Source organism: Zalophus californianus, chromosome 6, assembly GCF_009762305.2.
Source record: "Zalophus californianus isolate mZalCal1 chromosome 6, mZalCal1.pri.v2, whole genome shotgun sequence".
NCBI classification, from domain to species: Eukaryota; Metazoa; Chordata; class Mammalia; order Carnivora; family Otariidae; genus Zalophus; species Zalophus californianus.
In genome coordinates this window covers 105673338-105900246 of record NC_045600.1, presented here as the reverse complement: position 1 = coordinate 105900246, position 226909 = coordinate 105673338, and the positions used below count along the sequence as shown (strand labels likewise).

The 226909-nt window shown below is 38.8% G+C and overlaps 3 protein-coding genes across 19 annotated transcripts; 1 reads left to right on the top strand and 2 right to left on the bottom strand.

Annotated features, from left to right (window-relative positions):
• Positions 1-30006: 30006 nt before the first annotated feature.
• On the bottom strand, positions 30007-30612 carry LOC118357061 (60S ribosomal protein L12-like). Its single transcript, XM_035727997.1, has one exon. It carries the CDS (start codon positions 30374-30376, stop codon positions 30062-30064), a length of 315 nt encoding a protein of 104 aa, XP_035583890.1. The 5' UTR covers positions 30377-30612; the 3' UTR covers positions 30007-30061.
• A 25523-nt stretch (positions 30613-56135) lies between these two features.
• Positions 56136-187672, top strand: DENND4A (DENN domain containing 4A). 11 transcript variants are annotated; one of them, XM_035727992.1, is made up of 34 exons: positions 56136-56410; positions 88431-88509; positions 95272-95604; positions 102441-102690; positions 110901-110970; positions 111537-111706; positions 112997-113238; positions 115662-115728; positions 117144-117202; positions 119220-119364; positions 119646-119821; positions 123820-123920; positions 126620-126838; positions 128148-128293; positions 145147-145280; positions 147713-147848; positions 148203-148409; positions 148501-148629; positions 149247-149388; positions 149787-149915; positions 152252-152368; positions 153448-153579; positions 159007-160106; positions 164705-164894; positions 171044-171138; positions 172422-172597; positions 172692-172838; positions 174146-174344; positions 174582-174836; positions 175996-176113; positions 176237-176263; positions 176728-176890; positions 177054-177118; positions 185063-187672. In XM_035727992.1, the coding sequence occupies exons 3-34, from the start codon at positions 95294-95296 to the stop codon at positions 185197-185199; spliced, it is 5754 nt and encodes a 1917-aa protein (XP_035583885.1). In that variant the 5' UTR covers positions 56136-56410; positions 88431-88509; positions 95272-95293; the 3' UTR covers positions 185200-187672. The 11 variants fall into 11 exon arrangements, with proteins under 11 accessions (XP_035583885.1, XP_035583884.1, XP_035583886.1 ...); XM_035727991.1 differs by having other exon boundaries at positions 149784-149915; positions 185063-185199; XM_035727993.1 differs by lacking the exon at positions 148501-148629 and having other exon boundaries at positions 149784-149915.
• A 2486-nt stretch (positions 187673-190158) lies between these two features.
• On the bottom strand, positions 190159-218818 carry SLC24A1 (solute carrier family 24 member 1). Of its 7 annotated transcripts, XM_027571358.2 has the most exons (10): positions 216914-218818; positions 205323-205380; positions 203876-203986; positions 200119-200199; positions 198896-198990; positions 195465-195660; positions 194770-195113; positions 193939-194028; positions 192923-193089; positions 190159-191901 (listed from the first exon to the last, which is right to left on the bottom strand). In XM_027571358.2, the coding sequence occupies exons 1-10, from the start codon at positions 218816-218818 to the stop codon at positions 191652-191654; spliced, it is 3297 nt and encodes a 1098-aa protein (XP_027427159.2). In that variant the 3' UTR covers positions 190159-191651. The 7 variants fall into 7 exon arrangements, with proteins under 7 accessions (XP_027427159.2, XP_035584035.1, XP_027427161.2 ...); XM_035728142.1 differs by having other exon boundaries at positions 194770-195660; XM_027571360.2 differs by lacking the exon at positions 193939-194028.
• Between the last annotated feature and the right edge of the window lie 8091 nt (positions 218819-226909).

Genomic DNA, 226909 nt, shown 5'->3' with positions numbered 1-226909 from the left:
GTCCACTCTCACCACTGCTATTCAACATAGTATTAGAAGTCCTAGCCACAGCAATCAGACAACAAAAAGAAATCAAAGGCATCCAAATCGGCAAAGAGGAAGTCAAACTCTCACTCTTTGCAGATGATATGATACTGTATGTGGAAAACCCAAAAGACTCCACCCCAAAACTGCTAGAACTCATACAGGAATTCAGTAAAGTAGCAGGATATAAAATCAATGCACAGAAATCAGTGGCATTCCTATACACCAACAACAAGACAGAAGAGAGACAAATCAAGGAGTCTATCCCATTTACAATTGCACCCAAAACGATTAAATACCTAGGAATAAATCCAACCAAAGAGGCAAAGGATCTGTACTCAGAAAACTATAAAATACTCCTGAAAGAAATTGAAGAAGACACAAAGAAATGGAAAAACGTTCCATGCTCATGGATTGGGAGAATCAACATTGTGAAGATGTCAATGCTACCTAGAGCAATCTACACATTCAATGCAATCCCCATCAAAATACCATCCACTTTTTTCAAAGAAATGGAACAAATAATCCTAAAATTTGTATGGAACCAGAAGAGACCCAGAATAGCCAGAGGAATACTGAAAAAGAAAAGCAAAGCTGGCGGCATCACAATTCCGGACTTCCAGCTCTATTACAAAGCTGTCATCATCAAGACAGTATGGTACTGGCACAAAAACAGACACATAGATCAATGGAACAGAATTGAGAGCCCAGAAATGGACCCTCAACTCTATGGTCAACTTATTTTTGACAAAGCAGGAAAGAATGTCCAATGGCAAAAAGACAGTCTCTTCAACAAATGGTGTTGGGAAAATTGGACAGCCACATGCAGAAGAATGAAACTGGACCATTTCCTTACACCACACAAAAAAATAGACTCCAAATGGTTGAAAGACCTAAACGTGAGACAGGAGTCCATCCAAATCCTAAAGGAGAACACAGGTAGCAACCTTTTCGACCTTAGCCGCAGCAACTTCTTCCTAGAAACATCGCCAAAGGCACGGGAAGCCTGGGCAAAAATGAACTATTGGGATTTCATCAAGATAAAAAGCTTCTGCACAGCAAAAGAAACAGTCCACAAAACCAAAAGACAACCGACAGAATGGGAGAAAATATTTGCAAATGACATATCAGATAAAGGGCTAGTATCCAAAATCTATAAAGAACTTATCAAACTCAACACCCAAAGAACAAATAATCCAATCAAGAAATGGGCAGAAGACATGAACAGACATTTCTCCAAAGAAGACATCCAAATGGCCAACAGGCACATGAAAAAGTGCTCAACATCGCTTGGCATCAGGGAAATCCAAATCAAAACCTCAATGAGATACCACCTCACACCCGTCAGAATGGCTAAAATTAACAAGTCAGGGAACGACAGATGTTGGCGGGGATGTGGAGAAAGGGGAACCCTCCTACACTGTTGGTGGGAATGCAAGCTGGTGCAACCCCTCTGGAAAACAGTATGGAGGTTCCTCAAACAGTTGAAATTAGAGCTACCGTTCGATCCAGCAATTGCACTACTGGGTATTTACCACAAAGATACAAATGTAGGGACCCGAAGGGGTACGTGTACCCCAATGTTTATAGCAGCAATGTCCACCATAGCCAAACTGTGGAAAGAGCCAAGATGCCCATCGACAGATGAATGGATAAAGAAGATGTGGTATATATACACAATGGAATATTATGCAGCCATCAAAAGGAATGAGATCTTGCCATTTGCAACGACGTGGATGGAACTGGAGGGTGTTATGCTGAGTGAAATAAGTCAATCAGAGAAAGACATGTATCACATGACCTCACTGATATGAGGAATTCTTAATCTCAGGAAACAAACTGAGTGTTACTGGAGTGGTTGGGGGTGGGAGGGATGGGGTGGCTGGGTGATAGATATTGGGGAGGGTATGTGCTACGGTGAGCGCTGTGAATTGTGCAAAACTGTTGAATCACAGATCTGTACTTCTGAAACAAATAATGCAACATATTTTAAGAAAAAAGAAAAAGAAGAAGATAACAGGAGAGGAAGAAAAGGGGAGTATGTCAGAGGGGGAGACGAACCATGAGAGATGATGGACTCTGAAAAACAAACTGAGGGTTCTAGAGGGGAGGGGGGTAGGGGGATGGGTTAGCCTGGTGATGGGTATTGAGGAGGGCACGTTCTGCATGGAGCACTGGGTGTTATGAACAAACAATGAATCATGGAACACTGCACCAAAAACTAATGATGTAATATATGGTGATTAACATAACAATAAAAAATTAAAAAAATAATAATAATAATAAAAAAGATTAAAAAAAAATTAAAAAATTATTACATACTGAGATGTCAGAATTTCTGCAGAAATGTCTATATACTTTATGAGCTTTGCTATATTTCATAACTGAACAAGGCATCATCATAGGTGTGTTAACACATTTATAGAATCTTGGAAATAACAGGACCGAAGAGTTGGGATCAAAGCATGGGCTTAGAAATCAGACAGGTTTGGTGTGAAATCTCAGCCCCTTTATGTGCTGGCTGTACGACCTGAGGCAGACATGCCTCTGAGCCTCTGTTCATTTATCTATATATTAATAGTATTATTTACCTTATGGGTATTGTAATGATAAAGTCAGTGATTATATTAAGGAATACTTGTAATATAATAAATGCTAAATAAATGGTTGTTACTTTTAAAAAAATAAAAAATAAAATAAAAAATAAAAAAAATAAAAAACTAATTCACCCATAATTCATCTACTCTAACAGCTAACATAACTCCACAGTTTTCTGTGTTCTCTTCCACTCTTTGCTTTATGCATACATATTTTAACTAATTGTAATCATCCAATTCTTTAAAATGTTTTGTTTTAGCAAATTCAAATATATACAGAGTAGACAGAATAAAATAATAACCCCATGAACTACTACCCAGCCTCCCAGAACATTAACTATGCTAACTACACCAGCTACTTGCCTCCCACCCACATTTTTTTAAACAAATCCCAAACATCACATCCTTCCATCTGTAAATATTTCAATAGTAACCATTTAATTTTTCATTCAGCTTTTTTTCACTTGTAGTCTAAAGAAGACAAAATCATAAATAATTCAACCAAGAAAATATTTAAATATTCTGATGTGGGCCGTGAGAATTGATTTAAGGGTCAAGGGAGGACTGTCTAAAAGCTACAACATCTGAAGAACTTTAGCAAATCTTTTCCATTTTCGTCATCCTTCTTTTTGTGGCAAAGTGCAACAGAACCCAATTAAAATCCTACATGTTATCTATATACACAGAATCACATATAACATGGATCAGATCAATCAGTGTCTCTATACATGAAAAAATAACCATCAAAGCAAATTTTATTTATTACAATTAAATCCCAAGGCAGTTATTAGTCATGTTCTCTAACTGAGCAATTTTAAAGATTTCACTACAAACCCCCTTGGACATATTTTATTTTTTAACTTTCCATCTGATGATCCATTGGTCCAACATTTCCTGGAAGATAGATTATTGTCTCCTTCCCTCATTCTATTAATTCATGCTGTCCTCAGGCCTTCAGGGAAGAGCAGTACAGAGCATGCCACATTGAAGCCCAGTCACAAATACAAATCTGGCAAACAAGAAGTCCTCATTATTCCCACATTTTCCATAAGACACTTGATCCTCTAGTAGAGTAACTCAGTGTAAACTGGGAGTGGGGAGCAGAAACTGTTTATTAATTTTATAACCCTTTTAGACTATTAGTTACAATTTTGGGCATACACTATCTCCTACCATGGCTCTACCTGCGAGTAGATTTTATTGTATCCAATTTGCCTGTGAGAAAACCAAGACCAACAGAGACTTACTTACTTACTTATTCAAGATCGCAACACTTAAATGTGGTGAAGCCAGATCTGAACCCTAGTGCATCAACTGGGTTATCTGGTGGCAAGCAAAAGATTGGCTAAGTTCAGCCAAAAAAGAGGATATTAAAAAGAGGATATTAGGGGCGCCTGGGTGGGTCAGTTGTTAAGCGTCTGCTTTCAGCTCAGGTCATGATCCCAGGGCCCCGGGATAGAGCCGCACATTGGCCTCTGCGGGAAGCCTGCTTTTCCCTCTCCCATCCCCCCTACTTGTGTTCCTGCTCTCACTATCTCTCTGTCAAATAAATAAATAAAATCTTTTAAAAAAAATCTTTAAAGGGGCGCCTGGGTGGCTCAGTCGTTAAGCGTCTGCCTTCGGCTCAGGTCATGATCCCAGGGTCCTGGGATCAAGTCCCACATCAGGCTCCCTGATCGGCAGGAAGCCTGCTTCTTCCTCTCCCACTCCCCCTGCTTGTGTTCCTGCTCTATCTCTCTCTCTGTCAAATAAATAAATAAAATCTTAAAAAAAAAAAAGAGTTTGGGCGCCTGGGTGGCTCAGTTGGTTAAACGACTGCCTTCGGCTCAGGTCATGATCCTGGAGTCCCGGAATCGAGTTTCGCATCGGGCTCCCTGCTCGGCGGGGAGTCTGCTTCTCCCTCTGACCCTCCTCCCTCTCGTGCTCTCTCTCATTCTTTCTCTCTAATAAATAAATAAAATCTTTAAAAAAATCTTTAAAAAAGAGGATATTAATTGAACAGCTCACAGAATAAATGGGAAGCCATATAAGACAGGGCTGGAACCAAGGGCAACGGGATGACCCCATCCTCTAGTCGAGAAAGTATGAACATCAACCATTTTTTTTCATCCTTCTGTCATTTTGTTCAAGACTCAAAGTTCATGGAAAGAGTCCTCCCACGGTCTTTAACTTCAGAAGGGGGCAGGACATGTAATTTACTACCCCATAAAGAAGCCCCGTTCTGTAGAAGTAATTCCTCAAAATGAATTCAAGTCACAGTTTTGAAGAGTGACATGGATGCTGGGTGTGAAAAAAAAAAAAAGTTCTGTGATGACATCTTGAATGCACTGTGCAGATCTCCCTCCGAAGAGGGACTTGTCACTCCAGCTGTGGGAGTGTTGTTTATAGAGAGACTTCAGCTGTCAATCCTTCAGGAATTGCCTTTGCTGCAGAGAGCCACTTCATCCATGGTTACACCCTTCCAGGGACAGCCCACATTATTGAAGTTGGGGTACAAAGGCCATTTTAGCTTCATGGCACAACTCTGTAGGGCCATTTTCACTCCAGAGCCCCTGTGAGGCTGACTGGGGCTGTTGGGAGAGCCTGCAGCACAGCTCCGTTTTTCCCTGTACCCACACCTGCTTCCTACCCCTCCCTTCCATAGGTGTGGATTCCAAGAGACGTTTTAAAAACAAACATCCTGAATGCTAAACTCCATCTCAGAGTTTGTTTTCTGAAGAAGCCAACCCCACTTACCCATTCTGTCTGACACCAAAAGTCCCACATTTTTACCCCACCGATTGTAATTACACTTCATTATGACTTTTTTTATTATGGTAAAATATATGTAACATAAAATTAAACATGCTAACCATTTTAAAGTATACAGTTTAGTGGCATTAAGTACACTCACATGATTGTGCAACTTCATTTTGGCTTTTTATAAACATTTAGAAACACAGATCCACAGAATATCAGAACAGAGAAGGAGATCTTTACATGCTAATATACACAAATCAAACTATCAGAACATAGCAAGCATAGAAAGAAACAGAAAGATTGATGGGGGGTAAGAGAGAGAAATAAATTAAGCAGGCACGTCCCCCCTCTATGGCAAGTGAGCAAAAAGTATAAATTTGCCGCTTCCTTTGGGAAACTCAGTCCCTTCTGCTTTTCCCAAGAAGGCATCTTTCCATGCTGAGGGTGACTGTGGATTTAAGACTTGTATTTGCTATAATATGGCACCAAACCTAAGCCAACTACTTTATCTGTTCTCAATGAAGAAATAGGGATATGACCTAATACCAGAGAAAAAATTATCTGGGTGAAGCTTAATAATAGATGGTGTGACAGGGAGAGTTTGAGGCCTTGTTCAGGGATTTTCAAGGGTAATTTTGACTATATCCAATTTTTGCCTTATATGCTAACCTTATAACTTCACCCAGGTAAGATACAACCCCGTATCCATTTTCCTGCCTTGTGGTAGTACAGCATCAATTCATACCAAAAATCATGATATTATTGGGGTGCCTGGCTGGCTCAGTCAATAGAGCGTGTGACTCTTAATCTCGGGGTTGTGAATTTGAGCCTCATATTGGGTGTAAAGATTACTTAAAAATAAAATCTTAAGATAAATAAATAAATAAAATCTTTAAAAAAATCATGACATTGTAAAAGAAATGGTGAATGGAAGGATAGGGTGAAACAATAAAATGAAAGAAGTTCTTATTAGAATGCTTGTGGGTTTCCCTGTTCATCAGACTCTATGGCAATGCTGTCCAAGAGAAATATAATGCTAGACACATGAGTAATTTAAAATTTTCTAGTACCCTCTTCAACAAATGGTGCTGGGAAAACTGGACTACAACATGCAGAAGAATGAAACCGGACCACTTTATTACACCATACACAAAAATAAATTCAAAATGGAGGAAAGACCTAAATGTAAGACAGGAAACCATCAAAATCCTAGAGAACCTAGGCAGCAACCTCTTTGACCTCAACTGTAGTAACTTCTTACTAGACACGTTGCCAGAGGCAAGGGAAACAAAAGCAAAAATGAGCTACTGGGACTTCACCAAGATAAGCTTCTGCACAGTGAAGGAAACAACCAACAAAACCAAAAGGCAGCCTATGGAATGGGAGAAGATATTTGCAAGTGACATATCTGATAAAGGGTTAGTATCCAAATCTATAAAGAACTTCTCAAACCAACACCCAAAAAACAAATAATCCAGTTAAGAAATGGGCAGAAGACATGAATAGACATTTTTCCAAAGAAGACATCCAGATGACTGATAGACACATGAAAACATGCTCAACATTATTCATCATCAGGGAAATACAAATCAAAACTTCAATGAGATACCACCTCACACCTGTCAGAATGGCTAAAATTAACAACACAAGAAACAACAGATCTTGGTGAGGATGCAGAGAAAGGGGAACCCTCTTACACTACTGATGGGAATGTAAAGTGGTGCAGCCACTCTGGAAAATAGTATGGAGGTTCCTCAGAAAGTTAAAAATAGAGCTACCTTATGATCCAGCAATTGCGCTACTAGGAATTTACCCAAAGGATACAAAATACAGATTCAAAGGGGTACATGCACCATGATGCTTATAGCAGCATTATCAACAATAGCCAAACTATGGAAAGAGCCCTAGTGTCCATTGACTGATAAATGGATAAAGAAGATGTGGTATCTATATACAATGGAATATTACTCAGCCATCAAAAAGAATGAAATCTTGCCATTTGCAATGACTTGGATGGAGCTAGAGTGTATTCTAAGTGAAATAAGTCAGTCAGAGAAAGACTAATAGCGTATGACTTCACTCGTATGTGGAATTTAGGAAACAAAACAGACGAACATATGGGAAGGAATAAGAAGAAAAAGAGAGAGAGGAAAGCAAACTGTAAGAGACTCTTAACATTAGAGAACAAACTGAGGGTGGATGGAAGGATGTGCGTGGAGTATGGGCTAAATGGGTGATGGGTATTAAGGAGAAAACTTGTTATGATGAGCACTGGTGTTATATGTGATAAATCACTAAATTCTACCCCTGAAACTAATATTAACAAACTTGAATTTAAATAAAAATTTGGGGAAAAATAGTAATAAATAATTTACTGCTGTACAGAAAAATAAATAAATTTTCTAGTAGCTACATTTATAAAAAAGTAAAAAGAGGGCGACTGGGTAGCTCAGTTGGTTAAGCGAGTGCCTTCGGCTCAGGTCATGATCCTGGAGTACCAGGATCGAGTCCCACATCAGGCTCCCTGCTCGGCAGGGAGTCTGCTTCTCCCTCTGACCCAACTCTCTCTCTCTCTCTCTCTCATTCTCTCAAATAAATAAATAAAATTTAAAAAAAAAGTAAAAAGAAACAAGTAAAATTAATAACGTAATTCATTTAACCCAATGTATATCCAAAACATTGTCATTTACAATGTAATCAACAATTATTAATGTCACATTTTACATTTTTTTATACTGTGTATTTTGTACTTGCAATGCATTTCAATTAGAACTGACCATATTTCAAGAGCTCAGGGGTCACATGTGGCTGGTGACTCCCTTATTGGACAGTCCAGGCCTCAAACATATTCTCCAATAATAGAGAAATCTCTCATTTCTCTAGAAAGTTTGGTCTAATTGGGTAACATTTGAGGGAAAGATGTGGAAATATAGTAAGTTCTGTATCAAAATTTTACCTGCCAGAACTGAAAAAGACTTCCATGCATACTAGATGAAAAAGTAGGTTGGGGTATCTTGGTGGCTCAATCAGTTGAGCATCTAACTATTGATGTCAGCTCAGGTCATGATCTCAGGGTCATGGAACTGAGCCCTACATCAGGCTCCACACTCAGAGGGGAGTCAGCTTGGGATTCTCTCTCTCCCTCTCCCTCTGGCCTCCCCTTACTCATGTTCTCTCTCTCTCTCTCTCAAATAAATAAAATAAATATAAATAAATAAATAAATAAATTGTGGGCAATTGTCTGCCTGTTGGCAGAATGGAAGCCCAAACCCAGCCCTATAATGTACCCTTAGCAGAGAGAAATAACATCACCCAGAGCAGAACATGAATCGATAGTTTCCAATTCCCCAACAAGCAGTGAATTATTAAGACTTCACAAGGATAATTCACAGTGCATTCCAATCAAGTCTGTAAATTATAGACAAGAAGTCTATTCTTCAAGCCTCACTGCCTTTTATCCCGGAAGAGAAAACAGACAGCTAATAGAGAAGGCATGAGAAAATGTACCAAGTATTGAAGTTTTGATTTAATTTAAAACAACAAAATACATTTTACAACAACATAAATGAGTGGAGGTGAGAGCTCAAATTTTACTACTTTGAAATAAAACTGAAATATGGAACTAAAACAACTTTAACAAAAATGAGACATTTTAGGGTGCCTGGGTGGCTCAGTCAGTTAAGCAGCCAACTCTTGGTTTCAGCTCAGGTCATGGTCTCAGGGTCCTGGGATGGAGCCCCACGTTGGGCTCCTTGCTCAGCGGGGAGTCTGCTTGAGGATTCTTTCCCTCTTTCCTTCTGCCCCTCCCCCGACTTGCACACTTGCGCTCTTTCTCTCTCAAATAAATAAATCTTTAAAAAAAAAGAGAGGCATTTTAAAACCTTGAATTCCAGGGGCATCTGGGTGGCTCAGTCGGTTAAGCGCCTGCCTTCGGCTCAGGTCACAATCCCAAGGTCATGGGATCGAGTCCCACATCAGGCTCCCTGCTGGATGGGCAGCCTGCTTCTCCCTCTCACTGCTTGTGCTCTCTTGAGCACTCTCTCTCTCTCTCTCAAATAAATAAAATCTTTAAAACAAATAAAAAATAAATAAAACCTTGAACTCCATTCTACTAATTCTGTGCCTACATAATATCAAACAAAAGAAAGGACTAATTTATTCATATACCCCCAGGCAGATACCACACACACACACAATTTTGCACCTGATGTAGAATCCTTGAACTAAAAGTTCAACATAAAAACTCTTTCATAATTAGTGAAACCTGCAGGGTCTTGGCAACAGCAAACTGCAACTGACCTGTTAGAAACACCCTCAAAATCCATGACACACAGAACTCCATGGAAAACAACCCTACTTCTGATAAGCTCAAAGTCAAAAATTACAAATCATATGAGGAAATAAATCACTAAGAGGCAGATTAAATGAGGGAGAGGAGAAACAACAAACAGGAAAAACCCTCAAGGTAATAGAACAATCTGAAGAGATTTTTAAATAACTTTCTTTAAAAATTTTAAGGAATAGATACCTTCTGGCAAAAACAGGACACTATATAAAAAGTATAATATGGTAAAAGAACCAATTAGAAATTTCAGACACAAAACATATAATCACTGGGGGAAAAAAACACTTAATGGACAGATTACACAGTATATTAGACATAGCTGAAAAGAAATTAATGAATTGGAACTGGATATAAAGAAATCATCCAAAATCCCCCCAAAAAAACCTTAATAGAGACATGAAAGATAAAATGAGAAAATCTCACATACAAATAAATAAAATGAGGGAGAGACAATATTTGGAGAAATATAGGTGAAATTCTAAGGATTTGGTTTTCTTTAATTGAAGAAGCCTGGCAACCAAGCAGGAAAAATAACAACGTGCCCTCACCCACACATAATGGAATGAAATTGTAGAACATCAAAGTCGAAGGGAAAAATCTTAAAACTACCAGAAAGATGATAAAGCTTATCTTTAAAGACATGACTATTTATTAAACTTATAGCAGACTTCTCATGGACAACCAACATTGCTAGAAAACTGGAATGTCACCTTCAAAGTGCTGAGGGGCAATGACCTAGAGTATTAGAGTCTCCTACATTCTCACTCAAGACATTTCCAGACATACAAAGACTGAGAGCTTACTTTTTACAGGTTCTTGCTGAAAGAGCTATTAAAAGATATACTCAGGAAGAAAGAAACTGAAGTCTGAAGGAAGAAGCATGTCCCAAAAGCAACTGTAAGCAAAGGAATTGGTGAACATACTGGTCAATCTTAAAGAGCTTAAAGAAAGAATAACTAGCTGATTATGTATTAGGAATTAAAATTACTTAGATACAATCCCAACATTTCAGGAAAGGGGAGAATTCCTCTCCATTCCCGTGCCAAATTTGGCTCTTATCTTAATTCCACCTAACACACAGAGCAAATACCAGCCCAGATAACATGAATAAAGATCTCAATAATAGCATCTTGCTTTAAAAGTCTTTATTAGGGATGTCTTATGAGCCCTCAAGACAGGAATGATTTTCTGGGACCATTCTCTCCTATGGAAAGTGCCATTTTCGATTTTCCAAGAATAACAGTAGAGATTTTTTTCTCACCAAAATTTAGGAAGACATGATTTCAAGAACATCTGTACTTCCCAACATGAAATAAACATTTTTAAAATTTACCTGATGATTTTAGCTATGTTTGTTGAGATTAGTAACTTAAAAAATCCAGATTTTTAAAAGAGGGATATCTTTGTGCAAATATCACCTTCTGTGTATCTGTCTCTGTGTGTGAAATTCTAGAATTGTATTTAAATCAAAAAAAGAAAACACATATCTCTATGCCTTTCATTCTTTGTGCAGCTCCATGTTTCTATCTTAAAATGAACTATTCCTTTGTTCCTCTGTCTGCCTCTCTCTTTCTTGCTCCCTTTCTTTCCATTTCTTCTCCAATTTTTTTTTCTTTATCTTATCTACCCTCTATTTCCTGTCTTTAACTTGCCAGTATTAGAAATCACTTCAGGGAGGCCTGGGTGGCTCAGTCAGTTAAGCGTCTGCCTTTGGCTTGGGTCATGATCCCAGGGTCCTGGGATTGAATCCCACATCACGCCTCTTGCTCAGCAGGAAGCCTGCTTCTCCCTCTGCCTGCCGCTTCCCCTGCTTGTGCTCTCTCTCTCTGACAGATAAATAAATAAAATCTTTTTCTTTTAGGAAATCACTTTAAAATAATGTGTTTAAGATAATAATGTGTCAAGTCCTAGTTCTTCAATTCCAAGCATTGTGGACCTTGAGCAAATTATTATCCCCTCTACCCCTTAGTTTTCTCATTTGTGAAGTGGGGAAATGATGTCTGTTGCAGAGTTGTTGTCAGGATTACCTGAGATAAAGTATGTGAAAAAGTTAACATAGAGTAAGTACCCAGTAAATACTGACTTGCCTCCTCACTTGAATGGTTTTATGATCTTTGTTCTTCATTCAGAAAGAAAATGAATAAAATATTTTCTATTTCTCCCCCCAAATTCTCTATTTCTAGTTCCTTCCAAAGAATTGCTTTATACCTAATATACCTGAATTTGTTTTCTTTCATTAATAATCAATGGGTTTTCCTTGGATGATGCTCACTACAGGTCCAGTCATTTCACCAGGCAACAGAGGCACAGAGCACTCCCAGAACATTCCAGTAACACCCCACTTCAGCTCCAGACATTTGTCAGGGCACCCACTGCATAGAGTATTCCAGGACCTCCCAGCCCACACCTGCTTCAGCTCCAGTTGTCCTGCCAGGGCCCACCTGTGCAGAGTGCCAAGGAATCCCAAGTCCATGCCCACTGCAGCTCCAACCATCCCACCAGGCAGGCCCTAGTGTGGAGTGCCCCAAGACCACCAGGCCATGCCAGCTACAACTCTAGTCAGCCAGTGAAAGCTGCCAGGCACACACAGTCTACACAGGGAATGTTCCTACACAAGGCCATCCCATTAAGTTTAGGAGAAGTAGCTGTTCCATCTCATTCACAGAAACAAACACAAGAAGTCAAACAAAATGAGGAGACAGAGAAATATACTCCGAATGAAAAAACAAGACAAAACCTCAGAAAAAGAACAAATGAAATGGAAATAAGCCATTTACATAATAAAGAGTTAAAAGTAATGGTCATAAAGATCTCATTAAATTGGAGAGAAGAGGAGGTAAACTCAGTGAGAACTTCAACAAAGAGACAGAAAATACTAAAAAAGAACCAATCAGAGTTGGAGAATGTAGTAACTAAAACGAAAAATACACTAGATGGAATCAACAGCAGATTAGAGGATACAGAAAGATGGATCAGCACTTTGGAAGAAAGGGTAATGGAAAGCACCCAAGCAGAACAGCAAAAAAAGAATTTTTAAAAATAAGGATAGGTTAAAGGATCTCTGAAACAACATCAAGCATATAACATCCATGTTATAGGGGTCCCAGAAGGAGAAGAAAGAGAGACAGGAGTACAAAACTTATTTGAAGAAATAATAGCTGAAAACTTCCTTAATCTGAGAAGGAAACAGACATCCAGGTCCAGGAAGCACAGAAAGCCCCAAATAAGATGAACCCAAAGAGGTCCACACCAAGACACATAATAACTAAAATGTCAAAGATTAAAGATAAAGACAGAATTTTAAAAGCAGCAAGAGAGAAGCAACTAGTTCATGCAAGGGGAAACCACATAAGGTTATCAGCTAATTTTTCAGCAAAAACTTTGCAGGCCAGAAGAGTGACATTATTTAAAGTGATGAAAGGAAAACTACAACCAAGAATGCTCTACCCAACAAGATTATTACTGAGATTTGAAGGAGAGATAAAAAGTTCCAAAGACAAACAAAAGTTAAAGGAGTTCATCACCATTAAACATATGAGAAATGTTAAAGGACTTCTTTAAATGGAAAAGGCCATAATTAGAAGAAAATTATGAAAGGAAAAATTTCACAAGTAAAAGTAGACATACAGTAAAGGTAGTAGAACAATTACCTATAAAGCTAGTAGGAAGGTTAAAAGACAAAAGTACTAAAATCAATTATATCTAAAAAATTAGTTAAGGGGACTCACAAAATAAAAAGATATTAAAAATGACTACATATACATAAAATGTGGAGGGGAGGAGTAAAAATGAAGTTCTTTTAGAATGTGTTTAATTTTCAGTAACCATCAACTTTGTAGAAACTGCTATATACTTAGGATGCTGCTATATGTGAACCTCACGGTGACCACAAAACAAAACCTACCTATAATAGCTACACAAAAAATAAATATAAAGAAAGCCAAACATAAACTAAAGAAAGTCATCAATCACAAGGAAAGAGAATAAGAGAAGAATAAAGGAAGAGAAAACAACTACAAAAACAACCAGAAAAATAATTAACAAAATGGCAATAAGTATATACCTACTCATAATTACCTTAAATGTAAATGGTCCAGAGGTGCGTGAGTGGCTCATTTAAGCATCTGACTCTTGGTTTCAGCTCAGGTCATGATCTCAGGGTTGTGAGATCGAGCCCCACATAAGGCTCCATGCTCAGTGTCGAGTCTGCTTGTCCCTCTCCCTCTGCTCCTCTCCGCTCCCTATCTCTCTCTCTCTCTCTCTCAAATAAGTAAATCTAAAAAAAAAAAAAAAAAAAAAAAGGATGACATAGGGTGAGAAGGGATGAAGAAAAACAAGACCCATATATACTGCCTACAAGAGACACACTTCAGACCTAAAGACACATACAAACTAAAAGTGAAGGGATAGAAAAGATGTTCCATGCAGGGGCTCTTGGGTGGCTCGGCTGTTAAGTGTCTGGCTTCAGCTCAGGTCATGATCCCAGGGTCTTGGGATCGAGCCCTCCATCGGGCTCCCTTCTCAGCGGGAAGCCTGCTTCTCCCTCTCCCACTCCCCCTGCTTGTGTTCCCTCTCTCGCTGTGTCTCTGTCAAATAAATAAATAAAATCTTTAAAAAAAAAAAAAGATGCTCCATGCAAATAGAAACAAACAAAAAAGCAGGTAGCAATACTATATCAGACAAATAGATTTTTTATAACTAGTTTAAACATTTTATTTATGTATTTATTAGAGAGAGAGAGTGCATGCATGCAAGAGCAGGGTGAGGGCAGAAGGGGAGGAAGAGGGATAGGGAGAGAATCCCAAGCAGACTTGGTGCTGAGCCTGGAGCCCCATGTGGGGCTCCATCTCACAACTCTGAGATCATGACCTGAGCCAAAACCAAGAATCAGATGCTCAACTGATTGAGCCACCCAGGTGCCCCTCAGACAAATAGATTTTTAAACAAAGACTGTAAAAAGAGACAAAGAAGGGCATTATATAATGATAAAGGGATGATTCAAAAAGAGTATATAGCAATTGTAAATATCTGTGAACCCAAATTGGAATGCCTAAAACCATAAAGCAACAGACACAAAGAGAGACATTGACAGTAATACTTTAAAAATAGAGGACTTTAGGGGTGCCTGGGTGGCTCAGTTAAGAAATCAACTCTTGGTTTTGGCTTAGGTCATGAGATAGAGCCTCGTGATGAGCTCAGAGCTCTGTGGGGAGTCTGCCTCCCCTCTCCCTCTCCCTCTGCCCCTCCCCCACTCACACTTTGTCTCTCTCTTTCAAATAAATAAATACATCTTTAAAAACATAAATAAATAAAAAAATAAAAATAGAGGGCTTTAACACCACACTTACATATATGGATAAATCATCCAGAAAGAAAATTAATAAGAAAACAGTGGCTTTGAATGACGCATTAGACTAGATGGATTTAACAGATATATACAGAATATTCCATCCAAAAACATCAGAATATGCATTCTTTTCAAGTGCATTTGGAACATTGTCCAGAATAAATCACATGTTAAGCCACAAAGCAAGTTTCAATAAATTTAAGAAGACTGAAACCATAGAAGCCTCTTTTCTGACCACAACAGTAAGAAACTAGAAATCAATTGCAAGAACACAAACTGGGGAAAAAACTCAAAAATATAGAGGTTAAACAATATGCTACTAAGCAACTAATGGGTCAACTAAGAATTCAAAAGAGAAATTAAAAAAAATACCTTGAAACAAATGAAAATGAAAACACAATGGTCTAAAATCTTTGCAACACAGTAAAAGCAATTCTAAGCAAGAAATTTATATCAATACAGGCCTACCTCAAGAAACAAATAAAAATCTCAAAGAAACAATTTAATCTTATACCTAAAAGAACTAGAACAAAAAGAACAAACAAAGCCTGAAGTTAGTAGAAGGAAGGAAATAATAAAGATCAGAGCAGAAATAAATGACATAGAGACTAAAAAACAATAGAAAAGATCAATGAAACCAAGAGCTAGGTCTTTGAAAAGATAAAGAAAACTGATAAAGATTTAGCAAGATTCATCAAGAAAAATAGAGAGAGGAGTCAAATAAGTAAAACCATAAATGAAAGAGGAGAAAAACCACCCAAACCACAGAAATACAAAGGATTATAAGAGACTACATGAAAAACTATATGCCAAAAAACTAGAAGAAATGGATAAATTCCTAAAAACATACAATCTTCATAAAACTGAATCAGAAAGAAATAAAAAACCCAAATAGACCAATTACTAGTAACAAAATTGAATCAGCAATAAAAAAACTCCCAACAAAAAACGTCCAGGACTGGGGCGCCTGGGTAGCTCAGTCGTTAAGCATCTGCCTTTGGCTCAGGTCATGATCCCAGGGTCCTGGTGCTTAGCCCGGCATTGGGCTCCCTTCTCAGCAGGAAGCCTGCTTCTCCCTCTCCCACTCCCCCTGCTTGTGTTCCCTCTCTTGCTGTGTCTCTCTCTGTCAAATAAATAAATAAAATCTTAAAAAAAAAAGTCCAGGACCAGTGGCTTCACAGGTGAATTCCATCAAACATTTAAAGAAGAGTTAACACCTATCCTTCTCAAACTATTCCAAAACATTAAAAAGGAAGGAATGCTTGCAAGCTCATTCTATGAGGCCAGCATTACCTTGATATCAAAACCCGACAAAGACACTACAAAAAAAGAAAACTACAGGCCAGTATGACGGATGCAATTAGATGCAAAAGTTTTCTACCCTATATTAGTAAGCCAAATTCAACAGTACATTAAAAGGATCATTCATCATGATCAAGTGGAATTATTCCATCCATAGGCAAGGATGTTTCAATATCCACAAATCAAACATGATACACTATGTTAACAAAATAAAGGATAAAAACCATATGATCATCTCAATAAATGTAGAAAAAGCATTTGACCAAATTCAACATCTGTTCATCATAAAAATTCTCAACAAGGTGGGTTTAGAGGGAAAATACTTCAACATTTTAAAGGCCATAAATGAAAAACCCACATTTAACATCATACTCAATGGAAAAGAGCTAAAAGCTTTTCCTCTAAGATCAGGAAAAAGACAAGGATGTCTTTTCTCACCACTTTATTCTACATAGTATTGGAAATTCTAGCCACAGCAATCAGACAAGAAAAATAAATAAAAGTCATGCAAATTGGTAAGAAAGAAATAAAACTGTCATTATTCGCAGAAGGCATGATATTATACATAGAAAACCCTAAAGACTCCACCAAAAAGCTACTAGAACTAATAAATGAATTCAGTAAAGTCATAGAGTACAAAAATCTGTTGCATTTTCATACATTAATAATGAAGTAGTGAAAAGAGAAATTAAGAAAACAATCCCATTTACAATTGCCCAAAAAGAATAAAATACCTGGGAATAAACTTGACCAGGGAGGTGAAAGATCTGTACTCTAAATACTATAAAACACTGAGGAAAGAAATTAAAAATGACACAAATAGAAAAATAAACCATGTTCATGGGTTGGAAGAATATTGTTAAAATGTCTATACTACCCAAAGCATTCTACAGACTCAATGCAATCCCAGTCAAAATACCAATAAGTATTTTTCCAAGAACTAGAACAAATAATTCTAAAATTTGTATGGAAGTAGAAAAGACCCTGAATAGCCAAAGCAATCTTGAGAAAGAAGAACACAACGGGAGGTATCATGCTTCCTAATTTCAAACTATACTACAAAGCTATAATAATCAAAGCAGTATGATATTGGCACAAAAACAGATACGTAGAATAGGATAGGTTAGAGAGCCTAGAATAAACCCAAACTCATATGGTCAATTCATCTACAACAAAGGCAAGAATATATGATGGAGAAAAGACAGTCTCTTCAATAAATGATGCTGGGGAAACTGGACAGCTACATGCAAAAGAATGAAACTGGACCACTTTCTTACACCATATGCAAAAATAAATTCAAAATAGATTAAAGACCTAAATGTGAGACCTGAAACCATAAAACTCCTGGAAGAAAACATAGACTGTAATCTCTTAGACATCAGCCTTAGCAACATATTTATAGATATGTCTCCTCAAGCAAGGGGAAGCAAAAGCAAAAATAAACTATTGGGGCTACACCAAAATAAAAAGCCTTTGCACAGCAAAGGAAACTACCAACAAAATGAAAAGGCAGGGGTGCCTGGGTGGCGCAGTTGGTTAACTGTCCGACTTTTGGTTTCAGCTCAGGTTGTGATCTCAGGATCGTGAGATCAAGCCCCGTGTCAGGCTCTGCGCTCAGCATTCCCTCCCCCTCTCTCTCCCCCTCCCCACCCTGCACACACACTCTCTCTCTCTCTAAAATAAATAAATCTTTAAAAAAATGAAAAGGCAACCTACTGAATGGGAGAAGATATTTGCAAACAATACATCCAATAAGCAATTAATATCAAAAGTATATTAAGAATTTATACAACACAAAAAAAATCAACAAATAATCCAATGGGGTAAAATGGACAGAGGACCTAAGTAGACATTTTTCCAAAGAAGACAGACAGATAGCAAACAGACACATGAAAAGATGTTCAATTATCAATCATCAGGGAAATACAAATCAAAACCACAATGAGATATTACCTTAAACCTGTCAGAATGGCTAATTTCAAAAAAACAAGAAATAACAAGTGTTGGTGAGGATGTGGAGAAAAGGGAACCTTCTTACATTGTTGATGGGAATGTAAATTGGTGCAACCACTGTGGGAAATACTATGGAATTTCCTCAAAAAATTAAAAATAGAAATACCATACAATCCAGTAATTCCACTACTGGGTATTTACCCAAAGAAAACAAAAACACTAATTGAAAAAGACATATGCACCCCTATGTTTACTGCAGCATTATTCATAATAGCCAAGATATGAAAGCAGCCCAAGTGTCCATTGATAGCTGAATGGGTAAAGAAGATGTGGTGTGTGTGTGTGTGCGCGCGCATGCATGCGCGCGCGCGTGCACACGCACACACACACTGGAATATTACTCAGCCATTAAATAAATGAGATCTTGCCATTTGTGACAAAATGGATGGACCCAGAGGGTATTATGCTAAGTGAAATAAGTCAAAGAAAGACAAATGCCGTATGATTTCATTTCTATGGGGAATCTAAAAAATAAAACAAATGAACAAACAAACAAAAAACAGAAACAGACCCAAAAATACAGAGGACAAACTGGGGTTGTCAGAGGACAGGGGGGTGAGAATGGGCAAAATGGGTGAAGAGGAGTAGGAGGTATAGGCTTCCAGTTATGGAATGAATAAGTCATAGGGATGAAAGGTACAGCATAGGAAATATAATCAATGGTATTATAATAGCGTTCTATGGTGATAGATGGTAGCTATATCTCTTAGCATAGTATAACATATAGAGTTGTCTAATCACTATGTTGTACACTTGAAACTATGTAACATTGTGTGTTAAAAATTTTTTTTAAATAAATAATGTTCAAACTGAAAGCCTGAAAGATGAGTTAGGAGTTTTCCAGAAGAAAAGGGAAGGAAAGAGAAAAACATAATTCAGAGAAAACTTGCATATTCTTTTAGCATTAATGTTAGTCTAAAACATCGCTACTGTTAGTTCCTTAAAGGGCAAAACTATTTGCCTTAAAATATTAATTGAGCAATTCGTGTTTAGGCAGGAATAAAGGAATGTGAAAGCTGCTTTTCCTAGAAAGCTTCTCAGTCCGATAAACTTCACCTCTGTTCGTGTAGGTTTGTTTGAATTTATACATATGTTGGAGTCTCTTTTGTACTAGGCCTTCTCTTTGGAAAATCTAAATTTCTTTTTTTAATTTTTTTTATAGATTTTATTTATTTATTTGACACAGGGAGAGAGATAGTGAGAGAGACAGAGCACAAGCAGGGGGAGTGGCAGGCAGAGAGAGAGAGAGAAGCAGGCTCCCTACTGAGCAGGGACCCTGATGCGGGACTCGATCCCAGGACCCTGGGATCATGACCTGAGCCGAAGGCAGACACTTCACCGACTGAGCCACCCAGGTGCCCCTGGAAACTCTAACTTTCAATTTTACTGATACCTACATTTATGTGCCAAATTACACACAAAAGCAAAATACAATCAGAGTAAGATTTCACCATTTGGGGTTGGTACCCATTGCTTTAATTTGCATTTGACTTCCCAGTTACTTGAGGGCCTATGCCTTCTGCTTCTTTCAAACATATAGGGGGTTCTTGGTAAATGCATTACACGTTTTTGCCACCAATGTTTTCTGTATCTATGAGTTCGAGGCTTTTTTAGATTCCACATATAAGTGAGCTCATACAGTATTTGTCTTTCTCTGCCTGAATTGTTTCACTTAGCATAATGCCCTCACAGTCCATTCATGTTTTCACAAATGGTAGTATTTCCTTCTTTTTTATAATTGATGAATTTTTTGATGGAAAACTATTTCCCACCCATCAGTGTTTCCCAAATTGTGTTCCACAGAACACTAGTACCTATTAGGCATTAATAGAGATCAAATCAATTTGCATATGCTATGTTTGTCTTGTAGACTCCTGGTGCACACTAGCCTATTAAAGGCAATTCTTCAAGCAATTTCCATGAGAAGCTTTGTGTTTTCCATCATTCGTTGTCCATACCCATTTTTCATATAACACCTATTAACATCCTGCACAACAACCCAAGCAACCCCTTTTAGAAAATGCTAATCTACAGAGATGGATGGGCTTCTACACACTTGACACTCATTTTTCCATAAACCTAACTTCTTTCAACAGAGAGATAAGAGTTAAATAGCATCCAAATACAAGTATATATTCTTTGGCAAAGGCCAGAAGAATTTTAACTTGGTGTTCTGGATTATCTGGGTTTTGACTGTTTTATTCTATTTTTTTTAATGTAGCTATCAAAGGAGAGTCAAAGGACACTAGCTGAGTGCACCAGAGTACGATCACAAAGACAAATCGCACACACTCTTCTGCTAATGTGGGAGATTAGGAATTTTTTTACAGGCTTGCTGTGAGGGCCTAATGAGATTACCCGTGTGAAAGCAGCTTGGATTGGTTAAAAAATAATGCCCTTGGGATACTGTGGACTGTGGGAGTAGAAGTGAGAGGGGCATCCTATTGCTCTAAACAGAAATAATCATCACTGCCCAATTGGGTAGGGGGAACGATTTGAGCTCTGATCCAACCAGGGTATGATTTTTCTTTCCAAAGGAATTTTAGAGTCCACAGAACACTCAGATTAGATATCCCAGGTCTGGAGATATGAACAAGTTGGAGGGAGGAAAGAAAACACGACCTCACAGGGTTATTACGAGGGCACAGTAAATGTACCATAAATGTTAGCTATTATCAGAGAGCTGTAAATACTCTACTATTTGAGAAAGTACATAATGAAAGGCACAAATGACCACTTACAGAACTAAAAGCCAAATTACCTCGAAATTACCAGAAAGGAAAAAAATATATGCCTAGGAAGCATAAAAATATAAAACAAAATAAGAGGATAGGACTAAAACTATACATAATTAATACATATGAATGAGATTAATTGAGAGAAAAATACTCAAACTGATAAAAAAATCAGTATACAAAAGCCACATCTAAAACCAGAAATTGATAAAACCCAGTGTTGGTGACAGTGGGGCAAAGATGTCCTTCAATCCAGTGTTGGTGAGAAAATAAATTGGTATAACATTTCTGGAAGGAATTTAGCCTATCAAAATGTAAAATGTATGCACCATTGTACTGAGCTGGTCCACTACTAGAAATTAGCTGAGGAGAAAATTGTACAAAAGCAAAAAGCTGAGCACAGGATGTTTATCATTATGTACTTTATGTCATTAAAAAATGCAAACAAACTAAATGCCCAACAATAGAAGACTGGTTGAGTAAATCATGGTTTATAAATATCCTGAATGGTTGGCAAGCATTAATAATCATGGCATTAGTCTGTAGTTTTTGACTTGGAAATCTATCCATTGCAAGTTCTGAGTGAAAATAGCAATTACAGAATAATATGTGAATTATGACCCCGTGTATGTGAAACTTTAGAGACGTCTAAGGAATTATTATGGCTGTTGTGCTGGGTGGTGGGATTTGGGGATAATTTTTATTGCCTGCTTTGTACTTTATCTTGGGTAAAAACATCAGTCACAAGAACTCCCATTTTTGTGTATGCATCTAAAAACCTGTAAGCCCTTAAAGCCACTGGCTCAACCTCACAAGACCCCAGATGCCTTTATGCTTCATTCCTATCATTCTCAGTAAGTTTTAGGAAGGGGAAAACTACGGATTGCTCTCAGGAAAGCCATGCCCCAGACAGGCTTCCAGCCTGGAGAGATCAACAGGGACTTGTCATGTAGACCCAGCCACCAAGTCACCTCTAGGGCAAGTATTTATTTATTTATTAAAGATTTATGTAGTTATTTTGGAGAGAGAGAGAGAACAGGGGGGAGAGGCAGAGGGAGAGAGTAAACTCCCCGCTGAGCTTGGAGCCCCTGGGGCTGCTGACCCAGGCCGAAATCAAAAGCCTGATGCCTAACCGACCACGCCACCCAGGCGCCACAAAACAATGACTATTTTAAAAGTTAACAGTACATAGGAGAGTGGGGTGCCTGGGTATTTAAAGCAACTGTTCGGACTAGGGTTGAAAAGTTAGTGAGGGCAGGCCCTTCTCTATTTGTTTATTTGTTTGTGTGGGGTTTTTTGGCTTATAAAAATTTCTTGGCTTCTACAATAGGGCAAGTAAGGAATTTTCCCCAATTAGAAGGGTACAGTGACTACTTTCTGGGAGTTCTGAGGCTGCTTCGTGTTTCGGGCCCCTGCACAGGTGGCTGTGTGCAGCAGAGAAACAGCGTGAGCCTAGAAGGAGCTTCCTACTGCTTCTATTTTAAAAAGAGCATCACTTTTGTGAAAAAAAAAAAAAAAGAAAAGAAAAGAAAAACAAAAGCAATAAACAATAAACAACAACCAAGAAAACAAACAGCCAGGCTATTTTGTAAAGGCTAGTGTGGTCAGCAGTGTCAGAGTACAATAAGGACTGAGAAGGGTTTATTGGATACAGCAACAGGGAGGTAGTGAGTGACCTGGTCAAGAACAGCATATGTGTGGTTGGGGAGGGGCGTGGTTTTAAGAGAGAGGGAGAAGAGAGGAAGTGGAGAGAGTGAATTTGGGTAACTATTTCTGAAAGTTTGACCATACTGAGAAGGCAGGAGATACAGCAGTAAATGACTGAAGGGAGAAATGGGGAGGCAGGAAGAGGGATTTGATTTTTTTGTTTGTTTTAAGATTGGAAAAGGAGCTTGCAGATAAAAAGTAGATGATTCAGCAGAGAAAGGGGATGCTCATAATGGGAGTGTCCGGAAAAGAGGAAGGGGATGAAAACCAGAGCACCAGGAAAGGAGCTGGCCTTACACAGAATGATGAATGTTGTTAACTGTGGGGAAACAGGAAAAGCTACGTGGAGATCAAATGGAGAGCTGGATCTCCAATGAAGATAGTGACTGAAATAAAGATGGCCTTTCAGCGGCCAGCACCACTATTTTTGAGAGGGTGGTACTGCTTTTACCATATAGTTTTGATCTGGGCACACTTACCCTGTTCCACCCTAAAATGGATAAGCTGTATGTGATGGAAATGTTCATTATCTTGACTATGATGGCTTCATGGGCATATACACATGTTTACACTCATCAAATTGTACACCTTAAATAGCACAATTTATGCCTCAGTAAAGCTGTAAAGTTTTTTGTTTTGTTTTGTTTTTTTAGTTTTAAACGGGCATGCCTCCATCAACAGGGGGGTGTGGTTGTGCATGACAAGATGGGAAATGGTTCTCCTTTTCCTGAGTTTTAGTTCTATGGTTCTGTCTTTCCTGATCTTTTCTCAAATGGCCGAACTCTGATTTGCAGGAATTAAAAGAAAGCAATTAAATAATTATAGGCATGAAAACATAGGCAAATGGATGTGCAAAGTTTAGATTGAGACCCAGAATTGCTGAAATGCTCTCAGTGTCTGAGTAAGCAAGCATTGACAGCCTTGGTCAGAGAAACAATGAGATAGCAGGACAAAAGCATTTCTTCATCATCATTTAGCAAAGATTACAGTTGCTGCCTTCCAGAGAGCAGAGTTTGGTTACCCATTTTTGTGAATCAGTCAATGCCAGGACAGATAGCACATCGCTGGCTGACTAGAGAGGGGAAGGGGACAGAATTGAGAAGAGGCTTCTTTGTACCAAAGGCAGGTTTGAGGACTTTCCTGCAGCCTGGGACAGAGTGAGTGTTGGCCTCTGACCCAGGGGGAGACTGTTGTCTCCAGTATTAGGTCCTCATTGTAACATTTTGGGGCAACTAGGTTTTCTTTTCTTTCTTTCTTTTTCTTTCTTTCTTTCTTCTTTCTTTCTTTTTCTTCCTTCCTTCCTTTTTCCTTTCTTTTCTCTTTCTTTCTTTTTCTTTCTTTCTGTTTTCTCATCTGCAAAATTGAATAGTCTTTGCCTTACCTGCTGTTCAGAATAAAAGTGTAAGATCCCAATGAAAACATCAAAAAAGTAAAAGGAACTGTGAATGTGAGCTCTTAATGCCAGTGCCACAATTTGGCAACACAGTTGGTAATCTAGGGGTCTCTGGTTTGTGAAAAGGTTACACAACCTCACCTCTCCCAGATACTTGTGGCCTGTTTTGTTGATTGAGTATACCAACGATTCCTTCCTTCTACCCAAGGCCCCATCCACCTTATCTATCATAACAACACCATAAGGTAGACATTATTGGCCTCATCTTACAGGTATAAAAAGAGGTACAGAGAGCTTAAATATTTTTCCTTGGGTTACAAACTAGCAACACAGAGGAGGTGGGATTAGAACCTAGGACTCAAACACCAATGCCTAATCTCCTACTTCTCTCTGCTATTTTTAAAAATGCTAGTGTCTCCACTATAGCAGTCACCAGTCACATGTGGCTATTTAGATTAAGTCAGTCAAAATGAAACGAAATAAAAATTTCAATTTCTCACTAGCCACCTTTCAACTGCTCGATAGCCACGTGTCGTTACTGTATTGGATGGTGCAGATGCAGAACATTTCCATCATCACAGAGAGTTCTAATCGGCAGTGCTGCTGACATCTTACTGTCATGCATCAGGAAGATATGGTTAGACAAATGAAATACCTTTACCTGATTCCGCTCCTCTTTCATCTTTATTGTCTAATTCTGAATATTCTCTCTAATCCCCCTTGAGCGTTCCACCTGAGTACCCGGAGGGTATGCCTGGAGCTGGCCCACTGGCTCTGAAGGGCACCCAGCCCACAGGGCAGACATTGGGATTGTGCTGACAAAGACTGATGCCGACACTCTGCCCAAGCCCAGGAGGTGGCAGCTCGGAAGCAACAGCACCAGGGTGGGAAGTGAACAGCCTGGTTCTCCAAGTCTGCTGTATTTTTGCCAGATCTGTCAGAAGTAGACAGAAGCAGAAAAGATAAAGGGACAAAGCAAGAAGTGAAGTGACAGGATGAGAGTAGTAAGGCTAAAGACACTAAAAACTTGGTGATCGAATTGTCTTCTAGTTCTTCAGGGCCCAAGTTGATCCTGCAAATCCACAAAGGAGAGAGACTTCATGTGCCATTCCCACAGTGGGAGGAATTTCAGAGTCATTCTCTTCAAACACCCACCAGGCATGAATTTATAATCCTGGATCGGATTATGTGTTAAAACGACATCCTCCTGATGACGAACATTCTAGAATAAATGGTGGAATCAGGTGTTGCTTTAAAGAAGAAAAGAAGAAAAAGAAATGAGAAAAAAAAAAAAAGGCCCTCTCCTCACCTGGTCCTATGAATACCTCCTCCTTTGTCCTCATGCTGGATATTTAGAAGCCCCACTCTGGTACTTACCCTTCCCCAGGAGTCCTATATGCCCATAGGAATTCTGTGAGGACCCATACAACTTTTGGCATTCATTCTGACATCACACCCATCAAGGCCGCCAACTTTCCACACCATCTAAATGTAACAAGTTTGACCTGCACAGCTTTTCTGCCCATGTTTCTCCAGCTCTTCATGTAATTTAGGAAGTAGCATCTTCAGAACATTATAAAACACTCCTTAAGTAATTTGGAGGTACTCTTTTGCAAGCCTGGCCTCACTCCTATGAGCATTATATGAAAATACTGCCTCTGAACTCTTGGTCTTTAATTTGAAACTTTTGTAGCTGCTTCAGCACTTCCTTCACAGAAAGAACCAGTGGCCTTGCTCCAAACAACACTACATGTCTTCTTCTAAGCATCCAGGATTGTTTTGGTTTCCTACAACTGAGCTGTCACCCTGTGAACTGCTGTTGGCAAAGCCTGCTGTGAGGAAAACAGGATTCAGCCTCTGTGGTACCACACAGAGGGCCAAGGAGCTTGGAAGCCGCTTGGAGGAGAGGCTCGGTGAAAAGTGGCAGGCCTCCCTGAGATTTCTGGTCCTCCCCTATTGGCACACAAATGACACTGGAAGCCTGTGCTTAAGAGTTTCTCAGGGGCCTGGCACTTTGCTCTGTTGTCCCAGTGACTCACATGATAATTTCCCAGGCCTTCAAACTGGGTCAACAAGCTTTGTTTGTCTAGAGAGCTCCCCTGGGAGGCCACTCTAAGAAAAGCAGGCTGAATGGGGATGTTTGGCCAGGTGATTCTTTTTGGTGGCTTTTAGCCTAAGGAAATATTTCCAGTATTCAGGCCAGGAGTTGGGAGAATTAAAAGCTGCCCAGCATCTGGGTTGGATCAACATACACCAGGGTTATTAGTTAAGTGTTCACACTGCTAACGGTGGCTCTTGCTGTGAGAGAACCTTAGGAAGGCCCTCAACAAAGATGTCTACTTCTTACAGATAAAAAAGACAGCACGCTTGCACCATGAAGCTAGTCACAGAAGCTTTCATTAACTCTGTGAATGTCACCTGATCAATTCCTTTCTTTAGTCAACAGTGAAGTCAGCCTGGGTCAGTACTTCTCAAATTTGAGACATCACAGACTCCAACAATGTATCTGAAGACTTAACAGACCTAAATTTTTGTAACTTAGAATTAAAAGTTTCTCATAGCAGCATTATTCATAATGGCTAGAAAGTGGGAACAAAACCAAATGTCCATCACCTGATGAATGGTTAAGCAATGGGATACAATGAAAAAATGTTCTGCCCCGAAAAGGAATGAAGTGCTGATATGTGCCACAACAGATGAATCTTGAAAACGTGCTAAATAAAAGAAGGGAGATGCAAGAGGCCACATATTATATGATTCCATTTATATGCAATGTCCAGAAGAGACAAATCCTAAGAGATAGAAAGTAAATTAGTAATTGCCAGGGGCTGGGGGGAGAGGGAAATAGGTAATGACTGCTAATAGGGATGGGGATTTTTTGGGGGATAATGAAAATATTCTGGAATTATGTAGTGATGGTCATTGTACAATCTGTCAATATACTAAAAACCAGTGAATTGCACAGTTTAAAAGGATGAATTTTATGGTATGGCAATTATATCTCAATAAATTTATATATTTAGTTGACTACTGGGTACCAAGATAAATACTTTGTGTGGGACAGTGAATCCTTGTGTCCAGATTCACTTATGAGGTAGCTAGCCAGATGGTCCAGAGAGCATTTATGTTAACTTCGAATGGTCATAGAAGGACATCTAAAATTGAAAATATTCACAGATAACTTCTAGACCCCGATAATTCATTGGTGGAAACTCCAACGGTCCATGAACCCGGGTTTTAGAAACATTGACCTAGATAATCTCACAGGATTTGTTATCCTTTTACATGATGTGTGATGAGGACTTTTCAGTAAGGTGCTTTCCAAAGACAAAGCCCAACCAGGGAAACCTTGGGATTTGCTTGTGGCAGATTACTCCATCTACATTCCAGGTAGTTGATCAAACATGGGATCTATGAGGATGGAAATGCATAAGCCCCAGGATGAGATGAAAATGGAGTTCAATACCAGGTAATCTAACGTGGAAAATCCTCTGAGGAAGACCTCCCGCTGGCTTCTCACTTGGGGTATGGATTGACCGCCCCTGATTTACACACTATGACCTTCCATTAAGGGTCCCTAGCAATGAAATAAAGACAAATGCTGCTAACTCATATGAGAGGGGAAGGCCAGTGGGCATTTATGAGAGCAAGGGGGCTTTCCTACATACTATGGGCATGGGCAAAAGTGAAGGATTATAGGGTGTGGTTCATGGTTGGCTCTTCTACTTATTTAGCTAGAAGGCAATTATCTTGACTCATTGACCTTTTGTTTCCTCAGAAAAAAATCAAACTATCCCACCGTTTGCAGCAGTTGTTCAGATGAGTTCAGTTCATCAAACTTTTACCGAGCACCTCTTTTTTACATATTAGACAGTGAGCTGGTTCTGGAAAGAAACCCGTATGACCCCTGCCCTTGGGGAGCCAATAACCTAGTAGGGGAGACCATTATGCTGAGTGTCATGGGAAGAAACTGTGTTTAAAGGACTTTGATAACTACTGAGTGCTAGAAAGATATATATGGTAATAATGCGTCTTGATTATCCAATATGCATGAATAGTTGGTCTGATTCCTGGCTCTGGGTATTTCTCTAATAAGAATTTTTTTTTTTGTAGAATTAAGCAGTAAGCCACTTATTGGATATCATTTACCTGGGTATTGACTGAACTCACCATCTCCCATAGGGACATTTTCATGTTGTGCCCACTAGGTGTCTCATTATTTTGCGAGAAAATGGAGAAGCACAATGTTTCACCTGTGTCAGGAAGTCAGCTATAGTATAAACATCCGGCTCACTTGGCTAAAATCTCAGCCCCATGCTAGCAAGCATTGTATAAAATACCCATAGTGTAGTTGCTTCTCATTTGAGAGGAAGTAATGGAAGAAGATGTCTTTGTGGGTTCTCTTTCTCATAAGCCATGTACCTGCAAACTGCTCTCCTAAAAAGGCCAGAACTAGTTAGATGAAATAGGAATTCTTCCACAAAGTGGATACAAAGACCTACAGGCTGCAGCACTGCATCCCCATTGGTTTCCTGGGCTAGAATTTAGCCATCATCTGCAGGTGAGCTGACACCCCCAAACCACACCATACTACCTATGCGCCCAGGCAGGTGTGTTCTTCCCTATTCATTGGTGTCAAAGAAGTCATTTTCACAATAAAATCCAGGGTCTGTTCCTGCATTGGGAATCTCAAGTTTGTAAATGATAGACAAGTGTTTATCCCCATATTTTCGCCTTTGTCGTGCATGACTTTTCTTTCAGTGGCCTATGGCAGAATGCTTTGCCTCTGAGTGACATCAGAAAGAGAAAGGCACCAGATAACAAACAGGAGACTGAATGCCTTCAAAAAATCTACTGCAACTTAAAGGGCTCATCTCATCAGGCTTTCACACTCTACTAACGGGAGCATAAATGGATATCTTTCTGTAATGCAATTTGGCAATATCTACCAAGAATGCATTTCAGAAGCTTATATTCTTTTACCCTGTGTCTGTCAGGATCCCAAAAGGAAAGGGGTTTCTCCAGGATGGTTCAAATGAAGAGACTTTAATAAAAAGACTACTTACAGATGGGCAGGCCAGGTTAAAGGAGTAAACAAAGGATGTTGAGGGACCAAAAAAAGAGCAATAGTGGGAAGCTGTTACCATTCCTAGAGCTAAAGGACTGAGGGAGGAAATAATCTTGGAATAGAATCCAGTAATAAGAGCTAGAACAGTGGAGGGGGGGCCACCAAGAAAGGAGGCTGGGCTGAAGGTGGGGAGGGGCATGCAGCCACTGCCCCAAAGCAGGGAGGGAGTGAGGAGGAGATATCCCTACTTTTCTCTCTTCTCGCCCTCTGGTCTCCTCTTGGTGCCACCCACTAACTGAATCCCAAGGAAGCCAAAGGCGAGGAATCCTGGAGATGCTATCTATAAAGACAGAAGAATAAAGGAAGGCAGAGAAGGGAGCGGGGGCTAGGAATGGAAAACAACCAGCACAATCCTATAATTCCATTTCTAGGCATATATCCTAGGGACATAATCACAGATGGGAGGAAAAAATTATATGCAAGGATGTTCTTCATAGAATTAAGTATAATAGTGAAAACAAGCTAAATTTCCTATAATGGAGAAGAGATATATAAATTATAGTGTACCCATAATTTGGAATATCACTGTGCCCTTGTAAACATGTTTGAAGAATCTGTGATGGTATGCAGAAATGCTTATCATAAAATGTTAATTGAAAAAAAGGAGACACAAAACTGTATGCATAATAGTATTAACTCAAATCCTTGAATACCGATATGCAAAGGGAAAGACACTTTATTTATTTTTTTGGTTGGCAAATCATCCTTTATTGAAATACTTTTCTTTGTAGTTAGCTAGCTGGGCATTCCACTCCACCACTATTGATGTTATCTATGATGACATGAGGGTGGTGGCCATCAACATTGTAGCCCACAGACTGGGCAGTCCCCAGGATCTCTTTAATGGTTCCAGAGAGTTGTCTGGCTAAAGATTGTTGCTGCATCTGTCGGGCAATATTGACAATCTCATCAAAAGTGATATTTCCACTGTGCTTCATGTTTTTCTGCTTCTTTCTGTCTCTTGGTGGTTCCTTGAGGGCTTCAATAATCAGGGTAGAGGCAGAAGGTACCACTTCAATCTGGGCCTGACTGTTCTGAATGGTCATTTTCACTATAATCCTCAGACCTGCCTTCCGATCACAGGTCACTTTGGCGATGTCATCACCAACCTTTTTTGGAGACAGACTCAGCGGGCCAATCTTTGATCTTCGGGGACGTGGCACCAACTTTGCTAACAGTGCACCTCAGGTACACGACTTGGATCTCATTGGGGTCAAACTTAGGCAGCATGGTGGAGGTGGCTGGTGTTGGATGACCGAAGACAGTTATACCTTTGCCTCCTCTAGCCAAAAGACAAAAGCAGAAAAAACGCTTTATTTAAAAAAATTTTTTTAAAGATTTTATTTACTTATTTGACAGAGAGAGAATACAAGTAGGGGGAGCAGGAGAAGCAGGCTCCCGCTGAGCAGAGAGCCTGATGAGGGGCTGGGGCTCGATCCCAGGACTCCGGGATCAAGACCCGAGCCAAAGGCAGATGCTCAACTGACGGAGCCACCCAGGCGCCCCAGAAAAAACACTTAAAAAATTTCTTTTTGATGATGGGGTTACATTATCTTTTCTTCAAAACTTCCAACCTTTTTTTCCTGTTCACAATAAGCATATGATACTTTTGTGATCAGAGGGAAAAAATCAATGCCGAAAAGGAGAGTTGACCTCATTGAAATGGACTCTGCTCAATTTAAAATATTGATGATGGACACAGCAATTATTGAAGTAAATTAAAACTAATGGCATGAAGGGTGAACCTCAATCTGTATGTATTTGCTATCTGGACAAAAAGTGAAAGAAAAATCAGTCAATTTCTACATATCAAATATCCAGATGGATGATTTTGATTTTTGACTACACTTTTTATTCTCGACCTGAATGGCAGATATCATATTAATTCAGCTTTAGTTTAGGACTCTTCTTACCTTACAACTCTGGAAAATCCAAGAAACACCTATAACCTAAAAGTTGTCCCTTATACTGAAATAATAATGTTCTCTCTTAAATTTTATTGTTTAGTGTTCTGTATCATTTTAAAACGATATTTTTAATCAATTAGCCAATTAATACACAAATACATCTTGTTTTAAAGATTTAAACAATACAAAGAATACAGAAGTTTCCCTTGGCCACCTGCTTACTTGGTCTCCTTCCCCTGGGTAACCTGTTTTCAGTTTGTTACATAACTCTTAAGACATTTGCTTATCATTTATATGCATACATATGCATATAGAAATACATGGTTATATTTTCATTTTCTAAGTAAATGGTGTTTATATTGTACATTTTATCCTGCAACTTGCTTTTTTTCTCATGTTCTCTACTTCATTCATTTCCAATGGTTACACAGTGTTCCATGGTTTGTATAGTCTATAGTTTATCTGACCACTTCATCTATTGATGGTTATTTAGTTATTTGTTATTTTAGACACTGCTGTGGTGAAACACTTAGTGCATGCCTCTATTTGCATACATCTGAGCATTATTTCTCTAAGGGAGCAATTGAAAAATGCTATTTCTGATTTGAAAGGAATATGCACTTAAATTTTTACTTGGTACTATCCAACAGCCTTCCATCAAGCTTTATCAATTTACACTTCCAATAAGATGAAAAGATGCCAAGCCTTGCTAATAATCAGGAAAATGAAAATTAAAATAACAATAGGACATCATTTTCACCATCTTAGGTTCACAAATTGAAAAAGGTAATACAAAGTATAAAGAAGGATAGAGACATGAATCTTCACGTAAGGGTTCTTTTTTTTTTTTTCTTTTTACAACCAGCATCTACACGTTAAGGAAGGGTCCTTAGAGACCTCCGAAAAGTGATTATGCTAGACTCTTGTGATAAATAAACAAAGGACATTTCCTGTTACAGGGCCATTGACTTTTATAAGAATGCTGTTAACAGTGCATCCGCCCAGGGCATTCTTATCAGTTACTATTGTTTTGTAATTACTAATTCCTTAATTTACTCAGTAGATAAGAACTTCTCCATTTTAATAACCATGTTGCACTTTCTCATAGGTTGCTTCAATTGTCCTCTGTCTCAGTGACAGAGTGAGGTGCTACTTTAGATGAGGAAGTTGAAGTTCGAAGAAGTTCAATGATTTCCCAAGCCAGCTAATAGGTAGAAGGGCTAGAGTCTTCTGACTCCCAGTTCTATCAGTTCCCCATTTACTCAGTGGAAGTCCTCTCTGCTTCTTCTTTAGAGGTCAAGTCATCCAAAAGGAACCACAGGGGGCAGCCTGGTGCAGCAGAACATGATACAACAGGCCGGCTGTGCTCCTCCCCTCTGCGTGACCTTCGGCAAGTCCATTAGCTTCCCTGGGCCTCTGTTGCCTCTTAAGAAAAACTCACTTACTAGTACTGTAAGCAGAGATGATGCCTTGCAGTTCCTCCTAGTTGTGAGATTTTATTTAAGCCAAATTTAGACAGTGCTCCCTCTCTGCTCATATATTTTATGGAATACCATTTTCTGCAATGGATTTTATTTTTCTCTGCAAATATGAACCCACAAAGGAAAAACTTACCAGAGAACACTTTCTTAGATGGAAGTCTGAAAATGTTCTCTTGTCTCTCTCTCTTTCTCTTTCCTTCTCTCTCTCTTTCTCTTTTTCTTTCTTTCTTTTAGCATTATAACATTAAACCCCTTGCCAAAGGCTACGGAATTCCCCAGGGAACAACAGCAAATGGTTTCAGGTAGCTGGCTGCATCTGAAAAGATGTTTTCTGCCTGGATCTCTTACTGCTTGGCAGGACTCCAATTCCACCTATATTTTTTGTTGCTTCTTATTACAGATTTTTAAAGCAACTTACTTTCCCATCCTATTTCTAATAGTGTGAAAGCTTTGCACTGAGTTGTTCTTTATAGTTCCAACTTCCAAAAACCAAAGATTTTGAGAGGGGAAGGAGTCTTAAGAGATCAAATGATCCTGTCCTCTGTCTTTGAATAGATAAAATATTTTTCCATTTAATAGACGATGCATCTGATCCCCAGAAAGCCTGTGACTTATGCAAGATTTCACACAGCTAGCAAGTGTCCTCCTACAGTACTTACTCCATTCTTACTGAAGGACAATTTATTGGTGATCCTGGCTCTCCCAGAAAATCACAATGAAAGTCAAAATGAGTAAACCATGTGATCATTGGTTGTTTTCATTTTATCACACATCACGAATTCTTATAGTTCTAACCATATTTTGATGCATTATTTATGAGAGCCATCTGGTCACAGGTTTGCGGAGAAAACTCTGTAATTTTAAAAGTGTGCTTCATTCTTCCAGGAAATACACTGCATAGCTTGGATCTATCCTTCACCTGCCCATCAATTATATGTGGTACAATCACAATTGTTAACTGCGTCCTTTTTTTTTAATTGGGTTATAACTTACATACAATCAAGTACACACATCTTAAGTATAGAACTCAAAACATTTTTACCTGTGTATATAAAACATAACCATAACCCAGATCAAGATATAGAGCGACAGCAGTACATCTGAACATACCCTGTGCCCTGCACTAGTCACCACCCTCCAAGGTTAGCCACTATTTTAACTTTTATCACCAGAAATTAGTTTTAAAGTTCAAAAACAAATGTTTTTGGACTTCATACTAAAGGAATCATACAGTATAGACTGTCTTTTCTCTCCTTTCTTTCATTCAACATTATGTCTTTGAAATTGTTAACTACATTCTAAAACTGCAATTCACTTTCTGGCTCAAGTCCTCAGGGAATCTCTCAAAATTGGGCATATAATATGCCAGCTGTACACAGGTATGTGTAGTCTTTAAAAAAAAAAAAGGCAGTGGAGAAAAGAACTGTATAGGATAATCTATACGGCTCTTGTCACTTTCTACTCTTGCACCATAATTTCTCTGTTCATCTCAGCTTTTAAATGGACTCTGATCCACCCAAGTATTCTCTTTTCTTCTCCTCATAATGGATAAATACTTATCTATATCCAGCATTCCTCATCAGTGTTCCTTAATCATTGGTCTAAAAGCTGGAAATGGCCTGAAGCTACCATCTAACACAGACCTCTCTCATTGATAAGAAAAGCATTATTATTCCCTATTTTCAGATTCAGCAGATATTTACTGAGCACATATAATCTTCAGTATATTTTTCTAGATATTATGGGGGGAGTACAAAAATATAGTAGGGATGGGCCCTACCCTTATGAGCTTCCACCCTCGAAGAGAAGCAGAGTAGTACAGATATCTACCTAAGAAATCATAATATAAGCTATAAAACATTAAATGACATCATTAAGTTTAAAGAAAAAAGTGCTGTGTGAGATTGGGGGAAAGGTAACTTCTAGCTGGGGTGGTGTCAAGGAAGCTTGGCAGGGGAATATTGGTACTAGGAGGATTATTAAGAAGTAGGATGCCATGGCTAGGTAGACTTAGTCATGCAGTGATGGAGGAAAGCATTTTAGATAGATAACTATAAGAACAAAGACACTGAATTGGGAAATCACGTCGCATGTACAGGAGTGGTAATGCAGTTTGACCCAAGACTACAGCAAGTGATGAAGAAATTTGGGGCCCAAGGTGGTTGAGGATTACCCAAAGCCATAGCACTAAGGAGAACCAGAATGGGTACTGCATCCCAGGGATCTTCCTTCTTTAATGTTCTTTCCGTACCTTGATCAAGTCAACATTTATCTACGGCACACTTCCCTTACAACAGCCCATTATAAATTGTCCATTAATTAACTGGTTCAACAAACACTGAATATCTACAACATGCCAGGCACAAATGGACATTGTCGTCTCCAAGGCTGATTTGGTATGTGTTATAAAATAATGTTTTCCAACCGTGGAGCAGGGCTAATACTGGGCTAAGACAGATTTCCTTTCTCTTTATTTTTTTTAATTTATTTTTTTATTCTGTTCAGTTAGCTAACATATAGTACATCATTAGTTTTTTATGTAGTGTTCAACTTCCTTTCTCTTTAATTGTTAGAACTTTCCGAGTTATACCTCAGAGAAAATACCATAAATAACAGAGAGAATTAAATAAACCATGGAAAATGATCTCTGTATCATGTTTTTACATGATATCCCTACACCAACTCTTAGCATTGACTCTACACGTGGTTTTTCCATAACTACTTTTACTTATTTTTGAGCAAGGGGTAATACAGGAGAATCTGAAACCTTCCATTCTTGAACTAAAGTTTAAAAACATTCCTAATGTTGTAGTACAACAAGACTCACTTCCTTTTAGCTTATCAACCACCAAAAGACATTTCCCCTTTGTACTTGTTATGTTTAATGTAACTATGGAGATGCAATACTTGCTATGCACCAAACACACATGATTCTGGTTTAATGTACTCATTTTCTGAGAAACATTAAAAAAATTGTGGTTACTATTAAACCTTTGTGCTACTTTGGTATTTCAATGTAAATCCAGTACATATGTAAGTAAAATTCATGGGGGAATATAGTCAAGAACAAGTGACTACGGATTCTCTCTAATTCCATTGAACTGTTCCTAATGAAAGCATTGGTGCCAGAAAAAAAGAAAAAGGGTAATTTTTATTTGTACAAATGAGGCTATCAGATATTTTTATGAATTATAGGGAATATATAGTTGAATTTGAGAATTCTATTTCTAGGCATATGACAGGCTAGACATTCAGACTGCCCTTCCCACTGAAAATGTTTAAATTTAAAAAAAATCCTAAACCTCTTCAAAGCACTGAAGCATAAACTAGAAAGCAAAAAATTATCAGCTCAAAGGAGAGTAAAGTAGGAACCCAGACAGGTAACTGACAATATGGTTCAGGTATATAACACCAGGAGGTACCATTTATATTCTTCTATTCACCTAAATGATGTCATTGGAATTGCTCAATTCGATGGCCCTGAAGTTGTTTTTGCCCAAACTTGTATTTGCTTAAGCTGGTGAACTTCAGATTTGGTTTGGGTAGGGGGAGTTAGGACAGAAGATAAAGCCTAAGACTTGGAGAATCCTATAAATAAGTCATCCTATAATAAAATAATCCTAGGGGACCCTGGATGGCTGTCAGTTGAGCGACTGACTCCATTTCAGCTCAGGTCTTGATCTCAGAGTTGTGAGTTCAAGCCCCGCATTAGGCTCCATGCTAGCCTACTTAAAAATTTTTTTAAATAAAATAAAATAATCCTATAATAAAGCTTGGACCCTTTAGGTGGTGGTGAAAAACCTACATACCCATTCATCCTCTGATGACTGCAAGAAAAATTCCTGTGGTACTAAGCAGAACTGAGGACCGAAAAATTCTGTCGCTGAAAGACTGTCATGATAATCTACAACCAAGATAGATCTCAAAATCCTCAGTCCATTATTATAAGTTGAGTAGGCCCCACATGCATGGAACAACAAATGCAAACTGTTTCTGGAGGAATGTATCTCAGTAAACCACAAATTATTTTCTAAGGAAAATGAAGAGTTCACAGTAACAAACATTAAGAACCCCCACCCCCAAATAAGTTATATGGATGAGAACCAGAAACAACATAAAACTCCCACAAAGACTTCAGATATTTGATTATCAGCCACAGAAAGTGAAATAACTATGTTTTATTTAAAAAAAAAATACAAAATGGAAAACACCTATTCAAAACAAGAAACAACAGAAAATAGTCTAGCAGATTAAAAAAAAATTCTAGAAATGAGAAACATAGTAACTGAAATCAATAACTCAGTGGGCAGGTTTAACAGCAATTAGACACAAATGCAGAGAAAATTAAGAACAGAAAGACATGACAACAGAAATTATTCAGCATACACTAAAAAGAGACAAGGAAGGGGTACCTGGGTGGCTCAGTTGGTTAAGCATGGGCCTTCAGCTTAGGTCATGATCTCAGGGTCCTAGGATCGAGCCTCATGTTGGGCTTCATGCTCAGGGGGGAATCTCTCCCTCTTCCTGCTTCTCTCTCTCTGCCCTTCCCCTTGCTCATGCTCGCTCTCTTGCGTGCTCTCTCTCAAATAATAAGTAAAATCTTTTTAAAAAAAAAAAGAGAGAGAAGAAAAAAGGAAACATGAGAACAGTTAATAGATATGGAAAATAAAGTAAGATATTCTTTAACATACATCAATCTGATTGGAATTCTGGAAGGAGAGGAAAAAGAAAATGGTACAGAGGCAATATTTGAAGAGGCAGTAGCAAAGAATTTTCTAGGACCAATCTGTTTCAAAACACAGATTTAAATGCAAATTTGTTGTTAAGAGAATGAAAGACACTGTTGAGAGAATGAAAAAACTGGGCATACGCAGGGAGAAAGTATTTGCAAATGATATTTGACAAATGACTTGTGTCCAGAATATATATATATATATATATATATATATATATATAATTCTCAAAATTCAACAAGAAAACAAACAACCTGATAAAATAATGGGCAAAAGATTTAAATATATATCTCACCAAAGAAGAGGCATGGATGGCAAATAAGCAATGAAAAGTTCCTCAACATTAGTCATTACAGAAATATAAATTAAAACCACAATGAGATCCTACTACACCTGTTAGAATAGCTAAAATAAAACAATCTGAGAATACCAAGAGCTGGTGAGGACAGGAAGCAACTGCATTCTCTCAAACATTCTTGCATTGCTGGTGACCAATACCTAATGATACAGACACTCTAGAAAACAGTTCAACAGTTTTTTACAAAGTTAAACACAGAATTGCCAGAGACGCAGCAATCTCAGTCTTACATATTAACCAGAGTGAAATTAAAACTTACGTTTGTTCAAAAACCTGAGCATAAATATTAATAATAGCTTTATTTGTAATAACCAAAAATTGGAAACAGCCCAGATTTCTATTGACTGGGCAATGAATAAACTGCAGTATATCCATAAAATGGAATATTACCTAGCAATAGAAAGGAATAAACTCTTGATACACATAAGAACATGGATGAATCTCAAAAGCATTTTGCTAAGTGAAAGAAGCCAGACTCAAAAGACTACATACGTATGATTCCATTTACATGACATTCTAGAAAAGACAAACTATAGGAACAGATTAGTGGTTGCCTGAGTTTAAGTGTGGGGTGAGGGTCGGATCACAAGGAAGTAGCATAGAGGAATTTTGGGGGGTTGTGTTCCATATCTTGATTGTAGCAGTGGTTTTACCACTCTACACCTTTGCCAAAACTTATTCTTGCTGTGTGTTCTATAATTTTTTTTTTTAAGGCAAAGATGGTCTAACTGGGTAAAAATACAGTAGGGTCTCTGTTGGCCAGTGGCAAACGATGCTCAAGAAAAAGTGAGTTTGATTCTCATTCTGAAATGAGATTATGAACCAAACCTCATTTAAAAGTGAACAGTATTTCTAATTTTGGATTGCTATCATATAGCAGGACATCAAAACCAATACACATCAGACTTAAATAAACACAGTTTAATGTACCATAGTTTTTGTACCTTATAAAACTGCAAAACATATGGATACTAAGAATTAAAGAGGTTGTTGAAATTGTATGTTTGAAGAAACAAGATGAGTCCTTGAATTTTTCACATTTCAGCCAGCTGTTTTGCCATTAGAAAGCTAATTTTAGAGGGAGTAATCTTCTTATAAAATACAGTGTAATTAAGATAAGTAGGGTTTTGGGTTTTTTTGTGGGTTTTTTTTTTTTTTTGAGACTTCTAATTCAGAGTTGTACAGAGTACTTAGTTTTCTGAACCAAGACAGCAACCTGAGAATATTCTGAACCATAAACTAAGGCTAAGCCAAGAAACTTTAGGCTAAAGAATCATAATTAGCTTCTACAGGAATTGAGTTCCAGCTCCTTTATACCAATGGACTTGAAAATGAAAATAAAATTACAAATAATTTTTTCCTCAATCTGTGAAAAACAACACGGAAATCATTGTGTGTGACAGATTATCCTTCCCTGCAAGCCAAATGACTGTATTTGCTTTTAATACATGTAAGAGAAACGTGCTTGCCTACTCTTGCTGACGACAGTAATAACTGCTTCCCTTGCTTTCTTTTTCTGAAAGGAATCATCAGCAACTTGGAACACATTGCCACATTTTTTGAACAATGGTATTTTAAAAAAAAATGTAAGGCGTCAAACCCAAAGTGTCAAACCTAAACCAAATAACTTAGACCACAAAGTCCAAACTAGTTTTCCCCATTTCTCAAAATTACTGAAACTGGGTGCACACCAAATCTCCAGTTTTCATTGTACCATGTAGACGCTGCTACAAATGCAGACATTCTTCACTTTTCAGGCCAAAATTAGGCCATCCTTTTCACTCTGTTACAAAGATGAACGATGACTTTTCACCGTTAACTATCGAAACAAACCAGATTAAGAGAAACAATTTCATGAAACTCCTCAGAGTTTCAAGGGCTATATGAGGAAGGATTTAAGTGTGTTGATAACAGCTTATTCAGTGCATGAGTTTCTGTTACACTATGTAATAAAAATCTTAAGTTATAAATAATTCAACCAACTCCAGTCCCTAGAGTAAGTTATTCCAACCAGCCAAGAACCCAAGAAACTTCTACAGAAAGAAAAAAAAAAAAAGACTTAAGGAAACTGCCATCTTCTATTGTCCTGGAATCATGCTTTTTCTGAGGCTTTAGTGTCACCTAATTATCATAAAATAGTGCACCCGGTCACATGATTAAAGCCGCTAGATAGATCATGAGACTGCTGACTGGCTGAATATACTGTTGTGTGGTTAGGAAAACCATATTACTGAACTCTTGGCCACTGGCTTGTGACATTTGTAAGAACACTGGCAATTTACCCACAACTACTACTGAAAAAAAAGTGTTTTAAACCTTTCTTTACATTTCCACATTAAAAATGATCATAGGTGTGTAGGAATGGAGAAAAACTGTGGACAAGTTTTTCCCATCAGCTGGTTTTTGAGTGGATACATGTTTACAAAATGTTGTGAGATGGTCAGATAAGCAGTTCTAATGACAGCATAAGACACAGTTATCATGAGGGCGCCTGGGTGGCTCAGTTGGTTAAGCGACTGCCTTCGGCTCAGGTCATGATCCTGGAGTCCTGGGATCGAGTCCCCACATCGGGCTCCCTGCTCGGCGGGGAGTCTGCTTCTCCCTCTGACCCTCTTCCTTCTCGTGCTCTCTATCTCTCATTCTCTCTCTCTCGAATAACTAAATAAATAAATCTTTAAAAAAAAAAAGAGACACAGTTATCATGAGTCATGTGCTGCCTGAGAATTTTCAGTCTATCAGGGTGGCCCATATGTTGCTGTTTATCAATTCAATTTCATTTCAGAATCAAAACTGGAGGGCACCTGGGTGGCTCAAATGGTTAAGCGTCTGCCTTCGGCTCAGGTCATGATCCCAGGGTCCTGGGATCGAGTCCCGCATCGGGCTCCCTGCTCCTTGGGAGCCTGCTTCTCCCTCTGCTTCTCTCTCTCTCTCTCTCTCTCTCTCTCCCTCTCTCTCTCTCCTCCTCTGTCTCTCATGAATAAATAAATAAAATCTTAAAAAAAAAAAGAATCAAAACTGGAGAAAGAAAGAAAGAAAGAAAAAGACTTTGAAACCCAAGCAAGTCATCTGTGGCCAGAGTGGGGCCTCTTGCAAAAAAACAAAAAAACAAACAAACAAAAAACCCCATACAGACTAACACATTTTTGAGAAACAGCCTTTGGTTTCAGAGCATTACTGCAGCATTTAATTCATGGGCCGAAGCCCCTAAAATACTTTTATAGTCCATTTTTAAAGAGTTTATGTGCCCTCAGCAATTTTACCACTTTTTTTTTTTAATATTTTTAAAGTAATCTCTATAGACAACGTGGGGCTCGAACTTACAACCCCGCACACTCCACCTACTGATCCAGCCAGGCACCCCATGATTTTACCACTCTTAAGAGAAACACTATAGTTGTTTCCAAGCCGTAGCACTTAACATAGTTTCAGACACTGCATTTTAGTGACTAAGGCAGCACTTGTAGATAATAGGGTTATGTCTTAGTTGCAGTGCTATGGCTGATATGGAGAGGGTACAGGGTCACCTAAAGAATAACATTCTCCTAAAAAGGTGATAGCTTTCCTTATAAGAAATGACATGTGAAGTCTAGCAGGCACGATTTCATTTATTCCATTTTGATTGCCTAAGTTTTCAGCTGGGCAGTATTCTATTTCAAGGCCATTCTGTTGCAAAACTTTGCTTTGTGGCTATAACATAACTGTGTCTGTTGTAAACCAGAGAAGACAGGAAAAAAAAGGGGGGGGGAAGAAGAAGAGATCAGGGTAAAGAGTACTCCATATAATTTTTCACATGAAGGTCTTGCGGTAGGTGACGGATTTTTAAAACCAAAATTTCTAAATTTTCTGAGCTTCTACCCTAAATGAGCTCTGTTTTTATTAAAGATTATGGTGATTCCTGTGGAGATGCTACAGTTTAGGACAAAAATGAATTGAGGACAATTGTCTAAACAAATGATTGTCATCTTTATGGTATGAGAATTATGAAGACCAGAGCAGTAACAACAGTCACTCATCCTTTATTGAGGACCGATAAGGTATGTAGCCTTTTGTGATTCCTTTTGAGGTTTCAGGGTTTGAGATGGGGTTTAGGGATAAAAATGGGAGACCAAAAATTTATCACTTAAAATAACTGTCTTGGGTTGAGTTTATTTTTGGCTGATGGAAAAAAAATAAAGGGTATTTGTGTGGTATATAAAGGCACCTGAATGTTTTTTTTAATGGCGATAGTTAATTCTATCCAAATACAGAGGTTGTATTAAGAACTGGGACAACATATTTTCACAAAACGAATGATAGGCAATATGATGAAAGATCTGAGAACTACCTCAAAAAATTGTAGCCTTGATCATAAAATACTCAAAAGTAGAGAGTGGTTGAGATGCAGTTGGGGTTGCACTTGCAGTGAAAGGGAGGTAGCTAAGTGAAGATAAAAGGTCAGGGCTTTTCCCCCAGTATCTCCAAATCTGGACTGTGATTTGCGATTTTAATAGTTTCTCAGTTGTGAACGAGCCCTAACAAACAAAACTAACAACAACAACAACAACAAAAACACAACAGTCTTTCTGTGAGCTGCTTCATGTCTGGGCCTTTGACTCTAGTCTTGTTCTGTACAAAAAATTCCCTTTCCTGTTCCCTCTAAAGTTATGGACTTTTTTTTTTTTAAAGGACCTTACAGGTTTCTCAGAGGTATCTGCACAGTTCTTGAAAATATTAGTATCATAACTTCCCATTCCAAGGACTTTAAGTAGGCCAAAAAGGAAAAAAAATGAGTAAGGTTTCTTATGTCCTGAATATGAAGATTTCCCTGGAACTAGAAGCTTATAATCATGGTCCAAAGACACAGTTTTTTCACCAACAAAACATATGTCACACACATCTTTCTTGTTCTAGTTCCAGAAATTGACAGATCTCACTCTATACTGGCTTAACATCTGGAACAAAACCTTGTTTCATAGACAGTGCACTCACTTAAGCCGTAAATCTTTTTCTGACAACTCAAAGCAGTGATAGTGACAAGAACTAATTATTTTACGATGTGAAGAGAAACCAGAGTATGAAGAACAAATTATTTTGGAAGATATTTTCTGACCTACTCTAGTTAGCAGCATTGATGTGTTTAGTCCAGATGATATTCTTATTTATCCAAATCAGCTTCTGGTCCAGTTACTCAAATTCTCTGAATTTCTTAGTTCTGAGGACTGAGGTTAGCAAATTTCATTAGCAATTCTTCCCCAAACTTTCATCTGCCACGATTTCTAATAGACTCTAACCTCCAAATGTGCTTGTTTCATCTTTCCTGTTGCTTTGGAAACCCCTATGTATCATCATTTAGAGTCTATTTTGCATTATTATAGTTCTTTATAAATAGACTCACTGTGTTCTCATCTTTAGGTATGAAGATTTGTTTTATAGTGATTGCTTTTATACATAGGACTTATAATATTCTAAAATTTTGCTTTTCCTTAAATATATGCATTAGTCAAAGTATTAATAAAGCTTCTATATTAGATCTTATAGATCATACTAAATCTATACAGGCAAAGTATTTCACTTTGCACATGTTCTGTAGCAAAATAAAACCAAACCTAAGTAAGTAAAATACAGGGTCAAGTAAACAATCTAGCAGGGACTCTCCCAAAGCCACAACCACTTTTTACCCTAATTTATAGTTTCATTACTGGCCACACTTTTATTCTCCTTACTTTTTTTAGTTTCTTCCTTAGATCTATCCCTTACATATGCTTTTGTATAATAACACTAACCTCTACTGAATTCCTCCTTCCAAGGCAGCTTGGCCAGTTTCACTTGAACTCTAGATGGCCCATATGATACAAAAGGCTATGTCGTGAAGACCCAGGAATGTAATAGTAATGATATTTCTATTGCCTTTTCTCTCCTCTATTCTTTTACCTATCACCACTAATATGAAGCTACTATTAAACTAAAATGACCATACCTACATAGTCAGCTAAATACCTCTCTCTGCCCTCTCTCTGCTTGTTTTGCTTTAATATCCCCCCACTTTTTTTTTTTTTTTTTTTACTTCATAGAGTACAACTGTTTCAGAGCTGAGAAGTTGAGAGAATCTTTCCTCTATCATTTTCAGGGTAGGAAAGATGATTTAGTAATACTCCAATCTTCGACAAATTTTGCTGTTTAAAATGTTATGAAAGAGGCGAGCCTGTGTGGCTCAGTCAGTTAAGCATCTGCCTTCAGCTCAAGTCATGACCCCAGGATCCTGGGATTGAGCCAGGGTTGGGGCTCTCCGCTCAGCCTGCTTCTCCCTCTCCCTCTGCGGCTCCCCCCACCTGTGCTTTCTCTCTCAAATAAATAAATAAATCTTTTAAAAAATGTTATGAAGGCTTACTTAACAGCATTAATCATTAGGGCAATGCAAACTAAAACTACAATGAGATACCATCATACCCTTTTATGCCGATTAGAATAGATTAAGATAAAAAACAAAACCGAACAACCAAATAAATCAAAACTTGACAATACCAAGCGGAGCAACTGGAACTCTCATACTGCATCACTGGTGGAAATGCAATATGGTACAGCCACATTGAGAAACAGTGTGAGAGTTTCTGATAAACAAAGTCTAAGGCCCAACAAGCCCCCCTCCTAGGTATTTACCTAGGGAAAATGAAGACATAGGTCTACACAAAAATCTGCGTACAAACAGTTATAGAGGCTTTATTTGTAATCACCAAAAACCGGAAATATCCCAAATGTCCCTCAACTGAAGAATGGATAAACAAACTGTGGTTGGACTGCTACTCAGCAATGGAAAGAAACAAACCACTGATGTATGCAACATGGCAAATTTTAAATGCATTATGCTAAGTAAAAAAAATAAAAAACAAAAGTTACATATTGTATGATTCTATTTATTTGCCATCCTGGAAAAGGCAATACTATGGGAATAAAAATCCAATCAGCGGTTGCCAAGGGCTATGATGGAGAAATTGATTGTGTCAGTAGAACTCAATGAACTCGTAGAAGATTCCAGTATCGTTCTCATTACATGAAACTTAGTAGTAATGAAAATAGGGGAAGAAAAAATATAATGTGCAATAAATCAGCCAAACAGTTATAACTAGAATGTCTGTATTCCATGAGTCATTACATTTGAACCAAATTTAAGAGGAAGTGACCTTGTTAGCTGTCCTTTCACTATTTTTTGATAGTAAGATAAAGTTAAAAATGCCTTGCGTTTGCATGTAGATTTTCTGCCGTAATAATTCATTAAACAAAATTTAATTTAAAAATGTTAAACATACAGAATAGTTAAAAAAGCCTGTGCCCATATAAATTTAATAAATGCTATAATTTTGTCATATTTGTTTAGATACTTCTTAAAAAAGCAATACAATGCTACAGTTGAGGTCCCAACTTCATCCCATTTCCCACATTCCTTCGCTAGAGGTAGCCACTATCCTGAAACTGGTATATATCCTTATATTTCAGAGATTCATCCATGTTGGTAGATGTCAGGATATTTCACTAGTTTTATTTTATTTTATTCCAAATTTTTATTTAAATTCGAGTTGGTTAACATATAGTGCAATATTGGTTTCAGGAGTAGAATTTAGTGATTCATCACTTACATATAATACCCAGTGCTCATCCCAACAAGTGCCCTCCTTAAAACCAACCGATCACCCGTTTAGCCCATCCCCCACCCACCTCCCTCTATCAACCTCAGTTTGTTCTTATGTTAAGAGTCTCTATGGTTTGCTTCTCTCTCTCTTTTTTCCCCTCCCTCCCCTTATGTTTATCTGTTTTATTTCCTAAATTCCACATATGAGTGAAATTATATGGTATTTGTCTTTCTCTGACTGACTTATTTCCTTAGCATAATACACTCTAGTTCCAGCCACCTTGTTGCAAATGGCAAGATTTCATTCTTTTTGATGGCTGAGTAATATTCCATTGTATACATATACCACATCTTCTTTATCCATTTATCAGTCTATGAATACTTGAGCTCTTTCCATAGTTTGGCTATGTTGATAAGGCTGCTATAAACATCAGGGGGAATGTACCCCTTTGAATCTCTATTTTTGTGTCCTTTGGGTAAATACCTAGTAGCACAATTGCTGGATCATAGGATAGTTCAATTTTAAGTTTCTGAGGAACCTCCGTACTGTTTTCCAGAGTGACTGCACCAGTTTGCATTCCCACCAACAGTTAGAGGGTTCCCCTTTCTCTGCATCCTCACCAACATCTGTTGTTTCCTGTGTTGTTAATTTTAGCCATTCTGACAGGTGTGAGGTGGTATCTCATCGTGGTTTCAATTTGATTTCCGTGATGATGAGTGATGTTGAGCGTCTTTTCATGTGTCTGTTAGTCATCTGGATGTCTTCTTTGGAAAAATGTCTATGCATGCCTTCTGCCCATTTCTTAATTAGATTATTTGGTTTTGGGTGTTGAATTTGATCAGTTCTTTATAGATTTTGGTTACTAACCCCTTATCAGATGTGTCACTTGCAAATATCTTCTCCCATTCTGTAGGCTGCCTTTTAGTTTTGTTGATTTTTCCTTCACTAACTTTAATTATTGTATAGTACTCCATTGCATGATTATAGACATTTATAATCACTACTAGTCATCATTACTGCAAACAATACCCCAGTGAACATCTTCATAGCATCTCCTAGGGCATATGTGTAAAAGTTTCTCTAGGTGCAGGATTTTCAAACTTTTATGGCCAATATGTATGGTGAAAAATAATTTTACGTTCTATCCCATATACACCTATGTGCATAGTATATCATCACAGGCCAACATGCCTAGAAGTAGATCTATGACAGAAATCTGTGTGCAGGGCATTTATTTGGGAGTGTCCTTGGATCAGCACTTGTGGCAGAGTGAAAGAAGCAGGAATGAGCAGAGAAAGTTTTGGGGTCTAATGAAGTGGCATCAAAAACCTCGGCTGATCCCACATTGGCTGCAGTGATCTTTCATCAGAGTAATTTTGAATTGGGACAATGGAATCAAGCCTTTATATGCCTGCATCGACCAGTTACTGGATACAGCTGTACCCAGGAAGAGGGCGTGACCTTGGGCAAGTAACTCTCTTCCTGGAAAGAGTCCTGGAGAGGGACTCAGCTAAAGCGGTTGACTGCCAACCCTCTCAGCAGCTGCGTGAACTAACGCTTCAGTCTTGGAGAGGGAGAATCAAGGTGGCACACAAAAATTCACAAAGCCATCCCTACTCTAATATTTTCTGTTCTATTTCATTTATAAGAAATGTTTATTATAACCCTTAAATCAATTTCACAATCCACTAATGGATCATGAATCACGTTTGAAAAAAAAAAACTGCTTTATAGTATATACCCAGAAATGGAATTGATGGATTGTAGGGCATATGCATTTTCAATCTCACTAAATATTGCCAAACGGCTTTCCAAAAGGATTGGGCCATTTAACATTCCCAGCAACAGAACATGAGAGTTCCGGTTTTTCTACAGCCTCAATAACCCTCGCTATTGTCAGATTTTTAAATGTCTGCCCATCTGATAGATGTATTACTGGGATAATACAGTAGAGAATCTGAAACCCATCCTTTGATGAAAGTGAAAACATTCCCAATATTGTAGGACACCAAAGATTGACTTCCTGCTGGCTTATCAACCACCAAAAGACATGTGCACTTCCCTGATAATTGGGTAACATTCAACGTTTAGTCTTGCAAAATAAATCTTTTAGTCTTTTTTTAAAAAAAGATTTTATTTATTTATTTATTTATTTCGGAGAGAGAAAGAAAGAGAGAGTGCACAAGCATGAGCAGGGGGAGGGGCAGACACCTGCTGAACAAGGAGCCTAATGCAGGGCTAGATCCCAGGACTCGGGGATCATGAACGTGAGCCAAAGGCAGGCGCATAACCGACTGAGCCACCCAGTGCCCCAAATCTTTTAGTCTTATAATTTGTTCTATGGCACCTGGCAAAGAGCATAGCATATAACAGCACAAAGTAAAATACCTGTAGATCAAAGGAGAAAAGTCTATGCCTTGAAACGCGGCGTTGAAGTTTTCACTTTTTTTTTAATCCCCTAGGCAGTGTGGTTTGGTAGAAGCCTATTGGCTCAGGAATTGTGAGCGAGGCCTGGGCTCTGACCTAGTCCAGCCATGTGATTTGGTAAATTTACTCCACCTTTTTGATCCTCAGTTTCTTCATCTCTACAATAAGGATTTTCCTATGTATCCACAGAGAGTTTGGAATACTGAGTTCTCACAACCGATTGATATTATGTAACAGAGAATCAAAGAATTGGGAACCTGGAGATCCGATTCTAGTGCTAGCTCTCCTCCCACGACTGGATGTGTATGACCTTGGACAAATCGCCACTTTGCAAATGGTCACTTTGGGGAAAATAAAATGGTTACAAGATGACCTCTTTCCTGCTCAAGAATCCTATGTTCTGGGTCAGAAAAACATGAAGTCAGTTTATGAAAGCTGACATTCTCATAGAGCCATCATGATGTGGATCAGTGCTACATTTTAAATCCATCTCTAATTGCCTGTCCCACCTCAAATGCACTATAACCAATCCATTTAGCCCTACCCTCATCCAGTTGCCCTACATGTTACTGGACCTCTGCCCTTGAGATTTTCCCTTGCAAGCAACAATCATTTTTATTACCTTTAGTATTTCAATCCTTGCTTCTAACCTTGTGGCAAACAGAGCCTCATGCTATGTGATCATCAGAAGAACATGAAACGGAAGAATAGTTTTCTTGTCTCTTCACAACTCCACTAATTCCCTATCCCTTTTTCGCATAGTGTGTTAAGAATGAGCTGTATCATTATCTACTCTCTTCAGCCTGAATCAAAGATTCTATGGCTCTCGTCCTTCATTGTGCCATCCATGACCTTCCAGGCAGCACTGAACAGGCCGGCAGGGTTTGCCATCTCTAAAAGCTTTTCTTCCATTTCAGTTCTAATACATCCAAATAAAAGCCTCATACCAACTTCTTTCTGTTTCCCTTTCGGTAGAATTTAAAACTCTGTAAGTTACTATTACAACATCTAAATTCTATTACATCAATAAGGTGATGTTTATTAAATTCAAAATGCTGTTAAAATAATTACAACCAATTACGAAAACACACAGGGTTATAAGCAGAGAATGTAGAAGAAGGATATACATTTCTAGGAGATAGGACAGCAATGGGGACTGTAGAGAGCCTAAAATAGCCTTAGGAGCAGCTTTGGAGATCTTTTTGTTTTTAACTAAAATCTTTATTATTAAAAGGCTATTTTTCTCCAAATTCTGAGTAAAGTAATTGCTAGAGTTCTTCCCTTCTGGATTAACTTTGCCCTTAATATAAGTAGTTTGATATAACTAACCAATCCATCTCTCTGTCTGTACACATTTGTAGGGGAGCCCAATCCTTATGGACTGCTGAGGCGTAAATTCTTTCTTTCAATTAAGAACCTCGTGCCCTGAATCTGAAAGTGATCTGAATGAGAGGCTATCTCCACCGTATTGGAGAGAGGCAAAAGGAGAACAACACATAGGCCTTAATGCTCTGCTCCTCTTAGATAACATCAACACTTGGACAGTAACTTTTCCACCAAGAATAGAAAGAAAAGAGAGGAGGAAGCTAGCAACCTCAAACTATGTCTGGAACAACTCATCATATTTCTTCTTTAGAAAGATTAGCCTGGCAACAAAGGGAAGGAAGGGTGGAAGAGGAAAAGACAGGAGATAGGGAATCCAATGAGTTAATTCCTACAAGATTTCAGGTAAAACAACAACAAACAAACAAACAAAAAAACAGAAGTACAGTTTGAACCAGGTCAGTGGGAATGAAAAGTGCAATGAGGAACAACAGGAACAATACAACTGTATGTTAAAAAGGTTATATGGATTGGCTTTAATGATTAAATGTTTAAGAAGAAGGTGGGGAGAAGTGCCTGGGTGGCTCAGTCGGTTAAGCCTCTGCCTTCGGCTCAGGTCATAATCTCAGGGTCCTGGGATTGAGCCCCATGTCGTTGGGCTCCCTGCTCAGTGGGGAGCCTGCTTCTCCCTCTCCCTCTGCCTGCCACTCCCCATGCTTGTGTGTGCGCATGCTCGCGCAAGGGCTCTCTCTCTCTCTCTCTCTCTCTCTCTCTGTCAAATAAATAAATAAGATCTTTAAAAAAAAGAATGAGGGTGGGGAAGAGGAGTTGATTACTCACAGGTTTTGACTTTTGTGATTGGTGCATGGTGGGTACTATTCAAGAAATTAAAGAAATAGGAGAAACAGGTTTGGGATAAAGGAGTTTACCTTCAAAAACATTGAGTTTCAGGTGCGCTTGGGACTGAGCTGTCTGGAGGTAACTGAATATACATTCCTGAAGCACAGAAGAGAGGTATGTGTCTGTCTCCTAGTCTGAGGCAGGAAACAGAAGTATTTTATGTTTAAGTTTACTTTTTTCAATCGCAGGTCTTTCCCCTCACCAATAAAAAGGGCATCCCTGTTGTCCACCCTTGCAGAATGCATGTCTGGGCCAATCAAGAAAAAGAAAGACTTATGTTGTCTGATTTGTTGAGCTTCATGTTTCCCAAATATCCTAGCTGTAACAACAATGCTGAGTCCATGAGAAAAGCTGACTCATATTTCCTGCAAGTCAGCACAGATATCCATCCTTCCAAATTATTTGAACCTTTGGCCACTCCCAAAGAGAATCGAAGTTTGGAACAATTTATGAGCATCTCTTTCATTTGTTGAGAACAATTCTAGTACATCTGTTATTTTTTCCAGAGTAAAAAAAAAAAGCTTTTCCTGACTTGTGCCCACCCCTATCTCTATGCTCCAAATACGGATACCATCACCTTTCACAGAAAGTCTAGGTTTTCTCAGGATTCGTTCAAATGTTCTCTATTTGTCACCTTCCATTCCCACAATCAGAATTAATCACTCTACTCCCCCCATCTCCACAGCAATAGTCCTACCATTTAGTGCAGGACTTTTCATAGTGTGATTTTTATTAAAGTGACATGGCTGGGAATATACCTTGTGCTTTAGAGGCATAAGGTGCTTATCTTTGTTTTTCTTCTGTGCCCAGCGTAGCACTTTGTGTATAAAATCTGATTGACAAGAATTTGTCAAAAGTTATAAAAATATTGTCTTACCCTTTAAAGAAAGTCAGGAGGCATAACTGTCTATGGACAATGACAGTTAAAAAGACACACTACATATAAATGGCTTTCTTTTGCAGATCATTCAAAAACTAAAAATTGAAATTAGAAGGACTTGTTGAGAAAGGTGAAAGCATTCAGGAGGGTGTTGAGGATAAAAGCATTGAGGAGGGTGTTGAGGGTAAAAGCTTTGAGGACGGTGTTGAGAGGTGATAATTTTCAAATTTGTGAAAAAGTGCTGAGTCACAGATATGACTCCTCAGCTGGCCGCCAACAGGCTAGGGACAGCAGTGGTACAGACTGCTTACAGCCCTCCTGTCCCTGGACACTGCTCTCAAGTATTGCATTTAAAATTTGTCATTGCTACTATTCTTGTGAGTTGTTCAGATAATTTGTCTTTCAAAAGTATTTCATCCGATTTGTGTTTTTAAGAAATAAATTGATAATTTGACCATATTTCTAATAAATTTCAGTTTGTGGATTAAATACACTAGAGATACACTGTAGATTAAATACACCGTTGCACAATGAATAGAATTTGGCAACGTGTGCCGCTTTGGGACACATCCAAAGAATTTCTTTTTTTTTAAAGATTTTATTTATTTATTTGACAGAGAGAGACACAGTGAGAGAAGGGAACACAAGCAGGGGGAGTGGGAGAAGGAGAAGCAGGCTCTCCGCTGAGCAGGGAGCCCAATGCGGGGCTCGATCCCAGGACCCTGGGACCGTGACCTGAGCCAAAGGCAGACGCTTCACGACTGAGCCACTCAGGCGCCCCATCCAAAGAGTTTCTAAAGAATGATAAATCCCTGGTGGAAGGCTTTCTCACCCATAAGGAGGCCCCGTGGCATAGATATCAAGACCACTTTATAGAAGGCTCCAGGTTTTCATTTAAAGATGTGGGAAACTTCTGGTATAGCAATTAAAGGTGAATAGATTTAACAGGTGGAGAGGATTAGTCTGTACAACAGCTTGAGCTTCCAGTGCTTTAAACTGTTACTGGTTTCAAAGTTTTCCTTCATGCACCATTCAAACCATAGTATTTAAAAATAACTTTTAAGAAATAACCAGATACAGTTCCAGGTGTAAAAAATGGCATAATTTCAGAAATGGCATGAGGTCCAAACATCTGAGCCACATTTTTCTATGTGCCTCATGTCTGCATTGTTAGACTCCCTTGCCCAAATCACATTTAGGGTTTAAGTTTGTTTAACTGTGACTACAGTGACCTACGACATGGGATGTTGAGAGAACTCAGGATAGGACTGTTAAGGGCTCTGAGATATTTAAAGGCACTTCCTGAGAATACAGTCAAATACTACTTATTGTTTTTCTACTGCTTTTTTTTTAAAGATTTTATTTACTTATTTGACAGAGAGAGACACAGCGAGAGAGGGAACACAAGCAGGGAGAGTGGGAGAGGGAGAAGCAGGCCTCCCGAGGAGCAGGGAGCCCGATGCGGGGCTGGATCCCAGGACCCTGGGATCATGACCTGAGCCGAAGGTAGACGCTTAACAACTGAGCCACCCAGGTGCCCCTTTACTGCTTTTTAATATGTTCTTTCAGAAAGTGTGTTCTTTGGGGAAAAAAAAGTGTTCTTTGATTAAAAAAAACACAAAACTTCAAACCTTTTCAACTTTTGAAACTTTTTAGAATCCCAGTCTATAAACCATGCTTGTAACTATATGTCCATAATATATTTTTTTTAAAGATACATTTATTTGAGAGAGAGTTTGTGCACAGAGTGGGGGGGGGGAAGAGGGAGAGAATCTGGAGCAGACTCCCTGCTGAGCAGGGAGGGAGCCCTACCACATAGGGCTCAATCCTGCCACCCATGAGATCATGACCTGAGCTGAAAACAAGAGTCCAGTGCTTAACCCACTGAGCCACCCAGGCGCCCCTATATGCCCATAGTATTTTAATTGGCAAATGTAGATAAAATATTTGTATCTTTTTTGCCAATTAAAAGAGTGCTCTTTGTTGTTCCTCAAAGAAGAATTGACTAGATAGGCCTCACAGGGATTAAAACCGATGAAAGGCTAAGTCTGCATCCAATGGGGAAAGAATGGGAAGTGTGCAATTAGACTTTAATTTTTTTTACAGTTTTATTGAAATATAATTGACATACAGGGGACTACACATATTTAAAGTTTGCAACTTGGTAAGTATGACATGGATAGTGGACATACCCATCATCCCCCCAAATTCTCCTGTGGCCCCTTATACCATAATCTCTCCCTTGCAATCACTGACTGGCCTATAGCCAGGCCCTCATGTTGGGAATAAAAACATTGTGGATGACATGGGCAGCAGGAAGAAGGGTCCAGCCTGGCAAAGATATTTAGCTTTTGGTTTAATGGAGTTAAAACATTGCATGTAGGATGTGCTTAAAAATAAAGTTATCGACTCCCAGTATTTTCAAGCCAAAAACGATCTTGATCTTTTGATCTTCATAACTTTATCGAATACTTAATTATTTGAAGTGTGGCAAAAACTTGCTTCCTTCTTTCTTGCCCTTTTTCTAAACCATTCCTCACACGAGTGATTTTTAAAATTAAATTTGCCCAGAGCTGTAATCACTTTATTTTTTAATGAAAATTAATAGTATCAAGTAGACATGCTTTTAGAGTAGTTGCACGTAAATGGAGGGGCATGTTGTCTGGGCCATTTTGGAGCAAACATTTATAAGACCATAGAGCACATTTTATGGTCAGAGAACACAATTTTTCAGTGCTAAAAATTAATTGGTCCTATATTAGTACTTCTGATTATTATGTGTTAACCATCTGAGCTAAAAACTTATACTAATTCTTATTTTTTGGGTGGTGGTTTTTAAACTTACATGGAATGGTCCATTGAACCCTCCAATGGGAGCAAACAATCCTAGTGATCACCAAACTCATTTACCATTTTGTGGGGGGAGGGGGAAACTCACCTGATACCTTTAAAAAAAATACATGTTTTATAAAGTAGAATAGGAGTTATTATTTACTGGGTAGAGTTTCAGTTTGGGATGATGAAAAAGTCCTGGTGATGATTGCATAGCAATGTGAATATACTTAATGCCACTGAACTATACACTTAAAAATAGTTAAAATAGTACATTTTATGTTATGTCTATTTTATCCAAATAAAAAGATAAAAATTCATTGTCTTCATAGCAAATTTCACTAGAAAATGCCCAGCTAAGCACTTAAAAAAATATATTTGGAACTACTAGATCAAGAAACTACACACTTATGGGGCACCTGGCTGCCTCAGCTGGTAGAGCATTCCTCTCTTGATCTCAGGGTTGTAAGTTCGAGCCCCATGTTGGGGGTAGGGGTTACTCAAAAATAAAACTGAAAAAAAAATACATGCTTATAACAGTACATATTATTTTTCTTAGTAACACATTGTACAAAAATGGTTAAGAATGACTGATTTGGATTACCACTTGGATTAAAAAACCCCACACCACTAAATGTACTTATCAAATAGCACTGATTAGACAACTATAAATGACACTAACATGACATTCAAAACACTTAGAAACAACATACATTATTTAACAATTTTCAGTGAAAGTAGTATTTTTCTGTGTGGCATTTTCTATGTGGCTGATGCTCATACATTTTTAACAAGGAAACTGAAGATCAGAACATACAATTTGACCAACTTAGTGCTGAACAGGCTCAACCTCAGGTTCTTTTTGTTTTTACTTGAAATACAGTTCTTTGGCCCATATGTTGCCCAAAATATAGACATAGATGTCATACTGCAAACATCACTGTTCCAAACTTCCTTGCTCTAATGCCTTTCAGTTGCAATTACAATAAAATCTGATCTTATTTCTATATTTTCCTAGGCCCTGGGGGAATGGGCCCTCACTCACCTCTCCAGACTCATTCCAGGCTCCTCTTTATACCTTGGTTTCTCAGCACCAGACTCCACTCAGTTCTAATAGCCAAGGTCCTTATTACCACAGATCCTTTGCACAGCCATTCCCTCTGCCTTATACAATTCCCCAGAGCATTTCTCACATTACTGACTCCTCATCCTTCAGATGAGCCTTTCCTGACCACTGTTTTTTTTTTTAAACCTATCCTATTATCTGCTCTCCCAGAATTCTGTTCAGAACCTTTATACATGTTTTCCTCCAAAATGTGTGAAGTATTTATTGTCCCTCTTTTTCCAACTAGTCAGTTCCATGAAAGCAGACCTTTTCCTGTTTCCCTCAAGGCTGTGTCCCCTCAGCGTTTGCGTTTCAATGAATATTTGTTGACTGACTGAATGAATACAATGGAAGAAATGGAGATAGGAAATAGAGCTGTAAACTTGGTTAGTAAAAGGGATTAATGCCTATTCTGCACAATTGAGAAAGTGGATTTGAAACCACAGGGACTTTTAGGGTCCTATTTCTTCCTTCATTTGACCATGGAATAATATCTAACATTCATTGAGTACTTTCAGGCACTACGCTAGGCATTTCACATGTATTATACAATTTAACCTCACAACAACCCTGTTGCTGTTATCAACCTTTATTACTCTCATTTCTCAGAGGCAATTTGCCAACAGCCACTAATGGTGGAGCCATAGCCAGGTTTAAGTAGGCCATATCCCATTAATCCAATGTAATCGACACCCCTTCATTCAACAATAGGAGTTTTATCAACGTACTTTTCAGAGAACCCCCCCCCCGAATTCCCCATTTTACCTGCCCTTCAGTATCTTTGGACCGAAACCTACTAGCGGGTTGCTAACCCCTCAGGGGGTTTCCTGGGGGATTCTGAGCGCCCTTGGTGTAGGAGCTGCCGCTCAGACTGACGCGTGATGCTCTGGCTGGGTAATGTCAGGACTGTCAGGGCTGCTGGGGAGGAAGGAGGAAGCAGGTCAGTTGGCCCAAGACGATCCTTGACCCTCGGGGTGGTGAAAGGGGAAGGGAAGATGTTTCTCACCCACGCCCGCCTCAAGCTCGGGATCTCCCGACCGCAGGGGAAACCAGCGCGCGTTTCCCCAACTACTGCTAGCGTCACGCGCCAGGGCGGTTCAGCCCCGCCCACCTTCTCCGCCCAGCTGAGAGTCAGGCGCTAGGACCCCACAACCCTCAACCCGGCGCCGCCCCGCCCCCTGGGGCTGGGCCTGGCTCGCGATTGGCCTTTGTGGGCAGCGATTCCCCGCCCCCGCCCACTCCGTCACTGCCAAGATGGCACCAGTCGCAGTGGCGGCGGCCGCGGCGGCTGGAGCCAGAGAAGGAGGCGGAGGCAGCGGCGGCTGCGAGGGGAGGGGGAGTCCCGTCTGACTGAGACGGCAGGCCTGGGCGGGCGGGGGTGCCGCGCAGGGCGGAGCGCCGGGCTGGGGATGAGCTAAGCGGGTTCAGAGCGCCGCGGCATTCAGCCCCTCGTGTCCCGCCGCCGTCGGGAGGGGACTGGGCACCACTCTCCAAGCTCGACCCGCTGCTTGCGCGGGAGCCAGCGGTGAGGTGAGTGCGGGGGTGGCGGCGCGGACAGCGGTGGCATGTGGAGCTGTCACGGCCCGGAGTGGTGACAGCAGTGGTCGCGGGAGCGGGGTCGGCAGGGCTCGGAGAGGTGGCGCGGCTGGCCGCGACCTCCTCCCGGGGGCTTCTCAGAGCCCAGCCGCCCTCGGCGGTCTGGGTCCGCTCTGGGCTGGCGCGGCGGTGCTGAGAGTAGCGCCCGCACCTCTGTGTCGGACGCGTTGGGGGCTCCGGTGTTTTCTTTCCAGATTTTCTATTCCGGGCTGGTTTGGGGCTCTTGTTGTTGGGAGGTGGGGGTGGGGTGGGGGCGGGGGCGGTGAGAGGGGAGGTCCTGAGCTGGGATTTTGACAAGCCCGTTACGTAAGACGGAGGTGGCCTTCCGGAATCCCACCTGCTCGATATTTTAAAACAGGCAGCAGCGGGAGCCTGGCGGGCCCCCAGAGGCCCGATTTTCCTCCCGGGGGTCTGCTTAGCCACCCTGGCCAGCATGGGTCGGGTTAGCGTTCAAGTTGGTCAGTTGCATTTTGTGTGTGTGTGTGTGTGTCTGTCTATTTTTGCGGGGGTGGGGGGGACGATCCTGTTGGCCACCATTCCCTTTGAAGTTTATCGCTTTGAGGGAGGGAGGAGAAAAAAAGAAGCTTGTGACCCAAAACTGGGTCGCAGCGACAGCTTTTCATTATCGTGCTTTTAAATGACAGATGTGCTGGAAGATTTTTGTTATTGTTCCAGAGTGCTTTTAATTCAAACGTATGGTTACGCCTGGAGGCTTAGAGAAGGGTTTTTGTCTTACAGGACAGTTATTTGTTGTTTGCAACAGCAGGACAGGCATCAGTCAACAGGCATGTATTTATTTGAGGAGAAAACGCGTGTCAGCCAGCTAGAGACTCGTGAGGACAGAAATTGTATTACTCCGTGAATATGTTATTCTTTCAAATGCATTGTACGTTAATTAAAATAATAGCCCAAGTGTGTAAGAAGCAATTTTACAAGATTGCAAGCTGTTGTTTGGTGTATATAGTCTCTATTTTCTGCTTGCCCTAATCTACCTCTTCTCTCCTCTTGGGGGAAGGAGGCGGAGACACCTGTAAACAGCGTAGCCCAGGTTACACTAATCTATTATAGTACATTTGAGATTATTGTAGAAAGTAGTCTCTGGGGGACCTAAGATTAGGTAATAAGTAAGGACTCTTGGGCAAGTTACTCAGTTTATGTTTAGAGTAGATAGTTCTGGGAATCCAGCTTTTGAAAACTTAAGTATACAGAATTTCTGAGCTATTTGAACCCTGTTTGAATTTATAATGAAACAAAAGGTTGTATTTGGCTTCTTTTATTGGAACTTTGTTTTATTTTGGCCAAAATTAAACATTTTGGGCAACTTTTACTTCATTTTCACAATTTCCCTTGGAACTGCAGCTCTCAGTAGGAGTCCAGGCTAGTATATATCATGCCATCATCATCATTATATATATTATATGTTATATAATTTTCTTTTTCTGAATGATTAAATATAGACTTCACTGTGGAATTTTTAAAGAATGTACTTTTTAGGGAAATTAATTGATCTTGACACCAGCCCAGTAGAAATAAAATAAGAGTAAATTTTGGTCTGTTTTAAATTTATGTACACAAATTTACACTTTTGAAAATCGGTGAAGCGATGTAAATTTTTGTTTGTGCAAGAGAGCCAGAAGCTGATGCTGATTTGTTCTGAACTTTTCCACATGAATTACCACTGGCTTAAATAGTTATTGATTCTTAAGCTCCTGGAGCTGTTGGCCTATATATGGCAGCTTGAATAATATTTGGAATAATTGGAAAGCTATAAGAAGGAAAGAGTATGTGCTATTTATTAATTCATTCAAAAATAATAAAAATCATGGCAGAATTGTAAAAAAAAAAACCTTATTTTTTTCATTTGAGTGGTATTATTTACACTACCTTTTTGTTTCCAGAATTCTTCTTAACAGTCTACCTACTATGGAAACCTAGATTTAAGCACTGATCCAGGTAGAGATGTATATTACAAATCTTGTATCATTCCTATTTAAATTGGTGGCTCATTATTCCAAGTGGAAAACAAAAGTGGCTCTAGCAAGAAAACTGACTTGTTATTCTTGTCCCCTCTGATGTCAGAGACTTATCTTGGGGCTTTCCTCTTTCTTACCAGATGTGGAAGATGAGACTGACTGAAGGAAAGTTGATAAAAAAAAACTTCCTCTTTGTTTGTTTAATACCCCAGATTAATGATCATTGCTCAGTAGAATTTGTGAGTTGGGGAGAAGTGAAGTGCTCCACGCTTTATTACTGTATATCCTAGTTATCACTTTGAATTCTAAAATAGCAGTGTAGAACTTTATACATAAAAAGGATTAATTTATATAGTTTGTTACTATAGCAGGGAAAAATTTATAATAGTCAAAATGCCGTATAATAGAGGAATAGTGAAACAAATGATAATCCAGTGGTAGATGCAGTTTTTAAGGGTCACATTTTCAGAAATATTTACTGACATGAGAAAGTACAATATAGTGTTGAGAGAAAAGTCGGAATATAAAGAATATACTTTGTCATCATTTATAACACATCACATGTACATGGCAAAATGATTGGCAGGAGATAAATATTTTTAAAGATTTTATTTATTTATTTGAGAGAGTGAGAGAAAGCACGAGCTGGGGGATAGACAGATGGAGAGGGAGAGGCAGACTCCCCACTGAGCAGGGAGCCCAACACGGGGCTCCATCCCAGGACCCTGAGATCATGACCTGAGCTGAAGACAGACGTTCAACCAACTGAGCCACCCACTCACCTCGGAAATAAATATTTTAATAAGGTATTAAAAGGTGTCTGTATGATGGGATTATAGGTCATTTTTATTTTAGTATTTATACTTTGTTCTATCTTCTGAATAGTATTACTGTAATAATGACAAGAGTGACATTAAAATGTTTTTAAGGGTCATAGGAGAAAATCCTGAAAATCTCACAAAACCACTGCCCCAATAGGGAGACTATTTTATGATTATTAGAAAGCTAACTCAAAGTATAGTGCTTATGTAGTACACAGTAATTGAAGGAGCTAACAATTTAGGTGAAGGCACTCTTCTGGTTACCAGCACCAACCTGGTAGTGGTTTTACATACGTAGATGATTCTATTAATGGACGTTGTTGGGGCGCCTGGGTGGCTCAGTTGATTAAGCGACTGCCTTCGGCTCAGGTCATGATCTCAGGGTCCTGGGATCGAGCCCCTCATCGGGCTCCCTGCTTGGCGGGAAGCCTGCTTCTCTCTCTCCAACTCCCTCTGCTTGTGTTCCCTCTCTCGCTATCTCTCTCTTTCTCTCTGTCAAATACATACATACATACATACATACATACATACATACGTACATAATCTAATACACACTGTTACTCTCTAACCTCTTTTCTATTTGGATCTTACACCCAAACTGTTTTATATTGATAGTGCCACCTATTGATGGACTGCTTGACTCAGTCTTTTCCTCTTTACCCAATCAGTCAGTAGTAGATAGCAGTTTTTGAATGTTTATGAGGTACCAGGTATTTTGCTAGTCACTGAAGATACAGAGGTAAATGAAACATGATTTCTGTCCTCAAACTCTGGTTGGGAACCCTTTCTTTTTTTCTTGGGCCATCAGTGCATACTGTGTACTTTGCTTTTCCTGTTTCACTGCTCGTGGCCTGGCACCTCAGCCAGTATCTTTTTTGCTGGTGCTTATATCCTCGTTTAACTTTCTTTATGGGAGAATATGTTTTGAGGTCCAAACAACAAATTTACAAATAAGGTTTTGGAACATTACTTGATTGTATGTTGGAGAATCTTATATTCAGAAGAGCTGCTGTTATTGTTATTTTTAAAGTGTGTGATAATTTCTCGGTGCCTCCTTGTTTCCTTCTTTTAATAAAAAGCACAAGTAGAAACCAATAGGGAGAAGAGACAAACTATCAAGAAAAAAGGTGGAGAGATATCAAGGGAGTTTTCCTGCTGGTGTTGTACTTTATTTTCACCAAGAATAGTGAGTCATCAAAATGTATAGTAAGAGATACTGTTTCTACTGTACTTTTAGTATCTCTTTGGACCCATATAAAAATGCATTTTCCATGTACATACATATATAAACTCACAGTTTAGCTATTTTCATTTCCAAATAAAAGCTGAAATAGGGAGATTGGAAATTTCTTAAATTTCTTTTTATTTTTACTGTTATATTTTATAGATGATACATTTTTTGAAAAGCTTTAAAAATACAGAAAATTACGAAAAAGTAGTAAGCACACGTATATTCATACAAATGTTAACATTTTTTCACTTTTGTTTCAGATACATTTTTAATTTAAAAAACTATGTATATCATGGTTATCACTGAATGCTAAAAGAGCAGGTGAAACTTTGTACAGTACTTGAACATTGCTGATCAAGTTAAAGTCCTTTTTGTTCTCCTCAGTTTCATCCTCCCTCCCAGAGGCAATTGTTATGATAATATCAATTGTTATTGATATTACTTTTTAATAAACTTTACATATGAACGGTACATGGCTTTGCTTTCTATTCTTTTGGAGAGCTGTGGGCTTTGGAGCCATATTCCCTTGGTTTAAATCTGGACTCTGCTACTTAACAGTTTTGTGACCTTAGGCAAATTTTTAAATCTTTCCATGCCTCCATGTCCTCATCTATCATATCGATAGGGATAATAGATCTGCCTACCTTATAAGGTTGTTGTAGAAAGCAAGTGAGTCTACATAAGGTGCTTAAAACTGTTCCTCCCCCCCCCTTGTTTTTTAATGTGCTGGTTAATTTAAGCAGCTGTTAATATGATTTTATCATGGTATACATATTTTGAAACTTTTTAAATTTTTGCCCACCTCCCCCATCTTTGTTGGCCCTTGTAGGTCTGGCTCATTTGTGTTGACTGGTGTGTAATGTTCCATTAAATAGATATAGTGCAATTTATCGTTTACTCTATTAATGAATGCTGACTGTTTTTATTTTTTATGTATTATAACAGTGCCTTGTGAACATCCTTGTATTTCCTGAAGCATATACCAGTGTTTCTCCAGGTCATATACCTGATCTTCAAATTGCGGGGTCTTAGGATATAAGCATCTTTCTCTATACGGGATATTTATTGGATATTGACAAACATTTTCTCTTCCTCCATACCAACGGCTAATGTCAGACTTTTGATTTTTTTCCAATCTGATTGGTGTGAAATGGCATTTCATTTCCTATTTTTATTTCCTTTCATCTTTTCTTATATATGAGCATTTTTGGTTGTCTCTTCAGTGATTTGCCTGTACCTGTCCTTTACGCATTTTCTATTCGGCTTTTTTTTACTGCTCTTTAGGAGGTTTTTTGGTTTTGTTTGTTTTTAAATATATTCAAGATAGTTACAAATGTTAGTGAAGTTTATTTGTTTGTTGGTAAAGTTTGTTTTTATTTGTTTTTTGAAGTTTCCAAATTTCTTGAACAGTGACCATTATGGACCCAAGTTATTGTAAATTTTACACTCTAGTATATTGTTATTAGTGAACTTTCCAATGTACTTTCTTAAAATATGTATATACATTCTCCTTCTGAAACTATGAGGAGATGTAATGTACTGTAAATGTATTTTACCTAAAACTATTTAAACTTTTGGACTTAAGAGCCAGGCAGAATTTTTGTTAATATAATTAGTACCACAGTTTTTCTTTAGTCCAAAATACGAGTCCTGCTTGAGGAGAGTTTTCTGCTTCTAAAGTGCTTACCAACTAAGGAATAAAAATGTACACATATTAAATGACCATAGGCACTTACATGTACAATATTGTAAACTATTCATCAGTGTTGAGATTGTTTTGCACAGTACTAACTGTATTTCTATTTTTGTCCAACCTACTATACGTGACTTAAAGGACTGAAAGTCTGATTAAGACAATAACTTTCCTATTATTATCATCTTAAATAAACTTAACTTAGAGTAGTTTTATATTTACAGAAAAATTACAGGGCGTTACCATGTACCATGCACCCAATTTTCCCTGTTGTTAATATTTGACATTTCTTTGTTACAACCAAGGAACCAACATTGGAACATTACTATTAATTAAAGTCCATATTTTACTTGGAATCATTAGTTTTAACTAATGTCCTTTCTGCATTCTAGAATCCCATCCAGAATACCACAGTACATTTAGTCGTCATGTTTCCTTTGGCTCCTCTGGGCTGTACTGGCTTCTAGATTTTCCTTGTTTTAGATAGCCTTGACCGTTTTGAGGAGTTTGGGTCAGATTTTTTTTTTTAAAGATTTTATTTATTTATTTGACAGAGAGAGACATAGCGAGAGAGGAACACAAGCAGAGGGACTGGTAGAGGAAGAAGCAGGCTTCCCATGGAGCAGGGAGCCTGATGTGGGGCTCAATCCCAGGAGCCCGGGATCACGACCTGAGCTGAAGGCAGATGCTTAAGACTGAGCCACCCAGGCGCCCCGGGTCAGATACTTTGTAAAGTGTCCCCCAGTTGGGGTTTGTCTGATATTTTTCTCAGAGTTAGACTGGAGTTTAGGTTTGGGGAAGGACGACCACAGAGGCAAAATTCTATTCTAATTATACCATCTCAAGGGTGCATACTATCCATATGACTTATCAGTGATATTTTTAACCTCGATCACCTGGTTGTAGCAATGTTTGCCAGGTTTCTCTACTGTAAAGTTTTCCCATACTCTACTTTTTGGAAACAAATCACTAGGTGGAGACCATACTCAGTGGGTGGGGAATTAGGTTCCAACTCCTTGATGGGGAAGTGTCAGCAAAATTATTTGGAATTCTTTTGTAAGGGAGATTTTTCTCTTTCCCTCCACTTATTCATTTATTCAATCCATATGGACTCAAGGATATTCATTTTATAACTTTGGGTTATTATCCTATACTACTTTATTTTGTTCCTTAAATTGTTCTCTCTCAGGTTAGTTCCTGTGACCAATAGGACATACGCTATTGTTTTGTGTTTTTTAGCACTTCTTTACTTTCTGGTACTACAAGGTACTCCAAACTCATCTGTGTATTCCCTGCCTCAGTCCTACAATCAATCATTTTTCCAAGGATCCCTGGTTACTTCTATTAGAGAATGATATTAGAAACCAAGATCTGGGCACTAGGTGTGCTCATTGCTGCTGGGATATCATTGCTTCTAGGCCTTCTCAGTGTACAGACCTAGGAAATGTATGCATGCATAGTAATCCACATATACAAACGTACTATTTTTATATCTATCTGTGTGTATCTATATGAAGCTAAACATGAGTTTATACTGTTAATCTTTGACTCTACTTCAGTACCTTCTGGTTCATTCTAGCTATGCCCCCTTGCTCATGTGTAACCTCCCTCTCCAAAAGTAAGAAACCTGACTCTCACCATCTGCCATCCATTTATTTGGTCAGTCCTGTCATGAATGTGCAACGGAAACAACTGTACCAACTAGAGCATTTTTATGTACAGTTCTTTTGTCTTTAGTCTTAGAGTTTCCAGTCAAAGCACTGTTTTCCACAGTCACTTAGGTCAGAACTTTTTAGAACCTTTTTTCCCTTGTCCTCCATATTTTAATTTTACTTTTTATAAATTAGTCTAAGTTACATAGTAATTACATCTTATCAAAAATTTATCCAAATTTATCAAAAGGTTGTCAGAACTTCCCTTGCTTAATTATGGAGCCTTAGTTCTATATGGCCTTTTTTGCCCACTTTTGTGGCAAAAAAATAAAAATTAAAAAATAAAATAAAATCCAGTCTGTGAAAGTAGTGTTTCTTGAGGTTTAGCCAGAATAGTACTCCTTCATTTGGTTGTTAGTTGACATTTTTATGATTTGGACTGAGAGTTTTTATAGCTTCAAATATTTTTTAATAGTACATGTTGAGATGTGCCATTTAGTGGAGCATTGAAGATCATTGCAAGTAAACAAATATATAATTGAGTGCTTAGAATGTACCTGTATTCTTACAGTAATTTTATATGGATTAATTCATTTAATTCCCTCAAGAAGCCTGGGGGGGCGGGTAAGTACTTTATTATTTTGCCTTTTTTAAAGATGAGGAAATTAAGATGCTGAGAGATGAAGCAACTTGTTCAAGGTCACATGGCTAGTCAGTGGCAGAGCTGGAATTTGAATGCAGCCAGTCTGACTGTGGAACCTGCATTCTCAATCACTTTGCTATATTATCTCTAATTAAAGAGAGGTTCAAAGAATGGTAAGAGTTATAAAAGAAGTAAAACAGGATGATATGAGAAAATGACTAGAAGAGGGTACTTCCTCGGGAAGTCCTTTCTTAAGAGATGATATTTGACAGATGAGAAAGAGTCAGTTATGTGAAGAGCTGAGGAAAGAGGGATCCTTGTGGGACAGCATCAGGTGCAAAGCGTTGCAGTACAAAGGAGTTTAGGATGAGAACAAAAAGGCACCTGGCACAGAAGGCCAAGTGTAGTGAGCAAGGGCAAAAATAGTCCATGACGGGCTCTAGCACTTATTATATGTGAGGTTCCATGCAATAAATCATTCAGTAATCAAAATAACCCATTATCTCAATTTTATAGATGAAATTATTGATGGACTACTCTGCATTGGCTAAAATTAACTCTTTTTTCTCCCATTTTTTTCTTTATCCCACTGCAGTCTAATTTCTACTTCCTGAAATAAACAATAACAATAATACTTTGGGCCCTTTTCTCATGAAACTCTGCCCCTTGACTTCCACTATGCTGCCCTCTTGTTTATCTTGCCTGTCCCAGTAGAAGTGTTGCTGTCAGCATTGGCTGATTGTGCTTCTCAGCCTTCACATTTCCCCTAGTAAGTCATAGTACCTCTGTGGTTTAGTTACCAATTACTCACCAAGCTGTTTTCCCAGCATTAGTATCTTTCCAAAGCATCAGATTATCCTAACCAACTGCTTACTTATCTTCACCTCAAACTCCACTGTCCAAACTGAACTTATATACCTGCCTGAAGTTTTGCTTTGATCTGTTGTCTTCTAAAGACATCATAATCTACTATGGACTTCATCATAGCAGGAATTTAGAAGTCATTCATGATTCCTCCCCCTTTCTCTCTCATTCCCATCCATTCATCTATTGAATTCTGCTGGCTTTACCTCCTAAATATATTCTGAATCATTCCCTCCCCTAGCATCCCTATTCTAACCACTGTCTTGTTAGGAACTACTTCCTTACTTTGTGGCTGGTTTTCCTATCTTCAGTTTCATCTCCGTGAGAGTCACCTTCTCAGAATTGCCAGATGGGTATGTCTAAAGTGCAGTTTGAAGATTTTTCATTGACTCCCCATTATCAGCTGGATAAAGTTGAACTCCTTATCATGTCATTAAGACAACATGGTTTGGCCTCGGACTGGTTCTCTAATCCTAACTCTTATAATTTCTGCTTTCCATTTTCCACTCTAGTCATATGGAACTACTTTTTGAAGATTCTCTGAATGTATAGCTATTTCTGAATTGTTGACCATTGCTTATGTAGTCCTTCTGCTTGGAATAACTTCATTTTTTCCTTCCCTTTTCCTTTTGCCTACCTAACTCTTTTGCATCTTTTTTAAGACTCAGCCTACAGGCACCTGGGTGGCTCAGTTGGCTAAGGGTCTGCCTTCAGCTCAGGTCATGATCTTGGTCCTGGGATCAATCCCCATGTAGGGCTCCCTGCTCAATGGGGAATCTGCTTTTCCCTCTCCCTCTGTTCAAGCTGTCTCTCTCGCTCTCTCAAATAAATAAATGAAATCTTAAAAAAAAAAAAAAGCCTAAGCATACTTCCTCCAGAAAGCATTCTCAGACCCAGATTCTTGGCTAGATTTTCAAGTCCCTTGTGAAATAATCTATCAGTAACTATGTTATATCTCAGGCACCTAGAAACAGTGCCTGGCACAGCAAAGATACTCAGTAAGAATTTGTTGAGAGAATTATTATAGTGTTGGAAAGGCAGTATAAGGTGGTTGGCTCTGGATCCAGAATGTCTGGGAATGAAACCTGGCTTTGCTATTTAACTACCTGTGTTATCTCTCTGTACCTCCATTTCTTCCCCTTTAAAATGGGAATAGTGAAGTCTTCATAAGATTGTTGTAAAACTTTGTTAATGCAAGTAAGCACTCAGAACAGTATTTGGCACTTAGTAAATATTCAATAAATAGCCGTTGTTTCCCTTAGAATGTTTTAATTTATATATCTGTGTCCCCTCACCAACCTGAAATTAGCAAATGAATGAACAAACCATCTAATCCTGGGTTTTAAAATGAAAGATACATTCCAGCCTTTGAGAATGTAATGGCAGGTTGACCATGAGTCTTTCTAGTAGCTCCAACATTTGGTGTTTTGTTACAAATTGAAATTGGCATTAATGATGGTTAGCATATCTTAATTCTATTTAATTATTTAAATTTTTTTGAGTTTAGTTGACACACAATGTTACATTAGTTATGAGTGTACAACAGTGGTTTGACTTAACTATATGTTATATGCTATGCTCACCACAAGTGTGGCTACCATCTGTTACCATACAATGCTATTATAATATCATTGACTGTATTCCCTGTGATGTGCCTTATTCCTGTGACTTATTCATTCTATAACTGGAAGCCTGTGTCTCCCTCTCCCCTTCACCCATTTTGGCGATCCCCCTACCCTCTCCCCTCTGGCAACTGTAAGTTTGTTCTGTTTATAGGTCTGATTCTGCTTTTTGTTTATTCATTTATGTTTTTTTAGGCTCCACATATGAGTGAAATCATACGGTATTTGTTTTTCTCAGTCTGACTTATTTCACTTAGCAAAATACCCTGTAGGTCCATCCATGTTGTCCCAAATGGCACAATCTCATCCTTTTTTTTTTTTAATTTAGATTCAGTTCAGTTAACATATAGTGTATTATTAGTTTCAAGGGTAGAATTTAGTGATTTATCAGTTGCATGTCACACCCAGTGTTCATTATATCAAGTGTCCTCCTTAATGCCAGTCACCCAGTTACCCCATCCTCCCCACCCATCTCCCCTCCAGCAACCCTTCGTTTGTTCCCTGCAGTTAAGAGTCTCCAATGGTTTGCCTCCCTCTCTGTTTTTATCTTATTTTTCCTTCCCTTCCCCTATGTTATCTGTTTTGTTTCTTAAATTCCACATATGAGTGAAATCATATGATACTTGTCTTTCTCTGACTTACTTCACTTGGTATAATAACCTCTAGTTCCATCCACATCATTGCCAATCTCATCCTTTTTTATGGCTGCATGATATTCATATATATATATACACATATATATATAAATACCTACACACACTTCCCCCACATCTTTCCTTGTCCATTCTTCTATAGATGGACACTTAGGTTTAGCATACTTTTCTTATTAAACATACTGTTTAAACTCTAGCAATGCCCTTTAATGTCTCTTAATTTTCACATAGCCTATACTGTAGTATTTAACCAGCTTTTCCTGTTACGGATTAAGGTGTGAGGGTGGTAGCACTGCTAAGATTGGGCTTTTTATTAATTTGGGAAAGAAACTGAAGCATGTTGTAGAGAAAGATTGAACAAGGGGGCACAATGGGGAAATTAGAAAGCTTCTCAACTATTTAGCCAAACCTACACAGTATCCCTTCTGTATTTGGTTTAAAATAAATTTACAGATGAAGTACTCATAATCAAATGTAATTTCAGTGAACATTCTAGAAGCAATAAAAGTCATAAAAATTACGAATGCCTCTGCCTTCTTCCATTATTATAAACAATTGAGACTTGTTTACTTCAGATTTTTTTTATGGCAATCACTGTTCAGTTTTTCATAAACTTTCCCTTTTATCCTAAGTTTGTCCCTCATTTTTTTCTGAATGCCACAACTGTCTATATAATCTTGGCAAATTTGATAGAAGTACTGTTTGTTTTGTTTTGTTTGTTTTTATCTCTGAACTTGCTGTTACATTTGTAGATTTTCCCAGTCTTGCTCAATTTTGATTATGTGAAACTGGTCAGTTTTTCTTACAAAAGTATGTTTTGAACCTAGGAGTAGTATAAGCTACTGATGTTCATTGTTCTTCACTATCCATTTGAAATTGTTACTAAAGAAACTAGTTGTGTGTTGTTGTTGTTTTTTTTTTAAGTCTGAGTTGCCAAAGGAAACTTTTTACTAACAAGTCAAAGAAACAAGGAAAACCTAATATAACAGTCTTATTTTAAAAGCCAGTGTGCCATGTAATGGTGGTGCTATTGGGAAATGCTTCCTTTTTTTTTTTTAAAGGGCACTGTCTTCTACCACTAAGTATTTTAGTTGAGGACTCTGAAGTTGTATGTTTTCAAAAGAAATAGATATACATGGATGGGGAAAACCATGTAATGATATTTAGGCTTATTAGGTAGGACTGGCTATTATTACCAGAAAAGATACAACTCTCATCCACTTTGTGGTCAAAATTGTAGTAAGCAGTATTATTTTTTCTTTTAAAAACAAGATTTGGTCTAATAATCTCTAAAATATTCCCTATTCCTCAATCTCTGGGTTTTGTCCTATACTTTGAAATAGAATTTTATTCATACTGACCCACAACTCTGCTGAAGTTGGATATATAGGCCGTTGTTTGAACCTCTTATGGTTGGTGAATAGTTTTCATTTTCTTAAGCTGAGGAATGCCTGAAGATACCAATGTAACATCCATTTTTTAACAAGGCTTTTTTCCCTCCTACAATTAACTGACATTTTTATATTCCTACTTGACCTCTTCTTTTTTGAGGTTTTTAAAATCGCATTTCTTTTTTTGTAACAAATTTGTTTGTAACAAATCACATTCAAATTATGTTTAAAAAAAAAAGGAATTAATGTTAATGGCAAGGATCCTGGGGATTTCACAGTACCTGAAAATAGAAGTGCAGACAGGCTTCATGAGGGGAGGGAAACCGGGGACTGGAAACTCATCAGCAACTCAGGTGGCTGGTTTCTCACCAACCTGGGATAGCATGATCTCTCTGCTTCTCTCTACTTGTCCACTTCCTTTTTCTCTAGCTACATTTTGTTTTTTACCGTTGTGCGTAACTGAACAAGTCTTCCAACTCCTGAATTCATACATTCACTCATGGTTCTATGACCTTGGATTTTAGGCATTTTGAGGCAAGTGTTTATGTGTGGTCGAATCAGCTATGGCAGATGAAACCAAGGTTTCATGGAACATTGCAGGCCCCATTTTTATGGTGGGGGGAGATGCTGGGTATACAACTCTCAGAAGAGAAGTACATAAGCTAAGTAGAGATATTAAAGGTGGTGATTACAAAGGAATACTAAATAATGTGAAATAAAATTAGCATTTTTTAAATAAAAAGAGCACTCACTTATTGGCTTTACATAGTAGTTAATGTAACAAAAATATTTCATCCCCAGTCCATAGGTGATTATTTTGAAAGCTGTAAAAATATCTCCCTTTTTCAAATAAAAACCAGTGAGATCTGATTTTTTAGCTGCCGCATACAGAATTTGAAGTTTGAATCATGCTATTTCATGAGCACAAATAACTTTATAGTAATATCATTATGAATACATCATGCCATTCTCTCTTCAGCAAGCATTTGCTGACTGCCTGTTCTCTGCTAGAGACTGCTAAAACATATTTACAGAGATAGAGATGTAACATTGCCTACTCTCAAGGAATTTCTAATCTAGTTCTGAAGAGTGCATGTTCAAAGAAACGATTATAGTATTAATGTGATAATCATAATAGAGATATGTATAGGATTCTCTTGAGAATAAGTCTCTCCTGGAGAAAGGGGCTGGGGAAGACTTCAAAAAGCAGGTCTCAAATATTATGCAGAGCCAGGCCATTTTAACAAGGGCATTCTGGCAGAAAGAAATGAATTTGCAAAGGTGGCGTGGAGTTTGATATGACTGAAGTGAATTTTAGACCAATCAATTTATGAAACTGAAATGAAACTTATTTTTTCATATCTATCCTTCACATGGTAGTGAATACCAGTTTCTTCAGAGGTGGATTACAGATTTTAGAATATTCAAATCATTTTGTTCTATAACTTTGATGTCACTTTTGAGAATGACATGTCACTGATCATTGTTTTCAGCCTCCTTTATCAGATTTTTCTTATGGTGGTTTTGGTTAGTTTGTTAGTTTACTTTTATGGTGATTTTTTTTTCCTATTCAAGCATAGGTGTCCATACAGTAGATCAATGAAAATACTAGAGCTTATAAAACCAATGAAGATCATAGTTCTTATAAGAAGTAAACAGTGAAAATAATATATATATAAGCCTAATATAATTTTAAAAGGTAAATCTCTAAAAATGACCTATATCAATACTGAAATTTTATAATTTCTGGAGAAGGAGCATACACAACATGCATACGCACATATGTCCTGTTATGTAAAATATTTTACATTAGTTTTTTTCTCTTTAGAGTTGTACCTACCATTAAGCAAAACTAGTGTAAGCAGTTGGCAGAATGCCCTGTGTGCTTCACTACTCTCATCCGTTGGTTAACACCTTTAGTTCCCTTTTCAATTCCTTTATCCACTCATTCATGATTCCTACACCTCCGCCCACCACAAAGAACCTACCAAAACCCCCCCCAAAACCCCAGAACTCCCTAGTTGACTGTTCTAAGAAGTGACTGAGGTAGGTGAGAAGGATAGAGAAAAGGAAGGTAGTTGTGGCTAGCTTTGCGGTGGAGATAGTAGCGGTGGTGGTGGGTGGGTGTGTCTTTTAGGCATGAGGTTCATTTTCAGATAGCAGGCTCAGTAATGCCACCATTGTCACCCAGGTCACAAATAATGACTGTTTCTGATCCCCTTCCACAAACCCTTCAGTCTGCCTTTTGTCATTTTTGTCCTTCAAATACGCTTTTGATACTGTGTTAGAAGGAGGTGATGAGCAGAGAAAAGGTTATATGCCTTTTACTTGTTGCTCCTTCTGTTTGGAATGACCTTCCATCTCTCCTCTATTACCCTGGTCATATTTCTGGATTTAAATGACATCCCTTACTTTTCTGACGACTCAAGCCTAAACTGTGTGTCTTTCTTGTGCTTTCTGTGATTACTCCTGTTATAGACTTAATCACTTATTGTAACTGCTTGTTTATTTGTCTGCTCTATTAACTCCTGGAAAGTGGGGCCATATCATTTGTCTTTATGTTCCCAGTGCCTACTACAGAGCCTGGCACATGATAATGTTACCATTCTTGGTTGCAAACAACAGAAATCAACTCTGGTTTGCTGAAGCAAAAGAAAAGGTATTTATTGAAAGGATATTAGTTAGCTTACAGAAATGACTGAAAGACTGGAGAACCAGACTTTGAGAACAAATAGGAAACCAACCAACCAACCTCAGGGTTAGACCGTAGTCATAGTCATGCTATAGAATTACCCTTTTCCTGTTTAAGACACCATCGACTACCCCGCAGGACACTGGGTGCCATTGCTAACACATCACCACTGTGTGCTATATGTTACTGCCCTAAAAATGAATTTTAAACTGTCCTAGCAACTTTAGGTCTAGATTAAAATTCTGCATGAAAGCATCTAATTGACCAGTCTATGTGCCTTGTCCCTAAGTAGGAAAGCAACTCCGTGACCTCTTTGGCTTATGTGGTTGATTTTAGGCCCCAGCTTCCTCTGAAGACATACATAGTGGCAGAGTCTGTAAGCATAGGAGGGGAGTTCAGATGTTAGACTATCAAAAGCAAAACAGACACATGTCTTTTTCAATAAACATTCAATAAATATTTATTAGATGAATGAATGAGAGAATCGGAGTCATGATTTCCCATCTCTAAACATTTACATCATCAGGCATTGAAGTGATTATGGTACCACTTACATAATTCACAAGAAAATGAATTCCAAGCCATCAAATAAGGAAAAGATAAGCAAAATCAGCAAAGTTCTGTTTTTTAAAATGATACCGCATTTTTAAATTATTTAAAATTATTTGAATTGAATTTAAAGTGTCTTGTGGTTTTCCCTTTTTGTAATACCTGAAGCACCTATTTGTTTGTTTATCTCATCATCTAACACTGGATACAGCTGGGGTTTGAACTTGGCCAAACTAATTCCAGAGCACTTAACTCCTGTTTTTATAGTCTCCGTATAGTTATGTTCAGCAATGACTTAATTAAAGCAAAAACAACAGCAAACTTATTTTAGAGAGCTCAGTGAGAGGAATGTTTCTGCTTGTGAAAAAGAAGTCTTTATGTCTTTTTTTTTAAGATTTTATTTATTTATTTATTTGACAGAGACACAGCGAGAGAGGGAACAGAAGCAGAAGGAGTGGGAGAAGGAGAAGTAGGGTTCCTGGGGAGCAGGGAGCCTGATGCGGGAGCCTGATGCGGGGCTTGATCCCAGGACCCTGGGATCACGACCTGAGCCAAAGGCAGATGCTTAATGACTGAACCACCCAGGCACCCCAAGAAGTCTTTATTTCTAAACCATTTTACCCATCAAATATAAGGTCTTCTTACAGTCATTTTGGAACACTGTTTGGCGTTATGTACCAAAGTTGAATATACTCATACCCTACATCCTAGCAATTTTATTCATAGGTATTTTTTTAATGCCTGCATTTGTGCCTCAGAAATGTAGAAAACTCTGTATGACTTTGTAATTATTTATAATAGCCTAACATTGGAAACAAGCCAAGTGTCTATTAATAATAGAGTGGATAAATACAATTGTGATATATTCTTAAAATGAAAAACTATACAGAAATGAAAACTAACAAATTACTGCTATGCGTATGAGTAAGACTGTCTCAAACACACATTGGGGAGTGAGAAAAGCTAGACCAAAGAATACATTCTGTATGTTTCTGTCTTCCATTTATGTAAAAGTACAGAAACAGACAAAACTCATCTTGCATTAAAACTCAAGATAGTAGTTCTTTTTTGGGAAGATTGGAGGGGGATGGAGGGCTTCCTGTTACTGGTAGTGTTGTATTTCTTGACCTGGGAGATACTTATAATAGGTGGTATGTTCACTCTGGAAATTCAGAGTTGTACCGTTTCTATACGTATGTGATACTTTAATTAAAAAGTAAAAACAAGGGGCGCCTGGGTGGCTCAGTCGTTAAGCGTCTGCCTTCAGCTCCCAGGGTCCTGGGATCGAGCCCCGCATTGGGCTCCCTGCTCCGCGGGAGGCCTGCTTCTCCCTCTCCCACTCCCCCTGCTTGTGTTCCCTCTCTCGCTGTGTCTCTCTCTGTCAAATAAATAAATAAAATCTTAAAAAAAAAAAAAGTAAAAACAAAGACAAAAAACAGACTTGTGTATGGACTACTTTGGGGAGCATGGCTCAGTTAACCCCCTAAAGTTGTATGTAAAGTTTTATCTGAATATGTACACGTTTGTGTATTTTAAGGGAGAGAAGATCCTTAGCACTAATCAGATTCTTAGGGGGGGTTCATGACTTTAAAAAGGTTAAGAACCTACCTCACCAAAGCCTGAATATTCAGAAAAATTATCATTAAAGACATTATGATGGAAAGCTTGTTTTTACAATGAGGTAAACCCTTGCCTCTGTGATCAGACCCTATGTTTTACGTCCCGTCTTCTCACACTTTCTTAAGGCTTTGCTTTTATAGTCATCCTCTTTTTCTCCTTCATCCTCATTTTCTTTCACTCTGGATGATTGCCATTGGCATAACCCCCATTAATTAATTTCATTCTTTTTTTTTTCTTAAGGCCTCTGTTGATTCCATGTCTTCTACCAGTTGCCACTCTGTTTCTCAACTCCCCTTCACATCAAAATGCCTACAAAGGGTTATGGGTACTTCCTCACCTCCTGTGTTCTCCTCAGCTCATTCCAGTTGGGCTTTCCTTCTTATAATACTCTACTGAAATGGGTCTTCTCAAGGTCACGATGATTTGAATTTTGTTAAATATCTCTATTTGAGAGAAAGTGGGATGAGAGCACCTTAGGTACAGAGAATTGATTTAATCGTTATTTCTCATTTCATGGTACGCTTTCGTCATTGGTCTTTGCTAAAGCAGGGGCCCTGCTTTAATTTCATCTTTCTTTATGCTCCATTTTCACTCTCATTCTCTTTTCCCTGTAGATACCCACTTTAGATATTCAGCGTATCATCCTGAATGTATCTTTGAAAACTGTAGTGCTGTTTTTTAATGTATATAAGTGAAAGCTTTCTTGTTATATACATTCCTTTCTGTTTCCTCCTATTTTCATTCAGTAAATTTAAAAAATTTATTGGAGGGTGTCTGAGTGGCTCGGTCATTAAGCATCTGCCTTCAGCTCGGGTCATGATCCCAGGGTCCTTGGGATCGAGCCTCGCATCGGGCTCCCTGCTCTGCGGGAGGCCTGCTTCTCCCTTTCCCACTCCCCCTGCTTGTGTTCCCTCTCTCGCTGTCTCTCTCTCTCTCTCTGTCAAATAAATAAGTAAAATCTTTAAAAAAATAAAAATAAAAAATTTATCGGTGTTGCTGTGTGCATCCATTTAATTGCTTCTAACTTCTACATGGCATTCAAATCATGGTATCTGCCACATTTTAAAATGATTCCTTTACTTTTGGACACCTCAACTTGTTCATTCATTCATTCAACAAATATTGACCACACACTATTCTCTAGGCACTGTACTAGATATTGGTTATATAGCAGTGACTAAAACAGAAAAAATTCTACCCTCATTGAACTTACAATCTTGTGGATAGACAAAGAAAGAGATAATAAAATGAGTAAGTATAGTATGTCCTATGTTAGGTGGTGAGAAGTAATAAGGTGAGAAAATCAGAACAAGGAAAGAGAATATGAAGTGTTGGATGTGGAATGCTGTTGACCTTTTAAATAGGTGGCCATGGAAAGCTTCACTGAGATGGTGACCGAGAAGGGAGGGCCTGAGGATGGGCTGGCTTGGCTGGCATCTGGGAAGGCTAGTCCAAGTATGGAGAGCAGCAGGTAGAAAAGCCCCAGAGACTGGAACATGCCTGGTTTGTTTAAGGATCAGTCAGAACACTGACATGTTACCTCCAAGAAGCTCTCTTAAGAGTTTTTGTTTTTGTTTTTGTTTAAGATTTTATTTATTTGACAGAGAGAAACAGCGAGAGAGGGAACACAAGCAGGGGGAGTGGGAGAGGGAGAAGCAGGCTTCCCGCCAAGCAGGGAGCCCGATGCGGGGCTTGATCCCAGGACCCTGGGATCATGACCTGAGCCAAAGGCAGACACTTAACGACTGAGCCACCCAGGAGCCCCTGAAAGTCCTATTATTTAGATGTTGACTCTAATTTTTCTAGCCTCTGTGTTTGGTGGGGGTTCAGAACTAATTATTTAATTTTTTTCCTTTCAAATGCACTTTATTTTTTACAGCAGTTTTAGATTCACAGCAAAATTGAACGGGAAGTACAGAGTTCCCATATACTCCTGTCCCCAGCACAGGCACAGCCTCCCCCAACATAAACATCCCACACCAGAATGGGACGTTTGTTACACTCTGTGAACCTACATTGACACATGATTATCACCCAAAGTCCATAGTTTGCTTTATGGTTCCCTCTTTGTGTTGTACATTCTTTGGGTTTTGACAAATGTATAATGACATATATAATGACAGATACAGAATAGTTTCACTGCCCTAAAAATCCTCTCTGCTTAAGCCTACTTATCGCTCCTCTCTAACCATTGGAAATCCCGATCTTTTTACTGTCTCCAAGTTTTGCCTTTTCCAGAATGTCCTATAGGTGGAATCACACAGTATATAGTCTTTTTAGGTTGAGTTTTTTCACTTAGTAATATGCATGTAAGGTTCTTCTGTGTCCTTTTGTGGCTTAATAGCTCACCTCTTTTTAGAACTGAGTAATATTCCATTGTCTGGATGTATCGCAGTTTATCTGTTCACTTACTGAAGAACACCTTAGTTCTTTCCAAGGTGTGGCAATTATAAATAAAGCTGCTGTGAACATCCACATACAGTTTTTTGTATGGACATGTTTTCAGCTCATATATGGAAATGCCTAGAAGTGTGATTGCTGGATTATATGGTAAGAGTATGCCTAGTTTTGTCAGAAACTACCAAACTGTCTTCCATACTGACTGTATGTGCCATCTTGCATTCCTACCAGCAATGAATGACAGTATCTGTTGCCCCACATCCTTGCCATCATTAGATGTCAGGGTCCTGGATTTTGGCTGTTCTAATAGGGGTATGGCGGTATCTCATTATTCCTTTACTTTGCATTTCCCTAGTGATGTATGATATGGAACGTCTTTTCATATGCTTACTCATCTTCTGTTTATCTTCTTTGGTGAGCATCTGTTCAGGTCTTTTGCCCATTTTTTAATCAGGTGGTTTGTTTTATTGTTGAATTTCAGGTGTTCTTTATATACTTTGGATAACAGTCTTATATCAGATATATTTTTTGCAAGTATTTCTCCCAGTCATTGGGTTGTCTTCTCATTCTGTTAAGCCTCCATATTTTCCAACTTTTATAATATATATCTTCCATTTGTTTATACTTTCCTAACATCTCATCATGATCATCTCCTTATTGATTTTATTTTTTACTGCATTCATTTTGTTATTTAACCTACTTTAAATTTTTCAGTTATTACATTTTTTAACACCCAATATCTCTAGTTGGTTCTTTATTTTTCCTTTTTATTTTCCTAATATCCTACTTTAGTTTCCTGAGGATGTTTGTTATGCTTATCTAAGAAATGTGTTTGGTCTGGACCATAAATTCTGTTTCCTCTGGGATAGGTTGTTCTGGTTTTGGCCTTTTTTCCCTACCCCTCCCTTGTACTCCTGCAATGTTTATTTATTTATTTATTTTTTTCCTGGAGCTCACATTCCCTTGAGAATATCAACTCCTTTGATAATATGAATAGGCAAAATCCCATGTTCAAATTTATCCCTTTCCTGGTGAACTTATAGAGTATAAGTATATGCACGTGTGAGAGAAGTGTGTTTAGGTTAAAGCTAGTGCAGCTTTACCAAATAGTTTGGTTTTGGCTATTAGATAAATAGGTAGAGTTATCAAGTAGGCATTTTGGGTTTCGATGGCAAGTCATGTCTGGTGATACGAATTTGAAAGTGAGCAGCAGTTAGTGGAACTAATACGTTTTCATGAGAATAAGAAGAAAGGGTAAATCCTGCAGGTTGGTTTGATTGCTGAAAATTTGTTAAGAGATTTTAAAGAATAGAAGATATACTTTGTCTAGGACTGGTTCTGACCATTGGGGGGTTTAGAAAGAACAATACATCATCTAACCAAGCTGATCTGCTTACCCTTGTCAATTATGGGTCATTGTTTCAGGCTTCTGTGGAATAGTTTACATAGTATATCTACAGTTGACCATTGAACAACACCAGTTGGAAGTGTGTGGATCTATTTATATGTAGATTTTTAAAGTACAGTAGTGTAAATGTATTTTCCCTTATGATTTTCTTAAAAACATTTTCTTTTCTTCAGCTTACTTCTCTTCTTCAGTATGCAATACATATAACATACAAAGTATGTGTTAATCGACTATGTTATTGGTAAGGCTTCTGGGCAGCAGTAGGCAAGTAATAGTTAAGTTTTGGGGGGGTCAAAAGTTATATGCATATTTTCAACTGCACCGAGGGCTGATATCCCCACACTGTTCAAGGGTCAACTGTCGTAGTAAAAGATCTGGGATAAGGAGTTTCGGGCCTTGCTCTGCTACTGATGAGCTTTTGGGCAAATCAAATTTGCCTTTCTACATTTTAATTTCTTCATCAATAAAATGTTGAAACTGAACCAAAAGACTTCTAAGGTCTTTTTTAAAAAATTCTATTAGTGTTGGGGCACCTGGGTGGCTCAGTCGGTTAAGCATCTAATGCTTGATTTCAGCTCCGGTCATGGTCTTGGTATCGTGAGATCGAGCCCTGCATTGGGCTCTGCACTTGGCACAGAGTCTCCTTGAGATTTTTCTCTCTCTCTGCCCCTCCCCTCCTTGCTCTTTAAATAAATAAATAAATGAAATGTAAAAAAATTCTATGAGTCTTTAAAGACATACAGTTGTAAATCTAGACCAGAAGATTGATTTTTAAAAAATATTTTCTTGAGATAATTTCACCAGAATTGAATTAGTTGATAAGAGTACCATTAGTTTTGGGGCACCTGGGTGGCTCAGTCAGTTAAGCGTCTGCCTTCGGCTCAGGTCATGGTCCCAGGGTCCTCGGATCGAGCCCTGTATCGGGCTCCCTGCTCAGCAGGAAGCCTGCTTCTCCCTCTCCCACTCCCCCTACTTGTGTTCCCTCTCTCACTGTCTCTCTCTCTGTCAAATAAATAAGATCTTAAAAAAAAAAAAGAGTACAATTAGTTTTAAGTACTTGCTGGATTACTTTTCAGAAAAATTATAATGTAGTACTTCAGAGTTTAATTTCTTTAATTATTTGCAAGGCCAACAATTCTTCCAAGCATTTTAGTATTTGGGTTTCCTCATGTATGAATTGTTTATTTATAGTCATTGATCATCTAGTAAATCCTACAGATTAAAAAATTATATTAATCATTATTAGCTGGAAGAATAACAGAATTCTCAAAGTTGTTTTTAGGTATTCTCAATAATCCTTTTCAGGTGCCTAACAAATAAATGTATACTTATTATAGTTCGTGGGGAAAAGTGAAAAAGGATTTTTAAAAAGGCTTTCAAAATATATTTAAATAGGTGGTAAGATGAAATAAGAAATCAAAATGCTTGGGGTGCCTGGGTGGCTCAGTCAATTGATCACAGGGTCCTGGAATGTAGCCCTGAGTTGGGCTCCATGCTCAGCGGGAAGTCTGCTTGAGGATTCTCTCTCTCCCTCTCCTTCTGCCACTCCCTCTGCTATGCATACACACTTTCTCTCTCTCAAATAAATAAATCTTAAAAAAATCAAAATGCTCTACATTAATCAGGTGACAAAACTGTAAATCTTATCTGTCTGCTTTTCAAAAACTGATATTTTAAATCAGTGGGTCTTATTTTTTATTATATATTTATATAGCTGAATTTGAGATTGCTTGTCTTATGTAAATGTATTTTTAATCACCCCAATGAGTACTATTTCTTTTTTTTAAGTTCTTATTTAATCAGTGAGTACTATTCCAAATAGCTTATATATGGCTAAGACATAGAGAAGAAAAACCAGATATTATATACTTGAGGGAAACTTTTGGGAAGATTCCAATGGAAGCAACAATTCATTTCAGATACTAGCTAACAAATGCTTATGATAATTTAAAGAGGAAGTAAGAACTTTGAGATGTGGGAGTGGTATGCATATGGGAAATTAAGTAAAAAAAGATGGTGCAAGAGACAAAATTTAAAACAGGACTTCTCTTTCACTCTAGACTGGTATGTACCATATATTTGCATTTCATATGCAGTGCTGAATATGAACAGATTTTCATTACAGGATTGGTAGTTGATATTTGTTGTTACCCTTAATTTATATGGAATCTAATTTCACTATAGGAGTGGTAAATTTCATAGGTTCCTTATGTTTAAAGAATATAAATAGCATTAAAAATTCTCCAGATACCAGGGCGCCTGGGTGGCTCAGTCAGTTAGGCGTCTGCCTTCGGCTCAGGTCATGATCCTGGAGTCCCAGAATCAAGCCCCATGTTGGACTCCCTGCTCAGCAGGGAGTCTGCTTCTCCCTCTCCCTCTGCTGCTCCCCCTGTTCTTTCTCTGTCTCTCTCCCCCTCTCACTCATTCTCTCTCAAATAAATAAATAAAATCTTTAAAAAAAATTCCCCAGATACTATTTCCTCATTCCCCCCACTTCTTTTTTAAGGTTTTATTTTTAAGTAATCTCCACACCCAGCATGGGGCTCGAACTTACAACCCCGAAACCAAAAGTCATGCTCCACCGACTGAGCCAGCCAAGCTTCCCTCCTCATCCCTCTTAACCATTTCCTACTTTTCTCCCTCCATTTCTGCACTTTTTAACTTTTATTCCTTTTATGCCTTTCCCCCCTCATCTTTTTTATTCCTTTTCTTGCCATATTTCTTTGTTCATCTTTCTTCCTTTTCTTTTACTCTTTTCTCTTATTTTGGTCATCTGTTCTTTTTATTACCTGCTAATTGCCTCATACTTCAACTAGTTTAACTTCTCCCACTTACCTATTAACTTTTTTTGTTCATCAAAGCCTATGTTCACTAGCTAACACTTAGATCTCCCCAGGGAATTGCTTTCTTCTCTTCCATTCTTGAAGTATTGTTAGTAGAACTCCAAATTAAAAGCCATGAGAGGTGAGTCATAAACTGAGGCATTTGGTCTTGGACAAGCTGTTTAACTTTTATGTCTCAATTTCTTCAATTATAAAAAGAAGAATTGAAACTAAATCTCCAAGGACCTTTCCTGGCTCCAAAATCCTACGATTCTGTGGTGTCCTAACTTTCCCATTTTTTTCCTACTATGCTGACCTCATTAATCTAAAAAATATTTACAAACCTATCATGTGTTTGTAACTGCTATAATTTATATGAGAGAATCAAAAGAAATAAAGGACAGGGTTCCTGACTTTGAATTGTTTATAGTCTGTCTGGAGAGGAGGTATCTGTACATTAACACTCAATAATTTCCAGTCTGTTCCTCTTCTTTCCAGACTAGATCCATATTCCCAAGGGAATACCAGCTACTTTAGTTCCAACCTAATTTCTGGATGAGGGGTGGGGTTGGCCCTGAACACAGTAAAAGACTCCTTTTTATGTTCTTATATATCTAGGAATTCCTGTTGTAGTTATCCTGTAGCACTGTTTTACATTGTCCGCTTGATTCTAGTCTAGAATTTATCCATGATAGACAAATTTATCTTGGAAGTAAGGAGATTAGTCTTCATTGTGCTTTAGTAGATGACCACTCTGTCCTTCTTATACTTTTTTGTGCATTCATATGTCTGTGCATTTATGTTTGTATAATTATGTTCAAATATAATGTTCCAGATGGCTAAGTAAATGTGACCAACAAGTCTTTTCAGACCATATATATTTACACTTTTTCCTTTGGTTTGTTTCTGCACCTACTTTGTATGGGGGTATTGCTTTTGGAGACATTATCTTTTCCTTTCTCAGGCTATATGCACTCTCTGGTAAAAACATACCACTCCATAGGGATTTAGGGATGGTGGTTGAGGGGAGCAGGAGGGAAGTGGGCATATTTATTAAAGGTCAACTTAGGAATCCTTGTGATAGAATTGTTCTGTATCTTGACCTTGGTGATGAGTACATGAAGCTGTGTGTGTGATAAAAATGCATAGAACTAAATATACCCACATGCACACAAACACACACGAATACAAGTCAAACTGGGGAAATCAAAACAAGATAGGTGAATTCATCAATGCAGTATTCTGACTGTGATATTGTATTACAGTTTTGTAAGATGTTGTCATTGGGGGAAACTGGGTAAAGGTGTGCCAGATCTTTATTAATAATTTCTTTCAACTGAATGTGAATCTATAATTATCTGAAAATAAAAGGTTTGACTAAAAATAATAGCAATTTATAGGAGTCTGTGCTGAAAGATAATATCTGTAGTTGCAGGAAGTACATTGACATACCACACTAGGCATGAATTCCCTAAAGTTGCAGGATACAAAATCAGTATAACAAATCTGTTGTATTTCCATACACTAATAATGAACTATCAGAGAAATTAAGAAAACAAATCCATTTACAATTACATTGAAAAGAATAAAATATCTAGGAATAAATTTAACCAAGGAGGTGAAAGACCTACACCCTAAAAACTGTAGGACAATGATCAAAGAAATTGAAGAAGACACAAATAAATGGAAAGATATTCCATAGATTGAAAGAATTAATATTGTTAAAATGTCCATAGTACTCAAATCTTATTCTTCAAATAAGATTTCTGCCTCTTTCTCTCTTTCTTCTTCTGAGAGTCCTATAATGCAAATGGTAGTTCATTTGATGTCCCATAAGTCCCAGTGTCTCTTTGCTATCTTCTAGCAATAAGATTTTAGAAATATTTGAAAAATATATACACCAAATATATATGCCACTCCATATTTACTGACTGAAATTTTTCAGTGAGTCTGAAGTGGAGTGATGTCTTAGTTTTGGAAACACATATATCCATCCTGACCATTTTTAGCAGTTCAAAACATAAAATGAGCAATCTACCAATTCCATGCAATTTCTATTAAAGTTCCAATGGCATTTTTCATAGAAATAGAACAATCCTAAAATTTGTGTGGAACTGCAAAAGACTCTGAGTAACCAAAGCAATCTTGAGAAAGAAGAACAAAGCTGGAGGAATCCCACTTCCTGATTTCAAACTACATTACAAAGGTAGAGTAATCAAAACAGTATGATATTGGCATAAAAACAGACCCATAGATCAATAGAACAGAAGAGAGAGCCCAGAAATAAACCTATGCTTACATAGCTAATTAATCAATGGCAAAGGAGGTAAGACTATACAGTGGGGATGGACAGTCTCTTTAATAAATGGCGATGGGCAAGCTGGACAGCCACATGTAAAAGAATGAAACTGGATCACTATCTTTCACCATACACAAAAATTAACCGAAAATAGATTAAAGACTCAAGCATAAGACCTGAAACCATAAAACTTCTTGAAGAAAACTTAGTAACCTCCTAGACATTGGTCATGGTGATGATTTTTTGGAATTTGACACCAGAAGTGAAGGCAACAACAGCAAAAATAAAGAAGTTGGGACTACATCAAACTAAAAAGCTATGCAGAGCAAAGGAAACGATTAACAAAATGAAAGGGCAACCTACCAAATGGGAGGAAGTATTTGTGAATTATATATCTGACAAGGGGTTAATATCCAAAATACATAAAGGATTTGTATAACTCAAAAAAAAAAAACAAGCAATCCAGTGAAAAAATGGGCAGAGGATCTGGATAGACATTTTTTTCCAAAGAAGACATACAAATGGCAAACAGGTACATGAAGAGATACTCAACATTGCTAAATCATCAGGGAAATGCAAATCAAAAACACAATGAGATCACCTCATACCTGTTAGAAGTGCTGTTATCAAATGACAATAAATAATATGTGTTGGCAATGATGTGGAGAAAAGGGAACCCTCCTTATGCACTATTGATGGAAATGTAAATTGGCACAGCTACTGTGGAAAACTGTGGAATTCCCCCAAAACTTAAAAATAGAACTATCATACATTCTAGCAATTCCACTTCTGAATGTTTATCCACAGAAAATAAAACCACCAATTCAAAAAGACATATGCACCCACCCCTGTGTTCATTACAGCATTGTTTACAGTAGCCAAGATACGGAAGCAACCTAACTATCCATCAATAGATGAATGGATAAAGAAGATGTGGTGTGTGTGTGTGTGTGTGTGTGTGTGTGTACACATATATACAGTGGAATATTACTCACCTATAAAAAGAATGAAATCTTCCCATTTGTGACAACATGGATGGACCTTGAGAGTATCTAAGTTAAAGAAGTCAGAGAAAAATATCATATGATTCACTTATATGTAGAATTAAAATACAAAACAAAACAGAATTTTCTAGTTTTCCTAATTTCATTAATTTCTGGTTTCATACCATTGTGGTTGGAAAAGATGCTTGATATAATTTTAATCCTCTTAAATTTATTAATTTGTAGCCTAGCCTATGATCTATCTTGGAAAATGTTGGATGTGCACTTGAGAAGAATGTGTATTCTGGGGCGCCTGGGTGGCTCAGTTGGCTAAGCATCTGACTCTTGATTTCGGCTCAGTCCTGGATCCCCATCATCCCCGCATCAGACTCTGCACTCAGCAAGGAGTCTGCTTGTTCTCTACTCTTCCCCCTACTCATGCTCGCATTCTCTCTCTCAAATAAATAAATAAAATCTTTAAAATAATGTTATATCCTCTTGTTGGATTGACCCCTTTATCATTATGTAACACCTTTCTTTGTCTCCCATTATAGTCTTTGTTTTGAAGTCTGTTTTCTCTAATATAGGTGTAGCTATTTCAGCTTTCTTTTGGTTTCCATTTTCAGGGGATATCTTTTTCCCTCTCTTCACTTTTTTTTCCATCCCTTCACTTTCTTTTTTTTTTTTTTTAAGTTTTTATTTATTCCAGAGAGAGAGTGGGGGAGAGGGGAAGAGCAGAGGGGGAGGAACAGGCAGGCTCTGTGCTTGGGGCTTGATCTCAGGACCCTGAGATCATAACCTGAGCCTAAGCCAAGAGTCAGACTCTCAACTGATTGAGCCACCCAGGCGCCCCGATCCCTTCACTTTCAATTTGTATGTGCCCTTACATCTAAAATGTGTCTCTTGTAGGCAGCATATAGATGGGTCTTTGTTTAATCCATTTAGCTACTCTGTGTTTTGATTGGAGAATTTAGTCCATTTACATTTAAAATAATTTTTGATGGGTATGTGCTTACTGACATTTTGTTAATTGTTTTCTGTTTTTGTAGTTTCTCTCTTTTCCTTCTTTGCTCTCTTCTTTTGTGGTTTGATGACTTTTTCAAGGATTTATTTATTTGAGAGAAAGAGAGACAGTGCCTGAGTGGAAGTTGGGGGTGGGGAGGAAGGGGCAGAGGGAGAAGGAGAGAGAATCTCAAGCAGACTCCCCAATGAGTGAGGAGCCTGACACAGGACTCGATCTCACGATCCCGAGATCATCCCCTGAGCCAAAAGCAAGAGTCGGGTGCTTAACCAACTGAGCCACCTGAGTGCCTCTGATGCCCTTCTTTAGTGGATGGTTATATTCCTTTCTCCTTATCTTTTGTGTATTTACTATAGGTTTTTGCTTTGTGGTTACCATGAGGCTCACATATAACAGCCTGTATCTCTAGCAGTCTATTTTAAGTCGATAACAACTTAAGTTTGATCCCATTCTAAAGCTAAATATTTATACTCTCCTCCACATTTTATGTTTTTGATGTCACATTTCACATCTTTTTGTGTATCCTTTAATATCTTAATCATAATTATTTTTACTACTTTTGTCTTTTAACCTTCATATTAGCTTTATAAGTAATTAATCTACTACCTTTGCTATATATTTAATTTCCCAGTGAGACTTACTCTTTCATATGTGTTTTTGTTACTAATGAAAGAAGTTCCCTTAACTTTTCTAAGGCCAGTTTAGTGGTGATAAACTCCTTTAGCTTTTTCTTGTCTGGAAAACTTTATCTGTCCTTCAATTCTGAATGATAATTTTTCTGTGTAGAGTATCCTTGGTTCTAAGTATTTTTCTTTCAGCACTTTGAATATCATGCCACTCCCTTCTGGCCTGCAAAGTTGGTGCTGAGAAATCCACTGATAGTCTAATGGGGGGATGCCTTTTTACATAACAAGCTGTTTTCCTCTTGCTTTTAATATGTTGTCCTTGGCTTTAACTTTTGACGTTTTAATTATAATGTGTCTTGATGTGGGTTTCTTTGGCTTTCTCTTATTTGGAGCTGGTTAGGTTTTCTGAATCTGAGTGTTTTTTCCTTCCCCAGATTAGGGAAGTTTTTTGCCAGTATTCTTCAAATAAGATTTCTGCCTCTTTCTCTCTTTCTTCTTCTGAGAGTCCTGTAATGAGAATGGTAGTTCATTTGATGTCCCATATGTTCCATTGTCTCTTTGCTATCTTCTAGCAATAAGATTTTAGAAATATTTGAAAAATATATACACCAAATATATATGCCACTCCATATTTCCTGACTGAAATTTTTCAGTGAGTCTGAAGTAGAGTGGTGTCTCAGTTTTGGAAACACATATATCCATCCTGACCATTTTTAGCAGTTCAAAATGTAATAGGGTTGTTCTTCTGTTATTTTTTATTCACTTTTCACCCTTCATTCCATTCTAAGACATTTTATCAAATTTTGACTCAAACAATTTTGGTCCTTTCCCCCTTTCTCTTCTACTTCCCACAAACACACCCATATCAATTATCACCAGCTTAAGTAAATCTGATGTCTGTTGCTATTATTTCCCTCTTATCAGTAGATACTCCATGTTGGTTAGAGCTGTGGTTTCTTCCTCTTGATGTGCTTGTGATTACTGTGTTTTAGTTTGCTTTCCTGCAAAAGCTTTTACCCTTACTGAAACTTTTGTGCATGTGTGTGTGTTCAGTATTATAAAGATAACATAAAATAAGTTAATGTGATACAGTTGGATTGACTGTACTCTAAGACTTCATCAGTGGCATCATCTTTTCATTTGGTATTTAAAATTACTCATAACTACAACTTACTAAACTACTCAATTTTAAGAAAATATGGTGATGGCATATTGAATTCCATAATACAAATTGCTTATCTTGGTCAGAAGACCTGGGTTCCTTAATGATATCCCAACCATGTCTTGTTAAGGAGTTGATATAACTGATGCTATTTAAATGGTATTTTAAAATCTGTAATAGAGGAGAACACAGGCAGAAACCTCTTTGACCTCAGCCATAACAACTTGTTACTAGACACATCACCACAGGCAAGGTAAACAAAAGCAAAAAATGAACTATTGGGACTTCATCAAGATAAAAAGCTTCTGCACAGCAAAGGAAACAATCAACAAAACTAAAAGGCAGTCTATGGAATGGGAGAAGTTATTTGCAAGTGACATATCTGATAAAGGGTTAGTATGCAAAATCTATAAAGAACTGATCAAACTCAACACCCAGAAAACAATCCAGTTAAGAAAGGGCAGAAGACATTAATAGACACTTTTCCAAAGAAGACATACAAATGGCTAACAGAAACATGAAAAGATGCTCAATATCACTCACCATCAGGGAAATACAAATCAAAACCACAATAGATACCATCTCACACCTGTCAGGATGGCTAAAATTAAGAACACAAGGAACAATAGGTGTTGGTGAGGATGCAGAGAAAGGGGAACCCCCTTGCACTGTTGGTGGGAATGCAAACTGATGCAGCCACTCTGGAAAACAGTATAGAGGTTCCTCTAAATGTTAAAAATAGAACTACCCTATGATCCAGCTATTGCAGTACTAGGTATTTACCCAAAGAGTATAAAACTACAGATTCAAAGGGATACATGCACCCTGATGTTTATAGCAACATTATCAATAGTAGCCAAACTATGGAAAGAGCCCAAATGTCCATCAACTGAGAATGGATAAAGAAGATGTGGTATATGTATACAATGGAATATTACTCAGCCATCAAAAAGAATGAAATCTTGCCATTTGCAATGACATGGATGGAGCTAAAGTATATTATGCTAAGTGAAATAAGTCAGAGAAAGACAAGTACCACATGATCTCACTCATGTGGAATTTAAGAAAGAAAATAGATGAACATAGGCAAAAGGGGAAAAGAAAAAAAGAACAGAGAGAAACAAGCCATAAAAGACTCTTAATGATAGAGAACAAACTGAGGGTTGATGAAGGGACGTGGGTGGGGGATGGTCCAGATGGATGATGGGTATTAAGGAAGGCACTTGTTATGATGAGCACTAGGGGGTTGTATGTAAGTGATGAAATACTAAATTCTACTACAGAATACAAAATTGTACTGTATGTTAACTACCTAAAATTTAAATTAAAGTAATAAAATCTGTAATAAAGGGAAAATACTTTCAAGTTTTGACTTCTTTGAAACTTATTATTTAAATGGAAGTTGCCTGAGTCTGTATTTGAATTGTCTTAAATGTGTGTATTTTTCTGTAGGAATGAGATATATCATGCTCCAGAAATAGGCATTTTTTTCATACTCCTTGCTCCTTTACACATTTGCTCTTTTGTTCCATTATTTATTATTTTATTTTCTCTCTGTCATTGTCCCCATTATCTGCTTGTGTGTGTGTGTGTGTGTGTGTGTGTGTGTGTGTGTGTGTGTGTGTAGCTATTCTTAACTGAAGGGTGTTTAAGGAAGAGCTGATGTTTGAAAATGACTTATTGGGTCTTAAGCATATGAAAACAATATATGCAATCATTTTCTTTGAAAATTATCATTGTTAACAGAACTTAAGTATCCACAGGCATCTTAGGGGGAAATATTTCATTGGAATTAATTTTAAGTTCAATTTTTATTCTTTCCATTACAGTATTTCTCAAACTCTAAGGCTTGCAGAATTCACAAATTGAGATCTGGCATCATTTTCAGAGAAAGACCTTCAGTAATGTGTAAGTAGTTTTTTTCATTTTGATTTGTTTCTATTAGTTGTTTTCTGTATTAAACACTGAAAAGTTAATTTACCAATCTCTATACAGAATTTGGCATATATTCACCACATAATGATTATGAATAACAAATAACACAATATAGCTTATTGAAAGATGTCTTAAAATATGCCCTGGGTTACTATTATTGACCATTAGTAGAGGCAACATCCTCAAGTATAAAGAATACTGGATTAAAGGACTTGAGTCCTTGCCTTGTCTGCCACTAACTAGCTACATATCCTAAGTGAGCCGCCTTCTGTGTTTTGGTTTCTTTGGCTATAAAATGAGGGATTAGACTAGGATTAGTAATAAAATCCTTTCCCCTGGAAATGTCTGTTAGTCCCAGCTTAACTTTTTTTCTTTTTATGATAAATCAAAGGTTAGTAATCATCCAAAAGGTAGCTCTCAAATTACATAGTTTTGTTTTGATTTTTTGTGTTGGTTTTTGCTTGGAAATAGATACTGAGAGAGGAGGTTGGCTCCAAATTAGACTAGGAGACAAGTAACCCCCCCCGAAGAAATTTGCCCCACATAGTCCACTAATTTGGGTTAACCAAGCTTGTTTTTAAAAAGTTGCATTTGCCTTGGGTGGGTTGAACCTTTTTAAAAGGAGGTCACCCTACTGTTAAGTATAATATACAAATAAGATTTCTTTCTTTTCAAAATTTCCATAGAATGCTGATCCTGAAGGAGTGCCAGTTTTCAAGGAGATAGGAGAAAGGGACAGTAAAGTAGGGATCACATCTATGCACGGAGCTTTTGGGGGGAGAATGATAAGGAAACTAGGCAGGTTGAAGGCCAGCACTTGGTATCTGGAAGGGCTTGAGGTGGAATAAAAGTGTAGACAGAGATGTGGAAAAGTAGAACTAGACAGGAAACTCCTTGAAGGCAGAAGCTATGGCTTTCATCAGTATTGTCTATCACCAGCTCCTAGAATAGTGTCAAATCTTAATAAGTATTTATGAAAAATGCATTGGATGAATGAATCACTCAATAAATTTCTAATTTTGCCTAAGACTGTGATGGTTTTGGTTATTGGTTACTAGACTCAAATCATCTAGGTTATTATCTCTGTCTCTTCTACATTCAACAACTCCAGATAGTATTAAGGTAATTGAGGTTCAGAAAATTGATTCTGAATTACAGAAAAAAAGACCATACACTTGAGGGTTATAAAGTGAACTATTAATTCGTTTAACAAATATTATTTTAAGCACCCACCTTACATACTTTGGGTGCTAGCTGGGAATGAAAAAAATGGGTTACTGGTTATATTGTATAATTCTGCTTGATGGCATATTATGTAGCCATTAGTATAATTATGAAGATTATAGCAGTTTAGGAAAATGCTTACTAAATAAATATACAAATATTTATATTCTATCTTGTAATTGCATGGGGATTAGAAGGATGTTTTCTGTTCTCAAAGAAGACTAGGAAACCTTAAATATAAACCAGATTTATTATTGGGAATGGAATTGTTGAATTTGTCTTCCTTTTTGTTATTTTGTACAATTCATAAAGTTTAAATGAAAATGCAAATAAACTTAAGTTTTAAAACAAATATGAATATGTATTGACCAGAAAGAGGAAATAGTGTTTTGTCAAAGAGGAAGAGAACAAAACTAAATTTGTAGGATAGTAGATAGGTTACCTTGGTTGGAAGAAAAATGAAAGATGAAGTTTAGAAAAGATGAGAAATGAGGGTCTCTGGTTTGGTTTCAGTAATGTAAGAAAGGATGGCTAGATTACATTCTTAACTGTGGAATTACTTTTTAAAAAAAGAAAATTTCTTCTAGCCTATATATTTACGTGAACTGGAGTGAAGGATAGTCGATTAGTCCATTGTGTTATCGGTGTTATCGACCATTTTAACATATAGGTCTTGAGTTTGTGACTATTATCATTCTCTATTTGAAAGACTTTTTATCCTTTTACCATTTCAGTAATAGTTTATAATTTTGCAAAACTTCTATGCTCAGATTTTTTGTTTTTCATATATCTTTAAAATGTTACCTTTCTACTCTTTTCTTGTCCTTAGAGTTAGCCTAGGTAGAAAATGCTTAACTACTTTGACCTAATGGAGTGATAGAAGAAATACAAAAGAATCTGAATTGATTGGGTAGATATTGAAAGGGAGAAAAACAAACCAGCCTCCATTAGTTCGTGAATGGGCAAGAGCTTTCTTATAACGATTTCTTAATTTCTTTCTCATAAACATTTTAGGGCTACAGAGCATATCCTTCTTGTTTTCTATTCTCAAAGAAAATAGATGTAATTTGAAGTGAAATACTAGCTAAGGAGGTATCTGAAATTTTAAGAAGATGCCTAAAAACATTTTATAAGCTAACTCCTTAAGTTATCTAAATCATATTGAACAAAGAAGAATTAAAAAACAGTGGTTGGTTAATGATGCAGTATTATCATTACACCAGCTTGAGTAAAATTGTGTCATGGTTTTATATTACTGTGATTTTTACAGAACTGTTGGATTGACTGCTTATTTTGTACGGCCCCCAGTTTAAATGAAGTCAAAGAAATTTACATCCAAAAAGAAAAAAAAAGGAAATTTACCTATGTACCTCCTAATTGTTTAGGGGTTTTTGCTCTCATGTACTACACTAAAAGTCCAAGTTTTGTGTGTGACGAGGAATGCTTTCCTCAAATGCTCTTTCCAAGGAATCGTTGGTGGTTCTTGCCAACACAAGGCATTTTGTCTTAATATACATGTAGTATTTTTCACGAGGATTATAATTTTCACACTCCAGTATAAGTCTCTTGGCTAAATGGAATTGTTAGAAAATACTGTTGTTCATTTCTATAGTAAAGATTTTCAGTATTTTCTTTGCCTTGTAATTTTTAACAATGTCTTCCCCCTAGCTTCTAAACCTCAAACTTATTTTAAAAACAGTTGAATTAAAATAAAAAGTAGAGGTGCATTTTCAGTATTTTCTGAGTGAATTAAAGGCCATTTAGATATTGCAAGAAGTCACCTGGAATGTTGCCAACTATGTTCTTGGCATTACATATTTGGTCAGCAGTGCCTTAAAACATTTTGTTTACCTTCCTAACCACTCTCCGCCCTGAAATGAGTAAATGGAAAACAACATCAAGGCAAGAGAACTGGAGTGATATGTAATTTATTTTTTTGTCAATAAATGTAAGAAGATTTTATCACCACTTTAAAATTGATTATTTTCTTCTATGTGTTGATGAGGAATAATAATTTGTTCTCCTTTATTAGTTATTTACTGTAGTCAGTTGTAAATGAGATCAAATCATTAAAATCTGTGAATCAGGAAGATGTAACAAAATGAATTTTTCATACAAATTTCTCCCAAATATCGGCTTATTAGTATAATAGCTGTTTATTTCCAACTAGCTGGCTAAGGTAGTAGTAGCTTTCAAAAGCATTTATTAAATATATGTATGTTTTCATGATAGTACTGTTCTCATTCTCTTGCCCTTCTTTCTGCATAGCAATATGTAAAACTACATAGAATGAGATAGTGACTATGCTGTAGTTTAAATAACATGAAGTTAGTGGGGCACTTGACTAGCTCAGTTGGAAGAGCATGCGACTCTTGATCTGGGAGTTGTGAGTTCAAGCCCCACATTGGCTGTAATTATTTAATAATTGTTACTTAAAAAATAAATAAATAAACTTAAATAACATGAAGTTAGAGTCTAGGAAAAAGGAGAATATTTAAATGTCTTTATTATAATGAAAGGAAAGTGTTTTACCAAGGTATTTTTAAGATTTGTATCTATCAAGAGCTTATAGCTTCAAATTCATGCACACATAAAAGCAGATAAACATATGTAGAAGCTTGGTTAACTTTTGACTTAGCAATTCTACTTTAATAAATTTTTTCTGAAGAAATAATAGCCATAGGTTTATGTTCAAGATTATTCATCATGGTATTTAAAAATATTAGCAAAGTAGAAGTAAAACTGATCAACAATAAAGAAATAGATCAATAATGTTATGTCCGTAAAATAAAATACCGTGGAGCCATTAAGAAATATTTTCAAAGACTATGTAAGGAAATGAAGGAAAAAAGTTAAATACAAAAGTGCTTTTAAAAAAGGTGCTTTAGGGGAGCCTGGGTGGCTCAGATGGTTGGACATCTGCCTTCAGGCTCAGGTCATGATCCCAGAGTCCTGGTATCAAGCCCCACGTCCGGCTCCTGGCTGGGCAGGGAGCCTGCTTTTCCCTCTCCCTCTCCCCCTGCTCATGCTCTCTCTCTCTCTCTCTCTCTCTCTCTCTCTCTCTCTCTCTGTATCTCTGTGTCTCGAATGAATAAATAAAATCTTAAAAAAAAAAAGGTGCTTTAAAAAAATAATAAAAAATAAATAAAAAAGGTGCTTTTGTTCTCCTACTTTTTAGAAATAGGGTGAAACTACTTATTTTTTGTGGAGGACCTACCTATTACATGTAGTCAGCTGAGAGTGACGACTATTTAACAGTCTTCTCAAGAGACAGCTTATTACTTTCTCTTTACTGTCAGGCTAGGGGCCATTTCTGAAAAGTTTAAGCCCTTTATTTTGTACAGAAATCTTATGTGTAAGGCAGTTGCTAATTGAAGTCATATACATATAAAAGAAGTAGGAACATTTGATCCTTCTTTAGGTTTGTTTTCTAAGCAAACAGTGGGAATATTTAGAGTATATTTAAGCAATGGATACAGATTGCACAAAATGTGGCTTGAATTCTGAAAACTTACTATGTTAGCAATAAAGAAAATTCAGTAAGTTTGGGATTATGATGAAAATGGTGATAATTGTATTATAAACAAGTATACTACATAAAAATTTGTTTGCCCAAAGTTACTTTATAGTCTACAAAGTTTTTTTTTTTTAAGATTTTATTTATTAGAGAGAGAGAGAACACAAGCAGGGGGAGCTGCAGGCAGAGGGGGAAGTAGGCTCCCTGCTGAGCAAGGAGCCCAATGCGGGACCCCATCCCAGGACCCCAGGACCCGAGCTGAAGGCAGACGCATAACTGAGCCACCTAGGCATCCCAAAGTTTATTTACTTTAAACTGGCATTTTCTAAAGCATGTTTTGAGGTTTTTTTCTAGTTTTTAAGTGGGAAAATAGGGTTCACTGTTCAAATAGACTTGGGAAATCCTGGGCTAACAAGCAAAGTTAACAGGTACCTTTATCAAAGGACTGTTGAAGCTCTCATATTTTTATATATTTTATTATAAGATATATATATTTTATATATATATTTTATTATATATAATATATATTTTATATATATTATATATACATTTTATTATATATTATAAGTATATATACCTAATTTATTTGTCCTTTTTTGCATTTATTGGAACCAAATTTAATGAGACATGTTGGAAAATATCTGTTTTATGTTAAACTTTTTCCTATAACTTATATAAGCAATGACAGTACTGTGGAGGGTGTATTCTCCTCGTTAAACAAATAAGGTTGAAATGACGCCTGAAGGAGATTTTGCTATTAAAGTGTTTGCAGATACATAATGGGATTCTACTTTGTGTATTTTTTCTTTGATTTTGTTATAAGCATGCATTATTGTTCTAATCTCTGCCCTACTTTTATTTGAAGTTCCTCTGTTTGTTGTATCTGCTGAGACTCACTCAGGGTGGGTTTTTCTTTGTATGTTTTTGTAGTTTTAGAATAGGATGTCATCTTCAGCTGGGCTTTATCTGTGGAGAACCTGGGTTGAGGGTGTTCCCTTCTAGAACTGTTTTATATTTGCTTCCCCCAGGGTATCACTAGCCTGGGAACACAGTTATTGTTAATACCTGTTTGGAGCTTCTTGGGACTATGCATATGGCTTAAGGTCAAACCTCATATCCAAGTATGAGTAGGCCTGTTGTTATACATTCACAGGGGAGACTTTTTACCCCACCAAAGCTGGGCCCAGATTGAGGCAAACTGTTATCTCCCTGTACCAGTGGATGGATTTTTAAAATCCGCTCTTTAACTGGGGATATAGTCCTTTGAGGCTCTTGGTTCTATACAGATGTCTCAGTTCTAATTCCCTATCTTATGTGGTCCCAAAGACTTGTCTCCTGTCCCTGTAATGCCTTTTAAAACACAAACCCCAGTGGGTGGCTCAGTCTGTGAAACGTCTGCCTTCAGCTCAGGTCATGATCCCAGGGTCCTGGGATCAAGTCCTGCATTGGCTCCCTGCTCAGCGCAGAGCCTGCTTCTCCCTCTCCCTCTGCCCCTCCCCCTGCTTGTGCTCTCTTGCTCTCTCTATCAAATAAATAAATAAAATCTTAAAAAACACACACACACACACACAAACCCCTTGATTACTGAGGAAATCAGCAAATTTCCCCAACCCATTATCAGCTTATACACTGCACTCTGGTCTTTGGTTTGCTCAGTGTTTTGGGATCCTGGGAATTTCATTTTCACAGGTTAGTCTGTGCATTTACAAGGATGTGTTTTGTTGTTGTTGTTGTCATGTATTTAGGTAATCCAGGCTTCCATGTTGTAAAAAATTGAAATTCATGCATTACTTTTATATTCAGAAAATGATGCTAAATATATTCCCATTTTAAAAAACCATACATTTTACATATTAAAATGAAATGTGTAATAGTACTGTGTTTATCAGAGAAATAGTATTCTTTCTATAGTTTTTCATTCTTATTTATGCACAAACCACTTCTATTTATTTGACTTATTAGAGGATACTACTAGTCTTTCACTTTCCTTTTAGATGTAACCTTCTGTAATGGAAGATGATTGAAGATAAAGGGCCTCGTGTTGCTGACTACTTTGTTGTAGCAGGATTAACTGATGTTTCAAAGCCTCTTGAAGAAGAAATTCACTTCAATGATGCCTGTCATAAAGTAGCTAAACCAAAAGAACCTATAACAGATGTTTCAGTGATTATTAAATCTCTTGGGGAGGAAGTGCCACGGGATTATATATGTATTGATGTTACCCCAACTGGATTGTCGGCTGATCTCAATAATGGGAGTCTTGTGGGGCCGCAGATTTACCTTTGCTACAGAAGAGGAAGAGATAAGCCTCCACTTACAGATCTAGGGTAAGTTTTTTTTTTAATTGTTGCTTTTGATCAAAATAATATGCCTTGTAGATTTTGAAGTTCACTGTTCAGTTTGTTCATTAATAAATACATGTCAGCTGGGGCGCCCAGGTGGCTCAGTCGTTAAGCGTCTGCCTTTGGCTCAGGTCATGATCCCAGGGTCCTGGGATCGAGCCCCGCATCAGGCTCCCTGCTCAGCGGGAAGCCTGCTTCTCCTTCTCCCACTCCCCCTGCTTGTGTTCCTGCTTTCGCTGTCTCTCTCTCTCTCTGTCAAATAAATAAATAAAATCTTTAAAAATAATAATAATAATAAATAAACACATGTCAACTTTAGAAAAATAGACACATGTTTAAAATCCTGTGTTCTCTTTCTGTGTTCTTTATACCATTTGATTGTCCCTTTGTCCTACAGGTGCCCAGCACTTTCTTCTTGTCAGAGTTTCTTTCTGTTAAGGGGAGAGACTTTGAAAACTTCTACAGGAAAGTATCAGAAAACTAGGGTATTGTCCTGACCGCAAGAATTTTAATCATTTTAAAATTAAGTGCTAGAAAAGGATGACTTTTGAGCATCAGTCTTATATCGTTGTAGATAGATGCTTAAGGCTGTATGCATCAAACAAGGATCTTGAGGTAAATTAGTGCTTTACTTAGGATATTATATTGAACTTAGGGCTCCTTTTTTCTATAACAGCTTTATTGAGATAGAATTCACATACCATACAGTTCACCTATTTAAAGTGTACAATCTGGTAGGTTTTAGTGTCTTTATAGAGTTATGCAACCATAACCACAATAAATTTTAGAACATTTTTATTATGCCAGAAAGAAACCTCATACTCATTTTAGTTTCTATCCAATTCTGCCTAACCCCCTCAGCTCTAGCCAGTGCTTATTCTATTTTCTGTCTCTATGGATTTCCCTATTCTGGACATTTTATATAAATAGAATCATACTCTAAGGCAAAAAAAGAATACTTTTTGTACCTGGCTTCTTTCACTTAGCATTATGTTTTCCAGGTTTATTCATGTTGTAGTATGTGTCAGTACTTTATTCCTTTACATGGCTGAATAATATTCCATTTTATGGATGTACCCCTATTTACTTATTTTCACTATTTATTGATTCATCAGTTTGATGGACATGTAGGTTGTTTCCACTTTTTGGCCACTATGAATAACACTGCTGGAAATATATAAATTTTTTTTATGGACATATGTTTTCAATTCTCTTGTGTATATATATATACTTAGGAGTACAATTGCTGGGTCATATGATAACTCTGTGTTTAATCTTTTGAGGAACTGCCAGACTGTCTTCCAAAGTAGCCACGCTACTTTGCATTCCCGCCAGCAGTGTATGAAGGTTCCAGTTTCTCCACATCCTAGCCAACATTTTGTATTGTCATTTTGATTATAGCTTTCCTAGTGGTAACTCATTGTGATCCTAATTTGCATTCACTTGATGGTTAATGATGTTGAACATCTTTTGAGGTACTTGTGGGCCATCTGTAAATCTTTTGAGAAATGTCTGTACAGAATCCTTTACCCATTTTTTAATTGGCTTGTCTTTTTAGTGTTGAACTTTAATAGTTCTTTACATATTTTAGATGCAAGTCCCTTATCAGATATATGATTCACAAATGTTTTCTCCCATTCTGTGAGTTGTCTTTTCACTTTCTTTATGGTATCCTTCAAAGCTAAAAAGTTTTTAATTTTGATGAAGTCTGATCTATTTTTTTCTTTTGTTGCTTGTGTTTTGGCATCAGATCTAAGAAGGCTTTTACTAATCCAAGGGCATGGGGATTTACACCTAAGTTTTTGTGTAAGAGTTTTATAGATTCAGCCTTTATATTTAGGTCTTTGATCTAATTTGAATTCATTTTTGTATATGGTTGAGGAAGGGGTCCAGCCTCACTATTTTGCTTATGGATATCCAGTTGTCCCAACACCATCTGTTGAGGAGAATATTCTTTCCCCATTTTCAAATATTAATAGGCCATTAATAGGCCATAGATGTATGTACTGGGTTTATTTCTGGACTCTCAATTCTGTTTTGTCTACATGTCTTATCTTTGTGCCAGTACTGCACAGGTTTTTTTTAACTTTTTTTTAAGATTTTATTTATTTGTCAGAGAGAGAGAGGGAGCACAAGCAGAGGGAGCGGCAGGCAGAGGGAGAAGCAGGCTCCCCACTGAGCAGGGAGCCCGATGTGGGACTCCATCCCAGGACCCTGGGATCATGACCTGAGCCGAAGGCAGATGCTTAACCAACTGAGCCACCCAGGCATCCCCACAGTTTTGAATAATATAGTTTTGTAGTAAGTTTTTTCATTGAAATGTGAGTCTTCCAACTTTGATCATTTTGAAGATCATTTTGACTATTCTGTCTGTGTCCCTTGAATTTCCGTATGAATCTTAGGATCAGCTCGTCAGTTTTTTTTTTTTTTTTTGACTGCCTATCAGATTTTTTTTGTAATTTAAATTCAATTAATTAACATATAGTGTATTATTAGTTTCAGAGGTAGAGTTTAGTGATTCATCAGTTGCATGTCACACCCAATGCTCATTAGATCAAGTGTCCTCCTTAATGCCCATTACCCAGTTACCCCGTCCTTCCACCCACCTCTCCTCCAGCAACCCTCAGTTTGTTTTATAGTTATAGTTAAGAGTCTCTTATGGTTTGTCTTCCTCTCTGATTTCGTCTTATTTTATGTTTCCCTCCCTTCCTGTATGATTCTCTGTTTTGTTTCTTAAATTCCACATATGCGTGAAATCATATGATAATTGTCTTTCTCTGATTGACTTATTTCTCTTAGCATGATACCCTGTAGTTCTATCCACATCATTGCAAATGGTAAGATTTCATTTTTTTGATGGCTGAGTAATATTCCATTTTGTGGTGTGTGTGTGTGTGTGTGTGTGTGTGTGTGTGTGTGTGTGTGTATCACATCTTCTTTATTCATCTGTCAATAGACAACTGGCTCTTTCCATATTTTGGCTATTATGGAAACTGCTGCTATAAACATTGGGGTGCAGATGCCCCTTCGGATCACTATGTTTGTATCCTTTGGGTAAAACCTAGTAGTGCAATTGCTGGGTCATAGGGTAGTTCTATTTTTAACTTTGTGAGGAACCTCCATACCATTTTCCAGAGTGGCTGTACCAGCTTGCATTCCCACCAGCAGTATAAGGGGTTCCCCTTTCTCCATAAGTTTACCAACATCTATTGTTTCCTGACTTGTTAATTTTAGCCATTCTGACTGGTGTGAGGTGGTATCTCATTGTGGTTTTGATTTATATTTTTCTGATGCCGAGTGATGTTGAGCATCTTTTCATGTGTCTGTTGGCCATCTGGATGTCTTCTTTGGAAAAGTGTCTATTCATGTCTTCTGTCCATTTCTTGACTGGATTATTTGTTTTTTGGGTGTTGAGTTTGATAAATTCTTTATAGATTTTTGGATACTCAGCTTGTCAATTTTTGCAAAGATCGGGGTTCTTTTTAATATGAATATATATATGTATATGTATTTATCTTTACATTTATATATTTCTCCTTTACATATATGTATCTTTACATTCATATATTTCTCTCTTACATATATATAAAATATATATTCATCTTTTAAAAAGAACCCCAATCTTTGCAGAAATTGACATTATATATACATAATATAATATATATTATATATGCAAAAGGAGAATATATAAATGTAAATATATATATATATATGGAGCAAAAGAGGAACAATATTTTAATGATAGAAAAATAAGATTCCCACTGAAAAACAAAGAAAAAGGCCTAAGGAAAGCTACAGGTAGCTCTAATATTAATGTCTTCAAAATCGATAAAGAGTTTATAAGAAATAAAGATTAGCCTTCTTGTTTTCATTGCTCAGTTGCAAAAGAGCATGCACTTAACTTGGAATGTTTGAGTTAAAAATAAAGAAGATATCAATATCCCTACTGATGTCACCAGAATGGGCTTTAAATTTCCATCTCCTATTATATTAAGTCTGAAAGTGGACAGTCATGTTTACTAATGCCTGAGGGGAGATAGAATGAATTGGAAAAGTTCCTCAAATCTCTTCTACTTTAAAAATTCTATCATCTAATGTTTTGTATCAAAAATCAATTTTTATTCTCTTCATGAAGGAATTCTAGTAATTTTAACTTGGTTTCAGAACAGCAACTATATTACTTCTTTTTTTTTTTTAAGATTTTTATTTATTTATTTGTCAGAGAGAGCACAAGCAGGGAGAGTGGCAGGCAGAAGGAGAAGTAGGCTCCCCACTGAGCAAGGAGCCCAGTGCAGGACTCGATCCCAGGACCCTGGGATCATGACCTGAGCCGAAGGCAGACACTCAACGACTGAGCCACCCAGAAGCCCTATTATACTGCTTCTTATAAAGCTTAATGTATTTAGTAAATGGCTTGGGAAAGTAAGCCAGCTGTTAGGTCTTTTGTTTGTTTGTTTCAAGTTTTTATTTCTTTATTAAAGATTTAGTTATTTATTTGAAAGAAAGAGACACAGAAAGAGAGAGCAGAGAGAGGAGACAAGCAGACTCCCCCCTGAATGGGGAGGCTGACATGGGACTTGAACCCAGGACCCTGAGATCATGACCTGAGCCAAAGTCAAGAGTTGGATGCTTAACCAGCTGAGCCCCTCAGGCAACCCTCAAGTTTTTATTTAAATTCTAGTTAGTTGACTGTAGTGTAATATTGGTTTCAGGAGTAGAATTTAATGATTCATCACTTATATATAACACCCAGTGCTCATCCCAACAAGTGCCCTCCTTAATACCCATCATCTGCCTTGCCCATGCCCTGCTCACCTACCCTCCAGCAACCCTCAGTCTGTTCTCTATAGTTAAGAGTCTCTTATAGATCTTCTTTTCAAAAGATTAGGTAATTTGCTCCTGTGACCACTGATCATCCTCAGAATTATAGATTGTGGATGACAGGAAGGGAATCTTGCAGATTTTTGTTAGGATGTTGGAATTTCCTAATTTAGAGATGAGGAATTTTCCAAGTATAGGAAGGATTCTCCAATAGTTAAGGGCTTAAACTGGAATAAATAAATTAACCACTCTTATAAATATCCCCCTTTTCTGTCATTGTGGAGGATAGGGCAACATTTTTAAGAGCCTTTGAAAAGCTTAGTTTAGGTAGACAAGAAAAGTTCCTAACAATATAAAAATAAAAAATAATAACACAAGTAATATATATAACAGCATAATACCTGATTAAAGAAAACAGGTATCTTATGTTTCAAATGTATTTATATTCCATATCTTTAAGAAATTCAAGGTAATAAATGGTGGTTTGTTTTGTGTTGTATTTTGTTTTCTTGTTTTCTTGTTTTCAATTGAGTATCTGTTTTCCAGACACTATTTTGGAGGCCTTATTTATACTCTTATCTAATTCTCTCAAGATCCTGTGGGTTAGATTTTTAAAATTTTTTTTTAAGATTTTATTTATTTATTTGACAGAGAGAGCACAGCGAGAGAGCACAAGCAGGAGAAGGGGTGGAGGGAGAGGGGGGAAGCAGACTCCCTGCTGAGTAGGGAGCCTGACGTGGGGCTTGATCCCAGGACCCTGTGATCATGACCTGAGGACGCTTAACCAACTGAGCTACCCGGGCACCCCTTGATTTTTGAATGTTATAGCTGATTAGTACAAGGCTCAGAGAGATTAAATATTTGCCTAAGAGAATACAGCTAGTAACAGGTAGTAGAAATTTGATTGAGATGTGTCTAACTTTTCTCTGTTACAATGCCTTTTTTTAAAGATTAAAAAAAAAAAACAGAGAGCAAGATCAAAAAGAGGAGGAGGAGTAAGCATTTAAGTTAACATTAGGATAAATATAGTTGCTATGATTAAGCATCAAATTTAGCCCTAAATTTTCAAAATAAAATGTTGAAAGAAAAATTTAAGTTTGCTGACAGCCATGACAAAAAGGGAAATTAAAAATTATATTAGAAAGAAATAATTTGACCAATTTTTGGCACTTAATTTTATTTGAATAACGGGATTTTATAAAAGGAAATACTGATATTGAGGATATTGCCTGTTATAACAATTTTTATAGCAAATGCAGAAACACAATATAGTAGAGCTTTAAAGTTTTTTTTTTTTTCCTCATGCCAGGGAGTTAGCAGTAAAATACAAATCAGTGAATTCTCTGAGGGAATAGACTAATATTATTCCAGTATGATGTTTTCCTTGTATGTGAATGTACTTCTTAGAGGATTTAATGAATGGATGGCTGGACTGACCATTAATAAAAGCCTACCATTTTACCACAATAAAAAAAAGAAGAAGAAATGTCTTTCACCCATCCTTTTGCTTACAGATGGATTTGAGGTTATTTTCTCTTTTGAAAACCTATAGCTGTCTCTTAAATTTGAGAGAGCATTTGGAGGTAAAAGTGTGCATGCAGGTTCTATAATATTTGGCAAGGAGCCTTTTGTAAAATTTCAACTTTGACTAAATTATAAAATTGCTTTTTCTAAAGAAGGTGCTTGTTTTTAGAGACAAAAATAAATAAATGAATCTATTAAATGGAATGCTAAAGCAAGTGCCTCTGCACTTACTTGTTGCCAATATGTGGTTTATGCTAACAAACACAAAAGATAATCTGAATTTTCCTTACATTATTTTAGTTTTTGGTGGGGAAACCACTCTTCCTTTAGTCTTATATGGGACAGTGTAACTCAAACTTGCAGTAAGATTGGAGTATTTGCTACATTTAAGGATCAGTTTATGATACCTGACAGTATTACCTATCTGTTTGAAGATGTTTTGCATTTGTGTAGTTATTTATGTATTTTTCTTTTAGGGTTTTGTATGACTGGAAAGAAAGATTGAAACAGGGATGTGAAATTATTCAGAGTACTCCCTACGGACGCCCTGCAAATATTAGTGGTAGTACCTCATCACAAAAAATATATATCACTTTCCGAAGAGCCTCTGAAAACATGACTCAGAATACATTGGCTGTCACGGACATATGTATTATTGTACCCAGTAAGGGAGAAAGTCCACCACACACATTTTGCAAAGTCAACAAGAATCTCAATAACAGTATGGTAAGTGACTCTTTTGTACTGATAAAATTAGCCACTGATGAGAAGAGCATAATTTAAAATCTCTGAAAAACAGTGTAACATAATAACTGAGTTAAAAAATATGTTGTCGGGTTTTTTTTCATATTTTATTTATTTGAGAGAGAGCATGAGGGGGGTGGCAGGGCAGAGGGAGAGGGAGAAGAAGACTCCCCACTGAGCAAGGAGCCAGACGCAGGGCTTGATCCCAGGACCCTGAGATCATGACCTGAGCCAAAGGCAGATGCTTAACCGAGTGAGCCAGCCAGGCACCCCCTAAAAATAGGTTTTTAAAGATGTTGGATATTTTATTTTTGGAAAAGTACTTTAGTTGTACTTTCAATTGTACTTTCAAAAGGAGCTGTACAAAAAGTTTGCTCTCTTGCTTGCTTTCTAATTAAAAGCATATTTTTTTCCCTTACTGGAAATGTAACACACTAGCCAAGGGTAATCCCTATACTTGTGCACTAGATGCTGTATACTTACCTATTTGAGGACATGGCTTCAGCAATTCTTCCTACTTTTTTGGGAACCATCAGTCTTCCTCTATTGGACTATTTCCTCCAGCATGCAAAGCATGTTGCAATATTGCCCATCTTTACAAAACTTCTTGACCCCTGTGTGCACCTCCATTCTTTACCTCATTTCATTGCTCTCCTTTTCAATACATCTCAGAAGAGGGGACTATATTCTGTCCTCTTCCTCATTTTGACTCTCTAGTTAGGCTTTTGTCTCTGTCATGCCACCAAGATTGTTCTTGTTGAATCCAGTGGTTTTAATTTGTAAATTTTCAGTAGGTTTTGACATAGCTATCACTTCTTCCTTCTTGAAACCGTGGCAGGAAGATAAGATGTATTCTCTTACTTTTTCCTCCTACCTTACCCCATTCCCTTTCTGCCTTTGCTAATTCCTGACCACTACACAATGCAGTGCCCCAGGGCTCAGTCCTCAGACCATTTATCTTTATCATCTAAACTCAGTCCCTTGATGATTTAATCATTTAAATACAGGTTATCTGTGGTTGGCTTCTAAATTTGTGTGTCTAGCTTGGACCTCTGTAATTCATCTCTTCTTGGACATCTTATCGAATAAATCATCTCAAAATTTAACATGTCTAAAACTCAACTCCTCGTGTGCCTCTCCCAACCTGTTTAGCCCATAGTCCTGCTCATCTAGCAAATGGAAATTCCACTCTTCTAGTTACTCAGACTAAAAACCTTGCAGTAATCCTTAACCTTTCTCTTCTCCTTTTCTTTTGTAAATTCTGTTGACTCTAATTTCAAAATATATCTTAAACTTGACCACACTACTCACCCTCTCTATTGCCACAACCCTGGTCCTGTTTATTATTGTGGAGGTTGAGCATCTTCTAATATATAACAACAGTATCGAATGACTGAATACTACTGAATTAAATGGATGTTGCCACAATTTATTTATTCCAACTTTTATTGTAAGACATTTAGATCTAATTTTTTATACTATGAGCGAAACTGTTATGAACATAGTCACAATTAAATTTTCTATGGAATAATTTACATTTATTGAGCTCTTACGTGCTATACACTATTCTGAGTATTTCATATCCATTAACCCAGTTAATACAACCACCCTGAATGGTGTTTCCCACCCTACCCCCCAACCCCCCACCTCCATTTTACAGAGAAGGAAATTTGAGAGTTAAAAAGGCTGTTACTTGCCCAAGGTCACACCTTCAATAAGCAGTTGAACCAAGATTCAAACCCAAACTAAGAACTCTAGAACCAAACTCCAAAACACTATACTGAATTGCTAGATTATTTCCTTATATCCTGGAATTTGTAGATCAAAGCTTTACTTTTAACATTTTTATCCCCAAAGATTTAACCAATTTATATCCTACCAACAAAATATAGAGGTTTTAGGTTTTTTTTAAAATAACCGTCAATAGTTGGATTTTTAATCACAAATTTTCAAACTTAATTTCTTAAAGATCCTAGAGCAGATATGTACATTGTCCTGTTATAACTATGTAAATGAATACTTTGCTAAGATTTAAAAGATTTTATACACATCTCATTTATTAAATTTTTATGGGAAGCTGATTTTTTAAATTATTTATTTTCTCTTCTGTAAGCTAGCAACATGAGAAACACTGAAGGTTTAGATAAAGCTAGAAGAGGAAGAACTGAAGTGTATTGATATGTGGCTGGATACAGTGCAGATTTTGAGACCCTGAAAAAGTTTTGAACTCCCTCAGTAAGATAGTAAAATAGATTTGTGTTGTAGTGGTTAAGGTCAGTATAGCCCAGTGTGTCAGAGTACAGACTCTGGAGCCAGAGTGTCTGGATATGAATCCTAATTCTGACACTTACTGGCTCTGTGACCTGTGACCTTGGGCAAGTGACTTAGTCTCTCTATGCATCAATTTTACGATTGTAAAGTGAGGATGACAATAGCATCTAACTCATAAGGTATTATGATGATTAAATGAATTTAGAACTGTGTCCCAGTACGCATATGAAAGTACTGTATGTGTGTTAGCTTGTTACCTGTAAGCATCTTCCAATCCCAGATTTTCTTTAAGAAAATCTGCAACTTGAAGTAGTAGCAGTATTTGTTTAAAATCTTCAAATAGGGGGGCGCCTGGGTGGCTCAGTCAGTTAAGCATCTGCCTTCTGCTCAGGTCATGATCCCAGAGTCCCGGGATTGAGCCCCACATTGGACTCCCTGCCCAGCAGGGAGTCTGCTTCTCTCTCTGCCCCACACCCCACTTGAGCACTCGCTCTTGCTCTCTCCCAAATAAATAAATAAAATCTTAAAAAAAAATAAAATCTTTAAATAGGTAATTCAGAAAATGGGTATTTGACAGTATCTAACTTGTATCCTAAACAAATTATCTGCAGCAATGCAACACCTAATTAGATGACCATTTTTTTGTCAATAGCCATTTATATATAAAATGCCCCATCCTTTCATGCCATCCTTACATATTATTTTGGCTTGGTGATGACAGGTATAGTTGGAGAGATTATGCTGGAGAAAAAAAGATCATGGTAGCAAACAAGAGTTTACAGGCCTTACGTGGTACTGAGAGTGATGGCAAGAAAGGTTTTTGAACTTCTATGATGTGATGTCCAGCTTAATATCATTTTAGATTTGGTGTGGTATTTGAGCAAGTTTGTGCAGGCTCACAGGACTTCCCGTTTTCCCATTAGTGAATTTTCCATTTATTTTGTGGATGTGTTGGTTTTTGATTCAAAGTAAATTGACAGTGTCATCAGAACCATTTCTAGGTTTTATTAGTTAATCAAGGTGTTCAAGGTAGAGTTACTGCATTGAAACTGAAACCAGAGATAGGAGTTTCTGCTTTTCCTTATCCTGAAACATTGGTCCCAGTATTGTCAGAAAGCATTTATTCTCTCCTAAAAGAAGAAAGAAGAATGTAACATAGTATGAACAGAAATGGACTCCATCTAAACTACGGATTTGAACTCCAGATTATGTGTTTTAGACAAGTTCCTTGACTCTTTGTGCCTCAGTTTCCTCATTCATGAAATAGGAATAAAGTAGTACTTTATTTCATAGGCTTTTTGTGAAGATTCAATGAAATTTTTTTTTTTTTATTTGACAGAGAAGGGTAGAGAGAGAGAGAGTACAAGGAGGGGGAGCGGCAGGCAGAGGGAGAGGGAGAAGCAGGCTCCCTGCTGAGCAGGGAGCTGGATGTAGGACTCAATCCCAGGACCCTGGGAGCATGACCTGAGCCGAAGGCAGACGCTTAACAGTCTGTGCCACCCAGGCACCCCCATTGAATTAATATTTTTAAATAACTTTGGATAGAGTCTGGTACACAGTAAGTGGTTTATAAATGCTAGCTATACATTTGGTTAACTGTGCTTCATCAGTCCTTTTTATGTGTATTTAATGTCTGGGGAAGAATTTTTCTTTTTTTCAGTTGTATTGAAATATAATTGACATTCAGCAAGGAAGAACTTTTTTATTTTTATTTTTGCCCAGTGTTTAAGCTCCTCCTAAATTCTTTTAAGAAATATTAAGCAATGGGTTGTGGTTTATATCTATTTATAATCTTTGTTTCCATCAACTATAAGGTAGTAAAAGCAAATTTAGTTCTTTGGAGCAGATGTACAAGGACTTCTTACCTTTCAGAAAATTTAAAATAGACATGCAATATAGGAAACTTATGTTCATGTCTGTCTAATGTATATATAAAGAATCAGGAAGTGGTTAGGATTAAATTATTGATGTGTTGATAATACCCAGCAATAGTTATGTAGCTGACTCTTGTTTTTGAAGATTAGGTAGCTTGAATGAAAGTCATCTACTAGGTTTCTAAGCCAGGGAAACAAAGAAAAACCAATCTAATGGATATGATATGTGTGTTGAATCTTTCCTCAAATTCCTACATGATTTTTGTACCAGGCTTACGGCTTTGGCCTCAAAAGGAATATCCCCCACCCTCCCATTAAGCTTATAGAAAGAGTTTTAACTTTGGACTGTAAGCCTTAAATGATTTGAACTTTGATTGATTTAAAGGAGAAGCATATTTTAGAGCCAAAAGAGAACTTAAAAGTACTCAGGTGGTTCAAAAATGCTAGTCAGGGTGCTCTGATTCACAAGCTAGCTTTTTGGCAAATTTGGGACCATCTCCTCAGTTTTTTTTTTTTAATATTTTATTTATTTATTTATTTGAGAGAGAGAATGAGATAGAGCATGAGAGGGGGGAGGGTCAGAGGGAGAAGCAGACTCCCTGCTCAGCAGGGAGCCCGATGTGGGACTCAATCCTGGGACTCCAGGATCATGACCTGAGCCAAAGGCAGTCACTTAACCAACTAAGCCACCCAGACACCCCATCTCCTCAGTTTTTGACGCATTGAGAGTATTAAACTCTTTGCAAATGGTTCTTGTTTTACAAACTTTTAAGAATGTCAGTATTTGATCTAGCAAGGTTATTTAGAAAAATAGAGTTATAGGGTTGCCTCGGTGGCTCAGTCAGCTAACCGTGTGCCTTCAGCTCAGGTCATGATCCCAGGGTCTTGCGATCGAGTCCTGCATTGGGCTCCTTGCTCACCAGGGAGCCTGCTTCTCCCTCTGCCTGCCGCTCCCCCTGCTTGTGTGTCCTCTCTCTCTCTCCCTACCTGACAAGTAAATAAATAAAACCTTTTTTTTAAAAAAGTAGAGTTACTAACTAAGCAAGTAATTAAATCATGTACCTAATCCCCCCCCAAAAAAGGTATCTGAAAGTATGTTTTTGTCATGTAAACCACAATATGGGTACTTTATTTATAAGTTAAACATTTAAAGTATTTCCAGAACAATGGTTCCTCCTACTTTCTTTTTCACTGAACCTTGTATATAAAAAGCTTCAGAAAACCCTCTTTTAGTTTTGATATCCATGGTTCTTTTCCTCCAGAGCTCCATAACTTTTACTGTTATCTCTAAGTCCCTGTTTTTTATTTTAGAATATTTGTTTTGGTTTCTACCATATCCAATGGTCATGTAGTTCCCTTCTTATCATCACAAAGGTTATCATTGAGGGTTTTTTGTTATCTTTACAAATTGGTTATTAGGAACTGGAGTTGGGGCCTATCGGTAGAAGGTCTTTTATTTATATATTTGTACACACCTCAGAAACTAAACGTCTAGTTTGCCTACATTCATAATATCCACTTGACTTTTATATACATCCTTTTTTTTTTAAGATTTATTTATTTGAGAGAGAGTGTGCACAAGAGGGGTAAGGGGAGAGGGAGAGAGAATCTCAAGCAGACTGTGCTGAGCACGGAGCCTGACATGGGGCTTGATTCCATGACCCTGAGGTCATGACCTGAGCCAAAACCAAGAGTCAGTCACTCAACTGACTAAGCCACCCAGGCGCCCCTATACATCCATTCTTTTGATGCAAAAGTATTAAAACATTTATAAAAATAAAATGCCAACACAGCAATGAGCATAATTGAATGTCCTAAGCACAATTTAACATACTACTTTGCTGGAGACACATGAAAAATGTTTAAGAAAGCAAGAAAAATTTCTAGATGAGGAGTCAACATACTGCATCATTGTTCATAATAACCCCACCCCCAAAAAAGGAAATAATCCAAGTGTCTATCAGTAGAGGAATGATTAAAATAAACGGTGTGGTTCATTTATTAATGAAATAATACCCAGTAGTTCAGATGAAGAAATTAGATCTCTATCAACTTTACTAATTATCCCAAAAACATATTAATGGGTTAAAAAAAGCAAGCCATAAAAGCATATATTCAGCATCTCACCATTTATGTTAAATTAAAAAGTGCACAAAGAATAATATATACTTATAGATGTAGTAGAAAGTTTTTAAATGCATGTGAATGAAATGCACTAACTCCAGTCTAGTAGTTAACTCTGGAGGACAGAAAGGGATGGAAGATGAGGCTTTAGCTAAACCTGTAATTTTTTTGTTTCTTTATGAATTAAAACATTTGAAGCAAATATGTTAAATTATTAAACCTTTGTTAAATCTAAGGGATGAGTATATAGGTGTTTGTTATAGTAGTCTCTTAATAATTAAAAATATTTCTTGGGGCTCCTGGGTGGCTCAGGTAGTTAAGCATCCAGCTCTTGATTTCTGCTCAGGTTTGTGATCTCAGTGTCATGGGATCCAGCCCTGCATCCAGCTCTGTGCTCAGCATGGAGTCTGCTTCAGATTTCCTCTGTCCTTCTCCCTCTGCCCCTCCCTGTGTGCACTCACACGTGCTCGCTCTCTCAAGTAAATAAAATAAAATCTTTTAAAAATATTTCTTAAAGTAAATTAATTTTCTCTATATATTTGTCTTCAGTGCTGTGAATTGGTCCCCACACACTGGCTCGTGTGGGTACTCCATCATGTGTGCACAAATACATCCTCTCACATTCATTCAACAAATATTTTTTAAGCATTTCTACATAACAGGTGCTGTTTTCGGTGCTACAGATACAGCAGTGAACAAAACAAAGCCCTTACCATCATAAAACCTATATTCTAGTGGTGGGAAGCAGATAATAAGTAAGAAAATATACAATATGCCACATAGTAGTAAGTGCTATGGAGGAGAAAAAAGCAAGATGGGATGATCAGGGGGACTGGGGAGGGTAGAGGGAAGATTGCTATTGCATAAGATGTTGAAGGAAGGGCTCTCTAATGAAGTGACCTTTGAGTTGAGACCTAAAAGAGGTGAGGAGGGAGTGTGCCGTGTGCATGTATCTGTCACCATCTAATGTCAAGTAGTGAATCTCCCAAGTTAAGTCTCCACTTCAAACCTCTCGCCTTATTTCCATTTGATTCTTCGCTTTGGATGTTTAATAGATGTTTCAAACCTATCACATCTAAAAGTGAACTCCTTTTCTTCACCCCCCAGTCTGCTTTACCCACAGTTTCCCCATCTCAGTTGCGCTGGGACTAGAAATTTGAGACTCCTTTGGGAGAAGCTGTTATAGAAAACAATGGGACTGAATGAATGAGATCATTTACAGTAAGAAAAGGAGAGATCACATTCAATGATCAGGAAAAGAGAGAGGAGGAGACTGAGGAGTGGCCAGAGATTTGGTGGGGAGGTGCCAGGAGAATGTGATGCCTCAAAAGATGAGAACATGTTTCAGGGAGTCGTTAGTAGTATCCAAATCTGCTGAGGTTAAATGAGATGAAGACTAGGAAACAACTGTTAGACTTGGCATCATTAAAGTTGTTCAAGTGTTCTCTTAAGGAAGGGTGGGATTAACACCTGATTGGGAATGGGTTCCGGAGCGAATGGGAAACAAGGAAGTGGATATAGCAAATTCTAACTCTTCAGTTTTGGTATAAAGAGCTGGAGAAAGATCTGGCAATATTGGAAAGAGGTTGTGGAATCTAAAGACAGGTATACCCATGAGTAGATATTTCTTGATCATTTCTGCCCAAAGTTTGGAGTTAGAATAAAATCTAAATTGTTATGGCTTAGTTATTTTAAAGGGTCATATTATTGCTGTTACAAGGGGCAAGCAACATTAAATATCACTTCTGAGAGAAAAGTAGGCAAAAACTGCAATAAAATACTGGTAAAATAACCAACTAAAAATACCTAACAGAAATCTGTTACTACATCTTAGATAATATATACTGGAGATATCAAAGAGATGCCATTTTATTAAGTTACTACCTTTTAAAATTAAATTATATTTCCTTTTTTTTAATTCAGTGGGGATCTGCAGTATACTTATGTTATAAAAAATCAGTGGCAAAGACTAACACTATATCCTACAAAGCTGGTAAGTATAATTTTTCATGGAATACTTAATATAGATATGTATTATGAGGGCCAGTAAAATTTAAGGAAAAAACCCCTGTCTTACGATGTGTTAGTGTCAGGACTGGGACCACAACCCATGTCTTTTTTTTTTTCCTGTTTTATCTTATCTTTACATTTATTGGGTACTTAATGGAAGATTGATTTTAAAAAGGAGCTGCCCTAACCATGACAAGTATTCCAAAAAATTAGTATATTCGTGTGCTTCAAGGTAGTGTGACCACAAACTGAAATTTTAGGATTGTGTTTGTATTTGTGTATGTTTCTTCAGAATAATCTTTTCTTGTTTGTCTTACTTAGCCTTCATGGATGAAGCTTGATAAATATTAATTAGTTATTATGAATAGTTATAATGTTTGAGGATTAAAATCTTAGATGTATCCTACTGAAGCATTCAGTTATTTGATGAACATATATGTAATGTAATGTTACTAAATATGTTAAATAATAAGGCATTTTAGCATCATTCATATTATGAGCACCTAAGTTCAAGAGCTGATGACCTAATATTTATTATTGTTTTTATAGGTCTAATTTGTAGATATCCTCAAGAAGATTATGAATCTTTCTCACTCCCAGAATCTGTTCCCCTATTTTGTTTACCAATGGGTGCAACTATTGAATGCTGGCCACCAAATAGCAAATACCCTCTCCCTGTATTTTCTACATTTGTGTTAACTGGAGCCTCAGCTGAAAAGGTACTGTGTGTTTTAACTAGTATCAACAAATTTCTTGTATCTTATCAAGTCTTAAGTTTTATATAATGTAAGCAATAGTAGAAATAACTGGTTAAATTGAATCTATTATACATACTTCTTCTACTTGATTAAAATAACTATATACAGAGATAAAGGAAAAGAGAATTTTCATTCTGTCCCATATACCCAATGCTTTTTTGTGAATATGGTGAAAGATTTTCTTCATCATCAAATGATGATCCCTTTACTGCTTCACTTTCTGTGATACAGAAGCTTTGAGAATAATATAAAAGACATTATTAAATATGCAAAGCTATTTGGAATTATAGACTACTATAGTTAGAAAGGACCTTGGAAATCATCTAGTCTAACATCCTCATTTTATAGATTGGGAAATTGAGGTCCAGAGAAATTTAGTGAATTGCCTGAAGCTGGAATATATATTTCCTTATATAAAATTCTGTCTCACTCTCTACTACATAATTATTTTCAGTTACTTTCTTTTTTTTTCTTTTTTAAAGATTTCATTTATTTATTTATTTGACAGAGAGAGAGAGAGAGCACAAGCAGGGGGAGCTGCAGGCAGAGGGAGAAGCAGACTCCCCACTGAGCAGGGAACCCGATCTGGGGCTCGATCCCAGGACCCTGGGATCATGACCTGAGCCGAAGGCAGACGCTTAACAACTGAGCCACCCAGGCGCCTTTTCAGTAACTTTTTTGTAGAGAATATTGATACAGTTGCTTTCAGTCTTCAGAAAACAAGCTCAGTTTAATTAAAACACGTTTTTTGGCGGGGGGGCACCTGGGTGGCTCAGTTGTTAAGCATCTGCCTTTGGCTCGGGTTATGATCCCAGGGTCCTGGGATCGAGCCCCGCATCAGGCTCCCTGCTACGCTGGAAGCCTGCTTTTCCCTCTCCCACTCTCCCTGCTTGTGTTCCCTCTCTCGCGGTCTCTCTCTCTCTCTGTCAAAATAAATAAAATCTTTAAAAAAAATTTTTTTTAAAAACACCTTTTTTTTCAATAATGATATGTGAGAGTAGCACTGTGTAGTGTGTGTGTGTGTGTGTGTGTGTGTGTGTGTGTGTGTGTGTGTTTTAATGTACTGCAAGAAAGCAACAGTGATGTTTGCTCACTGCTGTGTTCCTGGTACCTGGCACCTTCCCTGGCTCGTAGGCATGTAAATGGCTCATAATGGTCTAGCTCATAATGGCTCATCCATTAAAGATTTAATTATGTGATTTGAATAAATGATGTAAGGTGTATTTATTAAATATATTACTTGTTTTCCAGGTCTATGGTGCTGCTATTCAGTTTTATGAACCATACTCTGAGGAGAATCTCACAGAAAAACAGAGACTTCTTTTGGGTTTAACATCATCAGCAGATGGGAAATCTGATCATTCCAAAACAATTCACACTAATAAGTGCATCTGTCTTCTTTCTCACTGGCCTTTTTTTGATGCATTCAGGAAGTTTTTGACTTTTCTGTATCGTTATTCTATCTCTGGACCTCATGTCCTTCCAATTGAGAAGTAAGTTAGAGAAGCCTTCTTCACTCAAAGTTTGGTAGATCTTTCCATTATGTGTGGTATGTTTGTAATGGTAATTCAGTAAATTTTATGTGGAAACTAGGTTTTTTAAGAGTTATTTGAAAAAAAAGTTTAGTTATTTCAATCAGGTCGTATTTCTCTATTATACTTTTATAGTCATGTTACTTTATTTTATTTTTATTTTGTTTTAAAGTTTATTTATGTATTTAGTGATCTTCTGCACCCAACATGGGTCTCAAACTCATGACCCCAAGATCCAGAGTTGTGTGCTCTTCTGACTGAGCCAGCCAGGCGCCCCACAGTCATATTTTAAATGATTTTTATCTCTTAACAAAATGAAATGAATGTCTCATTTTTGAAGTTCTTGTGAAGTTTGGAGATCCTATTTGGCAATTTTTAATTAGTTTTGTAATTCTTATTTTTCAAATAATTTGGGTTTATTATGAACTTTTAAAAATATTCCCTACTATTTTTAGATATCATGAATTTAAAGAAAAATTAGATAAACACATTCTTTATTCTTTTTAAAATTTCTGTGATTCACTTTTTTTTTTTTTGAAAGTTTTTATTTATTTATTTGACAGAGAGTGAGAGAGCACAAGCAGGGGAAGCAGCAGGCAGAGGGAGAGGGAGAAGCACGCTCCCCGCTGAACAGAGAGCCCGATGTGGGGCTCGATCCCAGGACCCTGGGATCATGACTTGAGCTGAAGGCAGCCGCTTAACCGACTAAGCCACCCAGGCGCCCCTCAGTGATTTACTTTAAAATCACTAAAACTGAATAACGTTTTATGCAGTAAAATTTGTTGCAAGTGAGATCTAAATATCTTCTTGTCTATTTGACTATTGTTTATTTTATACCATCTGTTACTTAAACTCTTTTGTATTCTTAAGCAGAATTCTCTGACCCCCGTGACATTTGGGAAGTGAGAGAATTATCATAAGAACATTCAGTGTACAATATTACTCTAATTTTTTCTTATATATATATTTTTTTACTCTCCTCTCAGTATTCTACTCTAGCAGTTAGCAGATTTTTTGGTCTCAGAACCCTTTTATACTCTTAAAAAATGAGGACCCCCAAAGAGCTTTTCTTCATGTGTTTTATCTGCCAATATTTACTACAATAGAAATTAAAATGGAGAAAATATTTAATAATATACCAAAATAATTACAGGTTAACAAGTATCTTTTTTTGAAAAATAACTTCTCAAAAAAAATTAGTGAGAAGAGTAACATTGTCTGACATTTTTGCAAATCTCTAGTGTCTGGCCTAACTGAACACATCAAGGTTCTCATACACGCTTCTGCATTCAGTCTGTCACAATATGTTGTTTGGGTGAAAGTATATGAAAAAAACCTGGCCTCACACAAGTATGTAGGTGGAAAAGGGAGAGCATTTGAAAAGCCTTTTAAGATTATTGTGTGGATTTTCTGTTTTGATATTGCACCAAAACTTGACAAAAGGTTTTTCACAGTGTGCAATCTAAAACCTTAGTAATGAACTTTCTCTGTTGGTTTTCCTCACTCTAGGTGGAACTTTTACACACATATGATTTTTGCATCATCATACACTGGTTGTTTGGAAAATACTGGTTCATGGAGTTAACGTAGATAAATTTTATTATCAATGTAAAAAAATCACATTTGTTAATATCACCACCTATTTCATCAGAAAAATTTTTTAGTATTGAGAAGTTATCAAGTACATGGTGACAAAATTCTGATTTTCACTTAAAATTTAATTTGTTTATTGAATTAAAATTGAAGTTAATTATGGGCAATAATACTGTGAGTTATTTTTCTTTTTCTTTTTTTCTTTAAAGATTTTATTTTTAAGTAATCTCTACACCCAACGTGGGGGACAAACTCACAACCCCGAGATCAAGAGTCACACTTTCCACCAACTGAGCCAGCCAGACACCCCTATGAGTTATTTTTCGTGAAGCAATAGGTCACCTTATTCATTTCTATATAGGAGATACTTGCTGGCTACCCAACATTGGATAACCTTAATTTGTCACTTGTTCTTCCAAGGAAAAATGACATTCTGTGAGAAGAACAAAATAAGAATTAGGTTCTTTGGTACTGTCCCTATAACATGTTATACATTATCTCCTTAGGGAGAGGTAAAAGTTAAAATGGCTTTTGAGACATTGATGACATAAACATTGTTGAATGTGAGGAACTGTTAATATGAAAAGTTATTGGATTTAGGTAGAAGCAACTTTAATGTGACAAATGATTTCTGGTGTTATTTGTTCACTTGTTTTTGTAGTAGCAGGGATTTCGAAATTGTAAGTACACAGAGCATTTGACTCAACTCGGACTTGTGGTGACACGTTGACCTTTATAGTATATGGTATTCACTTTGGAATCAATTGGGTTCTTGTCTGTTTGTTTTTAAGGCATATTTCTCATTTTATGCATAAAGTTCCTTTTCCATCTCCTCAGAGACCACGGATTTTAGTTCAGGTATGATTTTCTTGATATAAGTGCCCTATTAAATCATTATTTTGGCTCTGTCAAAATGTACCATAAGAATAACAATTTTAAATGGAGGGAAAGAACAATGTGGTCAAAAGAATCAGATAGTAGTTCATGTTGGAGTTTGGGCCCTTAGTGTTTTATTAACTGCCTCCCAGGCAGACATCTAATGTTTCCCCTTAGGTAAAAGGTTGAAGAGTTAAAGTAGTTGGCAGTAGACATTTTGAACATACAAAAAGGGACTTCTTTCCCCCAAATTTGTTCTAAGTATTTGAAAGTTTGTCTTTGCCTTTGGCATTTATTCCCGAAGTTTATTAGAATAGATATAAGGAAAAGGTGTGTGTTTTTTCATGTATTATGCAGGAAGGGAAGGTGCATATCTTTGTGATGGGAAAGTTCAAAATGAACATAAATTATTTTCCCTATATCTTGTCCCAATTGACTGTATCTTTTCTCTTTTGTTTACATTTCTTTTTTGTTTGTGCTCTTGATCTCTAAGATGTCTGCCTATTTAATCACCATTTACAAAGTGATTTATATAAAGAAAATATTTTTATGTATTATCACTATATATGCCTTATTGTATTTATCACAGCCCTTAATGGGGGTGGGGTATCATTCAAAATTAGAAGTATTTGGCAAATAGGTATTTACAAATTTGTGGAAATATGCATAAATATGCATAAATTTAAGTATGTAGATAAAACAATTGCACTATTATATTGATACAGATTAAAAAATCTAGAAAAAATATCATTTTTAATAATCTTTATAATCAGTCTGTATTATCCACATGTTTTCTTGGTATTTAGTGCCAGAATATATATATATATATATAGCAAATTCAGTTTGAATACACATAAAAGATTTCTTTTATGTTGTTGGCAATTTTTTTCTATTGAGGACCAAACAGTAAATATTTTAGTCTTTATAGGCCATGCCATCTCTGTCAAAACTACTCGGCTTTTATTGTGCAAAAACAGCTATAGATCATACCCAAATGAATGAGCATGGCTAGTGTTCTAATAAAACTTTATTTATAAAAACAGGTGGCCTGTGGATTTGCCCTGGAGACCATAGGTTTGCTAACCCTGATTTTGTGGTATTAAATGAATAATTTAGTCTTTCAATAAAATTTTATTAAAGTGGCATCAGGGGAAAAGAGAATTCAGAGTAGGAAGTTAGTAGTTAGAAGAGATCAGTGGTTAGGACGTGCTTTTCAGGATCTCACTAAGTGATATAAACAGTTCCTATACTGGTTAATGCATATATTGAAACTTCATGAACATCATAATTAGCCTATATATATATATATATATATATATATATTATTTTTTACCAGAAAGTAGTGTTTTAAAGCTCATCTTTATGTTTCAAACACTTTATTGTAAATTTTCTTCCAGTTATCACCACATGATAATCTGATTCTCAGTCAACCTGTTTCTTCACCTCTTCCACTAAGGCAAGTAGAAGTTCATTTCTACTTAGTTTCTCCAAATCCAGTGTGAGCTAAAGTGACATTCAAATACTTTCTCTTTCCTAGGTAAAATTTCAAATATTGATGGAAATACTTCTCATTTAACTGTTTCTTACCTAAATTCCTTTTACTTAAAGGAAAAAGGAAAACCTTTACAATAGTTTGGTATTTTGTGTATCCATTTATTATCAAGTACTTACTATTACATAAGTAGGTGTATATAGAGAGTTTGAGTATGAAAACAATTATTTTTAGCTTTAAATACCCTCTGAAGAGCATTCAAATGCAATTAATTTTAAATTTAACACACAAATAAAAAGATACTCCTAAATACTAACCGTGAATAAAACAAGGTAGTTCATCACTTAGAAGTTAAGAGAAATTATGAAATATGTTTTTTCTAAAGTATCACTTCTTGAAATGTAATTAGCTATGTAATTTTCTAGCAGAGAAATAGTTACAATATAATTAAGTTATTTTGTAGCACATACCTAAGGGAGACCAGCTACCATCTTTGACATTAATTTTGTAAGAATTGCAGATTATTTCATCACTAGGTCTTGGTCCAGAGTGACCAGTGTTTTCCTAACCTTTGTTTGAGCTGAAAATAAACTAGAAATACTGACTGAGACTATGTATGAAATGATCCTAAACTACCCAAGAGGCTTTTTTTTTTTTGGTAACAACTTTATTGATATAATTCACATGCTGTACAATTCACCCAGTTAAATTGTACAATTCAGTGGTAGAGATATAGAGAGATCATTGTAATCAATTTTAGACCATTTACGTCACTCTAAAAGAGAAACCCTGTGCCTTTTAGCAGTTACCCCGCCCCCCCATTTCTCCCATTTCTACGCACACAAACACACACACACACACACACACAAACACACACACACACACACAAACACACACACAAACACACACACACACACACACACACACACACACACGCTCCCCAGCCCAGGGCAACCATGAATCTACTTTCTGTCTCTACAGATTTGCCCAGATTTGCCTGTTCTGGATATTTCATATAAATGGAATCATATAATATGTGACCTTTTGGGTTTGGCTTCTTTACTTAATAATAGTGTGTCCAAAGTTCATCCATGTTGTATCATCATTACTTTATTCCTTTCTGTTTCCAACAAATATTCCATTATATGGATAGACCACATTTTATTTATTCATTTATCAGTTGATGGACATTTGGCTTGTTTCTACTTTTTGACTACAATAAATAATGTTGCTCTGAACATGCACAAGTTTTTTGTGGACATGTTTCCATTTCTCCAAAAAACTTGTTAATAGTTTTGCTTTATTTAAAAAAAGTTAATTCTGGTGAAGCCAGTTATTTAACATTGTTAAGACAACATACTGATTGGCTTACTGCATTACTTACTTTGTCAGTTCAGTATTTTGTTACCACACAGAATGTCTCAGTTTGGGTTATTAATTTGCTTTGTATGTATATACCATCACTTGACTTGGTAGCTCTTGATTTCATATTACTATTATCATTACATTACTAAAGATAATCTATTTGTAAATCCAAATTTTAATATGTATATTTACCTTAAGGGAAGTAGACCTGTAAGTCATGTATTTTTTTCTGATAATTACCATAAAAGATGAGCAATTAAAAAACAAACTTCCATTGAACAAATTTGCTTTCAACCAAAGCATCCCTCTTATAGATTGAATCCTTTATTTGGACATTATCTACATAGCAGATCTTTTTCTGAAAAGAAAAATGACTTTTCATTTTCTATATTGAATACAATGCAGAAAAATCGAATAATTTTGAAACTTCAGAAAACTTCATTGTTTTTGTAACATGTTTCTGATGAGTGTTTTCCACACATAAGGGCAGCAGTCACATTTAAAGTTGAATAAATAATATAATCCTACCCTGATCATGACCTTTTTTCATTATTTTGGATAATGAGGCATTTGAATATTTTTAATTGTATTTTTTTTTTTTTTTTTGGATTGACAGTGGTGGCAAGTTTTCAACACTACTTCAAAATTTAGGCCCTGAAAATGCTGTCACACTACTGGTTTTTGCAGTAACAGAACATAAGATTCTCATCCATTCCTTACGGCCTTCCGTGCTTACTAGTGTGACAGAAGCATTAGTGTCTGTGAGTATCAGAGTTCTTACTGGCAATCAATTTCGTTTTAAACCTAATTCATTTAATTTAAAGCTACTTTAAGACTTAGCTAAAATTCAGAGAGTAATGAATTTTTATGTTGTGAAAAAATGTTAATTTTCTGACCATTAATATTAGTTATAATTATTTAATTTGTTGTCAAATGTTAGACTTTAGGTATGAATATTTAAAAGACAGTTTTATGTGTATGCTGATAAATTATGCTTCAGTGTCAAACACTTGAATATTTTCCTATCTTTTGTTTATCCAAGATGATTTTCCCTTTCCACTGGCCATGCCCGTATGTTCCTCTCTGCCCACTGGCTTTAGCAGATGTCTTGAGTGCACCATGTCCATTCATAGTAGGAATTGACTCAAGATATTTTGATCTCTATGACCCTCCACCAGATGTTAGTTGTGTGGACCTAGATACCAACACCATTTCTCAGTAAGTACATTTTAGTGACTCTATACCCAATAATTTACAACTTCATAGTATATGTATGTAATTGTATATTTTATGAATGCTAATTAGAAATTCCTTTGAGCTGTATTGTTTTTATATTTGGGGTTATTACCATTTTGAATCAACTCGTACTATTCTTTTTTTTTTAAGATTTTATTTATTTTAGAGAGAGAGAATGAGAGTGCGAGAGCTGAGGAAGGGGCAGAAGGAGAGGGAGACTCCATGCTGAGCGCAGAGCCCAACATGGAGCTCGATCTCACCACCCTGAGATCGTGACCTGAACCAAAATCAAGAGTCAGATGCTTAACCAACTGAGCCACCCAGACACCCCCAACTTGTACTGTTCAGTGGGATAAATTTAGGGTATTAGAGAGGTTTTACTGTAAAGAAAATATATATTTAATCCTCAGATCTTTAAATATTTAAGAAGCATTATTATAATCTTAGAAATTTGGCAGAAGGGAAATTGAGGTTAGAAATAGAAAAATTTATTTTCCATTTTCCAGATGAGTGGGGGTGAAATCACAAATTGAATTTTAATACTTGGTATTTCAATTCTATTTCTAGTCTTGTGTAATACTGTTAGAATGCTAATACTTCAAAAAAATTTATATACTGCTTTAAAATTTCTAAATAACTTTTAAATTATACATGATTTTATCACCTTTATACTTGAGGAATATTAGGACTTTATAAGTTTCCCTCTCTTTTTATTGTAATAATATTTAAGTTGTAGCTACTGGAGCTATAAAAATCTTAGTTTTTTTTTTAATTCAGTTCTCTTGTACTGTTTATTTTCAAGTTAATCATACTTAAGCTATTCAGGGAAGAGGAAATTGATCCAATGACCACATTGCATTCACAGGACATACTTAAAATAAGTCTATCAGTAAAGCCCAAAAGCTGGTACACCTTTTACAACTTAAATATGTGTATATGCAATAGATGTTTCTCCATTTTTAATAAGCATATTTCATATTAAAGCCTTTCGATTTAATACTATAATCTTATATTAATTCTAATCTTGTCATATGTCAAAACCTCAAGTGCCTAAACCACTAGAAGAAATGGTTTTCTGTTACAGAAAAAATAATATATAATATAAAAAATATATAAAATGATAAATGATATAGCAAAAGAATACTTTTCTTTTATAAAGCATATATGCTGTCAAAAAGCTTTTTTTCAGACAACACTTAACCAAGAAAATATGGGATATACTTTGAGCATAAAAGCCATTTTATATATGGGGTTTACAGAATCAAAGATTCTTTACCAGGACCATGTCATTCATTACCAGGAATATTTAATTCTTTAAATGTTAAAGTAATATCTCTTTTCTTTGCCAGTTGTTACATGACACAATGCTTTTAAAAATTGAAATTAAGGGTGGTGAATTAGTATATACTGTATTTATTATGGTAATAAATTACATTACCCTCTTTTTATACTTTCCAGTTTGTTAAAAGAATTTTTTTAATTTTATGTTTTTGTTTTGATCACCGATGAGTTAATCAAAGAAAACATGAGTCATTTGCACTCCTCAGTAGTCTTCCTTCTTGTTATTATCGCCCACAGAAGGACTAAACTAGTGAACTAACAGCTTTCCACTTTCCTTCATCCAGAATTTCTGGAACCTCAATCTGAAATTTGAAAGAAAAACAAGTTCTGAATATGCAATTTGGGTTTCTTTTTCCCTCTCTTAGATACATAGAATACAGAGTATGTTATGCATGTCAATAAATTTTTGAAGAAAGGGAAATTAATATCTGGTATGTACTAGGCATAAAGATGTATGCATCGCCTATGTTGTCTCATCTTATTCTTTGTATTTTGTGAGGTAGTTTTTATTAACCCCTCTAACAGGTAAGGAAACCAGAGCTTAGATTTTTAAGTAATTTATCAGAAGGCACATACTGCCGGCTGGATTTTGAAACCATCACTGTCCAGCTCCAAACCCAATACCTCTGCTATTTATGTAATAGTAATCTTGTAAATGGAAATCACTGTGAATAAAAATGCAGAAGGCCATCATAGAGGCAAACTCAGGTACTGAATAAGACTCTCCTACCCAGCCAAGTTTTAGAGTGAAGACATCAAGGGCAAGAGGAGGAAGTTAGTGAATAAATTACAGAAATTAGAGGTAATGCACAGATACCAAGATTCTCTTCATTTATGCTGCAGACATATCTTGAACTCCCTTTTTTGCTAGGCACCGAGAATAAAAAGGCAAACCAAGTACACTCCTTTCTCCTGTTGCTCATAATCTAGTTTTATAAGGCAGACATGCACAAAGTGAATGATAAGGTATAGTGGGAGTGTGTGTTGCAAAGTTTTACCAAGAAAAAATAATGTAAAAAGTGTTCTACATTGTCTTCTCACTGTAATGCAGGATTCTGTGCTCCTGGTCACATTATAAATGAAATATAACCTTCGCTGTAGGACATCTGCAATTGACCCTGTCCTCCCTGTATTTTTTCCTCATTTGTGGAAAAATAGGGTAGATTCTAAGACATTGGTTCTTTGTCAACCTGAGCTTTCCCCATCCGTTCTTTTTTCTTTGTTTAGTTTCCAATGTGATAATTTTGCCCTTTTTGTTCTGTGGGAAGTACAGGGAAAATAAAAAAAAAAATTTCAACTTCCACTGCACACCTGGACTTTATTACTGTCTTTAGAACATGAGTGATTTACTTTTCTTCTTTTTCTCTCCATTTTTCAAGTTTTCTAAAAAAAAAAAAAAAGTATTCATGGCTTTTAAAGTACAAAAAAAAGATTTACTAAATAAAGAATGGAGGAGCGCCTGGGTGGCTCAGTCATTAAGCGTCTGCCTTCAGCTCAGGTCATGATCCCAGGGTCCTGGGATCGAGCCCCGCATCGGGCTCCCTGCTTGGCAGGAAGCTTGCTTCACCCTCTCCCACTCCCCCTGCTTGTGTTCCCTCTCTCGCTGTGTCTCTCTCTGTCAAATAAATAAAATCTTTAAAAAAAAAAAAAAAGAAATGTAATCAACAAAGCTATAGTTAAGTCCAAAAGCTTTATGGTGTTTTATCACTGTGTTCTTTTCTTCTCTTACCCCATGTATGGTTTGAAGAATGGCCATGTTACAGTAATTGTAATAAATGAGAGTATAGGAGTTTGTCTTTGAAACAAAGCTACCACTTTCAAGCAAATACCCTCTTTTATAGTTATAAAAGTGTTTTGGAATGTTATCCTTTATCCAAATAATTTAATATTATAGATTAGTTCTTTTCTGAAACAAAAACAAATTTTACTTTTACTTGTAGGAAACTAAGAAACTCAGTATTTAAATATACCAGGAATTTTGATAAGCTTTCTGGATATCAGTTCATTTTTTCTATATGAGTTCAAGTTTTCCATAGTGCTTTTTCTTAGAGTCTATAAGAAAGAAACCTCCACTTGGTAAGATTGTCCCAATATTTAGATATCTAAAGTCTCTTAAATGAGGTTTTGAGTAATGACCACCATATCGTTTGTAGTGATTATTATGATTCCAATGCAAGTGGAATTTACTCAGTACCAACATAATTATAAATTTTTTTAAAATTTTTTTAAAGTATTTTATTTATTCATTTGACAGAGAGAGAGCATGAGCAGGGGGGAGGCAGGCAGAGGGAGAGGGAGAAGCAGGCTCCCCGCTGAGCAGGGAGCCTCATGTGGGGCTCCATACCAGGACCCCAGGATCATGACCTAGCTGAAGGCAGACACTTAACCAACTGAGCCACCCAGGCGCCCCCATAATTATAAATTTTTGAGCTATATTTAATACACGGTTCTTCCCTCGTGTAAATTAATTTTTAAATATTCGGCATTCTAACTTACCCCTGTAGTATTTTTCTCCTATTAATTAGAATATTTTGTATGTGTTTTATTTTTTGTTCAATGAATCTCTCTTTTCCCTTTTTTATATATAGCAAAAAAAAGGTCCATCTAACAAATATATTGTTGTTGTCATTTAATCTCAGAACTGGTGACAAGAAAAATGTAGCCTGGAAGATACTTCCAAAGAAACCATGTAAAAATCTGATGAACACACTGAATAATTTGCACCAGCAGTTGGCAAAATGTAAGTATATAACTTAATTAAAGGAAGTAATTTAATATGAAAAAGGACTCCAATTACTCTTCTTTACTTGTAAAAGGATACTGTTTATTTTATCTGAGGGAAATGTTCTTATAATCTTAAGGGTAAGTGAACATTAAAGCAAAATTTGTTAGAAGCTGAATAGGAAATTTATAAAATTTACATTTTATATCTACTACATTTTCATAGAACCATTTTAGAATAATAAAATTCAAAAAGTGGTTAAGGTGATTGTTTTCTTTAATTTTACCATTATTGAAATACCAGGGAAAAAATAAGAGTTTCCTCTTGTATATTTTCTTCATACATAGAAGTTTTGTTTTGAAAATTTAAGACAGATGGTTTAAATTAGAAAATGCTGATGATTTTAGTGGGGTGAGAGTTGGGTCATATGCTTTTCACCTTCCGTGGATCTTAATGCTATGCTTACCTCAAATAATTTGAAAATAGAAGCTTGCCATATGCACTAGGAAATTAATCAAAATGAAAATTGATTAAGATGTGGAATACTTTAGAAAAAGCTTATATAAGAATACCTTGTCAGTGATCCAGAGATACAGATAAGAAGAATTAAACCTTCATTTATTTAATCCTCTTGGTACTTATAACAATGGCTCATTCAGGGCCCATAAATTAATACTTATTGTATGAAAAATGGCCAGTGATGGTGTAGCAATATTTGAGGTTCTCAATTATGTGTTTATCATTTATCTAATCTTATTGGTATTTTATAACAATGGCTCATTCAGCGCCCATAATTTAATACTTACTAAATTATTGTGTGAAAAAATGGTCAGTAATGGTACAGCAATATTTGAGGTTCTTGTTTATGTATTAGGTGACATGTAAACATAGGAAGGGGCCTACATCCTTGAGGGTTCAAAGTGCCTGTATAGTTGGAAATAGCATGGAAGAAGACAGTGTTTCCAAAGTAAACCTTACAATAAGCAGATAATTTGGAAGCAGCTCGTAAGGACTGGGATATGAAACCAGTGACGTCAAATAGAACAACATTTTATCTTATGGAACAAATAAGTTATGTATAGAATTTTACTTAAGCTAACTACTTAATTGCTTTCTAACAAGGCATGTACTTCTTTTAAATGGCTGAGAAGTCCAGCAGCTTTTGTAGCAATATTTAAAATATTATTAAAATCAATGAAATAGCCCATCCAGCTCAACTGAAGGGCAGCAACTTAAAACTATAAACTTTTAAACAGTACTGATAGTTAAGGATTGTGTAATACTTTACAGCTTCAGAACACTTTCACATACTTAAGTTGAGGGAGGTAAAATAGCTTGTCAGAGATCATACAGTTAACAAGGTTAAGTTAGGATTAAAATCTAGGCCTTCTATATCAATGCCCACATTCTTCCTAGTACTGTTACTTTTTTAGACAATAAGAACTCCAGAAAAAAACTAAGATGATTGATTGTTCCTCATATTTTAAAATTTTTTTTAATTTTGAAACAATCACAAACATTTTCCCTGACTTTTGAGAATAGATGCCCATCACCTCCAAATGGAATATATTTCCTACCAAAAAATATGTTCTCCTGCATCGGTACAATATAACCATGAAAATCAGGAAATTAACATTGAGCATTACTGCCATCTTTATCCACAGACCAGATTCTAGTTTTGTCAGTTATGATAATAACATTCTTTATAGCAAAATAATCCATTTCCAAATCAGATGTTATAACTTAGTTTCAAGTCTCTTTAATCTCCTTTTCTCCAAACAGTTCCTTGATTTTTTCCTTCTTTTTCTTGATACTTTTGAAGATGATACTTACTGTCATAGAATGGTCCATGATGGGACCAAGGGTCCCATCCCTCTCTTACATCCCAAACAGAGATGTAACTGCTGTTTTGAGAAAAGCCAAATACATGGACAGAGAGTATGCCATGAGCATAGAGCATGCAACACATTGGGAGGGAAAAAGCAAGGTCCAAACCCTTGTCTGAGTATCCTCATGATAAATACAGGTCATACATCTATCGCAGAAGTGACACCATGTTCCTTTCCTAGCATCCTTACCAGATCAGGCACTACTTCAATTTGTCTCATAATTGACAAAGATGTTCACTTTGTGCACTTGATTAAGGTGGCGTCTACCAGACCTCTCTATTGTGAATTTATTATTTTACTACCTAAGGACTTTAGCATTGAATTGTTCAGGAAGAGGAAGAGCTGTTTTTCACATTCTAAGCCTTGCGTGCTTTTCCTGTAGGCACTTATATTTTTTAAAAGGGAGGGTGGGTGGGCAGAGATAGGGATAATGCATTTAACCCTGTATCCTGCTGATATGGTTGCTATGATTTTCATTTATTAGTTTATATATAGTTACTTCAGAACATGAATTTTTTTGATGGTAGATAAACAGGAATAATTCTATATTTACTTGGGTTAAAATACATGCAGCAGAGCCTAAAAACTGTTGTAGCAAGCTTTGCTAGGGTTTACCTATTATGAAGTTGTATAAACACAGAGTTGAGGTAGCTTGAGCTCTTTTGAAAACAACACATTTATTTCTTTCAGTTGACATACAGGACTGTGTAAGTTTAAGGTATATAGCATAATGACTTGACTTACATATATAACAAATTTATATTGCTATCATTATGAACATTGGTTTCAAGAGTTTGGAGAAAACACTAACACTGATTTTCTTCACAGTGCAGCAGAGACCAAGAGATGATGGACTAATGGACTTAGCAATGAATGACTATGATTTTAATTCTGGAAAGAGGTTGCACATGATAGATTTGGAAATCCAAGAGGCGTTTCTGTGTTTCATGGCCTCTATTTTAAAAGGTTATAGATCATACTTAAGACCAATAACACAAGCCCCGTCTGAGACAGCCACAGATGCATCCTCTCTTTTTGCCCTACAAGGTAAGTGATTGTATAGTTTTATAGTTTTCATATTATTGAGTTTAACCTTATGATGATTCAGTTGTTTCCTGTATTAATTAATAGCTCAGGTTTATCAAAATACATACCTATTTTGGAAATATGTGAAGATCAACTTTGTTAGTAATCCATCTCCACAAAACTAGTTATTTCTCGGGCATATTAGTTATAATCCCATTAGCTAAATATTTGAAAAGCACAGAGCTTCCTAACCATGTAGGAATGTTGTATCACAGATGTGTTGAGATATTGATATTTTTAGCTTTCAGAGCAGCTAGGCAATGTTGGACACTCAGAGGAGCCCCTGGGATGGTCGCTTCCAGGCATGAGCAGCCTCATTCATTTTACTTCAGTGTGCTTTATAAATACTACTTTCTGTTCGTTCCCCAAAGCAAAAGAAGTAGGAGAGCCCCGGAGTGCAGTTTCTGTCATAATACATATTTATCTTTCTTTTGTGGTATATAACATTTGCAAGAGAAATTAATTTAATATGCATATATTGAGTTCCTTTAAATACTAGGTATATAGTGGTATGCAAAAGGGACATGGTCACAAAAAAAGAGAGAGAAAGACATGGTCACTTCTCCCATTGAGCTTATAGTCAAGAAGATAAGCAATTTGAAAATAATATGAATGAACACTTTATTTCACAACTTCAGATCACAGAAAGCCCTTCTGAGGAATTTAGGTCTGAGCCATGATCTCAGGAATGAGTAGAAATTAGCCAGGCAAAAGAAAAGTAGGAGATGGTTTTAAGCAGAGAGAAGAGTTGGAAATAATTTGAGCATATGGGCCCAAAAGAAGGCCCAAATGTAGTGTAACTGACCATAGCAAGCAACGTGGAGCATGAAATCAGGAAATAAATTTTTACTCTGTTTCAGTAAGACACAGACATAAACAAATACTGGAAGAGGTGTAACTGCTGTTTTGAGAAAAGCCAAATACATGGACAGGGAGTATGCCATGAGCATAGAGCATGCAACACACTGGGAGGGAAAAAGCAATTTTAAAAATGCTTTCAGATTTACTACTTTATGTGTAATCTTCAAGGTAGTGAGGGGACCACAGAGACAATTCTGAGCGAGGATTTGAAAGATCTAGGTTCAAGTTCCTTTCCTATTGCTATCTTTGTCAGGTCCTGTCCCTTTTCAGGGATCTTAGTTTCTTTTTCTTCAAAGTGGTGGTTGAGGGGGTATAGATAATGTGGTTAATCAAGTTTCTTCTGGATTAAAATTTAATGAATCTTTGAATGATGCTATATTTTGTGACATTATGAATTTATGTTGAACAGCTTTCTTAAGAAGCCGGGACCGGTCACATCAAAAATTCTATAGCATGATGACCAAAACACAAATGTTCATTCGCTTCATTGAGGAATGTTCTTTTGTCAGTGATAAAGATGCAAGCCTGGCATTTTTTGATGATTGTGTAGATAAAGTAAGTAATAGTATGCCTGTAGTGCCCTGACTTATTTTGTGTGATTGTTTTAAATGTTATGAGTTATAGTTTCTATTTAACTTTTATCAGCTCTTAACAAAACCTAAGTTCATTCCATTTCATCATTGACTCTTTATTATGAAAGTTCTGTTTGGGCTACTAGATATTATAGAGCACCTCTTAGGAGTACCTTGCAGGATTTTGCCAAATCATCAGTTTTATTTTAGCACTCAGGATCTGTAACCTTGCCTGCCTCCTTACAGACTATGGGAGTTCTGTCCAAGTGTGTGGACCTCTAACCTGAACATCCTTAATTATCACCTCTCCTTTTTGAGGATTGCTACAAGCTGAGAGTAGGTGTAGAGCATAATGAATATTTCACTTGAATATTTTTACAATTTGGAAGTGAGTTTGTAGCTTAAATTAAGTGAATTAATTTTGCTATTTTAAATTCATGTGTGATACCTTCCCTTCCCCGTCAGTCCTAATATCATTAGGTGGGGTGGAGCAAGGTGGGTATCCCTACTGAACAGAGAGGAGGTTGGGGAACAGTGGCCTAGAGTGGGGTGTCAAAACCTGAATGGGGTGAGGAAGGAGGAGCAGCCTAGCATTTGGAGTTGGGGCCCAAGCCAGGTGAAGACAGCATCCATGCAAGGGGCAACCTAGCATGGAGAATCAGAGGATGGGAGGTTAAAAAGAGTGTCCATGCTAGGGGACAGACAGCTGCGGGGGGTCAGAATACATAGGATGAGAAGAATATCCATGCAGAAACAATGTGAATATCAGAGTCTGAGCAAGGTCAGGAGAGTGTCTCTACTGGGTAGGGGCAGCAAGTGGGGTATCAGAGTTTGATCTGGATGAGGAAGATGCCAGCTTGGTGGGGGTAGAGGTTTGGTCTGGAAGCAGTTGTTAAAGCCAAATTAGGGTGAAGAAGTCATATGTGTGGGGAAGGGTGGTGGTAGAGATGGGAGAATATAGCATATGGGGGAATGGATCAAATAAATAAATATATTAAGGATAATGAAGTTACTCACTGTCAGAGAAGGGACTTACAAATACAGAAAAGGAAAAACCTGAATGAACTCTGTGGTATTAGAATGGAATTGAAAGTTTGATATATCATTGGTATTCAATATGTACAGACAAATATAGAAATAAATATAGATACAAGTATGTGTGTCTTTGTGTGTACAAACATATATTCCCTAGCTCTGTACACAGAGAGGACCTGGGAGCAGCCATCCCCAATAGCAATGAGTCCACCTAATGCACAGATTCTGACTTCTAAATACCATTCTCCACTAAAAGGAATTAGGACTCCTTGGAGAAATTACTGGGTCTAGGGCAAGGAAAGTACAAAATGGGCCCTGAAGTAGCTTGTGCTAGAAAACAAGGAATTGCTCCAAGAATAATGGAGACATGTTTTTTAAAACAACACCACACACATACAGGCAGATGCACGTGCACGTGTGCGTACATGCACACACACACCATACAAAGACAAGCCAGCTTGAAGGGATTCCCACTGGTTACATCTGGGACAACTTGAACATCAAATGTTAGTAACAGTTTATAACCCACTGAAAAAAAATAGGAAACTGTGAGTCTACACAGCAAGCAATCAAGAGTCTGATGAGAAACAGGATTTTAGTTTCAAAGTACCTCTGCACAAAATACATATTAATTACAAAAGGGGAAAGAATAACTTTATGGTGGAACAGAATGCCTGGCAGACCCCATTTTTATCTAATCATCAAAGTAAACATCAATAGTGGAACAAATCAACATATGCATATAATAGGCCACAGTGAAAATACAACATCAATTCTATATTTCTGCTAAGGATGCATATAACCTGCATATCTCAAGGAAATATCATATAAACTCAAATTAAGTGACAATCTACAAAATACCTGTTCTATAATCCATGAACTGTCAGGGTTAAGAAAATAAAGGAAAAATTGAGAAACTGTTCAAAAGTGAAGGAAACTGAAGAGACTTGACATGCAAATACAATGTATTGTTCCGAACTGGATGCTTTTGGCATAACATTATTAATATAATCATTAAAACTTGTATGTAGTTCGAGTATTAGACATTAGTAGTGTAACATGTTAATTTCCATTTTCATGTTGTGTTATGGTTCGATAAGAAAATGTCATTGTTTGTAGGAAGTACACACCAAAGTATTCAGGGGTGATGGGTCATCAGGCCAGCAATTTACTCTGAAAAGATTAAGGGGGAAAAGTTGTTTGTACATGAAAAGTTACTATACTTGAAACTCTCATATAAATTTGTGACTATATATACATAATGTTCATGATTTTATGAACATGTCCCATGACAAGAGAAGAAAGGGAGAAAGCAAAGCTTTTTCATATATTTACTCAACAGGTTATACTTGTAAGGTTGTTTAAAGAAGTCCATCATGTTCAAATTTATGTGACTAAAAGAAAATCAGTGATTTTTGAGGGCAGGGAGCATAACAGCCAAAGTACAGCTCATCCCTCTGTATTCAGAAATTAGCTCAGTTCTGAGTTGGACTCGAAAGTGTCCTTTACTAACTAAAAAATCAGTACCAAATATGTCTTACAAAAATGAGAAATGATTCTAACTATGCCAGATGTAATAGGAAAAACACTGCATTGGAAATCAGGACAACTTGAGTCCCAGCTCTTCTACTTGTGATTTGAGTCAAGTCATCTAGTCTTTCTGTGTTGTTTTCTTACCTATGTTTAAGATATATTGTGAGGGGGGAGGAGCAAGATGGCAGAGGAGTAAGAGACCCAAATTTCGTCTGGTCCCAGGAATTCAGCTAGTTATCAGACCATTCAGAACACCTACAAACTCAACAGGAGATTGAAGAAAAGAAGAGCAGCAACACTCTGAACAGAAAAACGCCCACATTCTGGAAGGTAGGACTTGCGGAGAAGTGAATCCGAGGCAATATTCGGGAAGATAGACTGCGGGCGGAGGGAGCCTCCATCATCTGGCTACCAGCAAGTAATAGAGCAGCAGAGCACAAAATAGGAACTTTTAGAAGTCAGCTCCACTGAGGAACGTCGCTCCAGTGCCTAAGCAGGGAGTGGAACCCTGGCTGGGACAGTGTGGTCTCAGGACCTTCGGGCTTATAGAAAGACTGGGGGTGCCTGAGTGTGGCAGAGCTCCCAAGTATTGGAGCAAGGAAGTCGTCTGCAAAGACGGAGCCAAGGAGTGGGCTCTCAGATCAGGGCTGCCATAAACTGTGATCCGCTCTTCAAGCAGGGATCCAAACAAGTGGCAGATCCGGGGAGACTCCCCTTCCTCCCCCGCCAGAGGAGCAGTGGAGCACACCGCAGGAATCTGCTGGGTTTGGAGACTCCAAACAAGGTCATGTGCCAGAGATAGAAATGCTCGGTCACAGGCTGGGTGAGCACAGAGTGCAGCCAGAGACCGGGGAGACAGGAGTGATTGACTGCTTTTCTCTGGGGGCACACTGAGGAGAGGGGCTCTGAGCTCTCGGCTCCTCTGGGACCAGAGATTGGAAGGCCACCATTTTCATTCTCGTCCTCCAAAGCTGGATGGAAAGCTTTCAGGGAACAAAAGCTCCCAAGAGCAAACCTGAGCAGATTACTTAGCCCGGCCCCAGCAAGGGCGGGGCAATTCCGCCTCCGGCAAAGACATTTGAAAACCACTGCAACGGTCCCTCCCCCAGAAGTTCAGCAAGAACAGCCAGCCAAGACCAAGTTTACCGATCAATGAGAATGACAAAACTCCAGTGCTAGGGGAATACAACACATAAAATTCATGGGTTTTTTCCCCATGATTCTTTAGTCTTTCAAAGTTAATTTTTTAAATTTTCTTTATTTTTCTCTTTTTCTATTTTTTTAGTTGAATTTTTCTTCTTTCCTTTTGGAACCAACATCTTTTTTTAATCTTTTTTAATTTTTCATTTTTACAGTCATATTCTCTCTCTTCATTGTATTTAACCTTATTTTTTGTATATATATAAGTTTTCGTTTCTTTAAAATTTTGGGATACAGTTTCTTCTAACAGACCAAAATATACCCTAAATCTAGTGTATGACGTTGTCCTAGTCTCCCACCTGATCACATTCTCTCTTTTTTAAAATTTTTTTCATTCTTTTTTTCAACCAACTTCTTACCAATTCCTTTTTTAAAATTCTTTTTAATTTTCATCTTTACAGTCATATTCCATCCCTTCATCGTATTTACCCTTATTTTTGTGTATATATATATATGTTTTTTTTCTTTAAAATTTTGGGAGGCAATTTCTTCTAACAGACCAAAATACACCCAAAATCTGGTGTGTGGCTCTGTTATATTCACCAGCCTGATCATACTCTTTTTTTTTTTTCCCTCCTTCCCCCCCCCCCCCACCCAGTTTCAAGTTTCTTCTGATATGTTTAGGGTATATTTTTCTGGGGTCATTGCTACCCTTTTAGCATTTTTTTTAACATTTTGTTCTCTCATTCATCTAGTCTCCTCCGGACAAAATGACAAGATGGAAAAACCTCAAAAAAAAGAACAAGAGGCAGTACCGACTGCCAGGGACCTAATCAATACAGACATTAGTAAGATGTCGGAACTAGAGTTCAGAATGATGATTATAAAGATAATAGCTGGGCTTGAGAAAAGTATAGAAGATATTAGAGAACCCCTCTCTGGAGAAATAAAAGAACTAAAATCTAACCAAGTTGAAATAAAAAAGGCTATTAATGAGGTGCAATCAAAAAGGTAGGCTCTAACTGCTAGGGTAAATGAGGCAGAAGAGAGAATTAGTGATATAGAAGACCAAATGATGGAGAATAAAGAAGCCGAGAGAAAGAGAGATAAACAACTCCTGGATCACAAGGGGAGAATTTGAGAGATAAGTGATACCATAAAGCGAAACAACATTAGAATAATTGGGATCCCAGAAGAAGGAAGAGAGAGGGGCAGAAGGTATATTGGAGGAAATTATAGCAGAGAACTTCCCTAATTTGGGGAAGGAAACAGGCATCAAAATCCAGTAGGCACAGAGAACCCCTCTCAAAATCAATAAAAACAGGTCAATACCCCGACATCTAATAGTAAAACTTACAAGTCTCAGAGACAGAGAAAATCCTGAAAGCATCTCGGGACAAGAGGTCTGTAACCTACAAAGGTAGAAACATTAGATTGGCAGCAGACCTATCTACAGAGACCTGGCAGGCCAGAAAGGACTGGCATGATATATTCAGAGCACTAAATGAGAAAAATATGCAGCCAAGAATACCATATCCAGCTAGGCTGTCACTGAAAATAGAAGGATGAGGTAAAAAGCTTCCAGGACAAACAAAAAATAAAAGAATTTACAAACACCAAACCAGCCCTACAAGAAATAGTGAAAGGGGTCCTCTAAGCAAAGAAAGAGCCTAAAAGTAACATAAACCAAAAAGGAACAGAGAAAATATACAGTAACAGTCACCTTACAGGCAATACAATGGCACTAAATTCATATCTTTCAATAGTTATCCTGAATGTAAATGGGCTAAATGCCCCAGTCAAAAGACACAGGGTATCAGATTGGATTAAAAAACAAGACCCTTCAATATGCTGTCTGCAAGAAGCTCATTTTAGATGCAAAGACATCTCCAGATTTAAAGTGAGGGAGTGGAAAACCATTTACCCTGCTAATGGGCATCAAAAGAAAGCTGGGGTGGCAATCCTTATATCAGACAAATTAGATTTTAAATCAAAGACTATAATAAGAAATGAGGAAGGACACTACATCATACTTAAAGGGTCTATCCAAAAAGAAGCTCTAACAATTTTAAATATCTATGCCCCTAACATGGGAACAGCCAATTATATAAGCCAGTTAATAACAAAATCAAAGAAACACATCGACAACGATACAATAACAGTAGGGGACTTTAACACACCCCTCACTCAAATGGACAGATCATCTAAGCAAAAGATCAACAAGGAAATAAAGGCTTTAAATGACACACTGGACCAGGTGGACTTCACAGATAGATTCAGAACATTCCATCCCAAAGCAACAGAATACACATTCTTCTCTAGTGCCCATGGAACATTCTCCAGAATAGATCACATCCTGGGTCACAAATCGGGTCTCAACCGGTACCAAAAGATTGGGATCATTCCCTGCATATTTTCGGACCACAATGCTTTGAAACTAGAACTCAATCACAAGAGGAAAGTTGGAAAGAACTCAAATACATGGAGGCTAAAAAGCATCCTACTAAAGAATGAATGGGTCAACCAGGAAATTAAAGAAGAATTTAAAAAATTCATGGGAACAAATGAAAATGAAAACACAACTGTTCAAAATCTTTGGGATGCAGCAGAGGTGGTCCTAAGAAGAAAATATATAGCAATACAAGCCTTTCTCAAGAAACAAGAAAGGTCTCAAATACACAACCTAACCCTACACCTAAAGGAGCTGGAGAAAGAACAGCAAATAAAGCCTAAACCCAGCAGGAGAAGAGAAATAATAAAGATCACAGCAGAAATCAATAAAATAGAAACCAAAAGAACAATAGAACAGATCAACAAAACTAAGAGCTTGTTCTCTGAAAGAATTAATAAAATTGATAAACTCCTGGCCAGACGTATCAAAAAGAAAAGAGAAAGGACCCAAATAAATAAAATCATGAATGAGAGAGGCGAGATCACAACCAACACCAAAGAAATACAAAGAATTTTAAGAACATATTATGAGCAACTATATGCCAGCAAATTAGATGGTCTGGAAAAAATGGATGCATTCCTAGAGTTGTATAAACTACCAAAACTGAATCAGGAAGAAATAGAAAACCTGAACTCAGACCCATAACCACTAAGGAAATTGAAGCAGTAATCAAAAATCTCTCAACAAACAAGAGCCGAGGGTCAGATAGCTTCCCAGGGGAATTCTACCAAACATTCAAAGAAGAATTAATACCTATTCTTCTGAAACTGTTCCAAAAAATAGAAATGGAAGGAAAACTTCCAAACTCATTTTATGAGACCAGCATTCCCTTGATCCCAAAACCAAACAAAGACCCCCATCAAAAAGGAGAACTACAGACCAATATCCCTGATTAACATGGATGCAAAAATTCTCACCAAAATACTAGCCGATAGGATCCAACAGTACATTAGAAGGATTATTCACCACGACCAAGTGGGATTTATTCCTGGGCTGCGAGGTTACTTCAACATCTGCAAATCAATCAATGCGATCTAATACATTAATAAAAGAAAGAACAAGAATGATATGATCCTCTCAGTAGATGCAGAAAAAGCATTTGACAAAGTACAGCATCCTTTCTTGATTAAAACTCTTCACAGTGTAGGGGTAGAGGGTACACACCTCAATATCATAAAAGCCATCTTTGAAGAACCCACAGCGAATATCATACTCAATGGAGAAAAACTGAAAGCTTTCCCCCTAAGGTCAGGAACACGGCAGGGATGTCCACTATCACCACTACTGTTCAACATAATACTGGAAGTCCTATCCTCAACAATCAGACAACAAAAAGAAATAAAAGGCATCCAAATCGGCAAAGAAGAAGTGAAACTCTCAGTTGTTGCAGATGATATGATACTTTATGTGGAAAACCCAAAAGACTCCACCCCAAAACTGCTAGAACTCATACAGAAATTCAGTAAAGTGGCAGGATATAAAATCAATGCACAGAAATCAGTTGCATTTCTATACACGAAGACAGAAGAAAGAGAAATTAAGGAGTCAGTCCCATTTACAGTTGCACCCAAAACCATAAGATACCTAGGAATAAATCTAACCAAAGAGGCAAAGGATTTATACTCAGAAAACTATAGAATACTCATGAAAGAAATTGAGGAAAACACAAAGAAATGGAAAAATGTTCCATGCTCGTGGATTGGAAAAACAAATATTGTGAAAATGTCTATGCTACTTAGAGCAATCTACACATTTAATGCAATCCCTATCAAAATACCATCAACTTTTTTCAAAGAAGTGGAACAAATAATTCTAAAATCTGTATGGAACCAGAAAAGACCCCGAATGGCCAGAGGAATGTTGAAAAAGAAAAGCAAAGCTGGCGGCATCACAATTCCGGACTTCCAGCTCTATCACAAAGCTGTCATCAACAAGACAGTATGGTACTGGCACAAAAACAGACACATAGATCAATGGAACAGAATAGAGAGCCCAGAAATGGACCCTCAACTCCATGGTCAACTCATCTTTGACAAAGCAGGAAAGAATGTCCAACGGAAAAAAGACAGTCTCTTCAACAAATAGTGTTGGGAAAATTGGACAGCCACATGAAAAGAATGAAACTGGACCATTTCCTTACACCACACACAAAAATAGACTCAAAATGGATGAAAGACCTAAATGTGAGACAGGAATCCATCAAAATCCTTGAGGAGAACACATGTAGCAACCTCTTTGACCTCATCCGCAGCAACTTCTTCCTAGAAACATTGCCAAAAGCAAGGGAAGCAAGGACAAAAATAAACTATTGGGACTTCATCAAGATAAAAAGCTTTTGCACAGCAAAGGAAACAGTCAACAAAACCAAAAGACAACCAACAGAACGGGAGAAGATATTTGCAAATGACATATCAGATAAAGGGCTAGTATCCAAAATTTATAAAGAACTTATCAAACTCAACACCCAAAGAACAAATAATCCAATCAAGAAATGGGCAGAAGACATGAACAGACATTTCTGCAAAGAAGACATCCAAATGGCCAACAGAAACATGAAAACGTGCTCAACGTCGCTCGGCATCAGGGAAATCCAAATCAAAACCTCAATGAGATACCACCTCGCACCAGTCAGAATGGCAAAAATTAACAAGTCAGGAAACGACAGATGTTGGCAAGGATGCAGAGAAAGGGGAACCCTCCTACACTGTTGGTGGGAATGCAAGCTGGTGCAGCCACTCTGGAAAACAGTATTGGAGGTTCCTCAAAAAGTTGAAAATAGAGCTACCCTACAACCAGCAATTGCACTACTGGGTATTCACCCCAAAGATACAGATGTAGTGATCCGAAGGGGCACATGCATCCCAATGTTTATAGCAGCAATGTCCACAATAGCCAAACTATGGAAAGAGCGTAGATTTCCATCAAGAGATGAATGGATAAACACACATATACACAATGGAATATTATGCAGCCATCAAAACAATGAAATCTTGCCATTTACAATGACGTGGATGAATCTAGAGGGTATTATGCTAAGCAAAATAAGTCAATCAGAGAAAGATAAGTATCATATGATCTCACTGATATGAGGAATTTGAGAAACAAGACAGAGGATATAGGGGAAGGGAGAGAAAAATGAAACAAGACGAAACCGGAGAGGGAGATAAACCATAAGAGACTCTTAATCTCAGGTAACAAACAGGTGTTGCTGGAGTGGAGGGGGGTGGGAGGGATGGGGTGGCTGGGTGATGGACATTGGGGAAGGTAGGTACTATGGTGAGCGCTGTGATTTGTGTAAGACTGATGAATCACAGACCTGTACCCCTGAAACAAATAATACATTATATGTTTTTAAAAAAAAGAAGTAAAAAAAATATATGTATATATTGTGAGGAGAGATCATTATGCATCTCCCAGTGTTCATAGTAGTGTTGTATGAACTAAAAAGTATAAAACATGACTTTTTTATATTTCGCTGATTTTTATTTGAGTTTATGGAGTGGTAGTTCCTTTGGTTTTATCATTTCATGACATAGAAATGTTTGACTTTTGAATGACTTAAACATATAAAGAACAAGTTCAGATCCTTCAATTTAGAGCACTTGATGGTTGGTTGATGTAGAGAAATACTGTTGCTGGTGCTGATAGAGAATTAACAGGTTAATTAAGGTGCCTAGAAATAATCACCCTAGTCCTTGAAATGCTTTGGAGTAGGGGAAAAAATGGATATATGCCATCATCTACTTAGAACTCATAATTCATTTTTCCATAGAAACATGGATATAAATAGTGATTAGCTATGGTTCAAATGGTGCAGGGCTTCAGTGTTCTACTAGAAAGATATATATTAAATTTCTCTCTGGTGGAATGGTACTGTAACCACCTTTTAGGACATTTTTTAAAAAAACCAAAGTTTATTGAGATATACAAATAGTAAATGCACCTCTGAAATGTATAGTTTGATGAGTTTTGGCAAATACAGATTTCCATGGGACCATGACTCCAAAACATAGAACATTTCTATCAACCTAATTTTGAATACTCTATTTAGAAGTGGACTTTTAGAACCCTGCCTTTTTTGTAAGTTGAACTCTGCCTATATAGAGCTTCAAAATCCTGTTTATTTTGAGTGGTAATGTCATAGCTCCTTGACAGTTTTGTTTTCATTGCAGCATTGTGCCAAGAACTTGGTTTTCACTATCTTAATCAAATCTGTAGGTTTGCCTTATTTGGTGCTTAATAGAAAGAATAAATAAATAGAAAGGTGTGTGGTAAATAGAAAAGTGTGCTTTAAAACATAGTTTCTTTAAATCCTTTTTATAGGAATAATTGTTTTGTTTTATATAAAAAATGTTTCTGGGGGTGCCTGGCTGGCTCAGGGGTAGAGCATGTGACTCTTGATCTGAGGGTCATGAGTTCAAGCCCCACGTTGGGCGTAGAGCCTTTTTTTTTTTTTTTAAATGATGTTTCTTACAGCATTATGCACTTTGAAAGTTTTTCCCCTCTGGTGCTAGACTTCCACTGGTCATCCATATATGCTCATTGAGCTTGCTTTGTGAACAGTGGCATACATTTGTGTAACACTTTGTTCCTGTGCCAAGCTAACTGAATCATAAGGGACTAAACTGTGACCAGAGTATTGCTAATAGCATACTTTAGCCAATACATTGATTAATCCACATGGGAACACTAAATTTGTTGTAGGAATCCACTTAAACGTGCAAATGACAGAAATCCTGTATTGTTCCCTTTTTCTACTCACTTTATGTATCCTGTTCACAAGTTTGTGTTTCAACTAAGAATTCATACAGTAATGTCAGTATCACATGGTTTTTAAAATACTCATTAATATTGTAAGACATATAACACTTTTGCTAGGTGCCTAGGGCATCATGTTCTAAGAAGTATATTTTATCACTGATAATTACTACATTATATTGTCTAGGAATTTCTGAAAGTAGGTCCCCTGCTATTTACTTGGAGTCAGTGTAGGACATGAGAATAATTGCTTAAAGAATATACATTCTGTCAAAAAAAGCCAGTCCCATTAAATGTGTAACCATTGTTTCTACACAGATTATTTTCCTGAACTGCTATTCACCTACTCAAAATCTAGATCCAACAAAAGATCACTTATAGGGCACCTGGGTGGCTCAGTTGGTTAAGCGACTGCCTTCAGCTCAGGTCATGATCCTGGAGTCCCGGGATCGAGTCCCACATCTGGCTCCCTGCTCAGCAGGGAGTCTGCTTCTCCCTCTGACCCTCTTCCCTCTCGTGCTCTCTATCTCTCATTCTCTCTCAAATAAATAAAATCTTTAAAAAAAAAAAGATTACTTATATATAATGGAATCATGTTGCACTTAAAGATTTTAGTGACTAAGAGAATTAAATTCAAAATTAACTCACTAAAACATAGTTACTTGTATTTGCTTTATTATAATTCAAGGAAGTTTTTTATTAGAGAAAATAAAACATCACAAGATCCAAAATACATCTTAATAACCTCCATATGCAGTTAGAGGTTAATTGTATTCCTAGTATTATTAAGCAGAACTCTCTGAAATAGTAAATAATTATACAGTACTGTTACTACCTTTCATATTACAGTACCACAATTTAAGTACACTTAGTACAAGTGAGTACTTGCTTTTAATCTGCAAATGTTTTATGAATATCAGTAATACTTTTAAAATAATCATTTATGTAGGGTTATTTCTTAGTTGGGTGACTTTTAACTTAATTTTTTAAGTGAACAGATCCTTTTACCTCTGGCAATTTAGCTATGGGAAATAAGTAGTATTTATATATAAATTACATATTATACATTTATATATAAGTATTTTATATAAGTTATATATAGATAATATATATACATTAACTACCTAAGTCAATCCATGACTAAGATTGAATAGGAATTAGACATATTCCTCTTTTTTTTAATTTATTTTTTAAGATTTTTTATTTATTTATTTGACAGAAAGAGACACAGCAAGAAGGGAACACAAGCAGGGGGAGTGGGAGAGGGAGAAGCCGACTTCCCGCCGATGCGGGGCTCGATCCCAGGACCCTGGGATCATGACCTGAGCCAAAGGCAGATGCTTAACAACTGAGCCACCCAGGCGCCCTGACATATTCCTCTTTTGATCTTAGCATATTCAAGCAGAAAACATTTGCCCAACTTTAAAAAGCTAGAGTGGGTAGTGCTGAATAGGAATAAGAAAAACAATGTTTGAGAATTATTTGAGTTTCATTTATGACTAATTTAAGAACCATGTGTTCTTGTTCTTCGTATGATTATGTTTTAAATCCTTACAATCTGTTCCTATAGGAGGGTTCTTAACTAAGGGCAGGTTTGTGTAACAAATAGTCTGGTAAGATTTTTCTTAGTCTTCCAAGCATCCCTCTGCAGTGTTCTCTAAGTATATTAATGTCTTGTGGAAAAAATATGAAGAGAATATGAAAATTACTTTAATTTTATCCTGTCGTGGGTGTTGGATTTCTTTTTCTCCCAATGGGCAGATGTCACTGTGCTTTCCAAAAGACAGAAATGGCCAACTGATACATGTAGGTTGTATATAACATGGATGTTTTTATAATGTTGAAATGTGATTTTATTGGTATACAAGTTAAGGAAACTCTCTTTTCCCAGGGTACTGAATCTACAGTGCAAAATTTTAATATTTTAATAGACTTGACAGTACTGAGAATTAGAGCAGTTGTCCTCATACACAGGTTTTTTTCTATGTGAACAAAGTGGCTGGAAATTTAGGAGCAGCTGGGTGGCTTAGTTGGTTAAGGATCCGGGGATCAGCCCTGCTTCCCCCCAGTCGGGCTCCCTGTTCATCAGACTCCCTGCTTCTCCTTTTTATGATGGAGCACATCTTCCAGTAGCTTAGTGAGAGAGAGTATGTGGGATATAAACATTTTTTGATGCCCTACCTGTCTGTAAATGTCTTTATTCTCTTAGTACTTTATTGCTAATTTGGTTGGATGTAAAATTTTAAAATCTTTTAGCTTTGAATGTTATTGTTGAGAAGAACATCTGGTCTAATGCTATGTTGATTTCTGACCTTTTGTGCCTGATCTCTTTTTCTCTCTGAAAGCATTTAAGATCCTTGATGTTCTAAAGTTTCATAAGGATATGCCTGGTGGAGGCCTTCCTTTCTTCATTGAGTTGAGTTCGTGTAGGCCCTTTTACTTTGTGGACTCATTTTCTTCAGATTCTGGGCAATTTTCTTGCATCCCATTTCTTTCTTTACTCCATTTCTTTGGTTCTCTTTTTCTGAAGTATATATTGTTTGGATATTGGCCTTCCTATCCTGATCCTCTTAACTTTTTCATCCCATTTTTTTTTTAAGATTTTATTTATTTATTTGACAGAGAGAGACACAGCGAGAGAGGGAACACAAGCAGGGGGAGTGGGAGAGGGAAAAGCAGGCTTCCCAGAGAGCAGGGAGCCTGATATGGGGCTCGATTCCAGGACCCTGGGACCATGACCTGAGCCAAAGGCAGATGCTTAACGACTGAGCCACCCAGGCGCCCTTCATCCCATTTTCTTTCTTTTTTTTTTTTTAAGATTTTGTTTATTTATTTGACAGAGAGAGAGACACAGTGAGAGAGGGAACACAAGCAGGGGGAGTGGGAGAGGGAAAAGCAGGCTTCCCGCGGACCAGGGAGCCCGATGCGGGGCTCGATCCCAGGACCCTGGGATCATGACCTGAGCCAAAGGCAGACGCTTAACGACTGAGCCACCCAGGCATGCACCTTCATCCTATTTTCTGTCTGTCTTTCATCTCCACTTTCTGGGAGATTTCTTCAAGTTTATTTTCCAACTTCTGTAGTATAATTTTTACTTCTGTCATATTTATAATTTCCCTAAGTCTCTTTTTTATAGCATCTTCTTTTCATGGATGTAGGCTTATTCGTTTTAGTTATTTTGAGCAGTTTTTTCCCCCTGCATTGTCTCTGCTTCTTCTTGCTCAAATGTTGCTTTTAATATTTGTTTTATTTTCCTTCAAGTTATTAGTTTTCCTTGTGTGATCTTTGGTCAGTATTTCAAGAATGAGGCATAAAGAACTCATTGGAGCTTTAATGGGAAGGTGAGGTTTGGAGCTTCCTTAGGTTTGAGACTGATGATCATAAAGGAACTCAGCTATATCATTAGAGTCCCTGTTTGATCGGTGTCTGTAATTCTTTTTTTTAGGCTGCTTAGTTTCCCCAAGAGGTTATCTCCAGTCTTTAGCCTGAGGAATGTAAGCCTGATTGCCAATATTCTCACAGCAGAGTGGGGAAGGTAACTGAGGTTTTCCCTTGTTGTAACATGTAGGCTTTTACTCACTTCACCTGTTTTTATTAGCCACCTTCATCTCCCACAGCTCTGCCTGGTGTCCTCAAGTCTAGAGTCCTTCTGGTTCACACAGAAAGACCCAACCTCGTCTGTGGCCACGTTGGGAAGAGGTAGTGGCCTAACACTGGGTTGGGTCAGGGATCTGGGAGTCCTTAAACGTAAGCTTTTAACTAATTCTCCTGCTTCAGCTCCATGTACACTCCCATCTTCAAGGTCATCGAGCACTTTTCATTCCTGACCTTTCTGGGACTCTACACAGCAAAATGGCTAGATTTTTGGCTTTTTCTCCTTTATCTCCTCCCCCGTGCCAGATCTGTGGCTTTCGGCTTTCACAGGTCACAGGTCACACAATCTACTTTGCAGCTTCTAAAATGTTTTGAACTCCAGCTGTGCTATTGTCCTCTCTCCAGTTCATTTTGTCTTTGCTGGGTTTTTTTTTTTTTAATCCCCTTCTCAGTTTGGTGAGATTTCAAGAGGGAGTGAAGGTAAATTGTTGTGTTTAATTTGTCTTGTTCAACCAGAAGTCCTCGTGATCTTTACTATTTTAATTTTTTAATGATTGTATATTTCATCTATTTATCATACTTCATTCATTTACCTATTTTTTGAAATATAGGTGACTTCCAATGTATTGCTATTGCAATCCTGAAAAAAAAAATCTTTCATGCTGATAGGTTTTTTTCTCATGTTAGGTTATTTCCTTAGAATAAGAATAAGGCAGATGTGTTTAAACATATCTTTACCAATTTTGAGTACCAGCAGGGTATGTGATTATCCAGTTTACTGTATCCTTGCTAATTTCACCATATAAAAGTTCTTTTTTGACAGGCTAGAAAGAAAGGTACCTTTTGCATACAGATTTTTAACTGTCCTTCAACAGAATTGAAATAAGTGCTTATTCTAAAAGCAATATATTCTACCTTGCTTAAATTTTTATTCTAAGGGTTTATTACTTTTGTAATTTTTGAAAAAACCAATAAAACTAATACATATTTTTTAATTGGAAAATAACAATATAAGGAAGAAGACAGTTCATTGCAGTTACACCATTACCCAGAGGTAACATTTTGATAAGAGTATACATGTGTGAGAGAAAAACATGAATATGTATATGTATATACATGTGTATATATGGCATACCTATTCACTCTTTTAAAAAATTAGAATCAAAATATATGTAGTATGGGTTTTCTTCATTTATCATTACTTTGTGAACATTTTTCATGTCATTTGTTATTCTGAAACATCTTTATTGTTTTCTAGCTTACTATATGGATATATCATTAAGAACTTCTTTAATCTTGGAGATTATAGCATGTAATACTGTGAAATTATAACTGACAATTTATGTAAGAACACTCTGAATGTCCGGCTTTTTTTTATAAGAATTAGAAAAATTTAAAAGCTATACCTGTCCTTTTGTGGTATATTGTGCCTTAAATCCTTATCTTAAAGAGTTAACTTGTTAATAATTCTTGTTCTCCCATTTATTTCTGACTGATAATATGGTATTCTCTCTAACCTAGAATACTGAGTGCCTAGAATACCGAGTGCCATGGGTTATATTTTGTCATATGTATGACATCTTGGTGGGTTTTTTTGTTTGTTTTTAATTTTTTTTTAATGCCAATGTTGTGCTTGTTAGTTTGTGAGCTCCTTTTAGGCAGTTTAGAGTCTGTTAAGTTTTCATTTTTTATGAATATTACCTCGCCATAGAGTATCTAGGGGAGATTGTACTATTAAAGTGCTTTTAATACTGTTGTGACTGGAATTTTAACTCAAATCTACTTCTACGTAAACTGGAAAAACTTTGAGAAATATGTTATACTTAGTATAAATGAGATCTAGAACTCGGTATTCTCAACACATACACACATGTGTTTGTGCATTTTTAAAAAATGTTACTTCTTGAGTATATTCTCATGATTCAAAATGCAAAATAATGTAAAAAGGTATACATTGGGAAATCTGGGTCCTATCTCATCTTTGTCCATTCCATTCATCACCCCTTCCCCATATGGGAAATTACTTTTCATAGTATTCTTTAGTATATCCTTATGTGAATACAAGAAAAAAAAATGAATGTGTGTTTTTATTTTTCCCCTCTTTTTTACTCAAAAGATAATATATACAGTGTTCTACATCTTGTTATGTTTACTTAATTATCTTGGAAATCTTTTTTAGTGGTGCATAGAGAACTTGCTCATTTTTTTTTCTTAACAGTTCTTTAATATCCAGTTATGTAAATGGTTTATTTAACCATTCCCCATAGACAAACTCTTGGCTAACCAATGTATTCTTTTAATGTATGTTTTTTAAACTTTTTCAGGTGGATATGGACAAGAGTGGTGAAATGCGACTTATAGAACTGGATGAATCTTTCAAAAGTGAACATACTGTTTTTGTAACACCACCTGAGATCCCCCATCTACCCAATGGTGAAGAACCCCCTTTACAGTACAGGTATTCAAGAGGCAGAATGTTTGAGATTGAAAGAGAGAAGCAATCCATCATCTGTGACGTAGCTTTCTAAGGACTGTGGTATTTTCAAAAATCCAAACTTTACAGATTCCTAATTTTTAGGTGGTAAGCAAGCTTATCCCACATCCATTATTAAGTTTTGAGGTATAAAGAGAAAAGAATTATAATTTTGCATAATATAGACTTGGGAAGCTCTCTTTATCTACATAAGTATCTGTTCTCATAAATGTTGGTTGAACTCAGTTAGGGCCTCACCCCACCAAAATGCAGCACTTGTATTATAGATTTTGATTTTTGTTTCTCACTAAAGCTGATCCTCTCACTTTCATCCCCTTTCCCACACACATATTGATTAATGTAACCTTGGTTTACAACAGGATTAAATCTAATTTAGAGTCAGTATTTGTGGCCTTAATTTTGATAATGTAATTTTTTAGGCTATCAATTTTTCTGTGAGTTTTTATTTAAGTCATGGAAATTCAGAACTATTGGGAATCAATCAGTTAACTTAGGAAATTTGGTCAGATGCTGAGCTAAGTGCTTGGTATATAGACTTGAATGATACGTTGTTCCTGCTTTCAAGTCTAATGGGAAAAAGAGAAAGTTCTGAGCATAGTAAAATAAGGTTATCATAGAGGTAGACTTATTATACATCTGTGTATCTATCTAGATGTATATTATACACATACATTTGTTATCTACTAGAGGTGGTTTCCAGTATGCATTTATTTTTACTTAAAATGGCACTTCCTTTTAGATTTTAAATAATTTCTTTCTCCAGTAATACTTTCTTACTTTAAAGATTTTAAAACCATTTCACATCTGTCGTTCATTAGGTCACAGTTTATTTTCATTGAAAAAGGATTTTTCAGGACACCCTCATTTATAACTCGGATTAAATTCTTCCTTTTACAGATGAAAAAGTGGTGCAACAGGTGTTTGTGAATGTTCTTGATTAATTCATAGGCCACTTGGTTCCTGCCCTTACTTTTCATCTATTAATGATGTTGCACAGATCACTTTTTAAAATTCTGGCTTTTGTCAAAGGTGTTTAAAATCTCCTAATTTCTCTCTTTCTTGCTTCTTTTTCTTTCTAAACAGGATCTCATTTCTTTGATCGCTTTTGTACATTATACTTCTAAGATTTATTTAGGAGCAGGTTTCACTAATATAGTTTTGTTTTTCTTTTTATGCCTTGGTTTTAACTTTTTTTTTAATTTAAACTTTACTTTTAGATTTAGTCCTCTAATAAAAAAAATTACTTAGCTTAGAAAGTTCCCATTTTTAAAAGAATCTAAGTCACTTTTTAAGTTAAGACTAACAATAAAATTTTGGTGTAATCACACCCATCATTGGAGACATAGCTTAAATGTCTACAGTGTGCACAGTGGGTCCTCTTAGTGAGAGGTGACTCGTTCTTACATTGTCTGTGTGAAATGATAGGGTAATAAGTTTCCATAAGGCACACAGAATGGTCTTATTATCACACCATGTACATACAGTGAATTTTTTACAGGACGTAGTTTTCCTGAACTTCTTTGCTATTTTATTCCTACTTAACATTTAATATTTATTTTTTACCCTACTGAATTTGCCTGTAGTAATATAATAGATACAGTTTACCATCTTTTATTATAGCTGGTTTTCTTCTCAGTTAATGGAAACTATTGCTATGCCTTTAGGAAGATTATACATTAGGTTCAGTTTGATGCTCAGGGGCTTCTTCTGTTCTTTTCAGCATGTCTTTTTCCTAGCTGCAGCTACCTTTTACATTCCCAAACACCTTGTTCTAGCACCCCAATTAGACCCACTTCCTCATAGGGCCACTCATTCTAATCTTTTCTTCTTCTTCTCCAACCTATTCAGTTTTCTTTCTCACAAATGACAGCCAGAACCTGCTTAGCTAACCTGATAAACCAATTCATAATAATATCAGTTTGTCTTGGAATGTGCTAATACGTTATTTGTATCTTTTGAAGAGGACGGTTCTATAGTAATATCTTAACCTAAAGCAATAATACTAATGACTATCCTGTCTGAAAGAGTATTGATTTGGGGGCCCTTTACCAGCTGTCATATTATCTGATATGTTTGCTGTGTATTTACGTGAATACTAACTTACAAAGTTCACCTGATTTACTTTAGGGCTTGATGTCAAGTTCAGCAAAATTTAAATCTTTCACTTTTCTACCTCTAAAATATATACTTGAGTTTGTATTTGGCTGTTAACATTTCTAAATATGATAGCAAGAAAGGCAACATTAGCACGAATATTTGTTAAGTATATATCATAGTCTGATGGAGAAAGAAAATTAAAATAGACTCTAAGACGTTACTGGTCAGAATTTTTTTTAGATTGTGATCAGTATGATCATCTATGTGTGCTGGAGATTTTTTTTTCTTTTCAAAAACAGCTATAATGGATTTCCAGTTCTTAGAAACAATTTATTTGAGAGACCTGAAGGATTTCTACAAACACGAAAGAACAAATTGCCTTCAAAATCAAGTAGTCCTAGCAGCCCTTCTCCCATGTTCAGAAGAACAAAACAGGTGCTTTGACAATTTTGCATTTTTCATGTAATCAAGTATTAGAACAAAAATAAATATGACACTCATCCTCCCTTAATATATTTTACTATCCCATATGTATGACTAGATTATTCTCCTCAGAACATCCCAAAAATAATTTAGAGTAATGTGACTTCAAAAAATTAACTAGTTTTCTTATCTTAGAACTTTATTTCACATATTTTATAAGCCTCTGCTTGAATCTGTATTAATTATAGACAGATTTTGTTAGGGAAGTACTATAAAAGCATATGACCTATACTTGTTCAGCATTCAGTTAAATAAGGATGCTTAAGTGTGTCAGTTTATTAATGAGATCCTTGCATTTTTTTCTAGGAAATTAAATCAGCCCATAAAATTGCCAAGAGGTATTCTTCCATTCCTCAAATGTGGTCTAGGTGTCTCCTGCGCCACTGCTATGGACTGTGGTTTATTTGTCTGCCAGCTTATGTGAAAGTATGTCATTCAAAAGTCAGGGCACTGAAAACAGCATATGATGTGCTTAAAAAAATGCAGTCCAAAAAGATGGATCCACCTGATGAGGTAACAATTCTTTTTAAAAGTGCACTATTTTATTCTAGATCTATGTTCGTAGATACTTTGTTTCCGAACACTACTGAACTATGTGTTTCAGGTGTGCTACCGCATTCTTATGCAGCTCTGTGGGCAGTATGATCAGCCAGTGCTTGCGGTTCGAGTGCTTTTTGAAATGCAGAAAGCTGGTATTGATCCCAATGCCATCACTTATGGTTATTATAATAAGGTAATTACTTTGATTTAATGGGAGAATGAGTATAACTCTTGTGACTATACACCCTTAATATAATGGCAGAAATAATTGATTTGGGCTTTATTTGGCATTGATTTTGGAGTATTAAAATATATTCTGGGGGCGCCTAGGTGGCTCAGTCGTTAAGCGTCTTGAACAAAGTATATTATAAAATACAGAATTCAAGCTACCAAGCTATACAATGAGAGGCTACACAAATATATAAAAAAATAATCCTGGAGAATAGACTTTAAAAAATTCATTAGAAATACAGCTACAAGGGGCACCTGGGTGGCTCAGTCATTAAGGGTCTGCCTAGGGCTCAGGTCCTGGGATCGAGCCCCGCAGCATCGGCCTCGGCGGGAAGCCTGCTTCTCCCTCTCCCACTCCCTCTGCTTGTGTTCCCTTTCTCGCTATATCTCTCTCTGTCAAATAAATAAATAAAATCTTTAAATATATATATGTATATATTCTGTAAATCAAGTAAGTTTTTTTGTTCTATTTTGCTTTTATACAATGTATTTAGATATTCTTTAGCTTTACTATAAAGCCAGCTTGCATTCACTGATACATTTTATTTTACTAATTATTTTATTTTGTTGAATGAATAGGCTGTTTTGGAAAGTACCTGGCCTTCGAGAAGTCGTAGTGGCTACTTTCTTTGGACAAAAGTAAGAAACGTTGTTTTAGGAGTCGCACAGTTCAAAAGAGCTTTAAAGAAACACGCACACTTATCACAAACAACTCTCTCAGGTAATTAAAAGTTCTTAGGGGATGTATTTGTTTTACTTTGTAAAAAAAAATTAATTGGCTAGTTATAATTTACATTTTTTAGAAATTTTAAATAGTTTCAAAATATTTAATAATTTCTAGTTTTTACTGCCATGAAGCAAATTCTAATATTATTTTCCCATTTAAAAAATACCTTCAGTCACTTTTTTTCTTTAACTGTTAAATTATCACCCTTTGATGATCTTGTTTTAGTATCCATTAATAATTCACAATCGTTACAGTTGTTATGGTTGTATTTTGCTAATTATGTTGCATGTTCGTGTTCAGTATGAGTGGATTATTAGCTTGAGCAACAAACTAATGTGTATTTTGGTATCTGCCTGAGTAGTAAAATGCTGTCAAATTGTGTTCTTAAGCAGATGGCAGTGACCTGGATGCTGTTAGTCATGGCAGCATGGATAGTGGTCATGGGACACACACTGTGGAGCAGGCACCTTTTAATACGGGTTTAATCAAAGTGTATGCTACTGATGATAGATCTAGTACAGGTTTGTGTGTGCTTATGTATACATTTATTACAGTACAGTTTAAAAATTAGATTTGCTAGCCTGTCTTTTTTAGATTTTAATTCTCAGTGGTGTATTTAGGTTAACTGTCACTTTTTAATTATATATGTTAGGCGCTTGGTTTGATATTGTGTTAGGCACTTGGTTTGATATTGTGTCTAATAACTATGTGCCATTTTATTCATTCTGTATTGGAATAGAAATAAAAGTGTAAGAGAATTTATTCAAGTATTTAGTCCATGGTAACCCAATTAACTCTGGATAGCTCACGGATGTATCATGTCACTTTCTTAGGGTAAATTCTTGTTTGTAATTATGAAAATGTTATTAGAGTTTTTTCTTAAAAAAAGAAACTTATAGCCCTGATTGGAGTTAATAGTACATATAAGCGTCAACTTCCTGGTTTTAACAGTGTATTATGTTTCATGTAAGGTAGTATCATTGAGGGAAGCTGAGTGAACAGGACACAGGAACTCTCTGTACTATATTATTTTTACAATTTCTTGTGAGTTTTAAGCTATATTAAAAAGGTATAATAAACTTGCAAATACATATAAAACTTGTAGCATTCTAGCACTGAAGATGCTCTTAATTTCATTAAAATATCAGATTTGAACATAAGTTTTCTCTAAGAATTAAAACTGACACAATTTGTTGAATAATTCAGTCCTTTTCATTAGTACATTAAAAAAAGACACAACTTTTTTTTTTTTTTTAAGAGAGAGCGCCTAAGTGGTGGGGGGAGGGGGAGAGCAAAGGGAGAGGGAGAAGCCAACTCCCCACTGAGCAGGGAGCCTGACTCAGGGCTCGAGTCCGGGACCCAGAGATTATGACCTGAGCCAAAGGCAGACGCTTAACTGACTGAGCCACTCAGGCATCCCATGACTTTTGAACAGAGTTAAGAGCCACCTCTTAACAGACAGAAATTTTAAATTTAAAAATCCAAGCATTACTAATGAAATATGAAGGCTTCTGTCTCTGCAAATGGTAACATTATTTTGGTCTGTCTCCTCTTTTGCCTACTTTTAAGAGTAATAAGTGTAAACAAATTGTGTTGAAATGTAATTTTCATAGTTCTTCTTTGGCTCGTTTTATTTTTTGATCATGCAATGTGAATTTCATCCGAGTTATAGTAGTCATCCTCAGGCATTCTCTCTTAAAAATGAAGAAATCAATTTTTTTAGTCTCATTTTTATTTAAGTTATCTCTACACCCAATATGGGGCTCAAACTCACAACCCCAAGATCAGGATTCACACACTCTTCGAACTGAGCCAGCCAGGTGTCCCTCTATCTTGTTTTTAACTATGGTCTTTAAAAAGTCTATTTTAAAGCATGCAGAATCTAATAAAAGCATGAATTTCATCAAGATTATCTTCATATTTTTAAATTTATATTTTCTGTGGAAACAGAGCCAAAAGTTTGTTTAGAAAAAATACAAACTCAAAATTATAAGCGATATTAAATACCTAGTGATACTTAATACAGTTTCTTTACATAGTTCTTTACCAGTTTATAAACTCATTCCATATATAGTCTGTCTCATATAATCATAACCATACTTTGTTATAAATCTGGGGACTTGAAATCCAAACCAAAAGGTTAAGTGGTTTGCTTAAAATCATGTCTCCTAAGATGGAGAACTAGGATTTAAAACCTTATGTTTTGATGCTAATCTAGTGAAAACAGTTTGCAGAAAATTACAGAGGGCCTCTTGAACAGAATTAGAAGTTTTCTTATATCAGTGCAATGTTTGCTTTCTTAACAGTAACACTAATTTTTCCTCACTCCCATGTATTTATACTCAAGTGCAATTCAATAATTATTCAATTGAATTTTCAGAGAAAGCAATTACCTATCAGTAAACTTAAATAAACCCATTTTCTTCGGGGGAATCATTTAGACATTTGGCTCCAGTGATCTATGTGTGAATGTTCTGTTCTGAATTCCCTGCAGATTTTTCTTCTGCATTGCTTAGTTGGAACTCTGACTTTCACCTAGAAAGGTCATAGGCTTAAAGAATGTCTGGTTTGTCTGTATCTTTAGGAGCCCAGACAGTAGTGTGAATGTACATAGTCACTCTTGACTGCAATGTGGAGCCAAAGACAAATTACTTTGAGATCATCCCTCTCTTGCATTAATAGAGATGGGGAAGGAGGGCTAACAAAGTAATGCTTTCAATTGGATATTATCCAGAAAACTTCTCATAAGTAAACCTGGACACTAATATGTTGCTCCTAATTCCAGTTGTTCTCACTAAAGAAGTTTATGATAAACAGCATAGGGATTTTCTTTTTTTTTTTTTTCTCTCTTTCATAGGTGGCCAGTCTGATCTTGGATATAATTCATTATCTAAGGATGAAGTTAGAAGAGGGGATATATCTACTGAGGAAATTCAAGAAGAAAAAGATAAGAAAGGGAGCGATTCTAGTTCCCGTAGGTATTACTTAAGTTGATATTGTATAAATTTGTGAGCCTTTTTTGTTTAAAGATTTATTTATTGGGGCACCTGGGTGGCTCAGTTGGTTAAGCGTCTGCCTTCCGCTCAGGTCATGATCCCGGAGTCCTGGGATCGAGTCCCACATCGGGCTCCCGGCTCAGCGGGGAGCCTGCTTCTCCCTCTGACCCTCCCCCCTCTCATGCTGTTTCTCTCTCTCTCTCTCTCTCTCAAATAAATAAATAAATAAAATCTTTAAAAAAAGATTTTATTTATTTATTTTGGAGAAAGAGAGAGAGCATGGGGAGGAAGGATAGGGCAGAGGAAGAGGGAGAGAGAATCTTAAGCAGACTCCACACTGAGCGTGAAGCCTGACACGGGACTCCATCTCACAACCCTGAGATGAGCTGAAACCGAGAGCCAGTCACTCAACTGACTGTACCACCCAGGGGCCCCTGTGAACTTCTATTAACAGAAAATACAAGTGGCTTTAAGTATAAAAGTACTAATTTTATTTTCCACTTTCCCATTATAACTTGTCTTTGCTCCCATTACAGGCCCTCTTCACCACCTAATGTTCCAACACACCAAAACTTTATGTGTGAAGTGTATAGCCTCAGTGGCACAACACTCTCCAATCAATTACTACTCTTCTTGTAGTAGAAATACATGTATTTCTTCAAACAGTGACTCTTTTCTAAGGTTTAACAGTATTTTTACTTAATGTTTTTGTTAATGGTCTGTGACTCTATTCCCTCCCTTGCCTACCTCCATCAAAAGCAGTGTTTCACAACCAAAGAAGAAATATAAAATGTATGTATGGACCTCACGCATGACCAGTACTTAGTAATTTGATACACACCTTAAAGCCTCAAATAAGTGGAATCATTTACTTGTGATCAGCAAATAGATATAGAGGTGTTTGGTATTTTCTTATCACCTATTATCAGATAGAAATATTTACAACTAAAAGCTACTTCTCTTTATGCCTTCTATAATAGCTTAATAGCTAAGTAAATAAAAGCTAAATAGCTTCTGTATAGCTTTTATCTTAACAATTTCATTTTAATCTTTACAGTGTCAGAGAGTGAGAGTGCAAAAGGAAGTGCTGATTGTCTTCCTAAGCTCAATTATCAAAGTTCTTCCAGTATAGTTCGCCCCAGTGGTACAAATAACAACAGTGCTGATAAAACATCAGGAGAAAGCACAGGTGAGTTGAATAGTGTACCTCTTTTATGTGCAGAATATCTTATAGCTGTATTTCTTTTTTTTTTCCTTAAGATTTTATTTATTTATTTGACAGAGACACAGCGAGAGAGGGAACACAAGCAGGGGGAGTGGAAGAGGGAGAAGCAGGCTTCCCGCTGAGCAGGGAGCCCAATGCGGGGCTCGATCCCAGGATCCTGGGATCAGGACCTGAGCCAAAGGCAGACGCTCAACAACTGAGCCACCCAGGCACCCCTTGTAGATGTATTCCTAATGAATTTTTTAAAGTCTATTCTCCAGGATTATTTTTTTATATATTTGTGTAGCCTCTTGTTGTATAGCTTAGTAACTTGAATTCTATATTTTATAATATACTTTGTTCAAGCTTTTGTTATAACAAAGTACAAGGACAGACCTACAAGCCACATACCATGTCTTGAGTTCAGACTGTTGGGACTTTCTGAAAGGGGGAAATGAGAGCAGGTGAGGTGATCCATCTGAGGGTATCTTACACCCCCAATTTGTAAATGAAGCATAGAGTTCTTTAATCTTCATTATTGTTCCTATTTTTTCAGAGGTAAAAGGATATTTCTCAAGATAGTTTAAATAACAATACCTAATATTTTTTCTTTTCAAAGTGCTTTCTGGGGCACCTGGGAGGCTCAGTCACTTGGGCGTCCAGTTCTTGATATCGGCTCAGGTCATGATCTCAGGGTCATGGGATCAAGCCTGCATCAGGCTCCATGCTCAGCAGGGAGTCTGCTTGAGATTCTCTCTCCCTCTCCCTCTGCCCGTCCCCTCCACTTCATGTTCTATAGCTCTCTCTAAAATGAGTAAATACAATCTTTTTTTAAAGTGCTTTTTATAAAATATTATTTTATGTTTACTACTGCAGCGACGCTTATATTCATGAGGGGATATTAGCACTATTTTAATGAGAAAACTAAGGCATCATCTGGCTGTTGGCAGGTCATGTAAGTTATCAACAACTACTTAATGGAAAAGTCAGTTTAGAATTTGAGATAATACTTGGTCTTACTAATTTTTCATCAGATCATTCTTTGGGGGGTTAAATAGACATAATGTTCAAAGTTTCTAGTGTTACTAGTCTGCTTATATGATATTTTATGTTGGTATTAGCTCAGTTCTGTATCACATATAATCTAAACACATCTTGAAGGATTGAGCTGTCAAGGCTGTAATCTCTCTGTTTATACATGGCCTTGCTACAATGACATTTGTTCTTCTGCAGCACAGTTGGATATGCCTCCCGCTCAGGGGTAGGCAAACTATGGCCCATGGGCCACGAAGGGCCTGCCACCTGTGTTTGTACAAGCCTGTAAGCTAGGAACGGTTTTTACATATTTAAATGATTGAAGAAATTAGAAGAAGAATAGTATTTTGTAACACATGAAAATTACATGAAAGGCAAACTTCAGGGTTCACAAACAAAGGTTTATAGAAGCACAACAACACTCATTTGTTTTCATGCTGTCTGGCTGCTTTTGCAGTCCATCAGCAGGGCTGGGTAGTTGCCAAAGAGACCGCATGGCCTGCAAAGAGTAAACCATTTACTGTGTGGCTCTCGATAGAAAAAGTGTCCAGACTCCCCTGCTCTAGCTCTCAAAAAAAAAAAAAAAAAAAAAAAGTTAAATGAGTTGTAACTATCTGATTTGCATTTCTTTCTTGGGTCATTGTTATAACTTAAACATTAAAATTTGTTTTCTTGAGATCGTGGAATTACCTCACAACCTAGTCGTCGTCTAATTATAACCTGTAATAACTTGCCTTTGGTAGCCTTTGCCTTATTGTTCTTTCATTACTGTCTATTAATGCTTGCCTTTTTCTGAAGATCTGCTTTTATGATCTCTCTGTTTTAGTATGATTGTAAACCATCCTTTGATCCTGACATTTTGTCATAGTAATCAGCATCTGACTCATCATCTGGCTTTGGTTACCCTTTATGCTTAACAAGTCAGGTTTTTTTATAATAGAGGTTTCCTAGGTGTGAATTAGAGTTATTAGTTCATCTTTAAGATTTTGGGCTTGAAAGCATTCCCATCTGTTAAATTCTGTGGGCTTATCACTTCTGCCCAAGATTGTATATGGGATTTATAGGAATATTTATCTTTCAATAACTTTTTTCTTATGTACTAGTACATGTGAGGATTCAAAGCATTTTTTAGATTTGTGTTTTACAGTACAATATACAGATATTTTATTTGACTGTATATTCATATATATGTGTATGTGTGTGTACATATACATGTATCTAGCTAGCTAGCTGTGTATCTGATAGCTTCTAAAAGATATTGGAGTGGTTTAAGCAAAGAGATGTTTTCATGTTTAACTGAATATTGAAATAAAATCATTACCCTATGGTTACTTCATGATTATGTTGAGAATTTGACATTTTGATAAATGTATATTGAATCACTGAGAGTTGAACCACAAGAAAATTTACTCTGAAATAAAACCTACTCGGAGATGTTTTTCTAAGCCAAATTCTGGTTTCTGTTGAACTTTTTATCTTTAGCTGCCATATTTAGCTATGATATATCATATTATAATACACTCTCCTGTGTCATATTCTGGGTTGGTCTATAGGTAGCAGTTGTTTCCCAGCAGACAGCGTTCACTCAGTAATTATTTCTTGAGGTCCTGCTATATGTAACCGGATGTCAGGTGTTTCTGGGGATATGCTAAGGAACAACAAAACAAAAAAACAAAAACACGATCCGGTCCCTACCTTCATAGAGAAAGCAGGAGGGAGAGATGGGAAAACATTAATCAAATAATCAAGTAAATGTAAAAATGCTCTGAGATTAAATACTGTGAAGAAGGGCTATAAGTTTCTACAAGAGCATATAATAAATAGATGTGTCCTGGATTTGGGGCATGTTGGTCCAGGAAGACTTCCTTGGTAAATATGGTTCTTGAGCTTAGATCTAAAGTCTGCGTCAAAAACAAATAAGAACAGGGATTGCAAAGGAGGAATTGAGAGAGAGCATTCCAGGAAAAGGGAGGCAATCTCTGAAAGGCTATGTGTGGTAGGAAGGGATTATAGAATGTTCCAAATCTGAAAAGGGGCTAGTATTTCAGCTAGGAATTCTTTCAGCTCTAAGACTCAGAAAATATGATTAGCAGTCACTTACACACGTCAAGAGTTTTTTCCTCAAATAAGAAATGCAAAGGTAAACAACTGCTCAAGATGTTAACTCAAGGGTTTTGCCATCAGTTCTCTGGACCTAACCATATTTATAATAGGACCACTGGCAACTTGATGCATCACCTGTCTGTGCGAGGCAGAAAAGATGGGAAGGGGACCACCAGCCACATCTATCCCCTTTTATCAGGAAAGGAAAATTTTTCCAGAAACCTTCAAAAACTACCACTTTACCACTACTGGCCAGAATTATGTCATAGAGCCGCCTCACTCAAGGAATTTAAATAGCTTGTGGCTCTGTGTTAGAGGCATGCAGCACCCAGCATAGTCTGTTGGAATTAACATGCATATGAACCTAGGGTTGGACTAACTTCACTGTAAATGGCCAGGTAGTATTTTAGGCCTTGCAGACCACATACCATTCTGTCACCTGTTCTTCTTTGTGAGTATGTGATTGTAAACGTCAAAACCATTTGAGTCTGTACAAAAACAGTCCACAGGCCAGATTTGGCTCAGAAGCATAGTTTGCCAACCCCTGGTATGGTTTGATAACCAGCTTTATTTGTCTTCAGGCTGTAACATGGTTTTGATTTTGCAAGGGGACCCCCCTCCACAGCTATTTAAACTCAATCCTAGAGTACTGTTTTAGGATTATAAGATTCCTCCAAGTCTTTGATGATATTTCATCTGTCAAGCAGAAGGTTTCCCAGAATGTTAGAAGAAAGTACACTTTTGGCTTTTTATGCCCTTAGTCATAAGGTGATGAAGAAACAAAGAATAGACTTTACCTTTCTGCTATGCTATTTTCCTTGTTAATGGTATATGCTTTATTACATTATTAGTTTGTAGGCTTTTATGGTCTCCGATATTCCCTTTTATGTCCTATCCTGTCCCTAAATGTATCACATGGCAGGAAAAAGGCACATTTTTAGTAATTGCCTTGTTATAGCACACTAGTTCTACTGGATAAGCATATAAAAAGAGAAGTTGACAATACCATACCTAGACTAATGCTTTAGAAGACTCCCACATAATGACAATTAAAGTGATCAGGAATCTAGCTTTCTGCTTTCAGCATTGGTACCTTAGTAATTTGGCAAAAAGCAGTGAAATGTTTCTGAGTAGAAAATAGCCATTCACATTTAACTGGTATAAACTTGCAAACCATATGTAAAATAAGGGTAAGATCATTTAGCCACATCTATAGTCATAGGATTTGGAGTTTGGGTTTTTTTTTAAATTTAATTTAATTTAATTTAATTTAATTTAATTTAATTTTTAAGATTTTATTTATTTATTTGACAGAGAGAGAATGAGAAAGAGAGAAAGCACATGGGGGGGAGGGTCAGAGGGAGAAGCAGACTCCCGGCCGAGCAGGGAGCCCGATGCGGGACCCGACTCAGGGTCTCCAGGATCATGACCTGAGCCAAAGGCAGTCGCTCAACCAACTGAGCCACCCAGGCGCCCTGGAGTTTTTTTAAATAATTTTTATATATGGATAAAGCTAACATAGCTGCCTTTTATTTGGCTTGGTTTAGGTTTTTGGTTTTATTTTTCATTTTTATAGGTAGAAGACTCATAATCACAAGGTCATCTAGTTCAACCACAATTATATAACCATTGTCTAATCAATTTAGGGTAAATAATACAGTTTATTATTAAATATAAGAAAGGTACATTTTTTAAAAAAATTTTGAGTACACACAGTGTTACATTCATTTCAGCGTACAGCATAGTGATTCGGCTTCTGTACGTATGCCGTGCTTGCCGCAGGTGCGGCTACCACCTGTCCCCATACAACGCTATTACAGTATCACTGACCATATTCCCGATGCTATGCCTTTTTTCCCGTGACTTATTTGTTCTCTGGCTGAAAGCCTGTATTTCCCACTCCAAGAAAGGTAAATACTAATCTTAATTTATAAGTTTTAAAAAGCAGTACATGCTTCTGCCTCAGAGCAGACCCTTTATAGTTAGTCATGTCTGTTTTTGAATCCCACTTCCGTCACTTAAGGACTGGGTGGGTAACTTTGGGCTAGTTAATTCATCCCCCTGAGCGTCAGTTTCTTCTCAACCCGTAAGGATGTTGGCATGATTACAGTAGATAATGTGAGTGAAATGCAGAGTTATAGTGTCTGTCAAATAGCAGGCACTCAGCGAGTACTTGCTATTACCATTTTCATTACTAGTATTTTAAATATTTAAGACATCTTATATCCGCACATTACATTTTTCATGGCTAAAAACACTTCTCTCGTTTTTCAGAAAGCACCTCTGAGCTGCTCTTACTATCATCTTTTGAAGGTACAAATGAAACAGGAAACAGTCAAAGTAGGTGCTTCAGGAAAAGACATAAAAGTGAAAACGAACCTAATTTGCAGCAGCGACTCTCCTGGGGAAGCAGAAACCGCAATCTTAGTGGCGGAGTACTGATGGGACTTATGCTCAATAGAATCAACCAGGAAGCAAGCCCTGGAGATATGGTTGAAAAACTAGGAGCTGATGCAAAAATTCTTTCAAACGTTATCTCAAAAAGCACAAGACCAACCAGTCTTGATATCGGAAAGCCACCTTTAAGATCAAAAAGAGACAGTCTAGAAAAGGAATCTAGTGATGAGGATACACCTTTCGATGGTTCTAACTGTTTGGCAGATAAAGTGGATTCTCCCGTTATTTTTGATTTAGAAGACTTAGACAGTGAGACAGATGGATCAAAAGTGGGATACACTGCTTCACAGAACCCCAAGAGGATTCAGCGTATGAGCAGCAGCTTTTCAGTAAAACCTTCTGCGAAAACGGATGTTGCCACAGGATTTGATCCCCTCTCTCTTTTGGTTGCTGAGACCGAGCAGCAGCATAAAGAGGAGGAGGAAGAAGATGACGAAGACAGCAAAATCGTTCCAACACCGTCCGCCAGGCGTGACTTAGCCGAGGAGATTGTGATGTATATGAATAACATGAGCAGTCCTTTGACGAGCCGCACGCCAAGCATCGATTTACAACGGGCATGTGATGACAAATCAGCCAGTAAGAGAAGTCCAACGTTGATCAAGGCGTGCAGGAGATCTAGCCTGCCTCCCCACTCTCCGAGGCCAATGAGACTTACCAAATCTAAAAGTTATACAAAAACCGAGGAGAGACCACGGGAGAGACTCTGGTCTTCTCCAGCCTTCTCACCTTCTTGCCCATTCAGGGAAGAATCTCAAGCTGCATTAACCCATTCATCACCTTCATTTAATTTAGATACACTGCTGGTACCTAAACTAGATGTTCTAAGGAACAGTATGTTCACTGCTGGGAAAGGAGTTGCAGAGAAAGCCAGCAAATGGTATTCAAGATTCACCATGTATACCACATCATCTAAAGTAAGTTCTCTTTGCATTTTCTACTTTCCCTTTTACCGTCCTCCACCACCAAAAGTCCCTTCCTTGCAAAAATGTCTATTTTTACCTTGCTCCTTAAACACAGCTTTACCAAAAAGGACTCTTTGGATGCATAAGGTTTGTAAATATCAGAATTTGAACTTGAATAATAAGGAATGAAAATTCACTAAGGTTATGTTTATAGTACAGTTTTGAAAGAAAATGATTTGTAGCTGGAGTAAAAATCAGTGTTATATGAAAATGCTTACTGAGCTTTATTATTTCCTTCAAAATGCAGATTCTTTTTTTCAGGTAGTGTCCAGCATGCCTTCAAAAATTACTGCTGACGTAGGACTTTTCCTCCTAGTTAGGATGGAGTAGCTTGTGATAGACCTATGTACATATCTCCCAAGAGCAAAAAAACTAAATGAAATATAAAGTATCTGTTTAAAGTAATCAGAGAATTGCTAAAGCAAGTAGAAAGCAGAGGTGCAAGATTCTAGCAGTGACTCGCAGAGAGGAGCCCGGAAGTGCTACAGCTGCTTTCCCCTGAGGGCATCTGTTGATTCTGAGCACAGAGCAAAGGGTTGCAAATTCAGGTTTTGCCTTAGAGGACTGAGGAGAGGTAAGGGAGACACAGAGTTTTAGGATCTGGTGGAGCTGGAGAGACAAAAATCAGAGACTCTTGAGGGTCCTCAGATACACCAGTTTTTTTCCTTCAGGACACTTTCCCAATACTGGTACTGCATGAGACAGGAGGCTAAAAAGGTAAGCAGAAAGTCTCTGACAAATTAGAGTTTTCAGCAGTTCCATGGTGCTGGGAATAGAGTCACAAAGAGTTCATAAATTCCAGGGTGGGGGATGGGGGGTAGAAGCCAGGGGAGCTTTGGTAAACACACCAAGCCCTTTGTTGGAAGTCCCGCAGAGCCATGCCTTAGGAGCGTTGGCAAACCAGAGTTGGACTGCACCTGACCAAAATAGCAACCTAGGCTTGACTCAGCTCAGCCTGTGATTAGATGAAGATAATCAGCCTTTATCTAACACATGAAAGACTGTGTCCTTTCTGGAGGAACAGAATATCATCTGGAGTCCTTATAATTTTTTATATATAATCTTTTATTTAGTTAAAAATAGCTATACCAAGAGACAGAACCATAACTAAAAAACAGAAGAAAAATTCAGGTGATCCAAGTATTTAAATTAGCAAGAGACTTTGAAATAATTTTAATATGTTCAAGAAAATCAAGGGAAAGCTGAAGAAAAAAAGCTGCAAAGGTAGAAAATTTCACCAGATAATTATCTATTAAAAAGAATCAAGTATAAATTCTAGAACCTAAAAAGATGTGAAATTAAGAATGTAGTAGTTGGATTTAACAGCAGACAAAACACAGAAAAAGAACATTTGTAAACTAGATGGAAACTCAGTAAAAAATATCCACTTTGAAGCAGATTGGAAATCAAATGGAAAATAAAAAAACGAATGTGGGAATTAGTGAAAATGTCTAACACTGATGTAACTGAGTTCCAGAAGACAGAATGAGATAGAAAGAACATTTAAAAAGTGAATTGCCAAAAATTTTCCCAAAGTGATGAAAGATGGCAACTTACATATTTAGAAGATCTACAAATGTCAAGCAGAATAAATGCAAAGAAAACCATACTTATTATGCATCTAATTTTAAAATAGATGGAAATGGAATACAAAGAGGAAATCTTAAGAGGAGCCAGAGAAAAGAGTTTATCTTACCTTCGAATGGAACAACAGTAAGAAACTGCCACTTGTCTTCTGAACAGAAACTTTGATGTCAGGAGACCCTGGAAAGATACCTTTAGAGCACTGAAGGACAATAACTGCCACCCTATTTTCCTACACCCAGCAAATACCATCTTTAAAAATGAGGGTGAGGGGGCACCTGGGTGGTTTAGTCGGTTGAGCATTGTTGGACTCTTGGTTTCAGCTCAGGTCATGATCTCAGGGTTGTGCGGTCAGGCTCCTAGCTCAGCGGGGAGTCTGCTTTAAGATTCTCTCTGTCTGCCCCTCGCACGTGTGTGTGTGTGTGTGTGTGTGTGTGTGTGTGTTGTGTGTGTGCTTGCTCTCTCTCTCAAATAAATAAATAAATCTTTAAAAAAAATAAATGAGGGTGAGAGTCCTAGCTCCACTGTGGGAACATAAAGCCGCTAAAACACATCCCTCCTGCTGATTATAACTAAAAACCCCAGACAAAATGCAAAAAAACAACTATCTAAGGATTCTGAAGAAGCAGGCAGATTGTGGGGAGGGACCCAGACAGAGGTGAATTCCCCCATTTTCTTGTCTCATGCATCTTTGCCCCAAGAGCAGGTCCCCATCACAGTGTGGTGTGGCAGCCCTGGCAGCTGAAACTTCAAGAGAAACTCTAGTTCAGGACAGAGGAGCCAGAGAAGGGGGCATCTGTGGGCTGGAGAGTTTGAGGGGAATCTGAGAGAAGGGGATTTCCAGATTCTGTGAATGGCCCACACGAGTGTCAGCCTAGTCTTGAACTACACATAACATGGGATAAAGGTGACCCGGCAAAGATGAGTCTTACAGAACTAAACTAAGAATTAAGTCACTGCCTACAAAAATTGAAACACAAATTACAGCCCAAACATAACTTGGTCAGTAACAAAGCCTGCTATAACAAAAGCATCAGTGTTCTCCAAGAGATTATAACAGGACCCAGACCACACAACATAACATTCAGAGTGCCAAAATAAAATCCAGAATGACTTGATAAAGAACCAGGAAAATGTGACCCTGTTCTCAAGGGAAAGACAACCCTGAGACGACCCAGATGTTGGAATTATCCTGACAGAAACACGAAGCCGCTATTATAACTAGATTCCCTGAAGTTAAAGAAAAACACATTTGAAATAAATGAAGGAATTATCAGCAAGAAATAGAAACTATTTTAAAAAACACATTTTATAACTAAAAAATACCCTCTGAAATAAAGTCACTGGATGGGTTCAGTAGCAGAATGGAGAAGATAGAGGGAAGAATCCATGAACTTGAAGACTTGAGTAACAGAAATTATCCAATTAGAAGAACAGAGAGAGAAAAGACTTTTTACAAAAATGAACAAAGCCTCAGAGACTTGTGGGACAGTATCAAAAGGAATAACATATAATTAGAATTCCAGAAGTATTAGAGAAAAAAAATTGTGGTAGAAAAGATACCTGAAGAAATAAAAAATGGAGAAATAAATAAGAAATAACTTCCCAAATTTGGTGAAGGATATAGATTTACAGATACAAGAGGCTCAGTAAACTATAGACAGGATAAACTCACAGAAAACCGCATCTACACACACATAAGCAAACTGCTAAAAAGCAAAGATATCCATCTGCTAATAAAATAGCTGCTGGGAGGAAATAATAAAAAAAACTTGAAAACTGTTAAAGAAAAATGACACATTACCTACAGAGGAATAAGGATTTGAATAACCATATATTTTTTCCACAATCCATGGAGGAAAGAATACACTGGAACAACACCTTGCAATTGTTAAAAGATCTGTCAACCCAGAATTCGATACCCAATGAAAATATTCTTCTGGGGGAAAGGTGCAATAAAAATATTTTCAGATAAAAGAAGAGAATCCTGACCCGCAGGCCTGTTACATGAGATATGCTAAAGGAAGTTCTTCAGGCTGAAGAAAAATAATACCACAAAGAAAACTGGACCTACAGGAATGAAGGAAGAACAGAAAACATGATAAATAGTTAATATAAAAAACTACTTTCTTATCTCTTAAATAATTGCCCACAACAAAAATTATGTCATTATCTTATGGAACATTCAATATATGTACATGTTTTACAGTGATAAAGAGATTCACTCTGCCGATATTCATTATAGTTATGTTATTATATACCAAGAGGTACAATACTAACTTTAAGTAGACTATAAATGACTGGGTGTATATGATTCCTAGAGCACCCACTTTTAAAAATACAATGAGATATAGTAGAAAAGCCAGTACAAATATCCAAATAATCCTAAAAATAACACACATACACAACATGACTAGAAAAAAATGAGTTGTATTATCTGGGCTGGAGAATTATAGATATTTAAATTTTTTTTCCTTTATACAAAAATTCATATTGACCAGATTTTCTTAATGTATTGTTGGTATAACCAGAAAAACATTGAACTTACACTTTGGTGTTCTCAAAAATGAAAACTGGAAATGTCTTTGAAACTAGATTATTATGGAAAATAATAAAATGTAAACATACATGAAATTTTAAAAGAATAAAATGCAGTTCTAATGGTATCATCCTGGGCTGGTATTCACAGGGAGGAAAACGAACAGTAAACGAAGCCTCAAAGTCAGCAAGGGTATCTTACCAATAGGTATCTCCACTTTGCTCTAACTAAAAATGCTGTCTAAATGATTTCCCACCCATGTTTGTCCAAATTTGCCCATGTAAAATTGGTTGTTTTTTTCTATAGATGTTATAATGTTGATTAACTGATCATCTGGGTGATTAAGCATTTCCTCTGCTTTAGGAGTGACATTTTAAATAATTAAATTTAAATATGAAGGAAATTAAGCTTATAATTATGTCCTTAGGATCAAAGTTCTGATCGTACCAGTCTTTCTTCAGTGGGAGCCCAGGATTCTGAATCTACCTCTTTAACAGATGAAGATGTTTGCCATGAGTTGGAAGGAGCCACTTCCTCCCAAGAGAGCAGTGCCACTTCAGGGACTAAGGGAATTGATTTCAGCAGAACAAGCCTGGAAAGTTCTGCCTCCTTAGAAGGTTTGTCCAGTTTGGTCATACTGCAGTTATATGTGGTACCTTTACTTTTTTTCCTTTGCTTTAATTTTGTAAAAGATTCTCATGGCTCCAAAGTCAAAAGAGTAAGAACCAAGGCACTTTTAGAGAGGTCTACCTTCCCTCCCCACCCCTTCATCTTGTTTTCTCCCTGTGCCTAGAGGTAACCATTTTTATTTATTTTGGTTTATCCTAACGTTGTTATTTCTTTAAAAATATAGGGATATGTGAGTGAGTGTTCTTACTACCTCCTTGTCTTCTAACTCAGAAAGTAACGTACTTGCCCAATCCTTGTGTTTTTCACTTAACAATATATCCTAAAGATCATTCCATATCATCACATTGCATTGTCCCTTACTCATTTTTACGGTTGCATAGTTAATCATCTGTGGATGTATCAGAGTTTATTTTAATCACTTCCCTACTGATGGGCATTAAGTGTCTAGTCTTTGACTATTACAAATAATGTTATGATGCATATATGTCATTATATTTTTGCCAGGGTCTCTTTGGAAGATACAAATTCTTCCTTGAAGTGATATTGCCAAGTTGCCTTCCTCGGGGTTGTACTAGTTAGAATTACCACTGACAGTATATAAGAATACCTATTTCCCCACAGCCTTGTCAACAAAATATTTCTGCAGACTTTAGGATTTTTGCCACCTGATCAATGAGGACTGTATTTCAGTTTAGGTTTTATTTATATTCCTCTTGTAAATTGAGTAACTGTTTATATGTTTAAGGACTATTTGTATTTCTTTTTCTATGGACTGTCCTTTGCCTACACTTTACTTGTTGGTCCTTTTTTTTTTTTAAGGTTTATTAGCTCTTTTTATATATAAATATATACAAATATATATATACACACACATTGTTTCTTTTTTCTTTTTTTTTTAAAGATTTTATTTATTTGAGAAAGAGAATGAGATAGAGCACGAGAGGGGGGAGGGTCAGAGGGAGAAGCAGACTCCCCGCTGAGCAGGGAGCCCGATGTGGGACTCGATCCCAGGACTCCAGGATCATGACCTGCGCCGAAGGCAGTCACTTAACCAACTGAGCCACCCAGGTGCCCACACACACATTGTTTCTTATGTAATTGCCAGATACTTTCTCCAATTTTGTCAAGTTTTTGTGCATAGTTTTTTTTCCCCCCACACAGAAGTTTTTAATTTTATGTCATCACATTTATCAGTGCATCCCTACTGTTTCTGGATTTGGAGGTATTAGGAAAGATGTCCCCTTCCCTAGGTTCACCAGTGTTTTCTTCTGACACTTCTTTGGTTTTCTTTTTAACATTTTCTGTAAAATTCTCTGTAAAGGACCGTATCTTAAATATTTTAGGTTTTGTGGGCCACACCTCTCTGTCACATATTCTTTTTTATTGTTTTCTTTTTCTAACACTTTAAAATGTAAAAACCATTCTTAGCTTGTGGCCATACACAAGTGGATTTGACCCCTGATTTAGAGATTTAATCCATTTGAAATTTATCCTAGGATATGGTGTGAGGAATGGATTATAATACTTTTTTTAAATTTTATTTTATTATGTTACGTCAGTCACCATACATTACATCTTAGTTTTTGATGTAGTGTTCCATGATTCATTGTTTGCTTATAACACCCAGTACTCCATTCAATTCGTGCCCTCTTTAATACCCATCACCAGGTTAACCCCTCCCCCCAGCCACCTCCCCTCTAGAACCCTCAGTTTGTTTCTCAGAGTCCATAGTCTTTCATGGTTCGTCTCCCCCTCCAATGTCCCCCCCTTCATTTTTCCCTTCCTACTACCTTCTTTTTTTTTTTTTTAACACATAATGTATTATTTGTTTCAGAGGTACAGGTCTGTGATTCAGCAGTCTTACACAATTCACAGCACTCACCTTAGCACATACCCTCCCCAATACACATCACCCAGCCACCCGATCCTTCACCCCCCACTACTCCAGCAACCCTCAGTTTGTTTCCTGAGATTAAGAATTCCTCATATCAGTGAGATCATATGATACATGTCCTTCTCTGATTGACTTTTTTCGCTTAGCATAATACCCTCCAGTTCCATCCACATCATTGCAAATGGCAAGATTTCATTTTTTGATGGCTGCATAATATTCCATTGTGTATATGTGTGTTTATCCATTCATCTCTTGATGGACATCTACGCTCTTTCCATAGTTCGGCTCTTGTGGACATTGCTGCTATAAACATTGGGGTGCATGTGCCCCTTCAGATCCCTACATTTGTATCTTTGGGGTAAATACCCAGTAGTGCAATTGCTGGGTCATAGGGTAGCTCTATTTTCAACTTTTTGAGGAACCTCCATACTGTTTTCCAGAGTGGCTGCACCAGCTTGCATTCCCACGAACAGTGTAGGAGGGTTACCCTTTCTCCGCATCCTCACCAACATCTGTCGTTTCCTGACTTGTTAATTTTAGCCATTCTGACTGGTGTGAGATGGTTATCTCATGGAGGTTTTGATTTGGATTTCCCTGATGCCGAGCGATGTTGAGCACTTTGTCATGTGTCTGTTGGCCATTTGGATGTCTTCTTTGGAAAAATGTCTGTTCATGTCTTCTGCCCATTTCTTGATTGGATTATTTGTTCTTTGGGTGTTGAGTTTGATAACTAAGGCAAGGGAAGCAAGGGCATTATAATACTTTTTGATGTGCACCTTTGGTCTTTTAAAAGGCCTTTATTGTAGGGACTTTAAAATGTACACAGAAGTAGAAAGAATAGCCCAATGGACACCCATTTACCCTTTACCCAATTGCAATAGTTATCAAAAAATGGCCAATCTTGTTTTATCTTTCCCCCTCCTGTAGTCCCACTATTTTTTCCTTACCCACTGGATTATTTTAAAGTAAATACCAGACAGCATATAATTTTATTCATCAGTACTTCCATATGTAGCTCTAAAATATAAGGACTTTAATGTTTTATATTGTTAAAAAAATGGAATTCAACCAAGTAAATTTGAAGATCTAACTGGCTTTACTAAACAATTCATGAATCAGGCAGCATCCCATCTAGCAAGTAGAGGGGAGCTCCAAGAACTGTACAAAATGGAAGGTTTTTGTAGAAGAAGGGTGAGGCAAGAAAGTTATTAGCAAAAGAGAAGATATTCCAGGCAAAGTCACTTTCCCTTAGGGGGAAGTGCAGGGGGTCTATCATGCAGATTATTTCATCTTCCTTTGAGAGATGGAGAGGGCCCATGTTGCAAACTCCCAGGCATTGGTCAGAAAATTCCTGACTGACTGTTTAAGACCACACTCTGAGGAAGTTGAAACTACAATTAGGTTAGATGTTAAGCCCCTACTGGGAACTCAGCCTAAGTGATGCCATTTTGCGCCAGTGGTTTCTCTTTTCAAAAAAATTTTTTAAAACATTTTTTTAATTATGTATTTGATAAACATTTTTAAATTTATTAATGTTATGCATGTAATGTGTACACTTTTATGTATGTAAATACATTTCAGAAATTGAGGACACATGAGTAACCAGCACTTAGATCAAAACACAGAACGTTAACAATATCCAGAAGCTCCTCTCATGCACACATGTGGTCACTGCCCCCTTCACAGATAAACATTCTCTTCTAACACTGTGTTAGCATGGTCTGTTTGGAACAGGTACGCTATGTATCTTTTGTGAAGCATTCATTTTTTGAAAACATAATTGTATTGCTATTACATTTTTGAATGTTTTGATCGATATAATACTTTGATTATATCAAATATTTATTTAGTTTAAATTTTCACAGTTACCTCATAAAGCTCCTTTTATAGGTGGTTTGTTCAAGCTGGATCCAGATAAGGTCCCCTTGTTGCATTTGGCTAATATTGTCTGTTAACTTCCTCTTTGTTCCCTCTTTTTTTCCCCCTTGTCATCCATTCATGAAGAAATTGAGTGATTAGCTCACCCCCCCTTTTTTTAACATACAAGAGCAATTTGTTGTGCTAAGAAATAAACCCCACAACCTGATTCATATTTATTAAAGTGAATCTTCTGTGCTCTAGATTAATTAGATGTGAAAGGGAGGCTGCCCACATAAATGATTTCATTAGTCAAGCCTGATAGAAGGTACAAGAAAGGAGTTCTGAACTAGCTTTAGCAGACATGGATTACAGAGGGTTGTGGGGAACTGTCCAGGGAAAGTACTGCAATTACCACCAGCTGTAAGCAGCTTACAGGTTGATGGAGGCTTCAGCCCTTACTGTCCCTCTCAACCCATCTGTGAAACGGGCCTAGGACCAGTGGTGGTAGTTCTAGAGCTAGCTTTTTCTTACCATTGTCATTTATTTACTGAAGCAATCAGGCCATTAGTCTGGATTATGCTGATTGCATCCCTCTGATTGTGAAGAGGGAGAGAGAGGTTCTTTTCTCACGGAGTTGAAGAATGAATCTTGTGGACAAAGGAGAGTGAGTAAAGTGATAAAAAGTTTTATTAAGCAAGAATACAAAAAAAGCTCTTAGAAGTGACAGGGGTCCCACCAGGGTTGCCAACATGGGCCTCCACTGACAGTCTTTTATTTAGAACTGACCAGGGAGCTTGTGGCCTTAACATTCTTTTTTTTTTTTTTTTAAGATTTTATTTTATTTATTTGAAAGAGAGAGCGCGCACAAGAGGGGGTAGGGTGAGAGGGAGAAGCAGACTCCCTGCCGAGCAGGGAGCCTGATGCGGGACTCGATCCCAGGACTCCGGGATCATGACCTGAGCTGAAGGCAGTCGCTTAACCAACTGAGCCACCCAGGCGCCCTGGCCTTAACATTCTTGTGACGTCTTGGTTTGAGTAAGGGCTGGAGATAACATCTTTAATGGCTTACTTCTTCTTTAGGGTCTCATTATTCTTTGTTGGTCACAATGTGACTGCCATTAAAGACCCCACCTCTGACGCCCAGGGCAGGGTGGTCTGGTTTGTTCCCTTATCTCTGGTTTTGTTATGCCTCAGCATTTTGGGTTTTCTGTGAGCCCCTTACCTATCTCTCCCTACCTTGCCCCGCCTGTCCCTTACTCAGTGAGACCCTTCAGATGTATACTTGGGGGATAATTGCCAACGTGTATGGGGGCGGGGGAGGGGGGCAGGTAGAGATAAAGGAAGTTTCCAAAGGAATTTTTATATGTTAAAGTAGACTTACAGGAATGGTGGGGTGTGGGGGGCGGGGGGCGGGTTAGGATTACCTTTTGCCCTTAGCAAAGTGTCACCACCCAGGCAGTTGAGTCCCTAAAGGAAAGTCACTCTGCCCACCTCAAGGACTTGTCAGTGGGCTGTAAGTAGTAAGGAAATTTAATAATTTTTCTTCTGCCTTTTGGTGTTTAACATGTTTTTTCCTGTCTTCTCTCTTTCTTGTGAACTGGTAGTTTATCCCATTACTTATTTTTTTTACCCTTACTTTATAAAAATATAAGTGTTCATTCCTAACATTTAGTAACTACTGAGAAAAAAAAAAGGTAGATTACCTCTAGTTTTATTAACAAGATATAGCCATTGTCAACAATTGATTTGACCACAGAACGCCCCTTACTTTTTGTTGTTTTTGTTGTTGTTTTAATACCTACTAATATTCATTACTCTTAAGAATATATTGGGAAATTCTTTCCTCATGTTTAAGAACAAGATTACTGTACCAGATCTTAAAAGATCCTGAGAAGACAGAACTGCCAGTAAATCTTTTTATGATTGGAAATAAAATTAGCTATTTTATATGTTTTAGACCTTAGAACTAAACACATTCTTGTATTTTAAAAATGGAAAAAGAGAACAGCAAATTAGTAATTAAAATAACTGGAATGCCTTGTAGCCTGTACCCACAAAGTACGTCATAAGTGAGTGATGAGCCTGTACCCACAAAGTAACTTCATAAGTGGGTAGCCTGTATCCACAAAGTACTTCGTAAGTGAGTAATGAAGCTAGGGCTTCCCACCCCTAGCCTGTGGGAAGCTGTAGAATCAGAGCACATTTCCTTAAGTTTGTACTCAAAACAAAAATGCATGCCTTTTTTGTTTTTTTTTCTTAAATTACCTTTGCTATTTTGAATAAAACAGTTGGACATTTTATCAGAATTTGTGGAGGTAAAAGATTTTCATATCCTTTCTCATTAATTGTAATGGTTTTGCTCTGTTTTTTAATAATGAACAGGATCCCTGTCAAAGTTTGCCTTACCTGGGAAATCAGAAGTGGCATCTTCCTGCAACACAAGTAATACAAATATCTTCCAGAACTATGCAATGGAGGTACAGTTTTAATCCGAAGAGCGTCTTCCTGTACTACTTATACTACTTCTAGAACTTATGTTCCTTACATACTCATGGTCAGGGGTAGAGTAATAAAAAGTTAAATATGTAGCTTCTGAAAATTTCAGAGTGTATATTGCAGCTGAATAAACGTAAAATAGCCAGTATTTCAGAATACCGAGGTCATACTGCTTCACTTCTGTTTAGGAAAGTCCCACGCCTCCTTTGGGATTTATCAATGTACAAAAGCATTTCCATTTTCAGTATTTCTAATTTCCCTGATTATCCCTATGTTCTTTTTGAACTTTTATTTCACATTTGAACCTCTTAAAAACCAATTCTGCTATGCAAGCACACTTTTATGATGAGGGGACATGGAGCTGTTTTGGCATTTGTGTCCCCTTTGCCCATCATGTTTTTCATTTTTTGTATCAGTTTGATGTGGGTATCTGCTGGAGATGTTGCTGTGTGTCTCTTTTTTTCACAATGAAAGAGTTATGCTTTTACACTTTAAAAGTTTTCCCAAACTTTTGTATAAAAATGGCTTCCAAATTACATCTGTGAGTGTTGTTGCTTTTTCAGGCCAGTTTGTGTAAACTTGGAAAATAGATTTGCATGTGGCTGGCAAATAAATGATGAGCACGGATATTACAATTGATGAAGTTTCTCGTGGCTTCAGGAATTTCTATATTTTATTCATGTAGTGACAGCATTTACATTCATCTATAGCAACACTTCTTAAACTGTCTTTAGGGACAGACCAGGGTTTTGTTGGGGTTTTTAATTTCCAGTCTGTCCTGGCTGATACTCTTGTGAAAATGTGTATTGATTACAAAGTTAGATATTGCAGCGATGACCAATTGCTTTAAAGGTTTCTAAGTCCTCTTCTCAATTTCTTTACTTACCACAAATCGAAGAGTTTGTGGACCCACACTTGTCTGGTGACCACACTATGTATGAGTAGCACACAGACCCATAATATGTAATTATGAATACCTATTTTGGGTATTAGCAAATTAATGCTTGGGTTTACTTTTTCACTAATCAAACCATGGCAGGTTCTGTAGTAATTTAATGGTAAGGTTTCCTTTCTTAAATGCAAGGTTCCCTTTCAGGGAAAAATTCTGAAATCGATTTAGCTGAATGTAATCTATTTTTTGTTTGTTTGTAACTTCTGAATCCTTCTGACTTTTAGTTTTCTAATAGATTTATGGATTGAAGTGGTTTTTAATTCATAATATCTCCAACAGGCTCGCTTTATAAAGTGCTGTTTTCTCCCATAGGTTCTTATCTCAAGTTGTTCTCGGTGTAGAACATGTGATTGTCTCGTCCATGATGAGGAAATCATGGCTGGCTGGACAGCAGATGATTCAAATCTCAATACTACATGCCCATTTTGTGGCAATCTTTTCTTGCCCTTTCTGAATATTGAAATAAGAGATTTAAGACGGCCTGGAAGGTGATGATTTGTGCTTTCTTTCTCCTTCATGTTTAAGGATCATATTTCCTAGAATACCTCTTTTCTCAAAAAGTTCCTTTAATTCACATTGCAGATACTTTCTGAAGTCAAGCCCATCTACAGAAAATATGCACTTTCCATCCTCGTTTTCAACTCAGACAAGGCAGTCTTGTATCTCAACATCAGCCTCTGGTCTTGACACATCTGTTATCTCTGTTCAAGGGAATTTTGATCTCAATAGGTAATTATAATTATGTGGAACTATATTTTAACATGTATTACACATGTTTCTGAAAATGACAGAAAAATCAGCCGACCATTTAAAATTTCTAGGGGCGCCTGGGTGGCTCAGTTAGTTAAGCATCCGATTCTTGATTTCGACTGAAGTCATGATCTCAGGATCATGGGGTCGAGCCCCACGTCGGACTCTGCGCTGGGCCATGGAGTCTCCTTGAAATTCTCTTTCTCCTTTTCCCTCTGCCTTGCTCGCATGTGTGCGCGCTCTCTCTCTCAAATTTCCATGTATAATAGATTCATAATCTTAAGTTCTTTCCCCTAATTAAAAGTTTTAAAATTCTCTAATAACCTAAATGTTTAAACAGTTATAGTTTATGCTTTATGAATCCCCAGAGTTTAAGCTGTAGAATTCTTATATGATAATGTTTACTAGTGTTTTCAAAGTAAAACTTAACACCTGGAACACCCGAACTGGCTCAGTGGGTAGAGCATGCGACTCTTGATCTCAGGGTCATGAGTTCAAGCCCCATGTTGAACATGGAGCCTACTTAAAAAAAAAAAAAAAAGTAAAAATTCTATAGAACACCTGTTTACAGTGAACATCTTCCTCTTATCCCTGTCTCTTTAGGAATTAAATCAGTCCTAACTTACTTCTACTTTAGGATATTTAATAACCTGCGAAAACATTTAGAACTGATAGAGGAACTGTAAAATCAAAGTAAGACTTTACAGTAAGCCTAATATAAGTGAATTTACACTTAAAACAAATGCAGAAATTGACTCCATTTTGGAGAAGTGCCAGATACATCATACACATAACGGAGCAGGTGAAGTCATATTGTCAACTGCATGTGCAGGAAAAACATGCCTGTGGGGTACTGGTCAGCTGGCATGACCCGTTTGGTCCTGAGTGCCTAGGCAGCACAGCCGCAAATCTGTGTGATCGTAGGATTAGTGGAGCCCTTTCTCTGACTGGGTCCCCCTAGCTTGTGACTCCTGAAGGAATAGGTGCCTATTTTTTCTGCTTTGTATCCTCTGCGCCTACTGGGGTTCCTGATGTGTAACAGTTGTCCACTAAATGTTTTAATAAATTAATGACTTTTGAATATTTAAAGTTCACTGGATAAAAAGGAAATTTAACATGATTAGACTACTTAGAAATACATCCTATTCCCCAGCCGACTTCTGACTAACATCTTTATTTGATTTACTTTGCTGTGTATCCAGCTCTGATTCTAAAGATCTGGTTGTTCTAGATGAAATAAAGTAAATCTAGACAATGATACACTTTTTTTTTTTTCAATGCCCAAGCAAATCTAAACTGCTGGAAAATACATATGCCCGAAGTATTCAGATCCCTGCTGATAGATCAAAAACAGCTGTGTCAAAATGTCCAATATTTCCAATGGCCAGGAGTGTTAGTACTTACGGCCCGTTGGATAAGGAAGACACTGGAGGCCAGAAGCTCATTCCTACAGGCAGTCTGCCAACTACTTTACAAGGAGCTACCGTATGTATTTTGGTGTTTTTTAAAATTTGGACATTGATGATTTACATACGATTTTGTTCCCCTTGTCCTATATAGCCTTATTAGCTTCAATTTTATAATATATCAAAAAGAGTTTCTAGTCCCATGATACAATTCTAGTATCTTCTACCTATATGGAAATCATTGATAGGAATTTTTAAAATTGTTAGTATCATCAATCTTGTATTTTCCATTTATGCTTTTTTATTTATTCAACAGGATTCTTTAGGATTAGAGTGGCACCTCCCCAGTCCAGATCCTATCACTGTTCCATATCTTAGTCCTTTAGTGGTTTGGAAGGAGCTTGAAAGCTTACTGGAAAATGAAGGTGACCATGCAATAACAGTGGCAGACTTTGTGGACCATCATCCAATCGTGTTTTGGAACCTTGTGTGGTATTTTAGACGTCTTGACTTACCCAGTAACTTACCTGGATTGATTCTTTCTTCTGAGCATTGCAACAAGTATTCAAAGGTATGAAAATAAAAATTAACTAAAAGGCGATGCTACCGTCACTATTGTAATATTTGCATATTCTCAATGACAAAAAAGTAATTTTTATGTGAAGTTTTTTAAATAACTATCTAAATCATTAGATCAATAAAATTGTTTTTGTTGCATTTACAGATAGTTTTTCTTCTTACAGCCTAGCAGTAAGACAAAACCATGTTTTGTAGCCTTCTTGTAAAATTGATACAAAATGGGCTGTGTTTTTGTTATAACCTCAAGAAGAAACTTTCAGTGACTCTTATCAGAAGAGTTTGTGATTTGGCCCCACTTATATCTCATACCTCCTTCAAAAACAAGCCTTGCACATGTTTAGGAGGATGTCTGTAATTCCTAGTTCTGGCATGTGCTACCATTGTCTTCAGTCCTTTACTCTGAGTTTTTGCTTAACTAGTAAACAACTATATGTTTACTTGTATTTTTGATCCATTGTTATATAAAAGTGTTTTATTTCTTCATATTCATCACCACCACTAAATTGCAACATCTCTAAGCTCAGGAACTTTTTCTGCCTACTTGTACTCATGTCTATGATTGTGCATGTGGTTTGGATTTTCAGCACATGACAAATGAATGACCAAGAGGTCAACTCAGTGACTTATCTAGGGTAGGGTCTTGGACTGATGTAGAATGAGGCTCCTGGATTCATTTTTCTGGGGACCCTCAGTCATAAGCTGGTTAAGGTTAGCCTTTTGTGGTACCTTTCTTACTGATCTAAGTATTTGGTTAAATTTGCTACTTCAGAGGGACACCTGGGTGGCTCAGTCAGTTAAGCATCTGCCTTCAGCTTGGGTCATGATCCCAGAGTCCTGGGATCGAGCCCCGCATCAAGGCTCCCTGCTCCGCAGGGAGTCTGCTTCTCCCTCTCCATCTGCCTCTCATCCTGCTTGTGCGCGCACTCTCTCTCTCTCTTTCCCAAATAAATAAATAAAATCTTAAAAAAAAACTACTCCAGAGATCATTACGTTTTCAATTCAGCCCATCTTCCTTCATTCGAGATAAAATGCATACAAACCAGTCATTTTCTGTTCTCTTTTCTCTCTCGCACACATATAAGGATCTTTATATTTACAAAACCTTATCAGGTAAGGATCATTAATGAATATCTATTTGTTCTTCAACACAGATTCCTCGCCACTGTATGTCTGAGGATAGTAAATATGTTTTAATACAAATGTTATGGGACAATATGAAATTACATCAGGATCCGGGACAGCCCTTGTACATCCTCTGGAATGCCCACAGTAAGTGCTATCATAGAATGCTGACTTCGTCTGTGTAAGAGTCATCTGTACTTGCTTTAAATAGCAATAGTAAACTGATGTATAACTAACTTGTATTTTACTTTACTACTTTTTGTCTTACAGGTCAAAATCGTACTCTTTTGTTTGAGAGTGAGTGTTAAGTTTGATGTTTTTAGTGCTATCTTCCATGGAGGCCAAGGGTTTTTGTCTTTTGTTTTATTTTGTTTGAGTGGTGCTATGTGTGTGCTGGAGGGGTTATGTTTTGTGGAGTTCGCTTTTAGCCATTGCTTGTCCCACTTTCTTCTTTTTACACATGTGTTTCCATGCCAGGCTGCTGACTGAGGATTTCCTCCAGGGGCTATGTTAAGGAAAACTGCATTTTTAGTTTTTGTCTATCTGAGGCCACAGAAAGCTTTAAGCCTGTTTTCATCATTATGTGTCTTATTTTTTTCCTTTTTTTCTTTCTCATCCTTAGATTTCTATTCCTTTATCTATTGCCCTTAATTTGTTTTTAGTGCTTTGTAGCTTCTTGATTAACTATCAGTTGCTGCTCAATTATATTGTCCTTTACACATAGAACATTTTCCTTCATCTGCTCTTTTGTTCTTTTACAGCCCAAAAGTATCCAATGGTCCATTTATTGCAAAAAGGTGATAATTCATTTAACCAGGAACTATTGAAAAATATGGTAAAAAGCATTAAAATGAATGATGTCTATGGACCAATGAGTCAAATTTTAGAGACACTGAATAAATGTCCTCATTTTAAAAGACAGAGGTAAGTCTGTCTTAAATGAATATATTGTTCCTCTAAGCAGATTCATATTATTGGCTTAGTAATTTGTTTGATTACTTCATGCTTATATTAGCGTAAATATTTTTGTATAGAATGTAGAGATTATATGAATAGTAATATCTTCTCCACTCCTTTCCCCCCCTAGGAGTTTGTATAGAGAAATACTATTTCTCTCGCTTGTGGCCCTGGGAAGAGAAAACATTGATATAGGTAATCTAGCGTAATATCTAACATGTAATGTTTATATATCATGGTATCATTTTCAAAGTATTTTTATATTGGTAGTCTTTATTATTATTTTAATATTAAATTATATTAATATATTAAAAGAATTCTTCCTTTGATTTTTTTAAATTTAATGTAATAGATACTTTGGTCATATTATATCAATGATAAATGATAAAAGCTAACATTTTTTGAGGCCTACTGTGTACCTGACATTGTAGCAAGTACTTCCCATGTATTCTCTCCTGTAATTCTCCCAAAAGCCCTATGAGATAGGGACTGCTGTCATTTCAGAAGGATGTAAGGTAGCTAAATATCTATTTCAGGAGGGCCCAAACTTTTCTGATTGATCGTCTCCTTCTCCCAGTGATTGTGCTGGGCTCCCTTTAAGTTGCCATTTCTAAGTCTCAGGAAAGGGCGGAAATAGCCCCTGGTAGAAAAGAGGAAGAAAGGGGTGGCTGTTAGGCATTGAGAGACTGGAGCAGAGTTTTGGCATTTTGTCTGAAAAGTTATAATGTGAATAAGTTGATGAAAGTGATAATGATACACATAAGTCCTCTGACTTGACTGGTATCTAACGTGGGTGCCCTGCTTAAGTAAATCCACTCCCGGTTAAAGAGAGAATATGTAATTGGCCATACTTTTTAGGTGACTGTATATTGTCTTAACAAAAACATATCTGGTTATTTAGCGCTAGTCAACACTTTCGTTGACTTTTTTCTTGTTTATTTTTCCTAAGATTTATTTACTTGTTTGAAAGAGAGAGAGAGATCATGTGGAGGGGCAGAGGGAGAGAAGCAGACTCCCCACTCAGCACGGAGCAGGACACGGCTTGATCCCAGGACCCTGAGATCATAACCTGAGCTGAAACCGAGAGAGTCAGACCCTCAACCGACTCAGCCACCCAGGCACCCCTCAAAATGATGACAATATATAATAAGCTTATGCCCTATTACAGGTTGCTCAGCCAGACCATCTGGAACATGAATAGAGAACAGGGCACTGCCTGCAGTACTGGCTTCCCAACAAGTTCACTAAAGGGTGGGAAAGAGTAGGAGTTAGTGAATGAAGTAGAGGGCTTAGAGCAGCCATCCCTAACTGGGTATCTCAAGGGGGTATCAGGTGCCTTCTGACCAAAGGTGACCTGTGTCACTGGGAATTGTCAGTCTTGATGCCAAGAGAGGAACTATGGAATCCAGAAGCAATGATACGTATGGCTGAGATGGCAAGCATCTTACAGAACAGAACTACTAGATAAGGGGTAGTATTTTTTATGTACTCATTATCTAAAAGGGTTAGCCTTTTCTGAGCACATTCTATAGAAAAGTCAAATTTAGTTAAACTTTAAAATAAATTTCCTGACCCCCTAAAGTAATGGTGAGAGAGGGAGAGTATGAAAGGCTTGTCTTTATCTCAGCAATCCGTCATTCACTTTGCTGTAGCCAAAACAAGGATTACATGCCCCCTGCAGTGGTGCTGTTAAGCACCCCTTCCCCAACTAGAGCCAAATTTACAAATAACTTCTTTCCTGACCCTAACCCCCATGCAAAATTTTATTCCTCCTCTATTAGAGCTGCTTGGAGATTATTACATAGGTACTTTTACTGGTACCTTAAAGGAGTTTACCATTTCATGAGTCCAAGAGCCCTTTTCCTCTGACTCTCTGTTTGATGACAGACCTGATAGTAACTTCCTTTGCCAATTCTCTGAAGGTTTCTGGAAGCATCTGAGTTCTTATGGCCTGTCCTTTATGGTCCTCTCTGGGTGCAAAGCTCTTCACCGTCTATATATGTTGGGTGTCCCTCAAAAAACTGTCACTTTCTGTGTAGACCCAGAGTTGATGCCCAAGGAGAATTTAGAAACCCAAGGGGAAGGATTGGAGATTAGCACAATAATGGGAAGGGGGGGAAAAAGCAAACTTGAAAACAAATATAAATGAGTAAGTAATTGGTATTAGGATGGACTGATGGAGGGAGAACCGGGATGTTAAAGGGTTTATTTATGGAGGCTTCTGCTGAGAGGCCGACTGGACCATAGGGGAAGGTAGCTAAAGTGCATTGTGACCAGGAGGGAGTGTGGAGAATGTGTCTGGGAACCAAGTCTAAGGTGCCTCAGGGCCAGACAAGTTTAAAAATAAGGAAGGCTTCAGAGGAAATGGCACTAAGTTGAGAATTTAGCCAGAATATGAGTGGGGGAGAAAACAAACAAACTTTAAAGTTTGCAGGAAGACCCTGAAATGAAGAGTCTGGCATTTCTGAGTAACCAAAAGGCCAGGGAAAAGAGGGCTCAAAGAGAAAAGGTGGAGTGAGTTTGGGGAAACAGGTGGGAACTAGATCATGCAGTCTTATAGGCGCTGCCAGGTATTTTGGACGGAATCCTCAGTGCAGTGAGAAACATCTGGGGGATTCTTGGGCAGGAGAGACATGATCGAATATATGTTTTACTAGGATCTCTAGTCTATGGAGAACAAATTGGGTGGGAACCCAGCAGATTGTGAAAAGGGCAGTTAAGAAGCTAATGCAAGAATACAAGTGAAACCAGGTGGTGGCTTAGGTTTGACATTTTTAAACAAAACCAACCTTTAAAGCACAAAGAGGAGCTCCTGGCTGGCTAGGTGGGAAGAGCCTGTGACTTTTGATCTTGGGGGTCATAAGTTCAAGCCCCCACATTGGATGTAGAGTTTACTAAAAAAAATAAATAAACTTAAAAAAAAAATAAAGGACAAAGAGACTGATTTGGTCAGAAAGAAAAGAAATCTGCTCATTTAAAAGCTAGGAATTGGAAATTGGCTTTACACTAAGTGGCTTTTGAACATTTTAGCTATAAATCTGAGCCCAGAAGAGATCAGTGTTTGGTATCTTTGTTTGGAAAAAAATATGACCCAGAAAAATATAACCGAGGAACATTGTACTCAGAAGTTACCTTAAGTCATAGATTTCCTAGTTGAAATAAAGGTGGAAAAATCTGGACAAGTTCCAGTAAGAAAGGTAAAACTTTTTTAGAATTAAGGACTATTTGATGGAGAAGGCTAATGGAAGCATAACTGTGTTTAACCTATAATTTTGTTTGTAAATAAATACTGTATGAATGTATTGAGCTGCACTTTCCATTAAAAAGAGGAAAAGAGGGGCTCCTGGGTGGCTCAGTTGGTTAAGCGACTGCCTTCGGCTCAGGTCATGATCCCGGGGTCCCAGGATTGAGTCCCACATCAGGCTCCCTGCTCAGCAGTGAGTCTGCTCCTCCCTCTGACCCTACCCTCTCTTGTGCTCTCTCTCTCACATAAATAAAAAATAAAAAAATAAAACTCTTCAAAAAAAATAAAATGTTAAAAAAATAAAAAGGAAAAGAATGAATGGGTTCAAATTGCAACCAGAGGGCTTTGGACAGAATGTTGTAAATATTTGTGCTTTTTTGGTTTGGGGGTTTTTCTGGTTTGGGGGGTTTTTTTTAGAGAGCCGTGCATGTGCGTGGCTGGGGCCGGGGGGGGGAGAGCAGAGGGAGAGAGAGACTCTTAAGCAGACTCCATACCCAGTGCAGAGATGGACTTAGGGCTCAATCTCATGACCCTGAGGTCATGACCTGAGCCGAAATCAAGTATCAGATGCTTAAATCGATTCAGTCACCCAGGTGCCCAGAATATTTGTTTTTTAACTATAATGGTTGTGAGGGGCACCCGGGTGCCTCAGTTGTTAAGTGTCTGCCTTCGGCCCAGGCCATGATCCCAGGATCCTGGGATCGAGCCCTGCATTGGTCTCCCTGCTCAGCGGGAAGCCTGCTTCTCCCTCTCCCACTCCCCCCTGCTTGTGTTCCCTCTCTCTCAGTCTCTCTCTCTCTGTCAAATAAATAAATAAAATCTTTAAAAAAAAACTATAATGGTTATGAAACACTGGAAACTATTAAAAATAAGAAACTTGACAAATGATTCTAATGTTCAACTGGAAAATTAATCATGTAGGAACTTATATGTACCTACATAACCTATGAAACAGAAAAAGAAGAGCAAATTGAACCCAAAGCAAGCAAAAGAAAGGAAATAATAAATATTACAGCAGAAATAAATGAAATAAAGAAAAAATTGGGAAAAACTATTTTTAAAAGATAGAGAAACTCATTAGACTCGAAGTTGGCTCTTTGAAAAGATCAATAAAGTTGATCTTTAGTTAGACTAGGAGAAAAAGAGAGGAGACTCAAATTAATGAAATCAGGAATAAAAGGGGATATTCTTTCCAGAAATAAAAAGAATTATAAGGGAGTACAATAAATAATTATATGCCAACAAATTCCATAACCCAGAAGAGATAGGCAAATTCCTACAAAGACATAAACTACAAAACTGACTCTAGAATAGAAAACCTTAATAGAGCTATAACAAGTAAATAGTTTGAGTTGATAATCAAAAAGCTTCCCAGAAAGAAAAACCCAGGACCAGATGGTGAGTTCTATCAAATGTTTAAAGAAGGATTAACACTAATTGTGATGGACTTCATGTTTGTGTCCTATCTATCTCGTATGTAGCCCTAACGTGATGGTATTTGGAAGTAGGGCCCTTGGGAAGCAATAACATCATTTGGTTGGAGCCCCCAAAAATGGGATTAATATCCTTAAAAGAAGAAGAGAGCTGTCCCTCTCTCTGCCACGTTAAGGATAAAGGGAGAAGACAGCCGTAGACAAACCAGGAAGAGCGCTCTCACCAGACACCAGATAATGCTACTGTAGCCTTGATCTTAGTTGTTCCAGCCTCCAGAGCTATGAGAAATAAATGTTCATCACTTAAGCCACCCAGTCTCTGGTATTCTGTTGTAGCAGCCTGAATTTAAGACATTAGTCCTTCACAAATTCTTACAAAAGTAGAAGAAAAAGGAGTGCTTCCTAACTCATTCTGTGAAGCCAATATTACCAAAGACATCACAAGAAAGGAATACTACAGAGCAATATCCCATATTAATAAAACAAAATCCTGGCAAACCAAATCTGGCAATATTTAGAAAGGTTTCTGTTCCACAACCAACTGGGATTTATCCCAGGAATGCAATGTTGGTTCAATATACAAAACCCGATCAATGTAATATACCATATTAATAGAATAAAAGACACACATATCTCCGGGGAACCTGGCTGGCTCAGTCAGTAGAGAATGCGATTCTTGATTTCAGGGTTGTGAGTTCAAGCCCCACATTGGGTGTAAAGATTGCTTAAAAATAGAATCTTAAAAAAAAAGAAAAAGACACACATATCTCAGTAGATGCAGAAAAAGCATTTGGCGAAATCAACAAACTAGGAATAGAAGGGAACGTCGTCAATTTGATAAAGAGCATTTATGAAAAACCCCAAATTAACACCATACTCAATGGTGAAAAATGGAAAGCCTTCCCCTTAAGATCAGGAACAAGGCAACACGATATTAGAAGTTCTAGCCAGAGCAGCCAGGAAAGAAAAAGAAATAAAAGGCATCCAAATTGGAAAGGAAGAAGTTAAATTATCTCTATTCATAGATGACATGATTATATATATAGAAAACCCTCACTGTTCCACTCCAAAAACAAAACCAAACCACCCAGACCATTATAATTAATAAATGATTTCCGCAAGGTTGCATGATAGATCAAGATACAAAAATCAATCATTATTTCTGCTATTAGCAATGAATAACCTAAAAATAAAATTGAGAGCCATTCCATTTGCAGTAGCATCAAAAAGAATAAAATAATTAGGAATTTGTTCAACCAAGGAGGCAAAAGACTTATACAATGAAAACTGCAAAACATTGCTGAAAGAAATTAGACGCTAATAAATGGAAACACATCCCATTTTCATATAGTTGAAAGACCAGTATTTTTAAGATATCAGTACTACCCAAAGCAGTCTCTAGATTCAATGCAACCCCTATCAAAATCTCAATGATGTTTTTTACAAAAATAGAAAAACCTATCCTAGAATTTATATGAAATCTCAAGGGACCCCAAGTAGCCAAAATCTTAAAAGAGAACAGACCTGGAGGACTCACAATACTGATTTCAAAACTTAATACAAAGCTACAATAATCCAAACAGCGTGGTACTGTCATAAAGACAGACATATAGACCAATGGAAGTGAATAGAGAGCCCAGAAATAAAACATCACATATACGGTCAGATGATTTTTGACAGTGGTGCCAAGAGCACCACTGGGGAAAGGACAGTCATTTCAACAAATGATGCTGGGAAAACCAGATATCCACATGCAAAAGAATGAAGTTGGGCCCCCTTATAAAACAAATTAACTCAAAATGGATTGAAGACCTATATATGAGATCTGAAACTATAAAACTCTCAGGAGAAAACAGGACAAAAATCCTTCATGATATTAGATCTGGCATTGATTTCTTGGATGTGACACCATAGGCACAAGCAACAAAAGAAAAAATACAAAAATTGGACTTCATGAAGATTTAAAATATTGTGCATCAAAAGGTGGTATCTGCAGTGTAAAAAGGCAACCCACAGAATGGAAGAAAATATTTACAAATTGTATATCTGATGAAGGATTAATATCCAGAATAGATTTTTTAAATTTCTAAAACTCAACAAAAAAACCCAAGCCAATTCAGAATGGGCAAAGAACTTGAATAGACATTTCTCCAAAGAAGACATACAGATGTCCACTAAGCACATGAAAAGATGCTCAACATCACTAATTATTAAGGAAATGCAAATCAAAACTACAGTGGGGTTCTACCTCAACTGTTAGGCTGGCTACTATCAAACAAAACAAAACAAAAATAACAAGCGTTGGTGAGGATCTAGAAAATTGGAACCCTTGTACATTATTGTTGGGAACGTAAATTGGTACAGCTGCTTAGAAAACGGTATGGCAATTCCCTTAAAAAATTAAAAATAGAATTTTCCTATGATCCAGCAATTACATTTCTGGGTGTATACCCAAAAGAATTAAAAGCAGGATCTGGAAAAGATATTTGTACATCCATGTTCATAGCAGCATTATTCATAATAGCTAAAATGTGGAAACAATCCATGTGTTCATTGAAGGACGAATGAGTAAGCAAAATGTGGTCTATGCACACAATGGAATATTATACAGCCTTAAAAAAGAAGGAACTTCTGGCACATACTACAATATGGATGAACCCTGAGGACATAATGTTAAATGAAATAAGCCAGTCACAAAAAGACAATCATACAGTTATTAGCGTAGTCAAAATCATAGAGACAGAAGTAGAATGGTAGTTGACAGGGGAGGGGAGGAGAGAACGGAGAATTATTGTTTAATGGGTATAGGGTTTCAGTTTTACAGAAGGAAAAGAGTTACGGAGATGTATGGTGGTGATGGTTGTGCATTATGAAGGTTTGTAATACCATCAAACTATAAAAATGGTTAAGACGGTAAATTTTATATGTATTTTACCACAATCTTTAAATTTGGAAAAAAAGAATCTTAAAAAGAAGGCATCTCAAAACTTTAAATTTCATTGGTCTGTCTAATCTAGCTCTAAAATGCTAAGGACTGGGGCGCCTGGGTGGCTCAGTTGGTTAAGCGTCTGCCTTCAGCTCAGGTCATGATCCCAGGGTCTTGGGATAGAGCCCCGCATAGGGCTCCCTCCCTGTTCAGCAGGTAGTCTGCCTCTCCCTCTCCCTCTGTCTCTCCCCTCCGCTTGTGCTGTCTCTCTCTGTGTGTCAAATAAATAAATAAAATCTTTAAAAGATAAAAAATAAAAATGTTCTTTCTCAAAAAACAAAAAATAATAAAATGCTAAGGACTTTAAGGCCCCTGTTTGGGCTCTGAAATTCTGTAGTCTTTTAGTTGGCAGAAGTGACCTAGAGATTTCTTGTTGGCCTCTAATTTTCTAGTTCTGTAATATTACAAAAATGTGATTGTTGTTAATATCGAGTATAAATTGCTGAATGCCCTTATTTCCTTGTGAATTTTTGCAGATGCGTTTGATAAAGAATACAAGATGGCATATGATCGCCTCACACCTAGTCAAGTCAAGAGTACACACAACTGTGATAGACCACCAAGTACAGGGGTGATGGAATGTCGAAAAACTTTTGGAGAACCTTATCTTTAAGATATGCACGTGTGTGTATACTTTCAATATGTATTGTATAGTCCATGTATAAAATAACACTTGAAGACTCTCAACTCTTTTTCTTCAATTTTTGGAAATGCATTTGTAAATGGTTCCAAAAGTCCAGATAGCTTATGTACAGAATGTTTTCAAAAGAGAAGAGTGACAAGTGAGGAGAAAGCCATTTTGTTTCCCATTTCCTTTTTTTTTCTTTACTCTCCTGTAACAAGTAATTATTTTTGTGACGAGGAAATCCCTAAAACAAAATTACTTCTCAAAATAAGACAACCGTTTCATGGTTTCTCTTGGAAGAGACACATTGAAAAATCATGTATGGAACTTAAACAAATGTAAGATCAAAGTATTTCCTGTTTTCATAGACTATTCAAATGTTTTGACCATGAAGTTGTATTATACATATTTTAAATTGTTTATAGTAAGTTGATATTTTTTTAATTTTTAAACTTAATATAGCAAACAAAACGAACTTAAACTTATGAAGCAAGCGATTAAGTGCTTATTTTCCTTGTCTGCTGCTATTTGAAGTAATTAGTACAGCTGCCGATCTCTAAATGTATATCTATCTATCTTATCTATATATTTTTATTACCTGGGGGAATGATTCAGAAACGTCAGTGCTAGTGTCCATGTTATGCTAGGCTTGCATGTTAGTACCGTTAAGCCTGACCGCAGTGAGTGAATGAAAGCAAAGGTGTGCACTGCCCACACTGACTCATTGAGCCTTGTGGAAGGAGAGCCGGAGAGGTTCCAAGTCTGCTTCTGCAAAATCAGGTTCAATATACCATGATTTGAAAATCTTCTCTATCACTAACAGATGCATACAGTACACAGGGATAGCTTACAAAACCAAATATCAATTTAAATTTTAATATGCTACATGAACACTTATGCTGGGAAATATGTCAGACAACTTATTCCAAATTTTACCCTTATTTTAATATCTAAAATATTGGGGATGATGCAGATTGTGTCATATTTATCTGGAATATGACCTCCTGGAGTATTCTGTTAATATTATATATATATATATATATATATATATATATATATATATAAAATATTCAAAATATTTTTTCAAAAGTAGAAAAACAATAACTCTCAAAGTACAGCCAGATAGAATTTCCCATATTGAGGAACTTGGCTTTTTCGATAAGACTTCAGAATCTGAAGTTTATGGAATCTAAAATCCAGAAATATCCAGAAATCAGACAATAAATTGAATGTTTAAGCACCAAGGGTATTAAAGAGACTCTAAAAAAATATTTTTAGTCCCATTATTTCAAAAATCACTTTCTTTGGGTAATTTCTGATAAAAAGTATCCTTTGGCTGTTAGAATTATTTATAGATTATCAGTATGTGTGTGTGTGTGGTTGCACACATTGTCACGAATGAAGGAATTCTCTAGACACTTTCAAAGAAGGAAAAAATGGATGGTTCCAGATTTGGTCTGTAAAGCCAGTAGAGTGCAGCACACTTGTACTGGGGATATCTGAGACTTCGAATCAATTCAGCTGCAGAAAAACTACCTTTTGAGTTCACACCATTAGTGAATAGCATCAAGCTGACACATTCCACAGCTTTCCACTGGGGAAGTAAGGGGGAGAGTTTACAAATGTGAAATTTTGGTTCGGATTAGTTTGACGCTGAACTTGCTTACTTGAAAAATCTGGTGCTATGCACGTATATATATATATATATATATATATATATGCCTTTCCTTTGTAAATACAACTCCAATCTTCTCCTTTACTATTCATATCCAGGTTTCACATTCTAACGGAGTCTTCTGTTCCCTAAATCACTTGAAAATTGTCAAATGAGAGAAACATTTGATAGGGGAGGCTATGGGCATTGGCAACAAACCTCCCTCCAAATAGGGTTCTGGGGTTCTATTCTGGTTTTTGGTGCATGTTTTTCTTTCCCTTAGAGGAACAGCTTTTACTGTTTGTGGAAGTTGTTTAACTTTTCTTCAACACACTCTATATGTAGGAATTATAGCGGATGGATTTCAAATAGCAGACCAAAAAAAGTGAGGTAAAGCCCATCCTTTCTGGTTCAAACTCAGATGGAAAAGTGAGTATAATTTTTATCTCCTTCCCCCCACCCCACACACAAAGTTTTGTTTCTGCTTTTGGTTGAGTTCCGCCTCCCCACTTTTAATCCCTAGGGACTATTATTTGTACAAATTTAGTCTTTAAAACCCAGAACATGAATAGAAAGCGGTGAACACTGCTCGAAAGAAACCTAAAATCTAGATCATCCTTTAAAATAACTCTAAACTTTTCTTTGATTTTCTCTCTGTTGAGGATACATTTTGAAGAATCATGGCCAATCGTGTTGGAGAGAAATACATTTTTGCTACATTATCTGTCTCTTGTTTTCTTACTCTTAGTTTTGTTTATATGTTTAATAGTGGAAAATAAACCATGCTGTGTCCTGGTATAACTTGTATACTATTTCCTCCCATGGTGTTTTGAATGTCATACATTTGTATTTTGTATCTTATTTTGATATTCAACTTTTCCCTCCTACTGCCAGATAAGGAATTAGCAGCCTGTTCATATTCTGATTTTTGTCTTTTTTTCCCCCTGATTTCTTTTTTGGAGGATGCGGGGAGGGAGGGCATGCTTTAAAACTCTGTAAAACTGCCAGCTTATTTTGTTTTAAGTTTTTTTAATATGTTTTTACATTTTTGGATATAGAGAAATGGCCCCAGAAGATGTTGGTTCAGCATTTTAGGTGATAAATACTTGTTTTACTTTATGCTGCTAATTACTATGCTACTTTAGTGCAACTAGCAAGTGTTAGCCTGGTGTACAGAGAGGGCTATGATGTTTTCTTTCTGTAAGTATACAGTTAGAGGAGACCCGTTTGTATGGTAATGTGAGATGGCCCAGGTTTATTTTTATTTCTCCCACTAGAACTTGAAAGCTGCTCTTAGGCACTTTATTTCAGAGCAGCAAGGGAAAGGACAGGCTGCCCCTATGAGAGCCCTGGACCCCCTCCTCTGCTAGAGCTAGCCTGCTCTGCCCTTCCGGTTTGGATACGGTTTTCTTTCAGAATTGCCTTCACTTCTGCACACAGGAAGGAACACCAGTCAGTTCTTAATATTCTCACACTTCCTCTCTTCTTCTTATCCCTTTATACTGGCCTCTTCCTCTGGCCTCAAAGCAAGTACACTTGCTGGCTCAATTATTTTTGTTTACAAAAATTAGCCATGCACAATGACTACAGGAATTTGTCCCTTACACGAAAAGCCTGTGTCCCTGTGCTTATTCTCTGAGATGGTGACAGACTCTACTGATGATGTCTCTGCGGCCTTTCCCCGGTTGCTGTCATTTGCATGGCTCCCTCCTTTTGTCTGTATAGATTTTTATCAGACATCGTCCTGTGATGAAACCACTGGAGCAACTGACAGAATTTTCGGTAAATGAAATTCTTCAGGTTTTGCCTGCTCATCACAGTGAACAGGGCCTGAAGACCCAAAGCGTGCCTTTAGCTGTAAAGGCAGCCTTAGGCCAGGGTCCTGCTCGGCTCTAGTGACCCCTCTCATCGTGAGCCCTCGCTGCACCTTCCATGGCGACCAGTCCCAAAACACATTGCAAGTGGCACCTGGGGGTGGGAGAGGGGAGGGACCCTCCTACAAAAAAGGAATCCCACCCCAAGGGTATTCTTCGGCAAGGAAGGCCAGCCAGTTCTTCAAATGTATCTACCAGGCTGTGCCCTAAATACTAAATCCGGTTCCTGCCCCCTTTGGTACTCAATCTTTAAATAAATGATAATTAAGATATAAACAGTGTCATCAAAGGCCAAGCCTATAAATTTGATAAAAACATTTTTAGATTAATTGACGGAAGCAACCATTTTACCATGTAAACATTTAAACAGAACACCATTTTTCAAAAGTTTGGAAGGAATCTTTTTTTTTTTCTTGTAGTACTGTATAGAACTTTAACCCATTAAATCAGGGAGAGGTTCACATTTTTAGAAATTGGGCCCAAATCTGTCACCAGGGTCGTCAAGGAAATGCAACCTCCAGAGGGATGAAACCATCATCTGGGCAGCCGCTGTCCTCCAACTGAGATGCCCCAGTGGGACAGTTCATGCATCCTAAGGCTGAACGAGTGACCTGGGATTTGTCCCATGTGACTAGATAGGTCACTTTGCCTATCAAATGAGAGGATCATCTCACCATTACCTTGACATTTTAAGATGATCCTTCACCCTACAATAGCATAATTTTAATAATTATAGATTTATAAACATATAACAAAAAATCTCATTTCCAAGCATAACAAATGGATCTTTTAAAAATTACATAAGGTTTCCATCTCCCTGAAGTCTCCTTTCTCCTCCCACCCCGGTGACTTCTTATTCATCCATCAAGACCCAGCTTTCATTTCACTTGATCCTTTCTGTCGTAGTGTGATGTGATCAGACCTTCCTCTCTAAGCAAAGCGAAATGCCAGACATCCAGCAAACTAATCGGGAATGGGATGTTAGATCATTAGAGTTGACTTCAATCATGAAATGTCTGTCCAGCACTTTCTCATAACAAAATGTTTCACTGCCCAGTACGCCTCATCAGTCATTCTGGGGGAAAGCATCGGATCCCAGGCTATGAGGTGGCATCCCTGAGGCTAGCTGGAATTGGCTGCAGATGCGCAGTTTGGCATTGGGATTGCCCTTCTGTCTCATTCTGTCCTCCTGTTCTTGGGTCATGCCACATGGAGAGCGGCCAGTGCAGCAGCAGCAGTGAGGATAACTAAGAATATGGAATGACTATGTTTCCGTAGTCGTCTTCTCGAGCATTCTGACCCAAGTGACCTAGATAGAGATGAACTCATCCATGTTTGCAAAATAAAATACCACTGGGACTCACAATTTATTGAAATTTAATAGAAGTCATTTCCAAAGAATGTGAATCCTGGGGCAGGGAGGCCATTAATCAGCCCATCTTAAGAGATGGATTAGGGACTGAAGTATTTTGAATATAGCCCTTCAACACCAAAAAAAAAATTTTTTTTTACATCGCATCTGTCCTGCTATCTTCTAATCTTCAATGAATCCTCTCATAATTAAAGCTGTATTTACCATCATAATCTAATCACCTGAGCTCCTTCTGCTCTGAAACCAGGGACATAGCACTGTTTCATTTCGAATGTGTCCCTTAATGTTAGTAAAAGCAGCAAGCAGTGGTGTTTAATATACAAGCACTTCAAATTTCCACATGCAAGGTTTAAATAGCCACACAATTTTTAAAAACACAAAAGTCCTTTACACTAACTATTGGAAGCAGTAATATTCTCTATCTCACCATGTTGTCATCATGTTAAGCATTTTTGGAATTTCTCCGCTGTAATTGCCTGGAGATCCACTTGTAAGCCGCACAGGAAATCAGTCATCTTGCTTTATAATCCTATCTCTAGGTTGACACACAAAAATAATATTACCCCACTGGATCTCTTACTTTATAAACCAGACTTGGCTCTGCTGATTTTGGACTCTTTTTAAAATGACTCCTTCTCTTACTAGTAGCGGCTGTCACTGTTAGGCGAGAATATGCTGGAGGAGCAGAGACAGGAGAGCTTTGTATGAGTGTCTAATCCCTCAAGGTGACCACTTGGCAGAGACAATACTAACTTGGATTTTCTAGTAAGTACATATGTTTAAATAGCCCTTAGAGTAGTTTTCCTTCCCTAATATCTCCCCTACTTCCAATTCAAGGGCGATGTATAAATTTTAATTTCTTGGGCTACTTATTTTAATTTCAGTTTTCAGAAATGCAGCTATAAGAGCTAAGGTAGTCCTTTTAAGCTATAAAATACTGGTACACATTTTACTGGACTATGATGTGTAATGATAATTGATTCCTGTTATACTTTTTTTTTCCTATAGTCTTAGTTCTGTAAACCCACCAATAACTGGACCTGTAATGTTTATAAACCTGATTAAAAAAAAAACTCATGTTTTAAACAGGAAAAGAGGGGACAGCAAATTGCAGCGTGTGCTTGGGCCAGGGGCCAGGGGGTGCAGTGCAGACCACACCTGCATCTTTGGATCAGCAGCCCTTCAGGAATGATCAGGGACTGTGAGCATGGGTGACTGCACCTGCCCTCACCCCCAAGTTCTCTCTCAGAAAACCCTCTAGCTTCAGAGGTCCTTCCTACTGGCCTCCACATGATAGCTGCCAACATCAGTCAGGGGTAGGAACTCTATCCCTCCAGAGGTGAGATTCTTAATCCACAACGAGCTGCTGGTGTTTCCAAAGATAATGTTCAGTCCCAGATGACATTCCCATTAGAGGTTGTTGGCCACTCCGGTCACTCTCCTGGACCATGTTCATTCTTTCATTAATGTAACAACAAGTGCAGTAGCTTCTGGCATGGTTTTCTGATCCATGTCCATTATGAGCAACAGTGACTCTGACTCAGACAGATACAGGACAGGAAATGATTCGATCTTCTAACATCACGCTGATTATCAGGAATACAAAGTAAAGGAGGAACATTGTGAAGCCCAGGATCTTGTTCATTCTCCATTTGCACGATGCAATTGAAGAGATCACAAACAAGAGCATGAGAAAAAGCAAAACAATTGCACAAAACAAGCCATTGCTGCTGACTGGAACAGGCTGTAATTTATTGATGAAAGAGAAGAGCAACCAAGGGACAGGCAGGCTGCAAGATTGAAGAAACAATGTGAATATTCTTAATTTATAATATAATAATCCTACATACATATAATAATCCCACATACATAAACAGTATTTTACAATTTATAAAGCGCTTATTTTTATACACACACACACACACACACACACACACAAAGCCTATGAAATAGAACAGAACATATTAGCCCCATTTCACAGATGAGGAAACTTAAGTTCAGGGAAGTTGAAATTACATGCCCAAGGACTCACAGCTAATAACTAGAAGACCCTAGATTAAAACTGAAATTTTCTGGATCCAGGTGGGGTTTTTTTCTCCATAATTCATGACGTGCCTATGAGGAACCCAGATGGATTGATGTTTGACTCTCTAATCTCACAATTTTTATGTAAGTCCCATCTCAGGCTAACATGTCTTTAAATTCTTCAATGATCAGGGCTATCCTGTGCTCCACACCCCCCCACCATACACACACACATACACAAATTCAAATTAAAGAAACCAAAGCCACTACCCAAATCTGGAATACGCCTGCGGAAATGCAAATAGCCCAGAGGTTCTGCTCTGACAAGTTGGGAGGAGGGGGTGAGAGAAGGGGTACAGGAGGATGCTGCATTTGCTTGTTTAGACAAAATGCTTTTAGAGCCTCAGAGCTGGCAGGAGCCCAAATGTAAAGGAGCAGAGATATCAGGAAGTGAGACTGAGTCACTGCTCCCTCCAACCCCACTTCCACCACCTTAGAGGTCAGTGAGCAGAGCATTTGACTGTATTTGGTAATGAATCTGGTGGACTTTGTTTTTCAATTCATCTATAAATTCTACTCGGTTACATTTCAGGCAGCATTTTTGCCCTATTATCCCATCTGGCTGTGACGAATGAAGGGAGGACACTTTGCTGCCTCGTAGACACTAATAATATAAATGCCCTTTTAGTCCATATATAAATAATGAAGCAGAAAACTAGCAACAGAGCCAACACAGTGTTTTCCAGTCATACTTGATATGCCTTGGAAAGCAACTTTGCCACTCACCCCACGGTGATATCAAATATATTACTGCCCACAGAGCTTGACACAGCCATGTCTCCCAGGCCTTTCCGAGCAACAATCACACTGGTGATGAGGTCGGGAATGGACGTGCCTGCCGCTAGGATCGTCAAGCCCATTATCTCTTCAGAAATCCCTACTGTTTCACCAACCTGGTAAAAAGTTACAGTGATAAGAAACCATGGCAACAGCAAGGGGAAAAAATCTGAGGCTCTTCAAAGCACCAACCACATGCTATTTTGTACAAACCCAACCCCTTTCCACAGAGCTCAGCACACTCCTTTAGCCTGGGAGAGATGAGCCACACAGAGGAAGAGCAGAGCCCCTACTCCAGGCTTCAGGGAATGACGCAGCTCTTGTCTAAATTGGACAAGTCTATCTTTAATACCACCTCTCACTGTCATTCCAACTACAACACCTCCACCTTCCCAAAAGAACTGCCCCTCCAAAGATTTGTTCATGTCATGTTTCCATTTCCAGAACCACGGACGCCTGCTATGTGCCAGGAACTAAGTTAGAGGCCAGAGATAGAAGTATGAGCCCACAACACTGACCCTACTCCCAGCCTAGTGAAAGAGAAAAACTTGTAACCAGCAATCCCAGGCAGAACAGAAAAGCCATGGACACTCAGAGGAAGACTGACTAAATGCCCGAAAGAAGGCAAAACTGAGCTTGCTCTCATGAGTGTGCACAACGTCACCAGGTGGAGGGGAGCGGGGCATGCATGACAGAGAAAGCTCAGAATAAGGCTAATAAGCAACGGTCAGCTGGGTCAGACTGTGAAGGGCCTTCTATGTCAGGCTGCAGCATGACTGTAAGACAAGACCCACACTTGAAAATACTATACTCACTGAAATGAAAAGTCAACTTTTGAGCCTTTACAAACAATGTAGAAACTACAAATTCACTTGAGCCTCACCATTGCCTGGGTACTGGACATTCACCCTGAAGGAAAAAAAAGTGTCCCTGGGACCCGCTGATGCAGGATTTAGTTCACTCACCTGGTGAGCCCACCATACCATGAGGTATGAGAACATGGCTATCCACATGATGGATCCCAGGAAGGTGAGAACAAAAAACTTCTTAGACTCCTGTTGGCAAGTTTGAAAAGGAAGAGAAATAAGTTGCAGAGGCTAAAGGTCTTTGACCCTTCCGAGGGAGCCCCAGAATCAGTGACAGGACCTGCTAGGGGAGTGATGGAGAGGGTCTGGAGATGGGTCAGCTGAGATCTGGATCTCCAGTGAAGACCCGGAGGAGGCTGGGGAAGGAAGGAGTTGGCGGCCCGCAGGGAGTCCGGCCAGCAGGGCATTCAGCAGTCACCAAACTGAAGAGAACTATTTGCTTGCCCTAGAATCAGACTGGTCTAGGTGTTTGGTGTGGTATCTACAACCTCCTGCTGCTCTACGCACCTCGGAACCTCGAGGTAGAGTATGGATGGCCTTTGGGTAGAGCATGTTAGTCAGAGCTTTCCCTATAAATGAGAATGCTGGGGAGAAATAATACTTTCCCCCTATGTTTTCAGAATATCGCTGTGACATATGGAGGGGCGGGGGGGAGCTTGGCATTATTCCCATATTAAAATCAAGAAACTGACAATAGGAGTTGAGGTACTAGTTCACACGCTTATAGTGATGGAAATAAGCACATTTTAGGGCCTCCCACGCCTACCGGGACGTCCCCCTAGGCATGTGGTCCCTTCTGGAGCTGCAAGGTGCATCCCGGATAGTCTCTGGTTGAGCCCTGCCAAGCCAGTTTGCCCCGTCCTCTCACCTCTTGTGTGAGAGTGCCTAGAGACTCCACAGCCTCCCTGGGGCACAGCTGGCCACACTCACCAGCCTCCGGACGTCGGGCACGGTCAGCCACAGTGGGAACACAATGGGCAGGAGGAACAGGTAAATGGCCTGCTTCTGCCTGGTCTTGGGCCACTCCAGGGACAAAGGCTCCTCATTTGCCGCCTCGTCTTCCTCCTCCTCCTCCTCCTCCTCCTCCTCGTCTTCCTCCTCATCTTCCTCCTCGTCTTCATCTTCACTTCCACCTCCTTCACCTCCCCCTTCACCATCTCTACTTTTCTCATCACTTTTGGCTTCACCCTGACTTTCAGCACTGAGTTCCTGCTCTTCATTTTCGCCCTCATCAGCTTTCATTTCACCATCTTCTGCTTGGAGCTCACCTCCACCTTCATCAGTTACTTTTCCTTCTGCTAGGAGTTCATCTTCACTATCATATTCATCCGCGTCTTTTCCTTCTTCAATTTCACCTTCAGGTTCACCTTCTCCTCCTTCCACTTCGATTTCACTTTCATGTTCACCTTCTCCTTCTGCTTCGATTTCACCTTCATGTTCACTTTCTCCTCCTTCTGCTTCGATTTCACCTTCATGTTCACTTTCTCCTCCTTCTGCTTCGATTTCACCTTCATGTTCACTTTCTCCTCCTTCTGCTTCGATTTCACCTTCATGTTCACTTTCTCCTCCTTCTGCTTCGATTTCACCTTCATGTTCACTTTCTCCTCCTTCTGCTTCGATTTCACCTTCATGTTCACTTTCTCCTCCTTCTGCTTCGATTTTACCTTCATGTTCACCTCCTTCTCCTTCTGCTTCAATTTCACCTTCACCTTCCAGTTGAGTTTCATCTCCACCTTGTTGTCCGTTTTCACCTCTATCAGGAGTTTCAGCCTCTTCACCTATCACTTCACCCGTGCTCTCAGCTCCAGCCACATCTCCTTCCTGCAATCCAAAGGCAACAGATAGTGTGTAATAACTGATCTGCTTGTTTTCCTTCCCAGTTCGTCCCCATTTTTGTTGTTGTTGTTCTCAGAATGGATCTAAAAACTTGAATATGAGGAGAAAACTAGTACGGTCGTTCAGCAAAATTCCCTTCCCAACATTCCCACCTGGTGGTTGTCCTGTCTTTATTTGATCATTTTCAGGGATGGAAAACTCACCACCTCAGGTGGCTTCTGCATCTTGACAACTCTGATTAAAGTCCAGACTTATAACAAGGTTCTACCCTGTGTATAGGTTGGCTCTTTGGAGCCACACAGAACAAAGCTAATCACTCTTCCACAAAACAGCTTTTCTCCCTGAGTTAGAGATTCCCAGGTCCTTCCATCTTTCCATGCTATGGCCTGGAGACTCCTCCCCATGTTGGTGAACTCACTCTAGTGAAGTTTATACCCCACGAGGAAGCTTCAAAAACTGAACACAGAACACCACACAGAGTGGAATAGGACTATCACCTCCCTTTCTTAGATACCTGCTTCCATTAATGTTGCCTAATATGGCACATCTTTTGGTGGCTACATTGCTGCGTCTACTAAAACTCCTAAATTATCATATTACCTTATATGTATAAAATGATGATGATAACACCTACTTTCTGGGGGTTTCTATGTGCCAGGCACTATGCTAAGTGGCTTAAATAATAGTAGCACTCACTTAGTGTGTTTCATGAGTCAATTAATTTATGATATAGACAGAATTAAGCCCATCTAACAGATGGAGAAACTAGGGTACAGAGTAGTTAAATAACCTGCCCATTGTTCACACAGTTAGTAAGTGATAAAATTGGGCCTTGTAATATGGATAGTCCAACTCTCAGCCTCTTAACCACCAACCTACCCTGCTTTGCAATTGCCAAGACTGAATGAGATCTTTGGTCTCAAAGCTGGGTAGCTTGGGGAGCTTAGTAGAAATACAATTTGCAAAATAAATTAATAAAATCAAAGAAATACAGATGTCTGAGCCCCACCTGGACCAACTGAATTAGAATCGCTGTGATGAGAAGCCAGGAATCTATTCTAACATACTCACAAGGGGTCCTAATACATCTGCTTGCAGACCAGTGTTTGGGCACCAGGGACTGACTCCATATGTAATCTAAAAGCCACTGATTGTGAGTGTCCACAGATTAGGAACCCAACTATCCTATAACAACATGCCTGGCCAGTCCCTTGAGCAAATGACCTGGGCTGTGTGCCCATGGAGTATGTCCTCATCTATAACAAATTTCATGACACAGGCAACCTCCAACGGATGCTCAGTGAGTCTCAACTCCGCTGCATATTAAAATCACCTGGAGGCTTTAAAAACATTCATGCCCAAGGATCCACCCCAGATACTCTAACTTAATTGGTTGAGGGTGAGGTCTGGGCATTGATTAAAGTTCCTCAAATTATTCTATATGCAACCCGAGTTGTAAACCCCCGATGTAGTAGTCAATAATTAATATTCATGAGGCCTGTGCTTTGAATTGGAAACAATGAGCAGATTTTAGTCTGAAATAATTCCTGCCCTCCCTCCCCCAACCCCATCGGGAGAGAAGGCTTCCTGGAGGAGATGACAAGTCATTTAAATCCATAGGTATGGGAGTGTCCGCCCAGCCTGCACCCTTTTCTCTGAGAACTGTCACACCTAACACCCTCTGAACGGGTGGCTCTTTTTTTTTCCATGTTGGAGTGAAAGCACCCCGCCACTTCCTGCCACAGCTGATTGGACACAGGCTGGATCCCTGACCCTGGGACCGAGCTTGAAGAGATTCTCTCTCTCCTGAGACTGGGAGCCAGTCATTGGTTGATCCCCCTGTGGACTGAAGGCCCCTTGTCAGGGTTTAGGGCTGTGCGTGCCCATAAGAAAGCAAAGGAAGCCAGGCTGCCAGACGAAGCTGGGTGATAAAGCCTGCACACAGAGAAAGGGACCTAAGGGAGAGCAAGACAGAGAGTAAGAAGCCACTAGGGTCACAGATGTCTGCTCAGGCCTAGGTGCAGTTCTTTGTGAGACTGATCTTGCCCTGGGATTCCAGGAGGTACCTCTGCACCCTCTTAGTCCCTTTCGCTTGAGCTGGCTGTAATGGTAGGGCTACTCAGGACATTCATGACACCATCAAGATGTCTTAGACACTAAACCCAAAGTTGCTGGCTTAAGGATGAGATAATAATTGTGTCAAGCAGAAAAAAACAGGGATGGAACTTGTAAACTAAATGTTTCTTTACTGTCATTACTCAACCCTTACTGAGCACAGTTGTGCATGCAGGCATTGCATCTCTGTGGGAGAGACAGACAGCTCACACGTGCATCCTGCCCTCAGGAACCTCACCACCTAGTAGGAGAACAAGAGAGACTCCGAAATAGAGCATGGGGAAGGCAGTGATAGGAGCCCTGAGACAGGGACTGAGTACAATGGGCATTCATTCATCATAGAGAGGGTGGGGGGATCAGGGAAGCTCGATGGCCACGGGGGCATGAAGAGTGGCCTGGAGAGGTGGGTGAGAGGGACATGAAGGCAGAGGGGAAAGGGTATCCTGAAGGGGAGGAAACCAAGGCCTGGAGGTAGAAAAACATAGAGACAAGGAGCCCAGTTTGGCTGGAGCGTGGTGGAAGAAGAGGCTGTGTGGCCGTTAAGACAGCGGCGGCAGGACTCCGGAAGCCCTGTAGACAACCCTCAGGGGTTCCAAGGCATGGACCCAGCAACCCTCCCTGCTGCATGGCTTATTGCCCCCTAGTTTCTGACAGACCCCCCGACAGTTACTCCTTAAAAAAAAAAAAAAAGATTTTATTTATGTGTTTGAGAGGGAGAGAGAGCACAAGTGGGGGGAGGGTCAGAGGGAGAAGCAGACTCCCCGCTGAGCAGGGAGCCCGATGTGGGACTCGAGCCCGGGACTCCAGGATCATGACACTTAACGACTGAGCCACCCAGGCGCCCCCTGAGAGTGACTCCTTATGTTTTTACAGCACGTGACAGTTGACAACACAGTCTCGTATATAGTATGTCATTCATACTGAGGTGTTAATGTGAATTAACTGGTCCCATGAGGTACGTGATCTTCACAGAAAGGGCCATGCTTACCTCAGAGGAATGAACCTCAAACAGCATTTCAGACCTTCAAGAAGGAAGGATTTGGGGCCAGCAAGTCCCTCCCTGGGCCTCTTAAGTTTCCCCACCTAGGAAGAGGCTGGTGCCTACCTGACGGCCGGGGTCTTCCTTCTCCTGATCCCCCTTGACATCTGGAGCGGGGGCTGGGGGGGCTGTGACCGCAGGAAGCTGGGCTGGCTCCTCCTCTTTAAGGGATAAACACGGAATAGGTCAGAAAAGTGTGCTAGGTTCCGAGGGCGGCTGCCAGAGGCTAGTGTGAGGGGCTCATCGCCCTTGTCCACCTCAGCTTCTCAGAAAGTTTGGGGAATTTCTTGTCGAAAGGAAAAGTAACGTGTTGTGATATGAGCTGCTATTGCCCCGTCCACAGAGACAGCTGCGGATAAGAGCACGGCTGGGAGTGGCCATCCTTGCTCCCCCTCTACTCCCAAGCATTTCATCCTATGAGCAGCTTGGGCAACAGGGACCAGGAAGACAGCAAAGCCCCCGCCCTCAAGGTCTGACCCTTCCCCCCACCACCTCCGTGGAAAGGGTCCTGGTGATTTCAAAGACAGCAGCTTGGACGCCTTGAAATAGTATTGCAGGGAAGGGACACTCGGAAAGCCCGGAACGCCGGGTTTAGGAAGAGGCTCTCTCACTTCTTGGCTCTGCGGCTTTAGGTAAGTCACTCGACCTCTCAGCTGGGGTTTCCCTGTCTGTAGAATGGGGAGAATGGCGACTGCTCTCCCTCCCTCCAAGGGATGCTGAGCACGTTCGGCAGGCCTGGTGTGCTATGCAGCACCCACCGGCCAGTAGCTCTCTCACTCCCTCCACCCCAGCTGCCACAGGGATGCTGCACTTCTGTATCACTGGACCCCTGGTGTCCTTCCCTCCTGGGGTTGCTGGTCTCAGACCAATCCCTAACAGCACTGTCCTTGTGTAGAAGTGACAGGAAGAAGAAATAGAGGCCAATAGAGTCTCCTCCGGGACAAGATGTAGTGAAAAAGAAGAGGGACTTCAAGCACATACACACACACACACACACACACACACACACACACACACACACACACACACACACACACACACACACACACACCCCGGGGTGGCCGGCCTGCCCCATCAGAGCAGAGTGTGCAGGGAGCTGTCCAGGGCCTCCCTCAGGCCAGCAACCCCGGCAAAAAGGGAGGACACTGGAAGGAGGAGGCCGGCATGTGGCACCAGATCATCGCTCCAGCTCACTGGCTCCGAGAGGCCAGGAAACAGGCCCCAGCCCCTGGCCAACAGGAGGGAGGAAGGTGGCAGGAGGAAACCCAGCGGTCTCGTCATCTTCTCACCTTCTGGTTTGTTCTCTGCGTTAGCGTGAGGCTTGGCTTTGGCCTCCTGACTCAAGCTCTCCGTGTCTTTGGAGGGGCGGGCTGCAAATGAGAAAGGGAACACATCTTACCCGGGACCCTGCAGTTAGGCTGGTCAGCACAGCAGCGGGAACAGCTGAAGTGGGTGGGAGGAGGCTGGCCTGGGAGTTGTGGTCTGGATGCTGGTCCTACTAGGCTTGTTCATGCTGTGCATTTCCCAAACTTTCACCTTAAATCCCCTGCATCATTACTAACTGGTTGTGACCTTAGGCAAGTCACTTCCTCTCTCTAAACCTATTTCCTTTCTGGTAAAATGACATGGTTGGACTCGGAGGCAACAAATAGGATTTATTTCCTTCATGAGTTCAAGTGATGGCTGTTGGAGCACTAGATTGAGGAGGATTCTGACCCAAGGTTGGTAGGAGGAGGTGCCATGACTGATCAGTGATGTCTGCAATGAGCAGGGAATGGACAAAAAATGGCAGGGAGATATTTTTGCCATCCGTGAATTAGATTATCTGTTTGGTCCTTAGCAGCTCACTTTCTATGAATCTACCAGAAGCTCTGCTGTATAGCTCCAGGAGCACTACCCGTGGCCGTGTTCGTGAGACCTCCTTCTCTGGCCAGAAAGGGGAAATAGCTGACCACCAAGCTCCCTGCCCCACCCTTTCTGACCCCAGGTACCTGGAGCCCAAGCAGGTACACAAAGTGTACACACTTTGCCAGAAGCCTACAGAGCACTGTGTACACAATAGAGCTGCTCTGATAGTGAAGCAAGAAAAATGAGGAGGGCAATCTCTTTCAAAACGTGCTTTACGTGGTAATTCAAGGTGGAGGCACAGAGACTAAGGTGCAGGGGCCCATCAGGGTCCTCCCCAAGGCCATGTGGCCCCGGAGGGTGAGGACAATGGCACAAGTGACAAAACAACGTGGGCCGTGTGGAATGTATTCTGGAGCCCAGGCTGGCTCTCCCCTGTGAGCACTGGGTGACCTTGGGAAGCCTGCATACCCTCTCTAAGGCTCCGTGTCCCCCTCTAAAAAGGCAACGTCGTGATACGCACAGAGTACTGATGTGGGGGTCCATGAGACAAAATAAATAAGAATGCTTTAACTGGTACAATTAAGTCTTGCTAGGTTAGCCGGGATTCTGGAGCCAGAAGAGCAGGTTTGAATCCTAGTGCGGCCACTTGCTAGCCAAGGACCTAGCCCACTGATTCCTTAACCTCTCTGTACCTCAGACTCTTCCTCTGTAAAATCTTACAGGGTTGTTGTTAAAGGAATAAATAAATTTATCCGTGAATGTGCTTAAAACAGGGCCTGGCACCTAGAAAGCACTACATAAGCATTCGCTACAACGAGGGTGAAGTGAGTGCCTGAGAGCAGCTGCCCCACCCAGGAAGCAACTCTGAAGGGGCCCCGCACTCCAGAGGGTTCGAGTCAGAAGGGGCCCTGGAGATCCTCTGGTTCCTGACACAGACAGACTGAGAAGGTGCAACGCAGAAAACCGCGGGGACCAAACGCTGCCTGGGTCCGGGATGGGCAAGAAATGTAAACAGGCCTGGAATTTCCTCCTTTTGGCCTGTCTCCTAAACTCTCAGAGTTGGTTCAGCTGCAGCTGCTTCTGGCAAGAGGCTCCATCCTGCAGAGCCACCCCTTGGGCACGTGAGGCCCTTCAAAGTGTCCCGGTGGGCCAGCCCCACAGGTCCGAGTCAGGGCCCAGAGCCGAGAGGTCCAGAAGCGGGCCCTCCACTGCCTCCTTCATCCACACAACTTCAGTGCCCCCTTGGCATGGATGGAGCATTGCAGTCCTCTGTGGAGCAACACAGAGTTGCTGTTATCACAGGAGAGTTCCGCGGCTTCCAGGGCTGGCACTGAGACCATCGGCTAACTCTGGGTCAGAGGGGCTGGCAAGGAAAACCAAGTCCCCCTGTTTCCTTCGGACCCCTCCTCACACACCCTAACTTCTCATTTCCCACACCACTGAGGAAAGCAGGTCAGCTGCAGGGCCTCTTTCTGGTCCCCTCTCCTCTCTCTCATGCATACACACACATCCAAGTGAAATCACCATAAAAGGCATAGGGTCCTGGAGAAAAGCCCTTTCACAGGGCAGGGGCGAGTTCAGACCACACATAGACTCTGTGAAAAGAGCCAGAACACCTGGAAAGGGTGGAAACATCTGGAGAACCATTTGGAACCAGCAGATGGAAACACAAACGTGTGTCTGGAAAGTCTTAGGAACAAAGGCCTTTGTCACTGCTCAGCAAGGTCCCAGTGCCTCCTGGATGGGGCCTCGGGGTGTAGAATCAGAGTTGGCCTCTCTGAGCAGGACTTCATCTCAGAGCCCAGAGCGTATCAGCAGGCACTGGCCACAGGGTCCTTTCTATGGCTGCCACATGTGCCCACGATGTACGAAGCCCGCTCGTCCTCCTGGGACTGGGACTGTCGCTGGCTCACCCAGCGCTCATTTCCTCACATGGCCTCTCTACTCTCAGCGCAGCTGGATCATCTCCTACTTAGTATCAATCTCCTCTGACCTGGGCCTGGCCCGGCCATCACATAATCCTGTTAGGACAAGTAGGTCAGCTGCTGGTCACAGAAGTGGCCCAGGCAGGGGGGCCTGTGGTCCCATTCAGGGGAAGATCTTTATCTTCTGGACTTTGCCAACCCAGGGACGGAGTTTCCTTCAATGCCCCAGGCCAGGCATGCCCCCAGTACCGATCACCCACAGGCTGCTGGGTGCTGCAAACTCCACTCTCAAAACTCCAGGGGCACCGATACTTGGGGGTGGCCTCCTCTCTCAATGTCTGCCGAGGCTCAACTGAGGATTTTCGGAGGAAGACTTGATCATCTCGTCTTTGTCTCTGCTTTTCCCAGTCCAATACCCTTTTAAATACCCAACAACCCAATACTGTATCTGCAGGGCCTGAGGAAATTTCTGAGCCCCCCACCCCACCCCAAGTTTTGTCCCTGAGCCAGAAAGGTAAGTCCGGGTGCTTCCTGATGCTCACGAGTCAGTCTCTGGTGTCATATTCAGCTCAGCCCTCTGGGGAAGGGGGCCAGAAGGCAGGACTTGGTAAGACGGATGGTGAGAAGCTCAGCTACTCCCATCACTCGTCAAGTTAGACATCAGGCCCCACTTCACTTTGGCCCCCTACCAACCCAGAAGTGGTCCTGGCAGCTCCTTTGGGGTTCCTGGCTGGAGAGGGGTTTAGCAGTTTTCATAGGACTCCAGAGCTCAACACAGAGCACAGGGAGGTACCACTCAGAGCTTCTGGGCTGTGGGGCCCTATAGGAGGTACCCCCAGCAGTGGCCCTGGCCAGTCAGCCTGCACCAAACTGCCTGGCTGGAGATGCTGTGGGATACTGGAGCCAACTTGTGGGTGGTGGGTTTCGTAGGGAAGTCACTGAGGGCAACCCCAACATAGACCAGAGCAGGGCACACGGCACTCACGGCCTTGCTAACTACAGGTGACCTCTTTTTACAGGAGGGGACCCGGAGACAAGGAAGTCATGGGATGTGGATACGTACGGACCTTAGCTCCTGTCGAGTCCTGTGTCTTCTCTCTGCCCTGTCTCCCAGACTCTTGACCCCACACCCCAACTCTCCTCTGCTCCCGACTCCCCACCCTGCCATCGTCCTCCCCACTGCCTCCTAGTTTTGCAGGCCCCTGTTTCTGTCCAGCCGCAGGAGGGAAGGAGTAGACAGGAGACCACGCAGGTCTGGGGAGGCCTTGCTTACCTTCTCTCAGAGGGTCCAGGCTGTGGATCATGAGCTGGTAGATGGGGCCGCGGATGATGCTGTTGTGCAGAGAGGCCGGGCTGCTCGCTCGGGTCAGCATTGCAGGGAGCACTGCTGGGAGCTGAGCAGGGGAGAGCCACACAGGCCTCAGTGGGCCCCTGCCCAAGCCAGGGGAAGAGCCACACGAGGGCCTCACTAACCCTGCTCCCCTCCCTTGGAAGTCAGAACAAAGCACAGGAGCCTCATCCTGGCCTCCCCTCTCCTTTCACCTCCATCAGCAGTGTTACACTGCTTTCTTTCTCAGCCTCCCCCCACTCTTCCATGACTGGCTAATTCTACATGCGGAATAATCCCCCCAAGGTCTCAACAGGGAGCAGACGATGTGTGCGAAGCATGACACATTAACTAGGGTTTGTCCTTCCCTGAAAATACACTCTCACAGAAACACACACTCACCCACACACCACACACACAGACCCACTGTGCATGGGCACACTTAACGGCCCACAAAGCGTCATCATGCTTTATCATTGCCCCAGCCCCGGAAAAGCAAGGCTGTGATCCCCTTCTACAGAAAAGGAAATGAAAACTGAACGAGGCTAGGTACCTTATCCAAGGTAAATGAAAGACTCAAAACTAGCACTCAGGACTGTGGATTCCCAGTTCCCTTCCTTTTTTTCCTACCCACAGATGCTTCAAGAGACCTTCATAGGCACACACATACTCACATCTATATGTGCAGATACCCAGATGTGACACACATAGAAATATCATCTGATTTACAAAAGGCACACCCGAGACGGACCAACCCTGGCTCAGTCCCTCCCTCCCTCCCCCGACCCCCATCCCCCATCCCTCTGGAGCTGAACTCTTCTGCCATCTGTTGGCTGTGGTAACACAGTACTTCACAACAGGCCTAGGGGTTTTCTTTGGATGAGGAAGATGTCATTCAGGCCCCAGCCTCTCCTGAGGTTCCATAGTTCTTCCCAAATATCCCACCGGCAAAAGGCAGCTAAGATACAGTTTTTCAGAAACCTCAGTCCCCCCTACTCCCAGTGCCCCTGCTATGCTGCTCTTATTTCTGAAGCATTCCAAAGCCACAGGTAATTAGGCTTTTAGATCAATTCTAAAAGTCGAGGCTTGAATTCGGCTACTCCACAGTCATTTTACAGATGCAAAAGCTCACATAGCAAGTTAGTGGCAGAGCAAGCAGTGGCATCCTGGAGTTAGCTCCCAAAGAAGCACCTCTTCCAAGGCCACCTTGGAGGCAACAGTCCCTCTGGCAAAGGAGCTGGCTCCTTCACTGGCTCATCCTGGGAGCACTCCCAGGAGCTTCCCAAGCCTGAACCCGGCCCAGGATCCCCAACATCAAGGCCACAGTGCCTCAGGGCTATGGCTGTCCTCCGAGACCCCGCAGTGTCCCTGCTGAGCCGACTCCACATGGCACCCACCTTTAGCTTCTTGTTTTCCTGTAGCTCATCCACCGCAGCCGCTCCATTGCCTGGCTGCAAACAGGGACAGGAATCACAAGATGTTTGGAGAGACCCTTACTCTCCCTCTCTACTTCCCTCTCTCTCCGGGGAACCCTCAGGTGGGAACACAGAAACACACCCAAAGATAACCTGCTCTCGGGCGCCGGGGCGGCTCAGTCAGTTAAGCGGCTGCCTCCGGCTCAGGTCCTGGTCCCAGGGTCCTGGGATCAAGCCCCGCATCGGGCTCCCTGCTCGGCAGGAAGCCGCTTCTCCCTCTCCCACTCCCCCTGCTTGTGCTCCTGCTCTCGCCGCGTCTGTCTCTGTCGAACAAATAAATAAAATCTTGGAAAAAAAAAAAAAGATAACCTGCTCTCAGAAGATGTTTTACCACGTCCAAACCCCAGCCTGGCCTTTCACGGTCTGGCTTCCCTCTACACACCGTAGGCCCAGTCAAACGTGTCCACTGTCTACAGTCCAGGAACCCGTCTTTCAGTCCCTCAAAGGCACCATCCTCTCTACGCCTGTGAAACCCTCATCCTGGGGCCCCTCCTCTCACGCTTGGCACCCTCCTTCCCTCACTCCCCACATTTCAGGTGTCCATTTACACGTCACCTTCCTCTGGGGAGCTAAGGTGTTGTCTCATTCTCTTTTATAGATTCCTGTTCTTTTCCTCCATAGCGCTCTCCTCAATTTATTTGTGTGTTAACAAACATTGCTAACATTGTTAACAAACATACCCGTAAATTAACTGCCCCCTAGCATCTTGAAGGCAGATTGCCTACTTCATTTGCCACTGTGTGTCCAGCACAAAAACACTCCTGGGCACTTCACAAGATTCAATAAACATTTGTTGAATGAGGCATGAATGAACTGTCCTCTGACTGTCCCCAATCCATTCCAACTGCTGGACCCTTGTTCACGACTCTTCCCTCGGCTTAAAATGCCTTCTCCATTCCTCTATGTCTACCAATTTTTCAGAAAATTCAGGGTGAATTCTTCTATAAAGCTTTCCTGAATGACCCCTTCTACTCCCACACCCTCACTCCAGCTCCCTATGATACCTCTCTCCTCAAAAGCTGTGTAACAACAGTGAGCACATTTTTTTGTTACCAAAACTTGGCTCTATGATCGAGTAAGCACTCAGGTCCTGGGGAAAGCTGCAGGGCAGCCAGCTGGGAAATGAGACAGCCCTAGAAAAATCTAAGATGAAGAATCATTAAACCCACAGTACTTATTGTCTGGACCACTAGCCTTCAACCTTGCATTTACTGCTTTATAGTGCCATTTGAACTTTTAAAAGAATCATTTTTTAACTTTTGACCTATGTCAGTTGTCTACCCAGCTAGACGCGATTATTTTTGAACTTTCGATACAGTCATCTCTGTTCCCTTAACCTGCAGCACATTTCTTGTACATAGTAGGTGCTCACTAAAGGCGAGCTGAACGAGTAGCTATTCCTAAGTAGCTTCTAGTGCTATCTTCAGGCAACATGGTCACCAATAGTTGCCCCCCAAAACTGTCTTCACCTCCCCACTCTGGCCTCTGTGGCCAGAACTAGAACTGGACGTTCTATACTCTGTCTCTGTTTCAACTCAGAAAATAAAGAAAAATAGCGCCTGAGCCAGGGCTCCTCACCCTCCCATCCACCCAATTTGTTCATTCATTCAGTTCTTACTTCCCCAAGCACCTGCCGTTTATAGGTCAGTGTGCTAGTGCTGTCAGGATACAAAGATGTTGCGGACACGGGTTCTATGTCCAGAAAGGAACTGGAACCAATGCTGACAAAGCAGAACGTGGTTCAAGAAATGAGAAGCGTAGATGAGGGTGTAGTGGTGGGAGAGACAAGAAGGCTTCCTGAAGTAGGTAGAATTTGAGTAAGCTTTGAAGGATGGGGGAGGTTTGAATGCTGGACGCAGATTGCTGAATGAATTAAATAAACAGATGTATGAACCAATGAATATGCAAATGAATGAAATAGAGCAGAAATAACCCATCTGCATATGAAGGGAACACTGCTGTTTTTCTGAACAAATCCCCCGACTCTTTCATGACACACGGGTAAGTTTACTGGTATACTGGAGGCTATGGCACCAATCCCTGCTGGTCCGGCCATCTCACGTTTATCATGTCCAACCTTCACCCATTGAGTTTCTGGAGGCAAAAAACTGTGAGGAGCCAGGCTGCCCTTTGGGGTAGCTAGTTCTGTCCACAGAGGGGCAGGAGAGATTGACTTTTGCCCCATGATGCACATGCCCAATGATTTTTCTGCTATCAGATGTACTCAAGCCAAAATATTTCTCTATGAGTTCATCATTCTTTGCACCCATCAATATCTTCTGAGTTCAGCATGTACTTCTAATTTTCTGAAGCCCTTCACATTCGGTTTCTCATCCAAGACTACTAACTCCATGAAGCAGACAAGGTTAGTATTATTACTGCTCTTGGATAGATGAGAAAACAGAGATGCAGAAAGCGTGTGCCACTTGCCCACACTCACAGAGACTGTCAGAACTCTGATCTCCTGACCCCCATTAGATGTTGTTGTTGTGGTTGTTTACTAGCTCACATTTCTTTTCCCAAGCATAAATAAGGTAATGAGGTGAAATCTCTATTCCCTAGTGGCTCTGTTTCAAATTATTGACATTTTAGGTAAATGGACATGAATGTTCATCTCCATTTAGATGTGGATGATGGGTCTATTATGGGTAGCAGTCCCAGCAAGTAAGTGCTTTCAGAATATGCCCTTAATACAAACACATTTCACATCCACCTCTGACCCCAATCCATTGCCCCTCCTCTTTCTTCAGCCTCATCACCCCACCTTCTCCTTCTCCACATGAAAATTAGCAAAGGGGCTGAGGAAACCAAAGAGGATGTCTTCCTGCCAGCCAAAGCCCCCAGCACCTGTGATGTATCTTGCTGAGGTTGAGCAGTGGGATCCCTTGTAGCCATTCATGGGAACCTGTGATGGCAAATATGGCAGTCCCTCAGGGGGCTCCTCCTCCTGACTTCCAGTTTCTATCTCCCATTGATGTAGCAGTTAATCACTGACCTCTCCCCTTCTAGACCATCCATGACACATTTCCTGAACCACATATTTTAGTGTGTGATTTTTTTTTTAACATTCATTTAACAAATATTTACTGAATCCCTGGTCTGAGTCCTGCCTTCACCCAGGTTATACTCTAGTAGGGGACTCTTCACACTAGCCCTTTCCTGAGTACAGTCTTGCACTCTGATCCACTCATTTGTCTAAGCCGGAAACCCAGAAGTCTACCTGAATTCCTCCCTCTCCTTCACAGCCCACATCCAATTAGCTGTCAGACCTAGTTTCTTTCTTTCTTTTTTTTTTTAGATTTTTATTTATTTATTATACAGAGAGAGAGAGACAATGACAGCAGGAACACAAGCAGGGGGAGTGGGAGAGGGAGGCAGAAGCAGGTTTCCCGAGCAGGGAGCCTGACGCGGGGCTCGATCCCAGGACCCCAGGATCATGACCTGAGCCGAAGGCAGACGCCCAATGACTGAGCCACCCAGGCGCCCCAGACCTAGTTTCTAAAAGTCCTCAAATTTCACCTCATCTCTCCATTCTCCCGCCTACAGTCCTGCAAACCACCCCCCTGACTCCTGATTATTCCTCTTCTAGTTCATTCTCCATCCCTCAGCCAGAGTGATTTTTCTAAACAAAGCACAGATCATGTCCCTCCCCCACACCCTAGGGGCTTACTATCCTCACAAGGGAGTCCAGACTCCTTAGCTGAGCACCTATCAGCCTCCTCGTACCTCAGTCCAGCACTGTCCAAGAGAAATAGAATGCAAGTCACACACATAATTTTAACTATTTTAGTAGCCACATTTTCTAACGTAAAAGAAACACGTGAAATTAGTTTGAATAATATACTTTAACCCAATATACCAAAAATATTATAATTCAACATATAATTAATATAAAAATATCAATGAGCTATTTTGCCCTTTTTTTTTTCCATACTAAGCCTTTGAAACCCAGTGTATATTTTATACTTACAGCACATCTCAGTTCAGATTATCCCCATTTCAAGAGTTGAGTAGCTCCATGTAGGTAGTGGTCACCATACTGGACAGTGCAGCTATGATCTCATGGTGTCTCATTCCCTTGGCCTCTCCACAAGCCCAGGAGAATTCTTACCCCTTCTTCAGTCAGCCACCCCCTGCTTGTCCTTCAAGATTCTGCTAAACATCGCCTCCCAGAGGAAGCCTTCCCTGACTCTCTGGTCTGCTGAGATGTCCACTCTCTGCAGTACTAAATCCCTTAGCGCTTTCCTACACCATTGCACATCAATTTCATTTATCTGTCTTCCCCACTGAGGAGGATTTACCATGGAGCCGGTGAAGCTTAATTTCCAAGGCCCATGTCTCCCCTACATAAACACTTTCCAAGACCTTGTATTTGATTTTTGTACCAATAGTTTTATATTCTTTTTCATAAAGAGTGTCAGGCCCCACAAAATCTGGATCAACTCCCACTCTGCTAGACTGAGCTCATCAAGGACTTGGGACTGTGCCTTTTTTCTCATTGTAACCCCAGACCCTACACGGGCCTCATATAAAGAGATTCAATAAATGTTTGCTGAATGAATGAACATTGGAGTTCTTTAGGGCACAAACCTAGGGCCTCCCCCTCCCACCCCCACTCTCTCTCTCTCAACCGGTCATCGATTTTAATTATCACACATTGTCAGTGATTCACAAATTTCTATTTCTAGCCCAGACCTTGATTCTGAGCTTCAGGCCCATGTGGGCAATTGCCTCCTAAACATATCCACCTGGAGGGGACATAGGCACCCACACTCATCATTCCTGAGTGGAGAGTCTTGAGTTTTCCTAAACCTGTTCTTCCTTGGGTCTTCCCTTTTTCACTGGGTGGGACCACCATCTACCCTGCTGCTCAAGCCAAAAACCTGGCAGCATCCTTGACTTCTCTTGTTGTCTCACCCTCACATCCACTTCATCACCAGTCCAGATGATTCTGCCTTCAAAACGTCTCTCAAAGATATACCTGCTGGATGCCCACGACAGCCTCCTAACTGGACTCCCTGTTTTTACCCTTGCACACCTACAGTTCCTTCTCTACACAGCAATTAGGAGCAACCTTTTGAATATGGCTCTTCCTCACTTCCTTCCCTGCTGAGCTTCAGTTAAAATCCAAACTCCGTATCTGACCCATAGGGCCCCACAAGCCACCTCTCCAGCATTACCTTGTCCCACTCTTCCCTTACTCACTGACCATACTGGCCTCCAATTCTTTATTCTAATGCACTGAGCTCCTTCCGGGCTCGGAGCCTTTGCAAATGCTGTTTCTTCTTCCAGAATTCTTACCCATGGAGCACGGGGTGGTTTCTCTTCTCATTCTGCAGATCTCTATTTGGACCTTTCTCCCTCCAAGAGGCTTCTCCTGCTCTCCCTTGCTAAAGGGGGCCTACCACCTCCAGTCCCTCTCCACCATATGCACGCTTATTTCCTTCACAGCACTTGTCACTCTCTGAAATTATCTTTTTACTTATTTAGCATCCATATGCCCACTCCCCCACACTAAATAAGGTTAGTTTTATATTTCCAACTTATTCAGGGGGCATAGCATCTAGAAATCATGCTGTTATTTGTAGAACACCATCAATATCTAATTTCATATTTAATCCCATCATATACACTATGAGAAAATATTACTGTGTGGCATGAATGCATGTAAAATCTCAATTACAGGTACACATGCATCCATGGAAACAACAAGCTATTGGACCAGGCATGATCAGGTGTTTGAGTTTTTCTGTTCATATTCATTTGTTTCTTATTCATTCATTTTGTCATCTGCTAGCACCAACTAACAGGTGAACACTAAAAAAAATGTTATGAGGAAAAAAAACCCTAAAATTGAGAATTCTACTCTTATCATCTTTTTCTGACAACTGGGAGGAAGCTAACTATCCAAGGGATTAAAGGAGAGAACCCTGGGGCACCTGGCTGGCTCAGTTGTTAGAGCATGTAACTCTTGATCTCAGGGTTGTAAGTTCAAGCCCCATGATGGGTGAAGGGCCTATCTAAAAAAATAAAAATAAAATAAAAATGTGTGAATATTACCAAGAAAGAAAGAAAGAAAGAAAGAAAGAAAGAAAGAAAGAAAAAGAAAGAAAGAAAGAAGGAAGGAAAGAAAGAAAGAAAGAAAGAAAGAAAGAAAGAAAGAAAGAAAGAAAGAAAGAAAGAAAGAAAGAAAGAAAGAAAGAAAGAAAGAAAGAAAAAGTTGGGAACCCTTCAGCCAAGGCTAGGAGGGGCTCTTTGGGAGCTTAGTGGATTCCCTGCAGCCTAGCATGAGTGGGGTCCACAGATGCTGGAGAGGCCTTCCTGTTCACAGGGCTTCCTGTCCACAACCCTGCTGTCTCCACAGTAGGTAGCTGGCTATACAGGCCACTGATAGAAGCCCTTGGAATAAATGTCAACCCTGACTAGAAAGGGAAGGACTGGCCCCCTTAGGAGGCACCTGGTTTGTCTGCTTGGAGGGTCATGTTGGTTGGTTTAATTAAAAAAAAACCTTGCTGGGGAAAAACAAAACAAAAAACAGACAAACCAAAAACAGCCCCCAATGCATATGAGGAAAGAATGGCAGACTTTTCTCCAGAGTTTCACATTCTGAAGTATTCTTGAGGGCATGATGTGGATAGGGACCCAAAAGGATCCAAAATAGGCTTGTTCCCCTCCCCCCTTGGATCCCTTTTTACCACTGGTGCCCCTCTGACCATATTGCCAATCAGCATCTCATGCAGATGGCTGGTCTTTCTAGCTAAGCTGGGAGCTCTCTCTATAAAGAAAGGCCTGTGGTGCTTCAACCACAGATAGATAAAGCTTTTTAAGCCAGGCCAGTGCATCAGCTTTGCTGTTTGTTGACTTTCTGTGATTATGCATGGTCAAGACAAGTCAGATATTTATCATTTGGGGCTACAATAAATACACTGAGAGTTGTATAGTTTATATTCAGGTATACTTTATACACAGGTATAAAGTTTCAGAGCAAGTCAATAATAGGGGTTGTAGAAGACATCCCAAACCAATACATGCCAGTTTGACCAATGTTATCTAAAATAGCTTAGCTTTGATTTTTTTTTTCAGCCAGTGTCAAAAGAGAGACTCTAAAATTGTTACTATGTGTCCATGTCTGATGCTACACCATTTTATTTTTTCTAGAAATGCTCTTCAGTGAATTCTGATTAGAATCATTTCCGCCCCCCCCCCAAAAAAAAACCTTTATCCCAATTCTAGGTTGTCAGAGCAGAATAAAAAGTAAAGTGAAAGGCCCTCCAGCTCAGAAACTCTACAGATATCAGTTGGGTAAATATTCAGGAAGAAAATGAATCATTCTCTGCTGCTCTCATCCCCAAGTTGTTCAGATAGAAGACCTACAAGGATGTTGTACTTGGGGGGCGCCTGGGTGGCTCAGTCATTAAGTGTCTGCCTTCGGCTCAGGTCATGATCCCAGGGTCCTGGGATCAAGTCCCACATCGGGCTCCCTGCTCCGTGGGAAGCCTGCTTCTCCCTCTCCCACTCCCCCTGCTTGTGTTCCCTCTCTCACTGTCTCTCTCTCTCTGTCAAATAAATAAATAAAATCTTTAAAAAAAAAAAAAGGATGTTGTACTTGGGAAAACAGCATGTGGCCGCTCCTGTCTGTTGGTGTATTGTCTGTGGTGCCTTTCATGCTACAACAACAGAGCTGAGTTGTGACAGAGACTGCATGGCCTGCAAAGCCTGAAATATTCACTGTCTGGCCCTTTACCGTAGAAGTCTGCCAACCCCTACGTGAGATCATCATCCCACTCCCTTTATAGATAAGCAACCTAAGGTGGGAAAGTAAAGTGACTTCGTAGCACTTTGTATAGGGTTTGTTCTATTGCAGTTACTCTTGTCTGTGCCTGTCCCTTCTACTGGAAGGGACACAATCTTTTCCCCACACTGCTTTTCATTTAAGCACTTACTGATAAAGGTTTGTTGAATTGCACTGACTTGCCCAGAGCAACAGGGGCAGTTTGCAGTGGAGCCTGGGTTAAAACCCAGAAATACAGTTTCACATGCCAGTGGTGAGAACCACCAATGAGCTTTGGAAACGGATGAGTTAATGATCCTCTCTGAGCCTCAGTTTCCTCATCTGCAAAATGGAGGTTACAATCCATCCTTGTGGGGCTTTTGTGAGAAATTGTTGAGATCAGATATGTATGGAATAGGCCCTCCATAAGTAAGGATTCCCTCCCCACTCCTTTCTCTCTCTACAGTGGAGCCCCTGAACTGTTAGGGTTTCCTGAGGAAACTGAACCACATACTTGTGCACCTCCTGCTAGAGACGAGAGCCCAGGCTCACCTCTTTGGGAGATATAAAGAGTGTTTCCCCAAGCAGTGGCAATGATGAGCCTGATGCTGTAGCTACCCCTCCACACCTCACCCCAGGCTGGCAACAGAGGAAGGGAGAGGCCCAGATGTCTTTCCTGTTCCTGTTTCTCTCCAGAGGGAGCTGGCTCACACTGTCCTCCATCTCTCTTCCTGCTGCTTAGACTTCTCGAGCACCTGTGGCTCTGACCTCGCCTCCCCAGCCTCCCTCCCTGGTTCCTACCACTCTGTCTGGTTATGCCCCACTTCTCTCTGACTTCTTCACTTCAGAGCATGGCTGATTGAATAAGCCGCTTCCCAGGCCCCCTACTTTCCTGGGGTGATGCTCAAAGAGGGGAACCATTAATCAAGGAGAGGTGTGAATCAGTATATCAACAGGAGTGAGAGAGTAAGGCACGTTTATTTTCATGTTAAAGTGAAACAGTTTACAGGGGTGAGGACACACTCTTGCATAAACTGCAAAAATGAATGCCAACACAGTTTACTAGATCAACAATTGGATTTCCAGAGAATTGTTTCATGAATTCAAAACTGAATGGCTTGCTCTCAGTCTATTAGTGAAGTGCAGGACAATCTATCTCCCTCTAACCAGATCATAGGTGGTGGCCAGCAAAACACAGACATAAAGATACAAGCAAAGACAGTTCTCTCTCTCTCTCTCTCCATCTCTCCCTCTCTCTCTCTGGCTTTTAGACACCGGAGGTGAAATCCAAATCCAGATATTTTAAAAACCATTTCAAAATAGCCACAGTTCTTATTATTGGGACTAATTTTTAGTAAGGAGTTGTTAATGCTGGAAAGTACTAACTATAGGTTTTTTCTTTTATTAAAGATTTTATTTATTTATTTGTGAGAGAGAGAGAGAGAGCACGCACAAGCAGGGGGAGTGGCAGGCAGAGACAGAAGCAGACTCCCCACTGAGCAGAGAGCCCGATGCGGGGCTTGACCCCAGGACCCTGGGACCATGACCTGAGCCGAGGCAGACACCTGACCAAGGGAGCCACCCCAGTGTCCCTTAAAGATTTTATTTTTAAGCAATCTCTACACCAAACATGGGGCTCAAACTGACAACCCCAAGATCAAGAGTCACATGCTCCACTGACTGAGCCAGCCAGGCACCCCTAGATTTTTAATTTTAAATAAATACAGATTGACTTTCAAGTATAGCCAGTAATTCAACCTCTTTGGTTTTTTTTTTTCAATAACACTGTTAATTAAAATTCATACTGGATCTGTTTCAGCAAATAAGAACAGAATTGTGATCGGCACCACTCTCACTGGTTGGCCAAGAGCTGCTACTAATGCCCTAGAAGAGTCTCTTAAGTAGGTTATAAATTCTCCTTTGAAATCATGATTATGCTTCACTTGTTTCACAAGCTCTGCTTTGATGGTCTGGTCCTCGCAAAATGGAAAATTTAGAATTTGTAGAGTTTAGATAAAAACAGAATTACTGATAATGACCGGGAGGCACATCAGAGGCATTTTGAAAATTGCTGGCCTGATGTACACCAAGGCATTAGATGCTTTTCTCAGAGGAGAGTGCCAGGCTTCATGGCCACCCTCAGCAAGGCCCTGAGGACTTCATTTGGAGGGAGGCCCTTCTTTCTTCATATTAAATGATGTAATGCTCTGAGCCTCCCTTTCTTTTTGAAGCTTCTGGCTTCAAGGAGCAGTAGGCTGACAGGAAATAGCACTGAATGGGGAATTCGGATACTGGGTTCCCATTCTGGTTCTGATACCTGCTGGCTGTATAACCTTGCATAGGACATTTCTTCTTTGGTGGCCATCTGCAAATATGGCAGGTGGTGCTCAGTTGACCAGACCAGACAAATAACCACTGTGTAGGGCCAGCTAGAACGAAACTCACTTGGACGATGATCGTTAAACAGGACCTTTTGGTGACTAGTTGGACTCTGTCATTTCTGCCAGAGAAGGGAAGGGAGGGACCCATCCAAGGTCACACTGTCAGTTAGAGGCAGAATCAGATTAGAACCCAGATTTCCTGACTTGTACTTCTATGCTCCAGCGAGAATACCACATCATCTCAAAAATCCGAAAGGAAGTACATTTCATCTCTCTTGCATCATATATCTCCCAGACACGCTGCTGAATTTGGTCTCCATTCTGCCCACTCATCAAAACCGCTCTGGATTAAGTAGCTAAGTCCTTCCATTCTTTGCGTGCAAAATTCTGCCCACACCAGTGGCTTCTCTGAGACATGAAAGAGGCAGGCTGAGAGCCAACCTTTGCCCGAACCCACCCTTTAGAAGCAGGAAAGAAACAGGGTCTGTGTTCCCTAGGGTACCTCACTTTGGAGTCAAGGAACAAAAACTTTGAGATGAATTTTCAGAGATCACTTCCCCACTTTAATCTTATCTTGAGGGTTATTGAGCCATGCAATGAACTTAGAAGGAAGGTCCCTCACAGGGGCAGAGATATTCTTAAAAAAGAATTCTGTAGCCAAGAGAAAGCCTCAGGGTTGGAGTTCTGATATCTGGCCTCCACTCGACAAGAGAGAGGGCCCTGCACCCAAGGCTAGCTTGTCAGCGGATGAGTGGAGCTCTCATCTCCAATATATCAAAATATATATCAAAATATAATATATATTGGATATATCCAACATATCAAAATCAAAACAAAGACAAAAAACTTCCACCTTGTCAGACCCCATCCAAGCCACTAGCTCCAAATCTGGAATGTGAACAAACAGGATTAAATGAGAGAGAAGGTGCTAGATGAACCCTAAACACCATGCACATGGAAGAGATTATCATTTTTCCCTGCCTGATAACTCCTTGGATGTTCTCCAAAGCCCAGCTCAAATGTCACTTCCAAACACCCAGTGAGACCAACCCAAGTTCAAATCTTGGCTCCACTGCCTATTTGCTGTGTGACCTTGAACAGTGCTTTAAATTCACTAGGCCACTGCCAATGGTGGATCGTAATAATAACCGTTGGATGGTTGGGAGCTGAGCCAAGGTCACTCTTGCCAAGCACCTGACAAAGAATAGGACTTTAAATGTTGAATGAATAGCAAAGGGAAGCAGAGCACCCATCTCTTGAGGTCTGACCCAGCAATTTCCATTCTACAGTCACTGGTCTCTCCCCTCATCTTTTTACCCCAAAGGGGCTACAGAAATTTGAGCCAGCCTGTCCTTACCTTGCTGAGGTCCCCTAGGGCCATGACCTTGGCCACTGGCCTCCTGCTGAGCTGCTCCTTCACCCAGACCTCGAGCTGCTTATTCCACTTCATGGTGAACACATATAAAGCATAGGCCAGCAGTAGCAGCAGGCTTTCCCACCAGGTAATGAGGCTGTCCAGGAAGAAGAGAATGAGCATTATCAGGTCAAGGATGTAGAAAGAGACATCACGGAATAAGGGCCACCATGTGAGATTGAGGATCTCCCGGGAGAAGAGGGCACAGGTGCCGATGACAAAGAGGATGTTGAACACAGCAGAGCCCACGATGGTACCAATGCCCACATTGCTGTGAGAGATGAAGACACCAATGAGGGAGGTGAAGAGCTCAGGGGCAGAGCCTCCAGCAGCCATGAAGGTGGCACCTGCCACATCATCTGAGATCTGCAGTTTCTCTGTGATGACACCCAGGGCTGGGACAAAGTACTCGTCACACACGATGGCCAAGGCCACAAACACGTACATCATGCCAAAGATGTGCAGGACCACCCAGCCCTGTCGCCGCTCCTCTATGCTGAACAAGTCTGGGGGGTACTCTGCCTTGGAGGGAAGGTCTGGCCAGCCAGGAGGCAGCGCTGAGGGATTGGAACTAGGTGCCTCTGGGATCATAGCTGTTGTCAGGCTGGGGGAGGGAGCAGGGGGCACCGCTGGGGCTGGCTCCACAAACACACAGTGACGGACCTGGATGGCTGGATTTGCCCTGACCTTGGAGGGTGATGAGGGCCTGGGTACCATGGAAGATTTCTTTGCCAGCCCCCAGAAGGTGGCGGAGGACATTCCGTTGGTTGACACACTGGTTCCAGATAAGGGATTACTAATACTCCAAGTAGCGGTAGAGGCTTTGGTTTCTGTTAGGCCACTGCCTGCTGTGGTGGTGCGTATTGTCACTTGCCCCTCAGAGATGGCTGTGGTGTGCTCCAGGCCCATTCCCAGGGGCATTGTCAGCTTGTTCTTTCCCACTAACCTCCAGGGCTTAGTCAATCTGTTATTGTCCACTCTTCTGGGGGTAGTCAGGGTGTTCTCTTCCGTCATACTCCTTGGAGAAGTCAAGATGTTTGTTTCTATGTCATTTATCAGGAAAGTTGGCATTTTATTAATTATTCCCTTGAGAGTAGTTGGGGTGGTTTCCTCTACTATTCTCTTAGAGGGGTTGGTCTCCAATATTTTGGTGGTTGTCATAGTTTCACTCTCTTTCACTGTTGTTCTGGGGGTGATCCCATGGCTCTCTGTCATTGTCATGAGTGAGGATGGGACATAAGTGCTTACTAGTCTACCAAGTGGAGATGGGGTATATTTCATCACCTTTCTCCCAGCCTGAGTTGGGTGATAGCTCTGCATTTCTACCCTGGGTGATGTTGTTGGGGTATGATTCTTTACCGTTGGCCTGCTTGAAGTTGGGGTGTAGTGATTCAGTACTCTACTGGGTGTGATTGTGGTGTCTTCCTTCATTCTTTCTGTGTCTGCAGCTGTTAGGCTGTGGTTATTCTTGGGTATTGTTGGAGTGATGTTGGCTGTCCTTCTGGGTGGATTGGGGGTATTCTCCATTGTTATGCCAGGTGTTGCCTCACCCCTGCCCACTGTAGTTTGGGGCACCCGTGTGTCACCCGCCATTTCAGAGCTAGCTCTTGGAGGGTCACTGCTCACCATCATCATATTGTTGTTAGGGAGGTCACGGCTGGCCAGTTTTACAGGGTGTTGGGAGGAGACTGCTGCCCACAATGAGGGGAGGCCCCGGGGGCTCCTCAGGTGCTGGTAGGTGGAACCGATGATCAACATTCCCAACAGGAAGAAGAGGCGATTCCAATGAAGCCGCTTTGGCCGGAGTAACCGCCTCTCCCGTGTTCCCATTCTGATCAATTTCCCCATGATGGCCAGTTATGCCTGGTTACAGAAGACGTCTCATTCTGTCCATGGAAAGATGGGGTCTGTTTTGGGATTCAGGTTGGTGATCAGTGACGATTTCTCCATGAAGCCCAGCCAGGGGGTATCCACAAACCTAGAGGAAGGGTAAAAAAAAAAAAAAAAAAAAAGCGTTATTTGCCCCTAAGAGGAGAGCTGGGAGCCATCAAACCATCACCTAGAAAAGAGTGATGACAATTCATACAGAGGCCTTTGTGCTAGGAAGCAGTTGTTTCTGCTGGAACAAAACTACCCCTACTGCCTGTTCCAGAGAAAAATGCCTGCTCTTAGGAAAAAGCATTAGAGGTCCTCTGTGCTGTGTAGGCATGCCAACAGCCCAGGTTCCTGAGCTGGGTCTACCTCACCCTTTTTGGGATCCCTGCGAGAGTTCTGCCAGCACCCCTCAGGTCCAAGTCTGAGTTGCTGGGAGCCAGTCAGCCATAGTTGGTGCCCCAGGCCACAGATCTCACCTTGTCAAAGGCAGGAGGAAGATAAGGAGACAAGATTTTAAGCTTTAGACAAAAACAGGCAGCGGGAGAAGGCAGTGCTAGAAACAACAAGACTCCGTGTAGGTGTTTTTTGGTTTTTTGGTTTTGGACCCATTTAAAACAATTCCATGATCCCGGGTTTCGGCACCAAAAAATAAAATAAAATAAAATAAAATAAAATAAAATAAAATAAAATAAAATAAAATAAAAAATATAAAATAAAATAATAAAATAAAATAAAATAAAATAAAATAAAATAAAATAAAATAAATAAAATAAAATAAAATAAAATAAAAAATAAAAAATAAAAAAATAAAACAATTCCATGGTATCACCCAGAGAGGACAAAGCTAAAGTCATGATGCTTCCCAGATAGTGTGGTGTGTTGGGAAGAACATGGAGAATGGAGTCAAAGGCCTGGATTTCCAGTTCTGCTGCTTTCCAGCTGTGCCACCCTGGACAGGCGAACCTCACTGCCTCATCTGTGAAATAAGCGTGTTAACATATGGGTTGATTATGCAAAGATGATCCTTGGAAGGACATCTGGAGAAGGGAAACTGAGGTCGGGGTCTGAGGAAGACTTACTTTTCAGTATATCCTGAAGTTCAGTTTAACTGTTTAACCTTTTTATCCTGTGCCGTTTCATGATATTTTAAATTTAAATTTAAATTTAATTTATTTTAATAGAAATAACAATAGGGGGTGCCCGGGTGGCTGTCGGTTAAGCGGCTGGCTTCAGCTCAGGTCATGATCCCAGGGTCCTGGAATCAAGCCCCACATCGGGCTCCCTGTTCAGCGGGAACCCTGCTTCTCCCTCTCACTCTGCCTACTTGTGCTGTCTCTCTCTCTCTCTGTCAAATAAAGAAATACAATCTTTAAAAAAAAAAAAAGAAATAACAGTAGTAACAACACATACCTATGTCACAGGAATGTTGAGAGAGTAAAAACACATAAGGTCTATGAAAAGCATTGTACAGAATCAAGTGCTACATAAGGGTTAATTTTATATAAAATTTTAATTTTATAGTTTTATATAAAGGTTTAATTTTATATTCTTCAGGAGGGGAAGAAGAACATGAAGGGCTCTGAAAAAATCCTCAATTTATAAAGAAGGGCACTGAGGTCCTGCCCAAGTAAATATTTATTAAATCTCTAGTGTCTACAGATTATTATAAAGCAATAACTAGAAATGGTTGGTTTTGCATTTAAAGGAATATAATTAGAAGTGAGATGAGTGACTCATAGAGTCTCCGGTCATTAAAGGTAGGAGGACTTACAGCCACTAGTTAGCGTAACTCCCCATTTGGGACATGAAGAAGCTGAGATCCAGAGAGGAGCTACACTTGCTCAACCTGACACAGCTCCTGAGTGGCTGTGCAGGTGAGCCTTCTAATGCCCCAATCTTCCCAGCAGGCCGCACTAATTAGAGACGCAAATGCATTTGTCTTAAAGCAAAGAAGGAACAAGCAAAAGGAGAAGTACAGAATAAGTACATTTCCTTCTCTGTCCTTGATTCCTGTAACCGTCTTCCCAGTGGCCCTGTCCCTTGCCATAAACTCAACTCCGCAGCAAGCTGCTTGACTCTCCTAAAGAAACTTTGGAGGGTCCCTTTCTTTCTGGTCTGCCTGTGTTGTCTAACAGAGCTGAGCCGGCACTCCAGCTGACCCCTCCTACCTAATCACATCATTTACCTTCAAACCTGGACATCTGAGTGTCTTCTTAGTTCTGGAAACTTGTCAGAATCCAGGGTCTCAAAGAGTGAGTCTGAAGCTGGACAGCCGGAAACACCCCATTCTCCTGTCCCCAGCTCTCCTGTGGAATCCTAATTCAAGGCAGGGTCGGGTGTGAAGGGCATCTCAGGGGAAGAATATCCGATCCCTGCTAATACCTGCCTCTAAGAAGCTTATCAGGGCATTGTACAAGTTCTGGGTCCCAGTGCCTCTGCCAGCGTGGGCCTTCCACTGGGAAAACAGATGGGCTCTCCGTGGTCCCCTGCAGTCAACAAGGAAACTGGGGAAACTTCTCAAACTTGGTTCTAAGCTCTAGGAAGGAGAGATGGTGCAGGGTTACCATGCTGAGGGGGAGGAAAGATCTGGAAAGACTCAGAAGGCACTCTGAGGGAACCAAGAGAAAGTGTCTGGGGCTTAAGAGATCAGAAGACCTCAGTTAACACCAGACTCTTTGCTACTGTGTGATTCTAAATGTAATCTAAGTGTCCATGTGGAGATAGTAATACCAGTTCTGCCTCTTTGTAGGGCTGATGTGAGAACCAAATTAAAAATGAGGGAATAGGGGGTGTAGCTCAGTGGTAGAGCATTTTGACTGCAAAAATGAGGGAATATCAGGCGCCTGGGTGGCTCAGTCGTTAAGCGTCTGCCTTCGGCTCAGGTCATGATCCCAGGGTCCTGGGATCGAGTTCCGCATCGGGCTCCCTGCTCGGCGGGAAGCCTGCTTCTCCCTCCCCCACTCTCCCTGCTTGTGTTCCCTCTCTCGCTGTGTCTCTCTCTCTCTGTCAAATAAATAAATAAAATCTTAAAAAAAAAAAAGAGGGAATATCTGCTCGGTATCACTGTGAACCTAAAACTGCTCTAAGAAATAAAGTTTATTTTAAAAGATGAGGGAATGTGGGGAAAATACTTCAAACTTTGAAGCATTTGGCATGCGAAAAATATTTTATCAGACCTAAGGGAAATCCTTGGTGGGGAGGACACAGATCTCCCGAGAGCAAGAGGGGACATCCCAGGATACCCAAGGAATTATGCGGCCAGCTCAGGGCTGGAGGTGTTGAAATGAGGGTGGGGTGAGGCAATGGGAACTTCTGACCCTACCCATTGACGTGGAAGCCATTTTAATCACCTAGCTCTGCCTGATCCCTACTGACTGCTCCTTTCTCCCCTCCCTGTTTCCCCCAGGGACACAGATCACATGCAGTTTTGATTGTTCTCTGAAATAGGTAATCCCCCACAGCTTCACCCCTGCCCTACTTTATCCAGAGTGGCCTGGAAGGGTGAGAAGGTGCCCAGGTCCCCCTGCTGAGGTACACAGGGGTGTCCACCCCCTATGGAAGCAAGGAGAGGGGAGCTGACCTCTGCTAGTCAGCATATCCTTGCCTTGCCAGATCTAGTCACTTCCCGTCTCAGGGACCCAGCTGTCTAACAGCCTCCACCTGGCCCAGAAAGATGGAAAGAAGAGGGGTACCTGAGTGGTTCAGTTGGTGAAGCATCTGATTCTTGAACTCGGGGCCATGAGCTCAAGACTCACATTGGGCTATAAAAAAAAAAAAAAGATGGAAAAAGGAACCCAATTCACAAGGAAGAATTATGAGAGATCTTTTTTTTTTTTCCTAGACTAATTCCTCTATTTTTTACAATGCTATTTGTGCCATACAGGAAATTCAGGGGAGAAGCAAATTCCCAGAAAAGGAATTCCTTTTCTCGTATACTTATAACTGTTGCCAAGGAGTTCTTTCTAGTGTCTAACCTAAATCTCACCTACTGGGGTTGAGCCTGGTTCCCCCTGTCTTGTTCTCAGGGGACTGTGGCACACTTTGAAATTTACCAGGCTGTAGACAAGTCTGCTGCTCAACCAAGAGCAGAAGCATCGCCCGGACTGGCAGGGTGAGTTTGGGCAAGTTATTTAACTTCTCAGTGGCTGTAAATCTCTCCTGTACCATGAGGGTGATAATGACACTATCTGCTTGGTAGGCTCGTTGTGAAGATAAAGTAAATTAATATGTAAAACATACCAACAGGGTCTGGTACTATTGTTATTCTACTTATGGAGACCACAGACTGCTAGGGGGCAACAGGTCCCCAAGCATTCCATTGTGACAGCACCGTACTATGTATGTATTAGTGTGATCACCTGACTCGTGTCTGCATCTCTTAGTAGGAAGTGAGCTCCAAGAGGACAAGGACCTTGCCTGTATATTCAAGACTGAATCCCCAGAGCCCAGAACAGTGTCTGGCACCCGGTAAATATCTTTGTGGATGAAATGAATAGGGACATCCCAGTGAGGAGATGCTCAGAGATGGGGTGCCTGAGCTACACATTGGGGTGAGAAAGGGGGAGGAAATGCCCACTCACAGAGGTCATGGCCATTCAGAAACAAAGTGCTGGAGAAAAACCAGTACCACTAGGAGGGAAAGTTGATCTACTTTGTTCCACCAATTTGTCTCATTTTATACTGTCTGTTGAACAGGGTGGCGGGACAGGTGGGGCAGTTTTGGCTCTGACCCTCCCGGTAATATCAGAGTCTGAGGAAGGCAGGGTTTAGAGGCTACGCAGGTCAGTAGGGAGGGCTTTCCCTCCCCTCTGCAGCTCAAGGCCTTTCCCATGGTTCTATTAGAACAGGAGAAAGAGGGAATGAGATTTTTTGCCTAATGGCAAAGAGTTTGTGGCTGAGGCTGATTTATTTCTGGGCCCATATCAGGAGTTGATATTGACCCTATAGTTGCAGAGTGGAAAGTAGACAAGATTTGGCAGGGGTTGCAAAATCAAATGCCTTCAGGACCTGGGTGAATAAAATTAAGTTAAATTAGCTCTATTCAAAGTCAGAGGATTACAGTAATGAGGGCTGTGTCTGGACAGAGAAAGAATGACCCATCAGTAGTCATTCCAATGTAAAACAATTTAAAAATATTAAAGGTAGACAAAATGCGCTAAATTAGACCTACAGGTACTACTTTGCAACATCTAGGAGAAAGTCTCCTAAGGTCTCTCAAAGTCTGGTTCCTCATTTATACAACCAGAGAAACAGAGCTTCTATGTGGGGGAGATGGAAGCGGTACAGTGAGAACCTGTGGAAAAGCACTTGGATCTGTCAGGCACGGACTGTCACAGCCCAAGACCTTTTGTTGATATTGTTTTAATTGTTTATATTATATTGTTTATAGGATACTTTTTAAAAAGATTGATTTTAGAGAGACAGCACCAGTTGGGGGAGGGGCAGAGGGACAGAAGCAGACTCCCTGCTGAGGGTGGAGCCCAAGGCCGTAGATCTCAGGCCCAGAGATCATGACCTGAGCCAAAATCAAGAGTTGGATGCTCAACCGACTGAGCCACCCACACTCCCCTAGAGGGTGCTGGCTGCACTGCTGTCACTGGTGGGATTAAGCAAAATAAATCCCCAAACATCCCATAACACTTCATCTCTCTAAGCCAGTGCCTGGAGCCATACCTGAGGCAGGGAGCTGCAGGGGGTGACACTTTAGGTCAGTAGCGGTTCAGATCAGGGTTTGGGCCTTCTTAGTCAGGTACCCATCCGGAGGGGCCTGGGGCCTGGAAGAGAGGTCAAACAGGCCCTATCAGAGGGCTTCAGTGTGGCCACACAGGAATCCACACAGTACCAGTAAAATTAACAACTCCCCACTAAGTAAATGAGAAACAGCACACTAAGGAAAACTCACTGTCTCAATCTGATTTTACAAAGGAATACCAACCGAAGCAACAGATTTTTTTTTTCTCATCAGTTGACAAAGACTAAAAAATATAATATCCAGTGCTGATGAAGATACTGTGAGTTATCAATCTGGTACAGTAGCACAAGAGAGCTTGTTAAACTGTAAGTCAGGTCATGTCCCTCCTCTACTCCAAACTTTCCAGTGCTTTTCCACTTCAGTCAGAGGAAAAGCCTCCACCATATCTACAAGGCCTATTCCGACATTGCTCGTAAGAGCAAAAATTGAAATCTATCTAAATGTCAATGGAGCGGCACTTGGGTGATGCCGTGGGTTAAGCCTCTGACTCTTGATCTCAGCTCAGGTTTTGATCGCAGGGTCATGTGTTCAAGTTCTGCCTCGAACTAAAAAAAAATAAATGTCAATGGAAACCTGGTACATAAATGGTGTCATAACTTTCCAGTAATCAATTATATAGCAGTTCAAAACAATGAAGATGATGGGCAAGGTATATTAATATACTAGTAATAATAAGAACAAGATATAAAGGAGGCCCAAACCACCAAGGTTTTTATACACCTCGCATCCTCCTTTTCTTCTAATACTCCCTGATTTTAGTGTCAGCCTCATCCCAGGTCTCACTTCCATCCAAAGGGGACAGTGTTCCTCCTCTCCAACTCAGGCTCAGTCTTTGGCCCAGGCTTCGAGTATGGGCCTCTCTTGGAGGGCATGAGTGGGGAAGACAAAGGGTGCACTCCCACTCCCACATACCAACTCCCTATTTAGGCCACTGCATTGTTTATACACACACACACACACACATACACACACACACAAAAGCACACTGGCATGCCCACTCACTTTGAATAGAGTCCTTGGGGGAGGGGGAGACTTAAAGTCAGTTTGTCGTGTGGTTCCCCCCCCAAAACCAGTTTGTGGTTTAAGAGTTAAAACCATTTTAACCCCCAGGAAGGTGAGGAGTGGTGATTCTCCCATTCCCTGCCCTTCCCCCTTTCCAACGCCCCCAACCAACCCCCCCCACACACACACACCCCACCCCCGCTTTTGGGTAGTTATGCTCTGTGGGGCTCCTTCCAACCCACAGACTCTTGATTTCGGCTCCGGTCACGATCTCAGGGTTGTGAGATAGAGCCCAGAGTCCAGTTCCGCACTCAGCTGGAAGTCTGCCTGAGATTCTGTCTCTCCCTCTGCCTCTGCCACTCCTCCTATAGGTGTGTTCTCTCTAAAATAAGAAATCGAAGGAAGGAAGGAAGAGAGAGAAAGAGAGAGAAGGAAAGAAAGAAAAAGAAAGAAAGAAAGAAAGAGAGAGAGAGAGAGAGAAAGAGAGAGAGAGAGAGAGAAAGAGAAAGAGAGAAAGAGAGAAAGAAAGAAAGGAGGGAGGGAGGGAAGGAAGGAAGGAAGGAAGAAAGAAAAAAACTAGTTTTGTTTTGCTTTATCTGCTTTTTCATTGAAAGAGGCTACCAAAGTTTTAAGAGGGTGAGGGGTGAGCCTGGGAAGATAGATGCAGGCCCAGGTCATGAGCAAACTTTAAAATTTAGAGTTTGTAATGCTGCTTTTTTTTTTTTAAGATTTTATTTATTTACTTGACAGAGAGACACAGTGAGAGAGGGAACATAAGCAGGATGAGTGGGAGAGGGAGAAGCAGGCTTCCCACGGAACAGGGAGCCCGACGTAGGGCTCGATCCCAGGACCCTGGGATCATTCATGACCTGAGCCGAAGGCAGACGCTTAGCAAGTGAGCCACCCAGGCGCCCCTGTAATGCTTTTCAAAGAAGAGGGTGTCCTAAATAGAGAAGTTCAGTTCTACTTTCTTAGACAAATGTAATATCAAATTTTCTCTGCTTTCCCCTTTGACTTTTTTTTTTCAAATAATCTCTTACTTCCTTCCTATCTTCTTTTCACAAATGCATACCCAGTGTTAAATGCCAGACCCTTGGGAACAATTGGTGGGTAAGCCTCACCCCTATTTATAGAGCAGAGATGAAATGAATTGGAATTGAAATTGTATAAAATCCCTACTTTGTTCGGTGAGTCTTTCTATTAGAATAGAGAGAAGCTTTGTGATTTTCTCAAATGCTCTGGAAAGACTGAGGAGGATTGAGAGCAATTAAAAGAGAGGGGTCACAGTTTCTTCATCAAATACACTGCAA

Excerpts from the sequence above, each read along its gene's own strand:
- LOC118357061 (XM_035727997.1), bottom strand. The coding sequence starts at position 30,376 with ATGACCATTCAGAACAGTCAGGCCCAGATTGAAGTGGTACCTTCTGCC.
- DENND4A (XM_027570524.2), top strand. The coding sequence starts at position 95,294 with ATGATTGAAGATAAAGGGCCTCGTGTTGCTGACTACTTTGTTGTAGCA. Across the intron at positions 148,410-148,500 it reads AGATGGATCCACCTGATGAG|GTGTGCTACCGCATTCTTAT; the intron begins GTAACAATTCTT and ends TATGTGTTTCAG. Across the intron at positions 152,369-153,447 it reads AGGGAGCGATTCTAGTTCCC|TGTCAGAGAGTGAGAGTGCA; the intron begins GTAGGTATTACT and ends TAATCTTTACAG.
- SLC24A1 (XM_035728141.1), bottom strand. The coding sequence starts at position 218,818 with ATGGGGAAATTGATCAGAATGGGAACACGGGAGAGGCGGTTACTCCGG. Across the intron at positions 198,991-200,118 it reads CGCAGAGAACAAACCAGAAG|AGGAGGAGCCAGCCCAGCTT; the intron begins GTGAGAAGATGA and ends TATCCCTTAAAG. Across the intron at positions 194,029-194,769 it reads TGCCCGACGTCCGGAGGCTG|GAGTCTAAGAAGTTTTTTGT; the intron begins GTGAGTGTGGCC and ends ACTTGCCAACAG.